The 256,598-nt window shown below is 39.9% G+C and overlaps 2 protein-coding genes and 1 long non-coding RNA gene across 6 annotated transcripts; all 3 read right to left on the reverse strand.

Moving 5' to 3' along the window:
- Positions 1–15,835: 15,835 nt before the first annotated feature.
- On the reverse strand, positions 15,836–208,037 carry LOC120732655 (mannosyl-oligosaccharide 1,2-alpha-mannosidase IA). 3 transcript variants are annotated; one of them, XM_040030405.1, is made up of 12 exons: positions 206,280–208,037; positions 126,272–126,368; positions 97,178–97,293; positions 79,450–79,530; positions 34,717–34,811; positions 30,174–30,300; positions 29,927–30,020; positions 28,259–28,374; positions 24,504–24,723; positions 21,308–21,480; positions 18,522–18,637; positions 15,836–17,360 (listed from the first exon to the last, which is right to left on the reverse strand). In XM_040030405.1, the coding sequence occupies exons 1-12, from the start codon at positions 206,823–206,825 to the stop codon at positions 17,219–17,221; spliced, it is 1,923 nt and encodes a 640-aa protein (XP_039886339.1). In that variant the 5' UTR covers positions 206,826–208,037; the 3' UTR covers positions 15,836–17,218. The 3 variants fall into 3 exon arrangements, with proteins under 3 accessions (XP_039886339.1, XP_039886340.1, XP_039886341.1); XM_040030406.1 differs by having other exon boundaries at positions 30,174–30,297; positions 206,280–208,035; XM_040030407.1 differs by lacking the exon at positions 206,280–208,037 and adding an exon at positions 132,358–135,830.
- Positions 169,174–186,020, reverse strand: LOC120732657. Its single transcript, XR_005695621.1, has 2 exons — positions 179,951–186,020; positions 169,174–179,750 (listed from the first exon to the last, which is right to left on the reverse strand). It is a non-coding gene; the product is annotated as an uncharacterized LOC120732657 (long non-coding RNA).
- Positions 208,038–220,863: 12,826 nt separating the features above from the next.
- Positions 220,864–248,558, reverse strand: slc9a1a (solute carrier family 9 member A1a). Of its 2 annotated transcripts, XM_040030408.1 has the most exons (13): positions 247,434–248,558; positions 237,600–238,072; positions 236,956–237,206; positions 234,214–234,431; positions 232,944–233,146; positions 229,844–229,933; positions 227,586–227,656; positions 227,092–227,268; positions 226,134–226,257; positions 225,674–225,775; positions 223,427–223,508; positions 223,082–223,138; positions 220,864–222,581 (listed from the first exon to the last, which is right to left on the reverse strand). In XM_040030408.1, exons 1-13 carry the CDS (start codon positions 247,714–247,716, stop codon positions 222,292–222,294), a joined length of 2,421 nt encoding a protein of 806 aa, XP_039886342.1. In that variant the 5' UTR covers positions 247,717–248,558; the 3' UTR covers positions 220,864–222,291. The 2 variants fall into 2 exon arrangements, with proteins under 2 accessions (XP_039886342.1, XP_039886343.1); XM_040030409.1 differs by lacking the exon at positions 223,082–223,138 and having other exon boundaries at positions 247,434–248,557.
- Positions 248,559–256,598: the final 8,040 nt, after the last annotated feature.

Raw genomic sequence — 256,598 nt, forward strand, 5'->3', positions numbered from 1 at the left:
GCAGAAACCTTTTTTTATAGCAGCAGTGCTACCTCAAAACCCACTAAGGTTCCATTTAAATCTCACCGCGATTAACACTTTGGCTACACACCTTTGGTGACAGCTATTGTGTGATAAGTGATGCTAAATAAGCCCATGAAAAGACCAGAGTTTATCAAAATTCACCCTGCCAACGTGCAAAGTCTAAGCAACAGAAGCATAAAAGATCAGCTTACTGAAATTTTACCAAATAGATTTTCTAACTTACCCCCTAGTGGTATCAAGAATGGCAAGTAGTTTTTATTTTTATTGACGTTTTTTAAATTTCTGCTGCTGAGACTTCTGCTGCCACCCAGTGAAATTGAGAAGAGTGGCATTTCATTCACGACTGCTCAAAAGGATCAGAAAAATGAAATTGCAAAACCCAATAGTGCCTTTGTTACCAGTACAAAGAGTCTTTCCAGAAACAATGTCCTCAGACGCTCTGTGAACGCCATCAATTATTTTAACCTTCAAAGCAATATTGAGAAGTATGTACATAAAGTTAATGTGTAAAAGCAGCAGGGATCCATTGTAGGTATGATTATGAACTGAGGTTAAAGCGCAAACTTGGTGGAAATAAGAGACTTTATTTCTTTAATAAAAGAAGATGGAAGTATACTGTGCTTTTCAATATTTCATGTACTGCTAAAATAGAGCTCCTAACAAATCCTAGCATCTTCAAAGCTGCAAATCTCCACAGAGAGCACTGAGTGGTGTGTCACTGTGTTGACAAATGAATATTTATGATGGCAGAACCATAACAATTAGCATTAGCTTTCATCGGGATTCTGGGTTAAATTACTCCACTCGTGAGGCTCCTCAAAGCCTTTGAACAGTAAAACATGTAATTGACGAGGAGGATGGCCTGCTACAAAGCAATCACTCTTGAGAGACAGCAAAATCTGCATGGGTGTTTAAAAAAGAGTAATTTATCTTTAAGTGTCAACTATTAAACATAAACACACAATATCCATTAAAATTCATACGATTTTGAAAGCTGTTTGCATTCTATCTTTAAAATACCCAGCAAGCTTACACTATAGATACTTACTGCAAATACAAAACCAACCATGCAGGTTTTATAACTATTTCTACACGTCAGTGTTTTAGAGTGCAACAAAAGCTGTGCACCCAAGCTGGAAATGGTTGCAAGTTTACAGAGAGTCTGAATTTACAACTTTGGAAAGATGATGCAAATATAAATGTGACATAAAAATGTGACAAAATATACCTTTTTCAAAGAACGTCTCAGCAACATCTGCTATTATTTTATACTTTACCATCTGTAAGGTGATCAAGGCTCCTTTTTCTGCATTTCTCACAGCGTTTTGGAAGTCAGGTCGCTTAAATCTGAGTGCATACACTCACCAGTCACTATTAGACAGAAAAGGGCAAAGGCCAGCAAGTAGTGGATTTGACCCCCATTTGCCTCCAGAAATGCCTCAATTCATTGTGGCATAAGTTCAGCAGGGTGCTGCAAAGACTCCTCGGAGATTTCGGTCCATATTGACATGATAGCATCACAAACTGTAGCTGCTGCAGATTTGTACACAATAAATTAATCAAGTTACGAAGCATTAAATCTTTTTACCTGTTCTGGTGCTTAAATGGTGACAACACTGGAGAGGCAACAACAAGACAACCCAATAAGGGAGTCATCTTTCAGGTGTGACCACACAACCCATACTATTTCATACTGTCACAAGGTTTGCTGTGTTCTCCAGCACACAGCCAGACAGAGGCCCTATCACACTGTAATGTTTGTGATCAGTCGTGGGACTACCAACAAATAATACTACAAAAAACCAAGACCGCCGGATTGAGAAAACACATATTTTTTGTGTAGAGGAGATACCAGGAGATCACCTATTACACCAGGAGACTTTATGTAGAAGGGCATTCAACAGCAGCGGCTAGCATTTGCTCCTTTGTGAGTCAAGCTGGTGCCAAAAACAGTGCAGATGAATAAAGATAAATAACTAATGAAGACAGCGCCCCCTGGGGGAAACGGGCCAAGAAGACTTGCAAAAGACATGGTTTCAAGATGAGGTGAATACAAACTTTAAGATGAGAGAAATTAAGGTTTTATATAGTATTTTAGTAGCTTGCACATACATCTACAACTAAGCAATGTTTCTGAGTACAGGGACAGAGCTGTCCAGGGAGTGAGACACAGCGAGGACAAACCTCCTTCCTTCTGGCATTTATGTGTAGGAGCGTAGGTTACCGTCTCATGCTGCCAGCGTGAGATGACATTAGCAAAGAGCAAAACTAGTGGAAAATCAGTGGAGGAGGATCAGACAGAGCAATGGTCTGAGGCCACCACTCCAAATACCATTCTGTTTTGGAGTGTTTTTGTTGGAGCATTCTTGTGCATCCGTTTCCCTTTTATTGCACCAAAGCAGTGACAACAGTTATGCTTGTTACTGATGGTAACCAACCCTGAAGTTTAGTGTTCCCTTAACTTTTTTTAGCAGTTTTTTTAACAGTCCTAGTTTTCACAACATCTGATCTTTGCGCACATACAGCAGCACCTTCACACTACTGTACCATTAAAGCTGCGCTGACATAAACTAGTCTCTATTGTCCTCATGTAACTACATAAATTGCAGTTGTTGTTTCCCTGAGGAGAGCAGCCTATTATCATGTTTACCTTTAAATGTTCTTGTTTATTGTTCAGTAGTTTAAAAAAACAAGCCTTCCTCATTGCATTGCTGGCACTTTTCAGAGTGAACCAAGCCAACACAGTCCTCTCACATGGGTACAATGAGAGATGCAGAGTTTGTACCAGGGAGCTGGCTTTAATGCACAGCTCAACTGTGATGCACCTTGGCTGGTTCACATCTAAAAAAGTTTCGAGCTGCAGTCTATGTGTGTTAATAGCTTATTTGGGGAGTATGAGATCATGATTTGGCATTGTTTGCTTAGATCCCCACTTATGTCTTCCCTGGATATCCAGTCAATAAGATGCTATTGATAAAAGGAGCTTCAGGGAAAACATTGTTCAGTCTATGCACCCACATGAAAACCTTTATTTGGATGTAGGGCACATATAAAAGCATTTGTGTATTCGGGATAAAAAGCAATGGTTTGTGTGTGCGGTGAAATTGCATCTTTGAATCCAACACGATTGACGTCATTGTTCTTGTAATAAAACACAAAACACAGCAAACTTCAAAGAAATAACATTAAACAGCAACGTCATCCTTTACGGCAAAGTAATGAAATAGACTTGTGACGGGTCAACACAAGTTTATGAAGTAGCGGTAGATATCTCCTCTGCCTATGCTTTATAGTCACAAATACTTGTTTTGGTTTGGATTAATAATTAAATATCTTTAGAAAATGTATCAATTTTAAAACCTTGTTTGTGACTTGAACATTTGTTCTGAGAGAGGCAGCCAGCTGGTTACCTGTCTGTCTAAATGAGACACGTGGTTTAGATATACCTTGGCTGCATTTAGAGTGGACACTAACAGTGCAAACCTGCCAGCGATGGCACTCGAGGTCTGAGAATTACCATCTGCTTTTGGAAAAAAATGACTTTTTTTCGGTTAAGTCCACAAGCAGCTTGTTAGAACCCATGTATTTCATTTATTTAATTGTGACAGCACACTGTTGTGACCATGGTGGATATCACAATAGTAAAAACGCCTAAAAAAGTCTGTAGGAAAGAAGTTGGAATAAATGGACGGGATTCAACTGATCCAACTTCTTCTGTTCTGATTTTTTTTTTAAAACTTGGTTTGGAGTCACTGGCTATTGTACTGATCCAATGCAGGTGTAAACAAATAAGCTGTGCTACTTCCTAATCAGTGTAAGGTTTCTGCTTTAGTACAGGTTGTGTCAATATAAGTATATTTTCCAGACATACAAGTGACTTCTTCAGTCTGAATTTTTGGAGACTGAAGAAGTCATGAACTGATGTTAAGTCAACTGATGTTTGAGCATGCATCAAGACACAATGTCTTATATCCTTTGTCTCTCCTGCCCTGATTTGTCTTTTATAGTCATGCGTATCATCTCTCTTTTTCTGCTCTCAGTGTCGCTGCGTGAAAAGAAATGTGCAGAAGACGACAACCTCAGTCTAGCTGACAAAAACTTGTTGTGATAGCGTACGTGTAGTTAAAGCTTCACAGCAAGTGTTAAATCTAATATTCAGAGAGAGACATAGAAAGAGAGAGCTTTTCATTTGCCTTAAATCAGAGATAAGACACCACGTGCAGCAAGCAAACAAATAAAACTTGTCAGCATGAATTGTGAAGTACCTACACACCTTTGAAGCTTTGCTGTTAGTTTCCTCCGTGCTATGGGAATATTAAGGTTCTTCATTCAGATCTGTCTGATATGCAAGGCAAATATTGACTGGTGCATTTCTAGTGATTGGATGGGCTTAAAAAACAGCAAATTTTATTCTTGATTAAACAAAATAAAGCAAAAAATGTATGAAATGTCAGTAAATATTATTCCCTCGGGTGGCTGGTTTTGTCCGACAGATATTTAGTTTATCGTTAAATAATTTCAAACAGTGAAGAGCAGCTTTCATCTTGACTGCAGCCAGTTAAGTAACATTTAATGAATTCCACCAGTTTTACTGTAAGAAAAATAACAGAAGTCTGTCTGCAGCACTGTTTTCAATATTGATTCGTCTACTGAAGGATTTGTTGATGTTGGCACTGGTGAAGAGCAGCGAGCAGTATTTGCATGTATATACGTTACTCAACAGGTCAGCCTCAATGAAAATAACATAATAAACCTGCTTTAAAAAATGGATGACTTTAAATCTCGAACTATAAGAATTATAATTGATTTTTAACAGCATTTACTACCTATGTTTGTTTGACGGATGCATAACAAGGTTATTATGCCGCTGGAATTTACAAAGCTGATGGTCCCTTTGTGAATCTTGCCATCTCTCAGGGAAATGTAAGCACACCCAAGTCATTTGTTAGCTGTAAATTAATAAATGATGTTTAATTGCAAAAGCTTCAAAGCAGACAAGCAATCAATTCAAGCTGAATGTATTGCTCTTCTGATAATTCAGACGTCTCCAATCAAACATACTGCTATGTCTGAAGTGTGAGGAGGAAAGAAAAACAAAATGCTATTTAATACAGCCAATCAATGTTAATATTTAAGTTATTTATTTAATCCCTTAGTAGCAGTAAACTGAAAGTTTTAGTAGGGATATTTCTGAATATTTAAAGATTTCTTTCTTGCACAATGCTTAAGAAAAAAACACAATAAATTAATCAAGTTAAGAAGCATAAATCCTTTTCACCTGTTCTGGTGCAAATGGTGACAACACTGGAGAGGCAACAACAAGACAACCCAATAAGGAGAGTCATCTTTCAGGTGGTGACCACATACAACCATACATATATACTGTCATAAGGTTTGCTGTGTCTGCCAGCACACAGTCTCAGACAGGAGGCCCTATCAACACTGTAATGTTTGTGATCAGTCGTGGGACTACAAACCAAATAATACTACAAAAACCAAGACAGCCGGATTGAGAAAACACATATTTTTGTGTAGAGGAGATACCAGGAGATCCACTATTACACAAGGAGAATTTATGTAGAAGGGCATTCAACAGCAGCAGGACTAGCATTTGCTCCTTTGTGATCAAGCTGTTGCCAAAAACAGTGCAAAGATGAATAAAGATAAATAACTTAATGAAGACAGCGCCCCCTGGGGGAAACGGGCCAAGAAGACTTTGCAAAAGACATGGTTTCAAGATGAGGTGAATACAAACTTTAAGATGAGAGAAATTAAGGTTTTATATAGTAGTTTAGTAGCTGTTGCACATACATCTACAACTAAGCAATGTTTCTGAGTAACAGGGACAGAGACTGTCCAGGGAGTGAGGACACAGCGAGGACAAACCTCCTTCCTTCTGCATTTATGTGGTAGGAGCGTAGGTACCGTCTCATGCTGCCAGCAGTGAGAAGGACATTAGCAAAGAGCAAAACTAGTGAAAAATCAGTGAGGAAGGATCATGACAGAGCAATGGTCTGAGGCCACCACCTCCAAAACCATTCTGTTTTGGAGTGTTATCTTGTTGGAGCATTTCTTGTGCATCCGTTTTCCCTTTTATTTGCACCAAAGCAGGTGACAACAGTTTATGCATTGTTACTGATTGGTAACCAACCCTGAAGTTTAGTGTTCCCTTAACTTTTTTATAGCAGTTTTTTAACAGTCCTAGTTTTCACAACATCTGATCTTTGCGCAACATACAGCAGCACCTTCACACTACTGTACCATTAAAGCTGCGCTGACATAACTAGTTCTCTTTGTCCTCATGTAACTACAATTAAATTTGCAGTTGTTGTTTTCCTGAGGAGAGCAGCCTATTATCATGTTTACTTTAAATGTTTCTTGTTGAATTTGTTCAGTAGTTTAAAAAAAAAAGCCTTCCTAATTAGCATTGCATTGGGCACTATTTCAGAGTGAACAAAGCAACACAGTCCTTGGAGACACATGGCAACATGGTTAATGTAAATTTCTTTCTTTCATCAGTGCGGACAGCTTGGAGCCTCAGTCTGTGGCTTGGCTTCATGCCCGTTGCCCATGCCCCTCAATGGGCACACCGAATATGGACCTGCCAACCAGGTCTCACACTTCTTGCAGGAATCTGGCCTTCCTGTAGTGCTAAAGATGCTCTGGGGAGCAGGGACAGGCATGATAATACTGTTTGTGTCCACAAAAAAAATGCATAATATATGTCTTGGAAAAACTGTGTGGTTCTTGTCAGAACCAAGGTCAGGAATGAAATTGTTCCAGACACGGAGTGTCAATTTGTGTACGAAGTATTCTAAAGGGAATACACAGGGACACCATTTGCAGGTAGCTGTGATCAGCTGTATTATCTTTGCGACAGGCTGGTGACCTATCCAGGGTTTACCCCACCTGTCGCTCTATGGCAGTTAGTATAGGCCAATGACACTGAACTGGATAAGCGGAAGAATAGGGATGGATCTGAGTTTTATAAAACATGACTAAATGATAAAAAAACAGTTCATTTGTATTGTAAGGGAAGTCAAGAAAATGACTTTCAAACTAAAAATAATGTTTTTAAAAAGACAACACTGCAAGGTAGACTTTTAAATCTTAATTGGCTTAAATTAAATATCCTGTAAACATATAAAATCCTGGGGATCTCAGTCTTTCTTGGGAATAAAAGCACATAATTGAGATGTAGTCAAAATAACAAATGCGGGTTTCTGAACAACAGACTGGACTGGCTTCAGCAAACATCCCTTCACCTTTGGAACATAATGATTAAAGCAGAAACAATAGCAGCACACCTGCTGCAGTACAAGCCAGATTTTTTTCCCCATATGTGCTATAAATAATAGACTCTATCAAACTTCCCCACTTCAAACTTCGTTTTTTGTTTTTTTTTTCCAGCAGAAACCTTTTTTTATAGCAGCAGTGCTACCTCAAACCCAACTAAAGGTTCCATTTAAATCTCACGCGATTAACACTTTGGCTACACACCTTTGTGACAGCTATTGTGTGATAAGTGATGCTAAATAAGCCCATGAAAATACCAGAGTTTATCAAAATTCACCCTGCCACGTGCAAAGTCTAAGCAACAGAAGCATAAAAGATCAGCTTACTGAAATTTTACCAAATAGATTTTCTAACTTACCCCCTAGTGGTATCAAGAAGTGCACGTAGTTTTATTTTTTATTGACGTTTTTTAAATTTATGCTGCTGAGACTTCTGCTGCCAACCCAGTGAAATTGAGAAGAATGGCATTTCATTCACGCGGCTCAAAGGATCAGAAAAAATGAAATTGCAAAACCCAATAGCGCCTTTGTTACCAGTACAAAGAGTCTTTCCAGAAACAATGTCTCAGACGCTCTGTGAACGCCATCAATTATTTTAACCTTCAAAGCAATATTGAGAAGTATGTACATAAAGTTAATGTGTAAAAGCAGCAGGGATCCATCGTAGGTATGATTATGAACTGATGTTAAAGCGCAAACTTGGTGGAAATAAGAGACTTTATTTTCTTTAATAAAAGATGGAAGTATACTGTGCTTTTCAATATTTCATGTACTGCTAAAATAGAGCTCCTAACAAATCCTAGCATCTTCAAAGCTGCAAATCTCCACAGAGAGCACTGAGTGGTGTGTCACTGTGTTGACAAATGAATATTTATGATGGCAAGAACCATAACAATTAGCATTAGCTTTCATCGGGATTCTGGGTTAAATTACTCCACTCGCGAGGCTCCTCAAAGCCTTTGAACAGTAAAACATGTAATTGACGAGGAGGATGGCCTGCTACAAAGCAATCACTCTTGAGAGACAGCAAAATCTGCATGGGTGTTTAAAACAGAGTAATTTATCTTTAAGTGTCAACTATTAAACATAAACACACAATATCCATTAAAATTCATACGTTTTTGAAAGCTGTTTGCATTCTTATCTTTAAAATACCCAGCAAGCTTACACTATAGATACTTACTGCAAATACAAAACCAACCATGCAGGTTTTATACTATTTCTACACGTCAGTGTTTTAGAGTGCAACAAAAGCTGTGCACCCAAGCTGGAAATGGTTGCAAGTTTACAGAGAGTCTGATTTACAACTTTGGAAAGATGATGCAAATATGAAATGTGACATAAATGTGACAAAATGCTTTTTCAAAGAACGTCTCAGCAACATCTGCTATTATTTTACCTTTACCATCTGTAAGGTGATCAAGGCTCCTTTTTCTGCATTTCTCACAGCGTGTTTGGAAGTCAGGTCGCTTAAATCTGAGTGCATACACTCACCAGTCACTATTAGACAGAAAAGGGCAAAGGCCAGCAAGTAGTGGATTTGACCCCCATTTGCCTCCAGAAATGCCTCAATTCATTGTGGCATAAGTTCAGCAGGGTGCTGCAAAGACTCCTCAGAGATTTCGGTCCATATTGACATGATAGCATCACAAACTGTAGCTGCTGCAGATTTGTCGGCACATCCATGATGTCAATCTCCAGTTTCACCACATCCCAAAGGTGCTGTGTTGAATTGAGATCTAGTGATTGTGGAGGCCGTTTGAGTGCAGTGAACCAACTGTGATGTTCAAGAAACCAGCATGAGATGATTTGAGCTTTGTGACATGGCGTGTTTTCCTGCTGTCCATCATGATGCCCAGAGGATGACTCTTATATAGCTATGACTCACCCCGTAGTGCCACTACGAGACTGATTCATGATTTTCAGTGAAAAGTCTTTAACCTTTGGATGATACTGCTAAATATCTCTTTGGTGAGTCTTAAACATTTCCTGTAATTTCACTGTCAACATGTGCTTTGTCCAAAATACCTGCATCAGCTCTAATTTGTGTTTTGTAATAACTGGGAAGCAGTAATACTCTCTATCAAAATGATTAACATTAGCATGTCAGCAGCGGGATCAATTGTCAGTTAAAACCATGTGAGCATGCTGATGTTAGCATTTATTGCAAACTACTGCAAATAACTACAACTATATGCTGCTTTTAAGATAGCTATACATGAAAATCCCTGGACTATAATTTGGTTCTAAAATGATTAGTTGAAAAAGAAATTGTAAGAAAATATCACGTTGAACTCTGTAGACCTTCAGTGGACTCCCTTTTTCAACATTTTCATATGCTATAAGAAATATAAATAATTCGAGGCCCACAGTAATGCAGCCTTTTTAAAAACCTCATATGTGACCTTCATGAAAAAAGCCCCAAGCATGAAGTTCCCACACACCAACTCTAGAGTGTGTCTTTATAGATTATGCATGCTGTCTACCTGTCAATTCTTAGCCCTCCTACTTCTGACCCTGGAGCTTAATGTGTTATTTTTAGAAATATTAGCAGCTGATTATGCAGCTGCGCTTCCTTCTGGGCTCTAACAAGGTGTAGGGGCAGCAGATGAGGCCAGCCTGGCAGACCTTCAAGTGCTGGCAGTGCAGAGTAGCACAGGGTGTTCTGACAAGCCCAGACTGGAGCTACATAGTACTCTGTCTGAGGACTGGGGCATCTGTTCTGTGCACACATTGGTGAATATACAGAAAAACATTCACACTCAGTTTCACGCAGCCGGCTGTGTCAAAACCATACTGCATAGATTCACAGCTATTCAGCTGCTCATATACTTGAAGGATTGCTTTAAAAAAAATCACCACCAGAATAAATGATCTGAAAGAACAGCTTCTAACATTACTTTTAGTAATCTAATTAGAATCTATAATTGAATATGAATATTAAATGACAACAGGGCCGGACTAAGAGTTATCATTTCCATAAATCAGTATAGTTAATGATCACACATGGTTTAATAATTATGAAATTAGATAATGACAGGGGACAAACCAGCATGGATTCCTGTATTGCCAGAATTATCCAATCATCCGTCTTTATGCTAATCACATATACTAATGACAACTTTCTCATAAAAAAAAAATCTTTAGAAGAAATATGAGTATAATACAGCCGACTCACTCAGTGGAATTCCCTCTGCAGTGTATGAACTTTTCAAAGTCAAGGATGAAACCAGACAGAAAATCTCCCCTAACAAATGCATCATCTGTGCTACTTTTTCCCCCACCAACAATTCGTCTGCATCTAGGAAAGAATCCCTGTGTCTGTCATTTTCCTGAAATAAAATATAGATTTATATATATATATATATTTAAAAAAAAAACAATTTATGAATGAGCCCCTGAAAAGAGATTAGTTTAAAGAAAAGTTCATTGTGCAGAAAGAAAGCCATTTATATTTCCCTGCCCTGGGCCCACAGTAGACACCAAGTTCAGTGTAAAGCTGAAGTGTGTTGACAGGAAATAACAGTAGGTGGGGGGAGACGTATTGTTCCAGCGGAGCCACACTTGTTGTGATTCCTTCAGCATCTTTGTCCAGTGTCAGTTACGTCCAAACATAAAACTTCTAGCACAAAATGTTTGGAGATTGATGTGTTTTAGTAGCATTATTATCTGCTTATCTGTAATCATGGTTGATTCTAAAAGTGTGAAATCCCTTTGTCATTAAATTTATGACAGGCAGGAATCGAACTTGCGACTCCCGCTCCAGAGGGATGTAGTCTTACTACTACACTATCCAGCTATACATACACAGGTTTCATTAATTTTCCTCTTTGTGACCTCACATCAGTCAAAAGGATTAACTCAGTAAGCAGGCATTGAACTATTTTACAAATCCTTTTGTATGGTCTTCTTTTTCTTACCTTTTATCAGCAACAAAAATAATTCTGAGTAACCATAAAAATGTGGAAACAGGAACTGAAAGGAAGGGGCAAAAAGGAGGCGGAGGGAGCATTTAAAAATTAAACTTTCAGTACCTGTAAAGACAAAACAAAACAGTTACTGGGACAGAAGATGTCCAACTCCCTAAATTATTTGTGAAGTACTTTTCTAACTTAAAACTTCTGTATCAGATAGACATGATTCAGGTGAGATGTGTTTGTCGAGAAAACTGCCTAAGATAACATTGTTGTCCCAGAATACATCTAAGGGATTTTGAAGGAAGTTGTTTGATTGCAACAAAAGGTGGAAGGAGGTGGGTGTAGGATAGGGGATACAGAGACTGAACCTGTCACTCTATTGTTTTTGTTAGTGGAGAAGAAAACGCAGTGCTGCTTTTTATTTTTATTTATCTGCTTTTTTTTTTTTTGCTCTGATATTTCTTTTATTTCTGAAGTCAGCTTCTACATTTTCAAGGAACCGTTAAGTATCTCGTGTTTTAACTGTACTATATTTGCCTTATCTGCAAAATACATCAACTGTACCCGGTAATTAATTAAACCAGACATTATTTTTCACTTTTTAGAAATTCTTATTCCCCTATTAATAGATTAAAGGAGTTTTGCTTCTTACATTTTTGAGTGGTAAGATTGCTGTGTTATAGGTCTTAGTCCAAGCACTGAAAGGAGCTTAAATAGGACAAAATCACAGAAAACAGCTGAACTCTGACATAAAAGCAGATGAACCACATGTGGAGAACTAGTGCGGCGTATAAAGTGCATACCTCTGATTTTAGAATTGTTATTTTGAGTTCAGAAATGTTTTCACACTGACAAATGTGCCAATATGAGATGCTTGGATGGTATACTCACAGCTTTGAAACAGCTAATTGTGGGTGGTGATCCTTCACAGTGAACATTTTATTATGCTTGTCTAATACGAGTAATGCCAGTGTTTGGAGACTGCAGCACGACCAAAATAATGTCAACATTTGTGCAATCCAGGCAGAAGAATTCAACCAGAACTTTATAGATTTGGAACAGAAAGTTCTTTCACAAATAGCGACAGAGTTGTTGCAGGGCGGCAATTTACCTGCAAAATGGCATAGGCACTCAGCAACCCCACTTTTGTATAGGATTATAACCAGAATACAGCCAATTGAGTCACGTCCCCTATATCAAAGAGATGCATTGCAGACAATTGTGTTCATCGGTGCAGACTCATTCAGATCAGTTGTAACTTGTTTGTAGTCAGCGGACAGCAATGGTTTAGATGTTGTGCCCAACACCAGGCAACTTGTGCAACTGGCTTGTGAATCAAAATGTTTTCTGCAGCTACTTGTAATTGTTTACCAAATACCAATAATCTTTATTTTTCTGCCTGTCACAAAGACATTGCTGTTCTATTTTTACTCTAGTGTGACCGAGCCATAAGGGAAGGAACCACCCTCTACCATTCAGCCACTAGCAGGAAGAGCTGTTGTTGGTGCAGGATAGAAAGCTAGCTAAAAGAAACAGCAGCAAATTTTAACCAGATATTGACACTGCATGTGTCAGCCAATGTTAATTTGTTAATTTTTTGTTAATTAATGTGTGCTTTCCTCTGAAAGCACATGGTTGACACTGTAAACATTTGCAAAATGCAACAGTAGATGCCAGGATCATGATGAAATCATGATCAAATCATCATTTTGGTTGACATGACACTACCTTATCATAATTCACACACTACGCCAGTGAGTGCATAAAAATGTACATAATGCACAACATGAATGGTTAGTAATAGATGAAAGCACTTGGAATCATAATAGTAATAGCTGGACACTTGAAGGTTTTGAAATTTCAGTTGAAGTGCAAAACTGTGAAAGCATTTGAAATGTCAGGTGAAAATTAAATGCTGAAAGCAGATCGACTATAAGTAATGAGTGCAGTTAAAAAAATCAGTTCATGTGGAAGTGGTGGGAATAGTCAGGATTTCAGTTAAGTGGGAGATTTTAAGTAGTTGCTATGGCAGTTTTTCCTCAAATCATGCCCACTGAGTATTAGGACATTTTTGCTTCTGGTCACAATCAAAACAGATCTGATAATTACAATCAAACAGTGACTGAAAAAGTCCAACTACATATTGAACTGGATTTTTCAGGTCAAACCTGGTGCCGTTTTTCTCTCAGTATTCAAGCTGGAGAGAAATGTTGATGTAAAAGAAGGATGCCATCATTAGGTAGAAAAGAACAAAAGGGACCAATCAGAGAGAAACGTCAGGACCGGCCAAATCAACAGTTTAGTACATTCCTAAAACAATGATGCAGTGATGCTCAGCAACAGCTCTGGAATTTTTTTCTCGGTGAAGAAAAACGTCCTCACAACATTTAGCCAAGTACAAAGCACTACTGTTTCACTGTAAAGGCCTATCAACAGGAAACACCTTTTTTGTAGTCAGTTTTTAGTCAGCTGTTGGTCATTCTTAATCTTTTTACTTTGTTAATCTTATTCATTGTATATCTTATTGTTTATTCTACTCATGTTGATTTATTTTTATCTTCTTTTTCAATTATATATTTGTTTTGTTTATTGATTTCATTGTATGCTTAAAGTATGGTTTTAACTGCTATCTCTGTTTTATTATTGGAAAGCACTTTGGTCAACTTTGTTGTTTTTAAAAGTGCTATATAAATAAAGTTGGATTGGATTGGATGAATGTAAAATGAGGGTTTACATGAAGATCCAAACCAGTGGTCACACTGAAGCATGGTTACACTAAAGAAGTTTCCTGCTTCTAACCAGATGAGACGAGATTAACTGACAGCGAGTCCTCATGATCCAAAGCAAATTATATCACCTATAAAAATAATAATACTAATACCAAAATTGTTTTTGATAATGTTAAAGCATAGGGCTACCATTAGAAAACTATACAATGTATAGTATAGGCTCTGCTCACACACAGAGACAAATGCTGCTAAAGTGATAGGACAATATAGATGGAGAAAAACCCAAAACACAGATTTGTAAGCCAAAGAAAAAAAAAGCTGTAAAATGACAAAACAGTCACCAGCAAGTGAAGGCAGATGAATAAAAGGGGCAAATATTTAGTGATGGCTTCAATAATGGTGACTATGAAAAATAAAATGGCTGTACTTTAACACTTTGACAATTTCCTTAAACATCTTGAATTAAAAACTGAAAATCTGCTCTTCAGCCGCATTTTAGCTGCTGTCACTTACGGCAATAAAAATTTCCCCAGTAGTGTCAGATAAACCATATTCATCTGGTAAATACACTCTGGCATGTTTCTTTCATGATGTCAAATATGATGCAAATAACAGAAAATGCATTTTTTTTATTAAATAAACATTAAAGCATGCTTTTTTTGCCCTTCCGGAATGGCATAGCAAACTAAAATCGATGTTTTCTTGATTTCAGTGCAAGATTGCACACTTGCTCTAACTGAAGGTCAAGTGAGTGACCTGAGAGTAAATCTGTGATAATACTTTGCTGCTTTGCTTTCTTTGACTGTCTTGAGAACCTGACATTGTGTTTTTTCCCTTGTAGTCTGAATTTATTCACTTCATAGCTGAAATGTGAGAAGGTAGAGTGCAAGAAGAGTTATGTCAAAGTGCTGAATAATACTTGTACCCAGATATCAGTTACTTGCCAGTTATTCCCTATAAAATTATTGTGCCGGTTGAGACAGCTGGAGGACGACTGTGACAGCGAGATAGCAATGGCTCTTTCTCCTTCATTGCACATCAACTGGAGGTTTTGCCAAGAAGGACAGCAGCCCTTACACTTCTGTCTCAGCTGCCCTGCTTGGCTTGCTGGGGACTTTGGGAGCAGCAAAGAGGAAAGAAAAAGAGGGGAGGAGATTATGTGCAGTGTTTGTCCTTTGCTATCAGTCTCAGGTGCATTCAAATGGACAGTGATCCCCCCCCTATTTAAGTCCCTGGGAGAGATTAGTACATGTTCACATGTACACATTGTGCCCTTCACTTTTTGCCCCCTACTTTTTTGCATTACTACAGGAAGAGGGTCCTGCACTGTAGCTGCAGGCTGCAACAGAGATTACATTTGCATGCTACACTGTTTAAACCTTTGCATTGGTTCTTATTTAAGGTGTCAGTAAGATTAATGTGACTGGATCGGTGACATTTAAAGCACCATTTTTAAAATACCATTGAATGTCAATCATGTCAATAACGCATGCGTGTTCTATTTAAAGCGAAAGTGAAATCACTTCAAGCCATCATGCCGAAATTAGGATTCAGTTGACAGCAGGTAGAGTTAAGTCATTTGGGGAGGATGATATTAAATCTTGCTTTGTTGGCCTGACACGCTGAAAAAGGTGTAATGGCTAAAGCCCATTAGTCATTTTCTGGTTGTGATTGCTGGAACGTTCCATAACCCTGAGACGTCCCCATTTAATTAAATCTGTAATGAACTTCCTGCAAGAAAATCCTAAAACAAATCTAAGCAGCAGATGACTCCAATCTTCTTTTATCTTGTTGTTGCTACCTGCTGTCGAAAATGAGCAAAAACAAAACGTTTTAGACTCAGTAAAGCAATAACGACAAGGCAACCGCGGTCGTTTTAAATGTACAAAGTTGCACAGTTTTTAATCAGTATTTGAAAATATTTAACAATGAAAGTTAAAATCAAACAGTAAGAATAAGTAATAACAATAATTAATATCAGCAATAACTAGACTTAAAATCAGAACTTTTTAGTTTTTTTCCCTTTTTTTTTTTTTACTGAAACACCTGAGGGAAGCAAATAAAAAGAGAACCCAGAAAAAAAATTATCACTGAAGTTTAAAAAAGAAAAAGACACAAAATAGTTGAAAGAAAAACGCCAAGACAAGCTCATATGGGGTCACTCAAATCATCCGTTATATACAGCACATTCGCTCCACAACTGTGCGGAACAGCAGTGATGAAAAATGACGTCTCTGCAGCCTAACTGCCTTTAACATCGGTATTGGCAGCCATTTGGATTCACATGTAAAGGCAGAGTGAAGCAGAAGAAACTACAACAGAAACAGGAAAACCCATTTGGAGCTGGAGAGCAAATGTACTCTTTTCCTTTATGGTTCTTTTACAGTCACAGAACTGACATTACTGCGTTTGTCACTTTGATCTGAAAGGACAGAGAAAGCACTGTCCTGATGGGAAAAAACTGAATCAAATAACAGCACACTGTGGAAACACAACCCAACATCATTCTTTAAAAAAATGGTCCCTGGATGCATAAGACACGACCACTTTCCTGATCACCTCTGAACTTTAGAAAATTCATTCGAACTTGTTTCCGTAAGAAACGTGACATCAACATCAGTTTAGAGGTGGACTTCAGAGTCAGATATCATGTTTGTACATTAGTCAATATTCAAACCTCACTGTAAATGTTTAACTTTCCACTAAATCTCACCAAAAACACATTAAAAGAGGGAAAAAAAAGCAATGCAAAGAAACCTTTGGTCAAAGAGTGTGTACTCACAAAGGAAAACAAAACAAAAAGCACTGAGAGGATCTCAGGAAATCATTGATTACTGAAGATTAACGGAACAGCAAAACTAAGGAGCAAAACTTAAGTGGTTTTCTGTGTGTTTCTTTCTTTCCGACAATATGGCCCACGCTTCATCCCCCCTCTCTCCCAGACATTTGGGTCTGCAAGTTAAACCGGTTTCCTCATAGAGGAAAGAAGGAAAGAAAAAAAGGTGCTCTTTTCATGAAAGTCATGTTTGTCTTGATTGTCCACAAAATAGAAGTGCCAGCAGGAAGTAACTCCGGCAAAAGGATTTACAATCACAGCGTAAAACGACAACATCCTTTACTGGAAAGGAATCGAGAGTCCGTAACACGCTCCTGAAAAGACTCGGAACCTGCACTGAATTGGGGTTTTGCGATATTTATGTTTGTGTGTGTGCAGATGTCTTTAACTGTCCCAACTGTTCGTCGGTGTTCAGTCTTATTCGGAGACCGTCTTTTCCTGTGTTGCATCATCCTGCAGGCAGCTATTGCGGATGATAGGCAGCGGGTGGGCTTCTGTGTTAAAGACCCAGTCCTCCAAGGAGAGAAGGTCATCGTCAGAGAAGAGAAGGTACAGATACCTGAACACACAGGGAGAATGCCCATTTAATTCAGTCAATACTGGATAAATAGATGTCTGTTTTCCAAGAAACAGCAGCTTGTTGGCAATAACTTATTTTTAAAAAAACAAAAATTATATTTTTATTTATCAGGCAAATAAAATGAGTCGGTGCACTGCACTTCCCTGAGAAATTAAAAATTAATCATTGATAACGTTCCAACACTAAAACTTATTTTTTGTTCAGGAAGACAAAGTAAATGTCATGCTTTACTATTTTTTCTACTGCTTTGTAAAAGCCTTACATTGGGTGGTGATCTAATAGATCAGTAAAGCACTGCACTGATAATCTCAGAGCTGATAGCAGATTTCGTTAAATTTGAGCAAAGCCAGCCCTTCTGTTTGTCTCTCCGAGTTAGCGTCACATTCCCTTCATGGACATTAGAGTGGAATCAGTCTTCTCATGTTATTCTTTGTAGTTTCCAAAATGATTAGCCTGTTTTTATGTGTTACCCTTATTGCAAGTACAAGAAAGTCAACAGTGCACTACAAAGTGCAGTTAAAAATCTTCCAGTACTAAATTATTACACCATTACCCTGGTTTGAATTGAAACTCTCAGAGGGCCTTTAAGTTTGCAGTATAACTGTTTCTAACATTAAGATTTGAGCTGAAAAAAAGAAGAAAACAATCGTGCTCGTTGTTAAATAACCCACATTATTTGGTGTAGATGAGAATCTTGATGAGCTACTGCAGGCACTGTAAACATACTAACTGCACCGGTATGTTGCCATTATTATGTTAAAACAGTTTTTGACAATGCACTTTGTCTGACAGAACCTTAATGATTCCTTATGCACCCGAGGAAAACAGGTCTTTATCATCTGCTAGCTGCAGTACAACTTTGGATCCCGAATGGTTTACTTTGCTTAATGACCCAGGAATGAGGGGAGGTAAAATTTATTCATCCTACTGCACACCACCTATTTATCATCCTTTCTTATGCCTGCAAAAAAACAGTGTCTCATTCACAGCATTTGTGTGTTTCATGGACGGAACAGGTAATGGGTTATGATGAATTCCCAACATCCTCTATTACTTTTAAACTGACAATAATTTATGCATGTAGATTGTAAAATGCCGGTTCTTTCACCAGTGGGGATATAGAGAGGAAAAGGGGCTTACTTAAGTGTCTCTGAGAGGAAGAAGCTCTGCTGCATGTTATCATGGCTGACACTCGTGGTGTAAACATCGCGGATCCCAGAGAAGCCAGACTCCACTCTGCAGTGCTGCTCCAGGGCCTGGCAGGAGGCGGAGAGGAACATGGCATGTTTATTGTGGAAAAAAGGAAGACCATCTCCAGTTTATCTCACAATGGGGCATTTCACAAAATCTACTTCAAACAAATCAGAGCATAGAAGTAAAACAATCAGTTATTCTTCTCAAATGTTGGAGCAGGAGTAGAAAATCCTTTACTCAGCAACACTGTGTCCATGTGCGCCTACAGAAAGGCTACGATTGAGCATGCCACGGTCTTCAGCCAGCTGCACAATTGAAGCTTAAGCAATGCTAAATCTGACAAGGGCTAATGGAGAGTGGCTGAGCTAGCCAAGCAGATTAGCTCATTATTACCCCTGCTACAAAGGGCTGCCTTATACGTGCTAATTAACAAAGACCCTGACGTGTTAATGCTTGATGTTCATGAAGAGAAGCGTCGTGCGCCGCTTTCAACCTTTGTGCCCGATAATTAAAGGCCCGTCAAACTCGTCAGCCTGATCTCTCCACTTCTGTGCGCACTAAATTAATGCTAAATCTTTCATGGCAGCCCTCTACAGTTTACTACAGTTAATGTCCTGTCTATTGCCACATTAATAATAGTGATCCCTGCACAACCTTCACCTCCTGCTAGTGGGATTGCTTGATCTACAAGGTAATGTATAGTGCCACACAATATCAAGGAAGGCAGTTCGGGGTAATTGTGGGTGTTAAAGGGGCTTGACATAATAGGCGAGTGCAATTTATAAAATGAAAATTCAAGCCAGTAATAAGACAGGATATAGGGGACAAAATTACACTGTGCAGTTTCTGACGCTTAAATAAACCATTAAATTATTTTTGTAGTGGCCTGGCCTCATGTGTGCTTTATAGTTCAGTTGTTTGGAACCAAAGAATAAATATGTCTTCATATCGACTTTTAAAGGCTCTCTTGGACTTGCGTTTCCTCAGCTTTGAAAAGCTTCAAACATTAATGATGACTAACTAACAGCGCTGGGGATCACAACAGTCATCAACATACACCCATTTTTATTTATTTTTTAACCCCCCTCCTCAGCACTGGAACCACATCTTTTTATCAGCAGTCCTATAATATTGCTCAATATTAGCTATTTGCCAATTTGTCCTTTGGAATTTATAATGGCTGATAAAGAAAAGAAGCACCCTTCAACATTCTGAGTGTCAATGTTGCATAATTTGTCCACTAGAGGGCACTCTGCATGCGGCACATTTTTGGAATTTTTACTTCGTTTCCTAAGGTTCCACCGACAAAATGCAGATCTAATTTATCTATCATTGTTTATTTTCTATCAGTTTTTAACTTGAAGATGTAAAACTGTCTCAGTTCTTTGAATTATTATTATGATTAAACTCCCTCTAATGACACCATTAGCTTTCGAGAAAATGATTGCTCACAATCCATCCATCCATCCATCCATCCATTCGCTTCCGCTTATCCTTTTCAGGGTCGCGGGGGGCGCTGGAGCCTATCCCAGCTGTCATGGGGCGAGAGGCAGGGTACACCCTGGACAGGTCGCCAGTCTGTCGCAGGGCCAACACACAAGGACAGACAACCATTCACACTCACATTCACTCGCACATTCCACACCTAGTGGCAATTTGTATTATCCAATTAACCTATCCCCACAAGCTGCATGTCTTTGGACGGTGGGAGGAAGCCGGAGTACCCGGAGAGAACCCACGCAAACACGGGGAGAACATGCAAACTCCACACAGAAAGACCCCGGCCTGATGGTGGAATTGAACTCAGGACCTTCTTGCTGTGAGGCAACAGTGCTAACCACCGTGCCACCGTGCTGCCCCTGCTCACAATCCACATGACATTATAGCTACAGGCTAAAGGCAGATAAGTCCTATCCATCACTGTAGGGCAAATTTCACTGACTGACTGGCCATGTTGGACCCACGAGTGTCCGAGCGGGGTTTCCCCTCCTCACAACTATTCACGTGATGAGGTCCCAGGGCGAAACAGTGTGCTGTTTATTTGCAGTTTATGCATCGAAAAATGTTCAATAGACACATTTTTTTGGACATATTGTAATTTTGAGAAATATTACAGAAAATGAAATTAATATAAACAAAAACTGGAAATACTGATAGTTTGGTTGTTGCTGATTGCTTTCTCTTTATCTTCATGTTTGGGGTCTCAAGAAGCTTTCCAAGGGGAATTTTTTGTAACTGCAACTTTACAGAAGGCATTTGAGTGCTACAATGGGAAGAACGGTATCAGGAAAGGTTTCTGATGTAAAACTCTGCCAAATCAAATATGATGAGCTACCTGCTGTGGTGAACCCTTTGTGACTAAAAGAGCAGCTGAAAGCATTTGTTTTTTGTGTGTTAACAGCTCACTTAGGTGTTTGTGTAACGGCGTTGATACATTTGCCTCACTCGTAAGGAGGGAACTGCACAGATTTAAACAATGAGACACAAACCCACCTACACATCTGTTTTATTCCCTGCATTAGACTTTCTGATTGATTAGGCACATGTGTGTTACCATGGTTGCAAAATTATGCTATATAAATTCATGATTTTTATTGTTGCCTGGCAACTTCTCAGAGGCAGGAAATAGTCTGGCACATAGCCAGCTTCAATATGGAAAACCATCGCTTTTACAGTGTGATCTCGTATTCATACAGATAAGGCAAATATTAACGCTGAATTGATGATCCCACCTCAACAGCCTCCCAGCCCCACTCTCTGTACTTGGGGTCGTGGGTTAGCCTCCACATGTACATGTAGCTCTCAATTACTTCTGGTCGTAAGATGTAGTATCTGTCGCTCAGTCTGGTTGCCGTCGCCTCTGCTCCGCTGTCGAATCTGAACGCTTCAGGTCCCAGTTTAGTAGCTGATGAGACAAATACACAGACAAGACATGGGATGATTTTCCGCCAGTACAAATGAAAAGTTTTTCAACAGATCTGTGCTTAGTTTTATAGTCTAAAATTGTTCAGAAAAGACGATGAAAACAATGATTCAGTGTTCTTTCTTTGCTGTGCATCACCTTCATACAGAATTCAGTCCTTATTCTCAGTTTAAAAAAGGCTTGAGGTAAAAATTAAATGAGATCCTCACAGCTGGTCAGATGGTTCTGTAGGCTTTTCTTTATCTTCACTTTCATTGTATCTCAACCACAATTCAAGACTACATAGCAAAGAAATTCTATTTAAGAAACAGCACAAAGGAATCTGTTCTTTCTCAGGTCAGGACAGGAGCATTGGCATAGCAACATCTTAAATTTAGAAACATTGCCTAACGTGCTTACTTTGCTCTGCTATTCTGGCATATTTTAGAGGCCGTGTTGCCATTTAGAAAACATGAATATGGTTGGATAAAACAGGTTCTTTGACGTGTTGGAAGTGGCAGCATTCAATTGGTCCCAAAAAACTCCCCCATCTTGTTGTAAGACATTGCTGTGAGAGCAGCACTAGTAGGAGCAGAGCATTCTGGGCCATTATGGCTCATTAAAGTGTGCAACACATAAAAACATCAAAGTAATAAATGGTTTAATGTTCCACACAAACTTCACTAAAGGTCTATCACTGTATAAAGGAAGACGAAGACAACTTCAAACAAGAAATTCTTCAGTGTGTTATGACACCACCTGCTTGGGAAAAGGGAAGCAGAAGAATTAATAACTACACGGATGCTGCTGAATCAGTATTTTCATTGGTAAAGCTTTCAAAGTCAACAGTGTGAGGAGAACTCCAGTGGATGCTACTCAATTAAAAAATAAAGCAAACTGAAAAACAGACTCACTACTTCTCTAATTAAGCATAAAGGAGCAAAATAAAACCCCAAAAACCCTTAAATGTAGATGTATAAACGATGTTTGTCACCTCCCTAAAGTCTATATGAGGTTGAGCAGATGCGTGAATAGTGCAGGTAGAAATAAATAAATCAATAAAAGCAACCTCTGATGCAAAACTAAACCAGAAGTAACATGAAGTCAAGCTGCTCACACTAAATCACAGCTGCACTGAGTGACAATCTTACTACACTTTCAAAGCATAAAGGTGGTTATGACTGCACTTGTGGTACATCCATCTATCTATCCACACACACACACACACACACTCCGACCTCAATAACCTCTTCATCTCCTACTGCTTCCTTTGAGGTCCTCATTTCCCTGCACCAGCTCGATGCTGTGAAGATGGCAGAGATCCAAAAGTAGGAGCAGGAGGAGTCTTTATGGTATCGGTATTTAAGACACAGCTTAACGGCAGCCACTTTATGTGCATGCAAGAGCAAATCTCACTTCTCTCTCTTTCCTGTAGACAGCTAATCCGAGAGCTTCTAAGCACCATTCAGTTCCTGTAATGAGTGAAGAAAAACCTGGTGGCTGACTATAGAAGAGAAAGCCAGAGAAGCCTTGCGGGCCTGCAGATCAAAATGCGTTCAAAGCGTATCGAGGAACCTGTTATGTGATGAGTCACATTAGCTTACTGGCGAACGAGCACTTGAAGATGAATCCTTACAGCCCACCCAACAGAGGAAGGATAAAAAAAAAAGCTTGAAATTAGAAGGGGAGATTATTGTCAGGACCAAGACGTATACCGAGGCATAAATCAAACAAGGGTCTTCCCAATGCATGTGGGCAGGCTTGCTTATATGATCTTTTTTTTTTTTATTGCATTTTTCCCCTGGGTGCATCTTTAGAGTGCAGCCATATACATTCTCATTCATAGGCTGGAGCCAAAGCAAATTTGCCATTGGAGGTTTTATCACAGCGTTTACTCTTCTAAACTTGATCCCTATTGCCTCTCTTATTCTCTCCGTTTTTCTTTCTTCCAAATACATTTCAACATGCTGGTATTATCAGAATCAAACAAACTCCGAGGCTCCCTGGCTGCTGCCCTACAGCTGTGAGACATTACAGAATAACTGAAGTTTAATTCTTTGCTGCTCCTTATTAGACCTGTCGTCGCTCCGCTGAGGTGAAGCCACCAAGAATGCTTCTCCTTTTTTGTCAGGTTAAATGCCCAAGGCTCTTTTAATTTACAATATTTCTCCCCTAGACTCAGTTTCGTTACTCTGAATGCTACCATAAACTCTCCTAACAAGACAGATATAGTGCGCTACAGCAGTGAATTCCTCTGGCTTGGCTGTAAGGAGAATGAACACCAAATTGAGAAATAGATTTGGGATAAAACAATCATTCACCTCAGAAGCAGATTCTCTTCGGCAACCTGACAGGTCAAGACGGGCGGGAGGGCTACAGGGTCTGCTCAATTATTTCTCCTCTTTGCATAAGTGTTAGGATTTAGGTTCATTGTTTCATTTAATTTAATAGGAAAATTCTCGGTATCCCTCTTTGACAGCCAGTCAGTGGCCTCACTAGGAAATGGTCACTAACAGAATTATTAAAGAAGAAAGCTCTAGAAGCTGAGTTCTCACTGAGATTTAAAACCTATATGATTTTACCTGACTGTGACTTGGTCACTGCTGCTAAAAGTTTGCAATTTTCCATTTGTGCAAAAGCATCTCCAAAGCAAGCAGACTACTTTGCCTTTGTGGAAATTATAAAAGTATACCCTCTGTCTTTAGATATGTTCAAGATCTGCATAGGCAGTAAATGGTAAAATGGTAAATGGCCTGTATTTGTATAGCGCTTTTCTAGTCCCTAAGGACCCCAAAGCGCTTTACACAACCAGTCATCCACCCATTCACACACACATTCACACACTGGTGATGGCAAGCTACATTGTAGCCACAGCCACCCTGGGGCGCACTGACAGAGGCGAGGCTGCTGGACACTGGCGCCACCGACCACAGTTGTGCCTTTCAAACTCAACATAAACCCTGTAAGTGCTACCGTATTTGACACTATTCCAAAAAACCCAGCTCTACAGCAGCCCTGACATTTACCTGAGCGAGTATAGCTCTCATGGCATGTATGTGTGATCTCTGCGGCAAGGTCCAGGTAGTGCTGCCTCTTCTCCGCTGCGCCATCATCTGCCCCAATTCCGATCATGCCCCCGGAAAAGCAGGCCAGGTGACCCATCTTGTGGTCCAGGATTCCTCCTCTCCACTCAGCCATGTAGGTGAGACCACCAGGCGACTTCTGTACCAGGTTGGCTTCGATTGCCTGCAATGACAGAACATACGCAGTCGGGAATATTTAAACCTGATGTGCCCACTGCCATCATTCACATACTGTTTGTATAAAGCAGTTACCCCTTTTCAAATATGATTCATGCATAGCCATGATCAACATCGGGAAACGGGTTTCTTTCACCAGAGATTTTACTTCTATGTATAAGAGTTCACAATTAATAGTGATACGATATGGACAAAAGTACCGGGCTACATACATATTACACACACAGGAGCTGCTCAGCTTTACAAACTTATGCCGCAAAGCTTCCTGCACACACTTTTTGTGCTGATGTTAATGTCAGAGGAGCTTTAGAGTCAGTTATTGAGTCAACAGAGCATTGGCGACATTTAAGCCCTTGTGCTCCTCTCTCTGCACCAAGGCTTAAAATTGATTGAATTCATGCATGGTACTATGATAGGAATACACCTCTGCAACAAGTGAGCTCTTTAGAACGACTCATTCTTTTACAAGTGTTGTAAAGGCAAGCTGCATGGCCAAGTGCTTGATTTTATACACCTCTGGCAAAAGATTAAAAGGTGTGACCCAATACTTTGTCCATATAGTGTACTTAAAAACCCAATTACTTTTAGTCTGATTTAAACTGTACAAGCAGACCCCTCACAGTTCCAGAGAGGTATTGAGGAGAAAGGTCTTCTCTCACATCTCTAGTTTTATTTCTCCATGACCCAGAAATATTCTTTGCTTTTTTTGAGGATTTTCATAAATGAATCTCTAGGAGAGACGAGCCTTACTGGAGGAGCTCTGGACACAAAGACACTTCGATTCCTTTACCGCACTTAAACTTCACTTGGGTAAGTATATTTGGTGACTATTTTAACAGTTTATTTTAGTTTTCTATGATTGATGCAGCAGGAGCGTTTCCCTCAAAATCGAAATTTTTGTTACACAAGTTTGACAGACACAGACAGGAATACAGAAATCAAGTTGAAGCAGGACAAATGATAAGTGTTCATTTGTATTCATGAGTTGTATTAGATATTTAAACGATGGTCAGCTGTGCAACCAACTTTTCTACCCCTAACTGTTTGTGTGCGTTAAATAAATAAAAGCTGCTGACATACCTTCATTCTTGTCACTGTGTGTGTCACATTATGAATTCGACTGAGAGTAAATGCCTAATTTTTCATGAACTTTATGCTCCTCTGACAGAGGTCATAAAAAGCAGCAGTAAGCAGCTGTGCCACCTGTCATCTTTAATAGACATTGTTTTAAAATTACTGCTCCGAAGCAAGGGCATCTCTTTTTGACTCCTATCTCCTTGTGTCTTCTCCTTGCCTCCTCTGCTCAGACCTTAGGTCGGAAGGACTGAGACATGAAGAGACAAAGAACAGCATAGAGGACTTACAGACATCTTAGAAGAGGAGGCTGAAAAGTCTTAAAGGTCTGAGGAAGACATTTTTTATCGTCCAATATTGGCTACGAAGACAGTACAGAGACTGCTGTACAAGAATGCAGGTGGGGACTTTCATACTACAGATGACTAGCTCAGATAATTAGATGTTTATGTAGCAATGTCTATAGTGATGCTTCAGCAATATTTAGAAATTAGAGCAATCAGACAGACTTGTGTGTTTATGTTGACTTATTATGTTATTATCACAGTGGATTGAGATCTAAAAAAATGCATGTAAAGAGATTCTCTGCAAACTCTATGCACTCAGTATTATTTGAGGCGTAACATTTGCTATTCACCAGTTTCTCACAGTCTGTCTCTGCGTTTGTTCCAACAAACCTAGAACTGGATGCTACGATAAAACCTGACAGATGAAAACGCACAAAGTACTATTAAAAGATTATATCTTTTACTTTGACATTAAATCTGCAGCAGCAGAATTTTTTGCAAGTCCAAAGTCATGTTTACTTATCTGTAGATGATTTAATGCAGCCAAAGTTATAGGAGAAGATAGTGCAAAAGGATTGATAGCTAGCAAATACATTCAAATATGATGCTTTGCACTCCATGCATGCATATCATTCAACTGGCTGTTCACTGAAACCTGGTAACACCTGGTAAGATAGCTGCTTGGTTCCCTAAAAGAGCTCTTCATGACTGTTTAAAGTAGAATTGCTCAAGATGTGGTGTGATACATGCAGTTTAGATTAAAGTGATTATTATTCACCAGTGCTGTATGTGGGTGGTACTGGAATGTGGACTAAATATGCACTTTTAATTTGGCACGACAAACGTAGTTGGTGTCCACCAGAAGTAATAACATAACAGTGCTAACAAGACAGGAGCCACAGCCGACCATGCAAAGACCGTGACCTGCAAAGACCCACTCTGCTGCCGTCTCGTTAACACGGTCCACAGTACGAGATAAAACGACTGATTATTTTTTATCAGACACTGATAATTTAAGATAATTGCGTTACAATAGAATATATAGACAATCTTTCCTCCTATAAGGGATTAGTCCAGTGTGGCTACTGCAGTGCTGCACAGTAAATGTATTTCTTTTGTTGCAATTAAATAACTGAAGGAATCAAGAATCTTTTTTGTTTTTTTGTTTTTGTTTTTTTTGTGACAGTGACAAAAAAAAAAAAAAAAAAAAAAAATCTTTTTTGTACATTTCTGCTTCTTTGCAGGTGTTTCTTGTCAGTACTTTGTTTCATAAAACAGCTGTTTCCACTTGCAATTCTTGTTTACAGCAAGGGAATCACTTCATGTTAAATAGGGGGTGTTATAAATAGTTTATAAATACCATGTTCTCTGAAAAAAAAACATTTTTCTTGAGGGTTGCGGCTGATGATTTTCCTACTAATTAGCTGTTGTTAGCAGTAATCATGGCATAGCATAATTAGAAAATGTTCTCTCATTCAGCACCGTTTTAATTAGAACTCTACTTTTATTTGGATGCCAAAGATAATGAGTTGTGCCATGCCTTCACCTCAGATCTCTGTATAAACATGTAGCATATAACTTAATCTAAAAGCGCGGGGGTCCTTTGCCATTTAAATACCAAGTCACAGGGGAGAAAGAAAGTCTGTAATTAGTAATTCTGCCTCTGGCTTGACCCTCTGATGAAAACCGAGGAATTCTCAGTGGCAATCTTAAATTATTTTCTATGATATTGTAATTGTAGCCACAGGCAGTGTGGTTTACTCTGACATTATCTCCATTAAAGAGGAAATAATAGTGATTTTATACATGATCATAGCATGCACATTCAAGTATACGGATATTTTTCTGCTGATAGTGGAAGAGCAGCTTTTACTATTGCACCACATGAAAACATGCTCCATTCGGCTGATTACAGCTGAGTCCATTCTGTGTCAGATAAAGATAATTTACAGTGTTGTATCCGTCGCTCAGCCTTCAACTAGTCCGTAAAAACAACATACTTGCTTGTCCTGCTGTTGATTGTTACGGGTGTAAAGCAGTTTGTGGGCTTTGTTTTATTAAAAGTGTATGCTAATTACTGTAATTATCATTTAATCTAACTCAGCTATGCTTCAGCAAGTTGATTCCTTTGTTTACACCGAAAAATAAAGATTTCCATACCTCCAGTGCAGTGTAATACATCTTCTTCGCATCGTCGTCCGTCTTGTCTGACATCAGATATGATTTGATCAGATACTCATAAAAGCTATCCCCAAGGCCACCAATGGAAACATGATCTGCAGGAGAAAATAACAGGTAAACTGAGTTATTCAGCAAAGTCTCTCACACGCACAAACACATATGCATGGATACAGATTTTTTTATTCTTGATTTTCTGCAGATGTTGGAAAATTTTTAAACAAATTCAGAATTTCTTGAAAAGATGGCAAAAGTATTTTATATGTTTCAGCAGAACAGTCCAATCCGCAGTGAGTGCTGTCACAACCACACTTTAAACAGGAGACAGACGCAGCCAGTGTGATATCACTTAGTGGTCAATAATCTCTAATCTTTAAGCTTTTACACCATAGCTTACAAAGTAGACACCTTATTGTTTGAGATAAGTTGTGAAATTAGTGATTGAGATCATAAAATCGCCAAAAACCTTTGATCATAGATCAAGTGAGCATTAGGTCTGTTTGCACTAGAATCAATCAGCACAACTGCCCCCTAAATGAATGCAGTCACTTCTGCATTGGCTTCTATGTTCATTTTGCTGCTAATCACAATAAGTACAAAGCTCATGGCGATTCCAGTACAACTAAAATGATTTGATTATGTAACCATGAAAAGTTATTCATATGTATTTCTGCTATAAGTTTTGATAAAGACTTTATAATTACCGTGAACTAAAACGTGATAGTTGCAGTTGAGAAATCGTTAGTACTCTTGTGTTTTCTGGTTATGTAACGCACTTCAAGCTTGTCAGTGGAAACTGAAACAAACACCTGTTGATTTTCCACTTGTCTGCTATAATTTCACATTTGAATTCAAAAGATGAATATGATCTCACATAAAAGGCAACTCTTCATTAATCCACTCATACTCATTGCATGCACATACACCTTTGCTAACTCCTCTGCAAGGTTATCACAGTGCTGCTGTGTTTGCCCTTGACACTGACAAATGAGAGAAAGCTATGAAGCCAAATGCACCCCCCCCCCCCCCCTTTTTTCTGTTGATATTCATACACAGTTTTCCTCACCTCGTTTACATCCTCGCCCACAACAGTTTGCTTCTGTAATGATTCAGATTGCCACCTTTTCAATTCAGGCACCGTTTGATCACCTGATTTCCCCCAAGCTTCTTTCAGGTAAATCGGAAAGATCCAATTTCCTTAAGTAATTGAATTCATTCTCATTTTAATAACCCAGAGCAACTGGAGTCATATAGCCCTCGCTACTGTAGGAGCCCGGTTTTACAAATGAAAGGAAGAGGGTGGATAGGTGGAGGACACAGGTGAGCGGCTGAAAGAGCTTTGACATGTGAGGTGATTCAAGGTCTGTCAGTAATGTGAAAGCTAAAGAAAAGAAAGAGAAATGGAAAAGGAAAGAAATGTGAAACCACATTCAGCAACCTCACACTCCTGTAGTCCTGACCCAGAGTGGGTACACATAATTACTGTAATAGAGTGAATATCAGGCAACAAAAATCACCTTCCCAAGTGGACCTGTGACCCCAATTTCAATTTAAACGTTTTTTTCTGACTTTACCCTTCATCACAAAACTTGTATGCATCCTAAAATATCTGCGCTGATATTTATGTATTATGCACAGTACAGTACTTACGCTGGACCCAGTTGCCACTGACTGGACTGAGAAAGTTTGGGTACAAGCCATGGGGTTTCTCAATCTTGTTCAGGAGTTTCCTGATGTTCATCACCTGCAAATCACATGCCATTAGGCAAGGGGAATTTGTATTATGCCATCACCTCAAGGCTGAAAGGCATTTTGCACAGAAATTGTGGTAATAGGAAATCAGAACATTCTGTTCAGCGCTGTAAATTGCAAAGGAAGGGTTATTCATATACTGAACCTTCTCCGTGTATACTGGATTGCTGGACAGCTCAGTCAGATGCACAAATTCGAGGTGAAGAGTCCCAAACTCAGCCAGGATACTGCTCCCGGCTGAGGCCCAACCCCAGCTCCAGCTGGTGCCACTACAACAGGGATGACATTCAAACACATCCACTAAGTATCGCGAAATAGACAGTTCAGCAAGACAGAGATTCATAGTAAATATCACTTATTTTTGCATGTAAATTATAATAAAACATAATAAAATTTGGTTTATCTGTCAGTGCCCATGTTTGTCAGTGGTTAGATATGCAATGCCCACTGGGAAGTGTTAAGGAAGACAAGAAGAAGCCGGTTCAGTTACCCCGTCTGACTTTTTTTCTTAATTCTGAGAGGCTTACCTGCTGCTGCTGCGCTAGAGTTTGAATATTTTATGTAAAGCTGTGGCTAAGTCATTATGCTAATTTGACACTGCACACATAGCCTGTGTTTCTCTTTAGTTATATATAGTATGTGCTTGTTTTTAAATTAGTAAAGCCTTATTAATTTAAGGCACATCCCCTTATCTTTTCGTAGCATCAGGCATATGTAGTTGAGCCTGTAAAACATAAATATTGACCATGCTCAGATCTTTGTTTTAGGATCGGGTCTTTGTTTTTGAAGCAAACTGACACTGCTAACTGCGAATGCAGATTAATTACATTCACTGGTGGCATGCTGTGAACGTAATGGGTTTAATCACTGTCCTAATCTTTTTGGTTTTATTCATACAGTCTAAAACATGCTCAACAGATAAGCATATTCATTTGGATGTAAGAGGAGTTAATAAAGCTTTTAACTTTCTATATGCTCACTCTTTACAGGATTGCTCTGGTTTTCAAGTGAAAGCATAACATTATTTTGTTTGTGAGTGCTTACCAGGATAACCTTCTGATACCCATCAATCTCCTCTCAGTGAAACAAAGTCTGATATAGTTGGAATTTTTCCAACTGCAACTCCGTATTTGAAGCTAACAATCTACTCATTGTGCTGCCTTTGTGTACAACTTTTTTGCATGACATCAATTTCCTTGTTTTGTTTCCACAAAATGAAAACACGAGAACTACTTTGGGACAACAATGTATAGTTTAAAAGGCATTTTTAGCTTTCTAGCTTTCCTTTCTGGTATACTGCCACTGCAGCAGCATTAAACCAAACTCCAGGGAAGAGCCTCAACACTTGCAAATCTCATTTTTTCCAAGGCCACTTGCAGACGAGATTCTTCAGATGTTATAGAATACGTCATATTCTCATCACAGTGCAGCTGAACAGAGCTGAACAAAGTACTCTGAGTGCTGGTCGGACCTCTCTGTACTCAGTCTCTGCTTAATGCACGAGGCTTTGCCTTTTATTTCAGATAGAAATCAGTAACCATCTCCTGCAATCTGTACAATGCATTCCATCCAAAGTGCACTGATCTAATTGAATTTGATATGTGGTTATTAAACTACTAATATCATAATGACAACATTGAAATTATAAATTCATATTTTTCTTCATTTTTATGCATAAATGCCAAATGTTTACCAGTTCCTGTGATGTAAAGATGTTACGTCTTTGTCCGTTTATGTGAATACAAACAGCCTGTATCACATAGTGCTGCACATAACCATGACAGGCATTTTTCTGTGTATTTTGACATTTTGTCGACCAGTCAATAAATTAATAAACAATACAAAATGTTAATTTCACTGACAATAAAAATCGGGTTATGTAATTCCAATTTAGTCAAATGAGTTTAAAAAACTCTCTCTTTGCCCATTAAATCTTGTATTATTAACCTAAGGTCATCACATTTCTGTGCTTTTTGTAAACGGCTTATGACACTGACCTAAGAAATAAAAACTGCAGCACATAACGTTCAGACGTTTAGAGAACTATTCCCAGTAGTTACACACTCCAAGTGGGTGCATTTTTAAAAATCTTTTTCCGATAGTAGTTTTAAAATACATAAAATTAACTTGGCAGCTGATGTGGGCTGGCCCTCTGTCTGGCAAAAATAAACTAATCAAAGGTCTATAAAAAATAGCCCTCTCCATCATCTAACATTAATTTATGTTCGACTGCTGTGATTGATGTTTGTTTAAAGTTTCATTATACTCAATGTCAAACTTACTCAAGTTCTATGCCTTAATATAAACCTGGAAAAGTGTTTTAGAAACTGCACACCAAGGTCAGCAGTGCTGGCCCATTAGTTAGTGCGGGTAAGATCACTCAACAAATCAAAGCTTAGTGTGGTGAACTGATGCTTGCCAATGATTAGTTAGTCCATAATACATTAAAAGAATGACTTTACATATCCTCTAAGAGTTGCTGGAGGATATGTGATATCGGATAATGAATTGAGTTGAAATGTTGAGAAGGTGAGAAGAAAGGGGAGAGAAATGGTGGGAAGTGGCTGGCGAGTGAGAGCAGAGAGGAATCAAAGAGTCTGGCACTCTGATAAATGCACCTATTAAAGGTTTAGGGCTGCATCGTTAATACTTCTGGCTTGAGTCATATCTGATTCCCGCTTCAAGTTGAATCAATTGAAACTCGGTACAGAGCAGCAGGTGTTGCATTCCTTTTTAGAGGGAGGGGCATAGGGTGGTAGTCTCTGGAAAGCAACATCACTGGCACGCATCTGTTAACCCTTTCACCTTCTTTAACAAACACAATCTATTCCATATCAGTCAGAAATATAATCGAGTGTAAGAGAAAAAAAAAAAACAGATTAAGAAATGGAAATCAATACCACGTGTTAGGAATAATGTGCTTGGGAAAAGTAGGATCTTTTACATTTTAACTGCAATCATTTTAGCATTGTTTACGCTGTCATTTTAACAGGAAACATAAATTAAACACTACATCTAATGTTGTTAAGGCTTTTAAGTGCCGTTAAGAACATCTTTAGCACGTTGAAGGGGTTTTTGGCTACAGAACAGGAAATGTGACATTGTTAATTTGTAAAAGGGGAATCTGTGAGTTATTGCATAATCGAAATTATAAGGTTGAGAGCAAAAAAAAACCAAACACAAAATCAAGAATTTTATTAGCTAATATGTTATTTTCTCACGTATTTTCTTCCTCTAAATATTCGACAAAGCTGAAAGAAGGCTCCCTGGAGCGTATTACTATAATGATAGTGATCATGACCACGTTCAAACTTTCTGTCAAACCAAATTTAGAATATTTCGTTTCTGTCACAATAAACTGAAATAATCTGAGCGATTAAGAGTAAAAACTTGTGGGGTTTTTTTTGTAGAAAGTCTACATATGCACTTCCTGTCAATCAGTTTTACCATACTGTTTTATATAATGTACACACACTAACACAGTAGTACACGCACTATATACCATTAAACATAAGAAGAAACTATCACAAGGAAAAAAATCAATTATTGGAAATTCCCCTGAACTGACTTCCCCAGGGTGCACACGTTCTCTCACACGCTGCATATGTTTACTTCCAAAGTGACGTGGGTTTGTTTTTGTGTGATACACTATGGGCAGTATGGTTCCTCCTGCCCATCTGTAGGACTGGCACTGTTTGTAATGTAGAAGGAATTAACTGTAGACTGAGGTAATTAAATCTTCCAGCAGCTGTCCAGCTTGGCTGGTGGGTTAATTGGTAGCAGGTGGAAGACAGGGGTGCCAGGAAGTATCTTATAAGAAAATACGATTAGTTAATGAGAAGAAGAGTCTGAAAGTTAAAACTTGGTCACGTAATTTTGATCCATATTCACATCATGATGTACGTTTTACACTTTGTTGTTCATACATCATACGAGTGATGACAAGACAATAGTCACGTTGCATGAATGTAGGCCAGCAATGATAATTTGCCTGTCACAGCCGACCGACACAGTGCTGTTATCATTCATCAGTTTGTCAGATTTCTTTATTGTAAGCTTTTCAGTTCCGATTTCTGTCTCACTATAAAACTGTAAGCCACTTTTTCCCCCTCTTTATTTCCACTCCCGCCTAAAAAGGGTCAAACCCACATCCAAACAAGCGGAGAAGCAAAACTCCACGCTGGAAATTGCTCTGAAAATGAGAATAGCTCAAAGTTGTGCTGCATGATTGTGGCATTAAGAAGATCATGTCAACACAGATTCTAGATTAGAAAGGCAATAGTTTAGAACAGATTGAAAAATTAACACTGTTCATTTAAAAACGTGCAAATATTATTCAGACGATCTTCTGAAGTGGTTATGAACACAAATTAATTCTTATCTAAATGTCATCTGCATTATGAAGCTTAGGCTGCAGCTGATCCACTGTCAGTAAACAGAGCCTGTGTGACAGATGTTTTTTTTTTTTTTTTTAAATACAATTTCGCTTTCCTTAATTGATGTTATCGCCACATTCAAACAACATCTATCTTACTTAATGACAACTTGCATGTTGAACTTTGTTTTTTTTTCTTCATAAAAGCCAAAGTTTTGCTCACTCCTGAATGTCAGAAAAATGTGATAGCTTTCAATCGTCTTTTATCAGAGAAGAAGGACAGCTGGACGCGATGACTTGTGCTGAGACTCACCTCCCGAGATTGATGACTCCTCGGGGTATTCCTGTTGGTGTGTTGAAGGCAGGCAGTAGCTTCTCTCCCAGCTCCACTGCTTTATTTTTGAACAACTGAAGAGAAAACACAAAATACAACTTGGTGAATAATATTGTATTAAAAATACAGTATGCATACAGTCATGCAAGTACATCTATGTACATCCTTACTGCTTCCACAGGGATTAAAATGGTAAGTAGCAGTCAGGCGCTGCTAATCAAATGCACTTGATTAACTGATCATCAGCAAGTGTGAACACCTCTATAAAAGCAGAGGCTTTGACTGAGCATGTATGTGTGTGTTATGATGACACCACAATCTTCCCAAGAGTGCTCAAACTGTGCAATACTAAGAGAAACTACCCATCCCCCATCAGAGAACAACATCTCAGACTTGAACATTTAACATGCTGACTGAGCTCTGTAAAGTTCATGACATAGCAGCACAGCTTAGATTTGCAAAGTTGCATCTAAACAAACCATAAAACTTGTGGAACACTGTTTACAGGTTTGGACAGCGCCATGTTTTGCAAAAACCAAACAGCATACCAACGCAAACACCTCGTGCTGTCAAGCACGGTGATCTGGGTTTGTTTCACAGCCACAGTGGCCTTGTTTCTTGGAGTCAGCCATGATCAAGTTGACCATCAACACCTCTGTATACCAAAGAATTAAATATGACACCATCTGTCTGACCATTAAAGCTTGGATGAAACTGGGCTATGCAGCAACACAGCGACCCCAAGCACTGAAATGGGTGAAAAGAAAAGAATCAAGGTGCTGCATTGGCCCAAAGTCTAGACCTCAGCTAGCTATGCATAAATGAATCCCACAAACCTCAAAAACCTTTATCATGAAACAACACTGTAAAGAAGAGTGGGTCAAATTTCCCCCAATAAATGTGACAAACTGATAAAGTAATAGATTAAATTACTACTTCAGGTTATTTCTGCTAAAGGTAACTCTATAATCTCAGACTGGATGTACTTTCACAGGAGTACTAAGAGTTATTTTTTAGATGACTGTAAAACATCCAGTGTGTGTGAATTAGTTTCTTCTGTTTACTCATAAATAGTTAAACACGTTGCCTCTGACCACCCTCCCCCCTCAAAAGACAAACAAATAAAACAAAACCAATAATGTAAAAGCATTAACACAACTACTGTAATATTAAAATAACTCTTAGTTATGTGCTCTACGAAAGTCTATTTAAAACTGCACTCCCTTCACACCTGCACTAGCAACAGTCTCACGTCGAGGCAGTATCATCTTATGAGCTGGACTATCTTTCATCAAATCTCCATTCATTCTCCACCATTAACCAGAGGGAATAGTGTTTGGGGGGGGGGAAAGGAAAGGAAGATAAAAGAGTAAGACATTGAAATCTCGACAAAGAGAGAGATGTCTTAGAAGACAAAAAGGTAGCTGAGCAGAGGTGAGATTCATAAAAGAGAGTGAAAACCTCAGAGGCTGGAGACAAGAGAAAGTGACTGAGGAGACACTGACGTGTTATATGGAGAGAAAACGGTGTAGCTGAGGACAAAGCGCAGTCAGAAAGAGCTCGTGCAGGAGAGCAGTGACTCAGCAGAAAAATCGAAGATGAGAAGAGAAATTGCAGCCAGATAGCTACAGCCCACTTGTCTTTAGCATGATTATTATTGTAGAAGAGAACTTTGCAGAGTCTAGTTTGAAGTGTGCAGTTGTTTTGAAGAGAATTTCAGAGTTCTATTAAATATTTACAACTGGCCCGTATATTCTTCACTCCATAACTATATAGGGAAGAAAAGAAGTTTAAAGCTGCCTCAGAGCCATTTGTTTGGTAATGGTTGTTTGTTACTGACTGAATCTGGTTCAGAAAACAATCACTGGGTTATTTTAATACTTGAGGACATTAAAAATATTAATGAGTCTCATATTGTTTTTACTTTTAGAAGGAATAACATAATTAAAAAAGCTCCCATAAAACTGAAATTAAACATGAAAGTAAGAATAAGATTTGACTACAATGTAAAAAATAACTTAAAATTAACATAAAAAAAATTTAGTTATTGAGCCTTTAACTGTGATTTACAATAAAACACTAATGAATGAATCTGGATTTCCGCAGCGCATGTCATTTCACAACTTAATTACTCTGCAAATGAATAAATAATGAAAGCTACTAATTAGTTGCGACCCCATCAAAAAAAAAATAAATTCAAAACTAAAACATTGATGTTAAAAAAGAAAAGGCGAGCCTGTTTCACAATGTCACCTTGTCCTTGGGACCAAATGGCGTCTCCATAGCAGACAGCATCAGTAAGAAAAGAAAAGTGCCATATAAAACCATAATTATATCTATACCTTAAATGTAAACTATGCACAGTGGGTTATACAGGTATGTACGCATTTAAACTGCACTGTACATATCCTAGTAGTATGTACATCACAAGAATAGCCAAAAACACAAGAAACTGCATCACAGAATATGAATCGTATTATTTTTTACACCCTTAAATACAAGGACTAACACAAAAACAACTTCACTTATGATGTCAGAAATTTTATACTGATAAGGACAGCAGTAAGAACAGGAATACATCCTACATACATGTAAAAAGAAAGTTTAAGATTAGCAATACTCATCAATAGAACCTGAACGATAAGCTGGTTGATATAACCTGTTTGCCAATATCTCCATATCAGCATTTAGAATGTCTGATAAGTGGAGATAAAAGTAAAGAAATAAATGGTAAATGGCCTGTATTTGTATAGCGCTTTTACTAGTCCCTAAGGACACCAAAGCACTTTACACATCCAGTCATCCACCCATTCACACACACATTCACACACTGGTGATGGCAAGCTACATAGTAGCCACAGCCGCCCTGGGGCGCACTGACAGAGGCGAGGCTGCCGGACACTGGCGCCACTGGGCCCTCTGACCACCACCAGTAGGCAACGGGTGAAGTGTCTTGCCCAAGGACACAACGACCGAGACTGTCCAAGCCGGGGCTCGAACCAGCAAACTTCTGATTACAAGGCGAACTCCCAACTCTTGAGCCACAATCGCCCCATATAAAGAAGACATGCAAGAAACACCCTTCAACCATATTCTGAGTGTTGATGTTGCATAGTTTGTCTACTAGAGGGTACTTTGCAACAACATGTATTTTGGACGCCACAAACAGCTACAAGCCTAACTGAGGACAGTCGGCCAGGGAATAACTGAGTAAATAAACAACTACACATTACACACATTAGGGAAATCTGTTTATTTCTTATGTAAGTGAAATGGAAAAAAAAATCTCACCCTATATATTTAAATATCAGACTTTAACAAGATCTATGAGATCTCTCTTAGATCAGACACTGAATATGAGTCATAAAATTCCTATATCAGTAAGGCTGATATTTATAAAAAGAAATTTAATCATTATTGGTTTCAGACACTGTATTAGTTTAAGAATGTGTGTCTATTGAAAGATTTTATGGGACCGTGGTGGCATTGCACAGTCACTTGTTAATTCTAGCTAGAACAGCCTCCCCCTTGACGTGTGTCAGTGCACATCTGTGTGTGTCACACTCGCTCGAGTCCCCTGGTTCTCCATTTTATCAGAGAGCGCGATAATGACCCTCCGCCTGGTCTCATCTCTCTTCATCGCCCCTTTCTACCGCCAGTGCTGCGCGAGCAAACTAGAAGCCCAAAGGCACAAACACACACACACACACACACCCAAAACCAACACAAATGCAACTCTGTCCTCGTTTACGTTCTGCATTCGCGTCTATTAAAGCTTCACAACAGAAAGATACTTTAGATCATGCAATCAATCACATTTAAATGAACTCCCTTTACTACATTAAGTAACAGACAAACATGAAACAGAAGCTGTTGATTATATTGCATTCATTTATTATTGTTTGCTTGTTTATAAATTACATGATTAATTATAGTAAAACCCCTTTGGCAGGCATCGTCTCAGTGCACAGCACACAATCTAAATGAAAGGCCGTGTTCGTAAATCTATCTTTGCCGACACGCCACTGCTCTCTTGTGCCACACTCAGAGCCTCCTCCAGCACACGAGCTTCCATCCTGAAGTGCTACTGTAATTGCACTTGGTGTGTTTGCACTTGCATTTTGTCCAATGTGAAGTTATGAGTAAAGTCCATGATTGGCTGGATTTACATTTCTTTCTGTGTTTTTTTTTTTTTTTTAATATTTAAGACTCCCTGCAGGGATGAAAAGGATGGACGGATGGTGGAGCAAGGCAAAGAGCAACGCTGATAGAATGTGACAGCCGACAGGTCACTTTCTTCTCTCTCAGTTGAAATTTTCTGTCAGTTGGCAGATAGGAGGCTGGACACAAATGGCTTTTCTATCAGCTCTTAACTGCTGAAGACACACATCAAGCATGGAGTCATCTCTCCCAAAACAAACATCATCAGAGCCCAGTGGAGAGAAACTTTTCTTGGTCTGCCACTTCTGTTTACCACTAAAAACTCTTGAGTCCTCACCCCAGGGAACATGGCACATGGAAAAAAGAGGTCTATGCACTCTTCCACATGCCCAGATTTCAGTGTTAGTAATTTTGAACCTCTGTTTCCTGCCAGTCTCTGCCTCAAACCCCTTTGTTCTTGTAGTTGTGTAACATATTTTTCTGTTACAGTTATTGTGGCACAGTAGATGCTACAGTCACCACAGTAATAAAGCTAATATACAATGTTGATTCACATAAATGTTCCCATCAAACTTAACTGAAACCGAACAAATATTTAAATTCTGTTGGATACTAGAAAATATATTAAAAACACAATCAGGACCATTATAGTCCAGCAATTTTTTTCCATCTTCAGTAATTTATATGGGTTTGATGGCTCTATGTGGAAAGCTGGATGTAATACGAACAGCACTAACATCCTATACAGAACAGAGCAGGCACTGTGACCGGCATAACAATGACTGCGTCAGCTACAGCGAGGAGAAGCTGGGGTGTAAGTGGGTTGCAAAGCTGCTTGCAAATGCAACCGCGAGCAGGCTAATGCAGTTTAAATATTGCACGCAAAGCCATCAGCTGATGAGGGGGATGATTATTGAGCTTGGCTGATTCAGCAGGGTTTTAAGACAAGCTTAACGTAGCCTCTCTGAACTTATGCTAAGCTTAGCATTATGAAAAGTAGAGTGGGCTAAGAGCTGCAGAATATATATATATAAACTGATCACACCTTCACTAACAAATCGAACATGGACAGCAAACATTTGAACTCTGTCGCATTAAAGAATAAGACATATTTTTCCTGTGTTGCAAAAGTTTGATAACTGCTTTCATCCCCATTTATCTGAGAAGGGAGAAAAATAGAATTTTACCAACCTCATTCTTCAATCGTAAGCTAAGTCCCTTATTCATACATTTTTTGACTCTTCTTAATGTTTCTTGGCAACTTTCCCTTTTCTTCTTGTCGTTTAGGACACATTATCATGCGTGATTAGACAGGTGACATGGTGAAAATATAATGTGGCAATAAATGACTAGGACGGCGTTTTAGCAGCCAGCAAAGAGCATCATCAGCTGCTTGAATCCCTCACTCTCTGTGTCACTGGTGCTAAGTGAAAATGGGAGTCTTTCGATGTGAAAACAAAGCCTTGTCTCTTCTACACCTGCCATCATTTCCTCTTTACTCATACTACAGAGATGTAGGAGACAAAGCTAACTGAAAACCTGACCTGCGTAAGATGACACAGGGGTGGCATGCAGCAGGGTCATCATGTGCAATTTGAAGGCAAATTTCATCCAGGGGGCTGGTTTGTGGCTCCTTGGATTCTATCCTCTATTTCTGAGAGCAAAGCGTATGCAGAGTGCATGCACAATCATATGTTGATTGAAGTTCAACACGGATATTTTCATGCAACTAGTTACCTATTTAAGAAGAGTTCATTTGAAATCACTTCAGGTTTCCTTTGATCGACAAGTAACAATAAAATCTAAGAAACTCAGTGGGTGGTGAGTATTGGTGTTTTGAGAAACTTGGTGCCTAGCTGAGAAAAAAAAAAAAAAAAAAAGGCATTTTCCTTTAGACCAGAGATCTATAATTCATATTCTGGCAGCTTATGAGCACAGATCTTCAGACTAATCTCCTCCGCATCCCTCACAGCTCAGCATTGTGTGAGTCTGCAGTAGTTTCTCACAGATTTTTCCCTTTGTTCTGACTTGCAGAGGAGAGCTGCTGGTCAAAAATACATGTATAAAGCAACTTGCAGGCAGCAGGGAGCAGTTGTGATTACTTTTGTATCAAAAAAATTGTTATTTGGATGGGTTTTTTGTGATGCAGGCGCTTCTCATGTGGAAATATAAACCATCCCTCTCACTAACAGCAGTGATCATTATCCTCAAGTTAACCTAATGGTTGGGACTTTGTTGCAAGATTCAGCAACTTTTCAAAGAAGCTTTTTTCACTTTTTTATACAAATTACAGGTGAGGCACACATCTCTCTCTTTCTCTACGGTTTGGCGAGCTGTAGCAGCCAAGGAGAGTCTGTGCACTATGCAAGACAAGCTTTTAACTTTCTTTTTTTAGTCATTATTTCACTTCTAAATATAGCTAAAATCTCAACACAGCCACTCGCAACTTATGTGTATGGTTAGATCTTACATCTTGTTAGATGACATTCCAGTTATAAGAAAATCTTTGAATACCGTTTGCTAATTAGGACAGAATTTTTAGTTCTGGCAACACAACAAAGGATGCTTAAAACTGAACCGTCTCTAACGGCTTGCAATTAACAAGAAATGAAAACCTTGTAATGACGTCAGCCACATGATGATGAGCCAGGGAGAAAACAGAAAATCGTGTTTGTGAAATCACTTTGTAGGCAACACATCACTGTACAGCAAAACGTGTTTATTTTCCAATTCTAATTCATCTGCTAACTATATATTACATTTTCGTAACATAAAATGAGCAATGTCAATGGCAATTTTCTAAACTAAGGTGACATCTTCAGCATTGCAGAATGACTTCATGTATTCACGTTAGTAATATATCTAAAACAAGGTGCTCTTTGTTTGAACTAATGCTCATGTTCTGCTTACCTGTAGTAAATTTTGTATCTACTTAATAAATATTCTGATACATTTCCAGAACCTATAGAGGTCAAACCAAAAACAGCTTTTGTTTTGTAAATTTGAAAAGAGATCAGTGTTAATAGAAAAAAAAGGGACACTTTTGGCTGCTGTTTTATTCACAAGGGATCGCCAAAGCAGGTAGCTTTGCATGTTTGATTTGGCACATTTTTACACCGGATGCCTTTCCTGGTCTAACCCCCAGTGGGATTTGTCTCTTCTTCAGGGATCCAAACAGATCTTTCACTTTTACTAATCTTTCACTTGTTAGTCTTAGTATAAATATACCATAATTTTCTTTCTTTTCCCATTTCTCCTAAAACAACTTGTCAGTCTCCAAATCCTACAATGAATACCCCTATAATCTGTTTTTATGTGCACAGGTTAATTATGCTGAACATACAGTTTACAGAGTCAAAGCTGGGAAAAGCTTCAAATAAGAAAATCAGGACTTTTTGAGCCTAACGTCAGCTAAAGTTGAGCTCCATGCGACACCTCAAACGATGTTTAGTCAGTAAATGATGGTGCTGCTTTTGCTGTGGAAACAGAATCCACTTTCACCACGGACTTAGTAAATCACAGATGTAATACACAAACACATGCAAAAAGACATCTGCAAACGATCAAATTGAGCGGATGGTTGTAAAACATATTTACATGTTTCATCATAACTTGAACTCTGCACCCGTGGGGGTGTTTTAGCTGTGTTAGATGGAGTAATTATTTTGTTTTGGAAAATGGTCGTCCTACAGTTGAGAGTTGAAAAAAAAAAAAACCAAGAACACATTAAAACAAGGTTCAGGTTTGCTGCAGGCTGAAAGATAGCTGTGGTTTAATTCTACTGAGGCTCCAACAGGACACTCATTTTCTCAGCGCGAGGCGAATGGAACGCATTCTTTACAATTCTTTATAAGTAGCGGGTGCACCTTGTTTAATTTCTCTCCCAGCGGCATTGGTCATTAGTAGGATCCTTTTCTGTCCTCTTTATCTTAATGAGCCTGATAGGGGAACATAGAAATATTCCAAATAAAACGGACACCGTGCAGGTATCTCAGTGACTAGTTGCAGATGTCACTGATTGAAAGGAATATTACAAGTCTCAGCTTCAATAGTCTTCCCCGGTACATCTACCCTTTCAACTGGATCTGACAAGACTGACAGGAGGAGACCCTTTGATGCACATTGATTTCGTTCTTCATTTCACAAGCTGCTGGTGCGAGCTGACTGAAAAGCAGACAAGTCCACAGCTCACAGCACCATCATTTTACTATGCTTCAACAAGTCCAAATCTCACTACATCAACATTGTTGCCTTTGACCAAGCTTTACCCCTACTTTGAATACTGAGCTACAGATGGTAAGCTATATTTAGCCACAATGGTGTGTAACATTCTCAATGAATATTCAAGGTTAATTTGGGCAAGATAGTAGAAGGACTGCAAAGTGTTCTTTTGCTTCTCTGTAAATCTTTACTATTGCCAATGAGGGAATCGTTTTAAAAGCCTAAACGTTATCCGAGCCAGTGGTTTCACTGCAAATTCCTATTCCATTGTTGTACCCCACTCACGTTTCAACATCTCAATCTGAAAAGCTGGCACAGTGACATAGCAGGCTGGGATTAAGACGCACTAACTCGCAGCACGCAGTCTCACATCAGCCCCTGATGTCGTAAATCAAAAGTACTCTGCATAATTTATGCAGCATACCATCGCCTGAGAGCGAGTAGGCGAACATGCTAAAACAGATCCAATAAATTAGACATGAGGACTTGCCGAAAACAAACGCAGTGGTAAAGTGGAAGTACCCACCAAAGCCCAAATTGGAAAACAAACAAGTGGCGGCTGCTCAATCAAGCCCCCACTGGAAAGAAGCAGCTCTAAATGAGTCCACATTACAGCTATACTGTTAAGCAATGTTCATCAGCTTAAACGTTCCTCTCTCAAGTGCACGAGCCGCCCACAGACTTTCTGCCCCTCCTTTTGACCCACTAAACTGGGCTTATACAAATCATTCCAGTGTGCCGGCTACTGCCTCTGTATTATGTAGCAAACACAATAGCTGTTCTTTCTGTCAGCTTAGTGACGCAATTATTGAAGAAGATGTGGGTGCTGGTTGTAAAAACAGAAGAGGTCATTATTCAGTTGTTTCAACTTTAACATGTTCTTTCCATATTACAGGATAACCACCAAGTGGCAGTATATGCTTCGGTTTTGATTTGGGAACCAAAACGGTACGTTTTATCATCCAAAGCTGCTTATTTTGTGTTATTGCAACACAGTGTCTGCATGAAATGAAAAAAATAAATAAAAAGAACAGCCAGAGGGAAGACTTAATCCTACTCATGTTTTACTGTGTTTCTTTTAAAAAAAATACACAGAGACTCCACATGTTCGATTTGTGGAGCCATCTCCAAGCTAGCCGACGGCAAATCACTTTGAATCATTGTCTTAGCACCTTGAGAGATAATAATATTGGCACACTCCCCACCTGTGGCATACAGGACAAATAAAACAAGCTTGTCCGTCACATAGCAACGCTGTTATACCCGTTTACGTATTGACAGATGTCATAGATGATCAGTCCTCGCTGTACCAAAGGACCAGACATCAATAATTCAACCTGCAATTTGCAGGGTGCCACAACCTTTCCATCATTATTACTATGGAAGAGGAACAGGAAGAAGATGGGGCTGATGGTGTCAGAGCCAATTCTCATAAGGGCCTTAACAGTCTCACAGGCTCGGTGTAGGAGGACAACAGGCACCTACTGGCCCACTCAGCTAGACACAAGAGCTAACAGGTACCTTCCTGTGTGGGCATCGACAGACAACGCTCCCAGAGAAACTGTAGGAAATCTAAGAGCTCTTGTTAAAGTGTAAGAGAGAAAAACTGTCTGGGACTGCGCCTGTGAGATACATGCAAATGGTGAAGACATCACAACTCTGTGTAGGAGATGGATTAAAGTTTTCACACATACTTTGTTATATCCTATGAGAAACTTGCAGGCTGCAACAGAATGTAAAACATTTGAGACCCAACAGAATAATGCAGAGGCCGTAATGTTCATTATACTCCCTCAGTGCGAAAGTGCTGTACTAGTACTGCATTAAAATAAGTTTCAGGGAGGTGCTGGAGGGCAACCCAGACTGCCATGAAAAGCAGTTTACTCCACTGAGAACATGAAGGTTCTGTGGCACAAGAGGAAAGCTCTCAGAATGGTCACAATTAGGATAGTCTAAGGCAAATCTGCCCACCGGATTTAAAATTCCCTTGGTGAAGTCTTTGATGTTTTGGAATAAATGGAGTAAATTTTGCTGAAAAATTAAGATGCATGTTAGGTTAGGTCACATTTTACTACACCGAGCAAAGACAACGTGAAAACAAAATGCCAGGTACAATTTATTCTCACATTTCATTAACTTGCAACATACAATTTGTTTACATGTCAAATTCATGCAAATGAAATATGTGTTTGAAGTGACACTACAGCACTCTTCCTGAAGCATGAAGTCTCTGGTATTTGGCACTTTGTTGTTCAGACAGCCTGTCGTTATCAGAATAATAAGAGAGAAAAATGTCCTGCTGGTGCCGCAAGAGAAAAAAAATTCAGTCACCAGTTTCATTAGGAATAATTGTCTGGACACCATGAATGTTTCTACAAACGTTCATAGCAAGAGAATTGTTGGAGTATTCCTAAAGTATTTCCTAATATTCATGACATTCATGACCCTTTTGTTTTGCACACAAACAGGATGTTACTTGCCTTTATATAGGGCTTTTCTAACTGACCACCCTAAGCGCTGAAACATCCATCTCTTGTTTTAAAGAGTTCACACTTCTTAATCTAAGATATTTCTGAACACTGAACAATAATACCGTATATACCTGTTGCTGGTTCTTCAAAAGAGATGAAACGATCTGAGAGGAAAAAAATGCAATTTCACGAGTGGTAATGAGATCTGGGGAATATAGCGCGATGAGGGGTTGAGGATAAAGTGCCTCAGTTTGAAAAGAGAGAGCGAGAGAGAGAGAGGTGGGGGTTTGTGGTAGGACTGGGATGAGAGAAGGCAAGATGAAATGAGGAAGATCACTCTGGCCTAGTGCGGATCAGTGGTTCAGTTGGCAATATGTGCTAGTTGTTTGTGGAGTGTAAGAGAAAGATGCAAAGAGAGAGGCCGGGCTTCTTTAAAAGCCCCTGATGGCAGCGCCGGGCTTCAAAGCATCGGCTGCCTCATCAAAGACTCGACTCAGTGAAGGATATGGCCACTGTGATGCCTCGTATGCGGGGGAGCGACTGTGTGTGAGTGTATGAGTGTGTGTGTGTAAGCTGGAGTGACAGATGCTTGCCTGAGAATGTGTTTCTCTAAATTAAGAAAACACATATCATACTTTTAATGATTAATGAGTCCAACGTGAATCTTCTATTGGAGCTTCAAACAGTGGTTGCCAAGAAGGAAGGGATATCAGTCCAAGTAGCACACATGTTATTGTGTAGCTTAGCAGTTACCTGCTAAAACCACTAACCCATTGGGGTATAGATCCCTGTGGGTGTCATGTGGTGTGTAGCAGCTCGATGGTGGCAGTAAATCCGCTGGGGTCTTGTGGATTGCGGGGTTGGGTCTGTGTGGATCAGAACTGTTTTAGCAAATTCCCACAGATGATTAGGATCTGGGCAGTGGTTCGTCTCCATGGTTGAGAATTTAAACCGGTGTGAAAAAAGACGCGCGCGCACACGCACACGCACACACACACAAATCAGGTCTTCCTACTTAAGGCTGGCTTTCCCTCTTATGTTGCAACATCCAACTTCACAGATTTTGAAATGTTTACATCCTGCTATGAAAATGATTTAGTCTGTTGTTAACACCTCCCTTAGTTAAGACATCGTTTTAAATTGAAGTCATGCATTACTGAGAGTGTGACCACTCCTTCCAACTGTCACCTCTGCCAGTCTGAGTCACTGAATTGGATGTCTTGATGGTGTTGATGGATTTTTTTTTAGACCACTAATAATATGGAACGCCTTTTAGTTACTAGTACTGTACCTTTAACAAGTCTGTGCTCCATGGTATTGCTACAATAAAAGATGATGACGATATCACTGTAGCCATGTCCATCTTTTATGTACAGTCAAAATAACCCTAACCACACGAATGCAGGGATCTATCGTTTTCTATATTGTAATGTAACGATTAATTTTACTTTTCATTTGTTTTAATGTTGTAGCTGTTTGGGGTTTGTCTTTGGAGAGCAGTTCCTGTTCTGAATGACGGAAACTCTCTGTAATATATCCTTGTTGAAATAAACAAATAAATAGAGCCTACATAATCACCGAGCCTCTGTGGAGTCTGGAAAGAAAAGGCAATTCAGTTTAACACAGTGCACAGGCTGCTTAGGGTAGATAACTGCCATTCAGGCCCTCAAAATTTAACTGCTTTTCCTCGAAAATCGAAACATGTAAGACACTTCAGAAACTCAATTTCACAAGTTCTTCAAAAGGGGTAAGTGCACAGGCAGCAAGTCACTTCTTATAATGATAGACATTTTATCAGCTAGCTGTAACACCATATATTTTTTAAAAGCAAGAAAGAAGTTGATACAAGCCCGCAAAGTCAAACTGGATTCTCTAAGATTAGAAATGGCGAAAAGTGGCGTAAAAAGCTAAAGACTTCATGACAATGAAAAGTACTGCAGATGAGAAAATGTGCAATTATACTGTATCTTTGTCAGTGCTCGTTTTATCTGTGCCACACCCTGATACAAATACAAAGTGGTTTTAACAAAGGTGATTTATTGCTGTTGAGCTTATCTGCAAATGCAGAGATGACTTTTTATTTTTTGGGCATATGTAAATGGAGCACAGGCTGCACAGAGTCGGAGAGAATCGAAGAATAGGGTCACGCAGGGGTCGCGTACAGCTTCAGTATCAGGCAAGCAGACCTTGAATCTAATAGAAAAACTGATGCTTTTTTCATTTAACATGAATTCAATAATAAAGAGATTTCGACCTGAGTTTAAACATTCACTCTAGTAAACATGCTTCACTTTTTTTTAATGCAACAAGAGTAGTTTAGTGATATTTCACTTAGCCTCCTAAAATATAACATGTAATGATTTTTTCCCCATTGCAGCACAGAAAATACAAGAGTACAAGAATGCATATTCTCTACAGTCTGGTATGCCAATCTTCTTAAAGTTCAAATCTTGTCGCAATTTAAAATTTAATCCCTCGCTGTAAATTCACCTTTCAAAAACAGTCAAACACAAAAATGCACTGTTTCATTAAGAATGTAGTACTGTACTTTCGTTCACCTACAGAGCCTGAGCTCGAGCGTGCTCCTTGTGCGTCGTGTGTCCTTGAGCGAGACATTTAGTTTCCATCAGCGGCATGGCAGCCATTCAGGTGATCCTCTGCTCTGAAGAGCAAAGTCAAATGACAAATTCCCTGTGGGCAGCAGCAGTACAGAAATAATCTAACAGGAGGGTAAACGAGTTGAATTCAGACTGAATGAGTTGAATTCAGACATCAACCCACTGTGTAAACTCTCAAAAAACATTAACCATGTTTTTAGACGTGCCTTCGGGCTTCAGTCAGCTTCTGTTCTATAACACTACGGAGGCTTCGCTGATGACATGTCATTTGTCTGTGATCTAACTCGCTCGTTTCTGCCTATATAAAAATCAACCCCTTAGGATAAAAAGAATAATGTGAATTCCACCCGATCTTCCCTGTTATGATGGATCCCCCCCCCGATTCTTTCAACACCAACCTCACATCCATTAGGCAATCATCATCTCTGACTCTACCTCGGGGACCTGCTTCTACGGCACTGCATTCTTCTCTGCGATTGGCCTGGCAGGCTTTCTGTTGCCTCGCTGTTGCCATGGTTTCGACTGGAGTTGCGCTGCAGTGTTTGCTAGCTCCATCTGTCTTGGGTGTCAGCTGGGTGGAAAATGCTGTGATTCCACTCATTTTCTCAGTAGGGGGTGGCATCCATCCTGCTGCCACTCCTCTGTGTCTGTGCTAGCACAGATCAACACGGTGCCTGACTCAAGTTCACGCGCAGCTCAACAGCAAAGAGGATTTTTGTTTGGTGTCGGACATGCTTCGTCAATTTGAAGGCAAAATAATGTTAGGGAAGCTGAACAGATACGCTTAACTCCTGCCAAAACACCCAGGCGCATGTTTCAACCACTGGGAGTGAGGAATACAAAGATGTACAGTAAAGCTATTCAAATTCCAAAGAGAAACAAGGTCATTCATATCAGAAAAATGTTAAACCAGATCAAATTCCATAATCAAAAACTCTAAACTGCAGCTTATTTCACATTTCAGTCTCACTTTAAATCAGCAGAGTGGTTTCCAGCATTTTCCATCACTGAACACTACATTTCTACTCACTGGAAAATTAGCTGGTCTAAGTCTGAAAATAATTGACACAATATGAGAAAATACCACCAGCAGTATAGCCAGTTTTGCTAACGGTGAAATAGCTTATGTGCTCAATGAGCTAATGCCAGAGTACAGGCATGCTTGAGGGCATGATGCTTGCCTGTTTTCCACCTGTGGTTATCAACACTAACTGTGCTTGCTGGCTCTTAGCCATTTATACCAGAGCACACCAGTATGGGCCCAGTTTCTCCTCAGGGTGGTGGTATTTTTTGTTGAAACAGCTTTGTCACATTAAAAATAACATCCAAGAAAAATCAAAGTGGTAGTCAGATCACTAACTCAAAAAAAAAAGAAAGAAAAAGAAAAAGAAATTGCACTGCACTACTAAAAGATAACTACAGGCAGTAGTGACTACATAAATAACAACGAATCACTCTGACACTTCTCATTGTAAGAAGAGCACATGGATTTTTGACCTCTCGCAAGAACTGGAACATCTTCAGGCAGAAGATTTTAGGCTGAATATTCTTACAAGATGGTGAGTAATAGTGTCTGATATTCCCCAAGACCCTTTGATGTGTGAAGGCCTGAGGTCATCTGAAGGGTCCCATCTTGCCATAAATGTCACAGCTCATAGACATTGCTTAGGCCTTAGTTCTTTGATCCTAATTAAATGTTACTGCTCGCCAACTGCCAAGACAAAGAGGAAGTGCAAGAGAAGAAAAAAGGACTGTAAGGAAAACAGGGGAGGGAAGGTCCGTGTAACCATGTGTGACACGCTGTTTGATTTGCAGTATCAGAGTAAATTAAATAACTTTACAAATAGATAACTGTCTCTAAATTTGTTTGTCAAATCTTCACGTGTAAAATTATTGTAATGCAATTCAATTTCATTGACTTTTCACCTGTCAATTTCAAATAACTGACAGGTGTTATGATCCTGTCAATTATAAAAAAAAAAAAGACCTGAGGCCGGACCAAAGACATGCATCTGGGTTTTCAGTTGGTCCATCTACTCCTTGACAAAAACTCATGGTCTCAGTGGAAAAATGTCTGTCAGAGAGTCATTCTAAGGGAAGGGAAACAAGGAGAAAAGACAGCGGTATGCCAAATAACGAAGAACTAGACAGAAAATCATTGGCAACAATTCTTACGGAGTGATGACTTCATATTTGAAATTTTTGGTTCAAATTGTTGTTGTCAATATAGGTCAGGAGAGAGGTACAGAGAGTTTCTAGAGCCATCAGTAAAGTACTGTCAGATTTTGATGCAGTACCATCTGGAAAGCATCTGATTGGCAGCAGCTTCATGTTTCAGCTTGACAGTGATCCCAAACCCACTGCCAATGCAGAAAAGGGATACCTGGATGTAAAAGCACTCAATGGAACATTATCATGGTCTGGTATTGGCCTCCCAGAACTTAAAGATTATTGAAGCAGTGAGTGATTATGCTGACAGAGAACAGAACAAAAGGCAGCCAAAATCAAAATGGTAAATGGCCTGTATTTGTATAGTGCTTTACTAGTCCCTAAGGACCCCAAAGCACTTTACACATCCAGTCATCCACTCATTCACACATACATTCACACACTGGTGATGGCAAGCTACATTGTAGCCACAGCCGCCCTGGGGCGCACTAACAGAGGCGAGGCTGCTGGACACTGGCGCCACCGGGCCCTCTGACCACCACCAGTAGGCAACGGGTGAAGTGTCTTGCCCAAGTACACAACGACCGAGACTGTCCAAGGCGGGGCTCAAACCGGCAAACTTCCGATTACAAGGCGAACTCCCAACTCTTGAGCCACGATCGCCCCATTCTTCTCCCAGAAGAAACTTTGAATGTCCTTCAAGAAGCCTGAAGACTACTTAAAGATGATGCTTTGCTCAGTGAAAAGACTGACTGGGGAATCCATTTGAATTATACACAATTTGCCTTGTATATTGTATGTATGTTTTAACAAATCTCTGCACCCATTTCCCATTTTCCAACCAAAATATAAAGAAATGAGGGGTGGCTTGAGACTTTTGCGCTTTTACTGTATCTAGCCATTCATTTTATTTATTAATTTAATATGTTAATTTGAATAATTTATATACATATACACCCTGCAATTCACATAGATGATTTATGTCTGGGGAGCGATGTATATGTGGCCATATTTGAAGGCTGCTACTACTTATTTATTCTGAACAACAACAATTACAATAGACTGGAGCCATAGGCCAATTTATATGCACTGTTCACATATGTCTCTAAACCCTCCCAAAATAGGTCACCGCAGCCTAAAAGACAAGCGTAAAACATTTGTACTCAACTACAGGCTGACAGCACCAGACCAAAGGCTAAACTGCAGCAGATAAACGCTGTCCATCATGTCTGGAAGAATGAGTGCAATGCATTTGTCTTCCGTAAAACTTGAGCTTCACTCGAGACTAGCAGAGGCAAGGTCTGTTCAATAAGGAATACAATACAATACAACTTTATTTGTATAGCACATTTAAAAAACCAGCGGTACACCAAAGTGCTTTACAATAAAAACGGGAAAATTAAGACACGATTAAATAAAAGACTATTGACAAAGTACCACATATGTCATCAGGTTGAGGGCACTAATTATACAGCAATAAAAGGGAATATAAGAACAAAGTTACTAAGAACAGATATAGATAAAGGATAAAGTACATAAATAAAAAATTGAACCAAATATAAAATGGGGACACTAACTAGATGGAAAAGCTATGTTGAATAAGTGAGTTTTTAAACGGGATTTAAAAGATAAAATGGAGTCTGACGCACGGATAGCGACGGGAAGGTTGTTCCACAGATTAGGTGCAACCAGGGCAAAAGCATTTAAGTCTAGATCTAGGCTGAGCCAAGAGTAATTGGGCTGAAGACCTGAGGGCTCACCCAGGGACATATAGACTAAGAAGATTGACAAGATAACGAGGGGCTAAATTATTTGTAATTTTAAAGGTGAGCAACAATATTTTAAATTCAATGCGATATTTTATGGGTAACCAATGCAAATCAATAAGAACAGGGGTGATAGATGCATGCTTTCTAGTGCCAGTCAGGAGGCGCGCCGCAGCATTTTGGATGAGCTGGAGTCTATGAAGAAGAGCGGAGTGAAGACCAAAGTAGAGAGAATTACAGTAATCCAATCTACAGGGTGGGCCATTTATATGGATACACTGTAATAACATGGGAATGGTTGATGATATTAAAGTCCTGTTTGTGGCACATTAGTATATGTGAGGGGGCAAACTCCTCAAGATGGGTGGTGACCATGGTGGCCATTTAGAAGTCGGCCATCTTGGATACAACTTTTTCAATAGGAAGAGGGCCATGTGACACATCAAACTTATTGGTAATGTCACAAGAAAAACAATGGTGTGCTTGGTTTCAACGTAACTTTATTCTTTTATGAGTTATTTACAAGTTTCTCTTTGTTCACAGCCATTGACATGTCGAAGAGGTTAACACGTGAGGAGCGGATCGAAATTGTGTTGATATCTGGGGAACCCAGTAACCGGGTCATTGCAGCAGATTTCAGTGCAAGACACCCTACGAGACCACCCATCTCCCATGCTACAGTTAGCAAACTGCTTGCTAAGTTTCGTGAAACTGGTTTAGTGTTGGATTTGCCAAAATATGGACGTAAGAAAACTGTCACTAATGAAGAAACATCAGTGGCTGTCCTAGCTTCATTCAGCAAGAGCCCACAGCGTAGCACTCGCTGCATGTCATTGGAGAGTGGCATTAGTCGAACATCCCTACGGCGGATATTAGCTACTCACAAATGGCACCCTTACAAACTCCAGCTACTGCAGCATCTCAACGAGGATGACCCAGATCGGCGCACAGAATTTGCAGAATGGGCTAAACAAAAATAGGAACAGGACCCTCAGTTCACGCAGAAGATTTTGTTCAGTGATGAGGCAAACTTTTATGTGAATGGTGAAGTTAACAAACAAAACCACCGCTATTGGTCTGACACTAACCCACATTGGATGGATCCCTCCAAGACTGTTGGAACAACAAAAGTGATGGTTTGGTGTGGTATATGAGGTACAACGATAGTGGGTCCATTCTTCATCAAACACCACAATTTCCATTTTCCTTTCATTCAGGATAAGGGAATTGCCTGAAAGCCATTCTCTGACTTCTCTCATGCACTCGAGGAAGCAGTGCAACGAAGGAGCAATGTCGTCATCATCTAATTGAAAATATATTTGTATATCATCGGCATAGAGGTGATAAGAAATGTTATATTTTTCAAAGATTAAGCCTAGGGGGAGATAGGAAATGGTAAACAGCGTATAGGAAAGAGGAAACACTGCCAGGCTCTGACGGTGAATTCAACAGGTGTACTTCAAGGGTGTGTGTATGTGGTGTGAGTATAACTGCTGGGAAAATCCGAGGCCTTTTGTCTTCAAGTGATTTTTTTTTTTTTTTTTCAATAGTTTTCTTCATATTGGCAAAAAAAAAAAAAAAAAAAAAAAAAAAAACCCGACGTAAAACATAGAACATGTCAAAAAAAAAAAAAAAAAAAAACTGAGTAAAAAAGTGAAATTACTATGAATGTCTATCCATATAAAAATGTCAACTTCATAAAGAAATAAACATTTGACTCATGGAGGAACAACAATAACAAATGGACATTTCGCTGTCAGCAAAAGATTGTCTGATATTCAAGAATGATGACTGATGTATTACAATGTTGTTTTCCAGCTACTTCTAGTCAATTAATGACTCAGCCACTTGTCATTAATTGCAACATCGGTGCGGCTATGTCATTACAGCCGCACTGATGTTGCTGGAGGACTTCGATAGCGTGCCACGATCAGTAAAAATGCAGTTCATTTTTTTTTTAAGTGACAGGGCTAATGAGTGGTGTACCAGGCAGAAGCACTGATATGGAAACAGCTCATTAAAGGTGTGTCTACAGCCACAATTGGAAATGAGGCCAGTAAATGTGCGATGATTGATGCATGAAAAAGAACCATTTGTTTGCCTAACCCTGATGTTCTGTTAAAAAGTAGGCAAAAGCAAATTTCCATCTTGAGTAAAACAGAATTATAAAACTCTGAAAGCTTTAGGAAAGGAGGAGAGAGTAAAAGCACACAGAGAGAAATAGTTAGGCCTCAATCAGTAGAGACCATATCTGTCTCCAAGGCCAGAGAAACTTTATGTCCGTTGAGCCAGGAAGGGACTGAACCAAAAGCTCTGCTTTACCATGTGATTCCCAGCAACCAACAATCTTGCTAGGGCTGCACGATTTTACATAAAATGAGAATCACGATTTTTTGGCTTAGAATTGAGATCACGATTCTCTCATGATTTTCTTTTCCAGTATAAATATTTATTGTGCTTATTAACTGCACATCAACTTCGTGACAGTTGAGACTGAACATAAAAACAATAAATAAACATAAAAACAACAAATGTCTCACGTTTTGTTGTTGCTGCAAAATGTTGTACTGCTTGAAATTCCGTCTCCACCGTTGCTCGACACTGCGTGTATAGAGCAGGTAGTGCAACAATAGAAAAATAGTTGCGGGACGGCACTGTGTAGCGTTTGTCTAGGGTGTTGATCATTTTCCTAAATCCCTCGTTTTGCACAGTGTTGATGGGAGCCATATCTTTGGTCAGGTGATAAGTGATAGCCTCCGTAATTTCTTTGTGCCTGCAGGAGTTCGACAGGTATGGGGAAGCGCTGTATAAGGTTCCCGTTATTGATGTTTGGGTGGTTGACCGGGATGGATTTTCTCCTGTCACTTTCTCGTCATCCCTGACGTGCTCTCCGTTGTTTTTTCCCTGCTAATTTTAGCATCACACGGCACAGCTTCTGTATCACGTGGTATAAGGCTCCGCCCTTGTCATTTGTTGAGCAGGAAAAGTGAGCGCTTGTTTTCATGCAGATTACGTCCCGGATCAAAATGCGGTATAATCGTCGTCTTTTTTTTTTTTTTTTTTTTTAAATCGTTGTCATTTGGAAATGAGATCGCACATAAGTATGAATCGAGATCGCGATTTTCTAACGATTAATCGTGCAGCCCTAAATCTTGCTACTATTCAGCAAAGCAGCCCTGCTGTCTGAGAGCATCAATTACTGTAATTCAGCCCAGTGTAGAAATGTGTACAAAAAAAAAAAAAAAAAAAAAGACAGACAGTGATGGGAGATGTGACCTTGACAGGGCAATGCTGAGGCAGAACAACACCAGGCGGCCACTCAGCTGAGGGACAGCTGTTGATCGCATCAGGAGGTCCTCAATCGATAAGCCGGCAAAACAACACTGAACTCCAAAAGGGGTCTTGTGCGCTTGAGTACTTGTGCGTGCATTGGCAGAATTCGTCACATCTGAGTGTCAGTGCTGCTCAGTGGTTGGCCCTGCGTCGAAGCTCAGATGTTTAAATGCTATTTATTGGTGCATGGAAAACAATCAGTTTAACTCAGCGCTACATTACAAACTATTTTCCTTTTTTGTAGCAATTCCTGAAGGACGATCTGATGTGTGTCGGTGAGGGTAAGCTATGTTTTACCCTACCGAGGTAACAAACCTAAACGACAGATATGCTTATTTACACAGCGGCCAAGTCTGTGCATTGTGAAAGTCAACCTGGCATGGTGATTTCATTTTCCCAAGCCAAGGTCAGCTGTAATCAAGGGAGAGCTTTGTGCAGAGTGGCATTCGTTAATGGCCCAGCCCAGTCAGGACATCCAGGCTATGTTGGGACAAGTCACAGGTTCTGTCACCCTCAATGAGCCAGTTGTCCACATTGAGGTGGAGAGAGCAGGCTGCTGGTCAGCTTGTATTAATTTCAGAGGGAAGCAGGAACTTGCTGTGTCCACAGTGGTGACAATAACAGAGCCAAGGTGTCTCCTGCGAAGGCATGCTGTCACTCCCGCCACAGTAATGTCCACACAGGAGCCTTAACATTTCTTTCTTCCCTTTTCCTTTCTTTCTCTTCAGCAGCACCTGGCACTAGTACAGCTTATTTCAGAGAGTAGCAGCATGTGAGAAGAGCTTGCCTGTCTTTGTAGGAGTATGACTGAAAGAGCACGAGAGAGAAAAAGCAGGATTGTTGGTGGTTGGCAGCTCCTCTGTACTCCCATTTTGAGGTGGCAAACGTGTCACATTGTGAGGGCCGCTACCTGCTTGGCAGCTGTGAACCCTCTCCCTGCAGCTCTGTTTGTCACTTGCCTTCTCTTTCCCTCTTTGTCTTTGCCTCTCAGTATGACTCCTTAGACCAATGATCTACCAATTTACCAACGCCTCAAACATCCCAATTAGCAGACACACACAGAAGCAACTTAACTACTCACTCCAACTTAAAAAGTCAGAATATAAAACATTGGAGAGGCCATTAGATGTCTGAATTCAGTCAAGTGTGCAGAGGAGAGAAGCTGTTTTTACCTGTGGATGGCAATTAAAGCGGCTTGAGTGTCTGGCAATGACTGTACCTGAGTGCTCTGCTTTGCAATCCAAGCTTAATTATATAAAAAGAAACACATTCTCATGTTCTTGATTGGCATTTTTCCCCCTCATATCTCAGTCTCAGTCTTTGTCCTCTTAGTACATACACAAGTGTGTATGTTTAGAACAGCTTAGTACAGATCGGGTATTTCCTTTTGTTCTATTCATTCCCCCAATCCACACCGCCACCATTTATTAGCAGTATTAGATTACATTTACTAATTCCCTGAGACATTTGAGTACAGGGTTGATGGACTTTTAGATTCATTTAGATTCTATTTTAGAATCAAATATATTGCACTTGCATTTATAATAAATCTAGACACTAGGTTGTAGATTATACCAGGGGCCCTATGCCTAACACTCTATCCCACAATCTTTTTTTTTAAAGCGGCAGATCACTATTTTCCTTTTCAGTCACTTAATGTTCAACCAGAATCTTTATCTTTCTTGATGAGAGAGAACACAGCCGATGTCATTTTGAATATTAAACCTTTCAAAATCTCATTTCATGCTCTTGAAGCATTTCAGGTGTGTTCATAATGTTTTGTCCCAGTTGTAAACACTTTTTCTTTTCAAATTACCAACAGCATCCGATAAACAAAGGTCAGCAGTTCAACTCCTGATTGTGACATATCTAGACTGTCACTGTGTTTTTGGTTCTCTTTTTTTTTTTGCCTGTCCCAATTACTAAATTAGTCTGATGCCCTTAGATTACACCCGACAAGCTGACGAGTAGTTTTTTATGTTTATTTTTGAAACTTAGAAGCCATAAAACATGACAAAAACATTACAACAAAGTCAACTTTTAAGAATTAAATGTTTTTCTGCAGTCTGCCTTATGCTGCAATCACACCAGAGAAAACAGTGGTTGAAGACTCTGGCACAACCAAAATTATTGTGACAATGTGCGATGAACTTACAATCTTGTTGCTTTTGAAAATGGTTCCTTTGAAGATGGGAATGAGGCCTGCAATCACTCACAGTCAGCTGCTGTTTTCAAAGTGACTTTGGTCCATCAGGAAGGCAAAAAAACAGCAGTGATACAGAGTCAGGCTCTATCAGTGTGCAATTAAATAAGGTTAACTTGGCAATTGTTTGTGATATTATGGCAATTAATAGTTTTCCATATGAATCATTTTATGTACGTCGTGCATTAAAAATAATCATTGATCTATTCATTATATTAGTTTATGTTAGCTCATTATTGATCTTTGAGGCTGAAGTTTGACCAACAAGTTTCAGTCCATGCAATATTCCTTTTTGAGAATACTTGTTAGGACAAAGAGTCGCAGTAGAGTAAAAATTGGTGGTTGCCGTGTGATGCAGGATGGAGATCAGTTGCAAGTAGTTGTAGTGAACAACTAGTCACTGCAGAGCTGTTGCTGTCTTCAAACACAGTAATCCAAATTATCTTCTTAGAATAGAAATCCAGCCAGAACCTTACAGATCTGAAATAGACAAAAAAAATCCTCCGCAAATGGCAATGTAGCTGCTGCAGGTTGGCAATTTAGCTAAAAAAAAAAAAAAAAAAAAAAAAAAAGGGCACAGGGATTTGGTAACCTTGCTTTAAGAGTCTAATCAGGATACAACCAAGATGGCAACCAGATGAGTTGAATCCCTTATAGCGAAATGATGCAATGCAGATGAGTTGTAGTCATCAGCACAGATAGACTAAGATCAAGTGCAAAATGTTAACAATTAGTCTGTGTTTTTAAATTATTACCTTCGTTAATCTGAGTGAGTCAGGCTGTGATTGTTTGGAGACCGGTTGCCACCCACAGCCGGACCTGTGCAGTCGCCTTGCAACTGAAAGTGGCTGGTCAGCTTGCTTTGCAAGAAGTCACTGCAGCTATTTGCAACTTGTCTCCAACAGCAAAAGAAAAAAACAAAAAAAAAAAACAAACAAACACTCAATGCAGTCACTGGACAACCACCAATTTTTCTTACTCACAGAAAGTTTTTTTTTTGACTCTTTGACTCAGCCACTATTCTATGTTTTAACATGTATGCTTCACCACTGTTTTCAAGAGTGGACATTGCATGAATTCACTGAGACTAACTGGTACTACTGCGACTTCAACAGTCAAAAGTAAACGAACATAAACATATATAACAATACAACCTTTTTCTTCCCTTTTTTAACGCAGGAGTTTTTCAAAGAAAAAAAATTAATATGTAAAAGAATTCTGTGGCACCGGCAGATTATCTGACTACATGTTGTTGCCAACTCAACACATGGCGTGTCGCACCTGAAAAGCCACAGTAGTGAGAGGTAGGGTCAAAAGTTTAGGAACTAGAGAAACATGAGAGCCCCTCCCCCTCCCTTAGCGTAATACCTTGAGCCAATGCCAAACTCCATGTCCGTGCTCCGTGGGTTGAATGTGAGGATATAGATGGTGCCAAAACACTGTTTGGCAGAAAAAGAAAGCAGTTGCCAGCCCCACTATACTGGCACTAAGCCCAGTCACTGCAAGCTTTTGCCAGTTTCAGACAGATTCTCTGCTTTGAAGCTGTGAGGACATTTTCTCCCCATGAACGTCTGACAGGCAAATCAAGCATGTTCCCCCCACTGAGTTACAGTGCAGGTTAACTTGATCAATGCAATCACAGAGCTGGCGACAAAGCATACTCAGATGAGGTTCATTAAGGCCCAAATTAGTATGCAACTTCAATGGGGAGCACCGTGATTGGGTCTGATTGATATGATTATGAGCAGAGTGTTTGTGCAGCCACAGCTTTTAGAGAGTTGGTTGTTAAAAAAAAAAAAAAAAACAAAACACATTTTTTGATGAAGAGAAAAGAAAAGAGGAAGTCTTGACCTGATGTGGGAGTGAAGAGCTGAGCAAAGGTCACCATGTGTTCAATTTTTGGCTGTAATGAAATGTCGTGCTAGCTACAATTGGCTCAATCTCATCCACCAAAAACCGTTTGGACGATGGAAGAGGAATTGGCGGCAAATGAGCTCAAGGGGAGCAGAAACAGTGTGGAGGAATTGGCCGCAGAGAATTGACACGTTCTGGATTCACTTGAGGCAATGATGTGGAAGAAGCAGATGGAGTCGGGCAGAACAGCAGTGACGTTCCCTGTTGTCTCTGGGACGTAATTACAGGTTAATGAAATGATCATGTCTGAGATTGGCGTTTTACACATTTAACTTTTTAATCTGAGCGTAACGGTACAATCTTTTACCACAGAGAGTTGGATAATGATTCAAATGGACATGAAAGATGCTTTTTATCTTTTTATCAGCTCAGTTTTCTTATGCGTCTCTTACAGATTCCCTGTAAGTTTCCCATTTCGTCAGTTAATCAATCCTTCACAATAATCTTATGCTGAATGGAAAAAGTAAGTGCGGACACATTTAATGCCTGCCACATTCTTTCATACGCTGTGAAGAACAACAAATATGCCCCGTCTCTCCACCTCTAGTTCCCTTAATTTGGTATAATTGTCTCCCTTCAGGGTTGCCATGGATACAGGTGGACCAGGGGTTACAGTGAAGAAAAAAAAAAAAAAAAAAAAGAGAACAAGGCGGGACCCGAACTCATTTTCACTCTACTTTTCACAATTTGATAATTAGATCATGCAAATTTCAAGCATACGCACTTTTGGGAATAACAATGACTGTTATTCTTTGCTACAGTAATTACAATAAAAAAAAGAAGTCAATTTTAAATTAGATGTGCAAACAATCATACAATTATGGCTTCAAAGCAGACAGACTACAGAAAGTTTTCAACATATTAAAAATGTCAGGATTTGATTCAATTTAGCAGCTGACCCAGCTAATACGCTGCCAAATACTTCTTCCTGCTCGGTGAATTCATTATTTTCGTCTCAATGGGAACATCGGACTGACACCTGCCATCTTAAGCTGCAGGCGCATCACATCAGGTGCAACGGTATTCACTGCAAGAGCAGATCTGTACTGTATTTCTGCAGCTCTTTAAGAGGCAGTAAAAGTTAGAAAATGAGGAGAAAGTCAAACTTTGTGTCGGGATAATCAACCATGTATGAAAATCATTTTATCTGTCACTTAATACCATCTTCTGATAGGTCCTGAAATCATGTGCAGCACAAAAACGACCTCGAACGTACAGCCAGAGTCGGAGAGCTATTTTCAGCAAAAAAGAACAAGGAGTCCTGCAACAGCTGGTACGGCACCCATCGAGTCTCAACATCACAGAGTCAGTCTAGGAATGCATGAAGAACTAGAGGTAGTTCAGACAGCCCAAAGCCACAGAAGAATTATGGAAAGTTTTCCAAGATGTTTGGAAAAACCTGTCAGTGTGAAACTTGGAAAAACTTGAAAAAGAATTGGTGCTGTTTAAAAAGGCAAAGAAAGCCTTCATCTTCTCCGCTAAAGCCATTTATAATATCTCAACAATAATTTGAATCAGTGAATCAGACATTTGTGAAAAAGAACCTCAAGAATCTAAGTTTTATCGGGCTATTTGTCTTTGTGCTTAGCTTACTTCAAAACGTCTTCAAACTTGAAAGCCTTCAAACTTTGATGTTGCTGCCTTGATCAATTTTGTTTTACCGAAACAGGGTTCCAACCTTTAATATTAGTATTTTCCAGCTTTGTTGGTGTAATTTTCCAAAGAGTTTCGCTATTCTGTAACATCACATGGGTAAATTATTGATTACAATGTGAGTGACCCCTCTGCCTATGCATAATCTACTGACCCATCAGCTGACATGAGGTAGAAAACATATACTTCTCTTTCCTCACTTTTGCTGCGGTGATTATTGTTCAGATATCTTGTTTCATTAAAAAAAAAAAAAAAAAAAAAAAAGAACTAATTAATAGATGATTAAGAATATTTGATTTTATAGTGCTTCACCTTGAACATTTTAGCATGATCACATAATCGGGCAAAATTAACTACACATATATATAAAACAAACACCCAGCACCCTGCGGGCGGTTTATCCTTCAAGCTCGGGTCCTCTACCAGAGGCCTGGGAGCTTGAGGGTCCTGCGCAGTATCTTAGCTGTTCCCAGGACTGCGCTCTTCTGGACAGAGATCTCCGATGTTCTTCCCGGGATCTGCTGGAGCCACTCGCCTAGCTTGGGAGTCACCGCACCTAGTGCTCCGATTACCACGGGGACCACCGTTACCTTCACCCTCCACATCCTCTCGAGCTCTTCTCTGAGCCCTTGGTATTTCTCCAGCTTCTCGTGTTCCTTCTTCCTGATATTGCTGTCATTCGGAACCGCTACATCGATCACTACGGCCGTCTTCTTCTGTTTTTCTACCACCACTATGTCCGGTTGGTTAGCCACCACCATCTTGTCCGTCTGTATCTGGAAGTCCCACAGGATCTTAGCTCGGTCATTCTCCACCACTCTTGGGGGCATCTCCCATTTTGACCTCGGGACTTCCAGGTTATACTCGGCACAGATGTTCCTGTACACTATGCCGGCCACTTGGTTATGGCGTTCCATGTATGCCTTGCCTGCTAGCATCTTGCACCCTGCTGTTATGTGCTGGATTGTCTCTGGGGCATCTTTACACAGCCTGCACCTGGGGTCTTGCCTGGTGTGATAGACCCCAGCCTCTATGGATCTTGTACTCAGAGCTTGTTCTTGTGCTGCCATGATTAGTGCCTCTGTGCTGTCTTTCAGTCCAGCTTTGTCCAGCCACTGGTAGAATATATATATATTTTAATACGATGAAGCCTTTGTTAATGTGGACTATTCAGAAGGATTTGTCTTAATTTGCCCTTCTATGAGGAAAAAAAAGAGCAAGAAGTCAGACTGTTCTTTTGATTGTTTAAAATAGTGCCACATCTAAAAAGATTCACATAATTATCTACCTGAATACACCTCAAGACTTAAGCTGTGAAGCATATGGAGCTTTTATAAAGGACAGCAAGTCTTCGAGTTCAAAGCTGCAGGAACTCAAATGCATTTTTTATACTACCTGCTACCAGATCAGATTTACATTTAGCAGGTAGGAAAATGTGATGGACCTGAGACCACTTGCACAAAAAGGTAGGAAGAATGACTCAAAAGTATATTTCGTATCAACGTTCTATTTTTAACAATGACTGAAATCAGTTCTTTATTCCACACCTGTCAGACAAAGAGGAAAAGCAGTCAGGTAGCTGTAATGAAAGACAAGACAACTGATTTTTCCCTCCTTTCTCCTTCGATGGGGCCCTTTTTCGCAGAAGTGTGTGTGTGTGTGTGTGTGTGTGTGTGTGTGTGTGTGTGTGTGTGTTCCTGTCATTGTATTTTATATTGGCTTGTCAGTACGTGCATCAGCCTGCCTAAATCTGGGCTCTCACACACTGAGGTCTCGTTCGTTTGTACCTTATTTGTACCCACTAAATGTGACATCTACCACCTGGTTACTGTCACCAGGTGATAAAATACCTTCCTGCAAAGATGGCAGTTGTCCTACTTTCCAGAAAAGACCACTTCTGGCCATTCAGCAGAGTTAATACCTGATCTGCACACCTCTCCATGTGGGAAAAAGCCCAGAGCTGCGGGGGCTTAAGCCTGCATGCATATTAATCAATGTATCAAACTCTTTTCACCCCTGCCTGCTCTGTAATCCTGTTTCTAACCCACTCAGAGTAATGGGTCCACCAGAGAATGTGGATATGACATATTTTTAAAAAGTCACCATTAATCGTTACATTTAAACTACAAGAGAAAGAAGGAAGCCAAATATAACCTGATATCAATGCCACACATGTCCTTAGGTTTGTTAGAAGAAAAAGTGTTCTGTTAATTAAAAGAAAAATAGTGGTTTTAAAAGATTCTTAACAGAAACAAGAACAGCTATTTCCCTTTTTTAACCTGAAAACTACCTTTGAAATATTCGTGTGCAAAGTCCACAACTCCCAGCTGGAGAAGGCAGGTTATACTGGGGAGCTCCCTGTGGAAAAAGACCAGGCTGATGATCCATATGAGGGAAGATTAGACAGACTGAGCAAAGGATAACAAGAGAAGGATTAATGAGGGCGGTGTAAGAATTTACCAAGCATTTCCACATGAGAACCAACTAAATACAGCACACGTCTCAGAGCTGAGCATGATAAGTGTTTGTATTAGCATATGGAGATAACATGCAAAAACAGTTCTTGCAGTTGAATGCACTGCATATGGTATATGTATCAAATAAAAATGATGAGTGTATGGACACAACAGCAACAACAGCTTCATGAAATGCAACAGCTTAGCAATCATATGATTGTTGGGTTTTTCTCTGTATCTATTATTGTACGATCTACTGTACAATATAAAGCGCCTTGAGGCAACCGTTGTTGTGATTTGGCGCTATATAAATAAAACTGAATTGAATTGAATGATACTATTAACATTTGCTGATTTCAGTTTTTCCATATATGAGCACCATATACTTCTCTGATTTATAACAGCAGATCCATCTGTAAGAAAATAATCTCAGTCTGCTTTACCCACATTTGACAGTATTTCTTTGCTCTGCAATTCTGTTAATCTGCTGCTTATTTTTTCTAGATTAATCTTCTGGATCTTAAAATGTCAAAAAGGTGAAAAAGGCCTTTTGTAAGCCTGAGGCTGATGTGTTCAAATGCTGTTTTGTCATGCCACCCCAACCTTTCGCGGCAGATGGCTGCCCCTCCCTGAGCCTGGTGCTGCCGGAGGTTTCTTCCTGTTAAAAGAGAGTACTTCCTCTCAACTGTTGCAAAAGTGCTTGCTCATAGGGGGTCATATGATGTTGGGTTTTTCTCTGTATGTATTATTGTAGGGTCTACCTTACAATATAAAGCATCTTGTGTGGTGCTGTATGAATAAAATTGAATTACTGTCAGTCTAAAACAACGATATGCACTTTACTATCACACTGTTAAAGGAAACTCCTGAGCCCTCAATCCCCGAGAAGCTGAAACTGATGTAATTTGGTGATTTTGCAAGAAAGAGTGGCTAACGATTCATTTATAAGTATGAAATAGCTGTAAGTTAAAAATTCAGTCGTTCAGCTGATCAATTTATCGACTACACAACAAGAACGTAAACAACGGCATCGGAAAGTTGCACAATTAGCATCACTCTTACATGACAAGCTTTATAATTGCAGTGCAGCCGGTTTGCGATTTGAGTGTTGTTTTTTTTCACACCTGTGTAACAGAGCATGCAGCAGCTTGTGCGAGTATGTGTACCAGTAAATGTGAAACTGCAAATTGCTGTAAAAACATATGTACTCTACCCTTCAAGCATCGACTGGAATTATAAAGCACAGTGTGACCACACAGATATTGTATTTCCTGCATGACTAGGCAGACAAACTACAGTGCAGGCTCAGACATTGGGTTGTGACTGATGTGTGACTTCTTTTCCCCCAAAACCCACCAGTGGCTGTTGCAAAGAAGAGTTGTGAAACACTCAGGATTGATTTTTTTAAGCATGTTTTTTCCTAGGGAGAACTTTTTTTTCTCTCTCTCTCTTTTTTTGCCTTCAAAGCACGGCCTGTGCTTTGCCATAACTAACTGTGTTCTCTGACTTGAATCAGCCCACTCACAGAGATGATGCCTACTGGTGCACACAGACTGATCCTAATACAAGCTGCATGTAAACAGCAGTATCGGTGAGCCACATGTCCACTGATGGTCATGCCTGGCCCAGTCACAGCCTGCATCATGGGACTGTGAGTACTAAAAGCAATCTTCCTCTTCTTTTGGCTGCTCCCTTTAGGGGTTACCACAGCAGAGAATCTGGCTTCATCTCACCCTATCTCTAGCATTCACTCACCACGATCATGACTATTCCTGTTTTCCTCCTGCCTGGCAGCTCAATCATCAACAGTCCTCGTCCAATACACTGTATCCACCATCTCAACCTGAGCTGTCCCTCTGACATACTCATGCAACAGAAAACTTTAATAAATGCCAGTGAGATTCATTAGCTGATAAAAAGGACTGAGTGAACAATATTTCATTTACATATTGAAAGTGGGCTATAATTTATCATTAGCTTCCATCTGTGCATCTTTGAAAAAGCCTCCGATTTTCTGTTTGAGTAGTTCTGCTTATTCAGCTATGAGGGACCATGAACTCAGATTGAAGAGATATTGAAAGGAGGTTATTGGAGGCAGGCCGCCAATTGGGTCTGCCCAGCTTATTTACCATGGTGTGATTTGTAGTGCACTATGTATAATTGTGAATTGCCTGCAGAAGCACAGAAAAGATTGGGAGACCAACTGAGAGACCTGTCATTCAAGCACTGAGACGTATGGAGTTCCACAGCAAAAGGCGTGCTGTGAACACGCTCTTCCACCGGCCCAAGGGGACACTTGTTCCTCAGACGCACAGTGAAGCATATCTACCTCAGGCGGAGTTTGTGGACTGACTCCTGCATCCCAGGGCAATCTAACTTGGTGTGCAGCTAAGAGCCAAACCATTCCTGGAGAATACAAAAGGAAGGGGGAGAAAGAGAGAAGCCATGCATTCAGCTGGCAGAGAAATAGAGTATTGCTACTACCAAGATAAAGAAGATAAAGCTGAGTGCAGGAAAAGGGACAAAAATAAGATAACAACAGAAAAATAAGGAGCCAAAAGTAAAGTTTGATCAAGTTGTGAGTTAATGTTTCAAGGCAACTTTGTAGAAACTCTGTATCATATTATTTATTTTAAAGAGTAAATCATTACTGCACCTCTGAGGAACCGGTGTCTGGACACGTCCTTCTGACTGAAGGCTGAAGGACGTTTCTGCAGCAGCGAGACGTGGCTCCATTACCCACACAGCAAGCGAAAGGACATGTACTGCAGCCATAATGGTACATTTATGTCAGGAGAGGGCTATTTGTTAGTGCGGAAGAGCGAGGCTCAGCAGGCCCAACCGTGACGCCCATTCATCCTCCCCAATCATCAGCTCAGAAGGGAGCACTTCCAGTTCTATGCTTGTATACTTACAAAGATGCCCGGCCGGTTAGTCAAGAGTGTTCCACTAAATATGAAGAAAGAGACAGATTATCTCTGCCTGGGATCGAGATAATGCTCGTTTTTTGGTTTTATAACGGGTGTGGATGGGTGTTAATCTATACGCACCTGTGCAGCATATGTGTTAATGTGTGCGGATTGACTCACACAAGCCTATCTGTGGTGAAGATGTTAAGACAATAATTTACCCGAGCTGTTACACAGACATAGAGGTTCCTCGAGGAAAGAAATGAGGATGATAAATAATTGAATTTCCCCAGGCGGTGAATGGAGAGTCTTTTTTTTTCTCATTATTTATCATCTAATTGATTACTGCTTGTAGGCTTTCTAACTTGTCCCACAATTAATGTGCTGCTTTTTTTATGTCCTTAATTAATGGCCAGCGCAGCTTCATGAAAAACACACAGTCAATTACATGTGAAATTGAAAGCCTGTGCCATACTGCAGTGCTGGGGATGGCAAGGAGACATTAATCAGCCAAAATGAAATTCTGTGAGACAGATTTAGTCTTCTGCACCAAATTGGACTATTTTTCAAATTGTTGTCATTCTGCCCCTGTGGCAATATTGCAGCTCAAGTTTTCCTCTTGACCTAAAATACTCTTTGAATCAACTTGGCTGTCAACAATCTCTGCAGTTTTGCTCTGACTTGTTTATTCCAAAAGTGCAACCATCCTGTCCTCTGCTTGGGCTCCTGCTGGTGACACATCGCTGAGGTTTCATGTGTGTGGGACATCATGTTCAATGTGCTGCACCTGCCATATTTGGTGAAGAGCTATTGCTTTGTGTACAAACAAAACATGTACGCACACAAGCGCAAAGATGTGCAAACTCACACTGGCACACGCGTTTTTCTCTCTAGCTCATGTTTAGAGAGGATGCCACCCAAACCAATTCCAATGGGGTCTCGGTTTGAAGGAAAAGCATTTATGGCCAACACTGTCTGAATTCAAAATACCTTCTTGGCAGGATGAGCCAGAGCATGTGAAAAACAAATAGTATCAATTCAGATTTCATTGTTTTCCATTTCTTTTTCAGCCTGAGAAAGAAGAATAGGCATGTCCCCTGGCAGAACTCAGTTTGGCTACTGGCCTTTTTAAAATTATTTGTATTTTTTTATAAATAAAAATGGATCTACTGGCTTCTGTACATATCGACAGCTCACTTCGAATTTACAAAAATCTGAATGTCAAATGAAAATATAAAGTTAAAGAAATCAACCCTCCCAAAGTCCACAAATCTACAGTTTACTCCTTTAAATTGTCTCCCTTTATTTGACCTTACACTGAAAAAATGTAGTAAATAAAAATGCAGTTTCTGCATGCATCACTAAATCTCTACAGCGACAAATCAGCCACCAGTCTCACCAGGCACAGATCTCCATTTCCAGGACGATATTGATTAGAGTCAAAGCTGCCAGGATCAATAGTTTCACAGTTAAAAGCCAGCTCGTCGACCCCTAAATAATACTGCATAATGGACTGGGGCGGTAATGAAGCCCATCTTACTTAATTCACATCTTTTGTCTCTTAGGCCTGAAAAACATCAGAAAGTACAAAGAACAAAGTTAAAACGTCATTTTACATTTCTGTTTGTCTGCCATCATTTAAAGTGCTTTTTGAAAACTTTAAAATTTTGTCGAGATGTCTTCAGTTCCTCCTCAAAGGCACAGATGAGGCTCTTTTTCTGCTTTAATTGCTGATGGACAGAGAGGAGCACTGAAGCCTGTAAAATAAAGCCCCTAGGCAGCTGTGAGCTATGCAAGGACTCAACGAAAAGGCCTGAATACCACAAGGCTGACATCATTAAGAGTAGCCTAATGATCCCCTGGATTTGATTTGTTTGCCCTGTGTCACACTTAAAAAAAAACACCCAAATTCCATGAGCCTGTGAACAGGGCTTCTGTTGAGGTTTGGGCTCATTTGGACCTTTGCCAAAGCCATCCAAGTCTGAATCCAATTACTCCAGCCAGAATGTTATGTATTGCTAAAAAAAAAAAAAAAAGACTAATTGCAGAGCTTTTATAGAAAGAAAACTATCCTACTGGCTTATGAAAAAGTGGGGACACATCAAGAAAAGAACCTTATGTTTTTCCTTTCAGCCTAAAAGAAAAAAAAGATGTCTTCGTCTTCTTAATCATATAATAATTCAAGCAGTCAAAGAAATGTATCCTATAAGCTCAGTCTGGCCACAGGCCTCGAAAACAAGCTGCTAGCTTATTGTTGACTGACAGATTTATTCAGTGAAAGAGTTATTATTAGCTGACTGTACAGCACCCAAACAAATATTAAATAAGCCGCATGCTCTGTTGCATATAATATTTCAACAAGGTAATGCAAGATATGTGAGCTGCTGGTTATGGGATGTTGTTTTTACCCAGCGTCTCTTAATTCCATAATAAAACTGAAAGGTGTAAGAGTACAGCTGAGCACAGTTATTTTAACTCTGCACAAATGGGATTAGGTGTTTGTACACAGAGCAGAATAGGGGTTTGGGAATAGGGAGCTTTCCTTTCGCGGCTAAGCCTGCGGCGGGGACTACGGAGCACGGCAGGTTACTGTGCGATTATGATGATCCACTTTGATCTGAGGAAATGAAATTTCCTCCAAGACCACTTTTCTGCTCTTCAGCAAGAAGGGGGGCAAACAGATAAAATGCACATGAAGCCACACTGCTCATACACAAGCAGCAGAACTCACACGTATGTGAAGATTACGCAAGCACGCAGGTGCCATTTGTGGCTCATTTGCACTTTACTAATATATTTGCCTGATTTCAGTATTAAAACAATTGCAGTGTCAGAATGATGAAGTACCACACTCTGTGTAAATCGATTATAGAATATTCCTTAATTAGTAAATATTTTCACAGAGAAATGAGTATGGTATTCAGTGAAATGTTGAGGAAATGTATGACTTTGAAGTTCAATGAAAAGGTCCAAGTCTTTTCTTGAAGGCCTGAAATTTGCTCCAAACTTTACCTATTTCAGGAATAGTAAAATATACTAAACAGGACAGCTAGAATACATACATTTGTTCATCTGGACGTTTCAGAATGCAACGCCCAGATGAACACAGCACTGCGAAAGACTAGCAGACAGACAGACAGACACACAGTCAAGTAGCTGATGTTCAAAACACTAAACAACACTTTCAGGAATTTTGACAGATAATTGAAGCTTTTGTTTCAACAATGTTACAGTATTAAGCAGTTATCATTAATGTTAACCTGGCCTGTGCAAGCCTTAAAGTTTAACTATTAGCAACTAGCTAAAGTAGTAGCTAGTAGTTTTAGCTGTTAAAAAAAAAAAAACCTAACTAGGCAGCAATTTTGACCAGTTCTGCTAGTCGGTAATGTAGGCAGCGATCATTTAACAGGAGAACACAAATGTCAACATCAATGATACTGGCTCTGTAAAACTGTAACTTGGTAAAGCAGTATAATGAGTTCAATGAAGTAATTAGCATACTAGATGTGAACATGCTACTTATGCTAACATCTTGCTCTTTCTTCAAACCAACAGCAAAAATAGACTCTGTGCATGAGAAAATGCTAACTTCCTGGTTTGAGACCGGATGTGGGGTTGTACATTTCCGGTAGCTTTACTTTGCGGTCAATCGCCACTGCGAAGATATACTCCAAAAATCATGTCCAAAACTCGAAAACGGAAAGATCACGTTAAGTTACAAAGAGCAGAAGGTGGGAACACTCACTATTGTTGTGTCATAAAAAAAATCTAATGATCAATTTTCATTCAGAAGCACATCTCTGTATAGTGACTGCGCTTATGATTCTTATGATTTAAACAGGCAAATGTTCAGCATTTAAACTACAGGTGAAGAATAGTGAAACCAGATGTTTCCCCCGTTATGTCGATATCAGCTAGTCAAGTACACACCTACACAGCATGTTAACAAACCGTGAAAAAAAAGCCACACAAAAAATGAATGATTGCTGGTAAGGGTACATTAGTATTTACGAAGGGTATGTTGTGACTTACCTTCAAAATTACAGTGGCCCCTCGCTATAACGCGGTTCACCTTTCACCTTGCTGTTTCGCAGATTTTTTAGTGCAAGTTTGCATGCTTTTTTTTTTTAACATCACATTGTGTCCTGCGTCCTGATCGCTGCAGACGATCTCCTTCGTGCCGCCTCTCCTGTACAGTACAGAATCGCTGCATCGATCACTAGCAGTGTGACTGCGATAAACGAGGGACAGCTGTTTACAGATACTAAGAAATATAACATTTGAATCCCTTTTCTTTTGCTCGATGTCGATGAACATCATTTACAGATATATTGGGTAAATGCCCAAGACATCTATAGAAATGTAAATTGCCGCTTGATTCATACATTTGCTTAACTTGATTTGGACCGTAAACAAGGCGCGAATAGGACACCGGAAACAAAGCTCCCCACAGGAGTTTGCGCACCGGAAGTAGCATATGCTAACGTGCACACAGTCTATACCTCTGTCACTAAAGCCAAAAGTAATTCCATTAACAAGTGTTTAAAATTTTGAGTGACTGGTGAAGCTTAAGTAAAAGTGACTAAATATATAATACTTTGCCCTAAGAGGCACATGAATCCATATACAGTAGCTGTTGAGATATTTTAGACTGGATCCAAGTGCTCACATTGTTAAATAGATACCAGAAACAGACTCACCATGCAAATGTTCTGGATTTAAATTTAGTTCATGTAGGTAAGTGCCATGTAGCATGAAAAAGGTAAAAGAAACTATATTTTTATCCAATCCACATACTGTATTCTCTTAAACAAAGGGAACCATTAGTCTTTTACATAAGCACCATACATCCACAAAATATATCCACTCCATATGCAATTCCCACACCTGCACTGGATACCCATATATCTGATATTTCAACCACACTTCATCTTCCCATATTTCCTTACCTCTCAGCATAGCTTATGTAAGAGGCAGCCAGTATGATGGGGGAGGGGGTGAAAAGACACTAACCTTCAACTGGCAAAAGACAACCATGTTTGTCCCTCAAGGATGGCTGAAAAGTGATCCTCTCAATGCATATTTCTGGTAACAAAAAATAAGCACTCTCTGGACTGCTCTGTCTCAAATTTATTCAATTGGATTCCTGCATAGAGTAAATATCTTGGGGGTGGGGGGGTTACCTGGCACATATTTATCTCTGCTACAACCTAACTCTTTGCAATGGTATGCAGGGTCACAGCAGGGAAGCTGATGCAAGTCTTGTTGCTGGCTGTTGCTGTGGGTGATGGCAGAGAACTGAAAGGAGCAGACAGACACAAAGGGCCATGATTGACTGCTTAGGCTCAAACACAGAGAACATTTTCCACAATCAGACTTGAGCAGCATGAATGCTGAACTTTTTTTCAGATTCAGAGAAAAATTGCTGCTTTGGTGTGTTTGAACATTGTTTTTAAAAGACGTCCAAGCGATACCGGAGCGTGCCAGAACCGTAATACCATCGCGGCTCAGAACGAAGAGAGGGAATAGTACGAGATATCATTTGTGCAACAAAGCAAAAAAAACAGCTACCCCAAGACAACTACAGTAGGTAACTGATGTGCTTCTATAAAGAATTAATTCAGATCACATCTGTGAATCAGTGGCACACAGTTCAAAGCACATCTTCAATGCACCAGGGTGCAGGTGGGTATGGCCCAGCTTCTGCCATTTGGGAAATATTGTGGCCGGAAGCAAACAGTACAATTGAAGCGTGGTTAGAAATGATGTGAAATAAGGACAAAACATCAGCAGAAGGTATTGTGAGGCCTGGCAGTCATGACTAAGCAAATTACCTCTTTTCTGTTCTTTTAATAGTGGAGTGTTTTATATCACAGCCCTCTGATGTCCCTGAGTGATGCAGAACCACCAGTGACTATCATAAATTATATTAGCTTAAAGGGGAGGTTTGATGTTGTTCTACTGCAAAGTGAAATGTTGAATGTTAGGCACAGGTGCTTATTTAACAGACCTTAGAATCCAAATGAGAAGGAAGCCTGCTTTCAAATAAAAATCTATAGTGGCTAAAACTGATAAATTCACCAATAACACTGGATGGAGACGTGTAACTATATTGCTGCTACTGCTACCATATTCTGTCCTCAGCTACACAATGTTTCACCTTGTAATGGAGTTATGTTAGGTTACAGGAAGCTGTGAAAATGTGCAGAATTTTATAGAAGACACAATAAAATTGTTGAAAGTTGGGAAAATATTGGGATTACAGTTAAATAATGTTTTTGTCTTCAGTCAGGACCATAGTGTTTCTTTAACAGCATGAAAGCAATCTGATCTACTCATACTGAAGCTTCTCTAAACAACAATTAAGTATATTAAGAATATTATTAAAGAATATTAAGAATAATAATTGAAAAAATGTATTTGTGTTGGTATAAAACACAATTCAACTATTTCCTTACTTTTATACCAAAAATGCAAACATGTGTTGCTGCAAAGTATCCATAACTCGAAAGTTCGAGTTATCTTTCTCGAAATTTCAAGTTTCTTTTCTCAAAATTTTGACAAAAATAACTCAAAATTTCAAGTTAGCGCTGCCAATCAGTGAATTACGTCATTTTCTTGTTACCTGGAAGGATATGGTGCAGAGGAATGCGCACTCAAAACCGGATCGTGAGCTACCAATGGTTAGCAACAAATTGGCACTTTCCAGAGTACGTTTGCTGATAGTAACGCCATGTGATTCAGCGAATAACACAAGGATTTCATCATTTGTGAAGCCATGCTGAAAATACTCAGCAATTTGTGCATTCATGACTGGCTGCAATACTGGTAGCTTAGCTGTAGCATTTGTAGCTGAGGGCTTCAGCTTCCAGGTAACAAGAAAATGACGTCATTCATGTAGATTACTGATTGGCAGCTCTAACTCAAAATTTCAAGTTATTAACTCAAAATTTTGAGAAAGATAACTCGAAATTTTGAGTTATGGATACTTTTTTTTGTGGCGGAAATGGGCTTCCATATGAGAGAGTGTTATTGCATACATCTTGCCTCACACAAAAAGTTTGTTGACTCTAATTCACATGTTAACATTAGGCAACATTTGTCTGAGCCAAATTGGCCAACATATCAACACCAAACAGTTTAAGAGCTTTTCAGTAATTAGTGTTCATGCAATGGCTGTTATTATGGAGGATAACACTCGATTGCGCCATGGAAAGAGGGCAGCACAAACACAAATACCAGCAATCCTGTTTTACCTCCTACTTCAGGATAGTTAAGCTTATACATTGTTACAAGAAATAACCGATGTGCCTGTCATGTAGACAAAATTACTAATAATGCACCATAACAAGACTGCAAATATTCAAAAGGCTTGAATATTTATCAAAAGTACCAATGTCAAGTTTCAAAATATTTGCCTACCAGAAAAATATCAATTATTTAAAAAAAAGAAATGAAAGAAATCTTAATGTAAGCTGTTTAAATTCAGCTGCATACCCCCAAGCAAATGTCTGGGGAGTCAGAAATTTTCTGGAGGCGCTGTAACAATGAGTTTCAGAGAGGAAGGGAGAGGCGTACACAGGCAGCACATCTACAGAGAAAGATCATTTTCATATTTCTTCTGCATGTAAGTTTTGATAGGTTGATTATGAATATTTATTTGTTGTGCATGATCTTCTCGTGCAGGTGAGAAAAGTTTGAATCACTCAGTCTGAGAGACAACTGCACTGCTAATCTACACATTACATGACAGCAAGTTCCCCCAGACAATTAATGATGCTGAGACGGGGATACAAACAGAGAAACATAATTAGACTCTCATCGCTGACAGTATTTACAATTTATTGCATTTTTTCCGAGTGTGATGTGTGTGATATTTATATTGTCTTTGTGGCAGTGCTCTCGAGTGATATGACCCAAAAATAAACCAATTTTCAGCGACATAAGTGGGTCACCCAAATTAGAACGACAACAGCATGGACAGATGCAAACACCATACCCCTCATCAGCGCATCCAAAAACACATGCCACGAGGACTTTAAATAGAAACCCACAGGCCGAAGACAAACACTAAAGTTTGTGAACCTGAGTAGAGAAAAATCTCAGCCTGAACTGTCACAGTAACTCAGTGTTCAGCTCCAATGTTCCAGAGCAGAAAAGGTTAGATTTGCGGCTCTTGCATGTTCTCCAAAAGTTCACAAACAGTTCCTGTGCATTGAAGTTCTTGACTGGTTACAGGCATGAATGTGATTGACCCAGAATAAAAGTAAGACGGGACCAAGATAAGAAAATATTTTTTTTCCTCCTCAGTGAAAGAAAACCACAGCAGCGTGTTTCAGAAAACATGTCTCGATATCAGTCGCTGTGTACAGATTGCAGAAAGTTTATTTTTAAAATAAATACCACGACGTTCATTTGTTGGCTTGATGAGATTTGGCTGCATTAAAAGGGATTCATAATGTGGCTGTGACCAATGATTGTAATTTCAGACTCCTAATTTTTACCTCACTACAACAACAATATATATATATATATATAAACTGTAATATTATGTCACTTTAAAACTGTTTTACGTGCTTGTTCTTAATCTTCCCTATTTTCCCCCTTTAATATTTGAATCTCTTCCATATTGATCTGTATTTCTTTACCCACCATTCTGTATCTGTTATGTACTAAACATAAACAGGAAATTTATAATTCGCCTCCCTCAGATGAATGAGACACACTACTGTTGTAGCACAGAGAGGCTGGCAGCTGTCTGTCACTACATGCAACAGAGTTCTGCTTCGTTTAACAACATGAGAACTGCAGCTGGAAACTCCGTGAGACGGAGAAAAAACTAAGATGGACTGTCATTGGCCAAATGACAGAGTGCGGATTGATTTTTTTGACAGCATTAGATTTACATCCATTGTTTAGACCAGCGGTCCCCAAGAGTCGTTTGGTACCAGGCCGCGAGAGTTGAGACTCGGGAGCGAAATTTATGGTTTTTAGGGGTTTTATTGTTTTGTTTTGTTTTAAATCGTTAACTCTGTTTCCCTGGGTCTTTGTTTGCAATGTTTGGAATCTCCTCAAAGCCATCCCAAAGATGATCACTTTCTTTTCTTCAAACACTGAGAAGGATTCAATCTCTTCTGTCCCCCATGAATATAACTGATAACATTACACTCCTTCATACAAACACACTTCTTTCCTTGCGACCTCTCCTGAGCACCCTTGCTCCATTTCCTCGTTTCCTTTTGCTGATGACCACATGAGCACGCGTCTTTCTTCACTGCTGGCTCGCTCTCTGTTTCAGCTCAGCCCTGCGGGCAATTTTCACACAAGGCTGATTGAATTCATTCCTATTCCCCTCCACTTTTTCTCCTTTCACTGTTCTGTGCTCTTGCTAAGGAAAAGGGATGAAGCAACAAGGTCTCATCACCACACACACACACTGCATATAAATGGACACTGACAAATGAAACCCACTGCACAGAGATGGCTGGAAGAAGGCATGCAGCATGAATCCAAGCAGTGGTGAAATTCAGGCCGAGCTGACATTCAAAAACATGCATACTTATATAGGTGTGCTTAAGAAGCGGGGAAATTCAAGGCATGTTTAATGAGCATGTCCAGTATGTGAACCCATGGAGAGATTCCCAGTTTAAGGAAGTTTTTTTAGGATAATGATTTATCAAACACAAAAACATCTGTTATATTTAGGGTCTATTTAAAAAAACTAGTGTAGTGAACCAAGCACATTTTAAATACAGGCTGAAGACTGTTTATGGTTGTGGTAGCAAAAGTTGTGATTGTATCAGGACAACACACATTGAAAGTTACAGTCAGAAAAAAGATTAGCTTTTGGTGCACAAAGTCCACCATCGGGCAATAATGTTTCCTGATAGCTGCTGGAGTAGTTGCCACTGCTCTCAGAGCCATGTGGACTGCCAGAAGTGTGTGTTGGTGAATGATGAAAGAGTGGGGCAGTAGCAGCCAGACCCGATTGAACAAGACATTTAACGTGAAAACTGCTTCCATAAAAAAGACCAACCACAAGCCTTCTGGGGCTCCATGAAAACACACACACATAAACAATGCATTCCACTAGGTCAAAACAACAGGAGGTTATTAATGGTCAGGTGTTTCTCCAGCTCTGCTCCAAGCATTTCTCCAGCAAACTGTGTCCCGCAAGGAGCCATAATCATCACGCAGTTCCTGGCAATCATTTACAGCAGCACCAGCTGCCGAATGTCCTCTGGTCAAACTTGATGCACAATCTCGTAATAGTCCGCAACAGTGTATCTCAACTGATATAAGTCTCTGCCGCAGTGACAGACCTTCAATCTATTGGTTTTATCATTCGAATGGAACTGCATACTCCTAAGAGAAGCTCCTAATGGGAGAACCAAAGGGTGACTCAGAGGATCAGAGATGGCTATCCATCTTGTTTTCCGGGAACCTTCACAGAGAGCACGCAGCCGAGTCATGTGATGGATAGCGGCACCAGAGTAAAGGGTATTGATACAGTAAGTTTGTCAGGAAACGGAGGCCGTGTACTCGATCTCGTAAGAGAAACTGCGTACAGTGAACAGTCAGGCAATCCAAATGTGAAGAAAAGAAAGTAGTAAAAGGATTGGAGTCATTCAAACAAAACAGATTAAGGAAACTCGTGACATAGACTGAGGTTAAAAAGGGAAGATTAAATGACGCAAAGATAGCAGGAAGGTGTCTCTTCTACAGATTTGCTTCACCTAAGCTCCTTAGCAGCCATGTCCTTCTGTGACAAGGTGAGACAAAGGCAAACTTTATGAGGAATACACTCATATTCGAAATGTCATTCTCTGTGCCGTATATAGAAAATTTCCATGGACCAGTGGATAAAGCAGAAGAATATTTTCTGCATGGCATTAATGGCAGGCAAATGTGGAATAATGGATTCAACAATATATTCTGCTCCAGTAATGTATTCATATTTCACTCATCCAGCAGAGCTGGACAATTTTATGCTGCTCTCCCCTCAGCTCGCTTGGCCTGCAAATCAATGTCCATTAAAGCGACAGAGTGTTCATATGTCACTGGATCCTTTCACATTAATTCTGCTGCCACGAAGATTTCCGCCTTTTCCACTGCACGGAAAACACTACAACTGCAGTGTATGTCATGTGCGTGCTCTCCAGGGCTGCTACAGGCAGATGCTCATTATGACAACACCTTTACCTCCAGTGATTTCACACTGTACTGATAATGAATCGGCCCATTTGTGCAGCGTGGCTGTCGCAGGCTATTTTTAAACCTTTATTTATTCAACCAAGGCTTACAGAGCATTCATACGTTTTTTTTCCTGACATGGCCGAGCTTCACACTCGTGCAGTTTCACAGCTTCACACCTGGATGCTGTCCATCGTAACCTCGGGCCTTTATACAGAGCCACTGAACAGCTTCGCTGGAGCCACTGGAGCTTTTACAAGGACGCAGCTCTTGTACTTTTTCAGCAATGGGAAAAAATTTCCATTCAACTTTGCCTTCTAAATTTAATCAAATTGCTCAGGCTTGGCTCTTTAACCTCTAAGCAACACTTTAATACTACAATGACAAAGCAAAAAAAAAGTACATTCTTAGAGGCTGATTAAATTTAAAATTCAGGTTAAATCCCCCCGAGAATCCAGTGAAACATTGAAAAGCAAAAGAAAAGCCTCCAGAAGTTCCAATTTATTTATATCTAATTATAATTACCATTTAATATGAGTTAATGTCTTGCAGTGTTTCTGTGATGTAGTTAACAGGTTACTGGAAAGCCACACAAACAATTTCAAAGCTTTTGTTTGCACATGTTATAGGTATTATATTAAAAACACACAGAAACTGAAACAACAGTTTAATATTATCATTTAGGAAGGATTTACTGGACATCAGCATCTAGCCTCGGGAGCTACAGCAGTGCGCAGTTTATAAGCCTGAACCTGGCACTGCAATATTGCCTTACCATCGAGAAACACATCATGTAGGGTAAGTATGATGCACTGGGAGATAACAGGAGGTGCATTTCTGCTTCTTTAGTAAAGAGTAACTGGCTCTCCACACTTTCAGCATCTGTGACCGGCAGATTAGTCAGTCTAGTAAATTCACAGATGAATTTGACATGAAGCCTTCATTAAAACTCACATTACCGTAATATGATACTAATTAATTTTATGCTCAATGCAGCTTACATGCCATACATTTTACATCTGCTACTTCTTCAAACCCTCATTCTCATATGCATTATAAGTGAGCTTTCTTTACATTTTTTGTGTCTATAGCTCAGAAATATCTATATGTCTACAAACTAAACAGCTCCAGTTCAAAATGAATTTGAATGTGATCGTTTAAAGCTGGAAATGACTAAATGTGATGCATTTTTTTTTTTTTTAAAGATCTCCTTTTTTAGAATTTGATGAAAGATTATTTGGTTGTCAAAATAAGGCCTAGATTACCATGAGGTGCAGACAAGTTGGACATGTGCTGACATCCAGTGAAAAATATGTATAAACCAACCAGGTCCTTTAAAAAAACAACATAAAACCGGTGAGGATGAGTACATATCCAAACCCTTACCTATATATCTTACACAGACAGTTTTTTCCCCATTCCAAACAACAGAAAAGTCCAAAACATGAAAATGCTGAAATGGCCCAAGATAATTTTATGCTTGCACAGCGGTGACACATAAATACACTCAAACACACTGATGTGCACAAATGCTGTCACCCTCAGTGGCAGCCTGTTCATCATTCAAACTGCAGGCCTGGTGTGAGATAAAGGAAGCAGCAGATCTCACTAGAGTAGAGGGATAACAGACATCTATTAATCTTACCTCCTCCCCTGTCAAGTAGTACGCCGACAGCAACCCGCCGACGTAACGGATGTTCACCTCAAACAGTGATGCCTCGCCGTTCTGTTGAACCAAGAGAGAGAGATCAAATTGTCAAATGTCATATTTAAGTCCTCAGTCGGGGGTAAAGTGGCTGTACGGGGGGGGGAAAAAAAAAAAAAAAAAAACCACACTAAAGACATCATGAACTGTTTTTTACTCCACTCATGGTTTTACTTCATTCAATAACTGAGCTATGTGGTAGGTTTATTGCTCTCTGAGATGTCTTTGGAGTAGTGTAGTCAGATGGGAAGATAAATATTTTAATATTTCACACAGCATAAAGTCTCTGGGTCATGTAAATATTTATTATGTTCACGTGTGCAGATCAGCATTTCTTGGTTGTTTAATAGATTTTCAGATTCTTTAATGCATGAAGATGTTTACTGGAGAGTCTGAGGTTTTCCTGAGTGGTGTACTAAGAAGTGAGATTAATGGGTTAATGAGCTAGACTGCATTAAGCTAAACATTGTCACTGGAATGTGCACATATTTATACTTTATTCTAACCTGGTGCTAAGTTTCTTAAACACCAGCTACTAGAACACTGTCATTTTCATCTGCCAACAAACTAAAGTGATTTCCACAACTACTTCATTAGGTTAGGGGACTTTAAATGTATGCACTTTAAAGTTTCAGAGCTCTAATGTGTAGCGGTCACATTAGAACGAACAGCAGCACTGAGAGCGCACTCAGTGTTAAAACAATCGGCTTAATTAAAATGCTTGTTTTTACTGCTCTGTGTACTAAATTCCAAGGTTAACAGTTTCTGCAGCATCGGTCTCTGGTCCTTCTTGCAACAGTTTGGCACTTTACAGTTCTATTTTTAATTTCCTTTTTACATTTTTATCACAATTTCATTATCACCACTTGACGACGTCTCTGAAAAGAGTAGGCGGCACTCAATTTGTGCAGAAGCAGAGTCATGTGATCTTACACAGCCTGAAGCAAAAAGCCCGACTTGACAGAAAAAGTTGATAACCACCATTGTGATACTTATTTTACTTATTACTTACTTATTTTAAGTTTTTTTTTCAAGCCAGCTAATGCAACAAAAGTGTGGCTAAGTTGAACTTCCCCTCTGGTATACTCACACAACTGCCAGTTTAAGAAGAAAAAAAATAAATGTAAAGATGGCATAACCAGGAGCATAACTTAATTTCTTGAGACTTCTATTTACAAGGACCATAGATAATCACAATAAATTACAACTGTGGTTATATCTCAGGAGAAAAAAAGCAATTTCTAATAAGCAATGCCGTTGCATGGTGTTATTCTGAGTGAGTGCATAAGAGGAGTCATACTGGATTAACACAAGGCAAATTGGGTTGTGACCATGGCCACTTCATCTGAATTCAACAGCCGTGGTTCATCTTTAAAAGTCTTTGTACTTGGTGACCAATAAACAATGAATTAAATAATAATTAAATAAATAAATTAAATGTTTTTGTTCCCACAAAAAAGAGGCAGATGTCACTATGCAAACCGAATGCTTTAGCACATGCAAAACAGGGGTTGATAGTGTTTTTGTTTTGTTGCTGTTGCCATTTTCAAGCATCGACCTGATGCATTAGGTAGTAGCTTACTGTAATAATAAATATTTAAATGCTTGTTGGATAAAAGGGAGGCTAATGGCTGAGAGGATTAAAGTACACAGACTACACTGTGCTTATTAATAGAAGCAAACCCACGCTGGATTATCATTGTTACTCTAACATAAAAATAAAATGTAAATGTATGTCACTAAACTCTAACGGACCTAAACCATACTAACCAATAATACACGTGCACTTTAATCAACATATCCACTAACCTGGGACTGCATTACCATGCAACCCTGCAACCACTAAACAGAGTCAGTCTGGAAACAACAACAGCAAAAACACAAAAATCCTTCCAGAAGTAAGTCTTGTCACTCAGCAGCCATCTTGGCAACATCTCCAAACATCCATCTGAATGATGACTCACTAAACTTTACCCACAAGAACACTGAACAAATTAGCATGGCTAAGTTTTGGTATAGACATAGTGAGTCAAGAAAAGCAATACTTACATGTACGCATGTTAGCTATGATAACGAGCACTTGCCACCTCATAGTTGAAACTGTCATGAACCTCCAGTATGGATATCTATTAAAGTCTAATAAAATAATTGTCTCACGCGCTCGAGCTTTCATGTTGTCCATCTCTATACAGTCTAGTACCAAATCTCTCTGAATGGCTGAAGGCCTACAGGCATTAATTTGACAAAAACAACACTGAAATAACAAAACATTTGAGACAGCTCAATTCTACAGTTTTAGAAAAGAAAAGTATAAAAAAGAAAAGAAAAAAATCCACTTCAAAGCGACTCGAAGTGTTATTATTTACATAAAGGCAGTTTTACAGTCAATCCCCATGGAAACAGCAAAAGTGGTTGCTAAGTGATGATGTGACAAAACTGCAAAACCTCTTGACTGATTGGTTAGCCTTCTTATTCCTCATTAGTGGAATTAATTGTATTCATAACATTTTGACAGCATCAAACAGAGATGATAAATCAATAAAAACAGTGGGAAGCATTAATATGAACGCACACTTAGAACCTTAAACAACACTAGATTAAGTGTTTGTTCTCGTGTTTGCAATTCAAGTAATGCACAAACACTTTTAAAATAATTCAAAAATCCACCCAAGTCATTTCCACATACAGGTTATCTCTGTGCTTATAAGGAAAGCTCTTGAACTACAAAGCTCCCCGTGCTCTTTCTTCCTCTCTCTCGGTTGTAATGGAGTTTTTCTCTCCAAAGAAATCAACGACTAGAGCCAGGGCAGACTCAAAAAGTCAGGCTAGAAAGTCAAAGCCATGTAATCGTGTTCCCCGGTGTTTTGTTTCCTCTTTTGTCTGAGAGACTCTTGCAACCGCAAGGCAGTATTGATTAGTAGGGAGCAAGTTTGGTTCAAGCTGGATTTTATTCAAGAACCTCTGCTGTAATATTTTGCCATCAGTTTCTCCTCTTACATTTTTTTTTGGTCACTTAGAGTCTCAAAAAGTTTTGGACCAAGTCTACAGATTACTGTACAGATATTTATCCTGTGATGTTTCAACTGCTAGGAGAACCGTTCCAGAAAGAGAAACGGCGAGTGTATTTTGGCTCTTTTGTCATCCAGATGTGGAAACGTACAGCGGGATGACTTCAGAGTATGGAGCAGAGTGTGCAGTTCTGATCCCTTTGTAATTTTCCTCAGCTTTCATTAGCAGCCAGCCTTGTTCTGATTTTCTGTGGAAAAGTAACATCTTAAGAGCATCGCAAACAGACAAAGCAAACAAAACTGTACTTTCTGTTCAACAGTCCTCACTCTACACTACTGTTTGCTTTTAATATACTCTGGGCGTTTTTCAATTTTCTCCGTAGGAGTAGAGACACAAATGAATGTCTTGATCTATATCCAGCTTTATCTACTGCTGGGCAGTTTTATCACACAATACAATAAAACATGTGTTTGTTTGCAATTTTACTTTTCTCCTTTCTTTTTTTAGAAAAATAAATATTTGTTGCTATGTTGCAATTTCAAGATGAAATATGCACGTTATATTTTCTTTTCTAAATGAAATACAAAATAAGAGGTACTGCTCAGTATGTCACTATAATTACTGCCTCTTGTGCCAGCTGAAGGTTAAAGCAGAATGGTACTCATTGACTTGGAGACCCATTGAGAAGGAAATTGCTAGCTCGAGCGTGGTTGATAAGGAAACTGCAATTTGGTGGCAGAAAGGGCAATTTGCTAGAATTGAGTTAAGGAGTCAGTGGCATCTGTACTACGCTTTTATTTATCTCTATATGCATCTCTTTAAAAATGCATATTTTTAATCCTGTTTATATCATACTTCACATAAATACATAATATTTATATCCACTGTGTTTGTTTGACACGTCAACAAAATATTCCATCCATCCATCAATTCTCTTCAGAGTCCAGATTCAAATACATGCACATGCACAAACATGAAAATGTTATGAAGATTGTAATGGAACCTTCAGGGACCATGTAAAACACAGATGCAACCTGGATTGGATGTTGAAAATTGCTACTGTGAGCCATTTGAACCCAGTTCCTCAACGCCTTGCAACATTGGGTTTAAAAATTTCAAGGTCACAGTCAGTGTCCATTTACATTTACAAACAATATAGGTCTTTACAGGCAACGGAAGTACATTTTGCAAAAATACTGTACAGTTTGTGTTTGTTTTATTTGATAAGTTCCTTTTTTAAAAACTCTACGATTCTGATTCTACAACAGCATGACGCTGGCTCCGTTTGAAAACTCTGCACACTGGTGACATTTTCTGAGACAAAGCACCAGTGCCTCTGGCAGGACAACTGAGCTATCTTGCCAACCCTGAAATGAGTGGCCCATTCAGTAATGACACTACAATGGCAGTGATTAGGAATGGAGTGTCTATTTATCACTAGTGATTGTAGCTCTCAGCAAGACCGGCAGAAGGTACAGTGAGTGAGGACATACAGTGCTGACAAAGGTTTTGCCAGTCAGACTTTAAGTCCTAGAAGACTCAATAAATCAGTCAGGAAGCCATTCATACCAATTTGAAGATATACCTAACGCACATTTACATAAAATAAAAAATAAAAAAAAACAAGCCCCTAGGAAATCTTTCTACTCAATTGGCTTGTTGATTTCTGCATTTGAATCTGATTTATTTTTCAGGAACAGCTACTTGCAAGCCCTGCGTCTTACTGCAAACGGGGCAACCTAACCTTCAAATGTGCCTCACCGTTAAATGAACTTAAAAGGCAAACCCTAAGGCTCTGAGAACGTAAACTAAATAGTAAAACTCACACTGACAAAGCGATTCAATCATCACGGTGTAAGTAAGACAAGAAGAAAGAAGATTAAAAACTGTGTCCTCTGAAAGGTTGCTTGTATATGACTCAATCTCAAATTTCCACATTAATGTACAAACGGGTGGAGGTACAGCTGACTGGATCTGATTGCGAGGCTGACTTTCAAACGGGTTTAACATCAAGACACGAATTTCTTTGAAGTAAACCAAATCTGCGTATGATGTTCACTGGGGCATAAGGCCTGAAAATTTGGCTTTTTACAAGATTTACAAAGTAATTTGTCCACCGGAGAAGCCGAATGCTTTTCTTTTATTTATTATCAAAGTTAGATTCCACATTAAAGCATAAAATTATTAGCTTTCACAAGCTATTAAGGCTCTGCGTTTGGCTGCTAACTGGACAAACACACCAGCTAATGTGGGGAAACTGAATTATTGAAATATCCCTGTTTCTTTGCACAATTCTAATGAACTTCACACTAAACAAAGACCAAAGTCCTCTAATTTCTGTGTCTGTGATTAAATCAGTTGTTCAATATTTATGCTAAAACAAAGTTGGCTGAATTGTGTGAATGTGTTTTGTGTTTTAGGCTTTGAAAATGGGATTAGGAATAAGTGTTATATTATTACCTGTTAATGATTATCTTTCCTCCCTCCACTCTCCTCTCATCCCAAATGATGGAGGAAAATGTCCTCCCTTCCTGCTATGTTTGCTCAAAGAGAATTATTTAGTTTTTCGTTATATTTTCCAGTTCAGATGACTTATCTCAATGAAGCAGTAGATGAATCCTAATAAAAGAAGAAGGGATTCTCAAATCTAACCCAAAAGAAGTATCTTTAATGACTAAAACACTAAAAGCAATGTCATAAAGCTCAATTTACATGCGCTGCTTATCCTGGAGGTACGTTTATATACGATGCAGCAAGCATTAAAGCTGCCCCGCAAGCACAACCAGAAAATCTGGATAAGTGGATGACACCTGTTTTTATTTTTTCCCCTGCCTTGTCTCTCTTCATGGTGCTCAAGTTGAGGGTCTAATTAGGAGTCAACACAAGGCTGTCAGAGAAAAACACAGAAGTTTTCATCACCATTGCCATCAAGTTAAAAAGCTTGTCTGCATTTTCTCTGTTAGTTCTTCTCAACCTGCCGCAGTGAAAAGTAAGCTACTTTCTGAAGAATGCTTATCAGTGAAAACAAATGTGCAGCTTTAAAGTACCATTAACGCACTGCTTCTTCACACCAAATCTAATATATACAGTTGATGTTCATAATATAAACCAATCAGCCACAAAACATAAATCACTGACAGATTAAGTAAATAACACAGATCATCAGGAGTTACGCGAGTACCCCTCATACAGCCAAAATAGCGCATTACCATGCAATGTTTTTTTAAGGAACCTCAGTGTTCTTCATGCATAATTTGTCACCTGCCATCCAAAATCTGGCAACTATAAAGCTATAAAGTAGCAGTTACTCAAATGGACACTTGTTGTGTTCCCTAAATGGGATGCTCAGGTTTTCTAGTATTTTTTTTCAAGCCTGCTTTTTGCTAAAATAATATACTAAAGATGTCTGTTGCTAAACTAGCTAGCTAGTCAGCCCCCGTGTGCAAATGTGGTTATAATCTGGCTACTCAGGACTTAAAAAGTAGTACACAAACCAGGGGAGACCCCACAGTGCCATCATTCATTAGGTATCATCCACCTAAAATGTTTTGCAGTACAACTAACCATTCCCCCCCCAACATCTGTCAACATTTCTATCCATGTCCACCCATGTTGTGGCTGTATTAGCGATGTGCAGGGTGCAGGTGGTTTTAATTATGTGGATGATCTGTGTGTGCTCCTCTTTCTCCTTACCTTGTGGCAGAGAATAGAGAATGAAAGCTCATTTAAATAAGCAACTGCTTTTACCAACGCTGTAACTATTTAAAATGTGTACTACTGGGAGAAAAACTAATTATACTAGCTAATGTAATTTTTATGGAGGAGGAGCCTCGACTGGAAAAGAAAATAAGGAACAGAATGACTCATTGGGGTACATTACATTGGGGTACATACAATGCAGTGTTGCTGGTGGTGCTCTCTCCTTCTTTATTGATGTGTATTCAACAGTCAAAGCAAAGATTTCTGTCCTACTCAGCCCAGATTTGCTTGGGACACGAGCCTGATTGGCATGGCCACTGTGCTGCTGTGTGCCAAGGAGCTGACTAGACTATTGCCCAGTTGTGTCCTGCTCAAATGTTAATGTAATAATTTACTGCTAATAAAGAGGCATCATTGTCACTGGGCAAATGTCTGTTAGCATTGCTGCCATCCAGATTCTGACTGACTGCTACATGCTAACGCCAAATCGGGCTGATGTGACAGACAAAATGATCTGATAAGCCAAGGATGGAAAGAGACGATTGCCTCTCCTACCAAAGCTGGTGATTCACACATGCTGGCTGGGATTGAACTTAACATTGCTAATTAAAATACAGATACAGAAATCATCAATTTTCACTCTAATCTCCCTGGCTCTTACATACTGTTAAAGCTGCTGCCTCTGCTGCTCCTCTCCAACTAGCTGCTTTCAGGACATCGAGCTGCGCCTGCGTTTTCTATTTCTTTTCTTTTTTTAAAATATTGTGCAGTAATTATAGTCTTGATCAGTGTCCAAGTTGTGAGAGCAGTCTACAACATTAGCGTTAATGACCCTACCCGCAACCCTGTGGAGCATGCTAAACAGCTTTCTCTGACATAAAGGGAGCTCTGAAATTCAAGCCAAAATAGCGACTTCACAAAAAAATGAGCCCACTCAGCGCAACACTCAGGTGGGTGAAATCAGCATAATAATAAAGTTAATTGTATAATATTGCTCACAAATATTGGCTTTTTTCACATAACTATTCCTAAAAGAGGCTTACATAATGAATTCAGTGATTTTTTTTTTTTTTAACATTACAGGAGATGAGTACATTTCAAGAGCCCGACCTTCCCATTTCTTACTGTTTAGTGATCCCACACTAATCAAAGTTACAAAACTATTCAGGCACAAGAACAGTTTTTCTTTTATTCTGGAAGCTTTTTTTTTTTTTTTTTTTTTTACATCGCAATAGTTTGAAATGAAAGAAGCCTTTATCAGTTTTTGAAACCGAATTTTAACTGACAGATATTAGCCAGTAACGGTCATCAGCTGTGATACGTCAACTTTTTGCCCTCTTGTTACTAGAATAGAATAGAATCGTTGGGTTACTTAACGTAATCCCTGGTTCTTTGATAACAGAGTGAGGTGTTTCACTATCCTTTACTAGGGCTGTGCGATATGACCAAAATCTCATATCCCGATATTAAGACATCTATCGTCCGATAATGATATAAATCGCAAAAATGTAACATTTTCTGTAAATTCTGTGAATCTCGGGCAGCTCGACTTGCGTGGAGTGTTTCCAGCTGGGCGTCGCATACTGTGGAGCATGCTAAACAGCTTTCAGCAGTGCTAAACAGCAGTCGAGTGTTTTAACTGATGCATGAAACTATACATCTTTAGACATAAGTTGTAACGGCCGCCGTTTTCTTTGTGAGTATTTATTACACGGCGTGCTGCGAGGAAAAGCCTGTTCTAACGTTTGAGTCTAAGGTTTATTTTTTAGCACCTGACGGCTCTTTTTTGCTTCTCATCTGTAAACACTGCATCTTTCACGTGATTCAGTTTATTTTGAAAAGTCTCGACAGGATCTTGAGCTTTATTGTGAAAGGTTTATGTGGAACAAGCGGACACGTGGTGGTTTTACCGTCGTTGTTGCTAACGACAACGCATAAAAACAAAGGCTTACCTGTCTGTAGTGTGGTTATATTAAATATAAGAGAAAGAGAGAACTTTAGGAAATTAATATAGCCACTACAGTGACAATCAAAATAATGAAAATATATTGCCGTAAACAGTTTATTTTGCGACACCACGAAATAAACGATAGCGTAAAATGACACGACAGACGTTTTTATATCGTTATCCGAAATATATATCGTTATATATCGAACAGCCCTACTTGTTACACTCCCATCATGCATTTGTACAAACTGGGGATAACCTCAGTAAATAATTATTCCCAGTTGCAGACCAATAAAATGTGATTAAATAGTCAGAGAATATTATTGGCTAATATTTTAAGTTTCATCATTTTATTTCTTTGAAAATTCTTTTTAACCTGAGTAATTAATGCACATCCAACTTCACCTCGAACACCATGTGTACACACAAAAGAGAGGATGCACTCGTATCGTAAAACATCTCCACTAAATGCATAAACTTGTAAATCAACAGCCTGGTGCATAATTCATCAAATACTGCCACGGTGATAAATTACAGCTGAATTACAGCCCAACCCATCACGCCACCATCAGAGAATATTGGTCTCCCCACATCTGTCTATTTTCAGAGCTTCATCTCTGTCTTTTGATGCCGTCTCCCCACACAAATGCACACGCACGTACAAAACTCTTGCGTGCACAGGTCTCTGCTCTTTCCTGGGGGCTGCAGTAGCTCCCCCACAGAGTCTTCTATGATAATGCTTGGGTCTCATGGGACTTTGCTCTACTCTCTCTCTGCTGTTATTATTCAGCCTGCTGCAGTCCATCTTCCTTCCTCCTGACTCTGTGTCTAACTGTCTGCTTCTGTCTCTCATCATATACCTCCCACTGTATTTGGCCTTGCTGACTGAGACACATCCTTCACTTTTTCCTCAGCGGCTGCTAACTCCCAAACTGGCAAGAAAAAAAACAAAGAGCTATTTGAGCTGCTTAATGCTTCAGCGTATTCATGCTGATATATATATTAACATCGAGTTATGCAGATTAGGTCATTAAGACAGCTAATTAACACACCAATTATATATTTATTTTTTTCAGTATAACAGTCTTCATGTCTTTTTAGTAGCATGAAAATTAAATTAAAGCTAACGTCCAGCGACTTCCTTGCTCTAAGAAAATTTGGTTTCTGAATTATTTATAAAGACACCAACTTTATACTGCTTTCCTCCTAGCTTATCTGATCACCCTCTTATCAAATATGTGAATTGCTATGATCACCAGCTTGTTGCACACTTTGTCTACCTGCAGTGTGGTGCCATGTAGGTGGTGTGCACCATGTTTATTGCAGCCTTTAAGCTGAAAACAGGTGCTGCTTATGTAGAGCTGAGGTAAACTGAAATATGAACATTTTTTGTGAGTCTGTCATTATTACATAGTCATAGACTTTGTGTTTATTAAGACATTACAGTGCAACCTCTTTGCACTTTTCAAAAAAAGTCTTAATATTCCAGAGATCTTTCCATATTAACATCTAAGATATTCAATACTATTTTTAAAGAACGTCTACATGTAAATCAGAGCTTGTGAAACTAAGCCAACCCTTTTCCCGCTGTAGTAGCCAGAATCCAGTGTCAGCGGTTGGCTGTGCGAAATGGCTCCACAGGGAAAAAGTGCATGAATGATACAAAATGTGCTGGTAAATATCCGTAATGATGAACTACCCACACAAAACGTCCTTTGCCCTGCGCATCCTGGGACAGAATGTCAGCTCAGCTTGACCTCAGCTTAGGGGCACGGCGTCTTTACCGAACCGTCCCTCGGCATTGCACATGACACCGTTTTTTTCCTCAGACGCCTTCATGACTAGAAGCAAGTTGTGTCTAATTTAGTCCAGACAGGGTGTCAGCGGGGGTCAAAAAACAGCTCTCTGGAGGTAAACAACAACCTTGCTCCAGGTCTCCTCATTACCAACTAATGTCACTTTTTCTTGTCCTCAAATGTGAGCACGCATTTGGAAAATAACCCACGAACAACTGATTAAAAACAGACTGGTTTACAAGCCTTGAGATTAAAAATATGGTGGGGAACACCGCTCGTCTTTTTCAACAATGTGATGACATCTCCAAGTTAAGAACTGTCATCATGAAAATGCATAAAATAGTCAGAATATCTTTGTTAGCTTAAAATATTTTAGAATAACAACCTACACAAGCGCTCTATATTTGCCTGAGGCATTTGCAAAGTTGAACTCAGTCAACAGCTTTTTTCTCTGGTAATAAAAGTTACCACACATTTCTCTCAGGTTTCGCTTTGTGTTGCACATGTGTACACAGTAGATACACCGCATTGTTCAGTACTTGGTGGGACGCTGCTGGCAGTCTCTGAAATACTTGATGAAGTTGCTCATTCTCTTCTAGTCTCTCACCAAACTTTCTCTGCTCTGTGAAAGGAGTGCATCCCATGTGTCTGAAACTGTATCTGGACTGGCAGCACAAACTCTTTCTGGCCTCCGGACCGAGGTTCAAAAGATTAACAGCAACAACAATGTGCAATGTATCTGCGCTCATTCTACCAAAAAGTCAATTACATCTGGATTATAACGACACTCGTATAAATACACTTTGGTTATTTTCTCGACGCCGTGCTTTATGCAGCTGCAAATTTGATTTGGATGTAATGAAAGTGAGACCTCAAGCTAATGCCGATATCTCGAGCTGACAGAAAAGACTTTAGGGAGATTTGAGGAATTGTTTTTTTCTTCTTGGATGTTTTGGGGTGAGGCACGCTTGTTCAGCTTCCACCACAGTTTGAAGAAAACACTCATTGCTTCACTGCTACTGAAACAACCCCTACTGGGCTCACAGCAAGCAACCACAAAACTAAACAAGGGCAGAGGAAAAAAAACTGCAAAATAAACAAGACTGAGCTTGTGCTTGGATTGTCCGTGTGTTCAATCACTCACCCACTATTTAGTGTTTGCTTCAGAGAGCACTGACAAGAGAACAAGGGCAGAGTGTTATTAATACAATTCTGACACTACTTGGATGCAACGCTACTACATTATCAATTAGTATCATTAGTCATAATTATCTGTTACATAAGCTAACAGCAGGCGACCTGAAACAAATGTGAGGGCACTGACACCACAAGTACACATCTCTCTCTGCAACGTGGGAATGAAGATTTATAGCACAAATCTGTGCACATATATATGGAAGCTTATTTCTGCCACTTAAAAAAATTATAAAAATATCCATATCTCAAAATTTCGACTTGACTTGAAATTTCAAGTTAGCGCTGCCAATCAGTAATCTACGTGAATGACGTCATTTCCTTGTAACCCGGAAGCTGAAGCCCTCAGCTACAAATGCTACAGCTAAGCTACCAGTTTTACAGCCAGTCATGAATGCACAAATTGCTGAGTATTTTCAGCATGGCTTCACATTAAATCCTTGCGTTATTAGCCGAATCACAAGGCGTTACTATCAGCAAACGTACTCTCGAAAGCGTGAATTTATACATTGGTAGCTCACGATCCGGTTTTATGTGTGCATTCCTCTGCGCCTTATCCTTCCTGATAACAAGAAAATGACATCATTCACGTAGATTACCGATTGGCAGCGCTAACTCAAATTTCGAGTTAATAAGTCGAAATTTCGAGAAAATAACTCGAAATTTTCAGTTATGGATACTTTTTTTTTTTTTTAGTGGCGGAAATGGGCTTCCATACATATAATCATTAACAAGATGCAAAAATATAATAGGTACCATAGCCATTACTGTGCTAAAATATGCCATTTTAATATAATAATTGTAAAATATGAAATGTAGTAGTAGCTCCCATGCACATATTTCCCACATCGCCAGTATATTTACAGTTTAGACAAACCCACAAAAGTCTGACTTTTTTTTAAATTTTCTCTTCAGAGCATGAGAAGAGACCAGCCACAGCACACCTGAGACGGCTGAGGAGTACTATGTTCACCATGTACTCTTAACAGGTCAGAAAAATAGCATCATGTCCAGCTCTGACAGTTCTTTCTTCCTTCTTCTGACACCACACTGGCAGGCTGCAATGTATGCATGCGACTGTCAGCATCTCGACCTCCCTTCAGAAATAATAACAAGCTCCCTCCTCTTACGCACTCTGTCCAATTTAGTGGCACTCGGCTTACACATGGCAACATCCACGCTACTGAATCGTTCAGGGATGGAGAAATGCAGCACATGCCACGACATATAAAAAATAAAATAAAATACAGCTCATTACTCCAGTCTCTACCAATAACACCCAGGAGATTTCACACTAACTTGATCCGAGATGTGGAATCACAGGCCTGAGTGTGCATATTATCCAGTCATTTCGCCATCCTGGTGGGGCTCTGGAGATTCGTCAATGTGGTAAATAAGAAGTTATTGCTGGTGGATGTTTCTAGTTATGCTAAAGAGGCTTCATAGCAATCATCAGCAAAATCACAGGGGGAAGATTCAATCTATAAGGAGCAGTAATTTTAAAAATCACCAAAGGCTGAGCTTTAGTGAGAAGATGTGCACACTTCAGCTTCTGTGAAGGATAATTAATATGCCAGCACTTCTACTTACTGTACACATTAGTCCACCTTGAACACAGTGCAGTTTAAAGATCACATCATACGTTTGCATAATATAAACAATGAATTGTTGGGCGTATTAACACAACTATTCTCGACATTTGGAAAATGTCATGAATGAAAAAAGGTAAAACACTACTTAATAATTCTGGTTTCTTTTTTAATCTCCTTGCAATTTAAGAAGTTTTAGAGTACGTGTGAAAACCTTAATATCATGATTGATCAATATAAAAATAATCATTTATGATATAAATTGCCTAACCTATTGATGATTTATCAAACCCAACCTGACATAATAAAATATTTAGTGATTTTAATTGATCTGAAAGAAGATCTTCCTTTAATAATGGCTTAAAGTACATTTTCTTCATGTCATCTTAAAGCAGCGGTCCCCAATTGGGACCAGTTTGTGTCCGACAATATTTTCACGGATCAGCATTTAAGGTGTCCTGGATAAATACAACAAAATAAAACCAGTACTGGTACCAAAAAAAAAGATGACTTATTCATAACACACGGGAAAAGACCCAGGAAAACCGAGTTAATGATAAAAACGATACAAAAATAACAATAAAAAAAACGATAAAACCATAAATTTCACACCCGAGCCTCAACTCTCGCGACCCGGTACCAACCAACGACTCCCGGGGGTTGGGGGCGGCTGTCTTAAAGGTTCATCACCTGAAAATGCATTTATTCTTAGCAAACAAACATACAAAAACAATCCCTTCATAACACTCAGCAACATGATGAAACTGGATGACCGTAGATCAGAGCGATCACTTGCCACAATTTTGCTTTAACAGACTCAACACATAGATTTCTCGATGATGAATAAAAAGAACTGAGCCAGACAGAAACTGCCGTGGAGAGATTAGAAATAACTAAGTGAAAGAGCAAAAATGGAGGAAGGGAGGCTCTGAAAGCGTAATAAAATTTGGAAGGGAACATGAGGGAATACAGTCCAATCTTAAAGTCGACATTAATCACACCTAATTACTCGCTTTAATGGGAAAAGGTCTGATGAGCTCACAGAGGGCAGCTGCTTTACTTAACTGAAACTTAGTCGTCATACTGACCAAACCATTCTTTACATAAATAAGTCTTCATCAGACTCAATAAGTGCCTCAGTGCTGATGTGTGATGATGTTGCCAAATACTTGTTCAGTCTTTATGCAACAACAGCTTGTAGAGAAGCATGGCACAGGCCAACACGGGTAGATATACTCTGGAGCTTCTTTTGTCTTGGTAATTGGCTGAGCCACCAGCATGGCCAGTCTGTCTGCTGAGTTGTTCATTTAGATGTGCATCCGAAGCTTGTCGATGCTTCAAAGTCATATGATTAAGGAAGATTTCAAGGAATTTAATTTTTTCACATGGCACAGAGTTTTAAAGTTCTGTATTACTAAGTGCATTTGTTAAAAATATAAACGTGGGTATGTTTGGTTTCATTCCGACACAAAGAAGAAATCCTGTAGAAACGGGATAATAATGAGCAGCTGATGTCCAAGTTTCTCGGCGAAGAGGCTGAAACCTGCTGCAAACACTGTCAAGTCTGTGCTAGTGTAACACTGTCCTCTTCCTTCTGTCCTTGTTTCACTGCTAACAAGTTACAGAGCAGCTGTCACAACGTGTCGAGCTATGGCTGACAGACAGGCCTGAGCTGATAAATCTAACAAAGTGCTTTGCAGTGTGACTGGCTGAATCTGCTGACAGTAATGTAATTAAAAGAAAAATGTGAGCATGAAAATCCCCGTGTGTCCTTGCTCCATTCCTTGTACTACTGTATGCACCTTTAACTGAAATAGATTACACTTTATTTTATGTAAATCATAAGTAATTTGAAAGTAATTTGAAATACTTATAAAATTGTTATATACAGTGTGAGGCGTCACATTTTACAAAAGTAATGCAATGCTCTAACCACATTCCATTTTTTGCTAGCGCAGTAATATCATGACTCAGCGCAAATTAAGTAATCACATTACATTATCACTACTATGTTGTTGTGCATTCTAATGTTAACACAACATTAGCTCTTTCAAACAGCATGCTAACACAAGGCTAGCACAGGCACAGGTTTTGAAGCCTCTCTCAGCTGGTTTTCAACTTCACTTTGTGCTTTTAGCTTTTTGTTCGAACTTTAACACTAAAAGAAAAATCTGTGTCCTACTTAGGACAAGGATTTATGTCAGTGTGTGCGACTATAGCCTCAGGTTTATATAGATAACTGGTAATTATATGCATTTAAGGTTACATTACGAGTAGTGTGAAGAACTTTCTCCCAAGAGTAATGAAGTAACACAATGGTAAAGTAATGTGTAATGCAACACTGAGTTTTTTTATATATATATATATATATATATATATATATATATATATATTTATTTATTATTTGTAATTAATGTTATAATGAATCTAATTAAAACACTTCTATTTGTTATACATTCCATTTTTTTTATTAATTATTTTTAAGGATTGCAACAAAATAATTTCTTAAATCTGAGAAAAATAAAGCGTTTTATTTTTCTATTTTACTTCCTTGCTTGTTTTCTTATAATAATAAACAAACTACTGACCTTATGTGCTACATTTTTCCAGCCTTTGCTTTTATGCGGCATGTATTTCCTTAAGTGGCATTTAGAAAAGAAAAAAAAAAAGAGGCCATCAGAAAAATTTCTGTAGGCTCTCGACAAGCTTGGTGATCCATTTCATAGTGAATCTGACAATCCCTATGATGAGCCAGTGTGCTGTTTTATATGTTTTATATGTTCAAACTGCAAAAACTAGTTTATTAACAAAATGATGACATTAAGAAAGAAGATGTAGAAGTCACTGTGTGTGTTTGCGTTTAAAGTGCACAGTTTACTGTACTTGAAATGCTGTAATTTGGGCGGAAAATGAGATATTTTTTAAAAATGTGACAAGTAATCAGATCTTACAGGACAAAGAACAGCACTTTAATGAGGACATGTAAATAATTTCATCTTTCCTGCAGAGAATAATTGCAAGCCTCTGCCCTGCAATGACCGCTGATGAAGACGGGAAGTGGTGAAGTTAACAAATTGTGGCATATAACACCCCTGACAAAGTGCACTGTGAAGTGTAAACCCGCGTTTGTTGTCTTTATGATTGGTGACACTGTGGCTGTTTGTCAGCAGCTGCAATTACTGGCCGTCACCAGCAGCCACAGCTGCAGTCATAGTTAAGAATTTTCTCTCTTCACTGGAAAAGGCCATTCGCTGTATTAACTGCGTGTGGGTGTGTGTCACGTCTCATTCCAAGTCCTTGTATCAGTGACATCTGTGCGTGCCATGAGTGAGAAAAATAACAGCTTTGATATGCGGGCAATAACAATCACTGTGCATTTCTTTACGGCCTCGTATCTGGCAGTGATCGACAACGTGCTGCGATAAAGCGCATCTCAAACGCAGTGGAAGTGTTTTTTAGGCCTCTGCTTTCCAGCAGAGCTGTTGACTGCATATTATTCAAATAGAGTTCAGTGTTACTAGCATCATGTGCAGTATGCCACACGTGTCAAATGTAGTTAAGATTGGTTTTCTTCACCAACACACTCATAATAAACAAGTGTTTTTGGGGCCTTAACTGTCAACAAACAAAACAACTTCAACTTGAGACATTTGGCGTGCTGTCATAACAGGCAGTGAATTGGTATAATTACTGCCTAGCGTCTACAGTAGCCTACCATGATGACAGTCATAATGACATAGTTGTGTTTGCAAGCTTTGTGTAATTACACACTATTACATAACCACATTTTATTGACAAGGTTGGTCCGGAAATGACCCCTTTCATTTGCAAAGCATAAAAAAAAAAAAACACTGACAAACAGGCTCACAAATTACCTATTAGCAGCAAACTCCCTAAAGGCCCTTCCTGGTTGCCACTTCCACTGGCTTTCGCTCAATTCAACATGATATCAGAACTGGCAACCCACGCTGCTTGCAACCCAGCCTTTACAGACTCGCTCAATGAAAGGGTCATGGCCTCTCTTTGCCTCCTCTCTCCCACATTTTTTTAATCTACAACACCCTTTAAACCCTGCTCCAGCACTCTCTCCTTTATTTATCACATTTTCTGCCCCACAAAGACCTTTCAGAGAGGCAGAGAATTTCATCAGTCGGTAACACGGCGTGGCTGGTGGCCACACAGGAAGCTTTTGATTTCTGCTGGAATGTCCTGAGCTTTGGAAAACTGTCAGACTCAGTGGACACAATGTCGCTGTTAAAGCACAAAAGCACAGCTTGAAATCAATCGAGCATGCACGGTCACAGCTGAAAACTTCATTATGCTTATGTAGTAAGAGTGTGGTTAAGCTTGATGGAGGGGAGGATGTTGCCCCCAAGTTGCCCGAAAGTAAAATGCAAAAAAGAAAGAAACTTGACATAAAATGAGTTTCTCACCGAATTTAGATCCAGGCTGGTCTTCACCCATTCCTTGGCATCATTATACTCATCCATCAAACCCATAATGTACAGAGTGTCTAGCGAGTCAACGACAGATGCTCCTCTCAGGCCACCTGCAAAATCAGAGAAAACACAGTTATGCACGGAGACAAGTTCTGCTTGTTTTTAGGTTCTTTTTTAGCAGGATATGAGGTGAAAAGGTAAAAATCTCAACATGCAGTACCTGTCAACTATTCACACAACAACAAATCAGTCCAACAATTCGCAACATCCAACCAAATAAAGTTATTTTTGACTTTTCCACTGTGACTGCAAGTCTTTCTCAGACCACCCCGAGGTTTCTTTGTGTGGACAAGGTTTTTTCCCAGTGTATTCTTTATACAGCTGGTCGATCCTCTGCACTGTGAAGCAAAATGCATTTTTAATCGGTTAAATTTCTAAAATTAGTATACGTATGGGTGGAAAACAAGTCACTACTGCTACCTCTTATCTTATTATATGCATATAGATGAGCTATCAGCGTGTTGCATGGAGTATTGTTTTAACACTGATGCTATTTTTACAGTAACTAATCCCTAAAGCGGTAATCTGTCCACTAAGACAGTATGCATTTCAACTAATTTTTTAAAAGGGTGTTTTAAAGAAGATTTGAAAAGAAAAAAAGTAGAAAGTAGAATAAATAACCGACAAATCATTACTTTATTTCCTGCTACATAAGTCAAAGTCTTCGAAGATGGATAACTACTGAGATTTAACTCTAAACCTTTAATGTGGTGGTTAGCAACAGCAACTTGACAGCGCGTGTGATAAAAACTAAAACATAAAAGTCTCCCTCGCGCCGAGCTTCAGTAATTACTGCAGTGATGTTGAATGATAATACAAAAACAGCTTTGTGTGGCCCACATGAAAAGCATCTTCTCTCCGAGATTAAAGCATCCGCTACAAAGCACCAGTCACTGTAACATGAAAGTCAAGTCATTTAGGAACCAACCACCAGAGGGGAATAAAAGAACCTGTATACTGATTATTGCAAACATTCAGCAGCTGCTGCTGGATTTCCCGGAGTTTGTGCGCTTCCTGCATCGACTCTGCGTAAATGTCACAGTGTAAAATCTGCCTGTCTGCAGTGACTGTGGATGCACGAGTGTTTGTCTTTGTGAATCTCAAGCTATTTATTTCCTTTCATAAACTAAACGAGAAATGCTAACGGATGTTTATTCCATCCTTATGAGAGATTGCATAGTCCATTTTCATTCTCATATGACCAAATATTATGCAAATGGACCTGGAGCCCACAAAGACAGCGCGGCTCAAAGGAAGAATACACATTACCCTTAATGAATTACTGTGTAAGAGTTTAAAGGCAAATTGGGGTTTGGAAGTTTAATAAGAAGAAAGTGGGACTAAACCGGCAGAGAATTAAACTTCTTGCGGGCTGAAAATGTAGATGAGGTGAAAAAATGCAATAGTGTGGAAACTGAACTGGTTAAGTAGGAGAGGTGACGAAAAAGCTTGCTGTTCATCTCTGAGAACTTAGCCTAGAGTAGATGGTTGGATTGATCTGATGCAACCATTCAGCAACCAGGTACATCAAAGACTTCAATTTTTATGAAGAATTATTTTCAAAGCTCGCCAAATATGTAAATCACAACCATGCCTTTAGGTGACAACACAGAACTGAAAAACTGAACTTTTTCAGATCCTGTTCTCAACAGACGCTGTGATTTTGTTAATGTTTTGTGTTAAACTGCTAGAACGACCTCAATATTTTTCTACTCACAACAGATAAAATTAGTTTGTGTAAGTGAAAATGTTTCATAGTTATAAACTCCACTTGGACATTTAATCGACCTTAATGCTTTGCAGTTTTAGCCCAGTAATGTTATTACTACTGATTCTGTCACTCTGTTCACATAATCATCCGTTAAACAAAGTAAAAAAAAATGTTTCTCCATATCTACAGCATATTCTATAGCTCTATATCTTAGCATATTCTATATTAGCTTATTTTATCTGGAAGGAAAGTTGCAATAACAATAAATCCCCCATCCATTCATGTCCATGTCAGCATCCTTTCCCCAGCCACCTCCTATAGCAGTGGCCAGTGGGGCACTCCCAAGACAGCTGACAGATGCAATGTCCCAAGGGTGTCCTGGGTCTGTCCCAGTTGGACACAACTACAACACCTGACCTAGAAGTGTTCAGGAGGTCTCCTAGTCAGATGCCCAGACCACATAAAACTGTCTCCTTTTGATGTAGAGGAATAATGGTTCACCTCTCCTTCCTGAATGACTGAGCTCCTCAACATACTTCTAAGGATGAGCCCAGCCAACCCTCAGATTAAGCTCATTTCCACTACTGTCATTGGTTCAGTCACTACCCAGAGCTCACAACCATAGGTGAGGGTCGGGAAACTGAGAGCCTTGCTTTCCACTCTCAGGTCTGTCTTTACTACAACAGTGTCACATTCATGCAGACGTTGGATCAATCTGACTGTCAAACTCCTGCTTCTCTCACTCATGACTTGGGGAGACTTGGGGCTCATCATGCAAGCTGGAGGTCATCATTTGATGAAGCCAACAGAACCACATCGTCCACAAAAAGCGAAGATAACATCCTGTGGCCATTGGCTGTGCCTTGAAATCCCTCAGAAATTAAATTATGATTGGAAGTCCAACACCCTACTGGGAATGGGTCTGACTTATTGCCAGCAATAAAAACTAGTTTTTCAGGAATCAAACAGGCCACAATACCAGGCCAGATACCTCATACTTCTAAGTACTCCCCCAGGACACTTAAAGGACGCAGTCAAATGCATTTTCCAAGAGCGCAAAACATTCAATTCAATTTTTTTTATAAGCAGGCTCAAAAACCTGCCAAAGCAACTGTTGACAAAAGTGCTGAACAACTAAAAGAAAATAAGTATATTCAAGGATATGCAAGCACCCTCGAATATTCCTTCTACGGCCCAAGAATGTCCTTAGTTGCAGTTAATACTGCTCCATCATGTGGGTAGGAGGCATTTTGCCTCTCCCGAGTCAACAGGAGCAAAAAAGAATAAACAAGTCGAGACATTTAAATCTCTCTCCATCAACTGGTTTGTTTAAAATCTTGTTTCAATCATCAACTCAGCTATTTATATCTTGAGCAGTTTCAGTTCTGTCAGCATTTACCCTGCTCAACGTTATTAGCATGAGAGCAAAACTCTCCGCTTCACCGTTTGCCTGTCACCTCGTCTCCATGCCTGTATGAATTAGCCGATGAGGTTAGCACAGATGAGTGACTTGGCTTGACTGAATGATGGAAGTCACACTCTTTGGCCATAAATCTAAAAGCATTTAATGTAAAAAAAATGTAGAGAAACATGATGTGGAGCTTTCTCTGTCTGGTAAATCAATTTTAAAGCCACATTCTTGTAATAGTACTCCCTTTGTTCCAGCACTGAAGTCCTGATGAGGTCGCAGTGTCATGGCTGTAGCTATAATACCATCTCACTTTTTAAACACCCTCTGCTGTGTTTTTCGTCTTGTTGTCGTATACTTTATATTGTCATCAACGGGGTAGTGCTAGCTTCAAGCAAGACTCACACTGCTTATATATGACCTACTATCGACCATTTACTGTCCATGGTGTATAAGAGCGTGCAGAAACCGAGCGTGTTTTCAGATGCAACTCAAGCCTTCATTCTGTGTGAAGGGGAAGTACTGTTTTTAGTTTGTTTTCTAGCAGCCTTATCTCTATTCTGTGACAAATAGTAATGATGACAACTGAGAGGAGGGGTGTAATCAGATATCTAATGCCCTCTGGTTATCCAAACCCAGAAGCAGCTCTCTGTGGCTGCAGGCAAAACAGAATGTGGAAAATTCCTATCGAAAACAGCACCAAAGCTAAGATGATTGATTGACTCTGAGGAGCAGACGGAGCAGATCAATCCATCATGGTGTACTCCTCCTACTTCCATGGTATAAGACCCTATTTATTTCTGTGGCCTTTTTTGCTACAAATGGAAGAAACCCTGAGGGGTCCTCTGAAGACGGGGGTAATTGGTGTGCCCTATTGTATTTATAAAGACTGATCAACATTCACACACTGACATTCATCACAACACGATCTCGTTTGCATTCTCATGCATCCTGTTGCCCTCTTTAATGTATTTTACATATTTAATGCGAAGTTGAAAACAAACTGTACACACAGCACGAGCTTTATTTAGAAACCGAAGCCGTCTCAGTTAATGCCTTGGAAAATAAAGAACAAACAATATAAGCATAAATACCCAACAGTTAGGAGTCAGGCTGAAATACTACTTGACATTAAATGGCCACGATTCGACTGATTTATGTTTGGGGTTGGACACTGTTTCTTAATGAATGACTTTAAAAACTGACTGTCAAATTGTTCATACATTTTCTCAAGAACTGATTAAGAAGTCATTAGTTCAGCCAAGGCTTGAATGTTTTATTTATTTATTTTAAATAAGAAATTCTAAAACACAGTATAACTTTTGAGATCAAATAAAAATATTTCATATGATTACTCAAAGTGTGCTTGGATACGCCAGCGTACTCGTCTCCTGCAAGCATCACTACCGGAAAGTAAGATGCGAGTGCCAGTGTGTGTGTGCGTAGGTACAAAGAGTACATGGAAATCCATTAGTAAGACATTGGCCGGTGGGTTTTCATTTATCATAGCTGTCACAAGCCAGTCAGTGTCGGTCGGCGGGGTTACATTAGACGGCCCCGGTCCACATGATCAATCACTCAGCACGCTCATGTTGCGAGAATTAGTTCATTCTCTCTTCTTCTCTTTTTCTCTAAATGCATGCACGCACCACTGATAAATATGAATCAGGATAAGACACTTCTTTATTGAATCCCTCGGGGGGATAGCTCAGAGGCAACATTTCCGCTCTAATTTCATTTAACCAGCACATACTGAATGCCAAATGTATGGTAATACTCCTGAAATGAAATCTAATGATCATTGTAAATTCCATCGACTAAGTACATTAAAAGTGCAATACTGTTAACCAGATAAGAATAATCAGATCTCAGAGATGGATCGTTTTAATACACCTATGAGAAAGACAAATCAGAGTTTATTTGTTTCTCATTGTTGCTGGAAAGTCACAGCATAAAGCTGGAAAAATAAAATATTACAAATGTGCTCAAAACTCGGACCGCAATAGACTGGGGGCCTGTCCAGGATCTATTGTACTTTTTGCCCTGGGGCAGTCAGTATAGGCTCGAGCTCCCCCTGTGACACTGAAATAGACGAGCGGTTCACAAACTGGATGGATGGATATTTAAGCTGTCGGGTGGATCTAATTGATGCAAGAGCTGGGATTTACAATAATTGCCCTGCCCCGTTACCAGTGGTTGCCAGTAACCAATTATCAATTGCAAGGCTAATAAGCATCTTGTTTGCACTAATGCTACCTGACACCAGTAAGACATTAAGTGCATCAGTGTGTCTGTGTGATTTTAAAGGCATTTAGCTGGTTGCTATTCGAAGCACATGGTCTGCATCACAGATAAAGCGCACAGGCAATGGTTCTGTAGGCGAGTGGGCTTTTGATGAAGAGCACCAACAGAGCAACAGTGGGGAAAGAAGTAAGTGGTTTTAGAGGAAGTAGGATTAAGTAGGGTTACAGAGCAGAACATGAAAAAGCTTGGGAGAAACACAGAGTGTGAAATGTCATGCCCATCAATCAAGATTGACTTTTCTGGAGGGCTGCAATACCAATCATGTGCATTAGCCTCTTTGAGGAGAAGATGTCAGATAAGTCATTGAATATCAATAATGAAAGGACGGTGGATCATCTGGATATATACGCTTGTCCCTGAAGGTGCATATCACCGTTCATTAAAACGCATCTTTTTATGTCAGCCTGGTTTTAACTGCAATAACTACACAGCATAGACGTTATAGCACAGACAACATCAGAGTGATGAAGTTTGCATAGCAAGGAGGTTGAGCTCGGGGGGGTGGGGGGTGGGGGGTGTCCTGGTTAGCCTATATACGCCTTCAACGCCAAGCCAAGATAGGAAATTAATCAAAGTGATAAACGAATTGGATATTTTGAAGGTTTATGTTCATTTTAAAATATGATTATGGCATAATACGTTGGTAGACGTCCCATCAAACCTCAACATTATTTGAGGTTTGATGGCAGCCATTTAAAGATAAGCCAATAGTAAAAAACTGTGCCACAATCAGTGGGGACAGTCTTCTGTAGCTGCTAATAGAAGCTACTTACTCCCAGATCCTATCCCACTTGCTACAAGATGATAGTCGCGAAACCTAATCCTCCTGATTAACATTTTAAACACATGCTACCAGTCACTTCACAGAACTAGGGTGCATACACAGGGCTTGTTAAACATGTTCAATTGAATCCTTATTTTCAATTAAGACTGCACAATTTGTTCACTTTACACTGGACTAATTTGTGCCTGCATAGTTCATGTCTACTAATCTCTAAAAAGACTGAGTCTAAAGCAATACAAACAAGAGTTACCTTATTTTTCAGTTTTGGTGCAACAAGCTACCAATTGTCTGGTGTTCGTTTCTCTTTCCTTCAACAAAGAATATGACACATGTTTAAAAAGAACGTGAAAGAGCAGGCGGCAGCTGCAGAGACAGAGCTGTTTGCAGAGGACTTGTTACTGAGCTGCACTGCTTAAATCATAAGGCTAAGGAAAGCTGACCCTGCACAAAGAAATATGCAGAGTGTGTTGTGTGTGAGACATTGATGTAACACACCCATCCAAACAACTACGCTGGAATAAGAAGAAAGGAGATGGAAGGGTCAGAAATCAGCTCAGTTCTTATTGAAGTGACAAAAACAATAGACAAGAGACTAGACAACTGATCTGCTGTTAAGAATTCATTCTTTATGTAGATACTGGAAAAACACATAAAATCAGCTTTTACTTGATTCAGCTGAAGACCCAAAACTGCCAAATTATACCTTTAAGAATTAAATTACCAAATCACCTTACATCACCATCTTTTTATCTGTATTTTGTTCTGCTTTTCATTTTGCTTTTATTACATGATCTTCTTCAGCAGAAGAAATTTCACAAACCTAGATATCTATAATCATAAAACTAAAAAATAATTTTATTCACCGATTTATTTTATACACTCGTCAATTAAGAAAAGACTATAGGAGATGTTTTTCAATAAAGTTAGCAGTCTTTGCCTAGAAATGGAAGTCGTTCTTTCCTCAGAGTACAGTGTGCGAATATATCTGCATGTCTGCTTTGTCCTGACTAGCAGTACCATGCATATAAATCTTCTGCTTCTCTGCTTTTGTATTGCATGCGCGCACATACAAACATGACATTATTCTACTCATTACGCAAATAGTAAGTACCTAGAATGGACCACATGGAAAAAAAAATGCTGACATCTGATTGTAATTGCACCCCACATATGCTCATCTCTGCTCCCTTCAGCATCTCCATTTTCACCATTATGGTAATCACGTAGTCTTGCGTCTAATGGTTCTTTGTGCCTTCCAGAACAACAACCCTTTCTTGGCAAGACAGAGGAAGGGAAAGAGAATTGGCAGATCAAGGGACTTTAGAGCCGGAGTCAAAAGAAATTTGTTCCATTAGGAGGACTGAGGAGAGGGAGATGACTGAACCTGAGGCTTCAGCTAGAACTGCAAATAGCAGATATCCTTTATGTCAGAGCGCATAATTGTTTAGTCCCCACATGCTGGACAAGAAAGCTGGTGAATACTTGTCAGGGGGGTGGATGTGTGATTGACTTCCAATGCATTTTAACATATTCTGAGACACCAAGCTTTAAGGAGGACTACTTTAGTGTTAGGCAAGCCTCAATATTTGTAAATGACATAGACTGCATGTAGATGGATGCAGCCACCATTATCATGACACCACCCACGCCTTGAGGTCTCAAGCTGAGCATTTTAAGCATCACTACCTTTGTGTATTTTTTGAATACTGGACATTATGAGTGATGGCTGGATCAGACAGGCTTTATCCTGCTTTATCATCAGTTTTACTCTAGTTGAGATCATGATTTAAAAGTTAAGATCACAGGGTATTAAAATAGACAATAAAGCTATCAGCAAAGTCTAAGAAAGTTGGTTCTGTTCATTTTGATGTTGTGTTTTCAGTGGAAGAGTTCCAGGACATTTCTTCAGTCTTGGCTGATTGCAGATGTCCCCAACATTATAAACAGTATATTTGCATAATGATTGAAAGTAGCAGCACTGACTAACAATGGGGCATGTAATCAGCTTTGGGATCATTGATATGCAAATTGTCATTGATCAATGGCGATGAGATGAAAGGTTTCTCCCAATGAAAACGCAACGTTCAGAACAAAATCAACTTTCTGGGATTTCCTTGCCTGGATGATTGAGCAAGCATTGTGACTGTCAGGAAAGTGTTTACTGAGGACATAGATCAATTGAAAAGACTTGTGGTTTTCTTACAGACTTACAGTACAATTAGAACCAGATGAGTTGCCACCTTCTGGCCATTCAAAAGTATGCAGATTTCCCCAGTGGAGACATTTGGAAAGAAAGAAAAAAACTTGTATTTTTATTATGTAGATATATCAAGATGTGTTATGCTGTGTTAGAGAATTGTGATCCGCTGTGGCAGATCACAGTGCTGGGGCAGGAAGAATCACCAATACACTATCAAAGTGTCAAAGACTAAGGAGCTAATCACCATACCTTAGCAGAGATTAATCCAATCGGAAACAAATACAAAATACAAAGTGTCCAGACATGATTAAAGAGGCTCTAGACTTCAAGCAGTACACACATCAATCTAATTGCAGCAATCTAATTTGCCACTCTGGGAAAGCGTGGCGTGTCAGTGGAGCAGCCCTGTCTGATATGACAGGCTCTCAGATAAGATTACACACCGCACACAGTGTTATCGAACCCCTCGCCTCCTCCCTGTCCTAAAAGCCTGTCTTGCATTGATCTAGAGACACGGCTGAACAGTAGGAGAGTGAGGAGAGGGGGGGGGGATTAAACATCTGATGCTCGGTCAAACCACAAAACCTGATTTGGGATGACAGCTAAAGCTAGAGGCTCTGATTAGGCAGTTGATAAAGCACTAACAATTCATCCAGTTGTGAGGTCATTCAACTGGTATCTAAAGAATGAATAAATAAATGCTCGATAGAAATCCGCCCTGCAAACACAGACTTCCTCTCATTATTAAAACAAAGGCACTGCTCTCCATCACGTACACCAGACGTTTACTCATCTGAACTGTGCTTTCTAGCTCACTAGTTGCACACAGAAAAAATGTGCAGCCCAGGCCATTTAGGAGAGCTGTAATAACCTGTTGACAAAAAGCACCTGTCAGCAGGAGAAATTAAACCAGCCATCTTCAACGAGCAGCTGCTCTGCTTCATTTGTTCAGTACCTCAGCCATTTAAAGGTAAAGGAGGATCCTGGAACTAAAATGCTACAGACAGGTAAGAATTTAAAGAGAAGAAAAAGAAAGAAAACAAAGTGTCTCATTACAGTGTTGGGCCATCATTACCCACCAGGGCAGTTTTAGTTCTTTTCAACAGATATTCCATCATTTTGTGTTTGGACAATGCTGGTGGATGCATTTTCTAACACATCAGTTCCAGATCTACTGTATATTTAAAGGCCACAGATGTGCCCTCATGCCCTATGCACTGTAATCCTGGAGGAGATCAGTCCCATCAGCGTACAGATCAGAGTTAAATAGTGATCACTGATTGGCAGTAATTCTTTAAGCTATGGGGACAAGTAATAGCAAAATATCCATGCCAGGACAGTTACATTCAATTTAATTTATACAGCATCAAATCACAACAACAGTCACCTCAAGATGCTTCAGTTACCAGGTTAACTGCAGCTGTAATTCAGGCTTCTCCTTTAATTTGTCACCCATCTGTATTTGTCCAAAAGATACACATATAGTGAAAGCTGATTTTAAAAAAATCATTTAGAGTTGTTGTTTTTCTTGACTAGTCTAGAGCACTCAGTGACTATTGGCAGCATAACAGGCAGCAAAATAAAAAGTTTACATTCAGTCAAAGTGGGAGATTATTTGGGGGGAAAAGTTTTCAATTATAGAAAACTATTTCAGGTTTCTGACAAATCTACAGAGAACCAGTTTAGAAGCTGCTGGTCTGTACATTGAAAGATACTACAGCTTGCTCACCTGCAATTTCACACTCAATTACTAAGGGAATGCAAACTTTCTAACAATATTTCCTGGAGGAATGTGAGTTGAAACACTTGTCCACAATACTCAATATCAATTTCTCTTTCACTGCTTTACCAATTCCTGAGTTCATTTCGGTTTTACCGTGTTTTGTTCCCAGGATGCCAGAGACTGTTAGCTCTATTCAACCCCAACCACCCAGCCACCGACAACAACCATGAAATGTCTCCCACACTGTCAGGCTAATTCTGAAAGTTCTTCCGATCTTTGCTGCAGGAATGAATGATTTTTTACAATTGCAGTTATGCATTGTGGCACAAGCTTCCTCCTTCCCTTCACTCAACACAGACAGAGTCCCACCTGCCAGCGATTGGATGGATAACTGTCAATAAAATGGGAGGAAAGTGTTTTCTGTGCAGGCAGGATGAAATATGTGCATATGTGCATGAGCTTTAGACACTACAAGCTGCAGCAGCTGAGGCGCTGATTTGCACGCAGCTAGACCTAATGTCAAAGTATGTCTTTTCATGCAAAGACCCAAAACAGCAACACTAGATAAACACAGAAACAGTATATCCTTAAACTTAAACATAACTGTGTTTCCACAGAAAACAAAAGGCAATATTTGAGGAGTTCCTGGAGAGTGATAAGACAACCTGAAGGAAAAACTAAATGCTCCTTTGTACCAAGAAGAAAAAAAAAAGGACTGTCACTGAGAACCTGAAAATCTGATGATTTAAAAGAGACAATGGTTGACACTGTGGTTGGAGAACACACAAGCTGCGATGAAGAAATGCTTAAAAGAGGTGCTGTATATTAATAGACTCCAAAATAAGTGAATGAACTAAAATCTGCTCCCTAATACTGACATAAGCTTAAAAGCTTGGCATGAAAGACTTGTGATTAAAACTGCCAAACACTGATTACTACCCAGCAGCAACATGTCTCAAGTTGCAGACATGTCATCAGTGACTCCGGATCTACGTCATCAAAGAGTGAGATTACATAAAGACAGAGTTGTTTTTCGTTTTTTTAAGGATCCTGATGGTAAACACAGAGAAATAACAACAAAGGTTTTGGAGTTTTATCTGGATCCACGAAATTTTACCCTCACTGTATTCATCAGACCGCAACTGAATTGTTACAGTAGCACAGAGTACAATCCATTATAATCCCCTTGCTTCGTCATACATTTTGCAAACGCTTTTTCATCATCTTGGCTATAATCCCTCTGCAAAGGCTTGATGATGTGCTCATGCCCATTGAGGGGGACTCATTCTAATCCGAGTTGGGAAAAGCAGAAATTTAGTGGCGATGATAATAAAAGATGGCTTCCCTTTCATCTTGATAGCTTGAGTTCTGCTTTATAATGCTGTAGAGCAGCTTTCTTTGTCAAGGCAATTCCCCCAAAACAAACAAACTGTGAATTTAATGGCACAGAAAAGTCCCACAGCAGATTATCAGAAATGACACAATTAAAGGTCATGATGATGTATTTTTAATGTGTTGTTCTTCTGCACTTTTTGGTTTTAATTTCTTCTTGCTTTGTGTTTTGTGATAGCCAGCTATCCTTACGTACCCCCCGATGACATCAACACACCCATGCTTTTATAACCCTGTCACTTTCCCTTGGACTGAGGGAGGCACTGAGCCCACTTTGGGCGTGCTGTGATCTCTGTGCAGTTGCCACCGTTTCACTGCCAAGTGATGCGAAGCGAGCCAGGATCGTCATTACATGCAGTGGGACGAAACCTGCTCTGACAGCAGGCTTGCCCCAAAAGTGCATTATCAGAAGCTTGCTGTCTAGTATCTTATGAGCCTGCACCTTAAATGCTCCAGCATTAACCCGCAGTTGGGGGCAAAATATTTCTATCATCCTTCTGATCTCATGGTTTCACTGGATTCATGGAGCGAACAGCTCTTATAACCTTACAATCTTCACTAGTGTTCGAAGACATTTTTTTCAGCAGTAAAACAAATGTAACAATCATCCACAACTAAATCATCCACAACTTTGGCATTCTGGTTCATTGACCAGTTTCTCCATGTTTCCCACAGTGTGGTTCAAGCCATAAAAGTTGACCCTCAAGTTGCTTGTTTTATGTTAATAAAGCATTTCATTAAATCTTGTGAAAATGGAAAAACTTTCCAAGTATAATAATTCATCTACAGATGGTAAAAGGTACTGGCGTGCCATTAAAGTGACACCGCGTCTCCTGCTGTTGGCTCTCAGCAAACTGAAAATGGTGAAAAATGTCCACTCCAAGAAGCAGTTTATCATAAACATTTCAAAGTTCTTCAAAAACAGAAAACTATGTTTTACAACTGTAGCATCACTAAGCTGTGCAATTCCTTAGATGTAACAAAGCGAATACAATGCAAGTTTCTGACTCAGTGTAAACATAAAACCTGTGGAGAAGAGCCTTTAGTAAAATGAAATTCAATTCATATTATTTAAGACTATGACTGAAACACTATGCAGACTTAAACACAACTCTTTCTGACTACTGTATACAGCACAGTGGATTTTCAACAGCAAACATTTGCACCACTAAGTAAAAAGCAGTATTTAAATATTGCTCCTCAACGTAACACAGCCTGAACTAGACCAATATCATTGGCTGAGACTGCTCACATAAAAAGAAACTGCAAATAGCTAGAACTGCAATAAGAGAGAAAATATTGTTTTATTACATCTTAATTCACACATTTGTCCTACAAATACTTACATTGACAAATGTTTAAGATAAACCACAACTTTAACAATACCCAAAAAATCTATATAGATTGGGTTGTACGCATATCTCAGTGACAGTATGTAAAGTAAAGTAATTCCCAAAGCCCTACTGCTGCTGCTACTGCTCTATATCCTCCAATTATCATGATATACGATGTGGCCAGCCAGCAGTTCCACTTTAGGCCCTATTGGTCCCAGAACAAATAGGCAATATTGAATGGAGGGTTGGGATGTGCTCTCAGGATGGGGTGAGGGACCAGATCCTGATTTGTCACCTAGTGCTGGTCGCTATGGAGACAGATGATTTCAACCCCATCGTGATGGAGCCCGTGGGATATAGAAATTGATGGGGAAGAAAAGGAAAGTGGGTGGATGGTTGCACCCCTTCTTTCTGTGTGTAACTTGCATGTGACAGGTGGTAATGGGCACCATTTGCGTAGCCCTTCATTTAACCTTAATGGAAAGGGAAGCTGCCACTCCCTCCTTTGCTCTCTCTAACCTTTACAGTGCCCCCCTTTAAAACCAGGTGCAAGGTCTACAGAGAGGTAATTGCTAAGGAGGGGAAAAAACCTGTCTGCTTAATATGTAGGCTGAGGAAACAGCAGGCAGTTGTCAAGTGAAGTGCTTCCTGAATAAAGCTGACTGCTTTTAATAAATGTTCCATAAATGACAAAACAGGAGGAGCTTTCAAGTGACACAGGTGCAAAGGCCTTGCTCGATCAATAACAGTAAAATCCAAGTATTAGTATGCATATATGTCAGTACATACAAGTCCCTTTTAAGCAGCACTGTTTTTGGAAAAGTGATGCCACAGCGGATATGTTTAGCTCCAGTTTGTTTGCTGTAGGTTATGATGATGTAAGACAGTGAAAATTGGTGAAAATCCAACATCACTTTGGGGGGGATCCGGGATGCCCGAGAACCGCCAGGTGCGTTATAAAAAAATGTATTTCACCTTTCAATAGCACCTCCAACCAGACCAACTAAATAATAAATATCCAGCGCTTCATTATTTGGGCCATCGATCCAGAGTAAATCTGGTTTTCAGGTTTCTATCATGTAAGAGTACCTGGTAATGCTTTACATCATCTAAAAAGCCCTCAGGGTTTCCTAATAAACGCTACTGGTTTCAAATTGTCCTTAGGCATGCCATAAGAGAAAAGGTGAATGGTTCAGCCTGTTTTGCTAGAAGCAGCTCATTTTGCATGCCAGGAGAACTGTGAGCAAAAACCGATGACCTTATGCTCTTTAATTGCACCTCTTGGGATGAGAATGGAAAGGTAAAGAGGTAATGGGACAAAATGAAAAAAAAAAAAAATGCAGGATTAAATAATCATAAGATGAAGGCAGAAAAATGGAAAACTATTTCTCCATGCGTAAAAAGGGGTCTTTATGCTTTCATTTGTTGTAGAGAAGCAGAGAACTGGAAAGCAATTGTGAATAGCAGCATGTGGCCAATCCCCTTAACAGCCATAGGACATCTATTGTTGATGAAAAATCTCTGGAGTGAGGGAGGGGCAGCTGTGACACCTAATGTAATGTTCTCTCTTTTTCAGCACAATCACAAGCCTTGTCCCTAGCATCTGTTAGACTACGGTTTTGGCTTGGCATTTAATGTGCCTTAGCTAGTGACCCAAATATGCAGGCATGGGGGTAATGACGTCGTTCACAGAGGGATGAACATCTCTTTAATCCACCACTTAGCCTGTTGGATTGGTTGGCTCCTCACTTTGAAGCAAATGGAGAAAGTGATAGTAGTACATGAGACATCTAATAATAATGGTAAATTACACTTGTCAAACTTAGCAAAAGAGGGAATCTAAAGAGGATATAGTGGATGTGACATATGAAATGGTTTAAATGGTCATAGTTTGGTAGTGTATATAACTAAACTCTTGATAGATAGGCTAGCTAAAAGTGGGCATCACACTTTTTTTTTTAAGCTAGCTTGTATGCTAATATAAGCCCACAGCAGTTAGGCACTTAGCTAAATGCTAATAAACAAAAATGGAATCTAGTAGCACCTTAATAGTATCTATATTTCTCAATATTTATTTTTTTCTTGTTTCTGTAAATTAGTAAATTTTAGGTGTGCTTGTAGTCGCTGTGTCTGCACATGCTAGGCTAATCGAGCACTAAGCTAACTAACACTGATAATGCTTATCCAAATTTTGAGGGGAAAAAAGTGAATAAAACTATTTCCCGAGTTTTCAACCCACTTATTTATCTGTGATAATAAAATTCCCAGCTTTTCTACCATTTACGGCTTGAGTTAATCAGTCAACATCAGTTAGAAAATGACATAAAACGACCAAACAACCGGTGATATATAAGCAGAATTTAAAAGCAATCTTGGTCAATGTTTCAACTAAGAAAGGGTCTTAAGCTGCACGAGAGGAGTGTAAAGGATTTTTGTACCAATCTAAAAGCATCATACCCTATTATGGATGAAAATACTGGGCCACCAATACTTTATACCTAAAAGAACTGCTTGGCCATGGAAACCCTTGCCATGAAGCTCCCCGCACCCAGTTTTTGTACTGATATTAAAGCCAGACACGTTTTTGGAACTCTCCAGTTATTGAGTTAGCACAGTGTTGCTGACTTTTATGCAATACATATATTAGCATTCATTGACTTGACTATGTAAGTTTTTGTGGTCTGTCACTTCATGGATGATTTTCTTGTGTTCCCTAAAATACTACAATTTGAGCTAATACCACTTACAGTTGATGGAATGTTGATTTGTTACAACTACATATTAATACACTCCAATTCATTAAAAACATCTGAACTGAAAGGTTAAGAGTTATGGTCCAATACTTTTGTCCCTGTCATTCACCCAAAACTGTACTTTATAATAAGCTAGCATCTGCTTGCCATATACTTGTTGTAGCCCAAAAGGGAACAGAATATAAATCTAAGGTTTCAAGGACACTAGACAAGTAGGCAGAGTTGACATGGGCTTTCTGGCTTTTCTCCAGAATGGTAACAAAGGAAAAGAAGAAAATGCATTTTGGAGTCTTTCCAGGAAGAAGAGATCCTCTCAGCAATCAAGTCATCCTAAATTAGCTTTCTTTTCAGATCAAAGAAAACAGCCTTTATTGTAGGGCTCTGGTGATAAAAGATTAATACCATAAACAAGCTGTCCACTCGGATTTGCTTCTAGCTGTGTGGCTGTGAATAAGCACATGAGAAAATCTCAAACATCTTATGGTGATTCACCCAGAAAGCCAAAATCTTTGTGTTTACTCAAAAGAAAAGAAGAAAAAAAAAAGCTAATCTAGGTACATTATCTCAATAGTATCATAACGATTGCAGACAGACTTTTTAAGAAAGGGTGAAGTATTTTATTTGGCTTTCTTTAGCTTTGTCTGGTAAGCTGGGAGTAGTCGTTTTAGGATCAGTATTTTCCTTTGCAAATCCTTAAGTGTGTACTTATATGCCATATATACCTTTTCTGTATAGCATACATTACTTCTTCAGAATGATGCTCTGTTTGTGTTTAACAATGCCTTCTGAATTCAAGGCTGAGACGACCATTCAGTCTTGCACTGAGATAAGCTGGAAATAGAGCAATCACTGCTGATTGTTTTAGCTAATGCCCTCCACCATACAAGTAGGGCACGAGAGCTCTGGGAATCAAATATTGAAAATAATTCATTGCACTGAGAGCTTTAGCCTGCAAGTCTTGCAGTTAACAAGTGTCCCAAAATGACTTTGCATCACTTTCCCACACTCTCTTAAATCAGTTCTAGATCTAAGTTTCAGATCTAAATAAGGGAGTTAAGGCTTTCCTGATAGCCTGAAGTATGAAAAATCTCATATCATAATGTCTTGCTTTGCCCCGAGCTGTTTCTCTAAACAAAAATTTTCCACTCTCTATGATGCCTCCTTGCTCACCATGTCAATATGAACTGATCAATAAAAGTAAAAGCTCACCTCAGCTGATCTCACAGAGGCATGAAACCAGAAGATGAATTAAACAAAGGACATAAATGACCACTTTAAAACCGAAACCAAAGCAATTAAGAGGTACAGTAGTTCTGTCAAATCATCCTCCAGATTTACACTTACTGTTGTTAAAAACGGTTCTTTTAGATTCTTAGGGCCAAAAAGAGACAAGGCTCAAAAGTGGTCTTTTTACTTTAAAAATGATCTTTATTTTACATATCCGGATATGAAGACCTTTCTCATAACACACAACCCAAGGTCTGAAGCACAAACGGAAGCCTAGTTATTTATATACTTGCTCTCACGTCACGCCACACTTTAAGTTTCGATCAAACAGCCTAGTTGGTTTCACTTTCACTTCATTCTAGCTGCAAAAGCGCTTCTGCAAAAGCATGCAGTTTCCCGTCTGCACTTTTTGGCACAGAGTGTACTCAGAGTTAGGCCTTTCTTACATTAAAACAATATAATCAGCAAATACGCATTCAAAATATATAATTCAAAACTCAACACTGTGTTCAACTTTCATTCTTCGAGCTGCTATAACTATATAAATGTTGAACATTTAGCTAAAGAGCAGACATTTCATTTGGCCAAAAAACAAAGGAAGAGTGGAGGTACTGGACTTGAAGAGGTCAAATATGAAAGAAAAAAAGAAACATCTCCAAATCAATTATAATAAATGTGTTCTGCAACTGCTGGATGTGTAAAATAAACCAGTATACCAAATAACCTTCAAGGTGATCATATGTAAATGTTGTCTTCCATTAGAAAGCTATTGTAAATTTTTAGACTTGCAATATAAAACCCACTGTGGTGGATATTTTGTAGTGAAAACTCAAGCTCCTTTCGGGAGCATCTATCTCCAGTGATTAGACAAAACCATTTCAGATTTCATGCCGGTAAGCACCCCATGCTTTAAGATTTATTATTGCTGAAAGTAAACAGCGGCAGCAGGCGAGACATCTTGCATATCATCCAATTGACCTTCAATGATTTATGTCAGCCACGGTGAAAGCTGCTGATAATATCAGCACCAAAACTTGAAGCCGACTGGTAAAAGTTATTAACATGTAAATATAACAAGTGCTGAACTACACAAACTCCATCTGGGTCACAGTCATCTCCACCTTTAAGCTGAAATTTATCAATGAAATGCATTAAATGGAAAACAAAGCCCTTCAACTTAACCACCTCCCCATTGCATCTGCTTCAAAAGAGTTTCAACTTTTCCAACAAAGTGCATGCTTTTGCATGCCATTAATACATAAATCCAAGCTTCAATTAGCACTACAATTTTACTTTCTAAATTAAAAACACTGAACATGCTTTACATTATGCAGTAGTTCTCCTCAGGCACTGAGAATAGGGTGACAGATATTCCTCTGTGCTACTGCGTGAATCTCATTTTACAAAAACAAATGATTTCTTAAGCTGGAGACAAAACAAATGTTGCTGTCATATGCACTAAAGTAAAAGGTGACCTTGATTTTCACCTTTTCACAATGCTCAAGGAGATTTAATATTAACCTGACATGAAACCGGATAGGGACAAGACAGCGTTACCAACTGCTTTTTAGCCAATTAGCAAATTACATCTGTGATGATTTTCTTGTCCAGTTTTATTATGTCACACAAATTTTCAACATATTATAATAAATGCTCATTAATCAAAGTTTAACCTCCGTGAATGCGTATATGCTAACTTTATTATAAATGACTACACGTTGGCTGAGTGGGAACTCCCACACAATCTCACATCAAGGCACGATTGTTCAAAGTACGTTAAAAAAAATTAGCTTTCTAATTGCCCAAGGCAAAAGAAATTTTAATAAGCTCTGAAGAAATAAAGTAATTTAAATGACAAAAGTAAAAGGAGGAAAGGAAGTATCAGAACTTTGTTTCAGAGAAAAGAATTAAGAGAGACGCTTTCAGCCTTGAGGGTCATGACAAAGGGAAGAGGGATTATAGCAAAAATAAAAAGGAACGTAGGGTTGAAAGAAAGAATTAAAGGAAGATTATAGTAAAAGTGAAAGTGTGACAGAAGGTTTGGAGTAAAATGTCTCTCTGCCTCTCTGTGGTTTGGGCCGGGCTGTACGTCGAGCAGCAGGGATGTTCTGGTTACTTTCAGCATATTGACAAGCCTCAGACGCCGTTGCTAACCATACTGTAGATCCAATCTCGTAGCATTTCTGTTTGCTCTGGGGATTAAATTAAAGAACACAGCATCCAATTTCATACCTGGCTTCTTGCACCACCCCTCACAATGTGACATTTACTCACTAGCATGATGCCCTTTCTCCCTTCCTCTCCCTTTGACAACCTCCCACTCTCTATTCATAGATAATGCACTGTGCAATACACGAGGATAGCTGAAAGCAGGAAAACGATGACAGTTTTCAAAAGACTGAAAAAACATTTTCTTACAGGATTAACCATATTCTGTTGAACAAAGTCTTTCTCTTCCCTTCATACTTTGAGACTTAACTATTCCTCAGCGGTGCTGCCAGAGATAAATAGCTTTTTCTACGCTACCTTTGTTGTTCGGATATCAGTCGGATCGGCATTAAGGTTCTTAATGGATAGCTGTGCTGTATGGATAAAGACAGCAATTACTTGGAGAAGCTGTGCGTTGTACTCTTCAATATTTTAAACATATTACAGAAACATCAAAACATTTAAAAACTGACTTCCAAATTAATAATTTGCCATGTAATTAATAATGCACTGATTTATGATATCGTTCATGAATGCAAAAGCATCTCTCTCTCTCTCTCTATATATATATCTATATATATAGATATATCTATATATATAGATATATATATAGATATATATATCTATATATATCTATATATATATATTTTAGGGGTGCAACGATACACAAAATTCACGGTTCGGTTCGATACTTTGGTGTCACGGTTCGATATTTTTTCGATACAAAAAAAATGTTCATGCCTTTTTAATTTGTCATTTATTAAAATTATAAATATATATTTTAACTCAAAAGTACAGTTTTTAAATTTAATGTTGCTGAAACAAAAGTAATTAAAAAAATAAATATATATCTCAGGGCTCTCAAAATTTCAAAATCCCTGGTAGCCCTTCGGGCAGGGACTCTTCAGTTTTTGGTAGCCCAAAATAAATTTAAGTAGCCCGAATAAAAAAGAGAGCAATTTTTTGATTGATGTTTTGTTTCCTTTACGATATTATACATTAAAGTATAATATTGTAAAGGAAACAAAACATTAATCAAAAAATTGTTGAAAAACAAATTACAACATTGTATAAAAATTACAATCATCAACTCAAATACTTGGTTCTAATTGAACAGAAATTTCTATGAACTTGTAAGAACTGTGTAGGACATGAATCAGTCTGTGTCAGATCCTGAATTTGAAATTTCCACTGAAGTCACGGGTAAGAGACAAGTGGAACCAAGATCTAGGCCATTTGCTTTTTGAAGTTTGCAAAGACTGCTAAATTTTGCCAGTGGTAGTTCACTCTTTGCAACATAGTACGCTGTTCTAAACAGATTTTTCAGGTTTATTTTTAGTATGTTATTTGCAATTGGTGTTTGTTCTGGGAAAGATATTGCAGACTGAGCAATAATGCATTTCTTGCATTTCTCATGGGTTCTAATGGGGGCCTTTCTTAAAATGACTGGTCCCAGTAACAAAGGCGCTTGTCGACTCAGAAATCGAGAGAAAACCAACAACACACCCGGCAGAACATTATGGTATTTACACGGGTACACATAAGTAGTCCGCATGTGCGCATTCGCTGTCAAAATAAAAGACGCGCACCAGATAAGAAGTTGCAACGCGCGTTTGTGTCCATATAAAAAGGCACTGTTTTTGTCCGCTAGAGTGGGATTTTCACGGCACATTCCGCACCACATCTCTGTGCGTTCATCATTTGTTTGAAGCCAGCTCACCTCCTGCAACCACTTTTCCGAGAATACGCGCTTCTTTTGTGGTTCGGACTCCTTCTGACATTTGTTTGGAGGTGGAGGAACACCAAAGTAATTGCTTAAAGGAGCTTCTTCGACATCTTTAAGAGTTTTAAACAAATGTCTGTCCTCCTCCAGAAAATCTTATGTATGCAAACACGCATTGCAACTTCATATCTTGTGCGCGTTTTTTTTTTTTTGACAGCGAATGTGCACCTGCGAACAGTTATGTGCAGCCCAGGTTATTTAGCTCGTCATATTGCAGCCACAGAAATTCTTTTGTCCATGAAACCATAAAGCTGCACTTTCTTTTTGCCTTATAGTCTGATTTGTCATAACTTTTCCGTTTTGTGGTAAGCTTTTCTTTGGCTGTCACTTCTTCACCCTGACCTGTCTTATTTGGCTCAGCAGAACTAAAATATATATCCTGCTGCTTTTACACACACACACACACACACACACACATACATAACGGTCAGCGATTCTCTGCGCGATCAACCTCTCATATGTTTAAGCTTGCTGCGGGAGATTTCACTTGTCATGTTTGCATAGTAAGCTAACGATTGATAAGACGATGTCAGAGGAATTGGTGCACAAATTATCATCACTCACCAATCAGTACTGTCGCTCTCTATACACAGTTCGCGCGATTGCAAAGTGAAAGCAAAAAACAAGCGCAAATTCAAACGCGATTTCAATATGTCACATATTGACAGTGGCTCATCGATGCCAATGACATAATTACCCAGCTACATTTCCGAAAGAATGCAAAAGCATTGACATATATTTTTCCTACAATAGCCCGATGGGCAGGGCAGAGATAGATTTTGGTAGCCCGACTGGAAAAATCGCTAGCCCCAGGACGTCGGGCTAGCGATATTGCAAGCCCTGTATCTGATTGAGGAATCACTCATCTTTGGAAAAGAGAGTTTATTACAGAGAAATGGCTCTTTCCAAAATAAAAGCTATACTATACGCTTCTTCTGGGCTATATTCTCAGCAGCATATTATAGCGGGTCAGGGCTGTTCGGGGTTCTGTTTGTACAGTTATGTTTTGTTTATGTTGCCATAGTGACGGGTGACGCCCTCTCGCTGCGACGGTGTGTCCTTCCGGGGTCAGAGGGCGCCCTGTGTGGTGTTGTTGTTGTTGCTGTGCGGTTGCCGCGCTGAGCAGTTAGCTAGCGGCAGTGTTCTTCTGCAGATGTCAATAAACGGCTGTGCTCCCTGGCTAGCTCACGGGAAGCAAGACCAAACGACACCTCCGTCTCCTCCTTGTCTGAGCTCGCCACAATATTAAACATATCAGGTCCCCATAAGGAGAATCATGTGCTAACGGCTGTCTAAATGACTCGGGTAAAGTTTGTAGCATGCATGCTTGTTGTTTTTGTCTGCTTCCACTTGTCTTTGCACTAGGATGATGTCGGCGTAAATGTGCAGTCATATTCGTTGTGTTCCCACTAGTGCTGTCAGCGTTAATCTCGTTGAAATGACGTTAACGCCACAACACGGCAAATCTCCGTTAACGAGATACCCCTGAAATCCCCGTGCGTGGGGCTAGACAGCCGACACGTTAACGAGCTAACTGCGCTAACACACTAGTTCCCACCCATGTAATTGAGCATTGCGTGGCACATCCAACATACTGTTTTACTTTAGTCCATGACGCGCTTACCTTCAGGGTCATACGTCACATGAAAACCAAAATAATTCCAAACGCCAGATCTGAATGAGGGTGGGGGAGGTTCAATTTGCCATGTTGCAAGGAGAGCTTAACTTCCGTCTCGCTAGCTTGCCCTGCGCTCTTCCTTCTGACGATGCTGTCTGTGTTGAGCGCTCAGTGGATCTGCGCTCGACAGTGCAGCCTAGGCGGAGTAGTCGAACGCAGATTCACTGAGCGCTCAACACAGACAGCATCGTCAGAAGGAAAGTTGATAAAATAAATTACAAATTTTGTATTGTTCATACATATGCGTACCGAACCGAAAAGCACTGTATCGAACGGTTCAATATAACGGTTCAATATAAAAATTTAATTATATATATATATATATATATATATATATATATATATATATATATATATATATATATATATATATAAATAAATAAAAATATATAATTAAATTTTATATGGAAACAACATATTGGGTGACTGCTATACTTGTCAATGTCAGTGTGTAACCATGGCTTAATTCAATACAATTGAGCAAAAACAGTACGATCCATCATCAACAGATTCTTCAGTTCAAATCTAACTTTTTCCTAAATTAATTAAATGTTGATGTGTCACAGTGTGCCAAATCCCAGTGAAAATTAGCAAACCCTTTTGCACCTTCCTGCATATTTCACAGCTTTTCAGCTCCATGTGTGGACTTATTTGGTCCACAGGGCTGAATCACCTTGCATATGTCTCACAGGAATCCTTCAGCACTGAGCACCACACTGCTTCTAACTTGTAAATGGTGCTGACTTATAGATCGTATTTACATCATCACTGCAATAGGAGCATGAACAATAAACATGTCGCACAAGATTGCTTGATATACAACGAGTAAGCGAAGGGATTTTAATTACACGCACCATGTATTCACGCTCAGCATGCAAAAAGTTTGACCTTGTTCAATGAAAGCATGCTTGAAATAATTCATTTCACTTATTTATTCAATAGCCATTGTTATTCAGTGTTTGGGGTCTATGTTAGCAGTGTATTTACTATAGCTAAAAGACACATGAACTGCACAGCTAATATGCATAGTTCAGTGTTTGTTTAATTATTGCATCATGTTGTTTGCATGTTGCAAATTCTCACCGTATCAGGCCCCACTGCCAGATTCCAGTATATTTGTTTTCTTATACAACTGATGGTTTCATGGCGTGAATACAACATAAAGCAGGATGAAAACAATCTCAATATCTTATCTCAGGTTATACCTTCTAGCAAACTGTCACCTCGCTGTCAACCTTCTGTATAGCAGCAATCTCCTTTACATGGAATGCCTTTTTTCTGACTGCCTACATCACAAAGTAAATGATAAGAATGCAAAACACAGCTGTGACACACAGCTATTCTTATGTCAGATTGTCCTGGCCAAGAGATCCAGCATTAACCTAGCACAGCGCCTGGAGAAAAAAGAAAATGAAAAGAGTATGCAAACTCCACAAAACTTAGCCATAACTGCATTGAATCCAACTAGCGCCATGCTTGTGCTATCATCACAATCTGACACCAAGCTATAATTTATAAGCTGCGTCTCAGCTAGCTAGAAGTGCCGTTAACCTTTAGCGTCAGGTATAAATCCAGCTCCCGGGAATGAATCCGTATAAAATACAAGCTGTTTGTGCTGAATGTGTAAATGTGATGAAGTGATTGTTTGTGAATATGCTACCAATAACAATTTAATAAGCTGATATCAAGGCTCACTGCTTTGAGTCTGTTTGGTGTCTCATATCTCCCAGCAGTCAGACATTCCTAATGCAGCTTTAACACGAACAAATCATTGCAAGTTTATCATCATCTCTATCATCTCTCAAGTTTTAATATTGACAACACTACAGTCCATTAGCTTTCAGTGTCCTTGGCTGATATTCCTTCCTAATGATCCCTTACTTCACAAGTAGAGTAAGTGGATGAAGCCTTGATAACTCATCTTGAAACACGACTTGTAGTAAAAACTAACAGATCTCTGCTCCCTGCAGCATATTAATCAACAAAATCGACCAACAAAATAGGCTTTCTGCAGCAAAATAGCAGCCTAATTACATTGAGAAAAGTCAATCAACTAAATTTATTACATTAAAACAGTAGAGAGTGGGGAAAAACAGTTTGGATTTATTATATTTGGAGCGCTTGTTATCTAATTTGTTCTTCTGTTTTTCACTGAATGATGCTGGCAGTTCATTGTGCTTGTGAAAATACTGGATAACACACAGTATCAACACAAAAAAGCACAGATGGAAAAAAAGATTGATTTATAATCAGTTCATCAGATAACACAGACATAACGCTGCACTCCTCTTTCTCATCGAACTCACCCTCATGAACAACCTTACAATGTAACTGCAGCCCAGCCCATGCAGCAATATATTAATGACTAACCTCGTATTGTGGATGGATTTTCTCAGTTGTTCTCCTGACTGAAGTTTGGTCCATTTACAGCATCCAGCCATGCGATTGGATTTGTCCCTAACCATCAGGAACCATGACGTTAACTTTTATCGAGTGGAAAAAAGTAAGAGTTCATCTATGGGCTCAAAATGTGGTCATAAATATTTTGTAATTGTAAATCAGTTTTGCATGTGTAAAAAAAGATTTGTATGTGTAAAGAGAATTTGTGTGTGCGTAAAAAAGATTTGTGTGTGGACTTAGCCAAAAAAAAAAAAAAAAAAAAAACCCTGCAAGTTACAAGTACGAATTTTGACCCTATTTTTCTTCCTTTCATCTGATTGGTCAATGTGATGTCAATCACAAATGTAACAATCCAATCAGAGAACAGATGGGTTTGGCTGTCGGAGGGGCGCTTTTTTTGAACTGCAGGTCTTTGAAGGGAATAAATGCCCTTTTACATGCCAACCCAGCGTTTTCCTTCATCACCATGAAGGAAAACAGTCTGTGGTCGTCCGAGTTTGGTGATTTTTGTGTCACAGGTCTACGTGTTTAATACAGGAACTTCCACAGCCTTTTCAACAGCGCTGCGGACCGCGGGGGGGCGGGCAGTGTTTTGGAAATGACAGTCTTCGTTACAAAGCTTTCTTCGTTATGAATTAGCATATATGTTTTTATTGAACATTTGAAGAACTAGCAAAAAAAACCAGAAACTCTTGTAGAGGACATAAAGTCAGAGATAGAAAAGACAAGGAGCAGGTGCATCTAGTACAGGTAGAGCTGCTGCAAAAACCCACAGAGCTCAGCAGCCAGCGCAACAAATTCTGGATCCTTAGCTTTTAGTTAGCATTAGCAGCACGTGCTGCGTCCGATGTGAAAGGACTTTTATGCTGCGCACTGTGACTCACAGCAATGGTCCCGGGTCAGCCCTGACTTTGTGTTAAACTAATCCTAAAGTAATAATAGTATTTCTAACCACTGACATACCACAACTTTATCCTTTCAACAGCTGCTGAAAGTTAGGGGACCTAACTGCTATCGGATATTTATACCGTATAGAGATCCTCCAGCTTCAAACTGTATTACCCTTCAAAGACCTGCAGTTCAAAAAAAGCGCCCCTCCGACAGCCAAACCCATCTGTTCTCTGATTGGATTGTTACATTTGTGATTGACATGACATTGACCAATCAGATGAAAGGAAAAAAAAAATAGGGTCAAAATTTGTACTTGTAACTTGCAGGGTTTCTTTTGGCTAAGTCCACACACAAATCTTTTTTACGCACACACAAATTCTTTTTACACATACAAATCTTTTTTACGCACACACAAATTCTTTTTACACATACAAATCCTGATTTACAAGTACAAAACTGATTTACAAGTACAAAATATTTATGACCACATTTTGAGCCCATATTCATCCTCCAGCTTCACTGTGTTTATGTTATGCTAACATAGTTGTGTAGCTAGCGATCACGTAGCACATCATTATATACCAGCTAGCCCAGCTTCACTAACCCTACAAACTGCTGTTTAGTTTTCTGTCTTCATTTATGTTGGAAGTGATAGCAGAGCTGTACGTTTTAATTTTTGCTGTGGTGGTTAAGCTGCTGGATTTTTGGCTTCACGACCCTTGTTCATGGTTCGTGCACATCGAAACAGAGCTGTACGTTTGATTTTTTTCAGAAATCCCTCTGTCAGAACATGGTATATTATTTAATCTTAAATTTTTGGGGGGAGACTTCCCGTGTACCCCTAGAGGGAGCCCACGTACCACCAGAGGTACGCCTACCACAGTTTGAGAATGACTGAACTGGCATATGAACAGATTTTAAAACCTTATTCTTTTATAACTAATAGGTCGAGAACAAAACTTTTCTCTGATGTCTTAGCTTTAACTACAAACATTAACCAAACCGGTTGAATAAACAAATGATGGCAAAATCTGTGTTTGAATTGTTTTTGGTCATTTTCATCTAAGGGTGATCCTGGATTAGTTGCTTTAAAACGTGGCTCAAGGCCTTTGCTTTAAAGTGACTCCTCTTAACCACAACCTCTCTAATACTTGTGAATCCCTACAGAAGTGGAAGAGGAAGACCTCAGGTATGGAAGACAGTACCAGCCCAAGTCTTAATAAGAGCTGATCCACCTTTTATTAAGAGCTTTATTGTGGGATTTCCCTCAGGCACAGAAGTGCGAACTGACTGATATGCTCCACTGCAGAGGACTGCAGGACCCCTCTGGATTTGGCTCCAATTAGAGGCTGTTGGGAGACTGTGACACCCCTGGCAGGTTGCGAGGTTTCCTGTGCTGAGTGAAAGCTCAAGAAAACATAGTGTCAAAAGCTCACTGAGGTGCAAATAAGTGCGATGTGTTGTCGTTCTTATGACAGCTGGATTTTTTAAAAATTCATTACTTATGATTTGTTTTCAGAAGGTGTGCAGGTATAATATATTTTTATATCTGTAGAAATCCAGTTGCTTTTGTCTCATTTGAAATTCGAGTTAAACTACTGCTACCTGCAGCTTCTCAAAAGCAGCCCCATCAAAGCACAAGCAAAAGAAGAAGAGCATTATAAAGACCTCTAAACAAACTAACTGTCTTTTACAAACAGAATTTACAAATACAGATTATTGAGTGAAAAAGCAATAAGCTATAAGAATTGTTGCCCATTACATGGCTTCAATTATTATTCAGTATTGAAAGAGCTGATCAGAAGCCAATGAAGCAAAACTGTGCAAAACAACCTCTATTTCTAAGCTCGACACAAAAGATAAATATTTTATTTTAATTTTTAATTTAAAATTAAACAATGTGCCTAACGTCTGAAAGTAGGCTACAATATGAGACTAACCACCATCTAAGGCACTATTGCTTTTCTCTGAATCAGTTAATAGACAGTTACGTCAAATGTCTAATTATGGAAATATTATGGAGATATGTTACACAACATAGCCCACGTCAAAAGCAAAGGATTAATAGCACTTCACTTATTTCTGTGCTTTGAGTTGGATGTCAGTTCTGGTTTAAGCAGAGCTTAAACTACTTTGTTTGGTTTTCCTAATTTAACTAGATTATCCATGTGTGCTGCCTTATTATCAAAATCCAAAATTACGAAGGACCTTGTGACTTTATGTTTCTCTCCTTGGCTTATTTAACGTCTGTCATATTTAACGTCATGAGGTGCTTGACGACATCCTGAGTACATTTGAGGGCTTGTGAATATTGATGCACTAATACAGCGGTTCCCAACCCCCACTGAGTCATTTGGTACTGGGCCGCAATGTTCGAGTGGGAAATGTATGGTTTTCTGGGGTTTTATCTGTGTTTATCACTATTTTTTTAATCTTTTCCTGTGTTTCATGAATAAATCTTCTTTTTTTGGTACTGGTACTGGTTTTATTTGTTGTATTTATCCGTGACACCTTAAAGGCCGGTCTATGAAAATATTGTCCGTGGTGCAAAAAAATGTTGGGGACCGCTGCAATAATATATAGAGATGCAACAATTGACAGGCGAGGAACCGGAATCGGCTGATTTCCGGCTTTCTCTGCCCTAATCAGTAACCAGCTGATCAGCCTCGTGCATGTGCAACGCATACACAGCAGTAGGCCACGCGCTAACATTTAGTTAGCGTGGAAAGTCTTTGTTGTGAGTGAAGACACAAAGTTTGCCAAAACATTTATAACAAAAAAAGTGTTTTCATGAAGTGTTTTTTTTCTCCCCAGCACAGCACAAAAACATGGAATTAAAAAGCCAAAAATCAACTTTCAGTTAAATTGTTATTTTAGGCAGACTACTTGCTCTGAAATTCTAAATCAGTGCTAGCTTGTGAGAGTTTAAGATTGGTGTAGTTGTCCATCCGTTCCAAACTGAGAAACAGTCGGCCCTGGTCTGTTTCTAATAAAGACATTTGCAACCTTCTTATCCTTCTTTTGTCCACCCAAACACAAAACTATAGATTTTAAATTAGTTTCTGTGGCTGGTGCTTCTACTGATCACAAAATTGCCTCCCTCCCTAGTTTTAGTCTGTCTTTCACATGAAAGTCTTCCAAGAGAAAGGTCAGTGGGTCTTACAAATAAATAAATAAATACCAAAAAACCAGGTGACCTTTCAGGCCTTCTGAGTCTCCAGCAAATACTCACCAAACATGTTGCCAATATGCCCGTTTCTCGTCAAAGGCCGCAGCTCATTCTTGCCCCAAGCATAGCGCTTGTAGTTATCCCAGGCAAACTTCATCATCTGCAAAATAAACAGAGGGCAGACAAACGGGTCAGTCGGCTGACAGCAAAGCATCGCAGCGCCAAACCCAGTCATAATTAAATTGGTATAGCTCCAGGCAAACAGAATGATAGATATTGATCAGGTCTGAATTAAGGACACGGATGCAATTATAAACACATAAACCACACTGCTAAACAATACGGTTGACATTTTCACAGCAGCTACTGCTATAAATGACAGACTGACTGGTGTCTGCAGACAAAAGTAAACCTCTTCGAGCAGCACATATTGCTGTTCAGATAGCTGTGATCTGCAAAGAAACTTCCCAATGCAATAATATAGAACAAAAAGGAGCAAGACAAAAAAGTAGAGGATTACAAGAAATGATTAAAGCGTTCTCATCCACCAGCAGCACACTAATCAAATATATTCATAGCTCTTTGTTGTAAATGTCATGTAATGACTATAGCTTTCCAGAAGTGACCAACCTCCAAGAAAACAACTTTAAACTTCTTCAAACTGCTAAAAGTCAGAAGATTACATCAAATGTTGATTTAAATATCAGTTTAAATAATATTTAAGGGGGCACAGTTGCAATACATCCGTGTGCAAGCTGAGCACTCGGCCATAGAAATTTGGCAGCGTAATCTTAACATTGTCCGTATTTGCTTGAGAAAGAATTTGTAAATGCAATGAAATGAAAAATAAAAAGAAATCAGAACTGATTCAGTAAAAATTCTTTTTTAGCCTACTTTCTTCTGAAACCTATTAATAATGAAACAAGAGTAAGAATCAAATGTGAATCACAGCATCAATTTTTACATCCTTGACTTTTTACCGAGATCAACAAAGCGATTACAAGTATCCTGAGGGGAATATGAATATATGTAGAAAATGTAACGTAAATATAGCAAAACTTCATGAGAAATAAACAAATATTGACTTAATGGTTACAATAAGAAAAGAAAAATCAGGGTTCAATGAGTCGTTTTCTGGGGTCGATGAACATCTGCACAAAATGGGATTCCATCCATTGTCCCCACATCTACACCGTAGCTGATTCAACTATTGAGATCTAGGATACTGGTTTGATTAAAATGTGGAACTAAATCATCATGATTTAGTTCTTGTAAACTGAATTGTTGCCACCATCTGACTCGAGTGGGTAAATCTTGCGACAATGTTGCCGCTTTGTTGCAAGATTTACCCACTTTTCACAGCCTTTTATTTTATGTCTTTCTCTCCTGCAAGAACTCCACTCTCTCCCGCTGAACTGTTCAGTGAGCTAAAGCACCCAGACCGAGCCTGCTGCCAAAGCTTCCAGTGTTTGCTGTTGATTACCAATAGATCTCCAGCTCCCACACAATGACATTGAGCTCTTCGCTAGAGACATTCTAGCAAAGGCTCTGCAACTCTGAATGCACTCGTATGAATGGGAATCCTACATTTTAGCTCCACAATATAAATGCATCTCCAACCACTGTACTGCTAATAAACATGGATCATTTGTAGTTACAGAGGACCTCTCGATTAAGCAACGTTTCCCTTCGGTTCAGCGGCTATCATAATTGGGCATCAAAGCACCCCAAATAAAAATGTAATGTTTTTTTTTTTTATACCATCGTAAAAGAAATGCCACGGTGCATGAACGGGTGCTCAGTGCAGAATGCTTGAAAATAAACTAAAAAGTAATTACAGCTCAAACTGCACAAAGTGCTTTCAGTAGTGACAGGTTCATTAAATTCATCTTCTTGTTGCACACAATACAAAAAAACACAACCCAAAGCGGTCAGTATGTGCACAGATGTGGGCAGATGTGTCAGGATTTCCAAAATCCCCACCAGATGATGTCATCTCTATTATCAGTATAGTATGCTGTAAGACTTCTCTCTGAAGGTGGTTTCATATGAAGCTTTGGGAAATAAATATGAATCTGATTATTGCTGACAGGGCCTCCAGCTGAAAATCCTCTCACCCTAAAAGCTTATTATAGATACCACAAAGCATACAGAGCCCCGGCCATCCTTCACACTGGAAACAACCGCACTGCTCAAATTAGTCTTAAATTCAGGGTGGTAAGATTTGGTATCAAATGAATTATGAGCCCTATAACTATTCTGGAGCTGCGGTGCCGGTATAATTTGTTGCTTGGCATTTTAATTGCACCACATATTGAATGACTATGCAGTGAAAACCTTTCGTAGATCAGTAAAGGGTCATCACCGTTGTTTCTCCTTACTTCAGACCTGGCATTAAATCTGACAAAGCAGCATTTTTTAACCAGCGCCTTTTCCCCATTTACACAAATGAATACCGACAATGAAAGCAGCAGTAATCTCTCAGAATGTGGAAAAACAAGCACCCAATATGATTAAGGGAAATAGAAGCAATGAATCTTACGCTGGAAATATGTTCACGAAGGTAATCATTTTCTCCAGTAAATGTTTAAAGAACAAAAATAGCCAGAGCCAGCCTCGCTGCGTCTCGACAGAACGCTCTGCCTCACAGAATGAAAACCAGGAAACGTCTCAAGTTTTATTTGAAACTTACTCCATCTTTTATAATGTCAGCCTGTCTCACTCCTCTGGTGGATTTAAAAGCCAAAGCACAAAAGAAATAGGAAAAAGTGCACAAAATGCAGGATTTGGTAAATGTTAAAACTCCTCGTCCTTCTCAGTTTCTTTTTGAAGGATGTTACAGACGATATGCCACAGCATTAAAAAAAAAATTTAAATGGCATGATGGAAGTTGGACTTTATAATCATCAAATAAATGTTAAGAAAAGCAAAAGAAGTAAAATGGCAGCATTAATCAGCAACAGATTGACTTCAGAGTATGCTAAAATAGAGGATTTCATTCTTAAACGGTACTATTTAATAGGTAGATGAAAATCAAATGCACTGGTGAATACAAAAGCATCAGTGTTAAAATCCTTTCCACTTCAAGTAATTTCAAGTTATGTGTGCATGTAACTGCAGCCAGTACTTGCTATTGAAGCTCACATCTGTGCTGCTGTATTGCTTTGCAGGGGTCACAGCGTGGGAAGATCGAGGTCACACAGCTATACGACTGTTGGTGTACAGACACATCGACACACCATCGTGACGCAATCTGCACCGGTCAATATTTGCTGCAGCAGCAGCCCAGCATGCTACCCCCAAAGCTGCTTATTCAAGAGGGCAAATGGATGAATGATCCATTTCCAGGGGCACACAGAGAAGACACAGACGTGATCTGACAGCGCTCCGACTGTTCTTTGGTTGAACTAATTGGCTCGTTGTTGGGAGAGGCGATCCACGAGCGGGCCAGTGATTAAAACAAACCAGGACCGTAGGTCAAAAGCTGGTCACATGGTGATATATTGCTGATCACATGGCCGAGATGGGTATATGTGATCCAGATCATATCCAAGTATTCATTTCCCTTCCTGCTACATTTTTTTAAAAAATGCAATACTGTTTTTTTTTGGCTAAAAAGAAATCAAATCTAGTTAATGTCAGCCCAGAGGATTAGAACCACCTAGACTATAAAAACATAGTGGATATCCAGATGTGGTTTTATAGAGTTGCTCATCATTCTCCCTTACACTACAGGAGTGTACAGTTAAGTCAGTAAAATCCTAGACTGCAGGGACCCCAAACTGATCAGCATCAATCAGAGCAATAGCAAGGATATCTAAAGCCACAAAAATGGGGAATGGAATGAAACAGGATCTTAAACATTTGCTGTGGCAAGATTAAAAGAAGTGAGTCATTTTAGGGATAAATCCATAAAAAGCTTGACATGAATTTTAATGAAAAATTACATTTTTAGGGTTGCAAAATACAAAAGACAAAACATTTGTCATCTCGAGGTGTATATCAGACTCTGTTAGTGGTGTAATCTGGATAAACTGAACAGTTATGCATCAGCTTCACACAAAAGATGAATGGCTGGTTATATCATTTAGAACAATTTTGCTGAATGTGTAGATGTGCTTTTTGTACACTCAAAGGACGATACGCTTTGGGGTTCCTGCATCTGTTCAATCCACATCTGCTGCTTATATTAATGTACAAACAGAATGTATCAGAAGGTGCATAATCGCACACTGCCGGTGACTAAGAGGGGGCTGATATGCAAATCTGTGAGTCATGTGTGAGAAGTCATGAAAGAACAAGTGGAAAGGGGACTTCAATGGGTTGTTGTTAGCAAGAGCTTGAGGATCTAAAGCCGACAGCTGGTTGGTCACTTTTTGTGAGTTCAAACCATTTTGTTATATTTGGACATACAATAACTGGCAGCCACAAAAGAGCTTTTACGGGCCATTTTATACCCGTGATTAGAACTTCAAAAGATGATTTAGAGTAAGGAAGCATCTGGCAGAGACAATCTGAGCTGGGGTTTCTCTGACGGAAAAAAGAAGAAGAACAAGTAGAAGAAAAAAGCAGCTTCTAAAGCAAAACCACTGCTACAATGAAAGAGACCGTATAATGAGATTGTGCCAGAGGGGTAGGTCTGAATTGGAAGTTTTGATGAAGTGATAAGTCCTCTGAACGGTAGGGCTGAGCATATATTTTAATAATGTGACCCACGGCATTCCACAGCAAATGCAAACACAATTCAATTACTCAGCAAGAGGGGGTTCCCATATGGTTATTCCCAAACAATATAAATCTGCAGTTTTCCCCTCACAACTCGTCATAATTTAGAGTCGATGGCGTCCATCTGCTGCTTCCACTGTTTGGTGTTGCATAAGAACCACAGGATGACATAATGCTCTGTGTTTTCTCTGTTAGTGGAACATATTCATAAGTGCCAATGTTATAGTCTTTGGTTTGAAGTAGAGAGGGACTCATTTCTCATTCCCCATTCCATATTTGATTCACTGTTCAAAGTAACCCTTATTTATCTAAAACTGGGTCTTTTGCAACCCCTCAATTCAACCACTGTCTGAAGCAAGATGTTTAAGTTCTTTACTCCTTCATTTTGAGCCAACTTACGTTTCATTGGATGCTCACGGAAGATTGGCAAGTGGGCGGGGCTTCTTTGTGCCTGAGACCATGTCATGTCATGAATCAGGACACTTTATTAATCCCAGAGGTAATTATGTGGTCACAGTTGCTAAAGAGAGTAAGTTGTAACAAATCAACGCACCAATTAAATAATTTACAACATTTACAAAATATTTTTAAAAAATAGCTCAAATAATAAAAATCCCAGTATATAACACAACATTTTAAATAGACAAAGCTGAAATTGAGATGCTCCTCTTTTCATTTTGTTATTTTCTCAGCTCACCTTGGAACGGTTTGCAGCCAAGTGTGAAGCGGTGGGAATGAGAATCAGCACCTCCAAATCTGAGGCCATGGTCCTCAGCCGGAAAAGGGTGGAGTGCCCACTCCGGGTCAGGGACGAGTTCCTGCCCCAAGTAGAGGAGTTCAAGTATCTCGGAGTCTTGTTCACGAGTGATGGGAGAAGGGAGCGGGAGATCGACAGATTGATTTGGTGCAGCGGCTGCAGCGATGTGGACGCTGTACCGGTCTGTTGTGGTGAAGAGAGAGCTGAGTGTATAAGCGAAGCTCTCAATTTACCAGTCGATCTATGCCCCTACCCTCACCTATGGTCACGAGCTGTGGGTAGTGACCGAAAGAACGAGATGGCGAATACAAGCGGCGGAAATGGGCTTCCTCCGAAGGGTGGCTGGCCTCTCCCTTAGAGATAGAGTGAAAAGTTCGGCCATTCGGGAGGGGCTCAGAGGAGAGATTATATCTCTCGGCTGGCCTGGGAATGCCTTGTTGTTCCCCCGGTCACCTCCTCCTAAGCTGGAGGAGGTGGCTGGGGAGAGGGAGGTCTGGGCTTCTCTGTTTGGGCTGAATAAATGGATGAAAATGGATGGATGGATGGATATTTTCTCTGTAGAGGTTGTGTAGATGTTACAGGTGTGAAGATCCCTTTTTGTGCTGATATTGAAGCCAGCAGAGGTCTGGGAATCTGCAGCAGTGAGCAGAGCACAGCACTCTGCAACCTCTCTAACTTTGTGCACTGTACTGCTTTGTGGCTGAGGTGCTGTGGTTTCTAAATCGTTCCATGTTGCAATAAGACCACTTACAGTTGATTGTGGAATATCTAGAAGGGAAAAAGCTTCACAAACTGATTTGCTGCAATAGTGGCATCCCATTACAGCACCACACTCGTATTCAGCGAGCTCTTTCCAACGACCCATTATTTCACAAATGTTTGTAAAGGGGCCGCCTGGCTAGGTGCCTGATTTTATACACCTGTGGCAATGGCAACTGTATTTATATATCACATTCCGTTATACTTAATGGGACTGAAAACATGTAATTTCAAAGATTAAAAGGCTCAATATTTTTTTTATCAACATAGTGTCTCTGCTCTTATTGAGCAAGGAAAAATAATAAGTAACTGAATTTTTTTTAGTCCACTCTGTCAGACTGGAACAAGCTGCGCTCACTTGGCACTGCACCCCAATACTGGCAACCAACTGCTGCGCTGGCTACAACATGCAGGCTTTTATGCATGTGTTTATCTTACCGATTGGATTTTACAACATCTAAAGAAGACAGACTGCCTTTTATTTCTGTCCTCCTCTCAAAAACACCGGATGTTACAAGATTCATCACAGCTATGAACATCATCTCCAAACACAAAGCAGGCATAACTCACCCACCAGAAGAAGAGCTCATAACACACCGTTATGGAATAATTTCAGGAAACATAATAAGGGTTATGACTTCATGTTGCGGAGTTGCACATAATGATGTTATTTTTAGTAATTATTTGTAACAATCAGTCAGGAGCTGTCACAGTGAAACCTTTTGTCCTATCACAGCATTTGGACTAATTTTATTCTAAATGTCTGATCAGTTTACCAAAACCAAAAACATGTCTCCTCAGTCTTATTAATCAGTATCTGTAGTAGTTATTACATCATCATTATTAGCACATCAACGTTTAGCATAAAGAGTGTAACCTCTGTACATGAGTAGAAAAGAAAACATGGCAACTGGTTAATAATAATAACTATTTTTGGGTGTTATCATTGTAGTGTTATTACTTTATAAACAAGGATGACCAATAAAAATAGATATTGAACGATTACTAAATAACATTTAAGCTGAAGATAACCTTATTGGTTGACTGTAAACAACTGAGCTTTGATTCAATGGCCCAGAGCCAAGGGATATACAATGATAAGCGGCTTGTAGTTTATTCTAGACAACTATTTAGAGCAGGTCTTCATTTATGGGGACAGAAACTGTTCTTGCACACCATGACATCACCACCATCTATAGCAGTGCTGTGGGGATTAAGAAAACATTTGAGAAATATCTTACACCCCCCGAAAAATACATGAAAAAGATGTTACCTCGGATTCATGTGTCACATGTCATCCATATTTGTTTTTTTCCCCCACATACTATAAAATTATGAAATTTCATCAGCCTGATTTTAAGCTCAATTAAGTCCTCAAAGCAACTAAAGCCCATTTTTTCAGACATTTATGGCTTCATCAATCTGTAACGTCATTCTGTCATTCACGTAAAGGTCACTTTCAGATTAATGTTCCCCACAGCTTCATACATGACACAGACAGAGAGAGCTTTATCCGGGAAAGAAGGAGACATAGAGCTACATGACTTGTATTTTTGTTACGTTTGAGTAAATCTAAAATAGCAGTAAGTGGTTCATTTTATATGCTGTACTATCGCTAATCTGGTCCCCCTCTGTAATGGGATTTTTTCATTGTACTACAGTGCATATCCAGCAATGACCTGGCATAAGAAACTACAGTAAAGGCAGAAAAATACATGCAAAAAAACAACAGCAGGTAACGGTTACAGAAGGACAAGTATTTTGATGTTCACATGTCGATTATACAGTAAACGAGCCAGTGGTATGTTTCTATACTGTTTTAGTGAAACTGCCAACCCCCCGTATACCTGTATGCTCTGTGTATTCCTTTTGTGGGGGGGAAAAAAATAAAAAATACACAAATCATGTTGACTTGTTTATCGCTTTCTCAGATAAACAACTTGGATTATTTCAGACTACACGGACAAGAGCCTGCTCTCATAAATAAACATGAAGCGCGCCTCAAAATGCTCTTGACACCTTTCCCAACCTGCCTGTTTTGTAATGCAGTTGTTATATTTGGTTCCACAAGCGAGGCATCCCTCTAATCTGAGGAGGCTTTCATTGGAAAACGGATAATAAATCACCCCGGCACCCTGGCATGATAGCCTCGAGTCACTGCTGCGTTAACGAGGTGCTGTGTCATCACCTGAAACCAGCTGCACCTTTGGCAGGAAAAACACAGAATCAGCTTCCTCCCATTGTTTCTGCCTTAAACTTCCCACCTAAACTTGAATACCTTTGCCTCTCGAATTTCCTCTTGCCTTTCGTATTAGACCTGCTCTGGAGCAGAGCCATTTCCTGCCTATTAAATCCACATTTATTGTGAGCGGTAACACAGCCTTCTTGGTCTCTGAAGGCCAGTGAGGCCACCCTGAGTCAGCACAACACTCTGGTCAATTACGAGCAAGTCCCAAAACAAGAGCCACAGTCGGACAACCAGGGACGAACTGAGCTGTAGATCATTCATGCGTGGAATTAATGAATGTCTGGGATCAACATCAGCCAACCATCCCCATTACAGATATTGTTTAAATTGGGGGATAATACTGCAAGCGGAGCAGAAAAGATGCTTCAGAGTATAAGCTTTTTTTTTTTATTAAAAGTCAGAGTTGTATTGGGGGGGGTTTTCCCCAGAGAAGCTACAACATACTGAATGTTAAATAACTGTAAAGCCAAAACAGATTTCTGATTAGAATGTGTCCACATAGTGTTTGTAATTAGCATCAATTGGTACACTCAGAGACACTTACACCCAGCTGCAAGGAACATTATTTAAGCATGCAAGTGTTACAACTGATGGGGACACCTGGATTCAAGCTCCAAGCTTTAGATCTGCCTTTTCAGATACTAACCAGAAAATAATCTTTCAGGATTTTTGTCTGATGTGAAATTCATCAGGACAGCTACCACAAAAAAAATAAATAAAAAATAAAAAAGTATCCCTCTTTCTTTGGCAGGTGTCCACACCGCTCTCTCCAGCACGGATCATTAGGAGAGATCCTTAGCGTGTGCCAAACTGTCTCCTGAGCGTCCACCACTAGTGGATTGAGTGTTTCGGTGCACCATGAAAGATTCATGCCAGAAAAGAGAGAAGTGCCACAAGGACCCTATTAAAGTGTCTGGACTCTGGTGTTGAATTGTTGGGGAGGTAAACCTGAACTGTTAATGTGCTAAAATAGCCCCAGTAGAGTCTACTTGTTTTCTATAAAGGGAAATATGACAGCAGAGTTGGAAAAAAGATATAAATAAGGCTTAAAAACTAGATTCAATTTCAGCTTCAAGCTCAAATAAAAGGCTAAATCTTGTACGAGCCCTGAAACGACTCCTGGCAGTCTATATCAGCTTTAGAAGTTACAGTGGGGCAAAAAAGTATTTAGTCAGCCACCGATTGTGCAAGTTCCCCCACTTAAAATGATGACAGAGGTCAGTAATTTGCACCAGAGGTACACTTCAACTGTGAGAGACAGAATGTGAAAAAAAAAAATCCATGAATTCACATGGTAGGATTTGTAAAGAATTTATTCGTAAATTAGGGTGGAAAATAAGTATTTGGTCACCTCAAACAAGGAAAATCTCTGGCTCTCACAGACCTGTAACGTCTTCTGTAAGAAGCTTTTCTGTCCCCCACTCGTTACCTGTATGAATGGCACCTGTTTGAACTCATCTGTATAAAAGACACCTGTCCGCAGCCTCAAACAGTCAGACTCCAAACTCCGCCATGGCCAAGACCAAAGAGCTTTCGAAGGAAAAGTATTGTAGACCTGCACCAGACTGGGAAGAGTGAATCTACAATAGGCAAGCAGCTTGGTGTGAAAAAAATCAACTGTGGGAGCAATCATCAGAAAATGGAAGACATACAAGACCACTGATAATCTCCCTCGATCTGGGGCTCCACGCAAGATCTCATCCCGTGGGGTCAAAATGATCATGAGAACGGTGAGCAAAGATCCCAGAACCACACGGGGGGACCTGGTGAATGACCTGCAGAGAGCTGGGACCAAAGTAACAAAGGTCACCATCAGTAACACACTACAACGGCAGGGAATCAAATCCCGCAGTGCCAGACGTGTTCCGCTGCTGAAGCCAGTGCATGTCCAGGCCCGTCTGAAGTTTGCCAGAGAGCACATGGATGATACAGCAGAGGATTGGGAGACTGTCATGTGGTCAGATGAAACCAAAGTAGAACTTTTTGGTATAAACTCAACTCGTCGTGTTTGGAGGACGAAGAATACTGAGTTGCATCCCAAGAACACCATACCTACTGTGAAGCATGGGGGTGGAAACATCATGCTATGGGGCTGTTTTTCTGCCAAGGGGACAGGACGACTGATCCATGTTAAGGACAGAATGAATGGGGCCATGTATCGTGAGATTTTGAGCCAAAACCTCCTTCCATCAGTGAGAACTTTGAAGATGAAACGAGGCTGGGTCTTCCAACATGACAATGATCCAAAACACACCGCCCGGGCAACAAAGGAGTGGCTCCGTAAGAAGCATTTGAAAGTCCTGGAGTGGCCTAGCCAGTCTCCAGACCTCAACCCCATAGAAAATCTGTGGCGGGAGTTGAAAGTCCGTGTTGCTCGGCGACAGCCCCAAAACATCACTGCTCTCGAGAAGATCTGCATGAAGGAATGGGCCAAAATACCAGCTACTGTGTGTGCAAACCTGGTAAAGACCTATAGTAAACGTTTGACCTCTGTTATTGCCAACAAAGGTTATGTTACAAAGTATTGAGTTGTATTTTTGTTATTGACCAAATACTTATTTTCCACCCTGATTTACGAATAAATTCTTTACAAATCCTACCATGTGGATTCATGGATTTTTTTTCACATTCTGTCTCTCACAGTTGAAGTGTACCTCTGGTGCAAATTACTGACCTCTGTCATCATTTTAGGTGGGGGAACTTGCACAATCGGTGGCTGACTAAATACTTTTTTGCCCCACTGTATAGAGGGCAAAAGCAACCCTCCAACAGTCATAAAGGCAACAAAGTTAGAATTGAAGCCTAACCACATAATGCTGTCTCTCTATGTATTCTTTAAAATACTGCAGGGTCTTTACCTTGTTCTATAAAACCTCTTGACGTGCCAGTTATGAAAGTGATTTTGCACCATGCAAATAAACCTGAACTGAATTGCTGCAGATGATTAAAACTGGCAGGGGCACACCTGCAGAAATGGAAATTAGAAATATTTTATGTAGACAAAACCCAGACTTTAAAAAAAAAAAAAAAAAAAAATAGACATAGTATCTGTAAAATCACTGACCTGTTTCTGGTGGGCTATTCTTTATAGATCAGTCACTGCAGCAATACGATGCAAAACTGAGCACAATGTGTGTAAAACTGTTCAGGCAGAGGCACCAAAGCAAGGCTCAACATCATTTCCCTCGTTAGCCACTGCAACTAGTATAAACACGTAGCATACACAGAGAAGTTTGGGTTGTTTCAAGCACTGCAGAACAGTTAAAGTGTGCTTTTCCAAGCCAGCATCTAATGACCATCACAGGAACTAAAGCTTAAGAGTCTGCAGTTCCCACAGCTCTTCCCACAGCTACTCACTCTCTTTGCTTTCACCACAGCAGTTTCACCAATAACGCTGCCTGCCAGGCACCAGATGAACGGGGTTTGATGACTAGCTGGTTTATCAGCTTTAGCTAGAGATGAAGTGGAAACGAAAACCTTAGCTAGAGGGAGAATGAATATCAGACTATTTGTTAGGCCTCCTCCACATCTCGCAGCGTTGCTCGTGGCTTACCAAGCCTGCTTTCCGAACATAATTACAAGCCCAAAGAGAAAACAACGTATAATTAGTCATTTGCTTTACAACAATTCGATGCAAACGTTACATTCGCTATTAGATAAACATCTCTCAACTCAGAGCTTCAGTGGCGCTCATTGTTTAGAATACGCAACACTGTTGAAACACTAGATTAAAGCTTGTGTTCAAGGAGCTGCTCTTTCTTTATGCATTCAGAGCCCTACTTTCCAAAGTCATGTTTGTTTGCACAGGAGCCTCCAGTCAAACAGTTTTCCTTCCTTTCAGTTACTGGGGATCACCGAGCCAGCCCAATCAATAGACCTTGCCAGAGAAGCTGATGGAATCTGAACAAGTGGAGAGCAGAGGGGTTTCAAAACTTAGTGGAGTAACAGAAACTTTTCCAATAAAGTACCTCATGCCCCCAAATCCCTGACTATCATCCACTTTTACACTTCTTGCTGACAGCAGCTCTCTCCTCAGAAACAAGCCAGTGATGAAATTGCAGGGATGCTACAGAAAATGATGGGTTGGTGAAAGTCAATCTAAACCATTACAGAGCTTTTACAGTATTATTAGAAAGAGTAAGGTAAAAGGTAGAGGAACAGCAGAAAGCAGAAGTGAAAGAAGGACCTACAGAAGTAATTTTTCTCCGACATATTGATTATTTGAGTGAGCTGCCTGGGGATAGTGTTCAACCTGGAACCGCTTGGACTTGTTTCTTGCGTGGATCGTGATTTTGAAACAAATTTTCAATGTCCTGCTGTAGAAATCTTGAAATGAGGCCACAAACTTTGGGATGTATAGCATTTTAAAAGCGAGACAGTTAATAATATCCAGATGAAATGCAGATATTATTTCAGCTGGATATGTAGTGCAGGTTTTGCAATCACTCAGAGTGAAGAGTGTGTTCGATTGAGATAACATGGACTTCACTGAGCAGCCAAAAATTCTGTCCTTTGCTTCAAAATAACTGGGAGTGGTGATGATGGTCGGGTAGTACAGATCATTTTCTGCTGGGTTGACCATCGTGATAGTTTGTGGCACTGGATTTGCTCCACGCTTATAGTGATCCAGAGACCATAAAATGTAGACAATGTGATCTAGCTAGTAGATGTCACACAGCTCCATAAAACACAAACTTCCACCATGAAAATCTTTCATAGAAAACTTTGAGCCGCACACGTTTTACTTTTAATTGCTACATTTTGCAAAAGTGGCACAAATTTACTCACAGAGCAAAGCATTAACAACGTGTCACAAGTGTGCGTCCGGGTAACAAGCTGAAAGAAATGTTCACAAATGCATTCACTAATGGCTCTTCATAATGTGTGAACATTATACAGACCCATTACTATATGCAGGCAGCTTTGAAATACGTTCCTTTCCCCATACGATTCTTCAAACACAGACACACGACTTTGAACTCTGATGTCATGAGGATATCGGCTTCACCGCTGCATCTTAAAACTGTGACTTCTCAGGAAAGAAAAAAAAATATTTGGGTACCAAATGTTGATAGTAGTGAATTAGTTTGCATATATCCTGATAAAAAAAACAAAAACAAAAAAAAACTGTATTTCCTCAGAAAAGATCAATGAAACCAATATTATTGATTACATTTGTGCTGATAGGACTCAATATGCACTCAAAAGTTTGCGCTGTGGCTTTACTGGATTAATATGGTACAAGTCCAGCACATGAAACTGATGAGAAATGAGATCATTTACTTCTGCATAATATTTTCTCCAAAACATCTGTCGGATTATCATTTTCTGAGTACAAACAGAAATGCCCAACTGCCCCTTAGGCAAATCATCGATCATAAAGGAAGCACTTAGTTAAACGGATAAAATTGCAATGCTCAGCCTCCATTAGCATGACAAGACAGACCTCCTAACTTTTAATTCAGTAACTCAACTTGCATGCCACATGTATAGATAAGCAGAAAAACCTCTTTTGAGGAATCCTTCTTTAATTTATCATCACTTTCAGTCACCAGTAATTCAAAATGCAATAAGTATTTTCGGTATGCTACGAACGCAGGATGAAGAACGTTATATATTCTGTTTCTTTGCCTTTGAGGTAGCGAGGCGACATCAGTCACCTTGCTAGAACTGTTTGACAGCCCTATTCTCTCACTTTAATGAAATCCCAACGCAGGAAAAAAAAAAAAAACCCAATTTCAATGCTCAGACAATAAACCCTCCACTTCCTTATCCTCTAGCACATTCACACACAGCAGAGCATCTCACTGCTTACACCCACATCCAGTAAATCCCCCAAATATCATCTTCAATTAAAAACAATGGGAGCCTAAGCCTTTGAGCGGATCATGACTATATTAACACGTCAATACTTCTCTTTGGAATTTTTGAGCAGCACAGAGTGACGTCCGGCCTGCTGACATCCAGCGATAGACGGATAAATATTCATTGAATATGTTACTTGAGATTTAGCTTGAAATCAGAGCAACTGTTGCTGACTGTATCTGTAACAGGTCTTCACTTAAGGAGCGATAATAATAATTTATGAGGTTGTAATATACACTACAGTACAAAGCTGCACTTTGCATGCTAATGACCATAGCAAAATGACATAAAGAGAAATAATCACATGTAAAACTATCTAGCATCTTTCCAGAGCCGTGAATCATTGCCTGCATCTTAAAATTGTTCTTAGGATTTTATCATATCCAAATCCTTTCAAATCCACTATTGGATGTCAATACATTTAGCTTTTATTATGTGCCAGTTTTTAACATGAGCAGCCTGATTCAGCTTGCCATGGCCAACACTGAGAATTTTCTTCAGATTATAGATGAATTGAGTCCCAGTATAGTGATTATTAACCCTTCCAAAAATGGCTTGATCCATATCCAGTTAGACGAACACTCACAGGCGCGGGCATCCGATTGTCTGGCCGATACATCTGATGCTGATTCAGTTTTTTTTTTTTTTTTTTTTTTTTATTGCCTGTGCTATCTATAAGTGAGAAGTAACATTTGTCTCTTATGTTTTTATTATAGTTCCCAATACAAAATAAGGAAAAGAGAAAAGGTCTTTTATAGGGATTCAAAACAGAACTGGTTGTGTCAAAATCTGTATTTTTTTTGTGCGATTCAAACTGGTAAGGTTTGTTCGTATTGACTTGCATTTTTCCACCAATCATAGAAAAAGCTGAGCACCTTGAGCTCTGTGGGATTAAGACTGCTGCCTCAAAATTTCATGATAATATATACAAGATTATATAACGTGACCTGGACAAGTAGCAGATAATGGATGAATATTAATTGATTTTTTTAATCATTAAAAAAAATGCACTGATTATTATTATTTTTAAAAAGAACAGACACACACACACACACACAAACTATGGAAAATAATCCAAATCCTGGATACTTGAGAAATGTTTCAGTTTCATCTTTATTTACAGTCTGTGTCTCGTGTGTTATTTAACCAAAACAGCATGCTGTGACATGACTGCAAATTGCATCAATGGTTTAATGTAAAAGCATTAAAGCCCTTTGTAAAGCCACAGACGAAGGGATTACTGACTACTTTCATCCAGGGTATATTTTCTTATAACGCAAGCCTGGAGGGGGAATAAAAGATTTAGACCGCGAGACATTATAGTGTCTGTACAGAAAAGGTCAAGAACTCACTCAGACATTTTGAAACGCTCTAAAGCTGCAGGCTAAAGGCCATGTTATTGGTATGACGGAAACACTTGTGTGCCAAGATATCGATCCACTCCAAATGCATTAACGAGCCAGGTCTTACTATTCTTTAATGTTATGCAACATGATGTCCAGGGCTATAAGAGCAGAGAGCAGAGAGTTCAGAGCCAGAGGCTACAAGCAGTTCAGGCGAAAAACTACACAAATATTAACAGTTAAAAAGGAGGGAGGAAAAAACATCAACTGAAGGTGACCCTGTAATATAATATACTGTAAACACAGATGTGAAACCATAGGATTAGTCTTTCTCCCTTAGTGCGAAATCCGCACCTCAAGAAACACTAATCGTATCGCCTCCTGGCCTCTCAGATAACAACTATTACACAGCTGCAGAAGTCACAGAGGAAGATGGTGTTGAGAGATGGGGTGACAAAGGTTGTGGGATACAAGTGCTGCCTGATTCTCGAGTGCAGCAGTGCGTTCTGCGCCCTCTCTTGATATGGCTCTGTTTGAAGATGGAGGGTGAGTAAACAAGTGTACACGGATGGTGTCATTTCAGAGGTATGAGAGGCAAAGGCTGAACACCTGAGGGGAGGAACAAGGTGAAGACAGACGTGGAGTCCATAAAAGGTCAGGCTTGAAAAATCTGAGCAGTCATTACTGATGATTTAAAGGGACACGCTATCATAAAAAGAGGTTAAGCAAAGATGGGAAATGGCGAATATGAGTAGGTCTGTAGTGTCAAAATTAAACCAGTATGAAACAAGCACAACTATAATTTTAACCATAAAATAAATAAATAAAAATATCAGCTGGTACTAGTGCCTACAGGAAAACAAAAAAGGATGGGGATAGCTTCTTCTCAAGTCCAGATGATTAAAGGATTCAAGTCAAAAGTTAACACCCCCCCCAGACAAATGCAACCAGCAGAGAGAAAGCAACTCTTCTACTAGGGGTTTCTTTCCTTCCAGCATAGAGGGAAGTCTGTTGATAACCACTATGCAATCATATGCAACTTCTCTTTCAGGTGTTTCAACCCTCAACTGATGAGGGGGCGACGTTTGAAAAGCAACCAGAACAAAAGCCTTCTGGAGTCTTTGAGCAGTCTCAAAGAAGGTCAGTGTTTTTTTTTAGTTAGTTTTAATGCTAAAGCTTAAGAAGCCACTCAAAATAGACCTAATAACAAGCTCAGAGGCATCCTGCTGTGGAACTCATACCAAACTTCTGTCTACTTATTACCTGGAGGGGAGGCTCTTTATGCAGCTCAACATAGAGTAAACAGTTGAGTCAGGTGCAGGTACAGAACCTATGGTGCCATAATCTTTCAGAAAGGATGGATTGATGTTAAATATGAAAAGCCTCTGTGTGTATAAGGCAGCTCTGTTCCCATTAAAAGAACCCAGGGACTATATTCAGCCATGCCAAAGTAAGGACCTTGGATTAAAGCTTGTCGAACAAGGCAAGTTCTCGCACAAAAAGGAAACGGCCTCAGTGCAGTTAATGTGATTTAGGTTTTTACACATTTTTCTTTTTGCATGAATCTCAGCTAAAAATCAGCCTAGTCTTTATGCTTAGCTAGAACAGAGAGAGTTTCTTCCACATTTGGAAGTTGTCCGTCCCCCGAGTTTTTCCAACCACCACAGTCTGGGAACGTGGTGTTAAAGCAGTTGTGTGTCTCAAAGAAGCTTTCTGCGCTTGAGTTCCAATCCATTTTACCCCCTAAAATGTGTCGTGGGAGCAGGAGAAAATGAGTTAGAGTCCGTGCAGCTGCTTGCTTTTCAGAGAATGGCCATTACAGATGATCCACTGAGATGGAGGAGAGAAAGTCAAACGAACCAAAACGGCCGTCTTGGATGTTTTGTGCAAAATTACTCCTCCGCCTCTTGATTCTTTTTATTTTTATTGCTTTTTGGTCCTTTTGCTTGTTTTTCCACTGTCTCGTCCTTGCTTTAGCCATCTTTTCTGTTATTCTCTTTATTTGTTTTTTTCCTATGTGCCTCTTTTCAATCCATTTTTACCTCAGCTCTGTCTCCCATTTTGGTTTGACTGATGGGCTTGGGAAGTGATACAGTATTAGAAAAACAGAATAAATTTTGATTTGTTTTGCTAATATTTGTCCAACTGTCGTTTGTGTGAGTGACTTCACTCTGGACTTTTTTATGGCCATTTAAGCCTTGAGAGTACTGTGCTCAGTGAGACACTTTTCAGCACCAACTAGCTTCTTTTGTCATTAGATACTGTTGATTCTGATATGCGGCAAGTGCATGCAGCCCTGCACATTGTGCTGGTATTCAAATGCTTTTTTTGTCTCTCTGGTGTCTGTGTCTCTGCAAAATGCTGATAAGTCCCAGAAAGGCTCATATTACACCCCTTTTTCCTCTCTCCTTCTTTTGTAATCATACCCTGGGGCTTTTATTTATTACTTTAGTGTGTATCTATGTGTTTGTATGTGGGAATGCCTCCCTGCATGTGTGTGTCCTAAAAGAAGGAAACACAGGGAGAAAAAGGAAGGGAAAGAAAGAACAATTCTGACTGGAAATGTAAGAAGAAAATCCATTGACAGAAAGGCGGGGGGAGCCTTTGTTATTAATCAACTCAGCAGCGGTTCGGGGCAGGTGTCTGCGTCTTCACTCACGTTATTTACTCACAGGCTGGGTGAGGCGCTGAAACCTGCAGGTAGCCGACGCTAAAGCAGCACAGTTTATCAGAGATTGTAAATAAGAGCGTGATAAATATGTAGTCTGTCATGTCTCTCGTCTCATGCAGAGACTGTATGTGACAGAAATGATACATGAGGATTGGAATTATCCGACTACGAGCAGGAATGGTGGAAGATATAAACAATAAAAATGTCCTTACGTCTAGTCTTAAAATCAGTCTAAAACTGACAGCAGGATGGCAAAAACAAATACGATGACAAAGCAAGCCATTAATACACACACACACACACACACACAGATACTCTCAGTGCTCAGCAGAATTCAAAAATATTCCTGTGATCCCGCAGCAGTCACGTTGATCAATTGCTGAATCCAAACCTACTGAATACACTGCTCCAAACTGATAAACTGATTTCTTTTCTCCTTTTTTCTTTTTTATAAAACCACAAAACATCGATCAGAAGTAAAAATCCAGGCACGATCCAGAGCTGGTCAATATGTGGTCTTAGCCTGAAGGACTAGCGCAGGTTTTTGTGAAAAGTTTTAAACCTCTATTGCCTCTTTTGCAACAACATATAAATTTTACAGTTTTCTCTAACTATTCACTTTCACCGCTGGACCCCATCCTCCTAAAAAAAATGTATTACAGGAAACAGATCTTGACCAATGTTTTTCTTTGTAAGCAACACTTCGATGTTGCACAATGACAAAACAGCTTATTGCTAACCCAAGTTACGCCACCGCCTGTGGCCCTTCAGTCATCCCTGTATGCCTAAATTCTGTTTGTTTGGATTCTGCTACCTTACCTCTTCTTACATTTTTTCAAGAGCCACACAAACCAACCAGTATTCATATGCTAATGGCACAACTAATGTTCTTGTGTTCAGCCCTAAAACTTTTCTAAGGAGGTCAATCATTATCCCCTCGCTGGAAAAATCGAATCTTCTTCTAAGAACCTTGGTATTATTTTGGACAAGCATTTGAAATTTGAATCACCGATCTCGAAGCTCATCCAAGCTTATTTTTTCATCTACGGAACACTGCAAAAATCAATCCTCTACCATCGACTCTACCGACTGGGAGTGGGCACTCGCTCCTTTTCCGGCTGAGAATCGTGACCTCGGCCTCAGAGTTCTCAATTCTCATTCTGACTGCTACAGACTGTTGCAAACCACTCCAGTGCGAGCGGGACGCCACCACCTGATGAAGCAAACAGATCGACATCAGCTGCAAAAAACAATAGATGAGAACCTAAGGGCATCAACACAGACGCCCTCCACCAAATGGATATGCCTAGAAATTCTTAGTGCTAGTCAACGGTGCTCGTTTCAGCAGCTGAGACTGAAGAAATCACTTTGATGAGCGACAAAACATTTCTCCTGCTAAAAACATCCAGATGAATCAAATCAATGGTCTGGAATTGGGCTGGGTATACTCACTGATTTCTAAAATCGATTCAACCAAATCGATATGCTGCTGAGGTGAAGCAGAGCAGTGTTTTGCAATATGGTATCATTTTAAAAAGTTCAAATTTCTTCGGTGTTGAAGAGCAGAAATTAGGCTTTGTTGGAGGTAATTTATGAAAGAAAAAAAAAAACTATTTTTATCGTGGTGGAAACAAAATGCCAAAGGTAAGAGGGAATTATTGACAATATTTATCAAATGTGAAGCGTATTTTGGTCAGAGAGTGACAAAACCTGCAGCATCAGAATCTGTGAGTGTCTTCTTTCAGCCACGAAGGCGTGTCCGGGTACGGGTGAGAAAGCCGACATCTCACTGATTCTGATGCGTTGGGTCCACACTTTGTGTTTACATCTTTGTGTGGAATCTGTTTACCTGCTCATTTGCTCTTTTAGCTGTTTGGTGGTTGTTGAAATGAAAGCTTTAACCTGAGAGTCTGGGGTTTATGACAAAACACATTTATATTTCTTTGGGTTCCTTTGTGAGTGCGCATGTGCCAACCAGCATGCTGCCTGCTGTAACCCAGGATTAATAAAGTATTTCTGATTCTGATTTAAAATACAGGATTTAATGAATTGATATCCCTTTATTCAAGCTGAAATCGATTTAATCCCTATTCCTATTCTGGAACTTCTTTACCTGGATGATGAAGCCTGCATCAAGACATATGGATAGAACTTATGACAAAGTCCTAGTTTTCACAGTGAAAATCTATTGAAAGAAAAATAAATGGAAATAATTTAGGTTGATTACTTTCTGGCTTTGATCTTTTTATCTTTACTTCACTTTGCATTAAATTGCCATTCTTCAGTAATTACAGCTATCTTTGGAGGAATTTTCTATAAGATTCTAGCTGGACTTTATATAAGTTTATGTGAATTCCTGTATGCGCACAGCAACAAATATACAAAAGACAGCAGCAGTTTTGTGAGTATGACCAATTTACAACAGTTAATCAGTATATAATCACCACTGCAGTCCATTTAATTGCCAACTTGACCCCATTGCATTGCAAATAGAGCAGACTGTATTTTTTCTGTGTTTTCCCTAGTGCAGCATTAGTTTAGACTTGCAGGCAACACAAAGAGAACTTAAAAAATGACCTCATTCACTGCTGTTAATCTATGTTACTAAATTTCTTGCAATTTAGTTTACTACACATGTATAGTAATTATCCTATAGTCTGCACTGCAGCGTCCTGGAACTAGCATAAGAAAGGCTTAATCTTATTTCCACCCAAAACTTTTTTCAGACAGTAAAAAGACTCATAACAGCAACATCTGAAGCCAGTTTTAACCTCCAGCTGAAGCTGCTCCTTTTCTTCTCCCCTCCCTTCTTTTAAGTCAGAGAATCAAGATTCCCCATCAGGTCTTTTTTGTTAGAGAGGGAAAATGAAGTTAACATTGATCTTACTGACAAAGGTCTGAAACAAGCCCATCCCGGCCTCCCTGTCACGGTGCGAAGTCATCCTTCGCCCATTTTTCCCCAAAGTGTCCATGAGGAGGAAAATGTAACAGCACAATTATTGATGCTCATGACTAATCGTTGATGCTTTTTTTTTTTTCTCTTCTATAAGCAAAGGATCACCTACTCTCTGGGACAAAAGAAAGACAAGAAAGAAAAAGAAAAGAGGAAGGGAAAGGCTGAGTAGGGGATAAAGACGTGTATATCAAGGGAAACTGGAGGAGAGCGCAGAGGACAGACACTAATAGAAATAGGACAAAAGAGGAAATAAGAGAAGTAGTAGACAGTCAGGGAGAGGAACAGAAAACCACTGGGATCCGAGTCACTTTGAATATGAATACTTCATGAATCCAAACTTAAAAGTGTTTATCACAGTTAGAAAAGCTCCAAATGTCTATTCCTTTTCTAGCAAGAAGCTGTCTGCTTTTATTTGTCTAAACTTTTCTTTTATGCATAACTTCTTTATAGAGAGATTAGAAAAGGCTACAATAGGCAAAAAGCTGATGTTTGTGAACAAAAGCCACCTGGAAATCATCCAAATCCCAGAAATAGTTTTGTTTACTGAATATTTAGCTGCTCATAATCTATGCACAACCCAAGTCCTGCTGAAAGCTGATGTGTGGCATGATTATGTGACTAATATGGAGCTTAAAATGGTCTCTGAAACAACTAACCAGCAGTAATACAAATAGTTGAGGCATTAAGGCCACAGGAGTGAAAAAAGAGAAAAGAAATTGCCAAATTAAGGAAAGTACACTGAAATATGGATATAAGAAGAAAAAAGTATTCTAAGAAAACATTAATTTCAAATCATTTTTGGTTCAATTAATGTGCAATAACTCAGCTAAGGAGTTGCAGAGTGCTTAACACATGCACACGCGCAGTACAGCCAAGGCTGTACACACTCTCACCCACATGCGAGCTCTCCACAGATCACACTGTCAATTGAGTGGCCAATTCAGTTTTACGATTGTGGTGCTAATTTCCCTAACGCGTGAGCAGGTGTTTGAGTAAGCAGGCGGAAACCAAGTCCAATTGAATTACCTACACCTGCATGGATAGAGAAGTTTCAAATGTTGGAAAACGAAACAATGAAATAGAGCCGCCGAGCTGCCCTGTAAGCAGGTGCAGAATCAATAAACCACATGTTAAAATGAACTGCTTGCACTGATGGATAAAGCTAGTGTTGTAAATTCTCCGGTAAAATAAAAAAAGATGGCCCGCTAAGACAACAGTGTTTGATTCAGCAGCGATTTAATGTGACGGCGATAAAGGAGTCAGAAAGAGATGTACTGCCAAACAGCATGTAAGAGACAGGAAGCTTTGCGCCAACGGGGAGGGCGTCTCACCTGCCTGCTTCCTGGGCACTTCCTGTGTAATTTAGGGGAAGGAGGAGCGAAACTGTTGGAAAGGCGAGTTTAAAACGTGCCTTTGGGGACCTTGGTCTGTTAAAGAGTAGGAGAAGTCAATGAAAGGCGTATTCGATAGAATAAAAGCATGGTTAATTTGCTGCGGTGTGTATAAAAGTGCAGCTGCAAGGGAAAATATTGGAAGAAGACAGAACTTACCTCACACAACCTTTAGATTTCTAAAAATAATCAATGTTGAAACATTTTTTTAAATGGATGCCTGAAGTTGCAGAGAAAGTATAATAGTGATAATTGTATAGGATATTGGATTGTATGTCGTGCCAATACATGTAGTGTAAGCATATAAAGATTTATGTAGCATATGGGCTGTATTTACACCTGCTAAACAGAGGGGGTAACAATGTCGGCAATGCATGACCTATAAAAGCATATACACCTCCACTCTGATCTTGAGGCGGATTAGAAACAGACCATCCAGAGACCAGAAACTGCACCCCTCCACGGTCCCAGAGGAGCCATAAAACAAATGTGCGCATCAGCAACACAATTCAGATTTACTGCTTAGGATGGTCACAGCTGTGCCCTATAACAGCTTGACTTGATACCTAATAAGTGTGGAATGTATATGTGCAAGCACGTGTATTTTTGAGTGTAAGTGAAGCCTTTAAGGCTGGTAAAGGCTACAGGGAGAGGATTTCTTAAAGCATAAAAAGACCTCTATCACAGTAGGGTCACCTAAGCCACTTTACATGGCCTGGAGAGCGAACATAAACTGACAAGCGGCGAAAAATCCTGAGTGGCTTTCCTGGTTGTTAAAAGGGAGGGGGGGGGGGGGGGGGGGGGATCCTTTCTCCTTGAACAGCAAAAACTAAACTGAGGAGGAAGAAACAATAAGTGGTGCCTGGATTTTTCTGTTTATTCACTTTATATTCAAACTTCTGTTTTTAATGGAAATTATTTTTACAGGATGCCCCACGGTAGTTGCAAAAATGCCGTTTTTACACAGATTCATATTCCCGTTTGCAAGGACTGGTTTTCAAAATAATGTCTAATTTTTGCAGTATATTTGATACTTTGAGAAGTGGTTTTCCGATTAGTTTAAAACGGAGCAGATTACAGAGATGGGGACAGCTTTTGGTCTCAAGTGAGGTCAATTTAGTCAGAGGGTAAACACGATGCTTTATGTGGACATCTATCCTCCAACTTTTATTTCTATTTGACAGAATCCCAGCCTTAATCTCATTTTCATGTCTGCATGTCCTTCCCAGAGAACAGCTAATTTATGAAGACCACAATAAATCTATGTCACTGTTATAGCTTAAATTGCATTGAAAATAAATGCATTGGTTTTTAAACTCATTATAAGATTAATGGTTCTCAAATGAAGTTAAAAAAAAAAAAAATGGACATGAATAGAAGAAAGGGACCATCTGTTCCTGGATGTAATTTTGAAAATACTTTGCTTTTTCTTCTTCTTTGTTTGTTTTTTTTTAACCAAAGAAAAAAAATCCACTCCATCATTACAAATCTACCCCTGATTCTTCCTCTTGGACTTCAGTTCCTGGTGTCTTACTTGCCTCTTAGGACTTGTGCTCTTCCTTGATTCCTGGAAACACAGCTTGTGTCCCTTTTAGCCCAGTCCATATCAGTGAGTTGATGGGAGGAAACAGCAAAGAACATAACGCCTGTCTGAGCAATAAGCCCACACATGCCTGCTGCTGCCCTTTACTCATCTAACAGGACATGGACGCTCTGACTGACACAGATCATCCTCGTCAAATATGCAGTAAGTATGCCCAGTGTGCCAGTATGCGAGGATTTATGTCAATCATAAAAATCAAAGGCAAGGAAAGTGATTATTTTTCTCCATAGTTCCTCAACTTTGGGCTAAGAAGGAAGCTCGGGATGCAAAAACAATAAAAAAGAGAAAATATATTACCATGGAGACCAAAGTAAAAAGGCTCAAGATCCCATTGATTCTGCTCCTCCATCCATCTTTCAGTAAAATGCATTAGCTCATCTATCATTCCACTCAGGGCCCACAGTGACAGTACGCTATGAATAAATATTCGGTAATGTAATGTAAATGTAAATGTGATGGCTGTAGGTTTAGTATCAGCCCAGCAAGAAAAATCAGATTGTCCTCTGATTATCAGAGTCAGTCCAACTTAATTCAAAGTCAAGAGGAACAAGAGGGTTATACACTCCCGACAAGGACCGGCCATCTTTGAAGAAACTGTGTGATGAAATCGGGGGACTAATCAGGAGAGGAAGAGGTGAGAGGTTAAATTGTGATACTTTAGAACAAGAAGGATTTGTGTTCCAAGAATGACATTTTCTAAAAATGCACATCTGTGTCTTTAATACACGGACACATCCACAAGAGGACAAATTTGTCTTTAAAAAGCATCTTAAACCCCCATTTTTACTCATGACTCTTATTATTTGAACATTTAATGCAAAGTCATTATCCACTTGCATTTCCGCTATTCTTAAGAAAGGACTCATTAAAACTTACGTCACAAATGTGTACATTTAGCAGCCTTGGTTTTACCATTAGAGAGAATACGTAACTGTCATTGTCCATGTTACATAAAATAATCCAATAGGACAACATGACTCACAATAATGAACAAATTTAAAGACGTGGTTTAAGCTGCAGCTTGTGTCACATGGCAGGATTCATGTGACTCGATCAACCAGCAGTCAGCATTGTGGGATAGCCCTCTTGTGTTCTTTAATTACAATTTCACTCCATAAACCCAAAATAAATGGGATCAGAATGGCAATTTAGTGTAATGGTATTCTTTTTTCTTTCTTTTTAAAAAAAAAATCAGGTCATTAACCCTTTAAGACCTACCATAGAACCAAGTCCGCCAGAGCTTATATTATATTTTTACATGCTGTGGAGCCATTTTTGGGAGCATTTCAAGTTGCTATACATCAATACAACCATTACAGCCCAGATTTTAATAATATGTATTCATTAAGTGCATAGTAATTACATAAATTGCAAAAAAGTGCGATAAACTACAAAAAAAATTGAAAATCGTTTTTGCTTTTTTAACATATATTTGTAGTTAGAGAAATTTAAGAGGCTTATCCCTCAAAACTGTAAATACAGAAAAGTTGCACAAAATAGTTTCCCACCACAGGAAATTTATTTTGAGTGTCTTCATAGTTTTATTTTTGAAATACACCAATTTTTATACACTGCAGGAAAAACGAAAATAAATATTATACTGCAAATTTGCAAAAAAGCAGCATATGCATCAAAATAAACTATTTCCAGCAGTGCAATATGAGTCCTAAGCATCCCAGAAACGACACAGAAAGTCATAAAGTCAAAGATAACTTTTAAAAAGACGAGTATAGGCCCTGAGGCCCTGATAGTAAAAAAGACTACATTTCCGCGAAAATGACGTCACTTCCGGTTTCGGGCAGGTAATGGCGGAAATGCAAAAGTTCGCGCTGACGTCTATTCCAACGTAGGAAGTGTTATGAACAGCTGATCGGATCGGGAAAGCGTGTTTCTGGAATATTATGTTTTTGTTCCTGCAAGCGCTTTTTATGCAGTTTTTGCAAAGCTTTATGTGGAAGGAAACCGTGACCTAGGACAAGCTGATGGCATAAGATGTAAGTACAACTCCTCCGGTTTCATATTCAAAAAAAATTTTTGCGCTAGCTTACGTGGTTGCAGTGCTACTGGGATTTAAAAATAGTTACGCAAAACAGAGCGTGCCCGCTCCGATCGGCTCTAAAGGGTTAACATGTTATGATATCAGATTGAAGAACAGGGCAGATGTTACAGTTAGGCTCACATAAACTTTCATGTGTGTGTGCGCACAATTGCAAAAATTCTCCGAAACATTTATATGTAAATTATTTTTGCAGGAAGGTTGTGACATGGTCAAAATGTCCACAGGGAAAATCAGGGGAAATGAGTCACTTGTGCTGTGTTTGTAACCACACCAAGCTCTGGGGAAACCTGTGACACTTTCCCCTCTAACTGCTGAATACCGATCACACACAAGAGGAGAGAGAGGAGTTGAAGAATACACTGTACGCAGGATGAGACGAGGGACTCTGTGAGCAGAAAGGCACAGCGTTCAGGTAGGGGAGGGCTTCTTTTTAAGCTGCCCCACTAATACATATGCAGTCTCTCGCAGAGAGCAGACACAGACTGATTTAAATACCCCGCAGACAAAATACAAAACAAGCAGTAGTGACGGGACAAAGTAAGGAACCTCTGGCTCGCTGATGCTCATGTAGATGACTGAACAAAGTGAAGCTAGAGTATGTTGACTTCAACGTCAGTGTGCTGCAGGATGGGGCGGGATTGAAAAAAGAAAAACACACAAAAATAAATCAAAACTCTGACTTTTCTTACACACCAGCGTGCAGCTGCTGCATGCTTTTCTGACTTCCACCATCATCCTGTGTGTATGAGAGCACAAGATACTGCACATATCTCCTTTATCCAGGACTCTGGAGGCTGTGCTGCTGACACTTCTTAGCTGGTGTTTCTTTAAGGACTGCATATTGCACACAAACAAATGTACTAGAGATAAGAGGCTTGTAGTGACGGAGCTCCTTGCTCCCTGCTCCCTGCTAACTTCAGAAATAGTGAGGAAAAAGTTTTCACAGTTATAAAAAAACTCAAGAACCATTAATGAAAAATATTTCAGTCATAGTATTTCAGTCATAGCAAAGGGAATATATTGGGCCACATTACTTAAAATCATATAGACCCCAAGTGTATGACAATGGAGGAAAATATGTAAACTGGAAAATCTTTTCCAATTAAAAAAAAGAAAGAAGAAAATTAGTTAATGGTTTAATGGTTTTCATTTCAAATGTATTCACACTGGTAACTTTATGATGTAATAATATGGATTATATATAATCATAAGAAATAATCTTTTAAGCATCTTATGGCATTAAGGTGTGAATTAGGTATGCGTCAAAACAAGAGTTTATAATGCAAGATCATCATGTACTGGAATGAGTACATGATGAGTTCATCCAGAGCAGCTCACAGCATGAGTAGGAGTTTAAGAATCTATCTATATCTCTATCTCTCTCTATACATATATGAAAATCAGTAAAGTCAAATCAGTTACAAAGTAAAGCATTTTAATCAAACCTGATAAGCATTTAATTTAAACCTGAAAAAGTTGCAGCTCCACGACACCAGACATGCCCCACTAGTCTTAGCCACCGAAGCACTGAAACTGCAATTTATGACCTGTAGAAACATCGCAATTACAGCTCAAGAGGGATAGGCAGAGATGACACTAAGTCATTCAATCGCTGCATTGATTCTTCCACAGCAAACCACTGCACACATGTCTTGGCCTTCCCCATCTTTCTTCATGACAAACACACCGAGGAGCCACATCGCTTTGCTTCTTCAATCACCTTTTCAGAGAGTTATGTTCGCCAATGCAAGCACACATGCGTGCTTACACAGCCCACCCGCAGACCCAATCCCGTTATTAACTGGAGCTCCTTGGTTCCTAACCTGCACAACACAGACTTCACCCCGAAGCTTCAGTTACTCCCTCTGTCAATCAACCCAAGGACGACCACTGAGTCAAGTCTTGCCCTTGTCTACAAAAACATGAAAACAGCTAGTCGCTCCTTCTGAGTTCAACAACAGAAGCTAGCTTTGAGACTTTGTGTTGTAATTTCACACTGTTTTTTTTTTTTTCCCCCAATAACACTACAATAATTAGTATATATACACTTCAGAGTTTTGACATCTCATACATATAAGTATTTTTGGTAAACATCTCATAAATATTCAAAGAGTTATGAGATCTAAATGATACACGTTCATTTAATTATTTCTGCTTATATAGGTTTGCATCCTATTCTGGTAGATATTGTGCTTTGGTTCAGCTCCTTAGATCATACACTGTCTAAAACAAGCAGCTTTAGCACTGTTTCCCCTACTTTTAAGCAAGCCTTTATCTGATTGGCTGCCCCCCAGGAACAGAAGGTTTAAACACCAGGTGGGCGGGGCTTCTGTGCTCACAACCAGTCTCAGTGTTTCTTGAGTCAACAATATTAAAGATGGCCCTTCAGATACAGAGACAAACAAAGAAGAAAAGTTTAAGCAGACTTTACCTTAGTTTAGGTTCAGTTTAACTTAAGTCCCAAATTCCATTTCACATTCCACTGTTTTGTTTCCCACCTGGAAACGCCCCGTTGACATAATCGAGGTTGAGAAGTGGAGATTTAACATATTAGCAGGGGATGTGACATGTCTTACGGGTGAAAGTACAAATTAAACCAGCAAATCTCAGCAGCGCTGTTTAAGTAGAACAGAAAAAGAATAGAAAATGCATTAGCGTTGTTTGCAATTAGAGCTTTAGACATGCATGCAATAATAGCAGCAAGTTAAGTATTGGTCAAACCACAGGGAGCAATTTAGTGTTAGAGTGATCAAACCACACATTTTGTTATGAAATGACATCCTGCTGAGCCACAAAAGGCCCAAAGAGCAGAATATATTAGAAAAGCTCATGCAAGCTGAGATGGGATGAATACAGTGCCTCCTCCATAAACCTGATAAGCATAATAATTACAAAAAAAAAACAAAAAAAAAAAACTCCCAGAGTAGATAAAACACAGGAAAATAAAGTGTGAATTCTGCACAGGTGCAGTTATCTACAGCAGCTGTGGCTTGTTATTTTCCACCTTTGCTGAGGCAGCAAGGAAATGCTCCACAGGGGAATCCCCCCCCCAATCGTCTCGTCAAGATAACACTTAGATTTTATTATGTATGACACTAGATCTTCGTACTGCTAATCAACCATGGTTGAGGATAGCTCCACATTACAAGTCCACTCTCCTGCAGGTATGACTTCCCAGAAGGAAATCTCTTTTTTCCCCTTTTTTTTCGTAGGAAAGGATCTGAGGCAAAGGAACTGTGAAGCTAAAGGCAGCACTATTCTTTCAGAAGGGGCAGTGGTGAGATAAGACTTATCAGATCCACGAGGGAGATGAGGAGGCAGGGCGAAGGCGGAGGGATATGATCCTCCAAGTACCCCCATTGTTCATGTGAACAATACGGAGACTCGTTAAAGAAGAAATTCGTTGAAAGTCTGCACTTTGGAGCGCAGATACATAGAGTAATTATAATATGGAGAACCTTTGGAAGGATTAGTGAAGAACTTATTTATGTGAAGTGTCTCCTTTGGAGAAAAGCATTTGGATAACAGCTGTGACTGAAGGCAGAGTCATAAGTGAAGCATCTGTCAACTTTTGGAAATGATTCGAGCTTTTTTCCAAGGTGAAAATTGCTGCTTACTACTGGAGGGAGTCATAAAAGCTACTCAAATAATATCCTGCTTTTTCAGATCATTTTAAAGTGTACACATTTCACCACAGAACCAAGTAAACCAAAGAAAAGCGAGGCAGTGTGTCTCCATGCTGACAGAAGAGGTCGCTCTGTGGAAACAAAGTCACCTGGGAAATTTAGTCCGTGACTTTCTACCAAACCAGCTGTTGGGCACCTTCTGAGGGGGAAAGGGAAAAAAGGCGAGATCGATGAGAGTTTGCCATCATCTTAACAAAGACATTTCATACGATACATTGTGAGAGCACCTTACGAGTGACAAGAAGACAACTGAGATCACATAAGGGTGGTTGGCTGCTTTATCAAGCAGGAAAGCGGTCAAACGCATGCCTCGCTGTGCCTCATGGGGGGCATTCAGCACTATCTATAGGAAGATTAATGCACAGCAAATATCATAAATCTTTCAATGGTGGACATTCAAGGGCATTCACTGTGGATTTCAAGGACTCCTGGGATGAAAACATTAGATTGGTTTGAATTCTTTGGCCCTAGGGTGTGTACGCATGGGCCAGCTGCAGAGAGCTGCAATTCACATGAAACACACTTGAGTTTTTTTTTTTATTTTCTGTACACACACTGTGACATGAGCATAAATAAAGAGAAAAAAAGAAAACGTGCACACACGCACCAGTACAGATACAAATTAAACCACCCACGGGCATCTCAAAAACACATGCCGGCATCTTAACACAAACCACCCACCCACTGTTCATATCTTTTTCCCCCAAAGACACACACACACCACAGCAGGGAGTGCTCTAAAGAAACAATCTGAACCATCAGAAATCCATTTAGTGTGATAGGGTTACATCTGCAGAGGATGAGGTCAGCAGTCTCTTTTTTGCTTATTAACGCTCATCAATCTGGAGAGCGTTCGTTCATCAAGGAGCCTTCCTGTTGGGTAATCAACCTTGCAAGCACGGAGCTCAAAGACAACGCAACACACGGGACTGCCCCCGTCGCTCCTTTGATCGATGGTGGTGAATCATTAGCGGCTGCTGAGATTAGTTTGGTCAAATGAAGACAACATGAGTCATCTCACTTTGGGACACTGGCTCCAGTCCTCCAAGAATACCATCAGTCGCACGCTCTGATTTGAAATTTTTAACTTAATTTAAAAAGAGCTTCGGGCATCCAACCAGCCACATTTGATAGCTGCATAAACACATAATAACAGAGATAAATAGTGTTTATATTCAAAGCCAGGCCTTTCAATTACAAATAAAAAATTCTCACAAAACGTTTAATTTACCACATATAGCTATGTTTTTTTTTTTAATTCTCTCCTACTTGAAGCACATTTCTCTTCTCTTCACAGTGGATAACCATTTTTCCCCACCGTGTAATTCAAATTTGCACTGTTTATTCGTACATAATTCAACTTTAATCAAATAAGTAGACGATGGCAGACGCTTTCATCATAACAAGCCATAATGGCACATTTCGTGAACCTCTGGAAATTTTCTGGTAAGAAATAACCTCATAGACTCCTTCATAACTGATGGTGCTTTACCTCGACTTTTCTGATGGACCCGTGCTCGTTCCGGGGTGTCACGAAATGAGGTTTTGTCAGATGCATCCAGTTAAGCACCAGGTGTCCTTGATGAACAGGACACAGTGATATTGGCCACACTGTGTTAACGGTCCCTCTTTACTACTTTTAACTAGCTGATATCTTATTTTCACTCTGTAAGGTTTAGGCACAAAAAAAGGGTAGAAAAACACACCTACTTCATGTTTTTTTGTTTTTTATTGCAGTTTTTAACTTCTCTTGCCGTTTCTGTTTTTATACACACACCAACTGTTATATATACACATTAAAAAAAAAAAGTGTGGGTGTTTCCGTCTCACTGGCATTGGCTTGCACTGGCAATGAATAATGCTCCCCATACCGCTGTAAAGTGTCACCTAAATTATGTCTTCCACTGAAACGATGTGGGTTGTGGGTTGCTTTCAGTAACAATCCTAGATTTTTAGTCCAAGAGAATAAATCTCTGTTACTGTTTGCCATTGCTGTTATTTCGAAAAGTGTGTAAAAAAGCTTGTCTGGGTGGTGATTGTTTATATTTTAAAATGTGCATGTATTAGAGTAAACGCAGAAATTGCATGGACAATGACTACGTTAAACCCAGTTTTCCTTTCATTTTATTCTGTTATTTTTATTTATAATGTTTCTGTAAGTAAATGCTTATAAAAAACAGTCGAAACTGAGGATACTGCCACCTACTGGCCTGGTGTGGACACCCCCCTGCTCTCCTGTGAGTTTCCTGCACCGCAACATCACACGTCAGTGTGACTGAAATCTGCGCGGATGGAAAGCGGATTGCCACCCACAGACTGCTTTATTCCCTCCATTAAGTCTGGATAATCCCAGATGCTTAGCTCACTGCCATCGCCTCTCCTTTGGCCCCTCCGAAATCTTCCCCTGCAAATTAATCAGTTCATAATCTCGACCCTCCATCTAAATACTTCATCGAGGCAGAGACAAGCTACCAGAGTCACATTTGGTGCAAGGACACGATCCCAGTCCAGATGATGTTTGTTTGTTCAGACAAAGCAGACACTCTCAGACATGAGCACAACATCCCAGAGCGCATATATTCTGTATAATGCATTAGGCACTAGACAGTCATTTTGGGTAACGGGGTTTGTCACATTATGACATTTGGAGTGCATTAACAGTCTCCTGAGGGTGCTCAGGATCCAATAATGAAAAAAATGAGAGGATGAGAAAAAAAAAAAATACAGATAACAGAAAATTTTAGGGCTATATGAGAGGTACTCGCCAAGAAAACGAAACAGTCACTTGAAAAAAGCCTTAAGCTGCACAGAAATGTAACCTCTAAATAAACTGTAAACATAGTTAATTGGTTAAAGTCAGTCACTGCAGAGCAAGAAAAGGAAAGCACGGCTATTATAAAGCGTACAGCACTAGACTATAAAATTGGGAAGCAAAGTTTAGTATGCTTAATAAATAAACAAAAGCAGACCTGCTGCAAACATATTATCCAGATGCTCGCCTACAGTAAAATGTCTTTAGTTGCCTTTAAAAGGAGTCCAGAGATTGTGCAAATGAGCTGCTGTTTAGAGACCAAATCACACTGAAACACAGCTGCTTAGCACACATGTGTTATTGTATTACCTCACTGTCATCATGGCACGACCCTTAAGACAGCTGCAAATAGCAATGGCTTGGAACATCACCGGACAGGCAGACAAAAACATAGCAAACATTTTGAAATATTTATGAAGTTGCGATGGAGTACGACGGAAAAGTACGCGTTTTAAATCGGAGCAAGGGAGTGGTTAAAGAAAGGAGGAGGAGGAAGGAGATAAATATGGCAAAGGAAAGTTAACAGGACCGCAGGGTCACCTGGAAAAAATATAAACGCTAGAGGGCGGTTTACGATATTGTTTGCTTTAGACAAACCTTATAAAATGTCACATGAGGAGTGATGCAGAGTGGAAAGAGGAAAACATCAAACAACATCACTGCAGCGGGAGCGAGCTGGCGCAAAGGGCCGCCAGAGGATTTGAAATATGGACTGTTGTGAATGAGGGCAGTGTGACAGCCTCGTACGTGCACACGCGTGCGCACACACAGATAGACAGACCAGATGGGCCATGAGGGATTAAAGTGAAGTTATTTGTCCTTACTGAGATGTAGATCTCGCCCTCTTACACTCAGAGCGAATGCTGGGTTCTGCTAGAGTTTAATGTTCTGGGTTTTTCTTTTTTCCATTTTTGTTCTTACAGTGGCAACTCCAAAAATATCACGCCACAATAAGGCTCTAAAAACTACTGCAGCAAAGCTCATACCATTCAAGAGACACTGAGTCACATTTTTGTTTTGGTTTCAACCCCTTCCTGACCCAGACGCCACGCCAAAGACAGAAAAATGAATTTTCTTCCTGTTTTTGTACGTGTGCATTGTTAACACAAGAGACAATTTAAGTGCGGCTCTCCAGCAGGAGATTATGTGGGATAATATATGTATTTTTCGAGCCACGGTGAGGTCACATCTAATAAATAACTGCCATTACGGCTGTCTTTGACACTGTTATTTGCAGGCTGGAATCCTGCAGAATAACACAGATAAGACTGATAAATGGAGAGGGAAAAGTGAGCGGAGAAGAAGAAGAAGGAGAAGACGAAGGAGAAGAAGATCAAAAAGGAGAAGAAAAAAAAAAATCACATTACCTGTTGAAAAGGGAACGCAGAGGGAGCGATCACGGCAGCAGCAAATTGGGAAACAGAAAAAAGAAAGAAAAAAAAAAACACAGGTTAGCATTTTTATTCACACTCAAAAAACCCAAGTGCCACTTGAAAACTGCAATTTTCCATTTCTGCAGAGCTGCATTACTGAGCTAGTGAATGGCTCAAACTCCATAATATCATGGGTCAAATTCATACAGAGGTGCGCCACAGATTTGCTGTTGCAGATGATCAGCACATCACTGATCATTTCACCCTGGCTGCAATGAAAGCTACGATGTGGTGAAATCACGCCAACGTGGATTCAGACGAGTCCTCTCTTTTTTAAGGCAGTCGATGACATATAAAAACAACATATCCCCTCCTCTTCAGTTTAGGGAGTTTTTATACTTGATGAGCTTTATTATTCTAGAAATTAAATAATAAATGCAGCTAAAAGATTCTTTGACTGCACATTTGATAAGCAGCATTTCCATAAACTTTTAATCAGCTACAAAAATCATCATTTACATAATTAGGAAACAAATTACTGTCCTGTCTCCCTATACGCTTTCTTCCCCCCCCCTCCCCAACCAGTCTTGGAAGATGGCCGTCCCTCCCTGAGCCTGGGTCTGCCAGAGGACTCTTCCTCTATGAAGGGAGTTTTTCCTTTTCACTGTTGCAAAGTTCTGGCTCATAGGGTGGGACACATGACTGATGGAGCTTTGTCCAGAAAAACCCTATCATGGTCGTTACCTTAGATTATAAAAACACCTCGATGTGACGGATGATGTCAATTGGCATTACATGAATAAAACTGAACTAAATAAATTAGCTTTCTGTTTTAGTCATCATCTTTGGCTTTCCTTTTACTCTCCAGCTTTATCAAAACATACACAGAGACACAGTTTCCTTGGCCTTTGGCACTGTCCTCATTTGACCCATATTAAAGCTGTTTGTGTTCAAGGAATACACAGTCCAGAGAAGCGTCAAGTAAATACGTGGGCCAACCTGGGTTGTTTGTAAAGTCAACATAGTCCAAAATCACAAGCAAATAACCAAAGAGCCGTGCGGCGGGAGGCATTTTCTGTTTTTCCTGCTCTAAAAGGCTCCATTGAGTCCCACATAGTGCACTAATGGTCACTTACTTAGAGATGCAACGCGTCAAATATATTTTCCCTGCTGCACAAAAACAAGTAGGCGTAATTGCATATAAGCAGCATGTGAACATTAACAAGACATATGAATGTGTACACAGGCATCCAGTAAAAAACACACACACAGCACGTATGTGTATAAAAGGAAACGAATTAAATCAAGCTTAGCGCCCGGTCTCTGGCACACGCTAGATGTTTGTTTCAGGGCCCGAAGACGGACCTGATGAGACGCGATTCATGGATGAGCGCCCTTATCCCACATACTCGGCTGTTCTCCCTTGTTAGTGAAAATGTCACGGCGCTCGTACCTCTGCAGAGGGCTGAACTTCCATTTCTGCATCACAAAGCCGCTGCCTCCACGGGCCACATGAGCCCCCGTAAGACTAAAACTATTAGTAGCCTACAACTGTGTCCTCACAAACTCTCCCTCTCTCTTTCATTCTGTCCATCTGAGACCGATTTGGCGGGAGGTAAACAATGTGGGATTTTTAGATTTCAGAATCTCAGAAGCAGATGTGGACAAACTGCCAACATTTGGAGTGTAAAGAGGGAGCGGAAGACGGAAAGCGAATAGCCACAGAGGTATGGGGATAATTGGGAATGCAGGAAATAACCAAATGCTCTGACATCACTGTCTAATCCTGCTGCGGTTTGCCTGCTATGTCCTATGCAATATTGTAAAAGAACAAAACAACAGCCAAAACTTCAAAAAAGAGGAAGCACTTTGCTAAAGATTCCCAAGACAATTGCCCACAATGTGTCTGCACTGCTATTTAACTCCATTTCAATGCCATGCGTTTCATCAGGGACCTATGAGGTTGAACACAAGCGGCCAAATGACTCATTTTAAAGTTGTTTTTTTTAATATTAGCAATATTTTAATGAAATGTTAAATGAAATGTGTGCTGGCTCTTTGCATACATTATCCAGCAGTGACAGAAGATTTTACCCATCACTGCTTTACATCCCTTTTGTGATGTCCACAAGCACTATTTTCAGAAGCACTTGCAAAGGGAACGCGTGGAGAGAGGGAAGATCCCAGTGAGTTCACGCAACAACGAAAAAAAAGAAGTGTGTTAATTCTCAGCCCTTTTTTTTTTTAAATTCCTCGAAACATGGATATGAAAAGCCTCTATTGCTACGAGGAGCGGGGGTGGAGGGTGGGGGTGGGAGAGTTTACAGACAATAAATGAGCTCTTTTTGAATTGGCCTAATCTCATTTGGCCTACTAATACGCTGCGTGTGCACCGACGCACCAGCCTTTAAAACCAACTCAAAAGATACAGAAATTGAGTCTCTACAGCACAGATAACACTGCTGGCCGATTCAGCTGAATTAAGCACCCTTTTCCTCCCTTGCTCGTACCCCTGCCCCCCGGCCTCATCTTGCCTTAAAGGAACTTGCAAACCTGTTGACACACACACACACACGTTCATGTAATTGTAGGGAGGCTGGTGAAGCTGCTTGTGTAACACGCTTCACAACTGTCACAAATATTTCATCATCTCATAGGCCGTAACGCTCTGCTACAGCACTTACCATTTTTTGGTGAATGCTTAATGTTGGATGCACTATAAAAGATTCAGATAAACGCCAGTCGACGAGTGCAGATGCGATTGACACGAGGGGCCTGGCAGCTTGTGCGGTTTCTTACTGATGCATAAACTAGAATCAGGAAGGCTGTCCAACTGTGTCTGACAATATCAAGGATTTCTTCACAGCAGGGAGGGTGTGGAAGATTATGACAGGTCTGTCATCAGAGATCTGGCAAATTCCAGCAAACACTTTTATAAAAATAACTCCAAGATGCGACAATTGCTGCTACCAAGCACCATATTCATGTTCAGAGGACTATTTATCAGGATGCCTAAGGTGATTTATATCTTTTCAATAAACAACAATCAAGAAAGGCACTAAAACACCTGAAGCTGAAACCGTGTGGCTGTTGTTTTCCTGAAAGCACAAAAATGTGCACTTTTGCAAACAGCAAAACTAAATTTTTTAAGGAGAGTTTGATGATGAAGATGAAGCGGATTTGGAGTGTTATGACAAAACAAACATTTACTTGAGCTCTGTTGTGTGGCCTAACGCTCACAGTAACATTTAAGGCATTTTTGGATGGGTAGACGGCCCAATCTTCTACTCAGATTTTGACCACACTGAATAATATAGATCATTCCTCTGCAGCTTACCTCTGTGGCAGCACATAACATACATAATATAACCGAGTTCGATAACAACGTGATTACTCTGTTCATTTTAACCAGCCTGTTCTGATGTTATCTGGTAATCTTTCATTTTAAGTTAATATATACAAATTCTAAGGAGAAATATGGATGATATGTAAGAGTGTTTCCTTTAAAACTAATCATTTCACGTTAACATTCACCCAAACTGAGTAAATTTACATTTTTACCTGCTTTTAAAAAGGAAAGAAAAAGAAGAAGCTAGCGCAGCCTTCTAAATTCTGCCACTGCATTTCTCACAAAAATGAGCTGAGCATCAAGCGGAAAAATATGAAACACACCAGTGGAAACCCATTCTGCACTGGATGGTACAGAGGAGATTGCTTCACACTCCATTTCTTTTGTGCTGCATGTATGCGCGTGCCTGTATGTCAAAGCTTCTTTCATATATGTAAGCGGTGAGCTGTTTGCCAGACTCTTAGTAGGGGGGTTACTCAAAACTCAAATTCCAGTCACGTGTATGTGAAAACTCACAGGGTAATTTTACTGTATGACTGTTTGCAGAAACCTGTTATTCATACTGCATGTTTAGAATTTCCTACCACTTTGCATTCAGCTAAAAAGTTGAGTGCCCAAAATGGCACAAAGAACATACCAGTGTATTTAAGCATTTCCTGCCCATTCAACTTTAAGTGTGAGTCGATGGTTTAAAATTAAAACGTCAATAAGATAAGGAAGATTAAAAAAAAAAAAAAAAAAAAAAAGTTGCACCTAATCCCAACAAGTGCACACGGTCGCACTAAGCCCATTTACAACCCCAATAAGATAATGAAAGCTGGCTAAATCATGAGTTAGCAAGCACCTTTGTATAAGGGGCTCTAATTGATCCAATTAGGCTATTAAGAGTTTGTGTGAGATGAGAAAACAAAAGCTGAGGCAGTTTCACTCGCAGGCTGCAGCTATTTACTCTGCAGCCATCAATAACCTTTATAAAGGGGGCACAATAGAATTGAGACAAATGCGTAGTCAATGCCTGATATTAGGCTGCTGACCTTAGCTAGCACGCAAGTATTTAAACAAAGTGAGTGAAGTTTTTAGCAAAACTTGGCTGAAAAAAAAAAAGGTAACAGTAATGTAAGCAAATCCGAGGGGAAAAAAAACTAATTCTCTCTCTTTATAAAAAGCTGATATGAAAAATAGAAAAGGTGGCACAATTTATAAAAAGGACCAGTTGAAAAACAATACAGCTTCTGTCCTGCATGACTTCCAATAACTAAAAGATATTCTGTCAGCATTGTTTTGTAGCAGAGCGGGGTAAGACTGCCAGACGTGCACAAACCGAACTCTGAAACCAATATTCAGCCATTAAAATTTCAAATTGTTACCATAAAAATCCTCATTTTAATTGATGACAGCAAAACAACAGGCAGTGGCTGAAAATATACAGACTTTCACGCATAACTTAGTAATACTGAAATTGCCAAGGGGACCGTTAAAGTTTAATCTCGTCTCGTCTCATTTCCATGTGAATTTTCAGACATTTTGTATAAAGTCAGATATGAAAAACAAGCCAATGGGATGAGTGATTTGTTTCTAGTTTATTTTCCAAAACCGCTCAAGTCTGTTCATCAACCTCCCCAGCTCAGACTAATCCAGCTGATGCGGGCCAGATTTTCATGCTAGTTCCCCCTCCTCTCTAACCTCGCCATCCCGTCCTCCTGCGGCAATAAAATATCCGCCCGCACAGACAAGAAGAAAGAGTTATCGATAGGCAGGTCAATTCATCCACCTCAGCTTACTCCATCCAAACGCAGGGAACCAACCATGTCAGCCCTTTGCAGATGGAGCAAGAGCCCATAAAGTCAATACCAAATCCATCAGCTAAATAGACTGCCAGAGCCGTGATTGTTTATGGGATCGGGCGGAGACCGTGCGCGAGCAAAAGTGTGTGTTTGGTCTACTTGGTTTAGCTGAAGAAGACTGAAGTTGTGTAGTGTTCTCCTGGTCAATACACGGTGCAAGGGCAATAATAATCATGCTTCAGATGTACTGCCTCACAGCTTCATGGTTCATCGCATGGGCTCGGAGGCAGCAAAGGTTAAACAGGTAAAGACTTCTACAGTATGCTCAGCTGACTATAAAAGCCAACGTACTTGCATTAACACAAACATTTCATTCACAACTGCACAAAAATAAGAACTCCCCACATAGCAGCTTTGCATTCACGCTACAGCAGGGTAGTCATAATCATTTTAGCACGTAACCTCAGTGACTCTTCCTCGCACCTCTCTCCTCCTCTAGCTGCTCCACATCCCAGTCAAATCTGACACCTCCAACCCACATCGTCTCTGGCTGACAGGCCAGCTCTCAAGAGAGGAGACCCTGAGGAGGAAATGGCAGCCATGTGACAGAGTGAGTGGCAGAGTGGAAAGCTATATCTATCCTCTGCCAGGAGGGTGCTTTAAAAGCAGACACTTCCCACATTTAAAAAGTATGCGGCTGTTTTTCCAGCGTGATCGACAGAAAGAAAAAAAGAACGAGATTACAATTTGTTTTCGTGTCCTTTATTTTTGCGTCTCCTAAGCAACGATGTTTGGGTCACTCACTACACACAGATTTGTTCAGATGATGCAGGGAGAGAGAAGAAAGTATCCTTGGAGCACGTTAAGATTCAGTGTCTCGTTCAGGGAAAGCTCAGCAGAAACTATAAACATCGCTGATGTAATCAGTGAATTACTTCAAGTTACCACCCATTTTTTTCACCTCAGATGACTTCTCTTGTACTTGTGCTTTTAACCATCACAGCGAGCTCATTCTTTAAAGGTTTATGGAAATACAGCAGTTACTATCTCACGCAGACAACAAATCAGTGTAAATTACATAATAATCCAGTAGATCTCACAGAGCCACTGATCAACTGGTTGGAAAGTTTTACTCCGACCAGATTCAGTCCAACAGTAACCAGGCCCCATATTTACCTAAACTGCGAAATGGAACAGGTTACTTTCCTGGATTTGACTTGGTCAGGTCATATTTTAGAACAAAACCTTGTTTATTCAGCTCTATTTTGCCATTTTTAATTTTATTGCATTAAGATGGCAGAACAAACTTGTTTCTTCTTATATCCATTTTAAAAGTAAAGGCCCTCTGAGGTTCAAGTGGAAACAAACCAATTTCTTAAGCAGGATTTTATTATGAAATACCTGCAGCAATGTGTTGTGAACAATAACAATAATAATAATAATAATAATAATAATAATAATGGATTGCATTTATATAGCGCTTTTTGAGACCCTCAAAGCGCTTTACAATTCCACTATTCATTCACTCTCACATTCACACACTGGTGGAGGCAAGCTACAGTTGTAGCCACAGCTGCCCTGGGGCAGACTGACAGAAGCCAGGCTGCCATATCGCGCCATCGGCCCCTCACCAGTAGGCGGTAGGTGAAGTGTCTTGCCCAAGAACACAACGACCGAGACTGTGCGGTCTCGAACCGGCAACCTTCCGGTTACAAGACGAACTGCCACGATCGGACAGATTTTCTCAGTCACATACCCTGCAAGTAAAACTATAAATATAAGTAGCTTAATGAAATACATTGTAATATTTATAGCCCAGCAATAATCTGGCTACAAGTAGCCTAATAGCTGTACTTCAGCTGTCAGCCACAAAAATGCACTTAACATTTGTTAGATTTGACATATTATTTAGTGCGCATTTAAATATTATTCACTGTTTAACTTCAGTTGAGATGAAGGCCTACAATACTCACAAGAGTAACCCTTCAAGTCCTTCAAGGTTTAAAATGTGCATGCGTAATTACAATTGCATTATTGGATATGTATTTCTACGCATAAAAACATTGTAAAGACAATCGTCACCAACTACTGTCGCTGTGACACACTGGTGACTAGATGGGATAGGCTCTGCAGTCACTGCTGGTGATAAAGATCAGTCTATATAGATAATTTAACATGTTAATTTAAAAAGTAACACAATGTATTATTGAAATATAAAACTGAAAATGCATAAGATTAGGTGAAAATGTCTGGCTAACAAAAGGAGGCAAAAGAAGAAAAACATGGCCTTAAATGCCCATATTGTTCTGGCTATAATGACTAATGCTGGTTAAACTTCATAGTCAATGGCAGGATGATAGCATAGAAGACATGTAGTCACTCTGCACTATTTAAACACCATTATGTCTTAACTGTCCCAAGCAATGATCCAAAAATCATTCTATACTTCAATAGCGAGCACACACGCAACTGTTTCTATCCTGCGCATATGTTCTCTCTATACACAAACAATCTGCCACCACACTCACAAAATTACCCCCGACCATGACCCCCATTATGGCATTAATGCTGCTGGATGAGAGGGAGGTCCGCTGGCCCACTGAAGCTAATGGGTGAACAGCAACAGAGAGCGGCAGAGACTTGGCGCAGCGGGGCAGAGCACTGCCCCAGGGTCAGGCTGAGGCTGGTCCGATGTGCGGCAGGACTCCCACTGTCATCTCTGACTCATCAGCGAGAGTCATATGACCAGCCTCAGCATGCCGGTCTCACATACCACAGCGAGCAGATGACTAGCTGTCCTGACAGGCACAGATTATGGTATGTCTCATTTTATCCTTGGCAGAATGGTACGCTTCATCATATGCTGATATCAAAAGGCTTTTCATTTGGCTCTTCCCCCCCCCCCCGATCACCTTTTTCTTAAACTCATTTTCACTGCTAAAAGTCTGCACTAGAAGGATGAGGTTACAAAAAGATAAAATAAGATTAAAAAAAATAAAAAAGATTAAGTCTAGATCCTTTTTTCCTTATAGTAGCTTCCAACCATTTACCAAGATATATACTATTTCACTAAATACTCAGAGTGCATGCTGGGAAAGCAGAATTAGGTCTTGAATTTAACAACTCAGGACCCAGTTTAGCAGCAAGAAACTCCATCAGGTGGACCAAAGGAATTTTGATCCATTCCTCCTGGCAAAACTATCATTTCATCATATTTTCGGGGTGCTCTACTGAACAGCTTTCTTCAGGTGATGCTGCTGCATCTCAGTAAGATTACAGTCAAGACTTTAACCTTGAACCCTTTTTCCTTTCATGACAGCAAGCCTCAAACATGTCAGTCCGTCAGCTTTGCACATCCCGGTAATGCATCTTCTAATGTCTTCTGAAAGCTATGTTTTAGTTGTGGTTTATACACCAATCATTCTTAAGAAACACTGACACGGTCAGTAACCAGACTTCTTAAGCAATTACTTATATAATAATAAACTACATGTCACAATTCTGACCTCGTCTCCTTAATCTTCTGGAAATTGCTAACACCAAAGTTTTCTTTTACCTACTAGTCTGCTATGAAATGTTTTTAAAAAAAAAAAAATTTAAAAAGGACATCTGAAGTGCTTTTTTGCTATGCAAAATATAGCTCTTGGAGTGGCCTAGTCAAAGTTCTGACTTTAATCCAATTGAGATGCTTTGGCATGATCTTAAAGCAGACTCTCCTCCAAAGTGCTGAGGAAGATTCTTAAAAGATTCATCAGGAAGGGGGCAAATATTGTTTTTGTAGGTGCAAAATCCTGGTGATTCAAAGGGGTTCAGAAGCCATAACTAATGAGCACAGTATCCCATCATCCAGAGAAAGGAACAAAACTCAGTGACAGTCCCAAATAAAATGAGGCTATTGTTGGCTTTGTGTAGCTTCTTTATTACAGAGCGGTGCTTTCTTTTTGTCAGAGGAGAACATTGTTCCTGCACCTCCATCAGTGTCAGTTTAACATTTTTAGTATCATGTCATGTCATACCGCAGTTTTATTCTCTTAACTGTAATGAATCAGCACATATGTTTCAAATCTAGAAAGCAAGAGCTTCTATCTCAGACACACATGTTTATCAGTATTAAAGTAATTATGACTTTCCAATTGATGTTGAATCCAACAAAGTTTGATCTCAACATTTATATAATTATCAGGAAGCTTTACAAGGGCTGCACTACGCATACCTCACTGTGGTTTCATATTTGCCATAGAAATTTCTACAGTGGTATCTTCTCATCTTACTCATCTAAGTGCACTTCTGTGGATGCTAAACTGCTCCATTAAGATATTACTAGTGGGATAGATTTTATCAATTTTACTCATGGCAATCTATGGAAGACAACAGAGACTGTCATTAGTCATTAGTTATTAGTCTACATGCTGAAATTTGGCGTGCTTTCCCCCTTTCTACAGAAGACAGGCACACCCCACACACACACACACACCCACACACACACACCCACACACCCACACACAAATCCCTCAGGGGATCAGAGGAAAAGGAGATGGATGGAAGCGAAAAGCAGAGTCACGGGGCAGAACACACAGAGCGTTACAGATGGACTGAAATACTGATGCAGAGCCAGGCACAGGGAGAAAAACAAGCACACACAAATCTGCATTCTACGTCAGACAGATACATGCATCATGAGGACACATCATGATTCTCTACTCTACTAATTTCTGTTTATATATCTGACAAATGCTCTGATAAAGAGAATAAATATGGATTGTCGTGGCTCATTGAAGGCACTGTGCGTGACTACTGAGGTCGAGGGGCACAGCGTCAGACTGAGACCTCTTGAAACTCAAGGAAACACAGCTGTCGCTGCCTACGTCTTACTACGCTGCTAGTACTGTAGAAATTTTTTAAAGTTTCAATATTTTCCATCCCAAGACAATAAAACCAGGTGGAAGCCTTGATATAAAACAGCAGTTCTCAAACCTCTTTTGGCATCCTGCACTCAAGACCACAAACTCAGGACCCCATAGCCTCACAATTTAGTAAATGTCTAACAATAATAAAAAAAAGGGATCCATGCTGAATTTTACCTAAATAACTTCATTGGTGCGTTCCATTTCCTACAGGAGCATACTTGTGTGTGCCTCGTCTGCAGCAGCTAGATGAACAAGCAGTGGGGCTTGGCCCACTCTTTGAGAGCCACTGGTATAGGACAACATACCTACTTGTAATATTGCATCTGTTAGAAGTAAGCACAGCCTTCTAGCTAAAAACCTGCATGATACAAAGTATATACTGATTGTAGAAGGATCCTTAGAGTTTAAGATAGTGGAAATGCTTCGGTTTGTTTAGAAGTGTGTGCCAAAGCTCTAAAGATTTTTCTGTTGACCTTATCTCGCCTCTAAAATATCTGATCCAGACAAAATCCCAGTCAAAACAAGGTTGCAGTGTTCAACAAGAGAGGAAATTAGGTTGGAGCTACATTGTGTGGCAAATTAATGATTTGTTTACAAGGCTTGGGAAATGGTTGTTTTATGCAAAGTCTCACATCAGGGATTCCACACAGTTTGCCTTGTATCTAGCATCATGACGCAAGCTGTGATTAGCTTTAAAAGGGCCTGCGCCCAGTTTGCCTGTCCTCAGCTAATAGGTTGCTACGGCAGGCTAATAGGGTTTTCTGTGTGGCCTCAGATTTTCCTACAGGAAACAAATTTGTATCTCTATGCCAGCGATTTGAATTTCAGTGGATGAGACAGACCATTACTTTCAAGGAAAGAAATCCCAGTTAGCAATTGTTTGTCATTCATCCACAAAACATGAGATTTTAACTGAAGTGTCACTGAAGTAAATGGTAGGTTTTTGTCACCTCCCACATAAGCCAATGAGCCATATGCTATTTGGTCAATCTGTCCAGGTCCGTGGCGCTGGGATGCGAAGGAAAGACAGCAGGTGGGTAATGTGTGTGAGCTGTAGCCACTACAAATTGATAGCCAACCCTTCTGTGTTATCACAAGCATATGGCGAATATAAAAAGATGATTAAAGCAGTGCTGTGGTCACCAGAGTGTAGCTCCACTTTTAGTTTGTTTACAGAGCAGTCAGTGGATACTTCATCTTATAGACTGGCCTTTATCCTCCACATTATGTTAGCTCCTTTGTTATTCTTCTGCTCTACGAATCACCTTGTTTTTCTATCTCCTATCACTGATATTGCATCCATCACTTAGACCAGCTTTATACTGCTGCGCTGCTCGTGCCGACAGGTCTTCAGCGTCTAATTGCCACACAATTCTGTCTTCGCTTTAACAGATTAAAGGTTCAGACATGTAGTGGCCATACAGATCAGTTCACTGTAAAACTTCATCGGAAAAAGCAGGAAGCAAGAGAGAACAGAGGATCATACCTTGGAAATTTACACAAGTAGGTCAAATGAAAGGCAAATGTTCCAAGGGAATTGCATATCAATGCAAATATGCAAATCTACTTTCCTCCCTGAGCATTTTTGTTTTAAATATTCACAAAGGAAGAGAAATGATCCAGCAATAAACTATAAGAGAACCCCCGCAAAGGTTCTTGTTAAATTAAGCAGACCAGAGACAAAGGTTGTGGCAAAGTTATGGCTCAGACACATGAACAGTGACCTTACACAGCTCAGCTGCAGAACTACTCTGTCAAGTAATGACATAAATTAGATGTGGTAGATAATGTGCAATTAAAATTGATTATGCTTCATTTCAGTGAGCAGGAGTACACGAACTGACGGCATAAATGAACAGAGTAGATGACTTGGTTTCCACAACTAAACTGTGTTTAATCAGTTGTTGACATTCATGCTCTTCCGCAGTTTTCTTCTGACATGCACATTTAGTTTCAGAAGAGAGCGCGAAGAAGGAGAATCGGCTTTTTAAAAAGCAGGCATCGGAGACGGAAGATGGCTAAAATGTCAAAGCCTGGGGCTGTTCTCACAGAAAGAAAGGAATATTACTGCACACCTTTAGTACCAGCCTCAACCTGTGGTAATCTTTTAGAACATTTTTTCCCCTATTTTCTCTGCTCCTGTGTTGCTCAATTTTTGACAAGCACAGTGCATTATCACCAGAAAGAAACAGCACAGAGGGGAAAATAACACAACAACTCCAGACAGGCTTTCGCAAAACACAGAACAAGGCTTGGCCCTCAAGGAAAAGAAAATCACCCAACAGTATGTGGGCTGTTATGAGCGCCTCTTCAAGACAAGATTTAAACAGGTCCTCTCAAACCATTCCACTCACTAAACACAGAGACCCACATTCATTTTTTTAATGGAAAACCCCCTGAGCCAAAGTCAAAGGAAAAACAATAGTCGTGGGTGATCGGGGGGGAAACAGCCTCCAGCTCGGCTCAGACTGGCTGCACAGTCTCCACCTACATCTGGGCCAAATTACACAGTATGGCCTGCCGACCACTGTCTGTATGACTAATGACCGTGACAGGGCAAACCTCCAACCAACACAGCCTCATACCTTCACTTGCAATAGGAAAAAAAGTGCCCATTTTTCTGTAATCACTACCTGTGACACATACTTAAAAGCAGCTACTATATTACATGTGGTCAGTTTTGAAACCAAACATCTATTTTTATGTTTTCTGTTGCCCCCCTTCCCTCTTTCATCTTCAAATGATGTCATTGCAAAATTAAAGAGGCTACTTTCAAACAGCATAGTGAGGAAATTATAACAAAGATCACGCACAAATGCATCAAATCCCAGTAACGCCAAGTCTTTTCTTCTTAGACAGAGTTTTCTTTTCCTGCTCAATCATGTTAAACTTTGTTTAACCAACTGAAGCCGCTCAAACAGAAATGAAAGGGGGTGCGCTGAGGACAAGCCAACAACAGACATAGCCAAGCTCGGGACAGCTTCCTCAGTGGTGCTCTTATCTCTCTCTAGCCCGAGGCTCCCCCCTTGGGATCTGGACTGGGAGGAAAAGACAAGCTGCTCGCTAGGAATTGGCACCGTCAACTCAAAAGTCACTTTCGCCATGCTGCCTGCCAGCTCACGTATTGAAAAAAAAAAAAAAAAAAAAAAAAAAAAAATCTTGATTGACAATTACAGAATGAATGGACCGATGGACCGTTTGAGTATAATTGCATGTGGTTGAGTACATCTGTGTCGCATTTACAGCGAGCTTATCTGCTTCATGGCCGCCTCTGCCAGCAAATCCATTTTAATTTCATATATTAGATAAAACATTAAAAAAAAATCCCCAAAAAGGTCAAAAGTGCAGCAATCAATCACATTGGCCATTTGTTCCATTTCACCACACCTGTACAGACCGCACAGATAGCCGATCTGGATTGCCAATAATGTCAATAACGGAGCATGAAGTGTGACAGTTATCTTATCAGGCAACACAGTGATTACAGTTCAGGTAATGAGGGAGAGGTCTCCCTCATTTGTCATGCTTTGTGTGCGTAACTGTGGCCAACAAAGACTGATAGAGTAGTCTCAAGCTGGAGGCTGTTGTTCTAATTGAAGTAATGGAATGATAAAGGATGGGCAGCGTGTGTGGGAATATGTGGGGGTGGAAGAGAGTACTACATGCAATCATGTATGAGCATATGAGCATTAGCCTGATCCAAGGACAGGATTTTATAGCCAGTAAATAATAGCTTGAGGTAATAATCCACAATCTTTCACAAAAACAACAGCTTGTTTTGCTTCTCTGTAAGAGGAAATAATCCAGTTTGTCAAGTGCGTGATTATATTTAGAACCGTCACGCTAAAAAGAAAAAAATAAAATAATAAATAAAAAATAATTGGTGCAGGCCAGGATTTTCTGGGAATTTAAACAGATTATGGCTACAACAATCAAATCATTTCATTATCGTTTAGTCGACCAATTATTTTCGGTGAAACACAGTAAATCTGCAAACTGTAATTTCCCAAAACTATCCAAACAATCTGTTTTGTTCAACCAACAGTGTAAAAGGCAAAGAAGTCTCCTTTCCTGTCACAGGCAAAGAAAACAAGATTTAATCTGTTAGTTTTTGAAAGGAATTAATTGATTATCATTTTGTAGGCTTGATGCCTTCAAAGCATTAGCAGAAGATCCCAGTCTCTTAGCACTCTCCAGCATTTGTTTATCCACATGAGAGCCAAGCCAACACTGGCCTTACATATACGTCAGGTAAAGTACTGTGAGCAGTGCGGGATCCTCGTGCCATCACATTGCCATTGTTAAGTACATGTTGACAGGGCTGATTAACTTACTGCTAATGTTTCCAAAAGTTCTGAAAGTCTGTGATCTGCCTCCTAAACTAAAAGTAAGTAAACAAAAAGGTTACGTTTATGCAATTCTCATCACTGAAGATTCAGTGGGAAAAGTGATGGCTAAAAAGCCTGGCTAGACTCAAGAAAAAGTTGCATTTTGACCTTTTTAATAACATTTAAAAAGTAGCTTTAAAAAGTAATGTACACTACATATAAACTGAAATTACAAAACAGAAAAAAAAATGTCGTGGTTTTACTAAAAAAAGGAAACTGATATTCAACAGAATATTCAAACTGCAGGGTAGATTCAACCATGTATTTTGAGGGCAGTCCTGATCCACTGCAAGTTTTTGCTTGTTTGTTTTTTTCAGTTCAAAGCTCAATACAAAAAGAGTGACCTTCAAAATTCAAACACTTGTGGCAAAGTGATCAATCGGCCGCGCTCTACAACAACGAACCAGAACATTAAATATATGTACATAAGCAATGAGAGAATTAGCATTGCAATGTTTTGTTGCATTCAGCATGTCAGTGTCTAAATTATCATGCATGTGGCAATTTATTATGGCTAATGAGCAGAGTACATGAGATACCTTCTGTGGTTTGTCTGTGCTTGTCATTGTAACTCTGTACATGCTCCTGACTATAGATTTCATAGCTAAGGAAAAAATTTTAAAAAGTCAGAAGGACCCCTGAGGACTCGAGGTTATATGACAGGACCTTTATAAGCTGGTGCTTCTTTTGCAGCTTCCATATTTGGTTCAGTAGCACAACATACAGACTGATGTCTGCTTTCTCAGAACCACAAATGCATACACACACACACTCACTTACACAGGCAAATATTCACGCTCTGGAGGAAAGCATCCACATCCTAATTAGGGCCTAGCGCTGGAGTACACCAAGAGACATGCTGGGAAAGTAAAAAGAAGCTGAATTACACAGCTCTAAAAAGACAGAGCTGGGAACAGCAGTTAAGCCAGAAACAACTGTTATCGCATTGAGCAGAATAAGAGGTGTGACCAAAGAAAAGCGGCGACTGACTAACAGCTACACAGCAGCATCCTCTCCACTTCAAATGTGAATGTTAATGTTATATAACACATCTTATTACAGGAGAACTTCACTGACACTGAAGTCCAAAGTATAAGTGTCAAAATAAAAAACATCTGGGGGTGTGGAACAATGGAAGCTCTCTGCAGATCTCTGCAGCCCGCACGAGACAGCATTGAGTGTTACTAGCATAAAACCTATGAATGCCTTAACTAAATGCATGCATTTAGGTAAAAGTAGGGTCTGGGTATAAATGTGCATCTGTGGTGCTTGCTATGTGATCCTTTTTGTATGCATAGATATTTGTTAAGAAAAATGTCGTAGTGTTACAAGACATCACACTCGAGTTTATAGTGCCCTAATGCCGCATAGTGTCATCTTTTCAATTTAATCCAACAAAAGGATGTCAGTTGGAGTGCTAATGCTTCACATATGCATTGCAGGGACCCTATCATATAATCACCTTCTCAAATGCTCGATAGCTCCGTCAAAGAGATGCAAGCTCCAATAATAAAACGTCAATCAGTTGAGTTTTCTTTTGGAAAGGAAACGGCATATGCCCAGGAGACCACTAGAGACAAGACTACACACTATGTGATTCAGAAGGACACGGGCATATGGGTATGAGCTAAGTACTACTACTGTCAAAAAATAAATAAATGTCTCACGTAGACCAGAGGTGTCCCGGCGGGTGACACGACATAACAAATCAAACCTCTCCAATCTGCAAGTATAATGGGGAAAGAGCAACGTGATGATATCAGTGTGTCAGCATAGCGGTAGAATCTTTCCCAGTGCACACGGAAGCGCAGGGTCCAAAGTCTCATATGCAAGCCTCGATTATATGGTAGGCATGTAATCTATGGCTGTATTATACCGCAAACAGTAGGCTACTGTATAAAACCAAGTTAGTCAGCATCAACAGAGGACAGTAGGCATAGGAGTTATCACATTGACTCATTCTGAGGCCAGACAAGAAGTTTCTTTGATCCAGCTTTTATCTGCAAAATTGCTGTGTTTTATTTAGGTTTAAAATTCATGTCACAAAGGCTTTTTCACACTATTATTTTCTTTCACGGTCAGATCCGGTACAGCTTGAAAATGGTATAATGGGGCAGCGGCTTACCAAAGCACTGAGGCGTAAAGAAAAATAAACATGTCAGCTTTGGTAGGAGGATATAAAACAAACATCTAACCATTTCTTTAACATTTCATGAGCGCTCTAAAGGAAGGAATAAGGAGCTGGAAACTGAGAGGTAAGTCCGAGTGCTGTGGATATTAACTAAAGTTTGTTTGGAATAGGTCAAGGTTATCCACACATGTCCTAGAAGTTGATTCAGTAATCTCATTTCAAATTATTTTAAAGCTTTTGAACCTGACCCAAAGATGGGATTTTAAAGTAATCTTCCAAAGGGCTGAAATAATTTTGACCTTAAATCCAGCCAGAGTTTAGACATGATATGACAACTCTGATAAGGCTGTCAATGATTCACAGTTGCTTTGGGTGGAGCACCACAAGGACACTGAACGAGTAGGCAATTACGACGCCGCTGTATGAGACAGTCACTCGACTAAATGGCCTTCTCTTTGTCCACAGTGGGAAGCACCTTCTGCGGTAATGGAACCAAAGTGAGAGGAGATGAAGACGGAAAACTGAATGTTCTTATTGTGACTAAAGCAAAACAGGCATGAGGGTCCACTGGCCACAAAAGGCCAAAGAGGACAACCTGCATCACCTAACAAATGCCACATACCGCTGCGTGCTGGAGATGGAGCGCGTCCTGACTGACAGCGATTGGACGCAGCGCAAGGCTGGAAGGCAGCGACCTGGATCAACATCTCCAACAGACACCGTTCACACTGTGTGCCTTCACAGCCGCCATAATCCTGCCAAGAGCTGCCATTGTGAGCTTCCTTTGAATGAGTCAGCATCAATCCCCAGATTATCCAAAGTCAGATGTGACAAGAAACCACAATGAGGGATTAAACTATTTGAGTTACTTGTTTACCAACTGAAACTGGAATTTGATGAATTTCAAAAATATGCTTTTGGGGGGAAAAGTGATTTTGTTAAGTTGGTGCATTTGAATTTGCACCTGCAAACTGTGTCTACAGCGTGTTTATTTGCTTTTGAAGCTTTTAGGAGACTTTCTGAGTGTGTGCGCTTTGTGTGCGTGTCCTGAAAATTCTGTTTTGCACATCAGCCGATTCGGCGTGTGGCTTCCTTTAATCCTATTTGTTGTAGGGTTTAAACAGATTTGTAGATTGCATGTTTTATTGTTCTATTAAAAAGCATCAGGTAATATTACCCCGTTCTGTAAAAATTCTATTAATTTCTTGAACTCCAATAGCTTTGCAGCTGGAGAGCTGATTTATTTTAAAACAATATTTCACCTTATATAATCCTGTCAAGTCTGAGCGCACACACATCACAGCTGGTAAAATTAAGCTCGCAAGTATAATAAAAATGATTGACAACCCGTTACAAATACTGATGATCTTACAAATACTAAGATCATAGTTAGAAAGCTGTCCTTCCTTTTTCCCTTCTCTGCACAGGGGAAAAAAAAAAAATTGCCGTGACATAACAATGGTCAAATATGCACCACATTTTTGTAACATGGCACATATTTGGTGTGAACATTTATGTCAGTTAAGCATTTCAGGGTAGAGTAGTGACAGCTCATGCGTGTTATCAGTTAGTGCTGTAGTTTCCCGTTTCCTGACTAGATGACGTGTGGCTTAAACCACAAGTTGGTGACTAAAGTGCAGCTGCTGCTCAGCTGTGGAGCACAAAAAGCCTTCTCTCCAGTAGCACGCAGCAACAGGCTAATTGGTGCTCAGCGGGGGGAGAACTGAATGCATCAGTGACGTCACCACAGGGGCCACGCGGGCCTCTGTGGGGTGATGCCTCTCACAGACCTGCTCCCGCCTCTATATGCCTACCCCTTTCACCACCAACTACTCCTCACCTAACACAATGTCTCAGTGAAAACTGAAGCCCATGACCTCAGTTATGGCAAAGAATGCTACTGTTTTCCATTTAGGGGGCTCCCTGGGTGAATAGCTCTCCTTCCCCACTTCTCACAAAGCCTCCCAGAATCCCTTGGTACGATAACTAGGCTGTCACTCACCCAATTAGGTGTCAGGCCTGTGGAGAGGCCTCTCTCTGCGTCTTGTTTTTGAGGTATATGCCATGTTAGCACCCCTCCTAAGCTGACAGTAAAACAATGCCCGTCTTTGTTTGCCTCTCCACTTTTCATCAACGGGAGGTTGGGTGCCGGGGCATGAGCTCAGGGGGGAGGTGAGGATTCTGAAACAAGTGCAGCCTCTCCTCATTCACGTCTGTGCCAGCTAGAGATATCTTTGGAGTGGTCTAAAGAAAGCAATGCTGTCTTTTGTTAAAGACAAAGACCAGCTGGATATCGCTGCCTGTTTTCCCTCCCCTGACCACTGAAGTCTTCTGTTGACTTACAAGTGTTGTTTCATCTTCTCAAGTCCCTTTTACAACTCCAGCTCTCCACATATCATTCATTCACTTGTTTTTCTCTCCTGCCATGATAACGTCTTTTATTGGAACTATTTGTATTCTGTCTCAATCTCACTTCAGCTCAGTGTTACACCGTTTCACCCAAATAGCACATAAGCCTTAGACCGAATACCTTTAAACCAACAATAAAGGTAGATACTTAGCTGATGCAAGCATTTCTTTATTTATTGAAACGATAAGAAACAGATTTGTTGTATTAAACGTGGGGGTTACCAGGGAGGTCCAAAGTGACCCAAAAGATGATCAAAAACAGTGGTTAGGGTCTGGCTTTAGTTTTAGTGGAGGTCCAGATAAGTCAGAGGTGGGCAATTCCAGGCCTCGAGGGCCGGTGTCCTGCAGGTTTTAGATCGCACCCTGGGTCAACACACCTGAATCACATGATGAGTTCATTACCAGGCCTCTAGAGAACTTCAAGACATGGTGAGGAGGTAATTTAGCCATTTGAATCAGCTGTGTTTAATCAAGGACACATCTAAAACCTACAGGACACCGGCCCTCGAGGCCTGGAGTTGCCCACCCCTGAGATAAGTGCACAAGTACAAGAAAAGTGAGCACAGGCATCACAGCCAAAGCCATAGGAGAGGGGAAAAGGGAGCAGTCACACTGATAAATCTCCAGAAATTACACAAAATTAGAAATTTTGTTTTAGCAATTACTCACGTCACAATAGCAAATTTGACGATTAAAACAGTTCATATAAAGTACCAGGAGCTTATTAAACCACTGACTGATTATAAAGTATATTACAGAGCAGGAGTTCACAAAGTTTTAATGACTATATTCCAGCTTAAAGAGCCAGCGTATGAATGAGTGGTACACAGTAAAAATGCACACATTAAAATCAATTTGTGGATTTTAATCATATATGGCTTATATATTTCTTGACACCATTATGTTAGAATGGTTTATTCTGCTGTCTGGGCTGTTATCATAATGAGTTAAATTATGGATGTTCGGAGTACTTCATAGTGTCCTTGGACCGTGCAAAATATTACCAAGATTGGCCTGCAGCCCACACTTTGAGAATTGTGAATTTTTTTTCATATTTCTCAGATGTATCTTCATAAAATCTGTGTGCGATCTGTCCAAGTCTTTAGCTGTAGCAACATACTTAACTTATGACTTATACTTTAAGTGTTTTTAAGCATTATGGGTGATTTCATCAGGGCTCCACTATATTTATTGTAAGAAAGTACAAAACGATTTTGCTAAATCTGCATTTTCATAGGTTTACCAACCACCTGTCACATTTCATTTCTGCACATTATGTACATACTAAGTAGGCAGCATATGAACTGGTTGCTTTTGGTCTGATGTTGTGTTCATACTGGTGCTGTCAGCGTTAATCTCGTTAAAATGAAGCTAACGCCATAACCGCATTAACACAGTGAATCTCAGTTAGCGAGTTAACACGGATCGCCCCGTGCAAGAGAGCTGCATGGCGCTAATGCGTTGATGACATGCAGCCTTCGCACGGGGCGATCCGTGTTAACGAGCTAACGGAGATTTACTGCGTTAATGCGGTTATAGCATTAATGTCATTTTAACGAGATTAACGCTGACAGCACTAGTTCATACCTGACATTAACAAATCATCCTAACAATTGCAGCAGAGCATGGCAGTATAAACAACACTGGACACATACAACACAAAAAGCACACACACATAAAAAGAAACATTAAAATTGTCCGGCTACTCCATTTGACAGACACATGCAATTAAATCCACTTAGAGATATTCTGCTCCTGCTGGGGTAAAACAAGGTCCACGCAAAAATAAATAAAAGAATGGCAGCTGGCTCTAGTGAGAATAAAAGAATAAGCCACTATTCAGACATCCTAATTACACTTAGAAATGTGACGGTACTCGTTGTGCCTTTTAGTGTCAAGGCCTCAAATAAAAGGAAAACAAAGAATTTAAGCAACTGGATTTATACTTGAAAACTCGATCAAAGGCAGGATGGAGAAAAAAGCAAAATAATAACAGGAACAAATGGATCAAATGTGTATATAGTGTAAATAAGGCGTACTATACCTGTGCCTCTAACATTTACATTCTCACCGACTATTTTTAGACTTGTAGCGAGCTTGGTCTTTATTTTCAGCAATGTTGTGGTACAAACTTGACTGTTCTCTCCGTGTAAGCAGAGAATCTGCATCAATGTAAATCCCTCCTTTCTTATCCCCGTCTTTGTTCCTCGCTGCCAGTCATTCTAACTAGCCGAGTGCACCCCGTGAGCCTCGACAGGCAAATAGGCCACTTCACCTGCACTGCTGCTGTAATTGAAAAGAAGATGAGCTTGTGCTGTGAGAACATCTCTCCCGGGCATGGCAGTCAAATTGGAAAACTCAACGATATGTCCAATGTATATGTTGCAGACAATTTGCATAAAGCCCTTTTTCTCACACAACTTGGACCTTCCTCAGTCCCCGGGGTGACAGTATATACCTGAACTCTCAGCGCAGCGCTCCGAATTTACTTACAGCTATTGGCACAGAGGCTAAATAGATTCTGATACTTGGCAGGCTGAGCAATGTGATTAGTATAGCTTGGTACCCTTATGAGACAAATCAAATATTCAGATTGTAGTTGGCAAGGTCAAAGTAGAGTTTCAGCTGAAGGAGAAAAGTCATTGAACTGAACCACAAACACATTTGTAGGTAATAATCATTAAAACGACCATTTAAATGTTTTAGTGGGCTACTTATCATTAAGTGAAACATTTCCGGGTGCATGTGAGTGTACACTTTCCTGAAGTCACACATGAGATGTGAGAATGGTCTCCTCAGCTTCTTTGTCTTGTCTTTGACAAAAAGTCCACGCATGCCAAGGTAAAAAATGACTGCGTTCATTAGTCTGATTTATCTTCTCAGATTCCCATTTGACCATGTAAAATATCATCGCAATCTTTCTTTTGAGCTTGAAAAGAATAAAACAGGGCACTAATGGGCCTCATCTGCATGACAGGCCTGGTCTCTTTTAAAGCTGCTCAGACTTATTTGAACTCTCATCTGCCAAGGGATATGCCAGTACACTCCAGAACAACACTTGCTTGTTAGGAAGACCCAGGAAGTACAGAGGCTGAAGGCACTTGATGTCAGACCCCGGCACAGATCAATAGGTCACTCAGTGCCCTGGATTCCTGGGCTAATCCTCGCAGAATTGAAAACATCACGAATAGGAAGTCAGTTTTAGCCACAGTGTGTTTGTGAGTACACCGACGCAGATGCTGCAGAGAGATTTGGTTAGGTGTGGCTCAACGGCACAAACTTACACTGCATGTGTAAATGTTTTTTTAATACAGGAAGAAAAGAAAAAAAAAAAAGTTGAGAAAGACTAGAAATCCCCGATCTAATCGAAACCCAAAATGAGAAAAAGTCTGTTTGTGGAGCTGAAACGGTCACAAATAGGTGCACAAATTAATTAGTGAAGTAATCACTGAAAAGTAAGGGCTGCAACAAACAATTATTGTCTTCTCAATAAACCAGCATGGTATTTTCTAAAGTAGTCATTTGGACTATAAAGTATCCATCAGATTTTCCTAGAGCCAAAAGGTTTCAATAACTAAAGTGCTTGTGTTGCTGCAATTAGCTCTGTGCACTCAGGCAGGAGCAGCTCTGAAGCTTCAAGCTACACTAGCTTTACCCACATCTGTCACTCCATGAAATGCATTCAGTGTCACAAGGAGTCATGAAATCACTCTTGAAGTCTGGACAGCCACAGTTAGACAAGCCATCTGCTTGGGTGTAGCTGTGTCCCTTTATGAGCGCAATACATTTTGCCCAGAATTTAGCAACCAAATAACCTCAAATACATTCAGGGACCCATAAAAAGCTCAGTCTTTTATCAATAAATATATAAAATCTATTATATTTGAACCTGTGGGATAATGCAGAAGCTATGGGATATGAATTCAAGTGTTCACAGAGAGATGGGGTAAGAAAGGCATTATGTATCAGCAACATGGGCAAACCCCCAGCAACCAATCACTGCCACAGTCCTCTGTTAACGCCCCAGAGTAAATAACCTGAGTATCAGCCGCTGACCTGACAGAAAAACGCTTTATTGATCCCCATAGCGGTCTTCCAACGTGGCAGTTTCGACACAGCAGCCAGTGGGAAATATGTTAGATGTACTGAAGGGAAAACATACAGGAATAAGTCTTTTTACGTGTGCTTATGCTGAGCCAAAAGGGTTTATTGGGAATACGAGAGATTAGATGATCCTGCAGAGTCATTTATTCTCAGACTTTGGTGAAGCACATGGGAAAAATCTTCTTTTTTTTTTCCTCCACATATTCAGTTTCTCTGGAATTGAAAATAAGGAAAGAGCACGGAGGGCTTACTGAGCCGTCTCAGGGAAACACATTCCTCTACCAAATAATGAAAAAACAATGAAAACACACACACACACACACAAAACAAAAGCCGACATTTACCCGCTTCTTCTTCTATTCCATCTGCTTAGCTGTAATCTACAGGAGACCCCTGAAGTGAGACTGTCTTAGAAAAAAAAAAAGCAAAGGGCACTTTTCAATATACCTCAAAGGAAAGTGTCATTTAAAAAAAAAAACACAAACACAACCGCGTGCTTCACCTGTTACGCTCTGCTCTCTCTTGCAACTGTACTCTTCATTTAAAAATCGCTTGTTTCCAGTTAATATTTCTCACATTCAGGCGGCATTAGTCAAAGTGAGAGGTGGGTCGTCACGTCACGGCAGTCCATTAGGGACGCGCCATTTCATATCATCAGCAATAGCACTGGTGTGAATTTTTACGCGATGTGAAAATGTCATACGGTGGCGTCATTGCTATAGCAACGGCTATAGCAATAAAGACGAGCGCAGGGACGTTTCAGCCTCCAATCACAATTTAGCTCCTAAAAAAAAAAAAAAAAAAAAAAAAAAAGGAGCTACTTTAGCAGCTGCTGCTGGCACCTTCTTTCAATAGATTCCTGCTTCAAATTAAGAAGTGCCTCATCTGTGACAGCAGTTCATTGTAAGAGAAGGTAGGAAATCCCTTTTATGTATTTACTTAAACTTGGAAATGCTGCTGCCAGCAAGCTGCAAGCATCAATCAAATCTGATATCTTGAAATATCATAAATGAACTTGATGCTATATTGCTCAGCCATACTGCTCGTGAATAAACTGTCAGTAAAACCAGGACCTTTTCCCCACCTTTTTAATGCCATGGTGCTCATCGACATGCCTGGGATGGCAGAGCTAACATAAGGGAGCAGAGTGTTAGCAAACAGAGCCGCATTCACTCATAAATCTCAATTGTTTTCCTTGTGTTGTCTAATAAAAACAGGCAGTCCTTCTTGCAGGCCGGAGAGGGGTGAATACAAAGTGCTGAAAAAGCACTTTCTCAGAGTCTCCTGGACTTTTGAAGTGCCAATAACAGGCAGTAGAAATTCCTCTCTCCAATCCCTCTGCTTTTTTTTGTTTATGTGGAAGAGTGCGCAGCGACCTCTGACCGTAAATGTGCAGATGTTGACAGTGGGATAGAAGACAGATGACAGGCTGACACCGATAAGGTTGATCTCTGTAGGGAGGGGGAGAAAAAAAAAAATACCACATCTGCTGAGTCCACTTCCTGTTTTCCCTGCTTTTGACCTGGCAAAAAAAAAAAATACCTCAGCCAAAGTTTTCAGCCACTAAGCGAGTTTCACTGAAAAACTTCATCTGTTTCTCAGGGGCAGTTTCAGGGCATCAGGACTCACTAAATGTCTCTATAGCTCAGGGAAATAAGTCAAAAACACCTATTAAAATGAGCTCTGAGAATAGAAACACAAGAGTAGGCATTTTTATATTACTGTGCAAGGGAGGGTATTATTGAGCTTCATCACTGCGAGGATGACGGCACAGATGAGGATAGGCTGGGTGCTAGAGCCCACATACAGAACAAATATATTTTATATTATATATCTCCAATCCAAATGAGATATGATTGCATACAAAAACTGGTGCTCTGGCGGTTAAAAGCATTTAGAAGGTTACTGTTTATGAAAATGCATGTCAGGAGGTCGCAGGCAGCCCTGGGCACCAGTATATTAATGTCTATGTTCAAATGTTAAGTGGATGAAAAATGTGCTGACTCAGAACTGCTGGGAGAGGAAGTCAAAAGAGCGAGAGATCTGTGGCAAGAAGGCACTTGTCATCAATCTCTACAGCAAATGAAAGTTTTGTTCTGTTTTTAAAAAGACGTGTTAAAGACGCATCACAATAAACCTCAACTAAACTGCAAGTCTTCAAAAAAAATGTTAAAAATCACATTCACTGGCGTCGCTTCATCCTCGTCTCCCACCTCAAGTTCGTCTGATTAATCTCTATGTTGTTCATACAGCAATAACCTCTGTCATCATTCCAGAGCCACCAATTTGCACCTGCCCACCAGCTGTAACTATTAAATTTCCCATGTCAACTCATCATCTGATCCAGTCCTCCAAGCACAGCCAGCTGCTCCTCATTCCAAATATATAGCACACATACAGTGGGGCAAAAAAGTATTTAGTCAGCCATCCGATTGTGCAAGTTCCCCCACCTAAAATGATGACAGAGGTCAGTAATTTGCACCAGAGGTACACTTCAACTGTGAGAGACAGAATGTGAAAAAAAAAAATCCATGAATCCACATGGTAGGATTTGTAAAGAATTTATTCGTAAATCTGGGTGGAAAATAAGTATTTGGTCAATAACAAAAATACAACTCAATACTTTGTAACATAACCTTTGTTGGCAATAATAGAGGTCAAACGTTTACTATAGGTCTTTACCAGGTTTGCACACACAGTAGCTGGTATTTTGGCCCATTCCTCCATGCAGATCTTCTCGAGAGCAGTGATGTTTTGGGGCTGTCGCCGAGCAACACGGACTTTCAACTCCCGCCACAGATTTTCTATGGGGTTGAGGTCTGGAGACTGGCTAGGCCACTCCAGGACTTTCAAATGCTTCTTACGGAGCCACTCCTTTGTTGCCCGGGCGGTGTGTTTTGGATCATTGTCATGTTGGAAGACCCAGCCTCGTTTCATCTTCAAAGTTCTCACTGATGGAAGGAGGTTTTGGCTCAAAATCTCACGATACATGGCCCCATTCATTCTGTCCTTGACACGGATCAGTCGTCCTGTCCCCTTGGCAGAAAAACAGCCCCATAGCATGATGTTTCCACCCCCATGCTTCACAGTAGGTATGGTGTTCTTGGGATGCAACTCAGTATTCTTCTTCCTCCAAACACGACGAGTTGAGTTTATACCAAAAAGTTCTACTTTGGTTTCATCTGACCACATGACATTCTCCCAATCCTCTGCTGTATCATCCATGTGCTCTCTGGCAAACTTCAGACGGGCCTGGACATGCACTGGCTTCAGCAGCGGAACACGTCTGGCACTGCGGGATTTGATTCCCTGCCGTTGTAGTGTGTTACTGATGGTGACCTTTGTTACTTTGGTCCCAGCTCTCTGCAGGTCATTCACCAGGTCCCCCCGTGTGGTTCTGGGATCTTTGCTCACCGTTCTCATGATCATTTTGACCCCACGGGATGAGATCTTGCGTGGAGCCCCAGATCGAGGGAGATTATCAGTGGTCTTGTATGTCTTCCATTTTCTGATGATTGCTCCCACAGTTGATTTTTTCACACCAAGCTGCTTGCCTATTGTAGATTCACTCTTCCCAGTCTGGTGCAGGTCTACAATACTTTTCCTGGTGTCCTTCGAAAGCTCTTTGGTCTTGGCCATGGCGGAGTTTGGAGTCTGACTGTTTGAGGCTGCGGACAGGTGTCTTTTATACAGATGATGAGTTCAAACAGGTGCCATTCATACAGGTAACGAGTGGGGGACAGAAAAGCTTCTTACAGAAGACGTTACAGGTCTGTGAGAGCCAGAGATTTTCCTTGTTTGAGGTGACCAAATACTTATTTTCCACCCTAATTTACGAATAAATTCTTTACAAATCCTACCATGTGAATTCATGGATTTTTTTTTCCACATTCTGTCTCTCACAGTTGAAGTGTACCTCTGGTGCAAATTACTGACCTCTGTCATCATTTTAAGTGGGGGAACTTGCACAATCGGTGGCTGACTAAATACTTTTTTGCCCCACTGTATAAAGGACATGTATCAGTTACACTACATTAGATCATCAAGGTTACCTGAGTGTTCCAGTGTTTGGCCCGATCTTCTCTTCTGATGCTGAGTTGATGTATTTACAGACTAAATAGATTTCTTTCTTTTGCCAACTATGAGGCCGTTTTTTGACATAAACCAAGATGGTTTTGTAAACCTTCCATCTTCCAGTTCCACTGTTTCAATACTACTACTACTGATAATAATAATATAAATAGCTCAGTTATAAAATAGATATTTCTCCACATTCAGCATTAAAATGGCAACAGCTATCTTAAGTGCCTTTAAGAAGAATCCTGCAGGACTACTCGACCCCTTTTTCATTTCAGTTTAATTACATGTTACATCACATAAAAGCAGTGACACAACTTAGTAAAGAAGGCATGTCTATATTAGCTTCGTAGTTTAAGCGTGCAGGATTTCTGTTTAAGAAAATAAAGGCTTTAAAAGGTCCATGGCAAGAACAGCTCTTCAGTGTGGGCTTCCGCTTGGCTTTTCTCCAGTATTGTTCAGTCTATATTTTAGTGTCCAATAGCGTGGGAGGCAAAGCGGTTATTAATCAGCAGCCAGCTTCCCCTATCTGGGTCGTTATGCAGCATCCTACGTGCTGGAACAGGATAAGAGTTGGAGGTTAAGTTTATGAGCCCGGGGTTGAGGATGTTACTGTACAGATCCTGCTCGCTCTTCTTCTGGGCCGAGAGCTGAGACGCAAAAACGCTTCAAGGAGCAACAAGCAAAGCCATGATGGTGCATTCATATACATGCTGTTGGTTTTCTTTTATTGATTTTGTTCTCGCTGTGCGTGTTTATTTTTTGTTCTGGTGTGTACTGTAAATGTTAATGTCCCTTGAGGCAGCTCCTTCGGGAGTCCTACGACTTCTTGGGGTCAGAAGGCTCTGCGTTTGTTTTTAATGACTTTCGTATCCAAAGTTCATTTTATTTTGCCCTGTTTTTAACGTTCTGCTGTCTCGGCTCCAAGTGCAACATCAATAACATCATCAGCTACACACTGGATGGGCTTAAGTGCCTTTGAAGTCAGGCTCCAGAATTGCTCATAACTTCATTTAGGAGTTTGGCTTCCACAGCTAATTTAATTTGATGACCAAGTGTAATAACCTTGTGTGAATATCAACTAATGCTCACAGGACTTGCAAGCCTCTTTGTTTCCCCGTTTCCCTGCATTAGATAGGTAGGCAGGAGTGACAAGCTCCACCCAAATTAGATTCATATCACCTTATTTGGTGACAGCAAGCAATTAAATTACCTCATGTCTGCGCTTGCTGCAGCGCACAGCTGAGGAGCAAGCCTATCCCTTTGTAGCAACATGCAGAGCTGCCCTACCACTATTCCACTGGGTTATACATTTCTGACGGACACTGTATAACCACAGTATGAATCACTGTCACAATCACCACGGCTTCTAACCTGCAGTGTCTGTAAAGTATTCTAACACGAGTTCAGTTTGCTAGAAGAACCATCTGTTTCACTGGGCAGGATGATGGCAGTCGGGCAGACGTGGAAGAAACTCACTCGACAGGCACAGAAGCACAATGGTGCAATTTTTCTACCACAGCGAGACAGACTACGCAACAAGCAACGGAGTGAAATTTAGGAAGACAGATGAAGAGAGTGTGGAAGGGACAGACAAAGAGAAAGTGATGTGAAATTCAGTTCAAATAGTGTGCAAGCAGAAGTGCAACACAACCAAAGGGCTGAAGGAGGAAACGGAAAAGGAGCCTTACAACCAGAAAGCAGAGACTCCCCTTAGTTCACACTTGCCATAAATTATTAATGCGAGCACAGGAGAAATGAGTTCAGCAAACAGGGAGGGGAAGATGAAGCGCCAAGTGGCAAGTCCCCCAAGATATCCTCCAAAAATGGACTAGTCCCAAGAGGCCAGAAGTGACAGACTGCACAAACGCATTAACACTAGATATAAGACAAAGGGCGTAGCTTATGAAAAACAATGACTTCTTATGGGAACATTTTTAGCCACTTACATGAACATGTAATAAAAATACAAATGAATTCACGCTAACCAGTCGCACTAATTAAATTGAGCTATTCACACATATACACACTCCAATGGATACATCAGGGAGCAACTTAAGGTTCAGCATCTTGCCCGAGGATACTTTGGCCTGCAGACTGGGGCGGCCACCAATCGAACCAGCGATCTTTTGATTAATAGAGGACTTGCTCCAACTTCTGAGCTACAGCATCCCTAATGAACATGGTCTGGGATAAACATGGTCTGAGCTGGTACTAAGGGGTCCAAAGTGTGCCAAGAAAATATCTGCCCCACAACTACACCATAAGCATCCTGAACCACCAATAACGGCAGGATGGATCCATGTTTACACGTCTCAACAGACCAGGCAACATTTTTCAATCTTCTGTTGTCCAATAGAGTTGAGCCTGTGCAAACTGTAGCTTTCGCTGTTCTTAGCTGACAGGAGTGGCACCGTGTTTGGTCTTCTGCTTCAAAGTTTAACCTGTTGTGTGTTCAGAGATGCTCTTATGCATACGCTGGATGTAACAAGTGGTTATTTGAGTTACTGTTGCCTTCCTATTAGCTCAAAGCCCATTCTCCTCTGACCTTTAACCCCAACATTTTCACCCAGGGAACTTCCCGTCACTTAATATTTTCCCTTTAGGGTCTCGAAAAGGGCTATATAAATGCAATCCATTATTTATTGGACCACTTTCTTGAAACTCTAGATTTGGTTATGTGGGAAAATCCCGATAGCTCAGCAGTTTCTGAAATACTCATCTCATCTGACACCAACAAGCACGCCACATTAAAAGTCTCTTAAATAACCTTTCTTCCCATTCCAACGCTCAGTTTGAACTTCAGTAGGTCATCTTGACCATGTCTACGTGTCTAATTGCATAAAGTAGCAGGCATGTGATTAGATATCTGCATTACCCTGACAGTCGAACACATGTACCTAATAAAGTGGTCGTGATTGTAAATTGAACTCAATGTTCAAGCTTTTATTTTTCAAATGATTCATTTAAAAAAAACATCAAAAGTCAGATTAATCAACGTGTGATTTTACTCCTGCTTTGAAGCAGCTGTTCAGCTTTGGGTTTTTACTGGGTTTACATTCATTTTAGTCCTCACCCCCAGATGCAAGGATGGAAAACAACACCAATCCTCTAATGTGCATAGATGGATTATGGGTGCCAGACTGGTATGCCATAGGGGTAAAAAAATGAATAATGCTAAACCTAGAAAGAAACACTTTAGCATTAATATTAATGGTGCTTTTTGTCACTGTGACAACTCCACCACTGTCAGCCTGGCCTGCCTGTGGCAGCCTGTGCCAAACATGAGCCCTCTGTTTGTTTAGGTTTGGGCTTTTCTGCTCTGTTAGCTCCTTTAGCTCTGTTAGCACTGCACGTTCACCCGTGTGTCAACTCCCCTGCAAAAATAAGTCTGTTCGCCCTCGGCCAACAGACCCCTACATGTGGAACCGCACTGCTGTTACAGACTGTTTCACAGTAAGAACACAAGTATCCAAATCTTAGCCAGCTGCTGAAAGAAACACAAAACACAGATGACTCAGGGTTTTGGTTTTTTTTAAACAAGTTGTTCCTCTCATGCTGCATAAATCTAACATGTCAAGCCCGATGCTTTTCATCTCAGTGGTACTCATTAGATGGTGGATGCTGAGCATTGAGGTCAACGTGTCACATTAAACCCTATTTTTTTGAACACACCAGCAGCCACAGCACTGCGACAGAATACAAATTCAAAAATGGCGATTTCTTCTTTTTTAACTGGCTGGATTGTTAATAAAACTAATTAAGTGATACCTATTTGCCTCCTCGCTATTTTCAATTACACATGTGCATGATACGACATTACATTATAGGCCACAATCAGATATGAAGCTTTCATTTCCAGCAGTGATTAAAACACTTTTGTCAGGTGTCAAACTATAAAGTAGATAACAAAAAAAATAAAATAAAATAATTGGACCCTCGTGCCACTCAGAGCCGTGCATCCCCCAACATGCGTATCCTTTTTTAATTAAGTCGCTATGGAAATTGAATTTTTTTTTGCGGGATATGCCATTTCTTCCTTCCACCGCACCTCTTGAGCACACTGCCTTGAATAACCATCTGTAACCTAGATTTCATGCATGCTCTGCTCCCACACCAAATACCTCTCTAAATATCCGATTCCATCACAGCAAGACGGACCAACTGCAGCAACCTGAGGATCAAGCAGGAAAAGTACTGCTCGCTAGTGATATTATGTCTGCGTATACTACAACACCTTTCATCTGAATGTATGAAATACATAGAAAAAAAAAAAAGCATTTTCAGGTGTTTGTGTGGCTAACAGCAAAGTGATATGATTGGGAGTAACATGCTTTATTCCCAACAAGCAACAATATCGACAAAACTAAAGCAGCAGCCAAAGAAGCTGCCTCAAGGCAGACTGATAGCCCGTTTCCACCAACAACATTAAAGGAAGTAGCCATAATGAGCAGATTAAACTAGATCTACACGCATTTCTCTTCCTCTTCCCTTCTTCCTTTGAAGCCCTAGTTGAAAAAAGAAAAAAAATCTGGGGGGGGTGAGAGGTGAGGGGGGCTATGATCCTGAATAATCTGACTAAACAGGAGATTAGTTTCATATTATATGCATGGTGAAATGTCTTGCTGAGGAAAAAGCCTTCAGGACCTTTTGCATCTTTGGAGGTCGACGGGCTGTTTTCTGACTCTTATGTGCTTACCCCAAATGTCACGTAAAATCCAACTGCTCTCTGCCTTGTGTGCCCCAAACTATTCTACAGACTTAAACCGGTTTTAAAAATAGTTAATTTATAGAATTAATAAATTAATTAATATCATTAATTTATGTTTATATCTAAAAATATAGAAAATAAGCAGAAGAAAGAACAGATGCTGAATGGCACCATCAGATTTAATTCACTCCAGTCAGCATATAGTCACCTCTTGTAAAGACTCAGTGGGCCTCAGAGGTCCTCGAGCAAACTGTGCTTAAAGCACCACACACACACACACACGCGCACACACACACACACACACACACACACAGGCCCACGCACAGGCATACACACTCAGTTGCTGTTGTTTTGTCCGAGCCTCCTGCTGCTGATTCTGCTTGCCTCGACTCTTCAGCTAATGGTCACTGCAGAATTAATTGCAAGCATCCATCTCATTTTACTTGGAAAACACAACACCGTAAGCCTCCCACGGACTCGCATACATGCATTTTGTGCTCTGTACCCCCTCGAGACGAGTCTGTTTTTCATTCCCGAAACTTTTTCCATTAGACTCAGTCCTCTGCTGAGAGCCTGGAGTTTTGGAAGAAAGCAAGCACACAGATGCTTCACATTTCATCTACAGGGTGAATGCAGTGCACTGACAAGTGTTAGAATAACTTCCAGATATAGTAAAATAACTCGAAACATCTGTGATTCCTTAAAGCTGATCTCAGAATGACAGAAAACGAAACCTACATAAAATTAAAACTGAAAAACAAAATACACGAGGAAATGCCAAAAAGTTACAAAACAAGTCCCCCATTCGCTCGATTGGCTCCATTTCACAGCTTCACACCTTGAACTGCTGTATTTGTCATACCTGTGTACTCAAGTTTTCATTTTTTTTTTAAGTTATGAGCAATATTGCATGCGTGTTCATGTTTAGTCATATAAAGTTGTGGCTTATCTGGCAAAAATCTGTCTTGTTTAGTCTTCCTGATCATCCCAGAGCTCATGTTTCTTACCCTATTAAAAGGTGAGGTGATCAAATTGCCATGTGCGCTGATCAGCCAAAAGAACGGCATTAAATTCCCTCAATACAATGTTCATCTGGGAAACGCCTACCTAAACATCACTGCAAAGAAAGCAACCCCTCCCCCAAAGACAACAGCTTACCCCAGTAAGACAATGCACATAACGACACCACAAAAACAGCTTGGGAATGCCTCAAAGAGTACAAGAGCCATAGGCGTTAACTGGGCTTTGACTTTTGTTTGGTCTCCAAACTCCCCTCGCCAGATCCCAATCTGACGGAGCATTTGTAGGATGCAAATAAGAAGCCTGACTCACTGAGGCAACATCCCACAATGCACAGGACCCGAGAGAGCCGTTTTGGCAACTAGGGGGTGTATACACAATATTAAGCAGGAGGTATTAATGTTGTCACATAACTGATATGAGCCACAGGCTGTTCCACAAATATAATTCTCTTAACTCTAAACTGAAAAGCAGATTGGCTGACCTTTGGTTTACAGCTTCAGGTTTGTTGCACTGCTGGCTATCTTAAACTGTAATGTCAGACTGTACTGACCCTGTTGCAGTGACCATGTTTGTCACTGCAACAGGGTTTAAAAAAAACAAAACAGAAAATATTACAGGAACGCAAGAACACCAAAGGTTTGCTTATTTGAACAAAGGGGAAAATCTGTGGCTACTTTTCAAGTAGCAAATAATTAACACTAGAGGGAAAAGCTGCATTTATATTCCAACATGTTTTGTGCTACTTTTAAACAGTATTGAGCTCAAGCCTCAAGTGCATTCAGTATTTGAATATTAGATATTTTACATGCACGCGAGCAGCACCGCACTCCCTAACCCTTTCCCATTTTTACATTACATCAATAAAAACAAGCGTCACTCCGACCTGAAAGTTTGCAAATTCTCATACCAATTAATCTCCAATAACAACCGATAGTTAAAGAGACTAGGTCTTCCTGATTTGCCTGGGACCAAACACAAATAAACTGAGCTGTTGCTAAGTCACAAGCCTGCGTTCAGATAGAGAACTCATGAGGTTCGGGCACACGTCCAATCTCAAGGCCGGACTGATTGGGAATACACACTCGTGCAGTTAAAACTCAGTAAATTATTCATTCACGTCTACCATCAGTTTCTCTTTATGTCAGTCTAAAAGGCAGGTTTCATTAAAATTTCCCAGCTTAGACATATTGCACTTTGCCACAATTAAGGTTCTTTTATGAAATGTGTGTAATTAATATTATGATGTTGAAAATTGCTGCCGTGTCATTACTGTGTAATCATTTTCAAAATGCACGGTGAATTCGAGTAAATTAAAAGTAGCATGATCTCAGCTAGCTACACTGTTTTTTTCCTCCCTTGTAGGTAAAAGACATCTTCAGCTCGGTCACCCAGAGATGTCATTAGAAGAGTTGTTTTCATTTCTATCTTAATTCCATTGTGTGTCTGGAAGACCACGACAGACGAGATAATGAGAGAGTGGATGAGCAGGCTCAGATCTTCTGGGGGAGGTTTAGCTAGCAGCAGGTTTCCACTCTAACGGTGGGCCAAATTAACTAAGATTGATCACTGTTAGCACATAAAGTCTGAAGTCTAATTAGATCATCTGCATGAATCTGAAGCACTGTAGTACAAACTTAAAGGACTAAGGTGAAAACTGACTTTCCTCACAACAGGCGCCGATTATGCGACTATGCACTAAGTGGCTTGTTGACTGGCTGGCAGATTCTGTGCAGGGTTGCAATTAATAGGTATGTTTCATTGGTTAGTTTGTTTGTTTTTTTAAATATAAAATTACTTTTATCTTTAAAATTTAAAGAAAAAAGGCCTATCTGGTCGTTTGAGGGCTCACAGTTGGAAGCCTTTGGAAGTGTGCCAGTTAGCCATGAAAGCTGAACAGACGCCATACAACTGTTATCAGCATTGTACAACGTTTTGACTACAGCAGAACACACAAGTTCTCCACTCAAAGATAGATATTTTAAAAAAGGAGAGATATCTGTGTCCTAGATGCTAATTAAACGGTTACTTTGCATGGCTCCGAAGATAAAACTGCAGTCCTGGCTTAAATTAAATGGATGCATGTCCATGTGGGACATTTACTAATGGACATTTTTATTTGACTTCATCTTATATTTGAGCTTTTACTGGTCAGCAGTTGTGAATTTTTGCTGTAGCTACTCTGGTTGTTTTAAATGCTAGAGTAATACTAAGGTTAGTGAGATTTAAGGTTGCACGATTTTGTTTCAGTTCCTGTATTTGAATATAAGGAGGGGCAAACAATAAGAGAAAACCTCTGACATGTACAGAGAGGACAGACTCTTTTATGCTGTGGTAAAAGGTTTTGTGTAGATTGTTTGGGTCTCTTTAGAAATATGGGTTGCTGCATGTCAGTGCAAAGTTGCTCTAAGCGATCAACCCTCTTGTGTGATGAAACATTTCTGTTGTAAAGGGTGTGATCTCTTTCAGGATTACAAGTCACCGAAGAGTTGGATGACTATGAACGACACGTTACTCTTATTCTACGAGCCATTGGCATCAATAGTTCTCAGTCTAACCTAACACATATGATCTAAACCAGCATGTTAGACCGTCCTCTCCGCCATGATCACTGAAATACCAAAGAGACTTGGAGAACTGATGCAAAGACCACCAAAGTTGTTTTCTAGGCATGTTCAAGAAACCTTTTCTCTTTTCCAGGTATGAATGGCCAGTTTAAGGTCATGCCAAAGCATCTCAGTTGGATTAAAGTCCGGACTTTGACTAGGCCACTCCAAAACCTTCAATTTAGTTATTTTTTCCATTCAGAGCAGGGCTTGCTGGCATGTTTCAGCTCTTTGTTCTTCTGAATAACCAAAGTGTACTCGATTTCAGAAAATGATGGTCTGATGGTTGGACACTGACTTTCAGGATTTTCTAGTAGAGAGCAGAATTCAGTTACTGAAAATCGTCCCAGTCCTGATGCAGCAAAGCAGCCCCAGACCACCACACTACCACCACCATGTTCGACTGCTGGTATGACGTTCTTTATGAAATGCTATGTCAGGTATATTCCAGACATAACTTGATGCAAACCTTCCAAAAGGGTGAACCTTTGTCTCGTCAGTCTACAGAATATTTGCCCAAAACTCTTGGGAATCATCAGGATGTGTCTTTTTTTTTGGCAAATGTCTCTTTCTTATTTATGAATCATGAACTCTGACCTTAACTGGGAAAAGTGAGGCCTACGGTTCTTTAATGTTGTTGTGGGTTAATTTTTTCCTTCTGGATGAGCCACCGATGCGCTCTTGGAGTAATTGCGGTCAGACAACCACTGCTGGGAGGGTTCACCAGTATTCAAAATTTTCTTCATCTGTGGATATTGGCTCTCACCGCGGTTGAGTGGAGTCCTGAAGAAACGGCTGTGATATTCTTTACAGTTTTTAATCTACTTTACTTTGACAGAAAGGTTTGTTTTAAGGGATTTCTTAATTCAGCAGGTCTGGCAGTTTTCAGACCTGGATCTGGCTCCTGAAACTGAACTCAGCTTTCCAAAGAAACATAATTAATCACGATGAATTCATGAATTTACAAGGAGGAGCAATTACTTTATCACACAGGGTCAAGTAGGTTTGAATAGCTCTTTACTCTTAATAAATAAAATCATTTAAAAGCATTTTGGATTTTCTGAGGCATACGAGAATGACGCAAATATATTTTCACCCTACTGTAATGTATTGTTTCTTCAGAATATGCAGCTGTAACTTCTCTGATGGTTTACAAATAGTACAAGGGGCTTTGTTAATAAATAGGAAGTTTAAAAAAATAGCACAGCCTATTCATTCTCACACTACCGCATTATAACACCAGTATCAGTTCAGCATTAGAGGGAATTTTGCTCACGTTTAACATACATGTTATTTCTACAAAAGTGAAAGCCAAAGTGTTACTTTTTCTCCGGAAGCTCAACACAGACCAATTTGTTTTTCCTCAAGTTGAGCACGATGCCCCGTATCCTCGAGCTGTCACAGTTGATTAAGTGACACGACACATCTGGAGTTCTCAAAAAAAAAAAAAAAAAAAAAAAAAGGGAAAAAGAAAAAACGTTACCCACATTCACTTCCGAAACTGGACGAGGAGTTACACCCATTTCCTGTTGTCGAAGCTCTCTGTATCATCACCCACCCTTCTCTGAATGACAAAACAAAAAGTTCAGAGTTTCTTTCTCTGGAGGTAATAAAAAATTCCCAACATAAAACAAAACTCTGACACTGCCTCACAAATGGGCTTTGAATGTAAATTAAAGCAGACAACAGATTAAGTTAGAACATCACACGAGAAAAAAAAGAAAGTAGTTTTCAGGATATTAAATGTTTAGAAAGATTATATTGAGAGAGTATATTTACTCAACACTTACATGTTATGGGGGGTTCTAGCTGTACTTTTTAAGTAAACGATTTCTGTCAATAGCAATTTTGAAAAGCTCATAAATGTTCCCTCTGTGGCAGCTGCTCTCCAGAACAGGAGTACTTTGAGTGATATTTCGCTGAGCACTGACAGTTCAATTTCAACTGCCTTGGTCAAGATAAATATCTAAGAGACTCGGAGGGTTTACTTATTCTAAAAATGCATCACACGGGCGCATCTCTCCACATCAAGCCGCGTCTGTTCGGTGCAAGAAATATGATGAAAAACCTTTGTCCTACACTTCTCATCCGATTAATGATTAACAGACTGGTAGTGCTCACATGCACAAACAGTCATTAGCAGACTATCACATCAGTTTGTTTTTAAACTGCCTTTCCAGAGACTTGTGAATGAATGAAAATTGCAATTATCTTGCAAGCCTATCATCCAACCTTGATAGAAAAGAAAGAAATCTATATGGGTCCCTAATGAGCACTGAGCACCATTGCTGTCATTTGATTAGGGGCTTAATTGTGATAATAATGAACAAATACACCCGGCTCTGGCTAAAACGGTCTTGTAAGCATTCAGCTAATTAATGGCAATTTGCCCACTGATGCCAATGAAGAAGAAAATCGCTAGGGAGACACATTTTCCCCATTCAACCCACAGAAAACTAGACAGCACTGTGCTGACCGTGAAGATGCTCTAGCAAACTTTCCACAGTAACTTATTGTTCCCGCCGTGGCAGAAAACATGAGCCTGGCCAACAAAAGTTGATGCTGTCTTCTGTGGATCCGGCTAAATTGTAGGTCAAATGCTTGACAGCATTATTCAGCCATCTTGAAAGTAGGCTGAAACCATGTCACAACACAACAACAACAATGCAGACAGGCCAATCTGCAGCGACAGTAGCCGGGTAGCTCACGCTGACTCTCTGGTGATGCAGAGAAGGGGATGGTTGGCAGAGCTCTGGCAGTAAACATGCCCGAGGACACACATAGCCGAGATGCAAGGAGGAAGAACACAGTCAGTGACAGCGCTTTCTAAAACGAAGAAAATCACAAGTACACAGACGACAAAGACAGACGGGATAAGGACGACATATGAGGGTAAGCCAGGTCCTTAATGTCTGTACCCTGTGAACATAGCCATCCATGTTGTTTCTGACCAATTAGGCAGGCATAAAGGCAAGAGGCTGGAACTCAGCTGGGGGCTCAAAGAGTCTGCTGGTTACATCTAGGCCACTCTTCTCCACTCCTTCTTTCCCTGCCTGAGCAGCAAGGCCAAAGAGGGAACGTGGGGGTTAGAAGCGGTGGGGGCAATTTCATCCGGCACCTAGCAAAGGACATCACGCAGAGTCTGCAGCAAACAAGGCCAAGGCCTGGACCCTTCATCTTTGCAATTTTCTTCATCTGTAGCACGCAAGCACACACACACACACACGCAGAGCCAGGCATCATACAATGGCCAAAACTCAAGGAGGCTGAAAGCATGTGTGCAACAAGAAGATTTTTGCCACGAGGGAGTGCTTTTGAAAGAAGACGGCAGTCCACATACATTCACAGAAATGGCAACAAACAGTCACAAAGGCTGCTTCTGTCATCCTTTGTTGTTATTATGGAGCTAATAATGTCTGCCAGAGCAGTCAAAGAGGGCAGATAATGGTTGGGAAAACATGATTATACGCTCTTATTTATTTAAGCCTAAAAGTGGTGTGAGACTATGATGTATGATCATGATATACAACATGATATATAACTTCTGTAGCTAGAAACTGGGAAGTTTTGGCCTTATCAAAAACCTACTGCCCCAGGAGGGAACACTATGGAGCATCCAGTCAGGAAAAAAAAAAAAAAGTGTTTCTCTGCTGTAATCACAGGCCTTCAGAAGCCAGGATTAAGATATATACACACTATGACCTCATTATGTCAGCAACGCTGTGAACTCAGGATAAACGAGCTTCCATGGAACCTATTGCAACATCACAGCAATGGAACGGGTGATGGTTTAAAAAAGGTTTTTGGACCGTGTAACAAAATCTGAGTAAAGTGGAAATTTACTTATAAGAAAGACACACGACTGCTGACAAGAGCACAGCTCCGCTGTTTGAGTACAGAGTCTAAGTGCGGCATAAAGTGGTCCCGACCTTAAGTCTTGACAGTCTAGTTTCTCTGGTAACTGATGTAAAACCCTTTAGGCTATAGTAAACATTGCCAGCAGGACTTCGAACAGCAAACAGACAGGCAGATAAAATGTAAAAGCTTGTGCAAATATGGACAGGGACAAATGACAAGGAGGTTGGGGGGATAACAGCTGGATTTTCGCTCTGTAACAAGTGAAAACATCTGCAAACTGTTGACCAGGCCACATTATCAGGAAAGTCTAATAGCTGTGTGCAATTTCAACTGACAAACATTTTAAAAATGGACAGAACCGAGCTGTCACACAACCACACACACAAAATGCTGTAAAAAAAATACCAAACCTAAACTGCACTATTATAAAATTCTGGTTGAACATGTGGACTTTTTAGCCCCTCCCTTGTCAAATAATCCTCCACTTCCTGTTGTAATCTAAACCAACACACACTCAAAGACACGCAGCGCATGGAAAAGCAGACACGAAAATAAACAAATATACTTGTACAAAGCAGCCCATCTGCACATCTTAGCCATCTACAAAGCGTTTCGTTTGAATGCCCTGCACAAGAGATATGTACGTACACACAAGCGCACTCGCACACAGAGATACACACCTCTTGAAAAGCATGCCTAAACAGAGAAACTTTCCCTGAAGCTAGTGCCCTCACCACAAAGGAAATCCAGGAAGAAAACTGCCATGAATGCAAAAGGATGGAAGCTAACATCTCCCTCTTTTCACGTGCATCCTTCCTTTTCCTCTCTCCATTTCACCTGATCACTTACTTCCTGCAGTGATTGCCTGGGGAAAGACCTGGTGCCGTGTAGTTTAATCAGCTTTTATCACCTACAGAAAAAAGCAACTGTGGTGGCTCTGATGGGGGAAATTTTTCCCTATCTTACCGTTATTCCCAATGACTGTATATATATATATGCATGTGTTTTCTACAATCATTGGTTTTTCTGCAGAGCACACACTTCCTAGACGAAGATAGGTTGACCTTTAAGGTCATCAGCTGTGGATTCAATGCCCAACTGTCCAAAACAGTTTTAAGTTGTGTCCCTGCAGGTGACTCATTATTTAGTCCACTTAAGGCTACACAAGGAAAGCAACTGCAATAAAAGAAACGAATCATCGCTGCATCACATTGGTAGAAGATGCAGAATAGCAGCATGCTGACATTTTCTCCCTTAGATATCAAGCATCATATTTAAAAAAGGTATGCTTGATTACTAGTACTCATCATTTTATTTGTGTACAATGCACGGGGATGACAAATTGTACATTGATGCAAAACAAAGGCAAAGAAAAGTATTCATGTTTGTAAATTATTAAAATACCAAAAACCCTCTTTGAACGTTTAGTGGAAAGTGGCCGTGCATTCACAGCTACAACCGGCATCGTGCAAATATCTGCGTTTGCTTGGTCATTAAGTAATAGGTGCTGTTCTGTGATACTTTGAGTTTTCATCTAATCAGACTCAGTATGCAGTTTAAATAATCAGCAGCTTAGATATTTAATGTTCCTCTATAAACACTCTGCAAATGTCATCTCACTACTATAACTGAGTGTATTGTTTTTCGCTGAAGCTTTCGCAATGCAAGGTTACGTCACATGATCTCAATTTAGTTTAACACCGCCAACACATTGGTGACTTTGCAACAATCTTCTATGAAACAACAGCAGGAGACTTTCAGTATATCCAGCAGTGAGCTGAAAAGTGACGAACCTATAAGAATAATGAGTCACAACCATATTCACTGCTTGTAAGTGAGCAAAAATGCCTTGATAGACAAGTGGGTAGAACACAAGCCCAGATGCAGTTTCAGGTTCCCTAGATTGATTCACAACCAGAAATGTTGTGTCTTTCTCCAGTATGTCTAATATTTTTGGTCCAAAATGTTCCAATGTAGCCATCAAAGATCTGTCCAAGACTTCCTGACTTCATTGTTTAACCAGTGCTGGTTATTTAAAAGGGAAAAAAAGTGACCAGGTAACCAGCGCCACAAATCCCATCCCAACAGATTCTGCATATTCACATACAGATTCTATTTATGGAGATTAGGTAAATAATGGATCGCTTTGCTTGCCAGGCTTTGGTGTTGTCTCACTGCATTAACCGGTGACATTGCCCAGGTAGTGCTAAGTAGCCCAGAATAAAACCCACTAAAAAATTCTAATTTAGTACAAACTCAAGTTTCAGATCATAGATGAAAGGGTCGATTACTTCTTGTGTGGCGGAGGAGGCCGGAATCTGTGCTCAGCAACACTGACGGGTTTATAATATCTGCCTCAGCCGCCACTGACTTGCACAATATATCAATATCCAGCGGGCCGAGCGGCTCTCTCCCCACATAAACAGACCAAAGACAACGATGGGCTCACATTCCAAACTCCAGGCGCTGACATTTGCACAGCATCCGCAGAGGAGAAGAAAAGCACAAATGTTCCAGCTCTGTGGGAACACTAGCAGAGTGTAAGCCTTTTCTTAAGACTTTGTTCGTCTTCCGTTTCTTTCTTCTCTCTCAGCAGGCGGCCATTTTCCTGGCTCAGACTGGAGGTTGTTTGGCACACCTGATTCAGAGCAGAAGACAGCAGGGGAATGAGGGGCGGAGGGAGGTCACAACGCTCGGAGCCAGCCAGGAGGCGCCAGCTTAACGGCAGCGTTTTATTCAGACAGTCACCCAGCTCACTGGTCATTACGGCTATAAGGGGATTTCAGGTCCAGCTACAAGCTCACCTATTTGTGAGGCTTTGTGTTGGTTTTGTGTGAGTGTGCTCATGTTTGTGTCATACAGCGGTTCAGATTTTGGTCTCCCCCCACAATTATACTCTTAAAGAAGACTGAAACTTACACTTTACTTTAAAGTACCACTGTGTTGTCTGAAGGACAAATAAAACCGTTACTGTATCTAAAAATATGGCACACAGTGGCACTTTTTTTGACCAAAACGTATTCCAGGAGATTTCAGTTTTGCAGCTGATGCAGTTTCAGTTCACTTTTACATGACATCATTCAGTTTCTCTTTTTTGAAACGTAAAAAAAAAAAAACTACTAGTACCTTGGGAATTTTTAATGTCTTCTGGTAAATTCTGCTGGAAATAAAGCAATTTTCCCTGCAGCTGTTTACTCATCTGGAAGCTGAAGTAGGCAGATGAGGTCTGTGATGCTGCTGTTTGTTTGTTCACCTCGCTGACAGACTAACTGAAGGTGGTTTAACTAAAACTAAGCCGTCTTATCGCTGCTCTGTACTTTTTGCTGTCGTTTTACTCACTTTGTACTTTAAAAACTGTCTCACTTTATTTTTTTTTTGTTCAAATACACAAAAAGGGGGCTTTCCACTTCTCTAGCATACTGTTCATTATTGTGAATTGCACGCAGGCACGCACACACAGCCAGCTGACCAATAAATAGACTTGTCTCAAAACAGAACAGATGTACCTCATTTGATTGTTGTGATGCAGGTGGGCTCGGGCCTGGATGAATAAGCACAGTGACAACAAAACTGAAACTGTCAAACTTCTGATTTGTCCCCAAGCACTTGACAAACTAGTGCGCACACACACACACACACCAGCCCTGAAGAGTTTTATTGCTCCACTAGAGGAGGCTCTGCCACAAGAGGCTGCAGTGGCTCTGTCCTCTCACTGCAGTACTCAAAGCTGTCAACTCCATCTCCTCCATTCACATACATCTTATGTTAGAGGCCACATCACATTCTGCTTTACACAAGCAAAGAGCTTCATTTTCCTGTACCAGCACATCTCTGCTAAACATTCAGGTGACAGAGAAGAGAGCACATCACAGGCTTCACAGACACCACCTCTTAATGCAAAATTTGCTTTTTCTTCTTTTTCTTTAAATGTATGTGATGTCATGGAGACAACCACACGATGCAGAGGCTTCAGTCTGGATGTGCCTCAGAGCTCCCATCACTCCCTGACATCTCCTTTGCTCTGCAGTTGTGTTTGTTTGGCTGTGCTCTGGATCTGGATTACTGCACTCCAAGTTCTAACCTTACTGAATGTAAAGGACATCAGCAACAAAATGTGCATGCAGAAAAGGAAACCCCTCCTGTTACTCCAGGCACGCATTTTTGTGGTGCGATCTCTGCTATCCGACTTCTTATGCCAGAGCCAATGAGGCAGGAGTATAGGCATGCAGGCGACTCAGTGAGCCATAACGTCACAGAATTACAAATAGGAGGCTGTATGAAAATAACCCTTATCTTTATCCTGCTCAAGACTTTTGGTGGAGAGCGAACTTGTCCCAGAATTTGTTTCCGAAACACTTATAGCACTTTGGCAGTTCATCCTGAGGGCCTGATCCAGGGTTGGGCTGCCTTTAAACATTTGTAATGTGTGATCAGGCAGCCATTGTCCCTCGATTCACCCTCTCTTTGCCAGTGGACGCATACACACAGTGGAAGAAGGTGGGGAGTCTGCTTTCTAGTTGTTGGCATTTAAGAAAAACGATGCCCATTCACAGTTTGGGCATTGAGGCACTCAGTGGGCTGGACCAGAGCCTTTTTGTTAGCTTTGGGAGGGGGATACCCTCTCTCTGCATTCCATTACAGTGAAAAAAGGGAGTGCTTTTGCAGGGATGTAGACCACATTGTGAGTTTAGACGACTGGCAGCAAACAAAAAGCAAACATGTATTCTGAATGACAGATCCAGCTTCACAGAAACACACATTAGAAATACAAAAAAAGAGAGAGAGAAAGCATCAAAACATGTCAGTTTTATTGTTACAGTTGCTTTTTGATTTTGCATCTGTGAACCTGGACAAAACACAGGTTCACAATGTGTCAGCCTGTGTTGGCAGGGTGTATGTGAGCCTCCAGGAAACAAAACCCCCAAAAACTAAACAAGAGCACACAAAACAAAAAAAAGAAGCTGTTTGCAGCACTGCCAGCAGGCTTGAGATGATGGAAACTGCAGCAACAACAACAGCAAATAGCAAAAACATAAATTTGGCCAAGCACGCAGACCTGAAAGCATACAATGCAAGTGAGCACGGCTGACGTCTGCTCTTCAGCACTTTGATAAACGTCTCGGTTTATCGGAAACAAGATGAATATTCCACAACAATAAGTGGGCGTGGAGGGCGTGGTGAAAAATAACTTTTCCTCCGACGATTCCGACCCCGTGGCATGAATTTTGCAGAGCTCAGCTGAACGCACCAGGAAAGCAAAGTCACACTGACATTCACTTGAGAGAGCATCAAAAAGGAGGAGCTATGAGTCAGTGAGAGCTCAGTGCATGAGGGCAAATCACCCTCCGTTCTCTGACGCCTCAGTCATTATGGAGCACATCACCTCTGGGTATGAAAGGCATGTGAGCAGCGTGCGAGGGTGACACCAAGCTGGAAGCGAGAGTGACAACAGGACTTATGAGTGTCACATACCGAGGCTGAAACCCATCTGTAACACTCTGGCCAGCGATTACTCCCAACACACCCCACCTTCCCACTCCTACTACTCTTTCCCCTCATCACCAGCCTCGCTTGCCTTGAGTGGGTACAGATGTGTGAATCCTCAGACGCTCCCACTCTGGAGCCCTTATTGGACCCATAGGGCTCAACAAAGGCTGGCACACAGCTTGGAGAGCTCCTGGCCAAAGAGAAGCTGCACGCACTCCTATCATTTGCAGGCGATTGTGTGAGGCAGATACAGAGGTGCCACAGCTAATTTAAAGACTGTCACATGGGCAAATGAAATAATTGTTTAATAAGAAATATATAAAAAGATGCTATGTTCCCCTGCTATTCTAGTTTTGTGCACAAACGGGAGACCATTAAGTCCATCATTAGTCCAGAAACCGCTTTCTGTCTTTATTAATAGAACTCCAGCAGGAATTAAACTACGATAGTCAAAGGCGTTGGGTAAATTTAGACAAATAACATGACTGAAAAGGGCTTTATTTTGGCTGTTGGACAGCAGCTCAGTAAACAACAGCCACACTGCTTCTATAGAGATTGCCTGTATTGTGAGCCAAATTCGGGCAAGTCAGATTAAACATTGTAAATATAATTACTTCTTTCAAGAGTGAACGCCTGTTTTTTTCCACGTAAAAGCAGACTGCCATTTATCTGCTGTGTTAGTCTGTTGTGTTTTGACAGCATGAAAAAGCTCCCATTCAAAAGCAACATTAAAAACAGATAAAGCCACATAAACACAAAAGTATTGCTTGCAGCCTGTTCGGTCTATCTGATAGATTAGGCGTTATCTTGGATTATATCTGGCCTCGATTCCCCCCCCCTAAATGTATTGCTTTGTTTTTTCCCGTTAGGTTTACTTCTCATATCTCAACACAGCCTATGTTGTACTTGTGCCTATCACGTGCCAGTCATCCACCTCTTGCAGGAACATTGAACTTGATGTTCCGGCAGCAAAGTCACAGTGGCTTCCTTACCTCTTTGACTTTCTCCCGGCGCTCGTTGGTCTGCGGGTCGGCCGGTCTGCCGCTGTCTCTTCCCAGAGGGGGTTTGAACAAGCACCTTCTGAACTTCTTGTAACTAAAAGTATCCGAGTTGGCACCGTGGTTAGAGGATGTCACTTTCTCTGACGCGGACTCTGTCTTAGACCTGGAGAGGTTCAGATCCTCCTGCGCTTTGCCCCCGGCGAGCCGGACCTCGGTCGCCTCGTAAGAGACTGGGGGTTTGCGGCTCTGACTTTTCAGCTTGATGCCAGCCTCTCCTTTAGCCGAGGTCATGCCCTGGTCTTTGGGTCTTTTTAAGTGCTCCCTGACATCGTTCTCTGAGCCGGAGCCAACGGTGACTGGCTGGATCTCTGTCTTGGACAGAAAAATGCGTTTTAGTCGGACAGAGTCGGGCAAAAAGAAGAGGGCCCCAAAACACAGTGTTACCAAACCCGAGAGAAAGAGCAGAAACATGAATTTCTGGGACAGGCGCAGACCCATGCCCGATGCCGAGACACCGGGCAACTTTCGGAAAACCATTGAAAGTTTTCTTGAGACGTTGCCTTACAGCCGAGACAGTGTTTTGACAGTTTCCACTCCACTGAGCAGCTTCCCTGCTGCCCCGAGGCTTGCGTAAAAACTCAAAATGCGGGACTCCAAACACACCCCCCGTGACACTTGCAGAGTGGCATAAAGAGCTTGCCAGAGCAGTCTTTATCTCGCTATCGATTTGATCTGCATAAAGCGAAGGTTAGGCCTGCCCACATTCACAATTCAGCCTACCAATCATTTGGCAACACGAATCTGAAGATTTTCATCTATATAACGCAACCCGCCGGCATCAACACACTGCAGGATGCAGGGTCTAAAAAAATTAAAAGCATAAACAGCACAGGGCTTCCGGGATGATGAACAAATGGCACAGGCGTTCACTGAAACACTAAGCTATATTCATGGAAACAGCGCACGCCATGGGAACATATAAATGCACTTTTAAAGGAGATGATTGTGTGTCAGACCCCTGAACAAAGTTGCGACTCGATGCATTTTTCCACGCCGTGCAGATCATCAATAACACGCTGCCCTACGGTGCACAGCCTCGAGCGAACGGCACAGCATCGTTCCCTCGTCCCCGCTCACACCGACCCACGTTGCCGCATCACAAGCTCCTTAAAACACGTTTCAGAATCACGAGCCAATGTCGTTAGCGTCTGTGCTGGTGCAGCTGGTGCACGGGAACGCGTGTGTATTCCTGCCGCTCGTCTGTCAGATGCGCTCCTCCGTGCTCCCGTTTTCCCCTCTTCTTCTTCCCCCCTCTCACTGGCGTCAACACGCCGGGCGAAACAAATCGCCGGATGACATGAAAGAAGGCGGGTTTTGTCCCGTGCGAAGTTGTCCTAGCCCCCCCACGATCCAAAATCCGGAGAATAAACAAATCCACCGTCCAGTCCTCCGGTTCCCAACAAAGACAGACACCCCCGCCGCGTCGTCTCTCCAATACCCGGCCAACGTCCGCCCGCCGAGCCTGAGCCTAGCTCTCGCTCTCGCTCGCTTGTGGTGCGCACTTGTGTCGCCGTGCCGTGGACGTCCACGCTTGCGTAAAAAAAGCGAGAGGAGAGAGCTGGAAATGTAACATATAGTGCAGGCAGGAGGAGGAAGAGGAGGAGGGGGAAACGGTCCGCTGCTCGACAATCCAGTGGGCTGGTCGGATTTCTTGATGGAAATTCACAACAGCTTATCAAAACACAGTTAAGCCGTTTGGACAAAGGGAGAGGGGTCTGTGTGGCCCTGTACGTTAGGAAAGCATCCACACACACATACACACCAACACACACACACACGCCCACGAGGAAATCCTTGAAAAGCTGAAGAGGATGGATATATCTGCAGCAGATATCAACAGCAATTAAGAAGGACACACACACACCCACAAAACAAGAGAGAGTCAGTGATTACTCAGTGGGCTCTGTGCATGTTGGAAGATAAGATTTTTTTTTGTTTTTGTTCAAATTTGTTTTCATTGTCCATGAATGAAACCCGAAACCCTCCACCTGATGAGTTATTTTTACTCAACACGTTCCTCAGAATTGATCCTTTATCCACAGGAGGATTTGTTATTGAGTATTAATTAGGGTCCCAAGTTCATTTGTTTTGACAGCACTTACCCCGGATTTGAAAAGATTTGTTTCAATTAATTACATATTTTTTCTATCCAGAGTTTAAAAAAATAACAATAAAATCATGTTAGCTGGTTGCAAAAGATGATTTTAATGAATTTCTGGCGTCCAGCTCTTTGATAGCAGGACATGACGCATCTTCTTGGAGGTTTTGAACCCTTCATTTGACCCCAGTCCAAATGGATCCATTACCTACTGGATGGATAACAGTCAACTATCCATTCGGATTTATTATTTTCTTCAGGATAAGTTATCTGTTCCCTATAAATAACTTTTTTTTACATCTATAACTAGCTCATATTTTTTGTGAAATCTTGCAAAACACACGGGGCCTATAGATTGCAATACATTTTATCTATTCCTCACACTGGTTTTGTTTAGTTTTTTTCATTCCCTCTAATGTATCTGCGCTGCTGCAAAACCTGACCCTGATTCAGCTTTCTCTAAAGCACTTCTGTACTCTTGTCAGCTCATCCTGTTACTTAGAGAATACAATTTATTACAAATAGCCTAATAATTTTGGTTAAATATGGAATTTTGTGTATTTGCACATAATAATTAATATCAATGATTTCCAGCTAAGTGAACCAATCTTTTTCATAGCTTTTTTTCTGGAGCTTTCAGTGTGTACATCAACAGATCCATGCAGGAGAAGGCATCAGCCCAGTGTGTTTAAAAGCTCAAATAAAAGGCAGTGAGGAGGGTTTAACTTTGATAGATTCTTAGTTGAAGCGAGTTCAAATTTAACGCTTTGACTCGGGTGTGCTTTTGAACAAAGTTTAAAAAGCGTGCTTAAATTATGTTCACATAAGCAAATTAAAAGCTGAACTGTAAGCACAGAGTTTTCTCAGCTTTAAATAAGATAGATGGGCGAATGAGTCGACCATTACTGAAGAGCCTGCGCAGCACTATTGGGCTAATGCCCCTGGAAGCAGAAATGAGAAAACAAAGGCCTGATCGGTTTCAATATTGGTCTGAAAATCAATTAAGGACGCCACTCACGACCCACAAAAGGCCTCCAGGGAGGTTGTTTTCATTTTGCTGTCCAAAAGTCGCCTCTGGATATTCTTTAAATCAATGGATTTAATGGTGGCAGTAGGTGTCACTGATATTCTTGGCATTGCGTGTGATATCTGATGACCTCTGGTGAACTTTAACCACAGCTCTTCCTGTGGTTTTCCATCTGCTTCCTGTTGTTAGATTAATAAGACTAGATATTTTCCATATTTCCTCCTAAAACGTTTCCCAGTTCATTATTAGAACCTCCCACAGACTCTTTTGTTGTCATTGTCAGATGCATATAGAGCGATGACCTCATTTCAAGGTCATCTGTAGTGCATTTGACCCCATGTTTTCTCTTTTAAGCCATCTTTCACCAGAGCCTAATTGAGTCCGAATGCTGATCCTCTGTAATCTAAAGAACAGAAAAAAGAGAACTGTTGAATTATCCTTTTTAGTTTTTGATCCAGGACCATTTCCTCAGAGAGTAGGTAAATCTATGAAGCGTTTTGTGGCCTTCATCACTGACAAAAGGACAGTTTGTCGTCAAAGGCGGGGGCTTTATGATGGCTCAGCGTTTGTGCATAATGAGGCTTGAATCTTTTTATCACTCTTTGTTAGGCAATGGAATATCTGGAAATCTAACAACAGCTGTGCTGTAAAGTTACGATGCCCAGTTTGTATTATCTATCGTTTACTAGTTAAATTATATGTTTTAAGATAAAACGGTTAAAAGGTGGAGATGCCGTAGGTAAAATCCCAAGGGAAGTGACTGTCTAGTAAAGAATGATCTTTGCTTTTTAGCATGAGCAAACTATCACCACGTTCAGGTTGATTCCCAAAAAATAAACTGCCACCTTTTTAAAACAACTTAATAGACACATCAAGTCAGGGTTTCTCAGGAGGCCACGTTATACATGAGTCCAGTCATTGAGCTTGCATGAAGCCGCTCTGGCCAGTGACAGCCTAGTTTATCACTAGGATAGATGGGTGAGGCAATACAGTCCCGCTACTACCAACAGGCGAGGGTGAAACCTGAGCACAGGCATTTTTCAACAACAATAAATGGTTTATACAAGCAAATGGCTCCCACAAAGGCCATTTCTTGTATAGTTTGCATTCCCTCTCACCCCTGAAACCAACTGCTGTTGTCTGGATGGTGTTTTTTTTTTTTATTTCCAGGTTGAAATGTGTTGTTTTTTTTTCCTTTGGTGGCTTTTCACTGTCCCCAATGCAGCCCTTGGTGCCGCACAAACACTCCAACAGCATTCACATCAGCTCAGAGCTGAACACACTGATCCTTTATGTACAAACATAATTTAATAATTTAAAAATGTTGTTTGGATGTGTTTAATAGGAATGCCTCCCTTTGCTCGGCTTTGTTATCAGGCTGAATCACGGTTTATCAGTTGGGAAGCCTTTCCCCAAACAGAATGCATTAGGGAGAAGACGCCGTGATTTTGTGCCCTCTTATCAGCTCTAAATCGGCTTGGATAACGATGACAGAGATAGAAAGATGTACAGTAAGGAAGTATCTCACGCTCAAAGAAAAGGCTAGTTTAGTCACAGAGAATTGGGATTTTGGAAATAATCACACTGGTTTTGTCACAACGTATGCAGAAAATATGCAGAACCAGCTGGCTGTCTTTAAAGTGCTCCTGCATTCAACCATTCAGTTCTGTCCTAGCCCACCCCTGATGTTTTATTCATCAAACAAGATGCCAATGAAAAAGTCCATCTCTGTTTTCCGCTCATTCCAATACACGAAACAGCAGGCAGAGATGTGTTAGCGCGTGCCAGTGTGTCTGGATTAATAATGTCACCATGTCTGCCTGCTATTTTTTTCTCTGTGCGCTGCTGCAAAGCATTCACTGACACTGGGAATCGTGGCCTGGCAGGGTCCTTGATGTTAAGCCACGAATATCAGAAATCAATTTTGGGGATGGAGTGCCGACCCCTGTGCGTGATGTTAGACTTATACGAGGCCTGAGGAAGCAAAGCGTAGATATGAACCCTGCTGTAAACTTTTCAGAATCATGGGTAGGCAGAAAAGATGCAACTCTGGCACCTCAGTAGCAAAAACTCTGGATCATCTCATTGCAGACAGAGTTTCTGGAACTGCAGCAGTAGAAGAAGTACTCTAATCATCATTCACTTAGGTACTAGCTGGACCACAGTCAATCACAGTAATTTAAGCAAATTATAACATAATGTTATTCATGAATTTTCAATTTTACTGAAAAGTAGTTACAAAAAATCTTTTTAATGAAAATGCCAAATTACATTTGTTTACTACTTAAAATGAGTTTGATGGTTGAATGTTACGCTCGGTTAATTCCAGACTTCTCAGAAAAGTCCAGTGTTTGAGTATAAAAACACGAATTCATCTTATTATTAATAAAACAACATCATTTTTAGTTTTAAATAAAAGATTTCTAAAATTTGCATGTTTTCTTTGGTCAGCAATGTATAAGTAAGATTTGAATTTAGTTTGCTGAAGCGGGTCTAATTTTAACTACATAAGAGAGCTTCTTTATCTGAATCTGCAAATAAATGCTCTGCATGAAAATTATTATATATTATATATATGATGGGAAATCCCAGATTAAGCACAATTTCAATACAGAGCTAAATAAAAAACAAAACCCAAATATAATTATGTTCCATCAGCGCTGCATGCACTTTTGCTCACTGTGTGTACAACAGCTATCATGCCGCATCTCATGCACGTCATAAACTGAGCACAACTCAGTACAACAAATAGAACCAGTGGAACAATAAGCTCAGCATTATTGCCTTGCTGCAGTTATATTTGTCCGTTCCTTTTATAGAGAAAACAAACAGCAAACTGCTGTGTGCATGCGGCCCTCGAGTGACCCTTCTCCGCCACACTCATAATCAAAACATTTCTTGTTGTGTAACAAAATATTTTCAAAGCACAGCAGCCCAAAAACCAGAACATTCGCTTGTAAGGCTCACATCGGTGCGAGGGTTCAGGGTTTTTACTGCCTAAACACAACAATTAGCCATACATTAGATGTGGTATATGGGCCATGTAAATGAGAGGGAAAGCAATAGCAAACACACCATTAAGCTGATGGAATGGGGCCACACAAAGCCTGACTTCCTCCCCAACACGCCAATTAAACATGCCAGCGTGCTTTCAGCATACAAACCATTCCAGCAGGGAAAGTGAAAAAAGTCGATCAGTGAAGGCGTCGCTTGTGAGGAACTTTAGTAATTTGACGTGGATATTGCGCCATCTGCTGGTAGGTTCGCATAAAGCATGCAGACTGCACGCTCTCGTTTAACTTCTTTTTTCTTCTCTCTCTTCTTTTTCTCTCTTTTTCTTTTCTTTTTTGACGTTTAACAGCGAGACTACCTCTCCCTGTCAGTCATAAAAACGCTCAGGTGTGTCCCCTTTGAATGTGCATTTTGATGCGACAGAGGGTCAGGTGAGTCCAATATTAAAAACAAACCAAATCATTCCACATAAAGAGCATCCACTCTGAGCATTAAAGAGCAATCAGGGGAAAATAAACAGAAGAGCCCTCATGCAAACAAGACCAATTTGACTGGCTCCTCGATGACGGGAACCCAGTTGACAGGCGAATTAGACACAGTGATTTAACTAGAAATAAATAAACACTCGGACAAATCCATCTGAAAAGCTTTCAGGCTTATTTCACACTCCACATGTAAATGTTGCAGCAGCGGGGCGGGCTATTACATATCTGGTATTTGGCAGTTAAGTGTGTGTTTAATCCACTGCTAAAATGACCTGGGAAGTCAGAGCCACAAACAGCGGGTACTTCATTTTGCATTCAGCTTCACTTGAACTATTTTTATTTATTGTTTTTACTGGAAAGTTGCATTTGATGTGAAAGCTGGCGGGCAGAAGATGAGTTAAGATGAGGAAAATGAAATCATCGTGCTGTCACGCTCAAAAATGAAAAAAACAAAACAAAACACTAAACAAAACCATATGTGTCCTATCTTTATATTGGTTTATTGGTGCAACACCTTATTGAGACATATGTAAATATACATGGAAATACAATATGTAAGTCAAAATAAGGGACTGTACTGTTCTCTTGAGCTTGAAAGTGAATATTTGGCATAAATACCTTCATCACAGCCTGAACTCTCTTGGACAGATTGCAATAAGATGTCAGTCTTTTAGTAGTCTTCGGTTCTCAAGGTTTCCTGAAGGACATTCAAACATCTTCTTTGGATGTTGGCTGCTTTTGTTGCATTCTCTGTAAATATGATGACACACTGTTTAAGTAATGTTGAGGTTCAGGCTCTGGGGAGGCCAATCCATGACTGATTCCAGTATTCCATTGTGGTTTTTTTTATCCCGGGATGCACTGGTAATGTGTTTGGAATCACTGCCATGCTGAAAAATGAAGCTGCTGACGATCAGACACTTTTCAGATGGTGTTAGATGAAGGATGAAAATCTGATGGTATTTTTCTCTGATCACAATTCCCCCAATTTTAACATTTCAGATCCCCAACACCAAATTCATTGCTCCAGTACTTGGATAGATTTTTCCCCTTAAGAACATGGCTTTCAGGTGCTTTTCATCTGCTGTAGATAAGTTATAGACATGCCACTTGTCCTTTTGACCTCCACTTGTCCAGTTTACTCAAATTTTTATCACCAAGCCGAGAAAATCCTAAACTTTCAGCTAATAGCTCTTTTGGAATCAGTGCAACAATGCAATTTTATGCCTGTCAAAATGTGTTAACTTTGTCCTTTTTCATAAATTCACCAAAGGAAATGGGAAAAAAATAAGTATTTTTGTGACAAAATTGATTCTTTTTAAGTTGTGTAGTTTGTGTATCAGGATCAAGGTTCCTTTTATATGCTTGAATAATTTATAATTCAATGTTAAATGGTGTGATTCAAACAAACAAAAGGCATTCCTTTGAAAATGGTCAGGTACATGCCATGGACTGGACTTAAAATGAAAAAAAATAAATAAAAAAAACTTGAAAGGCAAAGAAATGAAGGCTGGCTCAAGACTTCTGCTGTATTTATTATGTTTTTATTTTTTTACTGGTTATGGTGAAATGGTTTTGCTGGAGTAGTTTAGATCAAAAAGGGGTTAAATTAAGTCTGATGCCCTGGCTTTAAATTGTTCACCATTTGGAAACCATACATACTCACTGGCAGTGTTGGGAAGGTTACTTTTAAAATGTATTCCATTACAGAATACAGAATACATGCCCCAAAGTGTATTCTGTAACGTATTCCGTTACGTTACTCAATGACAGTAACGTATTCTGAATACTTTGGATTACTTAATATATTATCATGCTTTTTACAACAACGTGAATGTACTATTGCTGTGTGATTTATTACTATTACTGAAGGTCCGCGACTCCGAACTGTAGTAAAAGGACCTCTGACTAATACGGCGGGGTCCCTGTCGGCTCGTAGCCGAAAAATAGCTTTACTTTGTTGTGTGGGTCAACTTTGCTTGCCAGAGACAGAGAGAGGCGTCGAAAGGCTGCTCCAACGGAACTTATTGTTTTTGGAGGAAAACACGAACACAGCGTACAGTCGAGTCTTAACAGCTTACTTACAACTGGGCTCGTCAGGCACTCTTCTTGGCTGAAGTGGTTATTATTATATTTACATGCTTCCAGCTCCCGTTTTTGCTCGATGACAACTCGTACCTTTCCACTCCCCTTTTTCTCCCTCCTCGCGCTCACAGACCCATAACGTGTATGCCAGTCCATTCTCCCTGCAACACGGACTACACTGCCCATGATGCTACATTCTTTAGAGCTATGCTTGTAGCATTCTGCCTGTTAGCTTAGCACAACAACAACAACGAAAAGGCGCTCTCTCACCCAGGAAACACACAGTCGCAGAGAGAGAGAGAGCGTCGCCCTGTAACCATGGCAACCGTAACGCTGCCGCCTGGAACAACAGAGCGTAGCTGTCAAACAAAACCCAAACAGTCCTGACCCGCGACAATATGAAACAGGAAAGTACCGCAGTGTAATCCATTTATTTCAACAAAGTAACTGTATTCTAAATACCACCTTTTTAAACGGTAACTGTAACGGAATACAGTTACTCATATTTTGTATTTTAAATACGTAACGGCGGTACATGTATTCCGTTACTCCCCAACACTGCTCACCGGTGAAGGTTTAGTTCAGCTGTGCACAAGCAGCTGGAAACATCTAGTCTTGGTTTGCCCAGTAACAAAAGCAACTGGCTCCACTGGCATGGATGTTTAAGCATTTGGCAACCTGGCTCTAAAGCTGGAACTGGAGACACATTTTTTAAAGACTTGTATGAACGTTTTCTCTTACATACAAGTGATCAGTTTGTTTTTACGCCTTTTACTTACCTCAAGGTCCAGACAATTCACTGTTATTTGCTCCACACACATCATCCTTCGGTTTCTTTTACGTCACTGATTCTTTGGACAGAAGAGCTCAACTCTTGTTTGTTTGTAATATCGGTGATCTGGGAATTCAAGCTTATCTTATTGTTGACTGACCATTAATTCCTCTGGATGAGTTTCAGCTAAATGCCGGCAAATTTAAATACAAAGAGGATTTTTAAGCCAACAAAAGTTACAGTAATTGGAGTCTCAAATCAGACTCTTCAGATGTAAAATTAACTTGGCAACCAAGCGTCTCTGCTGAAAATTGATAGAATGCGACAAATGCCATCAATTTTAATGGGTGGTTATGATAAACAGAGCATATCCATTCTGCAAGTATTACAGAGTAAATGTGTTTGTCAGGCCAAGCTAGTTAAGAAGCACACGAGTCATTGTGATTTTCCATTTAACAGATATAAAGACGGAATAAACAAACTATCGCTACAGCGGCTGCAGCTTTCTCTCTGGATCTCCCAGCAAGCTGCAGCACTGCCAACCCGAGTAATACCCTTACGTTTTAACAAGGCAGACAGTTCATTCCGAGTTTATTAGACTCCGCATCCAATTATAAAATGTCTCCAAGATATATAAATCCAACTCATCCCCTTTAATATTTTACTTTTGGGACAGTGTTTGGTCTGACTGCTGTCTGACTTTATTTTAATTATAAGATGAAGCGCACTCCCCTTCTGGCTAAAAAAGGTTATTGCACGTTCAAACTAGTGTAATGATCCAGCAAGGGAGTTATGTTGATCCCTTTCACACAATTGCTTCAGTAGCCGTTGTATTTTTGTGGCAGTTTTACTTGATTGGAATAACTTCAGCTTATGACTTATCCACTACATTTTAGAAGGACTTTAATCCACTGCACTCATCTGTCGTTGCTGATTGAAATTTGCAGGTTAAGGCTTTACAAACCAGGTGAATAAGAAGACGCATTTATGAAATCAAGACTTCAACAGATTCTGTTTGTGCATCAGCTCCTCAATAATTATAGTCCAATATAACAGGCAGAAATTCAGAAATAAACACTGTATTAGTATTTAAATATATTCGTCAAGTTCTTATTTTTTTAAATGTATCGCAGCAGTGCAGAGCAATGATGTAATAATTCTTTTGCTCAGAAAGCAAACAAACATCAGTAGATGACAGCGAATCCACTTTCATGTCTTCTCGTTCAGAGAGCTAAACTTTAAGTAAAGATCAAACAAGCAGAACTTTTTGAGTCACTTATATTTGGTATTGGTTCATGTCAGAGGTCAGAGGAGAATGGCTGGACTGCTTTGAACTCAAAAAACCACTCGTGGCAACCAAGGTGCGCAGAAAAGCATGTTAGGTAACAACAGGAAACTGAAGCAACGATTCATATGGGTTCATCAGAAAAACATTGCCTGATCTAACAAGTCTCAGTGTGTTCTGTGACATTGGGACGGTAGGGTCAGAATGTGGCATAAATGACACGATGCAGGGATCCAACCTACCTTGTACCGACAGTTCAGGAAACAAAACAACTCTTTAAATGATGAGTCAGACTCAGGTGTGTCATAAAGTAAACCTTTAATCTCAGATATACTTTCAGATGTGGTTTTATTACCAGTTGTTAGTTTTACAGGTCATTACAATGGAATGCTGAAAGCTATAGATTATTCAACAAGAAAGTGCACACATGACATCCTTAAGATTCAGATTTGTACATCATATAATAAAATCTGCTATTCTATATTTTTCTATATTATCATTCATATGTATATAAAATTAAAAATAACCTTTAATCAACGCAAAAATTCCATTTGAAAACATCAAACAAATGACTGACACAAAATAAACAAATGAATTAAAAGGGAACTACAATCCACCGTTTCCAGCTTCTCTGCTTTACGACTAAGAACATCAAACCCATGCCTGATAATAAGGCCCTTCAAAAAGTACATTCCTTTATCCTGTGACGTTTCGGCTGACAATCGCACACAGCGTGTACAATCCATCACTATCATTATTGCTCCGTCTGTAATGTTAGTGTTAAAAGATAAAGGTACCGCTTGACTAAAGTGCTGAGCATTAAATAGTGACACACAACAGAGTCTAGTAAACACGAATGAAGACGGAAACAGTCTTTGGATGGCGATGTAATGCCACTGGATGTCATTACAGTGCTGACAGGAACATGTGCGTCATTCTCAGATTACGGCCTTTAATAATTATTAGCCTCATACTGCCCAGCTGGTGAAATGTTAGGAGTACTCCGACGGCCAGTGTTTTAGCATGTCTTAGCCCATGTAGTCATAACCAAATTAGTGATTACATTTATTGTGCTGCCCCTTCTTGTCAAATCTTCATTAATATCCATCGATACTAACATAAGACCCAACAGACATGTTGAATGGGAGGAATCTCCACTATATTAGTGCATTTCAAAAATCTATCAGATGCAGATGCTGACTTGACCTTTGGAGTGACTGAGCTGAAGATTTCACAGAGATTTGAGATATTGTAGTCAATGAACAGAAAACAATAGCTGCCTGGAGATCTAGGAAAACACAAAACTATTCAGGGGGAAAAAAGCATGCAAAAGTTATTTTAGGTTAATTTGGTTGATTGTTGGTTGGAACACCGAGTGAGTGATAAAGCTTTACTTATACTTTGAAGCAAGTCAGTCCATTCCTACTCTGTAAAGCTTGAACTCCACCTTTCAAAGCACAGATGACAAATGCTTCTAAACTCCTGGTAAACGTAAACATAAGATGGAGAAAACCCACAGTACTGCCTTCTGAAAATCACATGAAGTGACGCAGTGCACAACATCAGATACAATACTTACAATAAAAACTTTCACACTGGAATAAGCTCATAAAAACAACGCTTTAAAAGAAATGAAAGAACAAATAAAGCACATGGTGTGTTTCGGTGAACACAGAAATATGACAAGAAAACAAGATGAAATCAACACCGGCGAGCCAACGCCGTCGATTCTGTAAATTCAACACCACAACTTAAATCTAGAAGGACACTCGGACAGCACATCCTCTGCAAAGAACAAAGATGGATTACCCAACAACGATCCCGATCCTCACCAAACTTTTACAAACACTTATATTTTGCACACACTCCAAATCTTTGCATGAAGTGTGATTAAGTTTCGCTTGGTAGTTTCTGCATAAACTTGCTGACAAGAACAAATGGCACCAATCCCAAACATCCGGCTCTGCTCTCGCACCGCTTGATGATCGATTTATCAGTGTAGAAAAACATTCAGTGAGCAAGAAGCAAAAATGTGACGACTGTATGATGAAAACAGGCAGTTTAACTTTAAAAGGCTTTTGTTTTTTTTGTTCGTGCAACAAGCAAAACAAAGGCAAGAGTGATCATTACATGACGTTTTGTAATATATATGGTTACAATAAAATAGGTTCTTCTATAGGCTGTATGGCTTCTGTTTAAAGTTTTCTGCACCAAACATTACCCTCCATGGAGTGTGATAACGTTTGCCCAAAATATGCATTTGGTATGAAAAATAAAGGTTTCTCTCTTTTTTTCTTTTCTTTTCCTTTTTTGGAGAAATTCAACTCTTTGGAATAACATAACAATACAATATAATAATTAACGATGTGGCGTCTTGTTATAGGAACTGCTTTAATCTAAATGTGCCTCCTTTGGCTTCCCTCTGCTTGATCACATGCACAGGTATTGTGAGCGTGTTGTAATTGGACAGAATTTGAACACTGGGACCTGCTTTGCATCTAAACAGTTAAACATACTAATAAGTAGGAGTCCTTTTAGAAATGTATTACTTGCCGCAACTTTCCTAAAATCTAATAGTCAGATTCTGCAAAGCAGTAAAGGGTTAAGAGCAAAGTGCCTTTAAGTTGCTAAAACTTAGATCACCTGGGACGATGATAAAGAGATGTCGAGAAACGGCTCTCAGGATTTCAGCAATTTCAGTTCACCGCCAATTTAGACGGCCATAAAAGTTGCGTGTAAATATTACAGCCTTTAAGGGAACTTTAAAAAGAGGAGGTTGGAGGGTTGTTCTGCAAGTCAGGTTCTGGTACAATTCTTTGGTCTTTGACCGCATCCTTGTTGACATTTTCACCATATATCTCCTGATAGTCTAACAGACAAGCTGACATTTCAGAGCAAAGGGAAATTCAATTTAGTCAGGAAACAGGGAAATGAGATGTTTAAAGGTCTGTGAGCTGTAACTGATTTTAGACAACCAAACTCAACTGCAATGGTGTAGCTATGCTGAGATTTACTCCCTTTCACACGCATTCAGATGAGTGCATGTGATCCCCTGCTACAGTAACCACGTCTAGAAATTTGCAGATGATGGGAGGAGGAGCTAAGGACAGTCAGGCGCTTCTATTCTTTCCTCGGGTGTAACGTGAGGTTTGTGGTTTAAGAACCTTGAAAAGGGTTCCGTTGTTAATTACACCAAGAAAACAACCGAATTCATCACTCGATTCAAGCGATATGATTTTAAACCGATGAGTCTAATAACTCTGTGGCATCGGCCACTGTCCTTTTATTGAATTTAACCAGACAAGCAGGAATCAGCAATTTATCGCATGAGTAACTTAAATAACTAATGTTATATATTCCAAATAATAATAATGGATTGGATTTATATAGCGCTTTTCAAGGCACCCAAAGCGCTTTACAATACCACTATTCATTCACTCTCACATTCACACACTGGTGGAGGCAAGCTACAGTTGTAGCCACAGCTGCCCTGGGGCAGACTGACAGAAGCCAGGCTGCCATATCGCGCCATCGGCCCCTCTGGCAAACACCAGTAGGCGGTAGGGTAAAGTGTCTTGCCCAAGGACACAACGACCAGGACAGAGAGCCCGGGGATCGAACTGGCGACCTTCCGGTTACAGATACGCTTCCCAACCCCCTGAGCCACGTCACCAGTAGCTCTGTAAAAAGATGTGGATGTATTTTACAAACACACTGCTCAACCATAAAGAATATCAAAGAAACACTAGACTCAGTTTTCATGCCTGCAGGTAATGTTTCAGTCTTGCTTAGATGTGCAAAAAACTCTAGTTAAGTGTAAAGACTGTCTTAATGCCAGGGGTAGATTTTAACTTTGCCTTCAGCAATGATGTGGATAAGCCATAATTTATGAATGGTATTCATTAATATAGCATTTATGTTTAGTCTGAATTTGTTACAGAGCTGCATAGAGTTAGATTTTTTTTGCCATGACATGCCTGCAGTTTTAGCTTTTTAAAGAAGGTTAGGAGGCATGGACTGATTTCTGCACAAATTAACCCTCAATTCTCAACTCTTGTTATACCCTCAACAATAATGTGAGGTGAAAATGCTTCTCAATGAGGCCAGTTACAAAAAAAAAAAAAATAAATAAAATAAAATAAAATAAAAAAAAAGGTTAAAGGTCTTTAAAATACATATGGAGGTCTAAAATATGAGGAGTGTGAAAGCTGATGGGCAGTATATTAATAACATCTACTTTGACAACTCTACTGATGCTTGAGTGAGTTTTAAAGGGTCTTATTAACTGAAAATAAAACATACATAAAAGGATATGACAATATGTGATTTAACTTGGGTGGAGAATTTATATGTATACTGGCAGATCAAAACATCTGTACTGCTTTACGGCCTAAGAAATTTGTAAAACTCTTCGGGTTTGTAGGTGTTGTAGACCCCATAAAGTCGCTCAACAGACAGGAAAACAACTGTGGTTTACACAGCGACTAAAAAACATCCAGCTTTCAACCCATAAACCCACAAACAGATGTTTGCGTCCCTGAAATTAAAGTATGTCATAAAAAACAGATACGATTTTTAAAAATGCACCAAGTGAAAAGGTTTGACATCAAATAAGGCCTAGAAATTTCTAAAAAGCTACAATCTAAACAATTGGATGCCCAGGAACTTTAAGTGACAGAATGACAGCGAGAAACTCGAGTGCAATAAAAGTCAAAGCTAGGCTGAAGTCGTTTTTGTGGCTTACCCAGCAAGTGAGAACGTGGTTTTTGAAGACAGAAGCTGTAAAAACATGACCAAACATAAAACTAACAACCACACTATCATCAAGACGAAAAAAAAAAAAAAAACAGTCTGACGCTAAAGTAAAAACAAGATCGTCTGAAACTGGAACAGTCCAAACCTTTGGTAATGCATAGTTCTTTCCTGAATGTCTCAGACTTTCATCACAACCCTCCACCATCTCCAGCTGTCGCTCTACCACTGCTACCTAATAAAATAAAGAGCAATGAGAATCACAAACTAATGACTCTTCCCCCTGCCGTTCTCAGGAACTCTCCTTTTGCTTTTTGTTTCCCGTTCATACAGCATTTGCAGTTTTGGCTTGTTGGTTTCTGAACCAAAGAGATAATTTAGAGCAGAGCGGTGAAGCAGCCCTCTTCCCTCTAACTAGTCTGTCGTCTCAGGGGAGGAAGGCCCCATCCTCATCTTCGTCTGCACTGGGACCAGGGTCGCTCAGACACCTCATTAATCTCTGCTGATCTTTTGCTTCATCCTCTTCACTCGGCTTTTTAGCTTCCCGTGGCCTCGACGGGGGCTTCATCATCAGGCCCTGCTCCTCCTCCTCCTGCTGGTTAGCCTGTCCGAACTCATCCAACAGATTAACTGAGTCTGGAGACTGAGGAGAGGCCAGGTCTACCTGGATCATGGGCACCTTGTTCGATGCAGGCTTAATGCTGTAGGCTTGCGGGTCTATAAGCAGGACACAGGTAGAATATGAGGGATTTCAACTTATTTCACCAGCCTTTAAAAGGGATATAATATCACACAATCATTCCTTCAGCATGCACGAACAAGTACCAGTGGATGTACAAGTAGATGAACAAATATTAAGGGCAACAGAATCACTGCACAAAAACTACACAACAACAGGCTTTAGGACCGTTCCCATTATTTCTAGTGTAACAAAAAATAGGGTAAAGTTAGTCATGATCAATTAAAGGTGCAGCACATGCCAACTTTCAGTTAAAGTGAAGAACACAAACTGAAGCTCCTCACATGTAACATGCTCAACTCCAATATGCTTGGCTACAATAAATCACCTGTACGTGGCTTTTATCAGTTTAGTAATGAGTCACATCATTAGTAATGATTACTGAGTGCTTACAAGCAGGGTAACTGACACATGCGTGTTAGAATTGCTCAGGTGATAGCACGGCTTACGATTAATCTTCTCTACGCTCACAACATACCTGAACACATTTTGTTTCCTTTTTGCACCTGATCAGGTTTGAAATCAGTATGTTTGCCTAAAATAAAACCACAGATTGTTTTACATGCTGGCTGGCACATGCAAACACATTTCCATTAGTGGGGAAATATCTGTTGCAGCTGGGAACGGTAATAGTGTTTCTATGGTCTTTATTGCTCTGCAAATGGTATCGTGTGACCCTAACGAAATACAATCTCTGAATCTTCTGTGTCCCATTAAAGACATTTTCTTACATTATTTCAGGAGGTACCTGAAAGTAAGATGGTTGAGACTACTGAGTGTTTTCATTTGGCTGGAGCTAAGAATGATTCAGACATGCATTTACCTGAGGCCAGTCTGGCTCTGCACATGGTCGGGGAATCAGGGGGAGGGGCAGGGACCGTCAGGTAGGTATTCATCTCCTTTAACTAGGAAAAAAAACAGATATTGTTGGTGAGGGATGGTTTAGCCTTCTCCATGTAATCAATCAAAACTTATAATACAGTATTGTACAAGTGTCAAAAACTGGCCATAGAAAAGGGGTGCAACACTTATTGAAACATGCATGAAAATACAGTTTATAAAGACAAAAATAGAGTTTGTACAATTCTAACAAGCCTGAAAGTGAATATTTGCTATGACCACCTTTCTTGTTTAGCACTGACTAAAGCCTCTTAAGAAAGCTTTCTTGTAATTTCTTTAATAAGTTTTCAGTTCTCCAGGTTTCTTGTAGGACATTCAAAGCTCTTCTTTGCATGTTGGCTGGATTTTTTGGCTGTTAAAGGTGATCCCACACTGCTTCACTAATATTAATATTTGGGCTGTGGGACAGCCAATCCATCATTGACAGTGTGCCACTGTGTATTTTTCTCTCCAGGAATGCTTTTACTGCAATGGTAGTGAGTTTGGAATCATTGTCATTCTTAAAAATGAAGCTCTTGCTAATCAGAGGCCTTGTATATGATATTGCATGCTGGATCAAAATCTGATGGTACTTTTCATTCATAATTCCATCATTTTTGCCCAACACAACTGCCTGAAACTTGGCCCCAAACCATGACAAAGCCTCCATTGTGCTTTACAGATGGCTGTCGACACTCACTGCTACTCCATACATACCGACAACGATTTGATCCAAAAATTTTCTAATATAAATTCATCACTCCAGAACAGGTGTTCTGGAGTGAACACCTGTTCAGCCCAGTCGTGTAATTTGTCCTACCTCAGCCTTTTCTCCCTACTATCTTTCCTTTGGCTCTTGACAACCCCTCTTTCCTCTGAGACCATTTCTGATGAAGCTTTAGCAAACAGTAGATAGATCAACTGAAGGGCCAGATGCATCTCTTAGGTTCTTTCTCAGGTCTTTGTTGAATTCTTTCCTATTTATTAAGGACATGACTTTCAGATATTGCTTATCTGCTATAAGCAGTTTTTTTGTCCTCCACTTGTCCAGTTTCCTTAATTTTTAAGGACACTCTGCACACCAGGCTGAGCTGTGCCAAATTTCTGGCTAATATCCCTTTGTGAAATCACCCCGTCTGTCAAATTGTATTAAATTTTCCATTTGTCACAGATTCAACAAAATAAAAAAGGAAAAAATTATGCGTTTTTGTGACAGGCTGCTAGTGTCTTTAATGCATAAAAATACAATTTAAAACTGATTATTTGCTAAGTTGTCTGGTATGTGCAGACACAACACTGGTTCATCCCTCGAGTTAGGTGTTTTTTTTATGCCTGAATGATTCATCCCTCAGTGTTAAGCAGCTTACAACACACAAATAACAAAACAAAAAAACAACAACACTGCTCTGAAAATAGTGAGGTAAAACAAAATGGGTGGAAAAGCACACAATCTTCAAAGACAAACTTTGTAAGACCTTTAGAAAGGCTGAAGAACTATTGTTCAAGGTCACTTTGGGGGAAAACAAAAAACAAAAAAAAACACTACAATAAAGCCTGACTCCTTGTACGCAAAACAAAGAAACGTGGGTGACTTGAGACTTTTGCACAGTTCTACATCTAAACATTCAAAATCAGTAATGTACAAAACTCAGATGGCAAGAAATCCAGTTTCTGTATCATGTAATTGGTTGGAAAATACAGCAACCAAACTGAACCAGCTCAGAGATAGAGACATCATTAATCAATGTTATACAGAAACTTTATTAAAATTATGTGTCGCTTCATTAAACTCTGCAGACATCATCTTGAGCCTACAGTAACTTCTAGCACATTCAATTTAGCCTAAACAGAAATCTATTTTTATTATCTAATTACAGGCTGGCTAAAATGAAAATAATCACAGAGCCACTCAACTGTGAGAATCAATCAGCTCCTATTTGTGACAGGAAAATTAATTTAAGAGAATGAGGGTGGACTCTAATTAAAACTCAAATCATAGTTTTAGTTGAATCATTATACTGTTGGCTACCCAGTACAAAAAAAAAAAAAAAAAAAAAGAAAGTAGAAAAACTGCTCCTTTGGTTCTATGAAATATACTTTGAGTCACAATAGGTTGTTTTCTTCAATACAGATTTATTTATTCCGGCAAATGTTTGTTCGAAAAAATTCGACTTCAAAAACTGAAACTTACCTTCTTCTCTATCTGAAACATCTTTTGCTTCTTTAGGAATAAATCGCTGAGTCCATCCTCGTAAGGATCGGCCACCAGTGTGTGTCTGTTATACGAGCGCAGCTGAGAAAGACAGACACATGAACACACGTTAAAGAGATTGCAGTCCTGCAAACATCACTGCACATTTAGGCAGGTTATGATCAGAACTAATAAAATTCTTTTCCAAACTAAATTAATTAATTTTGCGTCCTTTAAAAAAAATAAATAAAAATGTGCAGAACTAATTATTTTAACTCCAAGTCTATCTCAAAAATCAATAAATGTGTTATAAACTAATGGGAGGGAGATCCCTTGTGAGCACCAATCAATACTTATTATGGAATGCTTAACTCCCATTGAGACGAAGGCAATTTTTCATCCAGATGAGAAACAAGCATATCAATAAAGAGTCTAACTATTCATTTGTAAGCAAAGTTACCCTCTGTCGTGTCCTCTGAAGGTTGGTCCTGAGGATTTTCCGGATTTCCTCCTCTTTGTTTTTAGACAGCTGTGGAATAGCTCGCTCTGGTGCAGGCTTGGTAGGAGGCCTGGGCTGGATGTTCCTGACAATGACACAGGGGGGAAAAAAAAATAAAAATAACAGTGTTTGTATAGCACAACAGTTACACAACTTAAACGTGTATAAACACATCGATGATGCTTAAAGATTAGACACGTTTGATGAAGCACAGCTACTTATCTTTCTGCACAACATAACACAAAGGATTTTCCTTTGTGTTCATACTACTGTTTCCTACTGTGCACACACCATTTCACAATTGGTGAAGATCGACTCACTTACACTAGAAATTAAGACTAGTCAAGGATCCTTTAGTGATTTAACACTGATTGCTTATCCTTCTTGGATAATACAACTATCCAAGAAGACCTTTACAATTACCAAACACTCCTTGTTACTTGGTAGAAGAAAAACAAGACAGAAGGTGTTGTTTATACAAAAGTATTAGCAAAGAATCTGTAATGCATCAGTGGCCATTTAAGCATGAGCCTTTGCCTGTCTTCAGTCTTCCCAACTTCAAAGCTATGGACAAACCCAAAAGATAATAAAAAAAAAAAAAAAAGGCTAAAAATGTCTTTAAAAAAAAAAAAAAAAAAAGTATAATTATGTATGAACACACACACAAAGAATGAGCATATATATGGTCATATGTTCATTTGTGTCTCATGTTTATGATATCAGTGAAATTTAAGCCTGTCAACTTTTTTCTGTGGTTATGTATTACACCACCATATCAGGCCTTAATGTCACTACTGTTGTACAATTTAGTGAGTAGATGAATTGCGTTCACCTAAATGTTCCCAACACTGTAAAAAACAAACAAACAAAAAACATTACGATAAAAATGACTTTGAGCACGATGCTGTTTAGCACTCACTGCATGGAAACAGTGGAAGGCACAGCAGAAGGCATCTTGATTCCCCCTCCACTCTCCACCAGCTGAATGGCCTGTTTCATCTCCATCTTGTGGTAGAAAGCAATGAGCTGCGGCTCCTTGGAGCGTTCACCGGCAATCAGGCACTTCTTCACATACTTCTTGTTGAAGCGGTTCAGTCTGAGAGGACAAAGGGAGCGAAAAATTAAGACAGAGACAAAGAGTGAAATACATGAATTAATTACTGGCAACAACATTTCTGCATTTATAGACATAAATAAATATGTTGTAATTAGATTAAGAAGAGGCCAAGTTCAACATTTTCAATTTTGACAATTGACAAGTTTAAAAAAAAAAAAAAAAAAAACGAGCAACAACAACAAGTATTTCAAACTAGTCGATACATACAATTTGTAATAAGTATTGTTACAGTTAGCTATATTTGAGTTATAAAATTAATAATGTTATGTCAGATCGATTCTCTTTAAAATCCATACTTGTCCTTCCAGTGGTGATGTCCATAGTGTCCACAGATATCCTCGATGCCAGTGAGTAAGTGGTCAAGGAACTGGGGATGGGAAAAAGCCACAATAGTTGCTGAAGAGCCTTAAAATTGTACTCCAGAATGAATCAGACTTTCTGGACTCTACTGACCCAGGTCCTCTCTGGGGAGAAGTCTCATATATAGTAAAACAGGCTCAGAGTGGTGCAAAGATGCAAAAAGCAACCCTCCATCTATTATAAATTACATCCAAAGGAACATATTACATTTACTGGATTTAGAGCAAATTTCTTTTATGTAAGTAACAATTGCAAGTTTCTATATTTTGCATCCCTCTATCTACAGCATACCACTTGAATGTGAAAGTATTTGTCGTGTAACCATGATTACATTCACTCTTATACTACACTCAATACTCAGCTACATCTTGTAATTCTTGCATTACTGCTGTTACATTTGTTGTAAACACCCTCTGAGATTAGTCCGACATCATCATCATTGTTGTAGTAAAAAGCAGCAGACAATTCAGGTTAAAACAGAATCTATGATATATGACCAGCAGCAGCAGCAGCAGCAGCAGCAGCAGCAGCAGCAGCCAGGTGATTGATTTGACAGGATTTCTTAACAGTGGCACCATGCCTGCTCAGAGAACTAAAGAAACACACCAATGGATTTGTTGCTCAGCCTGCAGCTGGTTCGCCAATCAGACCGGTGCTCTGACTAAGCCTGCAGATGACAGTCTGACAGTCGGTGTTGCTATGGGAACAAGTCATTAAGCAGAACTGTGCAATCTACTTCTGCTTTGTCAGGAGTAACTCATTCACATAAAGACTGCCCTGAACAGTGGGGGTTAAAAGGTCTCGTTTTTAAAAGTGGCAGCAATGGATGCTAAATAATGAAAAGATCAATATATAGGGATCCATTCTGTAATGTTCTTCAGCTACAAAATCCTTAACTGTGGGGTTTCTCCTTAGACCAGCTTATGTCTATTCAACACCTCAATACAGAAACCAGTACACTGTGTCCGATTTAACTCTTTATGACCACACCACATTATGTAGTGATAACAATCTTACCATCTCAAGGTGATATTTTCCTTTTCAGCTCTATAGTTATACAAACGGAATATAATTTACATTCTGATACCACTGCCAAGCCGAGAAATGTATCCCAGCAGCAATGTACTGGGAAATGAAGAAAAGCAACCAAACACAATGGAGATGGCAGAAAATGGGCTAGTATGCAGATTATTTGCCACAATATAACTTAGTGCAGAGTTTCCTCAAGCATCTCAGTGAATCTAACCTCTGGTGTTTTACAGTGAAGGGCAAGCCATTAGGGCTGCCTGCTTATTTTGCATCAAAAGCTGGTGACTCATAGATGCCTGTGTGCATGTTTGTGTGTCTGCTCATGTGCAGTATAATTTTCTGAGATGGGTTAATGACTTTAACAGTAGGTCAGTGGACCACTGCGGTTAAAATTTCTAGAGTATTAAAAAGTACAGATACCAGACATGCTTTTGGATGTGATGAGTTTGACTTAAATCAGACAGTTAAAAGAAAAAAGGAGAAAAACTGTACGACCAAAGTGTTGGTATTATAGTACGGGTCACCAAAAACTAATTTTATGATCCAAGTGTGAATTGACAATCGCTGCGTGTACATCAAACATGCTATACAACTATGCAGTACCACCACAGCGTCAGTAGGTGGGAGCAACGACCAAAGTTTGAAAACCTAACCGACCTCAGAGGCCTCATCAGTTGAAAAGCATTTCACATATTACATAACTACCACTGAAAGGAACGTGTAACACCTTTCTTGCCAAACATATGCTTGTTAGCTTAAGTGGTGATTGCAATTTACCCATAGGTGTGGCTACGTGGGTGCCTGGATATCTATTTCTCTGTGTTAGCTCTTACATGGACTGGTGACCTGTCCAGGTTTTACACTGCCTCTCACCCACAGCTGTGATAGGCTCTAGATGGAATCTAGACCCTAAGTTTGATAAGCAGCTAAGAAAAAGGACTGATTGATGGTTGGGTGGATGTTGCACACATTCCTTGCAATATAAAGTGGCTCGAGGTGACTGTTTGGTGCTACATAAATAAAACTGCATTGAACTGAAATTCCACTAGTTCAAATAATTCCAGTATTTGTCAAATACATCCCAAAAGGTTCTGAGTCATCTGTCTGTGCAATCACTGCAACTGACAGTTGACTGCTGTGAATGGCTGAAGGCAGAGCGCTGTACCTGGGTGTGGATCTCTTCATTAATGGAGCGTTTGGCCTCTTGTTTTTTCTTCACCGCCAGCAGCTCCACCAGGGGTTTGATGGTCATGCCCTTCAAGGAGGATAAGAGGAAGAAAACATTATGCAATGTACACACCTCCCTACAGTGGTTAACGTGGTAAAGACAGAAACATATCTGCATCTACCCGTCTGTTCAAACAATTAAAACTTATTGTAGTGTTTTTCTAACATTTCTGCATCTCTTTGTCAAAGTCATGAAGAAGCCCCACACTTTTTAAATCAGATCAGTCCCGGTTACCGAAATCAGCTGAAGGCTGAGTAGTGTTACAATGCACATTTGTTAGAAAATCCCACAGCACATAATATTTTGGAATGTACAGGAAGTCCCAGATTTCAACAAAATCATGTATAACTAGTTTGTTACATAGTAAATGTAAAAATGGAGCTAAAAATTTGCATAACACGAACAAGTCTTCTGTACGGGTCTCCCTTCATCCTCCCCATCTTATAATAATGCCTAATAATGTTTGTTTTCATGTTTGTAAATGTATCTGCTTTTTAAACTGCAAACATTGAGAAATAACTCTGACAAAAAACAGAAACAAACATCAGCATCTTTCATTCTCTTAATTAACTTTCACTTAGTTATACTGGAAATGTTCTTATGTTATTATATGGTATGATTGCACCGCTCTGCACCTCGGCAGCTTGAATGTATCATTCTGCTTATTAAACAGATTAAGACAGCCACCTGGTTAACGGTAATGGCATAAACTGGATGACAGAGGATTCCTGCTGTTTAATAATACAGGCACGTATGCACAGGATTCCTTTGCCTTTATCACCTCATGTTTACTCCATACATATATAAGGACTAATATACAAGAACTTTCAAAGATGACATTCCTTTCTTCAGGGAACTTGCGATTTGATTAAAATGCTGCACTTTCACCTCATTGGCACAGCTAATCAGTGTCAGACTGGCCCAATAAGACTGATTGTATTTTTTAACAATTTGCCATCTGAGCCTGAACAAAAGACCCATTATTTTCAGTCTGAGTGAATTTTATCATCTTTCTACATTTGTAACAATGCCTGCTCATAATTACAGAAATATAACTCTCTGTACTGTAGTTTAACATTTAACTACATTATAAACATCATGAATGTCCTACCAAACTAAATAGTTCCACGTGGCCATCTTGAATAAGCAGTCATGCCAGTTAAAACATCACTGACACTAAATTAGACATTTAGCGATGACCAAGATCATAAACCCAGACTTGTTAAGGGCTCAGTTCCTAGTGTAATGGCCACGAGGAGACAAACACAAGTAACCCAAAAAAAGGGAAATCTCATTCATATGCCGACTGACAACTAAAATAAGAAAGATTTTCACTTCATATCAGTAAAACTTCCAAATAACAATGCTCATGCAGATACAGACACAAACTAAACCTTGGAGGTAAAAGAGGCTTCTAATTACAAACTCCTGGTCTGCGCTGGCGACAGAACCAGAGTTCCAGCAGCATGAATAAAATATGTTTGAAATCTAAGTTTTAAAGCCAGAGAATGTGCTTTCAGGGTTTTATTTTAGTTGCTGCCTGTCTGGGGCCAAATAACCTCTGAAAATCTTCCTACAATCCCACCTGGAGACTGGTTTATCTGACATGGCTAAGTGATGCACCGCAGTGCTTAAAATAAACAAAACACAATGCATGTGCAACACTGAATGTGTCTTTATCTTGAATTCATGTTTCCAGAACCAAGCTTTCAGAGCAAAACTGCATGTCTTTAGACCCATATCTCTTACTCCTTCACAGTTTTTGCATTTGATCTACAGATTTTCTCACTTGCATTTGTGTTAGCGTACACACCTACAGCACAAAATTACATTTTCAAAAACAGGAGCTCAGAGAAAAGAAAACAGGAGTTGAAGCTGAGAAACTAGTGTGATAAAAATAGGCTTTTTTTTCCCCCCTAAGGGAGGAAGTAATAAGCCTCCTTCTGCAAATATGCTCTATGAAATATTTTTTATTTTAGTTTAATTCTCTGCATGCATGAATGGTTGCAGAAACATTTGTTCTGAGAGACTAAATTGACAGACAAACAGTACAGGAAACATTTAAACTAGATGTATTAGATGCAAATATACTAGACCAAAAGGAGCTCTCTTGCAAACCAGCATTAATGCTGCTGAGAGATGGACATGAGTGGGTAGAAATACATATAGTGATAACAACTGATGTGATGTCTAACCTACACTTACCAGTCACTTTTCACTGTGGCATTTAAATGATTCTCAGTTGGTATTAAGGATCCAGAGTGTGCCAATAATATGCCCCCCCCCCCCTACACAACCAGCAGCACGCTGAACACTTAATACAAGGCAGGGTGGATCAACGCTTTCACATTGTTTACACCAAATTCTGACCCCATCGGCAGCAGCACAAATCAAGACTCAGACCAAACTCCATTTTCCAATCTTCGACTGTCCAATTTTGGCAAGCCTGTGCAAACTGCAGCCTTAGTTTTCAGTTCTTAGCTGACAGGAGTGGTACTTGGTGTGGATTCCTGCTCTAGGATTTGAGTTACTGGTGTCTTCCTTTCAACTCAAAACAGTCTAGTAATTCTCCTCTGATTTCTGGCATCAAAGCATTTTTGCCCCATGAACTGGTCTTTATTGGATATTTTCTCTTTCTCTGTAAACTTCAGAGAGGGCTATGTGGGAAAACCAGCTGATTCTGAATGTTAACACCAGGTTTGTCTGGAACTGACAACCATGGCATATTCAAAGTCACCATCCTGATGCCAGATATGAATTTCAGAAGGCCATCTTTACATCTTGACCAGTGCTTAAATGCACTGAGTTGCTGCCGTGTGAGTGACTGGGTAGATTTGTATTAACAAGCAGCTGAACTGCAGCTGAATATCTAATAAAGTGACCTTTAAGTGTAAAATGCATTTTTATTAAAACTTCTTACAAAAGTCTAACGCCAACTGTTTACAAGTTTTGTGAGGGGTTTTCTGATTAACAAATAAATAAATACATAAATAAATACATAAATAAATAAATACATAAATAAATAGAGTACTCATACCTGAACAAACACAGTGAAAAAAATCACAGTGATAATGGCAGTGAGGAAAATTTCCCTCTCAGGAAAGTGCTCTTTTTTAAGCAGGAAACCAAGGGAGAAGGCAATGGCACCTCGCAGGCCACCGTAGGCTATAATGAACTGATCCTTGGTGGTCAGCTTGACAATGCGGAACTTGTTGATTATAAAGGTCAGACCAACAACACCTGGAAAGAACAGTGTACAAATTAGTCAGGCTTTGTATGTCAGTGATGTTGTAAGTGTTCTAAATGCAATCTTTCTAGTGTCTTTAGATTGCAACAAAAAGAAAGGACGGAAATCTCAGAAGATTTCAGAAGAATATCTAACTTTCTCCGTATCTTTCTGTGCTGTTCTAGCTTTGGGTTAACCTCTTAGGGTCAGTTAGAATTAATCTGAGCATTTTTTTCTGCTGTATGAGGAAGGCAAAACATCCACTTCAAAATATTAGGTAATTTTCATGAACACAAATCAACCAAAGCCACTGAAATATGAAAATCTATAGCAGTGACATAAATGACCTGAAAGGAAAAAAACAAAACAAACAACACTCTTCAAAATATGAAAAATGCTAAAGCATACACTGTAAAGCACTGAGCACCTCTGTGTGAACTATTTAAAAAAAAAAAAAAAAAAAATTAATAATAATAATAATAATAATAATAATAATAATAATATGAATTTGGAAAAAAAAGAACAACAACAACAAAACAAAAAAACCCACTGGAACGATCACAAGACAAGAAGAACTTGGAACTGCTTTCCATCATAAGATGCTGTATCATATGATCCAAGTAAGATGTGTGTGACTTATGACTGATCATATATATAGTGAGAGAACCCTGCACTCACTGATACTTTCACTTTCAATGCCACCCCGGAAACACACACACACACACACACACACACACACACACACACACACACACACACACACACACACAGGAGAGTATGACAAATCAATAACAAGAAGAACTTGTGACAACTCAGTGGAGAAATCCTCAGCGGCAATTCCACCAACAGCTGTGTAATAACACATGATGGAAACACTTAATCCCAGTTCTTTTATTAAGAATGCGAATCACAATGTAACCCAATCACCTCCTTTGCCAAAGAAAACAAAAAGCAAACTAACCTTGAATGCTAGTAATATAACAAATATATTCCTCTGTTGCATGACACTATGTCACACTTGAAATTTGCTTTCATGCATGTATTTGAAGAAGTGGTGCAAAAATACAGAAGCAGGACTGACCTATAACCCGTGCAACAAGACACAGAATGACTGTGACCGTAACGAAGGTCCAGTTCCAATCGTGAGGTCCAGCAACCGTGGCCACTCCGAGAAAAATAAAGATTAGAGTCTCACTGACACTGCTCCACATTTTCAAGAAGTATTTAATGGTGGTGTGGGACTTGTGGGATATGTTGGCCTCCACATAGGGTCGCATCACGGCGCCGCATGCTATTAACCTGGGAAGAGAAATAGTAATAACAGATTTTTTTTTAGATATACAGAAACAATTAATGTGGGGTTATTCTGGTCTCATTTCTCATCCAATTGAAAACATTATTGACCACAATAAAGTCATATAACACAGAACCACTTTATGTTTTAAAAGGAAAACATGGTTAAAAGTAGTACCAGTTTTCCTGAGCTGGCAGTTAGAGTGACCACTAAAAAAAAAAAAAAAAAAAAATCAAAAATCAGAGGTTCAGTTATGGACTAATTTGGAAAAATAAACAAAGTTATCTCACAATTCCTGTCTGGCAGCCACCTCCCTGTTCTAATCTAGTCATGCAATGTTTGTGTGTCAAAAAAGGGCCAAAAGCAACTGACAAATATGCTCAATAATCCACAGCAGCTGGTCAACATTCCTCCTCCTTGTCAGTATTGCCTTTCAAGGTTTTGCAGAAATGATAAAAGGAAATCACATCAATAAGTTCTTTCTTTCCTCTTTCACAGACCAGTAATACAGAAAACCAAATCCAGATTTTAATATGAGGGGCAACACAGCTGCAGGCAAGGGATTGTCCTTGAAGCTACATATCCATCATTCCTGACTTAGGGGTGAGACTAACTGCATCAGCACCTCCCGTCAGGAACATCAATAAGACCTGCAATCTTAAACAGCCTGAAAGTAAACAGAAAATCAATTGCTATGTACTACAAGAGCTGATGAAATGGTATGTCAGAAAATGCTATACATGCCACTAAATCCTAGCTTGGTTCAGGTGGCATTAGATTAGATTAGTTTCCCAAACCACTGGCTATATATAGAATATAATTTTCCTGAACGTATATAAGAAGTGTAATTTTCACCCAGTGGTAAGAATATATAAAGATTATGGCATCTAAACACTGAGGAGAGGTCCAGTACAACATAAGAGTATCTCACTCAATGTAACGCTATGTTGAAATCAGGAAGAACTTCTTCTTCTTTGTAACTAGTTTCCATGGGTGATGAAATTCAGTTTTTCCCCAACCGATCAGTCATTTCGGATTTCAGCTCAGATGTGTAGTCATGCCATTATACTGCTTGCTGGGGTTCTAAGAGTGCAGTGGAGTGAGAACAATTCAACATATTTCTCCATTTGTTGTACAGTTGTACAAGCAATAAGTGTGGAGAAAACCCCCGCCAAAAAACAAGACATCATTCTGGCAGCTTTACGGCTGCGATAGTCCCACCCACAGCACTGATTAGCCAACATCCAACATGGGTCAGGTTCCTCTTCAAGTTTCAGACTGTTCTTAAACAACAAACAAAACAAAAAACAAAAACAAGACAAAACTGAAAAAACACTATGAAGACATTAAAAGAGGGATTAAAGAACCAGAGTTAAAATCTATTAATTTAGACTAACGAAGGTCGGCTGGATCATTCACATTGTATGTGAATGAAACAGTTAAATATAATTTGGTGATCTCCCACTGGTTTACATACACTTCAGACATTCTCATTCTTAACAGGTGAATTAAACGTGTCACAATGCCAGACAAGCCAGTCATCTTGATTAAGTGGATGAATTTAAACATATGTCCCATCCAGTAAGGGACTGGTGAGGTTCTTATTGACAGTGATCATTTTATTTTAATTGTATTCCATTTACTTACTTTTCTGATTAGGCCACTGCAACCCCTGTTTTTGGTAGCGGAGCAGTTTCTACACCACCCAATCACCAGTGCAACTATGTTTTAACAGCCTACTAATACCATCCGACCACTGTGAAGTCTCTCAGCCTGGTGTTTTGCTAGTTTCAGTTTCTTAACATGTGGAGCTATGAAGCATTAGATAAAACAACAGGCCAAAGGTGACAAAGTTTATGGTATTTAGAGACTTGGACATGGACAATTTTACATTCAGTTTAACTGGAAATTGCTTGCTTAGTGTCTTGCTGCACTGGTCACAATGTGTACTAGGTTTCACTGGAATAACAATAATAATAATAATAATAATAATAATATAATAATAATAATAATGGATTGCATTTATATATCTTGTAACTGGAAGGTTGCCGGTTCGATCCCCAGCTCTGTCTGTCTTGGTTGTTGTGTCCTTGGGCAAGACACTTCACCTACCCCCTACTGGTGATGGCCAGAGGGGCCGATGGCGCGATATGGCAGCCTCGCTTCTGTCAGTCTGTGGCTACAACTGTAGCTTGCCTCCACCAGTGTGTGAATGTGAGCGTGAATGAATAGTGGAATTGTAAAGCGCTTTGAGGGTCTCAAAAAGCGCTATATAAATGCAACCCATTATTATTACTCAAGTACCATGAATTTCAACTTAGCAGTGGTACAATTACTGTAAATGTACACAACTTTGAATCACTTAAAATTCAGTGATATTGCACAGTAAAACGGAATAATCTTATTCATTATATAGAGTAATACTGAGATTCAATTTTGCCATATCCTGCATGTAGAACACAATCTGACAATGTGTTATAACGCTGGGGTTTTCGTGAGTTGTTATATACCAGACTTGAACAAACTTACGCCATGATGCCGGAGAGGTGGAATATCTCAGCAGACAGGTAGGCCATGTAGCTGTACAAAAAGACAAAAAGAGGCTCGATGACGCGCGTGTGGGAGGTGAAGCGTGAGGTGAAGGCAGCGAGGATCCCGTACAGAACTCCAACTAGAACGCCACCCAGGGCGACTACAAAGAAGGAGATGACTCCCAGGAAGCCTTTCAACAGCGTCACTGAGCCAATGCCTGAAAACTCCTCAAACAGGTGGTACAATACCTACGAGAGGGAGAGTGAAAGAGGGAAGAAAAACTGAATAACAAAAAAAAAGGTACTAACTAATGAATATGAATTGGTAGGAGAATAGTTTAAGAAACAGGATTATGATGGGTGATAAGGACATGAACTAATGTCTTAGTCAATCCAGTCAAGGGGCTAAGGACAGAATGCATTGTTTGCTGACTGTGAAGCTCCTTTTATTTTTTAACATGAAAATAAATTTGGCCTCTGGGCTGGTTACACATTGTATGAATAAAATGTATATACTAGTCCCTGTAATGCCAGGTAAACAAATCAGCAGAATGCCAAATGCCAAACAGTTTTAGCCTGAAAAATGTCTGCCTCATATATATCAGTCTACTGTACTACTTAGACTGCAGTTTGGTCACTCACCACAGTTACGGCATCATTGAGTAGTGATTCGCCAAACACCAGGATGTGCAAGAGCTCATTGATGTGGATCTCCTCAAACACAGCAAGCACAGCAACAGGATCCACAGCTGATATGATGGAACCAAAGAGCAGGCACTGCAGAAGCCCTATTCTGCTAAGGATTGAACTGCTTTCTGTACCAATCTGACACACACCATATAGCAAGCCCCCAACAAAGAAGGCATTCCAAAGAGTACCCACGACAGCAAATATCAGGATTGTGCCCAGGTTCTCCATGAAGGGACGGATGGGCAGGAAGTAGCCAGCATCCAGGATAATGGGGGGCAGCAGGATGTAAAAAAACAATTTAGAGTCCAACACTGGTGGGACTGTTTCACCAGTACCTCTGATGATTCCCCCTACCAGCAAGCCCACCACGATCAACAGGCAGCTCTCTGGCACAATGTTGGATAAGTGAGGAACCAGATGGAACCCTGGATGGAAACAAAAGAAGAGACAAACATGAACAAGTGCTTGATATGAGCAGCAGAAGGTTTGTATATATAGTATTGACCACCTGTACTCACTGTCAACTACAAAACAGAAGTAATACAAATTCAATGTGAAAATCGAAGGAAATGGATCTTAAGTGAAAAAAAAAACAAAAACAAAAAAAAATTGTGTTGGTTTATGGGTTAAATGATAAGTAATAAACAAATAGTGTGGACACACCCTGAAATTAACTGGAATTATTTCGAGCTCTTTTCTGCTTTACAGAGATTACACAGAACTAACCACAAGCAATCATCTGTAACATACATCACTTATGTGTTATGCTACCACCCACACAGCTAATTCCTTCTTGTGCTTTAGATTTATTTTTATTTATTTTATTTTATTTTTTTTAAATAGTGCACAAAAAATAAGCTTCTGAATTTATTCATCACTGTTAACATCAGCATGAAATGCACCATTCTGCACTGGTGATATAGGCAGGAAATGCAAAAGGAAGAATTTTGTGTGGGCTGTATAGACTTGCCAAAGCTTGCCTGTCCTCACGTACTCATTCCAACATCTTAATAAAAATTAAAAAAAAACTGCAGCTGCTGGTATGTTAAAGACCTGTGTAACCCCTGATCCTAACACCATCACCTTATGTACTCTTGAAGGAAAAAAAATGAAAATGACATGCAAAAGATATAATGTAGACAGATCGTAAGAGACACGAGAGACCAACAAAGTCAAGCGTGCAGTTTAAATAAAGTTACTATCGCCCTACGTTCAGGACATGAAACAATCCATAAGTGCTATATTTTACCTTTATTTTTATTATTTAATTTACATTAAATTTTTATTTGATCAGCTAATCTAATTTGGTGGACATTCCAGAGAACTGAAATAACCTTTCCCAATCAGGTGGTATTGCTTGAGGCTACATAGCTCATGTCAAGGCACAGAGTCTGTCAATACGGTATGCTCACAGTAAGACTTTGACACTCCCAACAAACGACATATACAGTGTGTCTTTGAAAGCCTATCTTTCTGATTATCAAAATACATACACAAGTTGCCTATCCATGTTGAGGCAACGGAACAACTGCAACTTTTGGAAAAACAGTAAATAAAGACTTCAAAAGGGACAGCAGTAGGCATCCCACAGTGGGGCTGTTTTTACTGTACACAGGTATGTGTCAGTATTTTGCTGGCAGTGTAATAAATAACACAGCATAAACAGAAACTTAAACAGGGCAGGGTTACAACACATCCAGACAAAACAATATTTTTGGGAAAGATCATTTTACACTGTAAATCAATAAATTTGGTATTTTAATATTGAATACATTCATCTAAAATAGCACATGTGAAACTATCAGTGAGCAACATAGTTACAAAGTTCAATCATCATAGGACAAAAGTGGTTGGTGCCTGAAAGCAGTACCACCTGAAATAATAGCTGCTGGATTTGTTACCCCTCTTTTGAACAAGGAGAGATGAGGCATGAAGATGGTCCCTCTGATCGGCTTACTTTTACACAATGTGATTATTGGCACGCTAAATGAATGAACCAATTAGTGCATAGTACAGTATGTTTCTCAGTTATAATACAGGTTGTTTCTCATGTAAATATCAGACCTTCATGCCAGTACGCACGTTTATTGCTACAACGCAACGCATCATTTATAGTGAAAGCACATAAGCATACATGTCTTAACGGTATGTAAAACACCAGCATCACAAGTTGGGCATTTGTGAGGGTGGTCTTGGTGTGTTTCACGCTAGGGCAGCTTGAGCACAACATTAACAGTGTTTCAGAAAAAGAAAGCTCAACAAGTGCATGTCTGTGCGTCACACAGCTGCAGGATTAGAGGCTTTATCTTAACTGGTCTAAGAAGACTTCATTTCCCCACGATAAGATGCCAGAACTCAAGTGCTGCTCTTTCAAATAACCTTAATATAAAAAGAAAAAGAGCATCACCTAAACCTCCTGGGAAGCTCAGTATCCAACTGGGTCAACAAAGATATTCTATGAGAACTGCTTGAACACAGTAAACGAGAACTTTATGAAATTTCAGCCAAAAGGATGGGATGTGAGCAGGATGGAAATTCTGCTGCTCTTTCTGGAATTTTCCAAAACAGTGTCTTCTCAGAAGAGAGGGTTGATGTGCTCTCAAGAGGCTTCAAATATAAGGCTAAATTAGCACCACAAATTAGCACCTTGGTGATTACAACATCTCGACTCCCATAGACACGGTTACATAATTACAAAGCTTCTTCTAAACGTGTTGCAGGAATCAACACTACAGGGATATCTGTTAGTGTGGGGGACATCACATTACACAAATCAGCCTGCACACCCCAAGCTAAGCTAATTGGTACTCAGCTGAACAGAATTTAAAGTGAAAGGCCTTCCTCAGAATTAATACCCATGATAACATTTTACACAAAAATGCCTGCCAACAACTGTGGTAGGTCATATCCATTTATCCTTTTGCTTCCTTGATAATGCATAAATAATTGCAACAGTTTCATTTCTCAGGCTGTCAGTGATCCCAAACTGTATTGACTGTACTGTTTCTTACAGCCTGCGTTCAAGCGATCTTTTTTTGCTCAATGTTCCATTTGTCAGAACTGAACTGGGAAAGAGGGCTTTTACTTATGCTGCCCCTTTCACATGGAACATGATGCAAAAAGACTGGAAGATAGCAGATCTTATTTCATTAAATGCTTTCAAGTCCAGATTGAGAGAGCCAGAGAAAAATGTTTTTAAAATGTAATTGTTATATGTATGTAACTTTGTAATTTCAACATGTTGTCGCCTCTTGGCCAGGACTCCCTTGAAAAAGAGGTTTTTAATCTCAATGGGACTTTTCCTGGTTAAATAAAAGGTTAATAATAATTGACCCCCCCCCCCAAAACATTACACACATACATTGGAATACTGTCAGTCATGGATTAACCTCCCCAGAGCCGGGATCTCAATATTATTAAAGGACTGTTGGGTTAACTTGGCAAAGAACAGTGCAGAAGGAAGCCAAAATCCAGAGAGCTTTGAATGTTCTTCAAGCCCGGACAACTATTCCTGAAGATTACTGTAATCTTCAGGAATAGTTTACTATTTTCATCTTATACCCATTTCCATTTTTGCTTGCACATTTCAATAGATCACTTCACCCATTTCCCACTTTCCTATCAAAACATAAAAAAATGAGAGGCGCCACATGACTTTAACACAGTCCTGTAACTTAACTGAATATGATTTTTTTTTTTTTAGCAATGCTCACACAGAAAGCACAAAGTGTCATACAAAGATTTTACAAGTCTAAACTTCTCGTCACGCCAGGAGAGAGCTCTAAGGCTACGTTCACACTGCAGGCGAAAGCGCATCGAATCTGACTTTTTGGACCCTATGCGACCCATATCCGATCATGGTATGACAGTGTGAACGGCACAAATCCGATATTTTCAAATCCCATCTGGGTCACTTTCGCATGTGGTACTGAATCCAATACATATCTGATGTTTTAGAAAGCGACTGCTGTTTGAATGGTCATGTCGCATCAAATCCGTCTTTTACGTCACTGACACAGGACAGACGCCAATTATCAGCGCCGGAGAAGTGCCCGAGAAGACATCGTGAAGGTTTCCTGGCCATCCAGTGTAGATGTTAGTGAAACCGTTGGGAAGACAAGGTTGGAGAAACTTGAACATTTTATTTGTACTGTATAATCTGCAGATTCTGACAGAAATCTGCAACTATCCTTTGAAGCACCGCTCCTCTCTAAAACTGCAATAAGGATAATTATTAGGCCATATGTAAATAACAAACTAACTTCATAACTTAAAGCAAAATTGGGAAACGTAAAGTCTGAAACAGTCAAATAATATTGTTTGCTCTGGGTCTACACAGAGTGCGTTGCGTGTGACGTCTTCTTTTGCGCATGCGGGCCGCTTTGAGGGCTCACACTAGAGCACGTTTGCTGTCACATTTTATTTGTAGTGTGAACGAGCAGACAAAAAAAAAAAAAAATCGGATTGATCAAAAAAAATCAGATTTGAGCATTAAGACCTGCAGTGTGAACGTAGCCTTATTCAAAGAAAAGAGCACCTCATTATACCCAACTGTGAGTCTGAGTAAAGGGAATCTACATCACATGTACGGTTTTTCCAAAGCATTTTCTTTTCTTTTTTTCTCTTTTTTTTTTTTTTTAAACAAAAGATAACATATGTAAGAGGGTGGGAAGCCAGCAGTGGTATTAATAGAAGACAAACAGAAGATCCCTTCTGCAAAGTGCTCTTCTGATTGACGCTGATTGAATCTAGAATAAAGTGAAATTCAATCTCAAGGACATGAAATACCCCTGCAAAACATTTCTAAACTGCTCTAATGACTGAGTGTTGCAAAGAAACATAAAGCCCTTTGATAAAATGTTGGGCAGTATGGTACTTGAGGAAAGGGCAAACAGGTCACAACTGTATGGTATAAATGTATTTCTGCTGGTGCATTGAGCAGAGGCAAACTTAATACTGGACCCAAGAATGAAACTCTAAATGTGCCATTATCATTCATGAGTGACTGTAGATGCTGGACGTGTATGCCACTATCATTACAGACCCTTCTAAATATAAAATTCTTAACACATGCAATATTGGGGGCTAAAGGTTAAGTTAAAGTAGACTGAACAACCCATCCTAAGCTAAGTGTTGACAGCACATTGTTAAATCTCTTAAGCACAACTCCAACTATGGCCTTCAGCAATCATCTAATGAAGGGTAATAACACAGAAGATAAGATAGAGAAAAGGAGGGAAGTGAACTTCAAAGAACACTGGCACAAGCTGGTACACAACTATCATGATTAAGACATGGGTATGTAGGAAATAAATGTCTGAAGGGCCATGTAGTGTGTAAGATAATAAAGACTTTTTTCATGCCATGTTCTTAAAGTAGAAGATTAGGCAGTTTCTCATGGCTGCTTTTCAATAAGGGCAGCTGCTGTGTCCTTGCCCCATTGCCTCCTGGGAGCCTTTATGCAACAAGGTTATTGAAAACTAGCAAAGGGTAACAGCTCTTTCAATTCTGGATGTGTACCCAGTGTCAGTACTGCCTAGTACGAACTACACTGTCATTCCCAAAACCAGGAAGTGTGCCCTGTTGCCAGGTAACTTACTACAAACCACTGGCAAGCAAATCAGCTGCATTAAGCAGACACAAAAGATAGCAAACATATTTAAAGAGTTTCTTTGTTTAAAATGGTGACGTTCATCTGGTCTCCTTTGTAGTAATTGTGATACGGCAGGCAGCTTTCCAACACCATAACATTGGCGTTCACAATGAGGCCAAGATTTGCATGTATTTTAGTGAGATGCAGTCCCAGTTAAGTGTTGTATAAAAGTTGTTGTGAGTTATTGTTCAGTGCAGACCATTGGGGTCAAGTTGCTTGTGGAACACAGCATTGTTTTTGAATTATTTATTACAGCTTTGTGGTGGTATAATTTAGTATGATCCCTGACGTCATATCTATACAAAACAACCGCAGGGGTTTCCTTGCAAGGATATGATTCTGAGTTTTGTCTTCTACTATAACAACTGAGTGGAGTACGATTTAGTGAGCATAACTAGTGTCAGTTGAACACATGTTTTTAAGCGAATAGATTGAGGTTTTAAACACTGAAAGCAGTGAAAAAGAAAAGGATGAAAATTCGATGCTGTTGCCTGATTTGCCATGACTTACTTTAAAATATTAGTAAAGCAACTTTCTTTCTATGGCTGTTTATTGCATTTATCTACCCATGAGGCAATTTTCTAAATTAAACTGAGATATAGCTGATTATATCTGATTATAAACCATTAAACCAGTTGGTCAATATGTCCAATTGCTTTAAAAGCCTTTTGCATGAACACACTTGGTATTTACTGTAAGCATTTTTAAGCAAAGATATTTATCTGTAAGTGTGGCAGTTCAGTACTTTTCTTTGTTAAAAAATCTGGGCTTGGTTTTAATAAATAACACCATACAGGTATGTGGAGTAGACTTTGTGACAGAGTGAGTCATTCTTTGCCAAGGGTTTGGTTTCAAATTCTGTACTGGGAATATTTCCCACACAACCTAAGGCCCATATCTAACTTGTTTAGTTCTACTGCAAAAATCAAGAATCACGTCTTAGGCCGCACACTCTTTACAACTTGAATTACTCATAAGCCAGGCCTTGGTTGACTCTGGCAGGCTGCTTCAACAATATATAGTAGCTGGAAAAAACAAAAAACAAAAAAACAAAACCTACAATGAGAGAAGAGAAAAAAAAAAATTATTGTGAGCGTCACCTGGGGGATCATTTACTAAGCAAACAAATTAGCCTAACAGCCTCAGAATCTCGACTCAAGACACAGTTTCTAGTGATTACAAGTCACAAATGGGAACAAATCAAACCACAAGCTTGCAATCCCTCAAGTTTAAAAACAGGAAGGAAACAAAGATGTCACCACAGACATGAAAACAGTTAAAAGTGCGAAAAGGTACCACAAAAGACATGTAATACCATCAGCAATTTTATTAACTGCTGGAGCTGCAATTCTGGGTTGAGTTTTGGCACCGATTATGTTCTTCTCATTGTTTAACAAGGCCATATTTTTTTAGTTAACATCAACAAAACCATACACTTACATACATATGCCCACTCAATGTGGGATTTTCTGAGCGATAGAAATGCATGCCTTCATTCACTTAAAGTTATAACCTGTTTCCATATTATGGCAAAGTCTGGCACACATTTAAGCCACAGTGATTGATAACCATAATTTGTATAGCCAAAAAAACCAAAACAAAACGCCTTTATGACATTCCTCTTTAGTTTTGGACTCTGAATTCTGACGTCTCACTGTTAGCGTTTTGGCCACTGCAATGCTAGTGTTTTGAAACCGGAACTTACCATATTTGGAGAGAGGGTGGAGTGTTAACTTATAAGCTAACGTTGGCTAACAAGCTGCCTCCAGAAACTGTAATGTTACAGTGCACAGACACAAGTATCTGCTAATTTACTAAGACACAGGCTAATAATATACTAGTATTTAACTCTGGCTGAGGGAAAAAAAAAAAAAAAAACTTCCTGCCCTGTAACCCTAACAGCTATTTGTCTGATAAAGGCCCAGTTCACAGACTAAACTTAGATGAGGTGAGGCCTCCCAAACACCAATCGGCTACAGTTTTCTTTGTCAAGAAAACTGTCAGTCAAAGCGGTCACACCCCTTTTTCCACTATGCAGATAGACAAGTTAAAGGAGAGGGAACTATCCATAAAGGCCAAAACTGTTCTTTTTAGAGTTATTATTGTTGTAAGGTTGGATATTTTAAGGATATTTTAAAATAAGAGTCTGTGGAGATACATGTGCTTTATATGCCAACCTTGAGGGACTGCTAGAAGAACTGCAATGTTTTGCAGCCACGGGGGCTTGGTTTTTTTTTTGTTTTGTTTTTTTTATGAGAGAGGATAGGAAATCTGTGTAGGTATTGTTTTACTCTTTTATCTATCACTACAAGCCTATATCACACGATCACAAATCTGCTTACAACTTAAAAAAAGGCAATGGCCATTTCATGTTAGGATCTATTCCTTTTTTTTTCTTCCCTACAAGAAATAAATAAGGTTCAGGTTGCAATCTAATTTCTACTAAGTAATAAATTACACTCATGCTAAATGTGGAAAGAAATTCAGCTAAAGCATATTTTTCATCCCGATTAAAGAAAACATAATTTTTAAGAAATGGATGCTTGCAAACACAGCCTTGCTCTTAACACAAAGACGGCATGTTTTTATGAGAACTATCTATCTATCTATCTATCTATCTATCTAGCACTTCAAGTGGACTTAGCTTTAGGGTCACAAGATAAGATATGATATTTGTGGTACAGTGTTTATGGCCTGATTACAGAGACAAAGATAGATACCTTGTGAATATAAAGGCTTTGACTCTTAACCAGTGTTTACGGTAATGGCAGCTTGTCAGTTAAATTGCATCCCCCTGGTTCTGATTCATGTGAGAAGATTTGGGGGTGGCTATAATCAATTTATGTAAAGTACTCAGTTGAAAAAAGGCAGAGAAAAGGCACCATGCACAGTCAAGGTTGCTTCAGAGACAAATGGTCTGTGAATACGCTTTTTAGCTTGTAAGATATAAATTCAGTGAACATGAATCAGAGACACGGCTGAGGCAGAGCAGGGTAGCAGCCACTTTGAATCGTTCAGAGCCCATTTTAAGTAGTCAAGGGATAATCGGAGGCTTAAGGTCACCACTGTCCTCTGCTGCTGTCAGCCTACACATTCATCTAGTCTCATTTTTTTAAATTTGCCTTTCTTCGACTTTCTGTACTTTCCTCATTCCTTCTGCTCACACTTTCTGCTAATGCTCATCTATCATTTTTACTATGTGTCCTTGAGCTGCATCCTAACAAGTAAGCTACCCAAACCAGGTGGACCCTCTTCCTGTCCTCTCCCCTGAGATACTGGGCTTCTTGCCCAGACAGTGAGGCAGTATCCTCCCTGGCTACAGGCTGCTGCTCAGTCAGGCCCCTGATGTCACAGGCAAGTGACAAGCTGCTGGCTCTCATAATTTAAAAAAGAAGAAGAAGAAAAAAGAGATGGCTCAGGACAATACAGTGTTCTGTAGAAAGCAGAAAGCCAGGAGAAATTGATGGTAAAGACAGTATAAAGAAGAACACAAACAGTAAGAGGGAGAAAAAGCAAGCTGCTTCTGAAACATCGCTCAGGACAATACTGCAACGTACAGGTAGGGCCCCACTGTGCTGAAGACTACATATCCAGACTGCTGTATCAGGTTGCTTAGTCATCATTGTAGCAGGGAGTGAATATAGCTCTTAAACATCTTCACCACATGACACTGGCAGATCTGATGAGTAATCTTCCTGAACAGCAATATTGATTTGCCCTCTCACAGACTGAGCTGAGCTATTTTGAGCAAACTAGTTAAGTCTGCATACCAGAGTCATCATTAATGCACAACACAAGTAGGATGGCTTAGGGGTCAAACATGATGCTTTAAGATTATGGTTGGTTTGCTTGACAACTTCCATTCCATGTGATTTATCTGTGCAATCTACTATCTGATCACCAGGAAAACTGCACTTTAACTCAACTCTTTTGATTCAAATGTGCCGTCTATGAACTGTAATTCTGCATGTTTTTCATAATGTAATTATTCACCTGAAAAACTGGCTGTTACCTGATGTAGGAGAGACTTATAGAATTTGGGTAAATAAGGTAACACTAAATCAGGTATTTCCAGAAAAGGTTGCACTCATACTGACAGGTCACGTGGAGCTTTCGCATAACATCACACTCACCTAATTTCATCAAAGAGGCAAGGAGGACCCATAATGAGATTTCAAACGGGACCCGTACGTTTTCGTAGTTCAAGTCTAGCACAGGGAAAGCCTTTCCAGTGTTGTTGTGACTGCCATGGTCAGTCGCTTTGTGGCTGCCCGAGTGTGCCGTGATAGGAGAATGCTGGTCGGAGCTGGCAACAGCGACGGTAAACACGGAGCCCTCCAGAAACACTAAAACCATCACCAAGAACAGTCCACGAAGCCGGCCCGAAGCCCCGTGTGACACAGTCCTGGAAGGCATTACTGCTGAAAAATAAAGGCGACCTTGAATGAAAATGAATCAGAGTTTGTTTGGGGGTTTTTTAACAAGTCGGCTTGAAAAACCGGGCAAGTTTAAGGAAGTTGTGGCAGTTATCGCTTCGTAGTGTCGCGTTAGTTAAAACTCGTCAACCGTAGAAGATTCTGACAGTCAGTTCGTCAAACTGACACTGAAGCAAAGCGAAACCGAACCAGACCCCTCATTATGTCAGTTAACGTTAGCTAGCTAGACTTCTTCGCTTGTTGTAGCCAGGTAAACAGCCGCTTCCAGCACAAGTCGTTGTGGAAAGAAAGCAGGAAACGCCAAGATGCTGAAAGAGTGTCTTTTTTTCCTTTTACAACAGCCCAGTGACCTCAGTTGCTCTTCGTAGCGGCGTTTCACAAGTTTGTCCGTTTCCTTGTCATTGAATATCAACGTCTTCTTCGGTGGAAGATGTCATCGTTGATGCTGGAGGTAAACGAGGCACAGCGGCATCCCTTCAGCGTCTCCTCTCTCCCCCTCCTACCCAAGACAGTCGTCCGTGCGGCGGCCGTGCTCAGATACTGACCTTGAATAGAAGCTACACGGCAGCTGCCACATTATGTGTTCACCGTGTGCCCCGACTACACCAACTTTTTTATATTAACCTTCGTGTGTTCCGCATCTCCACGGTATGTCCGGAGAGACTAGACCCTGTGCTGAGCTCAGACGGAGGATGCGAGGGGTGGGGGTACTTGTGCGTATGCTCCCCCTCTGCCTCGGAGGCTTTTTTTTCCCGGGGTGTCAAACCAAGTGGCGACTTGACTTGTCTGCAGCTGTATTATAGCCTCATACAGCCTTCAAAAAGCACACCCTTTCGCGGAGCTTTAAGGGGTGGGGGGTGGGGCGTCCGCGTATAGTGACACCTATAGGAAAGGAGGTTTAAGGTGTGGGATCTCCACAGCGTTTCTCCTCTGCACGCCTACTCTTGAATGGGTTGTGTGGGGCCTGATATTGTTGGCATGTGGGTGCAGCTGGGAGGCCAAAGATCAGAGTTAACTACAAACAAGAGTTCAGAAAGCATTGTTCATTAGGGATGCTTCAAATAAAACCATAGTGTTTTGTGCCTTTGCCTTAAGCCAAATAAAGTCTGGGGATGCAATTTTAATTCTCAATTGAAGCATGGTGAGCAGTGATATTTATAATACATAATTAGTAATGTGATAGCTGCATAGTGAGGGGTCAGTGGTCAATTTCAGCTGCCAGCTGCAGCCCACAGAGGTCTCAATATGCCATTCAAGGACACATATCTAGAGTGCATGCTTGCTATTGTGAGAAATGTAGTTGTAAAAAAAAAAAAAAACTCTCTCTGTGGGAGTGGCTATGCAAGTTACAAATAATGACTCAGCACTTTTCTAGTGATTTTCCAAACACACCTGTCAGATTTAGCAACATGTAATTTCCTGCTGCATCGCAACGGTTGCTTCTGTTTGAGTTTCAAACCCAGTCTTTCTGTGCTTAAAGGATACCCTGATGGAGTTGACACACGACCCTGAGTGCATAAAGAAAGCTAGAAGGTAGTTCATTTTTGTCAAATGGACGAATTACAAAAAAAAGGACTAAAGAACCAATCCATAAAATTTGCGGTAGATTGTTGTTGTTTTTTTTTAAAACTTATTTACCTTTTCACTTTTTTTCTAAAGGGTCACAAAAGTTAGGTCACGCTAAAACAGGAAATGAAAAGCGACATGAGCTGATTGTAGATTTGCGCTCATGTAACTGGACATTTAGATAAGGAACTTTCCAGTGATAAGAAGATGTTAATTTTCTACGTCCAACCTGCAAAACAAAAGTAACTTAGATCACGTCTAGTCTGTCAGAATGATTGTGAGTGTGCCATTAATAAGGTATGGTTACTGCTGATAACAGTGTACTGCATTACACCCACCACTTAAACTCTGTTTCAGTCAGAGTTCAGGTGACAAAGCGTCTGTGCTGTTTGTCGCTTATTTCTTAATATCTTTATAACACTTTATAACTATAAGGCGTTGGTTTTTACAGCTCTTTGTTGTGGTTTCTATGGTGCTTCATGGTTTCTATCAGTTACTTACATCAGGGGGACCACAGAGCCTGCTTCTGCTTTACTGTGGCTAACAACCTTTGTGGTGGCAATAGATCACTGATTTCTTCTCTGGTACTAAAAGTATACATTATATACTATGTGTATGTACTACTGATCTTTGTAGGATGCTGTAATTGGTATTAGTATGCAAGTTTTAAACACAAAATATTTGGTTTTGTCCCAGTAGGGGAAGCACAGATAATAAACACTAAATACTGATGACTAAATTTAATTTAGCTGTGTTTGGTTTCAGTTTTCTGGTTACTTGGATTGGTGGCTCACTCTCACACTGTCACAGTTTATTAATAAGCCACTAATAATATTTCCACTTCTTTTCTTATTATGCATATTGAATGAATGTCTGCTGTGAGGAAATTTTATTTTCTTTGGAACTAACAAGCACATCCATTAGAGGATTTACTATACATGATGATTGTTTTGAATATAAATACTTTCATCACTCTTTCCACTGCAAATGCAGCAAAGGCTGTTTTGTATATTATGTAGTATGGAGCTGGATGTCTGTGTAGGTTCTCAGTCATCCATTCATGGTACTCTTAAGAGCTTAAAAAAAGAACATGGACTTTTTAAAGTTTCTGAAGACATCTCACCTCACCAGAAATCCACAAAGATGCACAGAAAAAAAAGTCAGATACCAAGTAGGGAGAAACTGAATGACAAACCAAACAACATTGCCATTGCTTATGTAGCAGGTTTGTTTAAGAAACTGAGGAGAATTCTCTCCAACCATGACATCCCCGTGCACTTCGGATCCAGCCACGCCATTAGACAAAAATGTTTTGTCAACTCAAAGACAAAACTCCCAAATACAAGCTAAACAATGTAGTGTGTGCCATGCAGTGACAAGTGCTTGGATGTCTAAATAGCAGATTGCAAACAGCCACTCCACAAGTGCATGGACCAATAAGACATATGGTTTGAGAGAGGAGTAAAAGAGGCCATCTATATCCACTGTGGATGACCATTGCTGAACAGAGGTGGTGGCTTACAACACCAGCTATTAGCCACCTGCATACAATGCAGTCCTGAGATTCCTTCCCAGGCGCTTCATACCTTGCCTCAGGTGACTCCAATCACACACATGGTATAGTGAGGCAAGGTCTTACTATGGTCTCCCCCCCCAACCCCTGATGATTGTAATTGTCTACGCCTTTTTTCTCACCTTGACTCGTGATGGCGCACACGATCAATAGTAGGTCAATGACCTCCTCCAAAGGGGAAAAACCTCACTGGGCACCATTTGTTTTTAGAATTGAAGAAGGCTCTTGGATGAGAGGTGAAACGTCTTCACAAACTTGTGTTTTTTTTTTCATGCTCCTAAGATTATGGAACAGGATGTCAGTTTTCATTTTATTTACTTTTAGCATCTAAATTCATTACAGCAGTTGTGCTGAGCCACAGATAGCGGGTGAGAGAGAAGCTGAGTTTATTGATTTGCTAGTTGTATTTATAGTAATAGTTAGAGCAAGCCTGAGGATTCACTAAATGCACTTTTACTGTGTGGATTGTATTTTCAAATTAGTTTTCTATTCTAAAATTCAGATTTAGTAACTTTTCGAGAAGAGCAAAAGGAACAGAAACACACTGATTAATTCACAGCCCTTAAGTATTTGTAAAATTAAAGACTGCAAATTAATCAGTGTGCTCCGGCCCCCTTTGTCTTCTGAGAGATTGCTGTCCTTGAGCTGAGAAGCAGCGAATTTAGACACATTTAGTTGGAAGAAGTCTTGAAGCCTTGTTTTCCTGGTACTACCCAATTCATTATACACTGTAATTTCTGACAACTTTTAATTGTTTAATAATTAAATTATTGCTATGAATATGAATGTGTACAAACATCTGTACATCTTTACTGATGTAAACTGTATGTAGTGTTGTTATTCTTGGTATTCAAAAGTCAGACTCTGCAACAGAACATACCATACGAAGCATGACTTTCTGAAACAACTTGTAAATGAACTCCCTACAAAAACAGCAGTGACCTTTTATAACCGGTCAAGGTTAGAACTAAATTCATAACCTTTATCTGCCCTCTTTAGCTCTGTTGTGGTAAAGCTTGGTTGCCAAAAGCTTTGCTGTGTGAACCCACATTTCTACACCATGATTCCAAATGTCATCCAGCCCTTGGAGAAAATAATAGTGGGCAGGGTGCTGTGGTTAGCAGATATGAGGGAAATTACCCAGGAAGACGGTGCTAGCCGCATGGCCAGCCTATCGTACTGATGCTGAAACTAATTATAGCAAATAGATTATGTGCTTTAAGGCCACATGAACTGGAAGCCCTGGTGGTTCAGTGCTGTAGTTAAGGCCACTTTACACCATACAGTTGAAGCCAAAAATTCTAATATGATCAAATATAAATTGTACTTGACTAAAATAAATCCTGTGCCCGAGGAAAAGGGAGCTGCATATTGAAAGCGGTTCATCTAAGATCAGGCAAAAACAATTTTATTGAACTCTACTGACCAAGCCTGCAGTCCAAAGCTTGTTTGCTTTTCCTTTTTGGTAGACCTTCTTTCATATACTTGTAGCTAAAGAAAGTACAGTCTCAATGATAGAAGTCAATTTTTCTTCTTCTGAACTGTGCAATTACACAATTTTCAATCGTAAAACTCTACCAGCTCACCCTGACACTAAAATTGTTTAAGTATCTGCTTTGAAGTTTCTATTTTCTGCGTTTATCTGCATGGCGCTACTCACTCTGCTTTTACCCGCAAACCACTTAATGTGGAGCAAAACAAGTCAATTATTGCAAGGCAGCATTTGAACCTCTGAAGAAGAAAAAAAAAGCTGTAACTTTTACCATTTCCACTGGATTTAAAAACAAGGCAATTGAGAAGTTTCGTGGTTACTTTTTCATTTGTTTGCGTTCATTTGGGGAAAAAATGACTCCAGCATAAAACCCTGAAGCATGTACAGATTTGATCAGATATTCACAACACAAACAGAAAAAATGGAATGTTTAGGGCCATAAATCCCTGTTTACATAAATATCTGCAGTTTACAAAAGGTCATATTGGGTTAGAAAATCACATAAGAAATTCAGAGAAGTTTAGCTGTAAATTACTGTCTTAATATTCTACTCAGAAGCTGTCTGCATCACTGTTGCAGTCCTGGCTTCGGGCTGACCACTAATAAAGTGGCTTTGCTGTACAGGCTAGCAGGATCCACTGCTGTCACCTTCAGGATTTGTAAAGCTTCACCAGCGGCAACCTGGAATGACACTTAGAAAAACAAATGGTGACATGATGCCACCTGGTATAAGCTGTGTAAATGATGACGAGCTCTGACAGCATGTCTGCCAGCAGGAATAGTGGCAAAATATTTTGATGGCTTGAATGGCACTCTGTTAGGGAGAGGTAGTTATTTAAGGATTCTCTAGGCTAAGAGCCATTTCTGAGATTGAGCTGAAGCATCTGGATAATGTCCAGTCCCCCCCCCCCCTCTCTCTCTCTCTTTGTCTGCTTCCTCTCTCTCCCAGAGTGTCCTTTGCTTTGAACCTTTCCCCCCATTTGCTGAAAATATTATTACTCTAGCTAATGCCAAATCACATCATGTATAATAAATATATAATAGCTCTTGTGGGGCACCTGTGTCCTTGGGATATCATTTCTGATATCTTACATTAAGCCAAAATTCTCATTATGGCCATGTGGTCATGGCATGCTATGGTTCAGACAGTGACTGTAGTGTCTGTGTAATCTGGTGACTGATCAGAATCCACATGACCAGTATAACATAGATGGTTGAAGTAGATTACTGTAACTCACAGCACGCACTGTTGGAAACAATCATTGTAAGATGAACAATAATTACTGTAGTACAAAGCATGGAGAAATATCACGTACAGCCAACCCTGTGGTGATACTTATTTTAACAAAAGGTTTGGAATAAATGCCGTCCAACACTGTTGGAGAAAAGAGTAACAATAAAAGTCTGATTTGATTCTTTAATATCATTTTTAGCCTTCTAATTTAGCATGAAATAAAACATATAATCTCCCTCCACAGTGGCAATCTTGTCAATGTGGTTTATTTTTGTTTTAGACATTGTTTTGTTTTTGTTTTGTTCATATGCTGTTTTTTAAATGATGATTTCATTTCTAAAGGGAAAAAGTTAAAACTTCTGTGGCCCAATGTGAAAAAGTGGTCATGTCACTTAAACCCAATAACTGCTCGTGACACCCTTGGCAGCAAGAACTACAATCACATGTTTGTGATAACTGGCACCAAATCTTTCACATTGCTGTGGAGGAATTTTGGTCCACTTTTCTTTGCAGAATTGTTTTCATTTAGTTCTCTCAGGGGTGTCCAACTCCAGGCCTTGAGGGCTGACAGGTTTTAGGTGTGTTCTTGATCCGACACAGCTGATTTAAATGGATAAATTACCTCCTCGACATGTCTTGAAGTTCTCCAGAGCCCCTCGTAATGAACTAATCATTTGATTCAGGTGTGATGACCCAGGGTGAGATCTAAAATCTGCGGGACACCGGCCCTCAAGGCCTGGAGTTGGACACCCCTGAGCTAGATTGTTGAGCATGAAAAGACTATCAAAGGCCAGGCCAAAGCATCTCAATCTGATTTAAGTCTGGAGTTTGACAAGGCTACTTCAAAATGATCATTTTGGGGTTTTTTTTTTTTAGATAATCAGGTGGACTTGCTGTTGTGTTTCAGATCATTACCCTGCTATGTAACCCAAGTGTGGTTGAACTTCAGGCCTGAACTGATGGCTGCCATGAGAGCTATGAATTCTGCTTTCTACCAGAAATAGTAGAAAGCAGAATTCATGGTTCTGTCAATTACAGCAAGTCATCCAGGTCCCAAAACAGCAAAGTAGCCCCAGGCCATGACAGTAACACCACCATGTTTGACTGCTGGTATGATATTTTACACGAGCTATATCAGGACTCAAACTTCCATCTCATCAGTCCACGGAATATTTTTCAAAAGTCTTTTGGCAAATGTGATATGAACCCTTGCGCTCTTTTTGGAAATCAGTGTTTTTTTCGCCTTGGCACTCTCCCATGGATGCCATATTTGGGCAGCCTCTGTCTTATTATTAACTCATGAGCACTGACCTTAACTGAGGCAACTTAGGCCTACAGTACTGTTGTTTTGGGTTCTTTTGTGACCTCCTGGATGAGTCATTACTGCACACTTAGAGTAATTTTGGTCCACTCCTGGGGAGGTTTACCACTGCTCCAAGTTTTCTCCATTTGTGGATAATAGCTCTCACTGTGGTTTGCGGGAGAATCAACAATTTAGAAATGGCTTTGTAACCCTTTCCAGACTGACAGATGCCAGTGACTTTGTTTCTCAACTGTTTCCTGTGTCACTTTGTCAGACAGGTTCTGTTTACAGGATTTCTTCATTCAGCAGGTGTTGCAGTATTCAGGCCTGGGTGTGGCCTGTGAAACTGAAATTCATGACTTAAAAGGCTTTTTTTCACATAATAAATTAAAACGACATGTTGTATTCGCTTGGCGTGTCTTTGTCTAATATTCATAGTTTGATGAAATGTGACAATTGCAAAATTGCAAAAAAAATGCAAAAAATTAAGGAATCAGGAAAGGAGGAAATACTTTGTCACAGCACTGGATGGTCAAATACATGAAATGATAGCAACAGTTATGTTGGTGCCACATAACATATATTTTACAATCCTATTAAGTTATTGTTATTCTTACTTGTTATTCTCTGGGCTTCAGAGTTTCTCACACATCTCAAAAATAAAGAAATATATTACGAAATGGCCAGATTAAGAGAATGCAGTGTATGTGAATGTAGATTTGCAAGAGAATCAGCAGTACTGAGAATAATGGGTGTATTAGTGGGAGGTGCTGAGTAACAAAAGCCCATGTATCAGGTGTGGTAGGTGGTAGGGCTTTGTCTTGTTCAATGAAGCAGGCTAATTCGACACAGACCTCCAAACTATACATGTGCAGTAATTGTATTGGTAAGGTATGTTTTAAGGTTTTGTCACTTCTGAGTAGTGATGGGAAAAGCAGGGCTTAGACATTTTCAAGCAGTTGTGTTGGAAAGGTTTAAAAACAGTCTGACATCCATCTCCACGGTCACGCCTACTGGCCTGCTGTTGTCATATCTTGATAATGACATTTTGTGAAACAGTGACGCAGACCAGCATTGCACAACACTAAACAAGGCTGCTTATTATATATACCAGATCAATAATTATGGCTAATACGTGCTTTGGAGAAATCGTCACACAAACAAAGAAAGACCATTTTGATTGTTCAAGCCAGCAAGCTGTGACTGTAGTAGACGTAAATTCTGTGCACTGCACAACCAAGCAATTTAGAAAGCAAACTAGATGAAGCAAAGACTGCTGTGTTTATCGTGATAAACACACAGGTTTGCCCCCAGCCCTGGAAAAAAGGCAAATCCAAAGTTTGGGTGTGTTTGGTTGATTTTTGAGGAGTTGAGTCAAAACAGCTTCAGTTCAGTAACTCAAAGAGAAATATTTTAAATAAACAAATGCCTAAATGTGTTTTGCGTCTTTAAAAATGAATTAAAAGGTAACATTCATTAAGTTATCACAGGCTAATTCTAACTATTTGGAACAGCCTATTTCACACTGACCAATACTCTTTAAATGTGAGTAAACGTCACGGTTCAGCGATTGCTTAAGGGAGGATGAAGAAATATTCGTTAATGTTTTTACAACTTAGAGTGCTGTGGGTGCCTTATCTCATGACATGGCCTTGATGTTTTATTCACTCTGTGTGAGGTTTTGATTACACTGA

This window comes from Simochromis diagramma, unplaced genomic scaffold, assembly GCF_900408965.1.
Source record: "Simochromis diagramma unplaced genomic scaffold, fSimDia1.1 OVJJ01000361.1, whole genome shotgun sequence".
In the NCBI taxonomy this organism is placed as follows: domain Eukaryota; kingdom Metazoa; phylum Chordata; class Actinopteri; order Cichliformes; family Cichlidae; genus Simochromis; species Simochromis diagramma.

Bases quoted from the DNA above. Each gene is read 5' to 3' on its own strand.
- LOC120732655 (XM_040030405.1), bottom strand. From the start codon at position 206,825: ATGGTTTTCCGAAAGTTGCCCGGTGTCTCGGCATCGGGCATGGGTCTG. The intron at 18,638-21,307 runs GTGGGATCATCA...GCCTCCTGCCAG, and splicing joins GGGGCTGGGAGGCTGTTGAG to GCCCTGGAGCAGCACTGCAG. The intron at 17,361-18,521 runs GTAAGCCCCTTT...CTGTGTGTTCAG, and splicing joins TTCCTCTCAGAGACACTTAA to GTATCTGTACCTTCTCTTCT.
- slc9a1a (XM_040030408.1), bottom strand. From the start codon at position 247,716: ATGCCTTCCAGGACTGTGTCACACGGGGCTTCGGGCCGGCTTCGTGGA. The intron at 223,139-223,426 runs GTAAATGCATGT...GTTTTATTTTAG, and splicing joins CAGAGCCAGACTGGCCTCAG to GCAAACATACTGATTTCAAA. The intron at 222,582-223,081 runs GTATGTTGTGAG...TCCTGCTTATAG, and splicing joins AGGAAACAAAATGTGTTCAG to ACCCGCAAGCCTACAGCATT.